The 263800-nt window shown below is 47.2% G+C and overlaps 3 protein-coding genes, 1 non-coding gene and 1 pseudogene across 5 annotated transcripts; 4 read left to right on the top strand and 1 right to left on the bottom strand.

The window, feature by feature from the left end:
• Window positions 1-43534: 43534 nt before the first annotated feature.
• Window positions 43535-133544, top strand: LOC8033180 (protein crumbs). The gene is made up of 23 exons (XM_042292631.1): window positions 43535-43803; window positions 45435-45638; window positions 46516-46632; window positions 48919-49128; window positions 49802-49939; window positions 54485-54665; window positions 56642-56771; window positions 64717-64870; window positions 65423-65750; window positions 68272-68524; window positions 68819-68986; window positions 72356-72477; window positions 76500-77800; window positions 81176-81474; window positions 99593-99835; window positions 101429-101607; window positions 103037-103149; window positions 109908-110622; window positions 111971-112100; window positions 113488-113565; window positions 115264-115522; window positions 116618-116889; window positions 131075-133544. Exons 1-23 carry the CDS (start codon window positions 43590-43592, stop codon window positions 131300-131302), a joined length of 6036 nt encoding a protein of 2011 aa, XP_042148565.1. The 5' UTR covers window positions 43535-43589; the 3' UTR covers window positions 131303-133544.
• LOC120844337 lies at window positions 125281-125806 on the bottom strand (annotated as a pseudogene).
• Window positions 133545-140492: 6948 nt separating the features above from the next.
• On the top strand, window positions 140493-152758 carry LOC115308518 (geranylgeranyl transferase type-2 subunit alpha). 2 transcript variants are annotated; one of them, XM_040212408.3, is made up of 13 exons: window positions 140493-140789; window positions 140878-140988; window positions 143158-143282; window positions 144041-144225; window positions 144439-144633; window positions 144767-144850; window positions 145101-145183; window positions 145908-146000; window positions 146224-146387; window positions 147597-147685; window positions 147751-147879; window positions 149343-149615; window positions 152505-152758. In XM_040212408.3, exons 1-13 carry the CDS (start codon window positions 140787-140789, stop codon window positions 152651-152653), a joined length of 1683 nt encoding a protein of 560 aa, XP_040068342.1. In that variant the 5' UTR covers window positions 140493-140786; the 3' UTR covers window positions 152654-152758. The 2 variants fall into 2 exon arrangements, with proteins under 2 accessions (XP_040068342.1, XP_042148564.1); XM_042292630.1 differs by having other exon boundaries at window positions 140635-140789; window positions 149479-149615.
• A 51783-nt stretch (window positions 152759-204541) lies between these two features.
• On the top strand, window positions 204542-204681 carry LOC115308531. The gene has a single exon (XR_003916530.2). It is a non-coding gene; the product is annotated as a U4 spliceosomal RNA (small nuclear RNA).
• Window positions 204682-231614: 26933 nt separating this feature from the next.
• Window positions 231615-248509, top strand: LOC121837287 (low-density lipoprotein receptor-related protein 12-like). Its single transcript, XM_042292877.1, has 4 exons — window positions 231615-231675; window positions 233523-233657; window positions 242121-242230; window positions 248267-248509. The coding sequence occupies exons 1-4, from the start codon at window positions 231615-231617 to the stop codon at window positions 248507-248509; spliced, it is 549 nt and encodes a 182-aa protein (XP_042148811.1).
• Window positions 248510-263800: the final 15291 nt, after the last annotated feature.

Here is a 263800-nt window from a genome sequence, read left to right as displayed (position 1 = left end):
AAGCCCGGAGCTCGCGCTTGTAGCTTTGGCTGCGTCTGGACCGAAGCTGAAACTAAGTATAGGCTCCTTGCACATGACGTCATTTCCGATACCCTCCAGAGAAGAGGGGAAGAAGGAGCTCCCCTCTTATCAGGACCCTCCTTTGTGCCTTCCGGATTTGCACAGGCGTCGCTATTCTCCTCCCAGAAGGAAGTGACGTAGGTGTGAATGAACGTATCTTAGCAGCACCACGCAACGCGTCATCAGCGACTCCACCAATCAACATCCAAAGAGCGTTGTTGACGTCACTTCCTTCTCCCTAGTCTCCTGGGAGTCCAAAACGTGCAACATAGCCCTCCAGGGGTCCTTTTCTGACGGATGGAGCGACTGTATTGCATCGAGTTGGTGACGCACAACGAAACTTTAGGGTTCGACTTTCTTTCGGAAATTCTTTCGGAATTCGGATTTCGGAATCGAAAAGTGCCCGTGTACAGCTTTGATCGACACTTGAAGTGCGCCAGCTCCTCCTGCCCGTAGGGACTTCCGCTTGAGAGGGCTGGAAACACTGCGAACCCGAATCACGTATAATGGCGATAAATTACTACGACGACGGAAAGTGTGTACATGGGGTTCTTCGTTTTTGGGGTAAAGCCCGATATTACCGGATTTTTGCGGCCCGAACAGTTTTTATGAAAATCGGGTTAAAGCCGAGTTCTCCTCGAATACCAATCTTGAAATCAGCTGAATTTATGGAAAGTAAGAACAATTCTGGATCTGTTTCAGAACTGCTTCCTCGGTCACTCGTTTGATGCTAACAAACTTCGATTTGCGTGGCCTCTGCATATATTCGCTTCAGGATGAGAAAGCGGAAATATACTGTAAGATCGAGCACCGTTGTTATATCATACACTTTGATGACTTTTTTTCGTGTAAATAACACATTTCAGGTACTTGCCCTTTATAAAAAAGACCCGAGAAAACCCGATTTGTTAATGGCTTCAAAAATACCCGATTTCTCTCCGATTATCGGCCTGAAAAATAGCGCCTGATTTTTACCCCCCGATTTTTTAAAAATATAAAGCACGAAAACGAAGAACCCTACGTATATATCAGCGTCCAAGTGCAGTCCAAACGAATGGCCCGTAACAGATGTAAACAATTGCCTGATGTTTTTTTTACGCCAGTTCTTTCACTGTTCGGGGTGTTGTTGAAAACGAAAGAATCAACTGGATTTTCTTTTCTCACTTTGGTGGTTACAAGCAAATACGATAACACACCCTCCGATGCCTGCAAACGAAATCTACGGTCTCCATAACTCATGTTAGAGTCAAAATAGGGAATAAAAAATGCGGGCGAGCTGGTGAATGACATCCATACTAAACCTGAGACTTCGTTGTTCTGTTCGTTTTTTTATTTTTTTTTTTTTTATTATATTGTCGTGGGGCCGCTACTTCGGAACTGTCGTTCGTGGCACCGGTCAGTCGGTCTTCAAGGACACAACATCGAGCGGAAGGAATATAAGTGGGAAACGATCGCACGACAAACGGGGCACGCAACTTCGTCGTCTGCTTCACACGTCAAAGAAGCGGAGAAAAAGCAACAGAAAACGCGGTCGGGTGTAGCCACGTGACTTCAGGCCATGAGCTTCCTTGCTTGTGTTTCGGTTTCGAGCAGTTAGCTTTTTTGGCTTGATTAAAAATACACGTGACTCTGTAGCAAAATACTCATTCGGCAATCTCCTGACACCACATTAAATCGCCTAACAAAAAAAAAATATGTTTCTTTTTTTTTGGGGGGGGGGGGGGGGGGGGTGTCAATGTCTCTTTAAAGGGAAACTGAAGCGGTTCTGTATTTGAGGAAAAACACTTACATCGTCTTCATTTGGCCCCCAGAACCGCGAATACCGATATTATTTTTAGTCTGATGTACGGAGGCAACATACAATCATTTTCAAAGTACCGCTGAAGCCCCTCTTTTCCAAAACGTGACGTCATAAAAGGAGTTTTCGGAATCTCCGATCTCGCGCATCTTCTTCGACATCGCGCTTCATCTTCGCGCACACTTACTATTGAAAAAAAAAAAAAAGTCAGAAAAAGTCGTCACACGACTGTTGTCAGTGCCGGGGATATAACTGGACGTGTAACTGGCAAGCATGCAATGGCACGAGCTGCCCACACGAGCGACACGCGCTTGGCGGCCGAAAGGTCCTCTTATGACGTAACAGCTGGTCGTTTTGTGTGTTTCTGTGTTTGTTTGTTTGTTTGTTTGTTGTTTTTTGTTTGTTTGTTTGCTTTTAGTTACATCTTCGAAGAAAACGAACGTGATATTCGGATTTACGGGGTAAAAATACTCTAGAATTCACCTCTAACTCTTTTTTAAGAACCTCTCGAAGCGTAGTTTTGTTTAATGGCTCTATAACCATGCCTAACACCATTAGCCGAACTCCTCTGGAATCGCAGCGCGGTTCGAGTTGGCGGAAGGGCTACGAGGCAGATGCATCCATTGTATTTTCGCCCGTCAATGGCCCCATTCATGCGTGTTCCAACGTAAACATGAACAAACATGGCCGAGCTTCCTGTGGCCTGAATGGCATCCGGTTTGTTGGTCCACTTTCTGCGTACGTTTCGACGAGGGAGAATGAGCTGGGTGAATGCGAAGTTTTCTCCCCGTGGAAAATTTGAGACGTATGTTGAATATGTCACTTTGAGACGTATGTTGAATATGTCACGTATAGTCTCTCGCAACATGAAAGACCCGTTCGCCGAGGCACTTTGTGCGTCGGTGATACGCACGCTCAAAGTAAAAATCGGCATATGGTTCCAATTAGAAACTTGTTGGGCGTGATAAAAACCACTAAATCAGTAATTTTCAGAAAAAAAAAAAAACTTTGAGGGCATGAGAACCGCAGTTCAAGTTCGTTCGTGCAGGGGGAGCAAGGCAAGCGGTGGGATAAGGCGGTCGCGTGATTTTCCCGTCTCTTATCATAGCCCCAGCCGTGTACCTGTTGCACGAGGGGTACCTTTAGCGCACTACCACTTTTTTTCACGCGCTCAAAGTATTTATAACAGATTGTAGATTTGGTGTGTGTGCATGTTTATGCAGCCTAGAACTTGGTCTGCCTCAACGGGCGACGAATCTCTCAGTTGTAGATGAGCAATTTAGTCAGTGCGGTACAACCTCTAGCCTGGTGTCTTTAATATTTATGCTCGCCAAGGTTTTTATTTGTACATGACATATGAGAGGCCCGACTGCCTAGAAAACAATTCGCGGCACGAAGTTTGTTTTCCTTCTGCCCGGAACCAGCAGGTCGGGCCTCAGCACTGGCCGGTTTGAGTCACGCTCACTCTCTTCTCCGTGGTCACGTGCCGTTTTCTATGGTTTAGACACAACCACCAAACGTAATTCAGGTCGTGGATCATCAAAAGCACACGCTCAATAAAAAAAGAAAGATACGATATTCATTTTTTGGGGGGCTTCTAAAAGCTCCAAATAAATTAATTGAAAACAAAAACTTGCACAGCCACATGAATTTTGGCAACACATCCTCCTGTATATTCCTTCTGCCTCCCTCGTCCGGTTTCGGTTTCGAGCAGTTTCGTTTTTTGACTTTATTAAAAACATACGTGACGTTGTAGAAAAATATTGATTAGGGAGTTTTCTGACACCGTCTTAAATCGCCTAACAAAAAGTAATTTTTTGGGGAGGTTTCAGTGTTTCCTTAACGTACACCACGCAGTATCACTAATGCGTGGTGCACGTTAAAAAAAACACTAACACCCCCCCCCTTCCCCCACACAAAAAAAAAAAAAAAAAAAAAATTGGGATGTCAGTGTTTTTTTTTATTATTTACAAACATGAACTGCCGCTTGCGTCCCGAGCGACTTCCGGTCGCTCCGTCTTTGCAAGCTCATATGCTTATGTCACCAATGCTAGACAACATAAATGCTTCACGAACAACAAAGTTGGAGATTTAACAAGGGCCTTCGGCTGTACAACAATTTACATTCTTGGAGGAGACAAGCTGGATTACAAAAATATTCGAAAAATTTTAACACGTCTCGCACTGCTTCGTTCTTTTGGCGTTCACCTGGAGAATGGGCGGTTAAACATTTCATCGACATTTCAGCTAGCGGTGTTATGGTGGGCTTTGTTCATTTTTTTTTTTTTTATGAACCGGAAGTTCTCTCGGTCGCCAAAGACCGGGGCATCGCCTGGGCGCTTTTACCATGAAAAGGGTCCATGCGACCGCATGCTGGTACGATGCTCATCCAGATCGAGACGGGCAGGGGTGGGGACTGAACCCAGAATCCTGGGTTCTGCAGCGCGAGCTTTCGCTCCACGTGCTCCGAGCTGGTGTGCGCTAGCCCACTCGGCCACCGATCCCCATGATTTAGTCGTTTTTGATGACGCTTAGCAAGTTTCTAATTGGACAGGCGCCTGCCCTGTATACTTCTTGTCCTTGTCTTTCTGCTGCGCTATTATATATGTTTTACTAAGATGAACCAACTAGCCCAACAACGTACCCTACTATTCTAATTGGAATCGCATGTATTTTCACTAATGAAAAAGTTAATTAAAACTGTTACTTAATTAGTCGACTGGTCGTTATGATTCGCCTTATATACTTTGTCTCCCTTGCAGCGTAACTCACCTGCACAAACCGCATAGGTGTAGCTTTCGCGGCTTTTTAAAAACAAACTTCTAAAGCTCAGTCTGTATCATGCATACCTCGGCAAACCTCACTCATGAGGGCCCTCACTCACCCTCATCTTCACAGGTGAGGTGAGGGTGAGTGAGTTTCTGAACCAGGAAAATTCATGAGTGTGAGGGTGAGTGAGGGCCGTGAGGGCTGTGAGGGCCGTGTGGGCGGTGAGCGCATAAGGTGTGTAAGGGCCATGAGTGCGTGAGTGCGGTGAGTGCGTGAGGCCCCCTTCAGATCGAGCATCTTACTCAGCAATTTTGGTGTTAATGGCGGGTTGTTCTCTAGTTTTCCCTAGATCGACACGAATTGCTGAGATCGGATCCGGCTCGAAATAAGCAAGCAACTCGTAGCAATTCGAATGCGTTTGAAGCGGCTGCAATCAGGGACGCAAAATTTTCACGTGATACCTCGTGCCGGTGATGATGACCCCGAAAGACTTGGTTCTGGTTTGAAATCGATCGTTTTTTGGAAATAAACTGTTTCAGAAAGGTGCATTAGTATTCTTAACGAGATTTAAATGCATAAAAACACGTTTATAACGCGTAATTGTGTCTAAATACTGTAGTGCAAGAAAAATAAAATTTTATGATGACGATGGCAAATTGCAGCAGTTGGTTGCTGCGTGTGATCGCGGGCGGCCCGTGTTGCTGGTGTTGCGACGTAAAGTATCTGGGCGAATTCACCCCATCTGAAGCTCGCCTGAGTGACGTGAGGGCCATCAGTGCGTGAAGGGCGTGAGGGGTGTGAGGGCCGCAAGGGCGGTGAGGCGCGTGAGGGCGGTGTGTGGCGTGAGGCCGGTGAGGGGCGTGAGGGCGGTGAGGGGCGTGAGGGCGGTGAGTGCGTGAGGGCCGTGAGGTTCAATGAGGGTGAGTGAAGGGCTGAAGGTGAGTGTGACTGTGAGGGTGAGGGTGAGTGAGGGGCTGAAGGTGAGTTTAGCCAACACCTCCTAGAGAAGACAAGGCCGTAGCGCTCTTCTCGTGACGTCGCAAAGGAAGGCCATCGGGGGCGCGCGTCGAAGCGAATGCAACGCGCGTAGATCGACCGTCGTAACGCGTTTTTAGTCACATACGCGTGTCATATTAGCTAAAATGAAAGCTGCACATAGCAACGGGTCTAGAAAACATTTTATTACACGAGCAAAATATTACACCGCTAAATAATCGGTACGAAATGGCACGAGGTATGCGTACAAGACGTCTATAAAAAAATGTGATCGTTTTAAGTCGAAAACATTGAGTCATGCAATTATTGTTGTAGGAATGCATATTTCATACAGAAATACTAGTCAAAATGGCGAGACACGCAGTGATTTGGAAACAGCAAAACAGAACAGCTAAAAATCAGGTAGTCGTAGTCAACGCGGACAAGGCAAGACAAGTGTTTCTCACGATCATGTAAGCGACGTTATCGCGTGCAGTCACTGAACTCTTGCATCATACCCCGGCCACATGGCAAAATTAATGCAATTTCGATCGAATGACATTGTGGGGTCGACAAATCTGCTTGCGGCGCTCGTATAATCACTCAAGACCGCGAGCTGATTAAATTCTATATCACTGAATGAAAATATATTAACTTTTCCGTGTGGCAGGGGTACTAAACTTACTACTTAGTCTACTAATTTACTTCTCCTATGGGGCTCGAGCTGCCTTAGAACAAAACATAACTTATTTTGTATATAATAATACTATTACCTTAATACAGTTAAGATTCTAGTATAAACGCGGAAAAGGCAATAAATTAACTTTAGTATAAGTAAACACAGAACCACGAACAACGCAATTTCATTAATCAAACAAACTTGTTTTTCACCTTCCAGTGAAAACTAGATTAGCGCATATTTACAAATGTCGACGCAACTGCACACGAATCATGACAAAGAACAACATTGCAATCTATCATGCGATTAGAAAAAAAAACAAAAAAAAACGATTGCAGCATCTTACTTGCGTCCTACATGACCAAGAAAGCCCGTAAATAAGTTGTTTCTCACCTGTCGATCGTATCCATACGTCCCACAATATCCGTGACGTACACATTTAAACACGAACTCCAAGAAGCCTCTCTCTGTCGAGAGAGAGGTCTACCGATTAATCGACCAGTCTTCGTTGGCTAGTTGTCACACATGTCACTCAAACCGAAGCAGGACTTGTTTCACGAATCCACGTAAATGCCGTAGTATCAAGCGAAAAAAAAAAAAAAAAAAAAAAAACTACCCGAGATTACGGTGATGACAGAAATACGAAGGGGAAAAAAAGTCTCAAAAGTACCACACACGAGAGCAGCGGCGACGAAAGGCTTGACGTTGTCGACCCATCTCTTGCTGGTGTGCGCTCCCTGGGACAATGACTGGATTTCTTTTCGGTTTCCTTCCCTTCTGAGATGTCTCAGCATTCCTTTTCAGACAGTCAGCAGCTCACACACAACGTAAATTTGCCAGAATCGGAGCCATGTGGCATCGGCAGCATCGCAGCCGGTCCTTTCGAAAATTGTGGGGTGCTGCGGAACTGCACGTAGTCCCGCGGTTACGGGGATACTCATAAATATAAATTTGGTACTCTCAACCTTGGTAACGCGTTGTGTATTACGTTTATATTATATATATAATAAATTGTACAAGACTGCGCCTTTAAAACGTATATTAATGCCGGATAAACGCGCATGAACACCACCGCTCCGAGGTACATTTTTTTCTCACGTCGATAGCGTATTCTCACGTAGTTGCGCCATGGACTTCCTTCCTCCGCCATTGTGACGTAACCTCTCAGAGCGCTCTGGCCTTCTTCTCTAGGAGGTGTTGGTTTAGCTGTGAGGGTGAGGGTGAGTGAGGGGCTTAGGTGAGTGTGGCTGTGAGGGTGAGGGTGAGTGAGGGCGACCTAAAATGCCGACCTCTGGTCTGTATACACTAACTTATGTTACAGTGTTCTGTACTTATGTTTACAAACAAACCGGAGTGCCCCTAGCGGACGCCACCGGCGCCGCGGATGCGCGATGGGGTGTGGGCAAAACGCTTGCTATCGCCCATAAACAAAGCATTGAAATGCGATGTTGTCGGCGTCGGTGTGAGTCCTCCTGCCTTTTTTCGCGTTCGAATTGTTGATTCTACGTCTTCCTGGCAATGTCTGACTACTTAAGCAGCATCAGCGAAATTATCGAGGCTCGTTACACCGCAAAACTTTGCTTGAATAATGTGACATGCGTCGATTCATTCCACGGGGACGCCGCAGAATGTCCTGATTCGCCCATGATAAGGTTTTGCTCGCAATTTTCAGTCGCGACGTCACTCGGGCTGCAAAAGCATGAACCATAGTTGAGATGGTCGACTTCGATACTGAAAGTCGCAAGCAGAATCGGACCAAGTGAATCAGGCATAACAAGTCGGTGATGGCCACTGGTAACAAAGATCAACATATCCTTGTACCTACTGTTTACATCGAGCCTGCTTGCCAACCTTCAAACTTAAATCTTTCGCGGCCTGCATTACTTCTTATCGCAAGCACCGGGCCAGCATTTGGCTTACGGGCCGCCGGTGTCGTCTAGAAGAGCAGACGACAAGCAGAAACGTTTGAAAGAGCAGACGACAGTTCGAACGATCAGGCGGCCGTTTGAACTTGAAGACGCACTGAACGTAGTCCGCAGGTGGTCCGCACAGCTTCACGGTTTTCCCGCGTTCATGTTCATCAAATAAATCTGATGACCACCACGATTGCTTGGGCGGCAAGCACTTTGGGTTGAATTCTCAGATACTTGTGGTCCACAAGTATCCGTGAATTCAACCCAAAGTGCTTGCCGCCCAAGCAATCGTGGTCCGACGCGTCTGGTTTTCCCCTTGCAAGGCACATATCCACGTTCTGGGACGAACCGAGCATGTGAAAACTGACCTTCAAACCTTTCTTGACTCTTTTGGTACGGCCCCAGTCGCGGCGTTTTGACGAGAAAGCAGGTTTTTGTTTGGTTCCTTTCAAAACAACGCAGGAATACACGTCTCACATGGGGTACTTCCGCCCACAGCCCCAGACCGGAAGTGTGCCCGACGCGCCACCACCGCGCCGTGACGTAACAGAGTTGCGTTAGGGCATGAAACAATGCTGGTTGAAGCGCGAAGAGAGAAAGAGAAAGAGGGGGGGGGGGGGGAGGGGGGGGGGGGGCAGTGAGGAACGAGGCTTTTGGCGCGCGGGGAACACGGGACGGGGTAATTATAAACGGGGCTTTCGAAATGTGGGCCTAATGACGAGGGACTTTTGCGGCAGGGATTCTGCACGTTGGGCAATCGTGCTATACCACCTTGTCTACCCTCCTGACTGTCTATAGTGCAGACCCGTTCACGCAGGGGAGATATTTAAGTTAAATTAGGCGGCCTCAAATCAATAGAGTCCTTTGTTCTTATCTCGGGAACGTGCTCTAGCTCGTGACCACGATCGCTTTGTCAACCGCGCGTCGTCGCCATGAGTGGAACTCAAGCTCGCCGCCATAGAGGGCCTGCTTGGGAAATTCTCTTCGTTCGTCGCCGACACAATGTGTAGGATTGCGCGTGCGCCGGTCGCTCCAGGCAGCGAGCAAAAGCGGCGCGTTTTCGGAGACGAGTGGAGACAGCGTGATTGTGACAACGGTCGGCGTATCTCGGCGATCCCGCGAGGGATATCGTCGAGCGGCGGTCGACGCTCAACTTTCGCGCGGACAAAGTTCATTGAGCGCTTCAATGTTCTTACTTCCAAAAAAGAAAAATAAATAAATAAATAAATAATAGAATAAAATAAAAAGACGCCAAGCGATTACTTTGAGTGTGCTGCGATTGACAGCGGCAGCTGTTTCGTCGTTGAAAGACGTGCTGTAAGGGATTTGCTTTTAGTCAGTCTGCTTTGGGATATTTTCTTCGGGAGCTTTGTTTTTAGTATAATACTTGTATACTTTTGAGGAATGTTTTTACGTGATGTGTTTTTTTGGCAAGAAAATGGCACTGAGGCGCCTTTTGATGGGAATGCTTTGATATAGAACGTTTTACAGAAGTGACGGATAAACTTCCAGAAGCCCTAAAGCGCGAAACACATGTACGACGAAACCGTCCGATCCGACGTCCGACCGCGCAATACGACGGTCGGAGGCGAGCGTTTTCAACGCTCTCCGATGCTACGAAAACCCTCGCCTCCGACCGTCGTATTGCGCGGTCGGACGTCGGATCGGACAGTTTCGTCGTACATGTGTTTCGCGCTTAAGCGCAGCGGTGGCGGTTTCGAAGCTGCTGCTGCGTGGGCGGCGGCGAGGGAGCGAGAAAGTGGGGAGCGATAGCGCATCTTGCCGCGGATGACGTGATTGTGCGAGGTGCGATGACTTTGGAAAGTGAGTGATAGCGCGGCGGCGATGCCTCGCGTACGGACGCCGCCGGCACTGTAAGACATAACAAAAAGTGTGAACACAGCTTCACGTGGCCAATCAACCATCGCAAGGCATCAACAGCAGCAAGAATGCTCCAGTACAGAGTAATGAACATTAGTAAGTTTGCTCGCTCTTCAATCGTAGTCATATCAGGGTGTTCAGACATTACAGATTTTATAGTTGCTTTAGAAGAAACGAAATTTCGTTTGACCTTATACAAGGGTCGTCGAGATAAACCCGGAAAATTCACCATACTCAGGAAATCACACAGAGGTGCAGAAAAAAAAAAAAGAATATATATATATATACATATTAGTGTGTCGAACCGAAAAAAATACGGGTTCGGTTACGGTTCAGGTTCAGGTAAATTGATTTTGTTCCGGTTCAGTTCCGGTTCGATTAATTCGATCCGCGAACCGGTTCGGGGCGCTGAACCGGTTCGCGAACCGGTTCGGAAATTATAAATGACAAATTGCAACATCAAAATAAATTGCAAATAAAACATCTGAAATCAGCACATACGAAACGGGATACATCGTAGTGTAAGGCTCAGAGATTTCTATCAGGAATGGTTTCTTTATGTGCACTCAAAGGTTACCTCACCGACGGCTGTCTGTCACGGGCGCTAACTCCAGCGTCTGCTGAGCGTTGGTTTTTTGCGCACGCGCCCGCTTGAGTCCCATGCCTACGCTGGGCAGGCGACGGAAGCAACAGAAGCTCGGCAGATCCTTTGTCAAATTCGAAAGTGCGCGCAGCTTCGCTTCTCCACGAGCGATTAGGGTTTGTATCCCTGTTTTTTTCCCCCCGCATTTATCGAGTTTCCGGTACGAAAAAATACGGCATGTAAATGTTGACACTTCATAGCTCGATATACTCTGACCGGTGGTTGGGGCACCGAAGAGCAGATATAATTCATGACTGCTCATTTCAACTGTAAATTAAATTTCTTTCTCTCCCTCAAACATTATCAAACTCCACAGCCTTTTCTTTTCTCATTCCGATGGAAGCAAGCTTCAAGAACTCGCGCGTTCTAGAAACGTGTTATGAAATGAGCACACAGCAGCATTTAGGATTTACGAGATTGTAGGAAAATGAAATCCCGTGACGCGATTTTTTTTTTTTTGCACAGCCTTCTAATCCTTTTTCTTCCGTGCAAGCCGCGACCACCGCAATACTGGTTCCTATGTCAAGATTCATGGATGCAGCGTTTGTCAAGATTCATGGATGCAGCGTTTATATTCCTAAGACTGAGTGGAGAAGAAAAATATGTAAGCGAGGTGTGTGTCAGTTGACGGCACTTAATAAACAAATGGCATTGATAGCACATTCATTGTCAACAGCGCGTGGCCGAACCGTTTTGACATGAGCCGGTAACCGTTATTTTTTTCCGGTTCAGTTCCGGTTCGGGTTCATCGCGATAACAATATAACGGTTCGGGTTCGGGTTCAGTTCCGGAAAAAATACCGGTTCGGTTCCGGTTCGACACCCTGATATATATATATATATATATATATATATATATATATATATATATATATATATATATATATATATATATATATATATATATATATATATATATATATATATATATATATATACGGGTTCGATCCGCGAACCCGTATATTCGTAACAAACTTCAGGCAGAATTGGAAGAAAAAAAAAAAGACAACAAAAAAACCGAAATAATTTGAAATGGTTTTATCGGCTATGACAAGCTTCTCAAACCTGGACCTGAAAGGGCTGCAGGCGTGCTTCGTCTCCGTCTTGTCTATCTGTGTGATCACCTGCATTCTGGAAGCCCTCGAGGCATCCTCGGTGTTCTGATAAGATATGTAGCATTCGCTTTTGTTTCCACCATGCCCAACACGTATAGTAGTCGAAAAAAGTCAAATTTGGGGGTTCTACGTGCCAAACTAAGTACGGGCATCTGGCACGCCCCAGCGGAGGACTGAGGATTAATTTTGACCACCTGGGTATCTTTTGACGTGCAACCGAGAGCTCGGTTACACGGCGCCTCCTCCGCAATAAGCCTCCGTCAGATTGCGGGCACCTCGGCCGGGATTCGAACCCGCCACACGGGGATCCGTAGGCCGGCACTCTCGCCTCGGAGCTACCGAGGCGGCGTATAGTAGTCGAGAGGGTTGCAGTCGGGGCTTCAGGGAGGCCACAAATCCGGGGACCAACGGTAGGAGACGTTCTCGTGGAGCCAGGCCTAGGTCTTCATTGCCTCGTGAGCTGGAAACACGCACTCCCTTCCTGTGGATCTGCGCTTCACAACCGTCTCAAGTCGGCGTTCATCCTCAAACCCCTGTCAAAGAAGTGGGCTGCCATGACGTTCCCCTCGCTACTGACAACAGCCACCTAGTCGGAAATTAGGTGTGCATGACTCAGACGCATTTGGGCTGATCCATCGGTTACTCGGCCGATTCACATTTCTGTCTCGGATGAAGTTCTCTTCCCAGAGAACCTCAGGAAGCCGGCGCTGTCGTGCTTCAGGTCGTTAAGCACAAAGCCTGGGCCTTCATCTTTCTGCCCATCTTGTTTTTCTCAGTCAGGAGTTGGCGGTTTTTGTGAACGAGTGACCTATACTGCGGGTCTTCGTGAACTGCCAAACATATTGTCAACCTCGCCAATCCCATTTCATTGGCGAGGTCGTCCATGCTGTGCCCAAAATGCTTCTCGGTCTTTTGCTTCAATTCGCGGACGAATTCTTCATTTCTTTTGCGATTCGGCCGTTTGCTGTGCATTGCACGGTCTGCCGAAACGTCTTCCTGGCTGACAGATTCTCTGAACTTCTTGGCAATGCGCTGTAAGCTTGTGTCTTCTTGTAGCCAAACGACGCGATGATTTCCTTAGGCGATTATACGGCGCGAAGCGATTCGAGAGTAACTGCCCTCCGGTCGTGTTCCCTGCTCATTTTTGAGCAAGTCGCAAATTGTTTATTATGCGATAGGCCTCTGTCCAATCACGTGGCCGCAGAGGGGCAATACGGCCGGTTAGCTTCACTATATTGTTGCCAGACGAAATTTGGAACGAAAATGAATGTTGAATTTGTTATTTTTATGAACAGTTACTGAATTTGGCGCGTAACAGTGAAGACCACTCAGTGAAGCGGACGGAGTTGGTTTTGTTAAGCCGGAGTCAGACTGCTCATTCATTATACGAAGCAGTCTGCAAACGCAAGTCGCCGCAATTTCTGGGGTTCGAATGCCGCGTGCCAAGTTTTCTGCTTGAACTCATTGCCATGCGGCATTCGGAGCACGGATCTCGCGGTGACTCGTGTTCGAATCTGTACGCAGACTGTCTTTTGTAGGATGTATTACGCTTGCACATTCTGTGTTCTTGCTTGTTTGAAATGAACAGTTCGATGACGCGGCTTCAGCCATTCTCCAGATTCTCGGGTGTGACAGGCATTTATGCTAGGCGTCAGTCCTGAAAGAGCCCTTAAAAATTAACGGCACGTTTCCTCAAAAAATAAAGAAAACACAAAAAAACACGTTATTTTATTTTGACGGGTTCAAACCAGACTTGTGCCTATCTCAAATATTCTACTCAAGATACTGTATTTTGAAATACTTTTTGAAGTATCTTGGTATCTTGCAAATAAGTACTTTTGATCGAGAGTATTTGATTCTGTATTTTAATCACATTTCTGAGTATCTTGTACGGATCATCTTAAATACATTTTTCGACATTCCGCCATTTGCTGAGTTTTTCGGTATGAAGTGGCGTGGGTGCGTGGCACGAGCAAACATGAACATTCTTTCGAGCAACCAAATCCAGTTGCTAGCTCCGATAAGGTACGGTGACTTAGATTGAGCTCGTGAAAGCATTGCTCTTGTGCCGATTGTGACTCATATTTCAGCACAAAGTTCGTACAAATAATATTTTCTGCTCGCCTTCCCAAAGGCGCCTTGTGTTTCCTAGAGTTTCCCCCCAACAAATTTGTAAACAAAAGGCTTTGCGGAAGTAAAGATAGCCAGACTGAGGCGCAACGCAGAACGGGAAACGACCCACGACAACACTGCAGACTTCCGTGTCAAAACGACAGCAAAAAATGTAAGAAAATGAGAAGTGGACAGAAAAAGAAGACACTTTTTTTTTTGCTTGTCGTGTATTTTATCTTGCTACGACAAAACGTCAAATTTTTTTTTTTTTTTTTGTCGTCAGTCCGGCACTTATTGCTCTTGCGAACACTGTCTGTAAGCGAACATTGATAAGCAGAGAACAGAACAAGAAACAAACTACGAGCAGGATGACCTCTCAAAATGCCAACAAAGCGTCCCCCAACGTTGAGTGCCCCTTTCTGAACGCAACTCACTTGAAGAAGGTGCGACCAGCGCCCTCGATATTATGTGGGCTCTCTTCGTTATCCATTCACTCATTTCCGTATCCCAAGTTTGTTTATAGTGAACTCCCCATATAGGGAATATGGATTGTAGTTAAACGATGCGTCTAAGGTGCGCCGCAAAACGAGACCTTTTTTCTTATTTTTTTATGTACCAGAAATGCTTTGTAACAAGTATCAGTGATATCCTGCTCCTTATAGTTGGACTGCATTAACTAACACTACGTCCCCCCCCCCCACCCCTGTTTTGTGTTTTAGCGTGCTAACAAACCAATCTGGTAAACCAGATTTGCGCAACTTACTGACGTCAATACAAATTACACAATACGGAAATATCTTCAAAAGTAATTGAATTACATTTCTAAGTATTTGTACTTTACTCAAGATACTTACAGTGAAAGTAACTTGACTAGTATTTTAAATACTTTAGGACGCAGATATTTAGTAACTTAAATCCTTTTATCGAGTATTTTGTCCAACACTGGTTCAAACGCACGTTATGAACGTCATAAATAGCTTTCTTTCTTTCTTCCTCCCCCCCCCCCCCCTCTAAAAGTAGGAGTGTGTCAGCGTTTCTTTTGGTGGTCGTATACTTCACTAAAGTGCGAAAGTTCAAATGCCATAAGAAAAAGAAACGATGAATTTGAAGCAAATGTTTGTATGAGAAAGAAAATATATATCGCGACATTGAAACAAAGCACCAACTGTATAACATTTTTTATCTAACAACTAGTGAAAGTCTCACCTCAAGCGACTTTAAAACATTACACCCACAACTTTGTGCTTATTAACTTGTATCAAGTCGACGGGACCCAAAATGGAACTCGTAAATCAACGTTACATATTCATTTTTTACGTAAAATACTGTATAATATTGTTAGATTTTTTTTTTGTGTGTGTGATGGCGAAAACTATTATTGCTTCCAACTTGTTGCCGTTCACGCACCCTCTCGAGGCATGTTAGCTATGAGTGTTAAGGCTGTTTCACATGCTGCGATTCTTGTCCGAAATCGGTGCGAATTCCAGTAAATGTCTGATTAAAATCGCTGCCGCACTGTCGCAGCGGCTCCGCGACTGGTTTCCGCCAAGTTGGTATTTTATCGCAGAGTCGGTGCGATCACTTACTTCATCGTCAACCAGCCGTTCATTAGGTAGCTTTCATCCGCGATAGTTGCGTATTCGAAAATAAATTTAGACACCTTAAAACTTTTGGTTTAATGCTTAATTATTAAAAATTTCTAGTTACATATTGTATTCGTCAAACATTTGTGGTCATTAAGACGTTTTTGTTGTAGTTTAGGCAAAGTCAAACGCGTCGCGTCCGTGTTCAAACAACCGGCAACGCCGACAGAAATCGCGCGGTTGTTGGTGCATGTGAAAAAAAAAAAAAAAAAATTGGGTTGTGTGTATGTTTATACAGCCTAGAACTTGGTCTGCCTCACAGGGGCGACGAGTCTCCCAGCTGTAGATGAGCAATTTAGCCAGTGCAGTACAACCGCTAGCCTGGGGTCTTCAACGTGCACCACGCAGTAGTGATACACGACCGCACGCCGGTACGATGCTCATCCAGATCGAAACGGGGGGGGGGGGGGGGGGGGGGGGGATTGAAGCCAGGATCCCTGGGTTCTGCAGCGCGAGCTTTCGCTCCACGTGCTCCGAGCTGGTGTGCGCTAGCCCACTCGGCCACCGATCCCCCGGTGCATGTGAAACGAAACATTGCGATCGCACTCGCTGCGTCGGCTGTCGCACCGATTTTTTTCGCAACAGTCGCTGCATGTAAAACATGCTTTATGCCTGATTCGCATGGTGCGATTTTACTTGCCATTTCGCAGTTGCGATGTCGCTCGTGCGGAAAAAAAAGCGTGGTGGAAGCTGCGGTGCTTATCGCCGCACTTGCGAAATCGCTAGTAAAATCGCACATACATGTGAAGCAGGCTATTCTCGGAACTCTTCTGCTTGGGTAGATTTTTACAAAGGACAGGGAGGGACACCTTGGCCCCCCAACGACGCTGCCGACTGTAAATTTGAGAATGTGGAACCAATATTGTAATGTCTCGCTTCACACAATCATAAACAGTCACATAAACAGGCTGCAAAACAAAACGAAGAAAAAGTCTAAATATAGGTCTAGGTGCGCGCAATATGGCAGGGGCCTGTTTTAGAGAAGACGCCCGCCGTGTAACCGAGATTTCGGTAGCACATTGAAAAATCTCAATCCTCACTCCTTCGCTTGGGTGTGGCAGAGTCCCCATTTCTTGGTTTGGCAAGTAAACTGCCAAAATATGTTTTCAAAACCTTTTTATTTTTAGTTGGTTTATGGGTTTCCTGGCTGAAGTTTATTTAAGGCTCTCACCAAAGCTGCCTGCTCACGAATGTACCCAAACTCGAATATAAAGAGCACTTTACGACTGGGGTAACGCAATTTTTTTTTTTAAATTTTTTTTTTATGATACCTACCAACCTGTTGTGTGCCATAAAAGCAAAATAAAAAAAAAAGGTGTCAAAAGGTAAAGTTAGATGCCATGATAAAAAATATATATATACATGCTTGATCATGCTAACAACGGCTGACCAAGCTTGGCGGTGTCTTTCGTTTCGCACACTTTAGCCAAAAAAGAAAAGAAAAAACACTTGTGCGGTTACCTGTACAGCACCGGACAGGTTTACAGCCTGTGAGCATCCAGAGCACGACTAAAGATAGAAATGCAGAACGCCCAAAACATGTTTCCCTTTAAAAACATGCAAACAATGCCCGAAACGGGAATGGTTTTCGGCCCTTTCCAGTGCACAACCAGAAGTCGCCGGAATGCCATCTGTGGAACGGAAATCCAGCTGACAAGATATTGTGGGGAAAAAAAGTCATGATTTTAATTTAAATGTCGTATTTACTGGGGCTATAGAGTAATTAGACGTACAGCTGCAATTTTAGTCAAACGTTACGCATTAAAGTTGCGAGAGACTCAAACAGCACTTAAATTGCGTGGCATCAGTTACTGTAATTGAATCATTACCTAGATATGGTTTGTCGCAGTAAAAGTGCGCACCGGAATTACCGGGGAGAACTTGTTTTACGTTTCCTTTAGTTTGCTTATTATGTTTTGATTAAAGACCCACATGTACGAAAAAAGTATGGCAAATAAAAAAAAAAAGGGTTTTCACGAAAAATAAAATAAACAGATGTCGACCCGTTTCAAAGCTTTTCCCCTGTTACACTGATGTCGTAAATTATTTGCTGCCTTCCACTCTTCCGCATTTTTTTTCGTAGCCTACAATCGATTTGTGATCACGGGGTGTTTGAAATGGCCTCTGAGCTAAATACACCGCTTACGTGACCTGCGTCTCAGTTACACTGCTGCTCTTAGAAACCGACATGCAGTTGCGACTGCTTTCGACCGACTGCATTTAAGACCTCTTGTGATCCCTAACAGCGAGATCACGCACTGGCGCACTCTATCGGGTAGGCGCGAAACGCCTGGGATATCCGTATATTTCCTATTTATTTCTGGCATCACTTTTTTTTTCTTTTTTTTGGCTCAAAAACTTTTTGGCAATGTAATAAACGACCATTTCTCATAACTAGTACGTGCATTTAATCTCATAAATACTGCGAAAACTTGGCTCCCGTGAAATGCAGTTAGGCTCTCGACTTCGCAAATCGTTTCCGCACATTTTCTTTGCAGCATCTGGGCCAAGGCGCGAGTTCTACAGAAAAGCGAATGTAATATATTATTCCGTTATGATTTTTCTTTCTTTCGGTGCACAGAACACGCTTTTACGTGGCCGCATCCTTACCGAGGCTGAGTTGATCACTTGGATACAGAGCGAGCGCCGGAAATTTCCGAGCCGGCACTGGACCCTGTACGCGGGGGTTATCTTTCCCTTCACCCTCTTCCGCCGACGTTAAAGAACTCAGACTGGCCATCACGTCGAAACAATCGGACGATTCATAAGCGGCGGAAGCCGAACTCGGGCCTTTCAAATGAGTGACCGTGAGGGCTGCGAAACACTCAAAACGAGACTTTCGAGCTTTAAAAGAAAAAAAAAAAAAACAACAGCAAAAAAACAAAAAAAAAAAAAGAACATTTAGCATGTGGCTGCTAATTGCCGAGAGATGGCGCTCGAGTTTCGATGAGTTCCTGTAATTAATATGCACGTTTGCAGTTGAGCTAGATGGCACACTCCTCCTTCGTCTGGTTCAAAGGATTATACATCCATCCGTAATACGTCTTGCTTACGGTGCCGATATCATGTGGTTCATGGATGCCGTGTCGTGGTGTATTTTTTTGTTTTTTGTACATATTTCAGGGGCACTCGGAGACGCTTTAGTGTTTGGTGAGATGAATAGAACATGCTTTTCATTGTCCGCCATTTTTATTTGGATGCGCGAAGTATTTTTATTTTTTACGCGAAAATAAGTTGATTTGGTGCGCTAACTGTAATAGGAGAGGAGATGCATGTACCGTATAGCCGGTGCACGCCTTGCTGGCACAGAGGTGGAACGTTACAGATTACAGAACATTTTTGGAAGCGATATGGGGAAGGAGACTAGTTTGACAAGTTCAGCCCTAGTAATATTGTGAACGAAGTGGGGTGAGAGTGATTATTAAAAGTTTTTGCTTTAAAGTCAGGCGGAGAGAAGGGGGAAGTGAGCTGGGAACAAATTGGGCCAGGAGCGGGGATCGAACCCGCAACCTTCGCCTGTCCTGAACGACCCCCTTCATTTTAATGCATCGGTACAGGAGGTGCAATTAAATCGAACGCCGCTAATATGCACTTCGATAAAGAGACGCTAAAGTGGTTTTTGAGTTTGTGCTTACACGGCGATAACTCAGTGCACGTGTCCTAAGCGTCCTCAAAAATCCCAAATTACGCTCATGCGTGGCCTTTCCTATCGAAGACGCGACCAAACATCGCCAAACGCTCCTTCTCTGAGTCTCGGGAAAGCGAGGTGGGAAGGCCACGCACAATTGTAATCTTGATTTTTTCTTTTTTTTTTTTTGTAGGATGCTTAGTGATGCATTTGATTGCCTCCTACTTTCTGCGGATAAACCAGTTTATTAGTGACTTGTGTTGTGTGTTTGTTTACACCTCGGCGAGAGGTTGATCAGCCCCAGTGGGTGTTTCCGCTATGTAAGTGAGATATGTAGCCAGTGCAGTACCCCTGCTCGCCTGCAGGGGCATAGCCTCCTCTATACTCACCAAGCCTGACAGTTCGACGACGAAACCATACAGTGCCCGGTCGCAGATTTGGAGCGCGAGGATCTGGCAGCACAGGGCATCAAAGAGCCATTTCTCGGGGAACCTGAATGTCAGCGCACACTTTTTGCAGCAGCGAGGACCGGAAACACACTTGTTCATTCCGGACAAGTGTGTTTCGGCGTCTCGCCGCAGCGGGGCGCCAGTCACGTGGCTTTCCTCTCATCCGTTGTCTGCCGCCTCACCTTTTCCATCTCGGCGGCCGCTTGTCGCGGCCATCTGCCAGCTTTTGTCAGTATATAGGAGGCTAGGCCCGAAGGTCTGTAACGTGCATCAGCCAGTGGTGATACACGACCGCGCACGCCGTTACGAAGCTCATTCAGATAGAAACGGGCAGGGGCGCGGAATGAACCGGGCATCCGATGGGTTCTGCAGCTCGAGTTTTCGTGCGTTAGCTGCGGTGCGCTAACGACCCACTCGGCCACCGATCGCCACCGCAGTTCACCGACGAACTGCGGTGGCGATCGGAGAGTGCCGGTCGCGAGAAATGTAATGCTTCTCCTGGTTAAAACGCCTTGCGAGCGTTTGTCTATTCGCGTCTCCAGCTCGCCCTCCCGCGTCGGAAACGGGAACCGGTCTAGTGAGGGTCCCCTGATTCTCCCGCTCAGCGGGCACGGCGGAACTGCTCGCGATCGTGGCTCGCGACATGTCATTGCCGAATGCAAACACCACTCTTCACTGTCCTAACGTAGTGCTGCAGCCGATATGGGATTGTACGTTACTGGAGAGTTTTAGTATTGCCCATAAAATGCGCATAGAAGCCAACGCAAGTGGTGTGCGTTTGCGTTAAGGCTAGCCCACATGGCGCGTTTTTCAGTGCGTCTAGACACGCGTCTCGGCTTGGCGCGCGCGCTAAACAGGACGCGTGCGCCCAGTCAAACCACACGCAGCGCTACCGTGCAGCGCTTCGCGTCTGCGTTTCCGAAGCGTCTGCCCAACGTAGCCAGACGCGCTTAAGAAACAAAAGCAAATATTAAATATAAACCGCGCGGTAAATGATGGCTACATGCCGTAATATTTAATTTTAGTAATAGTAAGCACTCATTTTTATTACAGCAATCGCAATGAAGCTCAATTTCACTAATTTTCATCTTTTTTAGTGCGTACGCCTCATCCACGTTTCGATACGCCATTGGCATCACCATCGCCCGCGCCAAAACATTTACAGCTGGCCGCTGGCCGCTACAGAGGTTACGTTGTTGCGGTTTTTGCCGGTAGTATTAATTTTGTACCTTTGTCTCTCGGTGTCTTTGTATTCTTTACATTTGGTCTGCCAAAGTGCAGGACGCTTTTGTACTTCGCTAGGTCCTCTCTGTTCCGCTGAAGCAGCGTCAGCCTCTCTCGCGGAGCAGAGAGGATTCCCTGTAAAAGGTATGATAAACTGATATCCGCGGGGGGAAGGACGTAACTACCCATGTTCGCCCTGCTGCTAGCTTTGGCGGGGCCTAAAAGCCGTTTTTATTTAAGGCCGCGAGCGTGCAGATTTTGTAAACTCCGCGCGCGCGGGTGTGTGTGTGTGCGTGCGCGCGTGCGCTCTGCCTTGGAATGGCACAGGGCTGCTACCCGTTCTTGTGTGTGTATCTTTCTGTTTTGAGTGTTTTTATTTCTTTCCCGTATCGCTTTCCCTACTTGGCTGCGGGCTAGCAGGCCCACCTGCGTAAGGGTCTCAATCTTTTTGCCTAGCCTCGCACGCTGCCGAGTGGGTATCGCAATCTGTGCAAATAAAAAGTATTATTATTATTATTATTATCGCCTTTGTCGCGAGGTCCGTGGCGAAAACTACAGTCCTACAGTGGCGAAAACAGTGGAGAAAGTTCAAACGCTCCTTGCAACTAGTGAACACGGCGGTTCATTGATTGTTGCCTTCTGGACGCAGCGGGAGACGCGACGCGTGGACGCAAAGTATCTGGCTCCTCCAGATACGCCGGAATGCGCCAAAAAACGCTGCGTTTCGTCCCGGCGCCGGAAGTGACGTCAAAACGCAGGCGCAGACGCGACGCAGACGCGGAGAAAAGCGCACCATGTGGGCTAGCCTTTAGAGTTGCGTGCCCCACGTTGGTGCGTGCGCCTCATTGCCATGCGTCATCCAAGACCGCAATTTTGAGCTTTGCGCACGCGCAGTGTGGAACAAGGAAAGCTGACAAAAACACGTAGTGCTTGCGTTCGCTTGTATGCGCAATACTAAAACTCACTACTCTCTCACCGGCTTCCAACGCCAACGAAACGTGCTGCAGTGAGCAGACGTGCAAGCGGGTAGGCGTTCCTTCGAACTGGAAAGGCCGAGATTGGCAAAACGACGGAGCGTACAAATGAAAGTAACTGAATGTTATAAAAAAGTTAAAAATATAAAAACAAAAGTTTTTATTATTATAATTTTTTTTTTTACTTTTGGGGGTACAATTTGGAAGGATATTGGCGGCGACTTTGGAGGTTTTGCCGATTATCTAAAGTCGCGACTTTGATAGCGAAACATACTTTACCCACAAGTAATGTAATTTTACGCGGATTTCTCCCATTAGCTAAAATGTTTTCATTGATTTTAGTCTATTTTTATTTTATTACTTGGTAAGCAAAAATGCTGCAATTGGCACCAGTGGGGATAAATAGGACACTTTTGATTGTCATATTTGTTCGCGCGTTTGAAATTAGATCATAAGCAGCAAATTATATTAAAGCTTATTAAAGCTTGAAAATTACGTAATAAAATATCTGAATTTTAATATTATTATTATTAATACAAATCGCGGCAATGTATGCCCCCAATTAACCCAAAGATCACAAAAATATGCCATTAACCCAAATAGTCTTTCCAGAAAGGTATCCTCTTTTATATTTTTAGCATATAAAAAACTCTTGACATCGTTATCAAGATAGAGAAACAGTCAAACACTTGTTGTAATATAAAGTCCTGTCCGGTGACGCCTTGGCTATAAAACACACACACACACACACACTTCAGCTGTCTGACTCGGATTCCGTCTTTGGGTTGTTGCAGTCAGAACAGCGTTTAATAATTTATACGTTTTGTGGACATATCGTAAAAATTTTATTTATTCTCCTATTCTTGTCGTGGGAATAATATTAAACCAATTAATCATCTAAATACCCCAAAACCCATTAAAAGGCCCGCAGTTCATTAATTGTCACGACAATTATCTGAGTGAGAAAAAGGCAGCGAGAACGCACAAATGTCAGCACAGATTTTTCAACAACTACAAATATCAGCCTGGATCGAACATGTATGTCACAAAATAAAGTTTCCGCGAACAACTTTTCTAACTAAATAATTACGATGTGAGACACATTCTGAGTTATAAAGTAATCCGAAATTAAGATCTCTACTGAGAAATTAAATCCAAAATAGAGGTTGGTTTCGGTTTCGCTCCAAAATTAAAACGCGCATATTGCGTAAATGTTACGCTAAATACAGTTCTTGTTTTCAGGGTAAAGAGGTGACTTGCACTTATAACACCCTAGCTTCCTCGTATTACCAGAAATAATTTGTGTCGCTCAGTGAAGCCAGTACACTAGAGAGGCTAAACAGCGGAACGGATCTCCGAACCTCACTATAACCGCCATTTTGGAAAATGAGTGGCGCCACCTATAGTTAGTTGGAGTCGTGAATAGTGCAGGAAGGATGATTGTGAAGACGCGAGAAACTTTCTCATATAGAAAAATACCAAAAACGCCTATGCCTTCGCAAGTGAAATAATAATCTGACTTATTTTTTTTTTCTACCTTACTCAACTGCAGATGTTTATCCAGAGCTGAAAATGTACGTAATAATAATAATAATTGTTATTATTCTTATTTATTTATTTCTTAATGAGGCTCAGGAAAGCCACCACACAGCAGAAAGGCTAGAAGCCCGTACCGTGGCCTGCTGTGCCGTTGAAACTATAGGGTGACGATGCACGACTTTGACTGGTACATAAACACGACGATCCGGATGACGCTTGCGGGTGAGAGTAAATAAAAAGCAATTAATCGATTAAAGGGTAGCGATTATTCGGACTGAAACTTTTAACCGACGCCCCAGCACTGCCTCTTCCAATACACGAAGGGGCCGTGTAACGATATTGAGATAGGAATGTTTCTCTCCTTAGACAAGCTTACTGGCAGTCTGAGACCCTAATATAAATAAGAAACGCCGCAAACAACAAGGACCAGAAAATGTGACAACACAATTGGCTCCTTGTGTTTTGTACTTTTTGGTCATTGTTGTTTTCGGCGCTTTTATATATTTTTTTTAATTATGACCAATTAACCACTTTACTCCAAGTATACCCGCACGCAACGCCACCGACCAAGGAGTTTCTTTGTCGTCGCGTGATTTCAAGGATACAAATGGACGTCTTCTTTCAGTCTCTCCTTCGCAAAATGTGATGACTAAGTTGCGGGCGTTGTGAGGAGATGTTGGTGTTGGCAACAGTGCGATCCCCAGGATCTCGTCGTCAATCGCTTCGCGATCCCCGTGGTGACGTGATTTAATTGTGGTCACCAGTTATGCGTGAGCATTTGATTTGGGCTCGTCACGATCAATGCCTCGACACGCATTCGGGGCATGGATCCTGCGTTTTGTCAACCCCACGTCGCGTGGCTGCTTGTACTGGCGGCGGGTTGAAGGGGCCTGAACGCTGCTCGTTTTTCTCGAATGTTTCGGGACTGCCATTGCGGGGGACGCCTGTTTCACTGGTCACGAATGCCGAGGAACGCGGAGCGCAAGTTCGTCTGGTTCTTTTGCTCGGATGTCGATGTCGTCTCAACAACGTCGAGCTCCGATTGGCTCTTATGGAAGGATAGTGGGTGGACCTCAAAGCAAGCTGCTTTGAGGTCTACCCGCTATCCTTCAAGCTCATCCAATCGGAGCTCGACGTTCTGACGTCACCACAGCTCCTGCAACAGAAGCAAACGAACTTGAGGTCCGCGTTATTGTAAGCGGCATTTACCGAAAACACTCAAATCGTTTCGCCACCCGTTTACATATGTATCTCGATCCTTCTGGCGCGAGCCGGGAACTGGTGCTTGTGTGGCTCGAGTTGCCTATGGAGTGCCGACGGGTGGCTGGCCCGCGGGTCAGCGGTCTTCACGCTCGGCGCACTCCCGACGCCGTTGAACCCGCGGATGGCGACCTCTATTTGCTTTTCGGCGCCGAAGCCCACGAGCGGGCAGGCAGCTCGTCGTCCGTCCAGACACGAAACGGGGCCCTTCCTGGAGTCTGGGGAGCCTGTGGCTTCCCCGTGTCGACCGACGCCGGCCGGTTTCTCGGTCGGCCGCCGCCGGCCTTGGCGGGATTCTCGGCGTCGCGAATCCCGCGGCAGGGGCCGACGGCCGCGAGGCCCTCGAGAAAAACGCTTTGAAAAGCGTGCAAAGTCTGCACTCTGTTTCGCTTCGGGTCCGTCCAACCGCAGCCCACGCTATGACAGAGCCAATCTTTGTAAACGCATTTATTGCCCCGGTGCATGCAGCCGTTTCTTTCGTTTGGACGGTCCTGGTTTAAACTGGACTATGGCCGCGGCGCGGTTCCCGCCGTGCACACTTTCGCTCCTTACGTCCACTTTTCCCCTCGCGTAAAAGGGAAAGGGCCTGCATGCACGCTTCCAATGGGCGCGTTCAGCTCCATTTCATTTTCGTTTATTTTCAACTCCGGCGATTTTTCGAGCTGCCCCAAGGAGCTACATTTTCCGAATCCCTGGTCTTTAACCTTTCGGTATGCTATTGCTATTTACCATCACGAAATTTCGGATAGTTATTGTGAAATCGGCAAATGAAAATGATGCCAAAACCAACATTTAAATCTACCCGCTCTTTTCGGGGCCGTGACGTCAGTAACAAACAAACTTGCCTTTCAAAAAAAAAAAAAAAAAAAGAATATGCCGAGCATTTCACACACACAAAAAAACTAGTCACATATACCTCACCCCTAAACTTCAGTTGGACGTACAGCGCGCTGACGTTCAACCGACGCTACCATCTTTCACGAGCGGCCTATTAAAATAGCTTAAGTTAGTGTAAAGTAACTGTAAAAAAAAAAAAAAAAGTAATGGGTGTTTTTTTTTTTTTTTTTTTGGCCCTACTACAAAACCTTAGTGTTTCTATTTTCTTTTCCTGTACACTTGTATGCGTACTTTAGCTGTTTAATATCTTATATCGCACCGTTATCAAGCCTCTCGTAAAAGTTGGGGCCGTCGGTTGAACGTCAGTGCGCGCTGCACGGCCAATGGTGTAAGGGCTACACCCTTTAGTATTTCTTTTGGTAGGGTGTTCTTTCGTGCTGCTGCGCGGGGTGCTGGAGCGAGCTTCGAAATTATTCATTTGTCACAGTCAGACTGCTTGTAATCAGTTGGGAACAAATCCTACTGTCCAAAGAGTAAACCCTGCCTGCCGCTAGCGTCACTTTTTCATCGTTTCCAGCAAAAACTTTGAACAAAAAAAAAAAAAAAAACGACGAGGACGTTAATTGTAAATTCAAACACTTCGCGATTATTTTTTTTTTTTAATATTTGGGATACTGTTTCAGCGGTTCAGCAATTTTCGGGCGAATTCGGTGTCATGAAGGAAATGCCGGAGTATTCCTTCAACGGCCCGGTTAGGGCATTACACGAAGGGGGAGCCAATGTTTCGAATAATACAATAATAACTTGGAGAGAATAAAATATACAAAATCAAATACAGCGGAAGCTGTACACGTGCCCAGTTCGAAATGAGCTGGCAGAATGTTATAAGACTCCGCTGCATTAGCGACTCTAACGACGGAGGGAGGAACGGAGTGACTCGAGTCAGAAACTGAACGGCAAGAAAAGCTCAGCTCTTCAGCTGCTCGCGTACGCAGCTTCCGCTTCCTGGAAGCAGACGACGCCGAGCACGATCGCTTTTATCTGACGCCAGCATTGAAGAAGTCTCGACAAAGTCGTTAGAGAAAAAGCGAGTCACTGTAGACATGAGCGCAGCTGTTCGAAGCGATCGAGCTCTTCTCGGGGAGATGCAAAAACTAATACCGTTATATGTAAAAAAAGCAAAAAGCAAAAGAAAAAAAAAGCAAATGCAAAATATAGAGTTTGGTGAATCCACGCCGCCGGTCGCGATACTTTTATACGGCCATGTGTGTGTTCTACACTTCTTTGCGAACTTCGTATAAAATGTATTCGTATACAAACTGGAAGCCGGTCGTCGGCCAGTGTATGAGACATTGGCGAGCTTCGACCAACGTCTCATAGTCGGATACACCCCGATTTAGCTATAGGTGAATAAAACACTAATCGGGGTCATGTTCTGCCTGAGTGTTCAGCCGCCCACCAAAGTCGGGTTCATAGCCTGCCTCGCTCTGTTTAGCACGGACAGGACTATCATCGATAATTTCCGTGAAACGGCGATCAAAACACGGCGTCAAGTTAGCGTTAGCGTATCCATAGCGGTACGGAAATGCGGCATACCGCGCTCCTTTCACTCCTCGCGCACCGTCTCAGGACTCGGTCTCCGGATGTCGCTTCTTGCCGTCTATAGTGAAGTGGAATGAGCGCGAACTCCTTGGCTCCCGGAGGAAGCCGCTACTGAACCAACACCTCCTACCTAGACAACAAAGGCGTAGTGCCGAAAGAGACGACGTCATCAGAAAAGGCCAACGCTGGGCACAGATTGGACAAGTCGATTGCGTCAACGTTCGGCTTAAACCCGACTCGAAGTCGAGCGCTGACGCAGCCCTCCCTTCCAATCTGCCTTTTCTGATAACGTCATCTCATTCGGGGCTTTGTTATCTAGGTGTTGACTGAAGGCGCCCAATGACGCGCCGCGGGAGAGAAGGGGATCGAGCGGCCGTTGTGGCTCGAGGCACAACGTACGGGACAACGTAAATCCGAGGCGCAGCGACGATGCCGTTTGCGCGAGACCGCCGACACCCGGCAGGAAAGTTTGGCTCTTCGAAGACAACGCGGACCGTAGGCGGCGATCGAGGGAAGCTGTGATGACTGCATCCGAAACCGCCGACGCCCGGGAGCGTTTTAGCGCCGGTGATAGCGAACACGCGCCGTGACTATGCACTTTTGGCGCTGCTTGATCCAGCGTGTCGTAACCTCGGCTGCGGTCATTCTTGGAAGGGAGTTCGATTCCGTTCAGTGTAGCAGGGGCGTCTATCGTCCATTGGTGGTTGCGCTTGCGGGACTGTATAGCGCAGAGAGAGAGAGAGAGAGAAAGAAAGAGAGAGAGAGAGTTTGCATGTATGTATGTATGTATGCATTATGTATGCATGCATTATGTATGCATGCATTATGTATGTATGTATATATGCATGCTTGTATGTATGTATGTATGTATGCCTGTATGTATGCATGTATGTATGCATGTATATATGTATGTATGCATGTATGTATGTATGTATGCATGCATGCCGAACGGTCATTGTTAGACTGTATAACGGCAGCATGTTTGCGAACAAACCGGAGTGCCCCTAGCGGACGCCACCGGCGTTGCGCATACGCGATGGAGTGTGGGCAAGAAGCTCGCCGCCGGCCAATATTAAACAAACCACTGAAATGCGATGTTGTCGGGGTCGGTGTGGGTCCCCCTACCTTTTTTCACGTTAGTATTGTTGATTCTACGTCTTCCTGGGCAGCAATGTCGTGGTATACTTGAGCGGCCTCAGCGAAATTACCGAGGCTCTTTACACTGCAAAACTTCGCGTGAATAATGTGACATGCGGCGATTCATTCCGCGTGGACTTCGCAGAATGTACGATTAAGCCTGATTCGCATGATAAGATTTCGCTCGCGATTTTCAGTCGTGGCGTCGCTCGGGCTGCAAAAGCGTGAATCGTAGCTGAGATGGTGGACGTCGATACTGAAAATCGCAAGCAGAATCGAACCAAGTAAATCAGGCATCACAAGTCGGGGATGGCCACTGGTAACAATGATCAACATCTCCTTGTATTGTACCTATACTGTTTACATAGAGCCTGCTTACCAACCTTCAAACTTAAGTCTTTTGAGGCCTGCGCTTACTTCTTATCGTAAGTACCGGGCCAACATTTGGTCTAGGGTATGGCTTCGTCTAAACGACCAGACGACAAGGAGAAACGTTTAAAAGAGCAGACGACAGTTCGAACGATCAGGCGGCCGTTTGAATTAAATGTAATCCGCAGGTGGTCCGTACAACTTGACGGTTTTCCGGCGTTCATGCAAAACAAATAAATCTGATGACCATAAGCATCCGCGAATTCAACCCAAAGTGATTCCCGCCCAAGCAATCATGGTCCGACGGCGTCTGGTTTTCCCTTTTCACGACAATATCCACGTTCTCGGACGAACCGAGCACATGAAAACTGATCTTCAAACCTTTCTCAACTCTTTTCGCACAGCCCCAGTCGTGGCGTTTTGACGAAAAGGCAGGTTTTTGTCAGGTTCCTTTCAAAACAAAACAGGAATACACGTCTCACATGGAGACTTCCGCCCACAGCCCCAGACCGGAAGTGCGCCCGACACGTCACCACCGCGCCGTGACGTAACAGAGTTGGTTGTTTCTACGCTCCCATAACGATATGATACACGTGCCAAGGGGCCGGCGGGGTATCGGGCATCGTTATCGGAGTTGTCTGAACGATCTGCACTAAAACTTCCTGGTGTGGAACCGAGGGCAACCCAGCGTTTTAATAGCAAAAACGCCGCAGTCTTGTTTCACTTTCACTCGCAGCGGGGAGGCTGGCGTTTAAAGGGATACTGAAGCGAAACTTGAAATACACCAATTATGGTCAGAAATAGGTTCAATATGATCAATGATATTCATAAATCATAATCGCGCGTTTGTATTTTGAACGGATGGCTATATTTTTCACCCTAATGGGCCCGATTGGGCGCGCGCTCAAAAATCGGCCATCGGAGAGCGCGATGCGTCTTGGGATATTGGGCGCATTCGTGACGTCACTTGTGCCGGTCGGGAAAGGCTACGGCGTGAATGTTGTGGTTACGAGCGTTGCCACTTGGTGGCGCGTCGACGATTTACGACCTGTGACAACGTGGCCGTTTGAGATGTGCAAGGGCTGCACGCACGCTGCACCACGGGACCACGGCAAGTCGGCAACCACGGCAGCACTGACAAAACCAGCTCTGAGGCCGGATTCTCAAAGCGAATTCACGACGAAAAAAGTGCGTACGATAAATTTGAGAGAAAACCCGTGCTCTCGAAACGAAATTGTCGTAACCTTTGCGCAGGTTACGACAGAATCCTACGACAGCTCCGAAGCTGTCTTACGCACTTTTTACGATCAAATCAACAAGGCCGACAGCGTCGCTCAGTTACTTGGTATCGGCCACCAACGGACATTTATTTTTCTTCGTGCTCTTCTCGTGCGTCCCGACTTCAACCAGCAAGAAAAAAGGAAGGAGTACTTAAAACAGACCACGACGATCAAGAACGCAGGATCCACAAACACACGAGAAGAGCTACAACAGCCACGATTCTGCCGACCGAACGAGCTCGGCAGAATATAGTAGGCCTAGCAGCAACATCGACTCGGCGCACCGTTACTCCGGCGGTCCTTGGCCAAGACCGTCTGTCCATGACCGGCTGGCCTGCTGAATGGAATATGCCCGCTCGACCCTTGTGGACCCTTACCGGATGAGTAGTTTGATCCCTGAACTAAATTTCAGAGGTCAATATTTTCCCCTTGTCATCTCGATCTCCTTGTTTTCCGAGACAGCGGTGACGAACGCTGTCGTCGAAAAGGGACTCTCATTGATTCTATCTCCTTGTTTTGTGTGATATAGAGCTCAAATAAACGCCATACGGATTACCTTGACAACTCGGTATGTACACTCTGTTATTAGTATGCCATTTTTATTCTGACTCGACGCTACGTCAGTGTCGAGCTATAGCAGTTTGTGGGAGCTACGCGATGTCGGTCTAACCTTTCTTTGCCGAGTGTCATGTCAGTATCGAGTTGCAATCGTAAAAGATCGGTCCAGAAGCGCTTACCGAAACGCGGTCTAACAGAGCGAATCCAGCACTTCGATCAAACGCGCGTGTCCGCTCCGAGTGTGAACAGGTATTTGGCATTTGCGTGGCTCTTGCTGACACCCTCGTAGTTCAAACATATCCTTTTTAACGTCGGCTTGCAGCTCGCGACTCGCAGCAACTAATACCGGCCGTGCCAGAAGCATGCTCGGGCCGTGTCGTGCAAAGAGCCGCAACGAGAACGAGCTCACTGTGGCCAACTACGCTTTGGCTTTCTCCGCCAAGGCTTTGCAAACGCGTTCAGGCCTAGGCGAATTCTGCCGGCACGCCGTATTGCCGCAGAACGGCGCTGCTATTTTGGCACAAGTGATGTCACGAGAACTTCCCCCCATCCACCAGATGAGAATTTGAAATCGTTTAATTATGTTTAAAATTAGTTCTCCTGTGTTTTACAGCGCAATATTTATATTTCCGAGGTGGTGCCTGTCCCTAGCCCATATTTATGCAACAAGATCGGCGCTAAAATTTCGTTTCAATACCCCTTTAAAGGGGCACTGACACCCCAAAGGTCGTATTTATTTTTATTGTCTAAAACGATGCAAGTTGCAGTCATAGACACGCAAAAAAAACCGCATCGCGAAAAAAAAAATTTCCCGCGCGCGCGCGCGCCTTTTTATTTTTGGCGTTTGATTTTCCCGCCTCTCGCCTCCTCGCTTCTTTTGATCGGTGACGTCAAAAATCAGGAAATTTAGAAGCTTTGTAGGCGACATCTCTATAACATTTAATTACGGCAATCGTAAAACATGTTTTTTAACGCAATTGCGAACGCACTACGGCCCTTCTTTTTGAAATACCAAAAATCGGGAGTTCGTTGTGGTGCCGTCTCCTGGATTTGTATCCTCCAACGGAAAACAGGCGACACCGCTCAAAACCGGTCCGCCGTAACGCCGCCGCTCACTCCTTTCCTCCTCGCTTTGGGTCGCCATGGCAACAGCAGGGAGTGGTGAAAGAAAGTCGACTCTCAGGTCTCCGCGATTTTTGACGTCAAGGCACCGGCGCCGATCGCGCGGGAACTTCGAATTCGGCATTTGGAAATTGTTTTTTTACTTCACAAATACTGAACTCCCAAATTTCAAATTTTGAGGGTAATGTCCCGGCATCGTTTACAATCGTTTCGGATAATAAAAAAAAAAATATGATTTTGATGTGTCAGTGCCCCTATAACTGTTCTTAAAAGACCTTCAAAAACGCTTGTTGACCTTCCCATAGATGCGGCCTGCCAATTAGGGACTTTTTGCATAGACCGTTTTTCTCCTTCCGCTGCGCTGTTCACGAGAGGGAGTTTTCGTAGATCGTTTTCGCCGTCCCGCATCGTTCTCCGCAACCGGCTACGGTACCCGGAACTAGAGTCAAAAGACCATCGGCGCGCAGACGCAGTAGCGGCTTCTTCCTTGTGGAGGGCTTAGCAAAGACCCTCCATTGACCAAATAGTACACATTTTATCGCCCACGAAAAATGTTACAAATGCAGCGTGGCTTCGTGCAATAACTTTTCTGTTGAGCTTTTGATTACCGTACAAGCGACAGTTGAACCCCCTTACAGAGCGAGTCACGGTAAATGCCAGGGAGGAAAATAGACGCACCAAACTGACAGCGTCCAAAAACAAGCGCGTAGCGAAATAGGTTCGGTACGGTAATGAGCGCGTACCGAAGCAGATATACAGAACCGTCCCGAACAGTGCTAAACTTCGCTGAAGACACGTGCCGCAAACGTTTGTGCCGCCATTTGCCTCCGAGAGCTGCGTGGGAGGTCGGCAGAATGTTCAAGAAAAGTAATGTTATCCGTCCGCAGAACCGCCAATCGCTCTCCGGTTCGTTTACAAACTCTCCCGTCCAAAAAAAAAAATCATACATATTTTTGGTTAAAGCTCATCGATAAAGTTCGGCCTTCTTCCAAGTAACTGTTGTGCGAACCGCTCGTCCGCTGGTGAAATTCGTGTATCTAGAACTTATAAGAGCAACATGATCTCACATGGGACATTCATGATTTGATTATCACATCCGTAAAAGAGAGTCCCAACGAACTAAAATGCTTGTGCTTTACCGCATATCGTAACAAATGGCCATCTGTTGCAAGAAAACAAAATAGGCTGGAGGCCGTTATATTCGTAACGAGCCTTTAATTTTGTCCTTTGTGATACATTAAACGACTATATCACCTTGCATGAAACTGCGCACAGCAGTTTTTAGCAGCAGCAGGGGGATCGGTGCTTGATTAGGCTCGCGCACAGCAGCTCGGAGCACGTGGAGCGAAATCTCGCCCTGCAGAACCCAGGGATGCCGGGTTCAATTTCCACCCCTGATCGTTTCGATCTGGATGATCATCGTACCGGCGTGCGGTCATCTATCACTACTGCGTGATGCACGTTCGTTTGTTTGTTTGTTTGTTTGTTTGTTTTGGACACAAGGTCACAAGGAGAAAAACTAGCGGTTGTACTGCACTGGCTAAATTTCTCATGTACAGCTGGGAGACTCGTCGCCCGTTTAGGCAGATCAAGTTCTAGACTGTATAAACATACAGATAACCCATTTTTTTTTTAACAGCAGTTTGCGATTTGATTTTTGCACCATTTGAGGCAAGCTGCGCCAAAGTGCTCTTACATCCTGCTATATTTCGTCCAAATGTGAAGAGAGAGAGAGAGACAGAGAGAAATGCGTCTAAAGTTAATTTCGCTTTATCAGTACCAATAACCTTCAAAGTTCACTGTTCATCTTCTTTCTAGTCTTTGTTCCCCGGCGCTTTTTGATATTCACGCGATTTCCCATCTTACCGAAGCTAATGCGGAGCGCGAGTTCGTCTGCTTCTTTTTCCGGGTGTGCGGTGACGTCAAAACAACGCCGACCTCTGATTGGCTCTGACTGAAGGATAGTGGGTAGGCCTCGAGGAAGCTTCTTCGAGGTCTACCCTTTATCCTTCCATCAGCGCCAATCACAGCTCGGCCTTCTGACGTCCCTGCAAACCCGGAACAAGAAGCAGACGAACTCGCGCTCCGCATAGCGAGTTGGTTCCACTGCATTCGCGTCCACGCGTACATCCGCTGCACTACGGTGCCTGCAGGAACGCGTCACCGACTGTTCTCTTTAGAGTCCTATTCCGCCTATGTATCGAAAAGGGGTCCCGAGGTGCATACAGTTATTATAATGTGTACTCTAGACTGGCGCCAGTGTGCTGTGGCAAATTGAAGCAAACGTCAACCAAGTCGGAAATCGACTTCCGGTAATGTATGCATTTCCATGGGAAAAAGCGAGTGCATTTTTTCCCTGCGCTCGATTATAAGAGCAAATATCACGAATAATTCGTACGTACTAGGTACATTGAAACATTTCTCAGTCGCGCGGACGAAATAATTAGTCAGTTACGGCGTTTTTATTTCAAATTCGTGGCATTAAAAACGGTGCTACAACGGCTTCGTTACGTGTGTTTGTGTGCACTGTGGGACACCGTTAGCGCGAACAAGGCGTCGGCAATTTTCAGCATGGGGTATGTACTACGTGCCGAGCGAACGAAGGACAAGTGGAAAACCAAGAGAGGCGGCAACAACTACGCAGTAACTCTGAATCGGTAACTCCCTGCGCATGTGTACTATCAAAATAAATTGAAGGTCGCTTAATATAGCTATATCCGCAATATATAAGTACCGCTTTATTTTTTCTACTTCGAACATGTGCGAAGAAACTCGAAATCTTTGAAAATAGGGAAAAGCCAGAGAACAGGTGCCCGCTGAAAGCTAGCTGCCCGACATAATATATAATAAAAAAAGACGCAACTTTCATAGCCTACGTACTTTAGGTTTCGTATGTTTTTTAACCGCTCGTAAAGATGCACGACGGGTTCATTTTCATGTAGTAGTGACAAGACGGGCATATTAGCAATATATAAGCACCACCGGAATGCTGGCGGACCTTGAACACACTCTGCATTCCTTTTGATTGCTAGTTTGCTTAGGATCGTCGCTCGTTTTTACATTCCTGCTATGGAACTGAGGGTTGGGCCTGAAATGTAGCAAAGAAATGTAGCACTACGATGCATCCCCGTTTCCGCAGATGCATCGTAGTGAAAAGGCGAAGGGAAGAAGGCGCAAAAGAGTCCAGTTTTCTTTTAAAAGTTCTATAGCAAATAATTTTTTTTTGGCTCCCTATTTTTGTGTTTTTGTGTTTCTTTTCACACCTTTTACGACGTGCGGTGGATGAAATTCGATTTCAAAATCATTTCATGGTCCCTTTAACACCGCTCACTGGTCCAGTAAAAGGCTCAAACTGAAGCAGTTACAGTTTTACAATGTTAATAAAGGTACATAATATTCGGTACGACCCAAATAACAAATTTTATCTGTGTTATTTACCGGCAAAGAGACATTTTTTATTCTTTTCCATTTTCAAGATGTCTTCTCCTTTCTCTTTTTGCTCCCTCTCCGTGTCTCTTTCTTTTTTACTTTTCTTTTTTTTTACTGTAGGGTGTGATTCAAAAAGATATCGATATTTAGTTGAACGAAAGTGTACGCCGTCCTTCGTCCCACCTAGAGCACTATATAGCTCCGACGGAGCAAAATAACGCAATCCTTTGATCCGCGTGCTTTGCCGACAACATGGCCGACACAGCAGCTCGGCGCGAGTCACGTGGCACTCAGGGTTCCAGGACGCGGCCCGCCCTGTGGGAGAACACATGGGGATCAATGCAACACGGCTAATTAAAGAAAATAAACGCCGAGTTAACACTTTTCGAAACTAGTCTGTCGTGAAGTTGGTAAAGCACTAAACACTTTATCAAAGTTTTCATAATATCGGATGCGTGTGAAAATTTTGAGAAGGCAATTTCTAAAGCAATGACATTTGAAGCAGACAATTTTTGTACGCAGTGGAGATGGACTTTCTGGGTTGGCCGGAGCAGGTCACGTGAATGGTGTGACGTCGCCGTGACGTCGCCGCGTCGTCTGCTGCATAATGCTGCTCTGGCAATTAAAAAAAAAACAAAAACGTCCTTACATGGCACGCAATTTAGCGCAACTTATTCTAAGATGTTCCTTTATTATGTCAAAAACTATTGATGTTCCGTGCATCCCCACAATATTGAAGAAACAACGATTTTCTCACGTTCCCCATGCATTTCTGATCCGAGTTAGAACTCCGGGGCGTTCGCCGCTAGTTGCCGAGAGATGGCGTTCTTGATTGCGCTATTCTGCTCCGAAGGAGCTATTGGCTACTCCAGCGAAATCGACGCCGCTTAGCGGCGACGCCGAGAAGCTCAGGAGAGGAGGTCGTTCCGACTCTGTCGTCTGCTATTGCTCCTTGGTTCTCGTAGGCAGCATAGAAACAAACATCGTTCCCAGTAATTCTTTTTATGCTTCCGCCGTGCCATTCCTGCGCACTGACTAGAAGAAGGTTACTTCCGTCGAAAAACCGCTTTGCTTTCATACGTTACTCCGATTTTACGCTGCAGTGCAAGAAATTTATGGTGGTCCGCGTGCTGAACGATGAAAACGACCTCCTTTCGTCCGCCATTTTGCCTGACCAGCGCGCCCCCTATAGTTGGCTGGAGTCGCGAATTTTTTATGGTCGCACCGCGTCTTATTCTTTCGGTGTTCATCAAGTCAACCAACATACGGCCATAGCTGAGTGCACAACTGCTAAGCAAACTTTCACAGTTTTTTTTTTTTTTTTTTTTTTTTTTTTTTTTTTTTTTTAAACGTGCATTTTGCACTTTCGAGATTACCGGTCTTAGCAGCCTACTCATATGAGCTCGTTCTGAGCATGCGCTTTGAACAGCGCCCACTGATCCATCCAGGTACTCGAGGGCTGTATCCATTTTTCCATTAAAAAAAATTTTGAAAATCGCTTATGGCTGATTTTATTTTAAATAATTCAGCAAAAAAGAAATCATGTCTCAAACACATTAAAAAAAAATGTATGTTGGGCAAATCCTTTATTAGGAAGAAATCGAAAACCGTTTTTGAGTAATATTTTTAGTTCTCGAGTTGTTCACTTCTAAAGGACCAAAGGCGGTTTTTTGGGGATTTGGAAGTTCGTCACAGGTCGTGTATTTGGGAGCTTCGCCAAACTCAGCAAAAAAAAGCGCGAGGTGTTCATGAAAAAAAAAAAAAAAAAAGTTATTTTTGTTTCTTTATTTATTAAAAAAAAATCCTGAACCCCTTTGACTATAATTTACCTGGTTTGGATAATGGCCACTTTTGTAACATTCAATTATATGACATAAATTATATGAAAGCTTAAACAATTACCCATTCGACAAGCTCACTATCGTTACAGTCAAATAAAGTTATCTCGGCGAAAAACCGCCTTTGAACACAAGAGGAAACCCTGAAAGTACAAATTTCAACATAAATTTTCTAGAAAAATAGGCCACTCTAAAATACTTTAATTTTCAGCATTATTTTTTTATTTTCACGGATTTCCTGCTCGCGGTCCGTCTCCCCTCTTTTCTTCTTTCCGGGAGGTTGGGGACAGCGAAAAGGGGCCTTAATTGACGACAACCAGCAGTAACCAGTACTTGCTCCCATATCCCTATCTGGCGCAGTCTTCCTTCTGCGTGGACGAAACCAGGCGTAATTCTTCGACATCCAGCTGTTTCACTCGTTTCACTGATACATCGGAGCATATTCTTATCAAACGACCACTCTGTACCATTTAGAAATGAAAAGAAAGCATTCCGGCTGAAAACCTGGTCAGCTTGCATTCCTTTCGCCATATATACATGTACTTGACCTGGGTCTGTAGTCTGGACGCTCGACGAAAAAATGGGCCAGGGATTCGGTCGCCGACTTTTTCTCCGAGTCTCCAGATTTGAGTCCCAGGTAGCTTGTTTTAAAGTGACTCGTTGTGAAGCCTTTGTGAATAAACGGCGCTGCCTTTTGGGGGTTTTATTCTCGCAGAAATGTACATGAAACGACAGCATCTAAGAAAGATGATAACCTTTCACGAGGGGTGATGCTCATACCCGCTACTAAAATACTAACCCTGCGCCCATTCCCTTATTTATGCGTTTTAAAAATTCACAAACGACATTTTAGTCAGAAACAGATTTATTCCCTTGCACGGCGCTACCATATTCATTGAAGAAAGAGAAAGAGAAAATAAACGGTTGTTTTGGAGATATTGGCGGCCTTAAAAACGGACCTGGGTACTTTCCTTCTTTTTTTTTTTTTCTTTCTAAAACGATTTTATTTTCCTTTTTTTTTTCCTTTTAATTTCGGGGGTTAACTTGTAATCGTAGTCAAAAAGCGCCCGCATCAAAGAGCGAACAAAACCTCCGAGCCCATCGAGCTAACCAAGATGCTCTGCCGCGTCAGCCGCTTCTCCTAGCACGCCGGTGCAAGGCGGGGAAGCCTGACGCGCGCACGGGGTGCGAGGTGGTGAAGCCTAATGCGCGAGCGCCGATGCGAACTGGGCTCACGCGAGCGGCGCAGCTTCTTGAAAAATTAGGTTCGGCTATACTGGTTTATATTTTTTTATTATTATTGTCCTAGCTTTTATCTCCCACTCTCACGATTTTCTCGAAACAATGGGTGGGTGCTTGCTTGGTATTTTACGAAGTGTATACCTATGTTTACCCAGGGACAGCTTTTTCTAGAAAATTTATTCGGGAGATTGGCGTCTTTCCGAGGTCGTGTGCCGAGTGTTACTCTTTTCATAGAAAGAATGAACTCCCTAGTGTCTGGGGTCACGTGTGAACACGGGTCAAGTACGTTTCCACTTCCCATCTCCTTTTCATAGTCCAAGTTTTACCGAGTATTCTTTATCAGTCGAGTATAGGGACTTTTTAATCAGAAATTTGTAAATTATCAACATTCTTTGACTGATTAATGTGATTAAAAATTCTCATCATGCTTTTCAAAGCTAGAACTTTCAGCCTTTCCACTCTGGTGAAGAAGGAAAATCAGTGGAGCTGTACAATGGAAAGTAATGGCCGGCCGCATGTCGGCAAGCCAGAGTGGAAAGGCTGCCACCATCTATGAGCGACGGCGGCAACCAGATACGTCGCCATCGCTCATAGATGGCGGTAGGTGTCTAGAGTTTGGTGTCTTCAATTCTTTGCGGGGAACACAATCCTGAGGAAACTAGCCCTTAATAGCTCAGCTGTAAAAATACCTTGAAGTCTGCAAAATATTCTCCCCAGTACAACTGTCGCTGCATTATGAACAAAGTTCCGTGTTTTCGGGGTTTATTTTTTCCCACAGATTTGCGGTTTTTCAGAATCAGAGTTTGTTATTGGACGAAATATCAGGGTTTGTCTGGACTTATGCTGAAGGAAATAGGGCACGGGCACGGGATTCCCCAACTTGCAGGAGACATCGCGTGACCCGAAACCTTGGAAAGCATCCCCGTCCCAATAAGAACAAGCATTGATATGTGTGGTTCTGAAGCAAGGAGCGGTCTAGTGGAGAGTTCTTAGTGGGGACTGCATTATAGGCCAATGCAAAATGAAGCTTTAAAAAGGGTTTCCTTCTCGCCAAGCTTGGGGTTTTTATTATTGAGGACAGCTCCAATGCAGGGTTTGTCGGTTTTTCCCGATCTCAATAAACCCACATCAGGGGTTAATTTTCGAGGTTTATCTGTATTTACCGAAAACACAGAAACCTAATTATCGATTACTTACAACATGCACGTTGCAATCCCTTAGCAAAAGCGATAGGGCGCGCTGCTCGGCGAGCCATCCGAGCCACAAGGTCTTGTACGAGCATGTGTAAATAATCGAAGAAAGGAGGCATTCTCGTTATTATTTTTGCATTTTCTTGGGCGTAATGTGTTCTTAGCCACAGGTGTTTGTTTCTCTCGCAAGCTGTGGCCTTTTGATCTGTGCCTTCTTAGCTTTGAATGCCGACTCTCGGTGCCTGTGAAGGGAAATGGTCATCGAAGACATATAAAGTGCGAAGGACAGACGAGGATACGAAGAACACGGTTGCTCGGCTAGGGAGCTTTGTGGCGCCGTCTTACCTTACAGTAAATACATACAACACGGTGCTAGCATCAGCACTAGGAACCATGCTGATGCAGCACTTACTTAGACCTAACTTAGTACTGAAGCAGCACCCAGTTCAGCACAGTATCGCTGCTATGCACTGATATAGTGCGAAGTCGGCGCGGCATCTGCATAAAGTTAGCGTTATTTATGGCACTGTCCGATAGTGCCGAGGTCCTTCAGTTGGGAGTTTGGCCAAAAGACTCGTCCCCCTCCCCTCTAAAGGCTGAGCGCTGTCACCTTCCCTCCTCAGCCCTCCTGCTGGGGCTGCTGTGGAGGTGTGCCGGACAGGGCTCAGAAGTGTTCCTGGACGGGTCCTCTCGGCTGGTGCTGAATGCGACGGTGTACCCCCGGGGGGCGACCTCTCTGGCCTTCCGCACCTGCGGCCCCGGCAGCCTGCTCCGCCAGGGAGGCCTGTCCCTAGCCCTGCTGCCCCAGGGGGCCCTCGAGCTGCGCTGGAGGGATGCCAAACTGCCCCAGGATGCCCTGGTCCAGGTACCGGCGCTGTGCACCTTTCAAGGAAACATACTAAAAAAATGAAAGCCATTTACAACTCGCTGTAACGCCGAATTAGAGCACAGCTCTTGAGGAGGAGGAGGTGAAGGGTACCGAGGGGAAGGTATATCCTTCCTCCCTCCTCCTCACCTCCTCATCCTGTCTGCTACTCCTCCCTCCGAGCGGCGTCGCCTCACGAGGGTCACGTGACCTCACGGGGGTCACGTGACCTCACGGGGGTCACATGACCTCAGAGGGGTCACGTGACCCCTATGAGGTCACGTGACGATGACGTCATCATCACTAGTGACATCATCAGTGACGATGACAATGCCGATGACGTCATCAGTGACATCAGTGATGACGTCATCAGGGACGATGACGATGCAGATGCCGATGACGTCATCAGTGACGATGCCGATGACGTCACTGATGACGTCATCGGTGACATCACGCGTCCCATAATTCACGCGCGGTTACGGCGACGCCGCTTAAGCCGGGAACGGCGCCTAAGAGCTGCGCTCTAAAAAAATGGAACCCCCCCCCTCCCCCAATATTTTTTTTATCACAGAGTGTGTTATATAGTTATCTTCATTACATAACCAGTGTCAGAAGTCGTTAAGCCTACTGCCAGCCGAACAATGATGCATCGCTCGTCTACTCAGCGATTGGATAACAGTGCCAGCCGAACGTCTTCTTTGAGTGCATTCATGTTACTTTTGCTGCAAGAAAAACGTTGCGTGTTCAGATACGCAGCGGTGCTCTGCTCTGCGAAACGAGCACGCTCCAGGCTTCCTCAGGAACCAAGCGCGAGAGAGAACAACAAAAAAGCTGAGAACAAATGGCAGATGCTCCGTTAGACATTCTCACTTTGCCGCGACGATGGCAACTGGCTGAAGTATGTCCGAGCGTTCGGTCCTCTTTTGCCGCGAGCTGGTGACAGAGCTCGGCTCGGCGCCGCCACGTTTTAATTGTTCCATTCTCTGCGCGCTCTGCATACTGCATCTCGTGCTACAACACATTCCGAGAAAGTCACATTTACGTTGCTGCTGCAGAAGATACAACCAACTTATTATTCGTGTCATCTAGTCTCCATGCGTGTACACAGTTTCTCCACACTAACGCATCATGTCCTGCGTTACCATCGCATTTGCCGCGCTGGTATGGCAAAGGGTCGATTTTTTTTTTCAGTGCCTAAATAAAAACACGTATTTTGCAAAACAAGATCCCCCCAAATGATTAGCGCAATACCGTCGTCGTGAGATGCATTTGAGCGATCCCAAAACACTAGAGGTGTGCGAACGGCAAAATTTCAAATCGAATCGAATTTGATTGAACATCTCTGAACAGTAGCCAAAAAGTTGGAATGTCAATGTGAATAGCAAAAGTTTTGTTCGCGAGACTGTAATTACCGACAGGATAAGAACGGTAGGGGGTTTCTTTTGGACTTGTTTCCTTTCGTCATTCTTTGGCTGTGTGTGCTCGCTCGAGGCTCACCAGGTGCCTAAGTGTTATTGACGGTAGGAAACTCATTCTGGAGGTGGGACAACCAAAGGACGTCCCTGTCCCTCTTATCTTGTCAGTGACTGTAAAAAAAAAGCAGCACGGACGAGAAAAGAGCCCTATGTGTTTATTCTTTTGCATGGCGTAGTGAATGAAGAAAGGCCAGCACAAATAAAAAAGGTTTTAATGACCGCACATAAATAACAGGCTTGAGGCACGGCTGATAGATTTTTTTTTTTTCGTCCATCCCTGTGCTAGACGAATGAGCAGATGTGGCTGAATTGCTCGAATCAGCGATGACTAACAATGGTTTGTTGGCGTTGACTAACAATGGTTTGTTAGTCAACGCTTCTGAACACAGGCTTGATTTGAATTCAATGCAGGCACGTGAGGACTATTTCTCCGCACGACCAGCATTCTTTATTAAACCAGTATGACGTGCAGCCTCGTGCGCCGTGTTTAGTTGGAAGTCTGGGACCACTTTTGGTGCTGGGGCAGAATAGAATGCTAAACGCTCCAGTTGAAGTTGCGTAGAGGCGCAATGTATACTCGCACTCTCTGCGGCCCAGTACGAGGTGACATAGGTGACGAGTGTCTCCCCTTTGATTATAAAACAGTACATAAAAAGCATGGACGAAAGGAAACACGTACAACAGACGAGCATATTTGTCTTCTTTTTTTTTTCTCCAGTTTTTCGCGCGCTCTGTTTTATAATAAGTCGGCACCAACTGGCGCAGTTCTCAACACGTTAATGGTGCCCACTTGTCCCCAGGTGGGCCTGGACCTTCGAGACAACCGGTGGCACTGGGTGGAGCTGCGCTATGAGATGGGCTCCCTGCGACTGCGTTTGGACGCCAGTACCGACCGCCTGGTGGCCAGCGCAAGCGTGCGTCCCCGGCTGCTGAACCTGACACCCTCCCCGCCGGTGCTGATGGGGGAAAACTTCACGGGGTGCCTGCAGGGAGGGGCCGGCCTGCCCCTAGGGGCCCCACGCACCGTGGCCGACGGGGCTGCACAGTGGGGGCCCTGCCCCCTGCCGGACACTGGACACTGCGGTGAGGACGCTCGGCGATGTGGAAGAACGGCCTCTCTGTGGCTGCCAGACATAGTGTGGGTGGCACAGAGAATTTCCTGTTGTAAAACAACCTGGGAAAATTGACGCCAGCACATAGAAAGCTCCAAGTTTTACCGAATTTGTATTGGGCGGGGGTGAGTTTTACTTCAAGAAATGTCCAGACGTAGCTTTCTTCCTCTAGGAAATGATACCTAGAAGCTTGTCATAGTCAATAGTGGACGTGTTCGCAGACGACCAAGTTAGCAAGGAATGTAACTTGTGGCTCTATTTCCTGAAAGGCGCGGTGAGCAGACAACGTGCCTTGTTGTCTGGTCGCTGTGCCTTTCTGGAGTTTTTGTTGTGGGGAAAATGCTTAGCAACAAAACTACTTGTCACATTACGTGAAAAACAAGCGGTGTCGGTGTTGTTGTACCTGAAAGATAGATGGCCATAAAATACGTCGTCAAGCGTCATCAGCCTGATGTCATCAAGCTTAATCATACGTCATCAGCGTGATGTCACCACCAGAGCGCCGTGTTCAAAAGGTGCACTTCGGACTTCATCTGTGCTTGTTGTGTGCTTCGTGCAACTTGGTGTCGATCTCTAGGAAGTTCTCCTCGACGTTGTGGTAGATGTCATTCTAAACTTTAATATGTGTAGAAACATTAGCCGAAAGTATTTCTCTCGCGGGACTATAATGCTTTTGCCGCCTTCCTACACGTAAGCAATGTTAAGTGTACTCATGTAATTTTTAAGCGCGAGCGTTGCAGAAGCTACGAGAGCGAGCTTTGGGGTTTTGGCGTCCCCGAAAGCACGCCCACTCGTGCAGTGCAGGCGTTGTTTCGGGCAACGTGCTCGTGCTTGTGACTCCGGCTTCACTCGCACATAAAGAGAAAGAGAGTATGGAGGCGCCCAGCTCTACTGCCCGGGATGGTTGCGGCAGCCGGGTGAGTGGGGCATCCGCCGAGCGGGGTTCCTGGCTCTGTGCAGATGGGTACGGCGTTGACCCCTGCTGGAGCCACGTGTGCCAGCACGGTGGCGTCTGCGTTCGGGACCCGGGACCCCGCTGCCGCTGCACAGCCAGGTACTCTGGGAAGCACTGTGAACTGGACAAGGGTGAGTGCCGGATGTCGGTCCGCTTCTCCTACTTGTTCTTGCCTTCAGTGCTGTTTGTGCTTTGCCCTCTGATTGCAAAGTGGGATCCTTGCCTGTCTGTTCATTAGAGAAATTTGAAGGGTGTTCTGCTGTGCTCGTCAACCGCTTTCTCCGCCAAGGTACACTTTGCAAAACTTTTAACATGAACGAACGATGGGCATTTTGTTTTCCTGTTGTTTTCCTAGAATCAAGAGGCTGTCATCGAAACTACTACGGTCTGTTCCAGGTTTAGAATAACAGGACAATGAATTTTACCGCACGCCACGATGGGTGGATTCTTCCTCTCCACTGATCTGTTCTCCATCATTGGGGAAAAGGGAAAGAGTGGAGGGCTTTTGGGGCGGAGCTTGTCTTGCTATTCTTAACCTTAAGTGCTCATTCAATGCACCAATATAAGCGGTAAAATGCAGGGCCTACCCTTGTAATGTAAACTGAAAAAGTGCCTATGTAGTGTTTGCACTGGCAGTGTCACGCAGTGTACTTGCACTAGTTGTAGGCACCTTGTGTTCTTACATCTTAATTTCCAATTGAAGCTATGTGTGCAGTCTGCAAGAGGTTATTTCGAAGTATAGAAATGACTTTTTGGTATGTTTATGTTTTGGTCCAAACGCCGCGTAAGCATGAAATATGTAGGTCGGTCAGTCCGTAACTGCTAAACAATCTTGGAAAAAAAAGGAAACCAGTGTTAGGGATTAAGCCGAGTCACCGGTGTGGAAGCCAAGTGAACTCTTGACTGAGCTATTGACCTAGCATGCAGGAACGGGAGGAGCAGAAGTAGGTGGTGTGAGAAAGCTCGCAGTGCAGAGAGGGGTGGAGAGGGCAAGAAAGAGAAGAGCGAAAACAGGTGGTGTAGAGAGAGTGCCCGGAATGAGGAGGGTTAGAAAGGGCTTGAAAGCACGCTTCCCCTCCCTTGGTGACCCAGAGAATTTAGCGGAAAGGCTTTGTGTCTGAGTGGTGCTGAAGTGAAACGCGCGCATCGTTGCAAAGAGACAATGGTGCAACATAATCTGTTTCCATACAAGACCCAGCCCTAGACACCACCTGAACGAACTAAGAGCACCACTTACCCCAGGCACTGAAAGACTGAGGGTCATCCTGTCCCTGGCACCACCCGAACTAAGAGCACCACCCACCCTATAAAGCTACTGCATTGAAGAACATTTGTTAGAATGACCAAACATGCAGCCAATTTTTACTGTGACGTAGGTTTCCAGACGGCATCTGCACAACGCGCATACTGCCTGGCTCCTCGAACCTTCTGACGGTGTTTTCTTGCGGTGTTTAGAGATCCTTTAATATGTAAGAGTTTAAACTTTCTGAAGGAGACTCCTCGTCTATTGCCCTGTATGGGCTACAACGATCGTGGTAAAAACACTGAATGATAAAGAGTGTAAGATTGCCACTGTTTCTCAACAGGTTACTGCCGAAAGCACCGATAGTTCTTCCTCAGTTTTTGTCCGGACATGATACAGATATGGGGCATGTGTAAAAAGAAGCATAGGGATTGAGCCATCCTACGATGTCTTCCGAGCTGGACCGAGTGTGCCATGCGTCAGTACAAGACCGTTGTCCAATTGGTGTGGCGTTTGCAGGCCCCCTGTGCGGTCGGCCTGGCTTGGCCCCCTGCGCGAACGGGGGCTCGTGCCGGGAGGACTGGCTGGGCAACGCCACCTGGTGCCAGTGCGCCCCCGGCTGGACGGGGCCCTCCTGCCAGCAGCTGGCCCAGAGCTGCTCGACAGACGTGCCCTGCTCCCATGGTGGGGCCTGCCTCAACGCCTCCTGCGTCTGCCCCAGCGGTGCGTGTCCCGTCGCCCTCTGTTCCCAAATCTTGTGTCGCCCGATGTCTTAAAGGGGTGGTGCAACGTTTTTTCAAACTTTGTGTAATTAACTGCAAAATGAGTCTGTCACCCACGTGGAACATTTAAATCATGTTGCGGAATGAACATGGTTGCATAGAGCGACCTAATGATTTCAGTAAAGGTGGCAGCTGAGGGTTGGTTTAAGCTATGGGCTTGCATGGAGAAAATCCTGGAGTGCATATGTTAGGGAAACATAGAAAAGACGATATGGCCAGGCGTCGTCAGTGAAAGGTCACATACACATACTGTATACATACAGAAATACTAACGGGCACATTCCCGTTGAAAAGGAAAGTGTATCCATAGGCTTTCACCAAACTCCTGTGAAGGGAAAATCCGTTCTCAGGAGCCTTGTTCTCAGGAGTCACGTTCCATCGGGTAACAAGGCTGCATCAAATCCTGGCAGGTGACGTGGTCATGCCACATGGTCTCTGGTCATGTGAATATCTGTCACTTGACGTTATCGAGCCACCTAACACCCCGGTGTCGCACGGTGGAAGTTCAAACGAGATTACGTGTTTATGTGGTCACAAGGTGTCGGATGCACGCTCTGTGCGTGATGTTACCTCTCTTTTCAGAATTGCTCCCAACCAAAAAATGAATTTTGTCTTCCTAATATCTCTGCATTGGTTTCTGCAAACCATTGATTTAGAGATCTCGGGGAATGAATGGGAGGGGGGCGGGGCTGTGAAAGACCCAAACGCCCCGGGTGCCGGACAGCCTAGCTACGCCATTGGGTGTGGGAATATGAGTAGCATGTAGAAGCGGGCTTGCCCCCGTTCCCTTGTTGAGAGGTGGTGACCACTGGCTGCAGGCTTTGCTGGAAGCCTCTGTGAACTGGACATTGGGGAGTGCCAGCTGATGCCTTGCCGCAACAACGGGACCTGTACCCAGGGACCGGCAGGGCCCCTCTGTGACTGCCAGGGCACAGGTATGAAGGGAAATCTTCCCCAAAACTTGGATGATCTGGAAAATGTTTGTTTTTGAATGCGATAGCATTATTAAGCTACTCATCTCAGATTTCTGTCTATCTGGTATCTGGCCTCCTAATGTGCGGTAGACCATTTCAGCTCACTGTGCTTGCACCCCATTGTGCCGCGCGTATCTGGAGCGGCAGTACACACTTCTTCACATTCGCACCCTCTTCAAAGGGCTTATTGACCTTGACATTGTCCTCGATGTCGTCCAAGGGGTCGTCGTTGAGGTCATTCTTGAGATCACCCCAGAGGTTGTCCTAGATGTCGTCTTTTGACATTGTCCTTGACGTCGTCCTCGAGGTCTTCCTAGAGGTCACACCAGAGATACTTCAAGATGTTGTCCTCGACATTGTCCTAGATGCCGTTCTTGACGTCGTCAAGGACGACGTTACGAGCATTGCCTAGGACGACCTCAAGGACGACCTCTAAGGTGATCTCAAGGACGACAAGTATTTATTGTTGTCCTAGAGAACGCTAAATACTTGTCGTCCTTGAGATCACCCTAGAGGTCGCCCTAGACGTTGTTCTTAATGTTGTCCTTAACGATGTCAAAGACGGCCTTTAGGACAACATTGAGGACGACATCTAGAACAATCTCTAAAACGACCTCTGTACCAACCCCATTTAGCTGCGAGTTTCCCTGCTAAATTTAGCGGAAAAATTGACGTCACAACCTATGCACCGGCTCATTCTCCCCACTAAATTTGACAGTGTGCAACAATAAATGCTATCGTATTATAGATAATCAGCCCTATGGTTTCTACAGCTTTGCCTCGACCATCAATTTGCTACCCTTTAATTTTTTTGTGTTCAAACACACAATGCAGGGCTAACTTAGCGCTAGCGCAGAGATGATGTGGTGCTCACTTAGGTCTACAGCATGTAAACTAACGCTTTTAAGGCACTTTAAATGGCACGCAAAAATTATGTTTTTTTGTTTTCAGGAAAACCATATATTTTAGGACGAAGTAAAATATTCACACTAGCGATGAGAAATTTGTTTTAAGTATATCATAATAAGGAGCTAATAGTAAAATAAGACAACCATTCAGTAACTTTAGTAACTGAACAGGTATCCCAAATCCAGTTCCCCATGTCCTGTACCGGGTAAAGTCGATATCCGAGAATGCTTGGTGGAATTCCTACATAATATGCATAATTTGAATTGGTGCATAAATTAACATAACTAGACTAGCTGAACCATTGCATATCTCTCCATCAAATAAATTCCTCTAAATTCCTGCTAAATTTAGTGAATAAGGTGAAAAGTAAAGTGTAAAGTCTTTGCACATTATGCTTTGTGCAATATGCTTTACGTATTGTGCTTTGCGCATTTCGCCTTAACACGAAGGGTGCCCCAGATCGAAAATCGCAACAAGGCAACATTAAATCCCCTGCAGCCGATTGCATTTCTGTTAGGGCACAACTTCTAAACTAGCTTCATGAAAATATCCTGTTCTTCAATGCAGGAGCAAGTATTTAAGGCTTACTTTGCGTTTCCAATCGATGCATTAGACGCCGTCGGGGGGGAGCTGCGCCGACGACCGTCAGATGCTGTTTGAAATCGAAGCGTCATCTGACTGTTTCATGAAGACCACCTGGGTCAAAACAGTGGCAAGAGCTGAATGGGCCGTTTTTCATTCGCTGCGTCGTAGATAGGTGGCCAGGCGTGACTTGCGCAGGAAAGGGAGTACACCGAGTGATATCTCGAGTTTCAGCCACGTTGACACAAGCGCGGAAACCCCATAAAAGCCCTCGCAGACCGTCCCGGCCCACCCTTCGAGGGCAGCCCTTGTACGACGTGCATTGCGGTGAGGCATCGCCCTCAGCAACGATACGGTATGGTTCCTGGAACGCGTCGTTTAGCGATCTTGAAGCGGCAACAAATCATGTCGCGGGAGCACGGATGTTAGATGTCACGATTCCGGTCGTGGAAGTTACGGCAGAAAGCACGAGCGTATGTGAGCGGCGCCGTCGTTGTGGCATCCCAACTCGCAGCTGCCGAACCTTCCGTGGACTGTCAACGTAGAGAGCGACCTACGGCAGAAAGGGCATCTGCTGTGTCCACCTCCGCCGTCGTGCCACCCCTAGGGTCGCGGCAGGCGACAGAACGGCGCTCTTAGTACGTTGTCGGATGAAAATTGATGGACTACAAATGAGGACGCAGCAAACATACTGCTCGGACACGTGTTTCGGGCAGCATGGCGACAGGTGTCGGTCGTTTCCTCCCTCTTGTGCAGGTTTCGAAGGTCCTCGGTGCGAGCGGGACGTGGACGAGTGCCTGGAGAGCCCCTGCCTGAGCGGCAGCACCTGCTTCAACCGCTGGGGCTCCTTTGAGTGCGCCTGTCCCCGGGGGCGGGGGGGCCGGCACTGCGAACGGGACCTCGACCCCTGCGAGTGGGGCACGCCCTGCCACGGAAACGCCACCTGCATCGCCGCCTCTGGCAACGGTGAGCGCACACTCCGGTTGTTGTAGATCCCACCGGCCGTCTTTATGCCCCAACTTACTATGGGTTGGGGTCCATGGTACTTTGCATGTTCAATGTTCCGCATGAGCCTTTAGGACACTATGAACGTGTAAATATAGATACATACTATGGGGGTTTGTGAATTCATAGGGGCACCCCTCTCTGGGCTACCTGCCCACATGGCGGTTGCCTGCGACCAATGGCTACGATTGCATTTAAGGAATGAGAAAACGAGGCACTGCCATTGGGAGAGAGGAAGGAAGGGGGTCATTGCTGCTTTTCAGAGCCCTTCTGAGCCACCGTGGCTCGTCCCGACACACCACATCGCTGGTGTGCTTAATCGTTTTCGGAACGTCGACTACTACTGTGCCTCCGAAATTCGCAGCTCTGGTCCTTGGTGACCATGTGCTCTTGTTGTTGAACGAGAATTGGTGTTAACTGTTGCGGTGTTCTCATTCGCTGCCCGCCTGAGAGGAGCTGGGGTCATTGAAGTACTATATTTATTAAAAGCCGATGTTCGAAGCTTGTGCCACCATGGCTGAACTGTAGTGTGCTCTAGCCAAGTGCCTCACGGTCCGTGCCCAAGGCACTTGGTCCATGGTGTTTGAGACAGGGCTTGGGATGTCCTGGCCAGAGTCTGTTTTCTGTATTGCAGAATACAGATGCCAGTGTGGACCGGGGTTCTCTGGTGTCCAGTGCGAAGTGCCCCCTGATGGATGCCTGCATGGGAGCTGTCCCAACGATTCCCATTGTGTAGGTGGCCTGCACTGTGCCTGCAACAGTGACTTCATCGGTGAGTGAGCACTTTCTCGGGGTGAGAGGCCCGTTGATGCCGGGGTACCGCTTTTGGTTGGCACAAGGGCGGGAGCCGGATCTAATTTGGCTCTCATAGAGGAATGGCGAGATCTAATTTGGGTCTCGCAGAATGCGAGCGAGATCTAATTTGGGTCTTATGCCGCAATATCTAATTTATCTCTCATAAAGCAGAGTGAGATCTAATTTGTGTTTTACGGAGCAAGAGCAATTTGCTGTCATTGGGCGCGTTAAGTCTGTGCTCTTTTGCTCCTACTCCGACGCTCCATGTTTCATACTTAGAGCACAGCAACTAAACGGAGCATAACATACAAAAGTGCAACGCACCGTAACTATAGACTAGCTGCATGAGTCACTTCTGACCTCACGGTTATGACAAACCCGGCGTCTCATGGAAACGGGTGGCAGAAGCCTAAATTATTTCGAAGATAAATTATTAAGTTCTGTGTGCAGTGGCCGAGTGTAAAGCAAAAAAGACGGTGACGTTTTGAAGTTTTTATGAACGTTTTAATATTTCTGAAAGGTTTAAAGACTCGCTTCTAGCTCATGTGGAAAGTTACCTTGACCGATCTATTTATTCACCATGCATCCTGTTCAGATTTAAATGAAAGGCAACATTCTTGAACTCGCTCGTCGACGCAGGAAACTGTCAAACTTGTCAGATGTTCCGTGACTTTGTCCTGCAGTGCGAGATGGAACTTGTTGATGTGCTATATACAGGCACACCACCACTCAGTACATGGCATATCAATTCATTTTCAGGCGAGATGCATGAACAAACCTCCTCTGCAACGCTAACTGAAGTTTCGGCTTTTCAATCTGAGTATTTTTATTCATCTCGACAACTTTTCTGTCTCTGTGCTATCGGCACGCTCCCGTTCAATAGAGGAATTTGTTTTCACGCGAGATGCACAAAGAAACCTTTTCCGGAATACTAATTGCTATCTTGACTTTCAAATCAAATTGTTTTTACCTGCTGGATTAAGCACTGTTCTACTGAAAAGAGGCAGCGGTACGACTGTGCCCCTCGTCTTGACAATTTTTCTGTCAGTGCAGCGATCTTGTTTGTGGACGTGACGTCACAGAGCACAAAAAAGTCACTCGTGCTCCGAGAAAAATTTGGTGCACGAAGAGCAGGCTCGAGTGTCACTCTGTTGGCGCTCCTGTCTGTTCAGTGAACAGAGTGCCAAACTCTCATGCTCCGGAGCACGGACTTAACCCGCCCAGTGGTGAAATCCAATTTGGGTTTCACGAAACAATATGTAATTTGCCTCTCACAAAGAAATGGTAAGGTCTAGTTTTGGTCTCATGGAGTGAGAGCAATATCTAACTTGGCTCTCAATAGTGAGATCTAATTTGGATCCCATAGAAAAAGAGCAATATCTAACTTGGCTTTCAGTGGTGAGATATAATTAGGGCTCCGTGTTTTCAGATAAATCCGAAAAACTCCGAAAAAAACCCGCCGGTAAATATTTTGTCAATTCGGATTTATCCGATTAACTCCGAATGTTTTGTTTTTGTTTAGCACGGAGTCAATGGTCCTGTGAAAATGGCACCATAATTGTCTTTCAAATCTCAGACCGTTGTCAAAAGGGGTCTTGCCGCTTGTCTCGTCGAGGTTGATTCGAGGCAACAGGTCATTGAACATTCGGGTCGTGACAAAAGCCACTGTTTTGGTTTCCAGTTGGAGCCATCCGATTTGTGATTTAAAGAAAGGAGAAGTTATGTTTTTGTAACAGTGAAAGCTAGGGACCATAGAGATTGCATTAAATAGGGAAGAGGGTACAGTTGAAACTTCTCTATTACATCCTTAACCACTCCACCTCGCGCGGCCGCGGGATAGATTGGTGGGATGACTACGAGCTTCCTTGCGGCTACCTCCGGCAGTTTATTGATTTTAAGTTATCGACGTTTATCGAAGCCACACTTGTGTGCGACTTTTGTCGTGGCAGGAATTAATAGTGCCAATGGCAATGGCACGAACGTCAAATTCAACTGAAGAAATTTTAATCGATACAAGCGCGTGTTATTTTTTATTTGGCATACGTTTACATCCGGTTATTATTTACATATTTATTTTTAATGGGAAACACTGTGAAATTAAACTCCGAATTTCGGAGAATTGGCAATCAAACAAATGTAAACTCCGATAAACTCAGAATCTTCGGCAAAAAAAAAACTCCAAAAAACACCCTCCGATTTTGACGAAAAATAAACTCCGAAAACACGGAGCCCTAGATATAATTTGGACCTCCCGACAGAAATCTAATTTGGCTTCACATAGCAGTGACGAGATCTAATTTGGATCTTATGGAGCGAGAGCAATTTTTAACTTGGCTCTCACTGGTTGGATCTAATTTCGGTCTCACGAAACAAAATCTAATTTGGCTGCCATGAAACAATGCTGAGGTCTATTTTAGGTCTCATGGAGCAAGAGTGATTTCTAAATTGGCTCTCAATGGTAAGATCTAATTGGTCTCATGAAACAATATCTAATGTGGAATTGTGTAACATTCCAGATAGATATTTGGATACTAAATTTCAGAAAATCACCTATAACTTTTGAATAAGATAACGATTAATGCTGAAACTTTAACTTCTAGTTCGAACCTCTAGTGCTAAGTTTGGGCAGAGAATGAGCATTCAGCATTCTATAGTTTATTTTTGCGGTGAAAAACCCCCGTAATGTTTTTGGGGGACATTCTGTATATGGTACACCTTTGCCCAAAGGCTTCATGGCACAAGAGCTCGTCTTTCGAGCTTCCCTGCATACTCCCAAATTAAAATAGACTTTTTCAACGGGCTGTACACAGCATGGCATTTGAGTTCATTTCGTCTCTTGGGTGAGAACAGTTTGAAGTTCAAACTGGGGAAGCCGTCAGATGTGCCAGTGCTCAGAAAGTGCACTTGAGACGCGTGCTGTCGTCTTAGGAGTCAGTTAGGGAATTTCGATAAAATATTAGGGAAAACCCGGGAAGGCCAGGGAATTTGAAAACATCATTTTGGTACTGACTGACCAATGCCACCTAGATACAAGATCACTATTCCTTCCCCACAGCACTAAACATAACACTAAGCCTGCGTTACAAATCTTAGTTAAGGAGACGCGAGTTACTGCCATGGGTCATATCACCTGATAACGCAGACGACTCTGGATGGGAGTAGGTTTTCAAACGACAAGGTACAAAACCCTTACTCGAAAGTGAGATCGAGTAAACTTTGGAACATGACCTGAATGGCTAGGCACCGCCGGCTGTTGGTGGCGTCAATGATGGTAACAAATGCGAGAGAAGGGCCGAATCAACAGGTGCGCCGTTAATGAACCTTCTGTTCTTTGAAGTGAGTAAGCTGGCCCAATCAGTACCTAGGCGGTGTTGGCTGACATCACTATCTTACTGGCATCAGGGTAAAACCACTTCGGGTAGCTTTTTCATAGGAGGTTGTAGGTGCCCCTGCGTGTCTTGTGTCTCGAACAGAGCTAATGTCTGTAGGCAGTTGATGAGCTAGCATTACAGGGGGTCAGTTGAGTGTCCTGCTCCTTCCTTGGTCTGCCAGATTTGGCAGTAGAGGTTGGCATTGAATTTGCGGAGTGGTTCTTCCTCTCTATATATTTTTATTAGTCATGTATCATTATGCTTTGAAAGACGTGGAACTCGTTGAACAAAATCTATTCATGGGACGCGGCGTGCTCCTATTTTATAACGTGCATATTGTATGTTATTTATATGGAATGTTGGATGGATATTGCAGAGATTGTAAGAAAACATGAGGAGCATCTCTATCTTTTCAAAGTGGGTTATGTCGGCTACCCCATACAACTTGCCTGCACCCAACGATCAACAAGTGATCGTTGGGTGCATACTCTTTCCTAGGATCTGTCACCCTGCCAGTCTCAAATCAGTGGAATAACTGACCTTAAAGGACAGTGGAATGAAGGTTGGGTCAGTTATTAGGTCACCATGGATTGTCACAATGTCTCGGTTCTGCTCAGGTTAGAGCTGGACCACAGTGTTTGAATTCACACTGGTAGCCGTTATTGCTCGGCTCTTGCGTAAGAAGCGAGAAAATTTTGCTTGAGAGCAATTAAACTTTTGTCATCACACGGGGCACTGGTGTAGCAGGATACAAAGAAAACGAAAATTTCCGGGTGATTACGTTTAAGGTCACTCATACTTTGGCTCGTGTTTAGACTTGTTCGGGATTTGCAAGCACTGTGGCATTATGATAAGTGCGAAATGTTACAAGGGTGTATACAAATTGTAAATTAAACTTTTATCTCCTTGTCTTCCTGAAGTGTTTTTTCCACCAATATTCACCATTTCTTGCTTTCGTTCGAAACTAATCATAGAAATAAACCTCCGCCGATGATACACGTAAATAGGCACCAGAAAATCTACGGCCTAGTTATCTTCGAGTCATTGCCAAAGATGCCCTTAGCCCGGCGAAGAATCCTTGGCTGCGGCCGACCGAGGTGCAAAGTGTCGCTGCTGGGAGGCCGGCCTGACGAGCAGGCTCTCTTTTGCAGGAAAGTTCCCTTTCTGCGAGCCCGTGAGGAGCTGCGAGGTCGATACCTGTCTGCTGGGGGCCACCTGCCAGGAGCGACCTGATGGAGGCTACCTCTGCGTCTGCCCGCCGGGCTGGACGGGGACCCGGTGCGACCGGTCGACCGACCCCTGCGCCGCTGGTCCCTGCCGCAACGGGGCCACGTGAGCTGCTCTTCCTCCGTGCTTGGGTCCATATTCTGTGTCCGACATAGTTCTGACAAGCTGACAAGGCAGTGGAAGCTACATGCTCGTTGGATCATGTCTGTCTTGCACCTCTCTGCGCACACTGTCATTGCGCAGAGAGTGGGATCGGGCGATACAAGGCAGCCAATTGATTGGTCTGGCAAGAATGAGGCTTCCCCTGCCGTGTGGGTTTAACACTGAATGGAGTGTAGAAAAGAGCCCCTGAATTTACCCTAAAGTGTAGATTTTTTTAGATAACTGAGACTGCATGAAACAATATTTTTGTGTCAGTATTTAAATGTTCGGAGGGAAACATATATTGTATGTGATTGACGATGCGATTCAATAAACTCTCGCTGCTCTGGAAGTGCCAGAAGTTCTTTCTGTGAGGGTTTCTCATTTCTTTCCTTTCCCCGTTTTTTTCCAATGGAGGCTTTAGAAGACGCCCTGGGTTGGGTTTGTCCGAGGGATTGCTTTGACGTGCCATTGACACGTCTTCACTCTCTGCGAGTTGAAATCCGTGTACCGTAAAATTCCGAGAGATGCCTCACCTCCGAAAGATAACCCGCCTCCATTTTTTTTTTGGCACAATTTGCTATTTCTTTAAAAACACCGAAAGATAGTCCGTTTATATTAATGGCAGGGCTCTGGCCAATGGTGACCTCAGCAGAAATGGTGTTACTTAACCACGGCGATAGATAAGTTTACATTGCTGACTGGAAAAGTCGTCTTAATTCATCACCCCTCCCTGCAATTACAAGTTTCGCAGGTCACAAAATCTGAAAGTAGCATTTTTTCAACTTTTTTTGGATCACACACCGAAAATCAACCTACTCTTCATTTTCGTCCGATTTGCTTTTGATTTTAGGTGGGCTATCTCTCGGGGTATTACGATAGTGTCCTGGGTAGTTTTATGGGACACTGTTTCACTTCCAGTGCACCTTCTGAGAATTTGCCGGTGAAACTTCTCTACCCTATTTCCTATTTATTTATGCTCATTAACACCAATCTTGGCTCCCACTAGTTGTTTCGAGTTTTCCCTTCTTCCCTTCTCCATCACTGAATAGAATGGTTTACTGTTGAGCATTTTTGAGAATGATGTTTTCTGCAATGCTGTTGATACGCCTTTTATTCTCGAATATTGTTGTTATAAAAGACAATATAAGTGAATGTCCAAGTCGACAAGCATTAAGTGTTTGCACCATATTTTTTACTTTGTATCGCGATTATTGAAAACTGAACCTTTTTTACTGGTACATGTATTTGCGCGTGCGAATATGATTCAACCTCTCTTTCTGAAATGGGAAGACGAATGAGCGGCCATCGTTAGTAGTCATGGACAAGACGTGGACGGCAAGGTGCCTTGTTCGAATGCCTCTGGCACGCTTGCCTCGCATCACGCTTTGGTTGTGTGTGCACGCTCGTTCGGACACCCATTTTCGAACGGCGGCCGGCGCGGGATTGCGGTTGAAATGTAGAAGACTTAGAAGCGGTCGCGTGTGAATCGGCGCGTTAAAGGATTTTCATTGCAGTCAATTGTCCTGTGGATTTTACCAACAACCTTGACATCACCCACAAAGTCGCCTGACTCGAGAAGCGCTTCAAGGAGCTCGAAGCATTTTTTAAGTATCTCGTGAATTTCGAGCGCTTCGTGAACTTCGCCATCTCGTGAGCTTTGAGCGCTTCTCAAGCGCTCGAAGTTCACGAGATTCCGGAGCAGCGTCAAAACCGGGAAGCTCGTACCAGGGGTGGGAAGACGGGGAGACATCTCTGCCGCTGTAATCGCTGGCAGCTTAGGAAACAGAGTCTCTGGCATCTCATCATCGTTCCGCAGCCCACGAGATTGCGGCCTTAGAACGCCGAAGGTTTAATCACGAAGCTAGAAGCGTGAACGCAATGAGTTCCACGTTTCTTAAGTTGTCGATCGGCGACCAAATGCGCCTCCACCCCCGCAGGTGTTTGGCAGACGGGCAGGGGAGCTTCGACTGCATCTGCGCGGAGGGCTTCTCCGGCAGACAGTGCCAGGTGGACGAGAACGAGTGTGCGGCGGGCCCCTGTGCCAACGGCGCCACCTGCCACGACCTGGTGAGTCTGCTTGCAGTTCCCGGGGTGACAGGTAAATTTGCAAATGCACGCCTTTTCTTGTCCCACGCTTTTTTCCACTCCTGGGCTCAGAAGACGAAGCTCCAAGGTGTTTTGGTGGTCCCGCGATGAGGTCTTCGTAGTTTTGTGGGTTAGGGCTTTGAAAACCCCTCTTGTCCTCGGTTTCATGGGAGGTCGTATGACGGCACTTTGTTGCTGTAAGTGTCGATGGTGGACACCTTTTTTTTTTTTCGTTGAAATATCTCTGGATTCCTGAATATATGACGACAGATAACCCCAAAGCCATATTGACCACCCCATGGCTTATTGCGCCACGAAAGTCTGTTGATGGAATTGTCCGCTTTGGAACCTGCTTTGTGGATAGCGGTATATGTGCTCTTTCTAGCGCATTCTTACCCCATTAAATTGGATTCGACAGAAATCGGAAATATGTTTGTTATATCTGAAATTCATTATAAGTGGGATTCATGAAAAATCTTGATTTTTTCATACATGTTAAGCCAATGTCATGCGACATACAGCATAACGTGGCTAAAATAGTCGTCATTATTTGTTGAAGTGTCAGTGCAGGCGTTTTAATGCAATACCTGATGGTTGCGTATACATTTCATTGTGCCTGGAGGTGGGTTTCTTCCTGTGCGCTTTTATATGACTTGAAACTAGGGGAGCGAGTAGCCAGAAATACGCAGGGCACACAGCCTGTGCTGGTGGGTGGGGGAAGGGGACTTGTTTTTTTTAGGGGAGGGCACTACCTTAAAATTGCAATTTCATTTTTAAAAGTTCCATTTTTAATGAGTGGTCTTATCAGCTATCAAATATCCTGCTGGATGCTGTTAGGAAATTTCACTCCTGCAACTAAAATATTTTTTCCAGAATAAATTATTTCCAACATCCCGGCACTTTTAAACTACAGCTTTCTGAACTTTCAGACACTTTTATCTCAGTTTCATTTTTTGGCCTCAAAAATTGGTTCAGGAAAACTATCATTTGATAATAAATTGATGTGTGGAGCCAGTGTTTGAAGTCTCCATACTGAAATTTTGTAAGGAATGGGACTGTGAGCTTGCTTTCTTGCATTTTAGTGGCCCTTTGTTATGAAAAGCTGCAGTGTCTCTACAACCTAATGCTTGCAAGAAAATAAACTTTATTTTCAGATTTTTAGTTTCTATTAAAAAAGTATAATTTCCATAATTTCCTTTCACAGCCGTGTGACACGGGTGTTATACTGTATGTTTCACGATAAGAACTGGCCATTATCATTACCTTTTTTAAACTATAATTTTCTTCAGGGGGTGCAGTGTTTATCTACTTCGATGTAACTTTATGAAGGATAAATTTATAAACTTTGAACTTTGGTCGTCATCCTTTTTCTCAGCTATGACTGTGCCCTGCAAATTCTATACAAGTAAAACTAACAGTTCAAAAGTTTGCCTTTCTAAGTAGCGTCCTCACTTAAATGCCGTGAAAGGAAATAGAATACACTAGAGCAAACTTCAAGTGTAAATGAAACAATCTGCGACTAGGATGCGACCCCCATACCGCAAAATAAATGATCGCCATTAATTACTGCTTTCTTTCTAAAAATTAAAATTCTTTTATCAAAAATGTTAGCATGGCAGGAAGTGTTTGTCACGAAGTGGGTGGTTAAATTAATAAAAATAAAGCAATGATCCACTCTGAGGATAAACGAGAAATTACGGAAAAAGAACAAAAGAGCTAAGTTCGACCGGTGACTAGCGCTAGGTCCACGCCAGGTGTAAAATCAGGAAAGAGAGACGATGACACAGGGAGGATAAGCAAACAAAAGATTAAAAATTTAATAAAGTGAAATACTACGCCGCGGACGGCAAAAGAGCACTCTACACAAACCTCGCTCCAGTTAAACGCAATGGGGTCCCGCGGGCCAGAAACTAATACTAAAAAAGTCACGACACTCGTAAAACAGGATCGAGCCGACAAAACCGCGACGAAATCCCAACACTAACCAAAAACAAGGGCAAACCGAGACGGAACTCGAACGTTACCGCTACCCAAAAGGGACAATCCCCCAAAACAGTCGCGACAGAAAGTAGCGCTACGTATAAAAATGTCCCAAAGTTCAACAGTTCGTACTTCAGAGCCGGAGGATGAAGTAGACAAAACAAACAAAAAAACAGCTTAGCTTTCCGGTAGGTGCCGAGTCCAGAGCAGTCCGTTGTCTGGAGATGTCGGCCGAAGAACGATGTCTCGGAGTCAGGCGGTCCGGTTAGAAGCTTGATGAGGTCGACACCGCGCACCACACAGCCACGCACGCTTCAGCACAACCAACTCAAACACTTGCCCGACCGGCAGGGCAGAAGCCGAAAAATTAAACGTTCAAAAACTCACGTGCAGGGAGTGACTGCGTCGAGCAGCACCCCGGCCAGCTCCGGGGCTCGACTACCTCCTTTGTTCCAGAACCCCTTTTTATAGGTTCGACTACCGACCAACCTCCCGTTTTCCCGCCTTTCGGGTCAGTCCACTTCCCAGAAAAGCAAAGGTATCCGGCGCCGACCCAAATGGGAAAACATACAGGCCATCCATTTCCCCCGTACGAGTCCAAAACATCAATTATCGTCGATACGTAGAACCCGACAACAACGACAGGCGCCAGACTGAAGAAAGTCGCCGCCTTCAAAAGGCGCGCCAGCCAGCTTAGACATCTTTGTATCCCGGCGTCGCCTTCGCGTGTCAAATCGGCACCAGAGTCCGCAAACGCACCCCTCCGTCCGCGAAGGCCAAGACACAAATTAACTTTGCCCCGGGGTGAAGCCTAATCTGAGTCGTCCGTCCACAAATACCTACCCCGAAAACGAGCAAACCCGTTGGGGACGTAGAAAGGATAATACGACGGGACGAACTGGAGATTAAAAGCGGCCCGGCACTCCCCGTTCCCGGACCGTACCGACACTTAAAGTGGTCCGAAAAGAAGATCATAAAAATGAAAAACAAAATCAAGAAAAGCCTGAATTTGTGACACTACTCCCCACTTCAAGAATTTTTCACGCGTGAAAATTCAAACACAGCACAAATTCAGACACCATGAAACCAACAGCTGCCTCAAAAGGTAAAGGGAGAAACAAACACACACGTCTCCAGGCGGCAAAGTACATACATACAAACGAACCAGAGAGAGCGCTTCGACGCTCCTGTAAGCAGGACTCTACAAATATGAAAATAATATTAATTAAAAATGACAAAAAGAAAACTTAAAGCCGGCCTAAATAATCGGCTCCAACGTTTCCCCGCCCTTTGTGTACTAAACTTGCTGTTCGATGGCGCCTCGAACTGCAAAGAATAGTGTCCGTCCTCTGTTGAGCGCTAAGGCCCGTCCCAAACACGACGTCTTTCGATCTCTCGCTTGTTTCCATTCTCAGCAAGGAGAAATCCCGTTCGCGATCCTCTTCTTCCTAAGTTACGACGTTGCAGACATTGGTCTCCCCCTCCGTCTGTCGCTCTTCGTACTTTGTCAGGAGGTTGCCGTGAAACAACCCTGTCGAGTGCCCCAGATCTACGTTCTTCATAAAGAACTCGCAAGGGTGTCTTTTCTTCTTGACAGTCATTTTCTTTGCCCTCGTTCAGGAAACAGCTCGGGAGGCCCTCGTGCCTACGTTGTTCTGCCAACAGAGCTTCGGGAGTGACAGTTTCATTCGGGATTTCCGGGACCTTGTGTGGCTTAGGTCCAGCCGTCTGGCTGCTCTTCTTTTGAAGCCTGGTTTCCACGGCGGCACTCATGGTAGATTCGACTTCCTTGCCGTTGTTGTCTTCGGTGGTGATCCCGTTATCAGCTGCTTCAACATCCCAGTCGGGATTGGACTCTCCTGCTGCCAGAGCCCCGGGAATGTTGCCCAGAATGATGTCATATATTGGACTCTCCATGCAGAGTGCTGTTACTTCGCCGCTGAAGAAAGGAGTGCACATCGACAGCCTGGCTTCGGGGAGTACCCTGACCGTTCCATCCACCAGGTAAACTGCTTTAGACGTTCCTGTGAGGTCTTCGTCTGAGATAAGGCTTCTCCGAACGACAACGGTGTTGCACCCGGTGTCGCGGAGGATCGTGACGACTCGCTTTCCCGCTTTTCCCGTTCGTACTGGTAGTCGATCCGTCAAGTGCTTCGTTTCGACCGCAATGATCGAACTTACGATCTGGAGTCGCTCCTCGTTCTTCAATTTCCCGTAGCCGTTCTGATTGAGCCCGTCGTTCATCTGGCCGTTCTCAGTAGTCACACAGCAGGAAGCTTGAGATCGCCCCCGGGGTCCATCTTGGGATCCTCCCTGGCAGGAATTTGCGGTGTGGCCTGTCCGACCACATCTCCAGCAGGAGGGAGTCTTCGGGCCTTTCTCTCGGCAGTCAGCAGCCCGGTGTCCCAAGCGGTTGCAGAGAAAGCATCTCAAGGGAGGCCGTCCTTCTCCCGCAGGGTTCTTGTTGCCATCTCGTGGAGCATCAGGGTTCGGTTTCTTCTCTTCCGACTTGAACCCAAGAGACTGGGCCCCTTGTGCTTCCAGAAACCGATCGGCCAAGTCGGCCATGTCGTCCAGAGTCTTTGATCCTCTCTCCTTGATGAAGATGGCAAGCTTCGGCGAGCACCCCTTTATGAATTGTTCGGTGAGTACTAGGTTCCGGAGAGTGTCGTACTCCTTCATCGTCTCGGCAAGTTCGACCCAACGGTCGAATAGGCTCGCCAGGCGCGCTGCAAACTGTGCTCCCGTTTCCCCGTTTTCCGGTTTGGCGTTCCGAAACTTTTCACGAAATCCCTCTGCAGTCAGACGGAACCGTCTCATCAATGCCTTCTTCACGCCCTCGTAGTCAACGGACTCTTCCGGTGTGAGTCTGGAAATTACCGACAGTGCCTCGCCCTTCAAACACAATGCCAGCATCGTAGCCCATTGGTCGCGAGGCCAGAGTTGTCCCAGGGCTAAACGCTCGAACCGAAGGAGATATGCGTCTAAGTCGTCTTTCTTCTCATCAAAGGCCGCCATCCAGCGTTGAGGACTCGTTAGCACGGCGCCGTGATTCGCCCCAGACCCATTCGTAGGGCTCGCATTTTCGACTTCCTTCAGCCGAATCTTCAACTCTATCATTTCTTTTGCCTTTGCTTGCCGCACGTCCTCTCGATCCATCTCATCTCTCACCCAGTTTCGCAGTTCCACCCCATCGTAGCCCAGCTCTCTCCCAAGCGCGGTTAATTCCACTCGCGACATGGTAGCACAATAACTCTCACACTCAAAGCAAGAAACAAACGATTACTCAAATCGCCCGCCCTCGTTCTTCCTCGCGGCCTTCCTTCGCAGTGGGGTCGTCTCCCTAACCTTACACCATGCCACCGGTCCTGTCGCGGACGCCAGTTTGTCACGGAGTGGGTGGTTAAATTAATAAAAATAAAGCAATGATCCACTCTGAGGATAAACGAGAAATTACGGAAAAAGAACAAAAGAGCTAAGTTCGACCGGTGACTAGCGCTAGGTCCACGCCAGGTGTAAAATCAGGAAAGAGAGACGATGACACAGGGAGGATAAGCAAACAAAAGATTAAGAATTTAATAAAGTGAAATACTACGCCGCGGACGGCAAAAGAGCACTCTACACAAACCTCGCTCCAGTTAAACGCAATGGGGTCCCGCGGGCCAGAAACTAATACTAAAAAAGTCACGACACTCGTAAAACAGGATCGAGCCGACAAAACCGCGACGAAATCCCAACACTAACCAAAAACAAGGGCAAACCGAGACGGAACTCGAACGTTACCGCTACCCAAAAGGGACAATCCCCCAAAACAGTCGCGACAGAAAGTAGCGCTACGTATAAAAATGTCCCAAAGTTCAACAGTTCGTACTTCAGAGCCGGAGGATGAAGTAGACAAAACAAACAAAAAAACAGCTTAGCTTTCCGGTAGGTGCTGAGTCCAGAGCAGTCCGTTGTCTGGAGATGTCGGCCGAAGAACGATGTCTCGGAGTCAGGCGGTCCGGTTAGAAGCTTGATGAGGTCGACACCGCGCACCACACAGCCACGCACGCTTCAGCACAACCAACTCAAACACTTGCCCGACCGGCAGGGCAGAAGCCGAAAAATTAAACGTTCAAAAACTCACGTGCAGGGAGTGACTGCGTCGAGCAGCACCCCGGCCAGCTCCGGGGCTCGACTACCTCCTTTGTTCCAGAACCCCTTTTTATAGGTTCGACTACCGACCAACCTCCCGTTTTCCCGCCTTTCGGGTCAGTCCACTTCCCAGAAAAGCAAAGGTATCCGGCGCCGACCCAAATGGGAAAACATACAGGCCATCCATTTCCCCCGTACGAGTCCAAAACATCAATTATCGTCGATACGTAGAACCCGACAACAACGACAGGCGCCAGACTGAAGAAAGTCGCCGCCTTCAAAAGGCGCGCCAGCCAGCTTAGACATCTTTGTATCCCGGCGTCGCCTTCGCGTGTCAAATCGGCACCAGAGTCCGCAAACGCACCCCTCCGTCCGCGAAGGCCAAGACACAAATTAACTTTGCCCCGGGGTGAAGCCTAATCTGAGTCGTCCGTCCACAAATACCTACCCCGAAAACGAGCAAACCCGTTGGGGACGTAGAAAGGATAATACGACGGGACGAACTGGAGATTAAAAGCGGCCCGGCACTCCCCGTTCCCGGACCGTACCGACACTTAAAGTGGTCCGAAAAGAAGATCATAAAAATGAAAAACAAAATCAAGAAAAGCCTGAATTTGTGACAGTGTTATTTCCAAGCAGCAGCCTTAGCAGTATAATTTAGATCCCACGTACGCCTGTCCCAGCAAAATATCAAAAGTGCCAATGACTCGTTCATGCTAACCGTGCTGCACAGTGTGTGCAGAAACAAGCTCGCTAAGTCGTCGTCCGGAGGAATAATGTTTCTTGAGCCAGGCTTTCCCAGAGCAATTCGTTGTTCGGAGCTCGCATGCTTGTGGACTGTGGACGACGCATGTTTTGCATTCGATTTCTTTCCGTAGCTGCCTCATTGTCCGCGCAGCCTCCGAGTTTGAGAGAAGCTACCGGTTTTTGAAGCGACTGGTGATGATTTCATGTTCAATATCAGATCTCTGCCGGACAGTCGATGTTGCCGGTCGTTTGAAGCTGTGCTCGCAGCGATCCGAAAGAACTGGATCAAGCTGACCGAACAACCGTGCAAACCCTCCCCTCCTTACCACTGAACGCATTCCCTCTCTCCCAGCCTCTGCCATGCAGAGCCGTATATGGGGAGAGTCTGGCCAGTAGGCATGGCGACGAAGGTGCTGGAGAGGAGAAAAGTAAAGGAAAGAAGGGAGAGCACCAAAGGAGCGAGCAAAGAGGAAACGACCGTCATTTTGATGCAACACGCTTTCAACGCCGAGCACTGTTGAGGCTATGTATCGTCTGCCACGGGTCGACTTCTTTTTCACCTCAATGAAAGTTTGCGGTCAAACATCGAGAAAACTTCATTCGTTAGCTTTTTAACCCACTGAGGTATAGCACTATATAATTTTCTTGCAAGCGCCAGCAAAATAAAAGGAAAGAAGCGAAATTTGGATGTCGATCCTATGCATTCCACTGGGCGAACGAATAGAAATAGCGGCCCCTTTTCGCACAGCTGGGAGCAGCCAGGAGTTCATGCGCATGCGCTCGCGCCTCGCACTCTGTGCCGCAAGCCAATTGGCTCACTCGGGAGGGGGGGGCGTTACGGTGGCGAGATTGTAAACTGGCCAAACTCTCCCAATATTAGGCTCTCCTGCCACAATGTTGCAACAACACGTGCGATATGACGGAGTCGATTCCGTCGCATCCGGAGATGTGTAAATTTTCTTGTATAAAGCAACCCGACGTCTCTGGGAGCCACCCTGTGCCAAAATATAAGGGAACAAGTTGTCGAGAGACGGGGACACTGAGCGGGCTTTCCCCTTGCGTGCAGGCGGGGGACTTCCTGTGCCAGTGTGCCCTTGGCTGGCGGGGCAAGCGTTGCGAAGAGCCTGAGGACGCCTGCGAGGCCCTGCCCTGCGCCCACGGCCGTTGCTCGGCCACGGGCCCGGGCAACTTCAGCTGCAGCTGCCTGCCGGGCTTCGCGGGTGAGCGACCGTGCCGGTGGGCGTCCTCGGGGACCGACCGGACGCGGGATTCCCTTCTCCTCCTTTGTAATTTTGACCTTGCAACTGCCGGGAAATTCAAAGAGCAGCGCGAGTGTCGGGAAGAATCCGTCAATGCGTGTCGCTTCGTTGTGTGCCGACCCCAAACGGGCCCATCAAGGTCCTGTCGGGTGAAAGTAAATAATAACAGTGTCGACGGCAGCTCAGGGATCCCGAACAAACGCTCATCCTCTTCGAACAAATTAAGCTGCCATCAATACGAGATGGGTGAGCTTTTGGGATACGGTGCCAAAAGTTTTATGAAAGCAAACGGCGAACGTGTGGGCACCTGCTACGAACTCGCTCGACGCTGGGATCGATGCTGCAGAGTGCAGGTTTGGCTAACTCGCTTTCCACTCTACTAGCTTTCGACTTCATGTTGTCACGTGGGACTTCGTTGACCTCCGTTGAGAACAAGTTTTGGTGCTCCCAACGGCAACCGCGTACGAACTCTGCGAGTCGGGTGGCGGACGGCAACTCTGGCGTCCTTTGCAGGGGAGCGCTGCGAGGCGGATGAGGACGACTGCGTGGGCTCCCCGTGCCTCAACGGGGGCTCGTGCCGCGACACGCTGCGGGGCCGCCTGTGCGACTGCCCGGCGCCCTTCTTGGGGCCGGACTGCGGCCAGCGGGGGGACCCCTGCCTGGCGTCCCCCTGCCTCAACGGGGCCTCCTGTCTGGCACGGGAACAGGACCCCTGGTTCGAGTGCGCCTGCGCCCCGGGCTTTGGGGGCCCCACCTGCAACCTGGACGTGGACGAGTGCCGGGGAGTCGTCTGCCCCCCGAGCATGCGCTGCGTTGACCGGGTCAACGGCTACGAGTGCAGGTGCGTCCCCCCCACGTTGCGGGAGATGCGTGGCTGGCCTCGACGGGTCGCCACCTTCCAACCTCTGCGACATCTACCGTTTTGTAAACGCTCCCAAGGCCGCGAATTTCTGAACGCTTTTAAATGCATAGCATCTATAAGGTCATTGGGCGCGTTAAGTTAACGCGCTCGAGCGCGCTCCAGCGGTCAGAGTGCACTCGAGCTAAACTAAACGACATCGTCTCACTTCCGGTGCACGGTGGCGGAGCGCGCTCCGCGAGCTCCGTCGTCGGAGATGGTGCGCGAGAGCTCGAACAGCTCGGTTTCCGGTGTAATGACGACGTTTCCGCTCTCGCGGCCATCTCGCGGTTACTCGAGGTGGTTTCACGCGGTGGTCTCGCACGAGACGGAAGAAACATCAAAACCCGAAGCGTTTTGGGCTCCGGGCCGGGCCGCCGGGACCAGAGGCGTCGGGTGTGCGCAATCCTTGGCGAGCGAGTTCGCTTCCGAACGCTCCGAGGATGCCACCGCGCTCGCCTCGCCAAACCTCGCCGACCGCGACCGCACCAACTGAACCCCGCGGCCCAAAGGCTCCGGCCTAGCCAGGAACGGCACCGAGGTAGGCTCGGTCGTGGGTAGGAGCTGCTCGTTCTGCGCTGCCATGCAGTGCTCGGAGCTCTCGGCGTCGTTCGTGCTTGCGCCGAAGCCTTTAGGGACTCCCTCGGACGCGCAAGTCGCGCCTGCTTGGATGCGTGGATACTTCGACGGCGATCGCTTGGCAGCTCGTGCAATCGTTCCGTCATCGTGGAAAATAAAAAAAGCATGGTGCTGGTGTAGAAAGGTATGCATACATCCTTCAAATGCTTGTCAAAGTTCTTCATGTACCTTACCGCAATTTCACGATCAGGCGAGCCAATGAATTCGGCCATTCAGCCGTCATTCTTTAAGGCTTTTGGGAATTCAGGGGGCGTTCGGCGTACCTTTAATCGCCGCACCAACAGCGTGCAGCACAAATACAAGCTCTTGCTGTTGCCGCCGTCTCCGCGCACTTATTTCATCGAACTCGTCGTCGAAGAAACACTTTTTCGACGTTTCGATGTACTGCAGTTTCGACGAGACGGGAGCCATGTTTACGCGCGCCAGAAAGCCGGAAACGGAAACGTTAAAAAAATAGGCGTCAGATGTCGCCTCGGTAACAAAGTGCGCCGTTAAGCTACGCTCCGAGCCCGCGCGCTCGAGCGCAGATGTCCGGAGTCTGGAGCTCACTAACTTAACGCGCCCATTCTTAGGGATTTCGTGTCTGCAGATATAGCCTTGGTGCTGTCACGTAACAATGTGGCACCGTGTGACATTATGACGTGACATCGTCACATCGGGCCACGTGACATCAAGTCATCTGTTGAACCATGACATCGTGGGACACTGACGTAAATTGGCTCTGGGATGACATTGTGACATGATGTCGGGTAACACCATGACGTCATGTGACACTGTGACAAAAAATGGCAGAGATGACATTGTGACATCATGCCACGTGACATCATGACGTCACTGTGTCGTGTGATGTCAGGTGACACCGTGGTGTGACATCATGACGTCACATGGCACATTGAAGTCATGTGATGGCTATTTGTAAAACCATCACAATGAATATCGTCACAGTGATGTTTATAAAACCATCACATTGTGCTTTTCATTGGCTCCCTCACTGTGCCTGCAAAAGGAGGTGCACGAAGTGGCCCTTTAAATGCTATGTGTGTACAGCTTGTCCCCCAAAAGAATGCAGAGTGTTTTTTCGATGCAGAAGTAAACTACTCATTGCCGAATGCTTATTCTCCACCCAAATGTAGAGCGAGTGGTCTGAACTAGATGTCAAAGTTTCAGCACTAATCGTAGACAAGTGCCAAAAAAAAAAAAAAAAGACTGCGACAAGTTGACGTAACACTTACGCCGGTGTTTATGTCAACATCTTGTCCCTGTCTATTTTTTTGGTGCTTGTCTACGATCATGAACCAACTGACCCAGATTGCCACATTAATTTCAGTACTAACTGTTATCTTATTCAAAAGTTATAAGTGGCTGTCTGAAAATCTCAATCGAAAATGAAGCCCATTTTTGCCCATTTCCGGTAACTGGCACCATAGAGATCCATGTATTCGAGAGCTCGGTCGACCTTCATTTTCCCGCTAAAAATTGTAGAAAACCCTTATAACTTTTAAAGAAAATAATGGTTAGTACTGAAGATTTGGCATTTGGTTTGTACCACTAGTGCCACATCTAGGCAGAGAATGAGCGTTTGGCGATGCATAGTTCATTTTTGCGGTAAAGGAAACCACCCCGTAAATTGTTTTGGAGGACACTCTGTAGATGAGTTCAGGAAATGCCAAAGAAGCAGTGAATTTTTTCAAATGCTTTCCTCGACGCTGAAGGCTGAGGCAGCTTGAGTAACGAAGCATTTCATGGTTTAAAATGGAAAGACGGCTTCAAGTGACGCTAAGTATGGTTTGCAGGGGGTCTGTAAAGGTGTGTGCGGTTGACGCAGGTGTGCCCCGGAGGGCGCCTGCCCCTCGGCAGGCTGCGGAGTGGACTCGTGCCCGGCCAACGCCCTGTGCCAGGACGCGGAGCGGGGCTTCCGGTGCGGCTGCCGGCGGGGCTGGACGGGGCCCCGGTGCTCGGAGGACGTGGACGAGTGCCGCCAGGGGCTGTGCGAGCACGACGCCATCTGCCGCAACCTCAACGGCTCCTACCAGTGCTTCTGCCGGCCGGGCTACACTGGCACCCACTGCCACATCGAGGTAGGGGGCGCTTTTTGCCCGGTCAGGGCACCGGGCGCAGTCACTAGGCCAGTCGGAGGACCACTGTGTTACTGGGATTTGGGGTCTGTTCCCACATAAAGCACCGAGTTGGTACCAACTGAGCACTGATTTGGCACCATGCGGCATCGACTCTGCACCGACTCTGCACCGACTCCACACCAAGTTGCGCCATGCATGTCGGTGCAGAGGTTGGAGAGGTCAGAAACCAGAGAAAACCCAACGTCTTAGAGAAATGTGAGTGCATTGGGAGGCTTTTCTTGTCTTTGCTTGCAGGTGAACGAGTGTCTGTCCCAGCCGTGCCAGAACGGGGCCACGTGCCGGGAGGGCGTCAACCAGTACCAGTGCCTCTGCCCGCCAGGCTACCTGGGCGACCACTGCGAGGTGGACCTGGACGAGTGTGCCTCTTCCCCCTGCCTCAACGGGGCCACCTGCCTCGACAAGGTGGGCACGTCTGCGGACACGGCCTCTGGCGCCGCCACCTTGCTGCACTCTCCACTCTATATGATGTCGGGAATGCCGCGCAACCCAGCCATTGTAACCGAATATCATATCTGAAGTGGCCTTCAAAAGTCCACGAAATGATGTGTGATGCCCCGATGCTGCCGGTTGCAGCTACTTACTGTATTATGTGTATTACATCTTTTAATGTCGGACTTAAATCTTTGTGCCTAAAAAGTAGTAAATTTATGCTTATGGATTTCTTCTGGTGCATGAAGGCCAGACTGATCTCCGCACAGCGCCTTCAGTTGCTACGCATATTCCGGTCGGAGTCCTTTCGCATGCACAGGCAAGATTGACATTGTCGAAAGAAATTAACGTAAAATCTCAAATAAACCAGTGTGGTGAAGAGTTAAAAGGGTGAAAACAATTTGAACTTGCCTCGATAATCTGCATAAGGCCGACTGATGTCGCGTGCTTGTGTCAATCTGTTTCAATCTGTTTTGATCTTTTTCGCCTGGGAGGACGACACAAACTTGCAATGCATTCTGCATCGGTCAGCTATGTATGAAGTATCGAAGTAAGTTCATATTTTTTCTGCCCAACATAACAAGAAAAAGAGCTGAAATCTCTGTTGTTCGACTTTTACTGTTGCTCGCTGGTTTGTGAAAGTGGAGTGGAATGGACAAAACTAAGTCTTTGTTTCAGCTTCTTCTGGGGGGGGCTAGAGCCTTGGGTTTTGCCCTCACACCACCTGACTGTAGATAGAAAAGGAAGCTTTTATTTTGATGTCAATTGTTTATACTAGTGGGAACATCATCTTAGAAGTGAGGATCTTAGATTTGTTGTCTTTCTGGATTCAAGTAAATGTGATGCTGCATTCCTGAGAGGCAAAATAGAATTATAGCGACTCGTTGCCATCGTCTTTCTTGAAAGGACACTGGCATCGATGACTTCTGTCTGTCGCTCAGTTGGATAAAGTCAGGGGTGTGCAATTAATACACCCCTGTGAGACATCCTTCTCTGGCCTTTAGCTATGCTATTGTTGTCATTAAAGTCACTTGTTTGCCCTATTCTTTTTCTTTCACAGGGAAGAGTCTGCAGCATTATTTATTTTTGTTGCCATCTTCATTTTTTTTTTTTTCTTAAGGTTGCTTATATTTTGAGAGTAAAGCCCTTTCTGCACGTAGCTAGCATTTTGAGATTCCTGCAGGGTAACAATACGAGACAAGCATCTTTGCCGCAACCTATGCGTGACCTAGTCTCGTTGGAATTTCACTTGTCCAGCCGGGTAGAGGAACTCGCACCAACTACCATATTTGCATGATTCTAATGTGCAAATATGGTCGGCTCCCATAAGCGCCTCTCCTGGCTACGTCACTGGAGGAGGTCGTGGTGATACAACTGCCGTTTCTTTATTCTGCGCTGAGGAATTCTTGTTTTTTTCGGCTGAGAGTAAAAACAAGTGACGTAGTGGTGCAACCAATTTATTAAAAGCGAGAGTGAATTAGTTCCCTGAATGTTATTTGTATCTTCTGGTGATGCACTCACGCCCACCTAGTTGTAAAAGATAAGTATATTTGTTCGTAGCTACACGAGTCGAAAGGCTTGCGGTTGTATCATCCTCTCAGTCAAGGGTCTGTTCCCGATCTGTTGTGAGCTTATGTGACACGCAGTATGTAGTAATTCCTCGTCGCCAAAATGTAGTAATTAAAAGGGGTTATCCGAGAAAATTAAATAGAGCAGTGCCTGCTGGGGCCTGCGGAAAAACGAGGGGTCTCACATGCCGAAGTGGTGACCGGCGAGCCGGGCGCGGGAGCCCCGGAAGGTGAGAGAGACACGTTCGATGCGGTCGGTGGCTGAAGCGTAACTCTCTTTATTAACGGTAAACAAACATGGGGGTAGGGCGCCACGGGGACGCGACGCTGACAACACGGCGCAATGGTGAAAAGTGGCGCCATCCAAATAGTGTGTAAAGAACTTGTGAAAAATTAAAATACTACACAGTACACAGTTATTGGCAATCCGGTGACAACGGGCTAACCAATTACTATGCGCTGCGCTTGAAAGTCTTGGCTGCCAAACTCGCTAGCAGGTTGCAGGCTGCACACAGAGAGGTAGGTTTCATGTCTAGAAGCAGTTTTGTGAAAGCAGTGGCCCTTTTTGTTTGCTGAGATGGCACTAGCACACCATCTGTCTAGGCTGGTTATGCAAAACAAAATTGGATTCGAAACATATGCACACACGCATAAAAAATAAACATACATAACTCCAGCTGTTGCGCTAAATTAATGTTCATTTATTGCTTAATGTGCTGTATTCACGGCTGCATTATTTTATCGCGGCTTGTCGAGCGTAGCTGCTAAAATGACCAATCCTTAGAAAACAATTATTACTGGTAATTATTATAAAAAAAAAGTGAAGATGGACGATTAGCGAAGCTGTTATCTGTACGACGTCTAGGACGGTGAATAGAGGATGGCGTCTAGGACTTCAACTCCAAAGCATGTTGTGTCTATGTCTGTGGGGCTGTCCTTCTTGCACCGAGTTTTTTCATGTTTTTGTCTAATTTTGGATTTTAATTCCAATTGTAATGTGCACATAATTTCGAGTGTATTTTTTCCGAAGAAAAGTGTGCGTTTGGTTTGTAGAAATACGGTAACGTATTGAGAGAAGCATTAGCGACCTTGAAGAGGTCCTCACCAGCCACACATCTTCAAGGACATTCCTTTACCCAAACTGTCCAATTGTCAAGAGATTGCAAGGTGGATGTGGTCAGCAAGGCATTGACGCTCTCGTTTCGGTCTTATATATGCACTACCTCATTCCTTACATTGGCACAAAATATCGAGCCACTTGGAGGCTGTGTTTTCGGCAGAAACGCCTGAGGTTCTCGAATCTTTTCTTAATATATTGTTACGAATTCAGGTTTATTTTTGCATGGCGCCCGAAGTATAATCAACTCTAATGCATTCTAATCGCCTGCCGACGCCATCTGCACATGCACCGTTGACTTCATCCTCTGGTTTGCTACATCGCCACATCATGTTACATGACATGCATCAAGTGCTTCCTTGCCTGCTTTTCTTTTCTTGCAGTAGTACAGTTCAACCCAGATTTAATGAAGTCACCGGGACCCGCTAATTACTTCTTTAAATCTGGATCTTCCTAAAATCGAGGAAAAGAGACCTTGCGCATAGGCTGCGCGGGGAACCCGAATTTGTGCAATAAATTGGGAAATTTGTAAAATCGGGTTTCGTTAAATCGAGGTTAAACTGTATTTGTATCCACCCTCATACAATGCCCTATCAAGGCACTTCGATGTATAATAAGTAAAAAATAGAAAAGGTGACTTGGGTATGTGTGCTTCAGGTGGCCGGATTCCAGTGCGTGTGTGCCCCCGGTTACGAGGGCACCCAGTGTGAGGTGGACGTGGACGAGTGCCAGTCTGGACCCTGCCTCAACGGTGCACCCTGCCTGGACCTGGTCAATGGGTGAGCACTCCTGCTAGCAACGTATTGCAAACACTCGAGCTCTTTTCCTGTGAAGTGACAAGAAGAAGGACACACTTTAGTTTCAAACTTTTGCGAGACTATCTGGCTTAATTGCTTTTGCAGGGTGACAACCAATGCTCTGCTCGAGCTTCTCTGCACACAGTGTACGGATACCCCAGGAACTTGCCTGCAACAGCTGCAACCACCTACCGTATTTACTCGCATAATGAACGCACTTTTTTTTCCCTAAAGATTGACCCATATTTGGGGGGTGCGTTATTAGGGAGTTTTAGAATAACGTACGCAATTTTAGCGCACGCTAGCGCTAAATTTAGCGCTTGTATTAGCGCACGCGACGCAGGAGAGTTTTAGAATAGCGTTTCTCCGCCGCGACGCAAAAGCCCAAGCATCTCACGCTTGCGACGCCACCAAGATACAGAAAAAAATTTTATTTCACACACGAAATGCTGTAACTTTAGAAAAAAAAAACGAGTTTTTTGGTCCAGAGTAGCATTTTAATTTGTTTAAACATGAGAACGCGACGCGAGCGGTTGAGCGGTCGTGTCCGTTTGCGTCGCCTCGGCAAGAGAGGTCTCGTGTACTGACCTTCGCACATCGCTCCTTCGCCGTGAAATGTTCGCGCGTGGCAAGCATCGAGTTGTCGGTGATCGCTGCCAAACCGAGTACAATGTCGTCCCGGACTGAAAATTGTAGTCGCGAGGATACCGCCGACGTCGAACTCACGACGCCGCCAAAGCAGCCGCCGACATAATCCTGGAAGCCGCCATTTTTTTTTAACTGTGCTCGTCTTGGCTTTAGCCAACTTCTCATCACGAATCCTCCTAGGAGAAGCGCAAAGGCTCTTTGTGTACGCACGCTATTTCCGAGAAATAGCGCACGCTAAAACTGCGCACGCAAAGCGCAAAACCTGCTTTGCGTTCGGAGCATGCGCAGTGGCGACGACGCTATTCTTTGCGTACGCAAAGCTTTAGCGTGCGCTATTCTAAAACTCCCTATTACTCGGGGTAAAATTTTTGCATTTACACACTTATTGCGAATGTCATTTTAGGTGCCAACATGACATGGCAGGGTACTGTAGCACGTCTCCATTGACAGAGGCGCACCCATGGCTGGTCGTGGACGCGCCACAGTAACCATGCTCTATAAATTGCGAATCTTTTTTAGGGCGCTTTCGGCGTGCCTTTTGCCAAAGAAAAAGCACCCTACGAATCTCACTCAACACGGAGAGTGACGCGACACTTCTTAGGCCTAACCACCTTCACGATGTCACTGTTCGAAAACAGATCACAGACGATGGCGTGTTTGTTGACATCAGTGTACAGTCGAACCTCGATATAACGAACTTCAATGTAACGAAATCCTCGATTTAACGAAGTATTTTATTTTTCATAATTTCTTGCCCATAGACTTCATGTATTTTTAGTCTCTATATAACGAAGTCTATTTTGCTCCTATTTCAATATAACGAAGCGCCATTTCCATAGAAGTCAATAAGTAAATAGACTCTAAAGAACAACTTCGCAAAAAAATTGTGGTTAAAAAAAAATTATTCGCAAACGCGAGCGCTTGATAGGTTACTTCATGGGGACAGGCCTTCCAACGTTCCTAGGCTGCCCGAGGATGCGGCGCCGGTAGTGCCGGCGAGGCATGCGGCAAAGCGGATTCCGCGGGGCTGGCCAGAAAATGCCGAGCAAAACGTTAACACGGCATAACAGCATCACCACTGACATTCACTGATCATCATAGTCCACTGTACCGCGGGTAGCGCGGGAGCCAACTTCAGCGGTGGAGCGACGTGAAGGCGCGACCGCACGGGCAGTGCCATCTAGGAGAAGACCCAGAAGACCGATTATCGTCTTGCGAGCGTGATGTAAAGCAAAGGCGCAAGGGTGCAAGTAAACTGTGTGAGCAAGAGTGCTGTGTAGGTTGGAAACATTGGCACCGCCTAAATAGCTTTATTTTTCAACCAGGTGGTTCACTCAGTTCACTCACGTGTTTGCTGCCATGGGGAAACGTAAAGTTCTTTCTTTGGATGAGAAAGCAAACGTTTTGGACGCCATCTCCACAGGCGAACGGAAGAAGGATGTCGCAGGTCATCCTTCTTCCGCAGAGTTCCCTTCCAGAGTTCCCTTCTACGCCGCAGAGTTCCCTTTCAACAATTCTAAAAGCAAAGGATCCTATTCTCGGCTCTCTGAAGAGTGGCTCCTTCTCAACCTTCGTTTAAAACGTTCAACGAACGTGGACATCTTCCAAGCACTGGAGGTGCTCTCCGCGTCTTGGAAAGCCACGACGGACGGAACCATCCAGAACTGTTTCCGGAAAGCTGGGTTTGAAACACCTCCAGCATCAACAGACAGTGCTCACGGGGAAGGAAGCGGAAGTATCGTCCTTTCCAAGTGCAGATGAGACGGAGTCAAACCAAGAGGCACTTCTGGGAGCATGGCAGTCCCTCCGTAGCGACGGTGTTGTCCCCGACGATGTCTCTCTGGACGACTACCTCTACGGGGACTCGTGCGTCGTTGCAAAGGAAGAGGTCTCTGACGCTTCCATCGTGCAGGATGTGGTCGGGAACTCGACGGAGGACGACAACGATTCTGAGGCCGATGCTGAAGAAACTGCCGAGATCCCGAGCACTCGGGAAGTGCTCGACGCAATGGACGTACTGAGGAGGTACACGGCGTCGCATGGGCAGCAAGATGCCGTGCAAGCGCTCTGGGCGCTCGAACGCCGTATGAGGCCGCTGCTACTGTCGAACAAGGCGCAAGCAAAACTCACGGACTACTTTGCCCCTAAATAAATGTCATTTTCGGTGAGTTTTCATACCCGTAAAATGTTTCGTAATTTTTTTTGCATGCTAAAGCCAAATTTCGATTTAGTGAAATTTCAATGTAACGAAGTAAATTGCGAATTTTAACCTACTTCGTTACATCGAGGTTTAACTGTATCTGATGGACAAAGCACGTCCAGGGCTACGCAATTCCTCGACCCCAGCTTCGCTAGACGTGCGCGCCGCTCGATTTCACTGTTGATCACTTCCGCAGCCACGCAGTTGCAGCCGTTACGAGAGCAGCTTGGCTTGGCTTGGCTTGACTTAGCCTGGCCGCTTGGTGGCAAAAAAAAAATCGGCTTCAAGACTCGCGGAGTTGAAAATTAAAAGTGCATTCATTATGCGAGAAAAAAAGCTCGAGCTACACTTAAGCATTTCTTGTGAGTTGTGAATGCGAAAGCATGCAAGCCGCTCCTCCGCTTCCTTTGTCGTCTGCTACGTACTAGCACGCGCGCGCTTCAGGATCTCGGAGGCCATGGCACAGCGGCCAATGGGAGCCCTGTCGACGCGCGCCAGCCAATGGAACCGAAGGCGAAATCGCGCAAACTAGGAGCCGTTTTTGCACTTCAAACTGATGACGTCAGCTCGCTTCATGAGACAGTTAATGCTTTCGCATTAAAAGAAAACAGCCCAAATATTGATGCCCGTTGTTGGGGTTGAATGCTTTCGCATTAAAAGAAAACAGCCCAAATATTGATGCCCGTTGTTGGGGGTGCGTTCATTATGTGAGTGCATTCGTTATGCGAGTAAATACGGCATTTGGGGGTGACATTCTCTACTTTATCAGCTTGGTGTTGTGCTTGCACAATGCTTAAGCTTATGCTTAGCACGAGCTTATGCTAATGCCAAGCACACTACAAATGCCGGGTTTATTTAGCTACATAGGAAATTGAAGCACCTAGGACTGTGTGACTGGGTTGCTTAATTTACTTACTCTGCTCTGCGACAGTGTTGGAAGTCCTGCACTGTCTTCTGCCTTCACTTTGCTGAAGAAATTACCGGCCTTTAGATATATAGCTTCTACAGTTCAATACATACACTCATTCTTGTGGTCATCGCTTTCCAATAAGAACTTGTCGTACGTTTGAATGTTGACCGTGTCTGCAGATCGTACGGGTCACCGTCGCCAAAATCGTGGCCGAGAGGCAGCCAATGCAGCTCGTACTGTCCGCAGGTACATCTGCAACTGCACGGACACGGGCTTCATGGGGCTCCACTGCGAGCAGAACATCGACGACTGCCGCCCGGACCTGTGTCTGAACAACGGCACCTGCCAGGACGGCGTGCGAGACTTCACCTGCCTCTGCCACCGGGGCTACGAGGGCCGCTCCTGCGAGCGGGACTTGCCAGACTGCGCTCCCTCGCCCTGCCAGAACGGGGCCCACTGCCTGGAGCGCTCCAATGCCAGCCTCTACCGGGAGAACTACCTCGGCCTGTTCCCCGGCCCCTTCAGCTACGACAACGCCTCGGGCTACCTCTGTTTGTGTCCGCCAGGGTTCAACGGCACCGACTGCGAGAACGACATCGACGACTGCGCGGCGCACGACTGCATGCACGGCCGCTGCGTCGACCTGGTGAACGCCTTCCGCTGCGAGTGCAACGCGGGCTTCGAGGGCGCCGACTGCGGCCGCGAGGTGGACGAGTGCAGCCTGCTGGCCCCGTGCGAGAACGGCGCCATCTGCCACGACTTGGTGGCGGACTACCGCTGCGACTGCGCCCCCGACTTCGGCGGCAAGAACTGCAGTGTCGCCCTCCTTGGCTGCCGCGGTGGGCCCTGCCACAACGAGGGCCGCTGCGAGCCATTCCTGAGCGACGCCGGGGACCACCTACACCGCTGCCATTGCACGCCGGGCTTCGCGGGGACGGCCTGCGACGTGGGCACGACCGCATCCCTGCGCAACGGCAGCTCCTGGAGGCTGAACCTGACCCGGGAGCAGCGGGCGGACCAGGGGCTCACCCTGCAGTTCCGGACGACGCTGCCCGACGGGGAGCTGGCCGCGCTTTCCGTGGACTCGCGGTACACCCTGGTGGTGGCGCTGCGCAACGGGAGCCTCGAGCTGCGCCTGCGGGAGGGCTCGGGGAGGTCGCCGCGGCCACTGCTGCGCCTCGGGGCTGGGCTGAACGACTCTCGCTGGAAGGAGCTCTCGCTGGGGCTGTACCCGGGCACGGTGCACGTCAACGTGTCTGGGGCCAATGGCAGCGCCGACCTCGACCAGCAGCACTCCTACGTGGCGCTGTCTTCGGTGGTGCTCGGCGAGGGGGGATTTGTCGGGTGTCTTCAGGAGGTGTACGTCAACGGTGCCCTCATGGTGCCCGGTGACCAGCAATCCCTGCAGCGGGGCGTCGAGGAGGGCTGCCCGCGGACGGAGCAGTGCGTCCCGGAGGCCTGCGGGAACGGGGGCATCTGTGTCGACCGCTGGGACCACTTTGAGTGCCACTGCCACCGCCCTTATCACGGACAGCGCTGCGAGCTCAGTGAGTCGTACCACGAGGAAAATAAGATGGGGCAAAAAGACCCGGGGACGATATAGAAGAAATATGCGGTCACGGTGCTTGTCCCCGTGTCTTTTTGCACCGTTTTAGTTCACTTGCAACACGTACCAACTCGCCCAACTACAAATGTTGCTACAGTTGTACCATGGGGTGCAGGATCGCGAGTTAATGCTCAGCATCTGGAGTGCCGTTTGCAAAGCTGGAAATAGAGTCTCTACATCTTGCACCCTACCTAACACCCTACCTAAGACTTGTTGGAAGGCTGCCGTTTAATCAAGTGGATGAACATTCTTAAGCATTGCATATATTTATTCGAGTACCTCTTTTAATTCCGGTGGTTACGAAGACTTGAAAGGATAGAGCATAGAGGACGGGGACGGAAACAGGACTTCCATCCCCGCCTTCTATGTTTTATCCTTTCAAGTATTCATATCTATTCACCAACACGCTCGTTTTCAGTTATTATTCCAGTGGTTGGATGTATATTCTAATTGCGCTTTGAAATATGCAATGAGCTTTTTTACGCTTCATTGATCAGTGTACGAGGGCTTGAGGCCCTTGCTAGTTGCTCTGGAAAAGCTCATTGCATGTGAGCTCATTAAAGGGGAGTGTCATATGATGCCTCGACCTCCCGACACTTGAAGAAAAGGGGAAAAGAGAATTAGCAGAGGACAAGCAAAATAGCTTCGAGACCAGATCATTTGGGGCAAACTTAGTGTAACCTGGTCAGTATCCTCCTTGTGCTTTGGAGGAAATGTAGAGTAGAGGAAAATTAAAGTAGCTTAGAGACCAGTGTCTGTGCTAGACTTTGTGGGTCCTGGTCAGAGTGATGATGGTTCTTTCTCTCGTGATGATTGCGTTGGCGACGATGTTCGAAGAAAGAGGCGGTGGATCATTAGATCGATGTGATACAGGACTGGCAAGACAGGACTCCGTAGTTGATAGTGAGAAGATATAAAAATATATTTTCAATTAGACAGATACAGTTCAGAGTTACATCATACTCTCAATACTAGAACCAAGACTCGGGCTAAGACACCCTTTTTGCCCCCCACTCGTCCTGATATCAGTTCACTCCGGATTTTCCCACGATTCCAACAAGCCCTCCCCTAAGCTCTTTTTGCAGCCAATCGGGGAGCACTCCCCAAAAGTAAAAACTTGTGTCTCCAGGGAGGACATGAACTTCCCCCACGAATGCATTAGCAACGAGTTTTTGAAAAATCCCTCGCTCATCTGTCAAGGACAACAGACAATCCGGGGAAAATCCTAGTGCCACCGAACTGCCCCGACTGCCCGGATCCTTGGCTGCTAACCACCATCACCGAAGTGCAGGGAGGGAACAATACAGATTAATACGACATGGGAAACCCCTCTCTAGAACAGTGTTGCCAGATCAGGTGATTGGGATTCCTCACAGTCAATACCCTTCTCACTTTTTGGAAGAAATGAAAAGAAGCGAAATGGCAGGAAGTGTGGGGAGAAGTAAAACAGCAGAGGTGAAACAAACTACTTAAGATTAAAGTGTTTGGATTGGACTTGGTGGGACCTGGTCAGTACCCACGTGTTTTGGGAGGAATGGGGAAAGAAGAAAGACCAAGGGAGTTGTGGGGAGAAGAGAAATAGCAGGGGAGAAGCCAAGTAACTGAGACCAGAGTGTTTGGGTTAGACTTGGTGGGACCTAGTCAGTATCCTCATGCTTTCGAAGGAATGGTGAGGAGCGAAAAAGCACGGGGAGATGCGGGGAGAAATGAAATAGCAAGGGACAAGTAAAGTAACTGCGACTAGAGTGTTTGGGTTTAACTTGGTAGTACCTGTTCAGTACCCTTCTGCTTTGGAAGGAATTGGGAGAAGTGAGAGAGCACAGGAAATGTGGGGAGGAATGAAATAGCAGGGGAGAAGTGAAGTGGCAGAGATCAGAGTGTTTGGTTTTGACTTGGCGGAACGTGGGCAGTATCCTCACGCTTTGGAAGGAAAAGGGAGAAGTGAAATAGTCAGGGAGAAGAAAAGTAGCTGAGATTCCAGAATGTTTGGGTTGGACTTGGTGGGACCTATAGTCAATGTCCTCATTCTTTGGAAGGAATGGAGAGATGTGAAATAGCAAGTGAGAAGAGAAGTAGTTGAAAGATCGGAATGTTTGAGTTGGACTTAGTGGGACCTAGTCAGTGTCTTCATGCTTTGGAATGAATGGGGAGATGTGAAATAGCAAGGGAGAAGAGAACTAGCTGAGAGACCAGAATGTCTGGGTTGGACTTGGTGGGACCTAGTCTGAATCATCATGCTTTGGGAGAAATGTAAAGAGTGAAATAACAGTCGAGGAGTGACAGTGTGTGTGCGAAAAGAAAAGTCTCTGCGTGATAAAAATGCATGCGTGGACTTAGTTGGACCTAGTCAGTATTCACCTCACCGTTTTGAAAGGAATGGTGAGAGGCAAAATATCAAGGGAGATGTGGGAAGAGGTGAAATACAGTAGAATCTTGGTAATACTATCACGGCTGGTACGAATTTCGGTATGATATGAATTAGCAAAATTCCATTGCAGAAGCGCTTTGTATACTATATAACATGAACATTTTTGGGTCTTCCGAATGCCGTGCAGCGCCATCCAGTGGCTAGGAGAGAAAGCGGCACGTCGGGAGCCGAATTCGAGATCCCGATCGACCCCGCGGCGACACGACCATGTGATCATGTCTGAGGCGAGGCAACCGCATAACTGCCTCGCGGCCAAGATGGCAGAGTGGTTTGATGGGCGCCCTCGTGAATGCACGGTGCACCATAGCGCCTTGCGAGCAAAGGCGAAGTCTTCAAAGTTTTCATGCCGCCGTGCCAGCTGTCACGGATACTTGTACAGCAGGTGGGATCCCCATGTCTGGGAAACAAAAATCACGGTCTTTCAAGGAAAAGCTATAGATTTAAAAAAAAAAGGGGGACGAAGGCCATTCTAGAGAATGCAAAGGCGGGAGGCCTAGGGCCGTCAACTCTGTCTGTCATTGTTGGTCAGAGGTCCTTCCTGATTGACCTGGTGAAAAAGGAGGCGCAGAAATACTTCCGGGACTTTCTTGGCCATTTACAAATACATATGGATCCACGCACATCTTGCACCTCAGCATACGAATTTTGCTCGGTTTTTGGTTGTACGAATTTTGTGAGATAGAAATATTTTACGCAACTCCGCAAGATTTGTATCGTCGAGATTTTACTGCAGCCGTAAGACCTGTGTTTTTGGGGTGGACTCGGCTAGACTCGACTCTGCTATCCGGGACGCCCTCGCCAACCCCAACAAGCGTAACGGTAGACGTGGAAGACGGGGCGGTCAGTGCCACTTCTTAACAAGGCGTGCCTCACCCGCTCTCCTTGCAGGCCACCCCGCGGCCACCTTCGGGCGCCAGGGGGCCCTGAGCTGGACCAAGCTGGGGGTGTCCCCCGACCGGTGGGCGTCCCTCAACGGGTCGCTGGACGTGAGCCTGTTTGTGCGCACCCGCAAGGACCGGGGCCTGCTCTTCTACCTGGGCTCGGACCCCCAGGGCTCGGACGGGGGCTTCCTGGCCGCCCTGCTGCACGGGGGGCGCCTGCGGGTGGCCCTGCACCTGGGGGGCGAGGACCGCACCCTGCAGGTGCCCGGGGGACCCTTGGACGATGGGAGGCTACACTTCGTCCAGGTATGTTATGGGCTCTTCCCACCCCTGGAAAGGGCCCCTATTGTTAATTTTGTAGTTGTTGTAGTTGATTGTTGTCGTTGAGATTGTAGGGTGTCCGTCGTCAATGTTGCCATATTCTTCAAAAAGATTGTATGCTGCCCACGGGAACCGAACTTGGGTTTGCTGCGTCTGAAACAGAGGCATTGCCTCGGTGCTACGCCGCAGCTTTAACAACCCGCTCTGTACTTGGGGTCTTTGTTGTACTCGATGCCCACCGCGCATGCTCTCTGGAAAAAAAAAATGGCCGATAACAAAATGCCGGCGTAGCACCGTCACTTCCAAGAGCTCGTGCCGGGAAACGCGCTTTCACGCGTCCCAGAACAAAAAAAGAAAGCGTTTGGGACAAAATGGTCCGATGTTTCTTTGGTTCCGAACGCTTTTGTTCACGCACCTCGCAGTTCATGAACGCGACACCAATGCCCGACGACTTTTCCGTGACATGTCGCAGCTGTCGCTGGGACTGCAGTGGATTAACAGGGGACCGCTCAATTTTCTGCCGCGTTCGTTTAGTGGGTTGTGCGGACGCTTAATGGGCCAGCTTACCAAGCTCGAGCAATGAGTGCTATGCTTTATGAAGATCGGTTTTGTTTCAACCTCTGACTTGTCAGAAGCTTGCAAAACCGACATACCTGTCACCACACGCGTGCAGCACATCCGGTAGTGCTCATTTGGCTGCTGCGGTGAGCTGCCCGTCTTTTTTCTCCTCACGGCAGCGATTCAAGCCTCTCTTCTCGTGGGATACAGCTTGGCTGACGGAAATCTAAAAAACATGGCATTACATTTCCCATAAAAAAAATTTATGCTGCCATATGCAGCATGGTGCGGTGGCATTATAATAAGAATAGGCATGAGCGAATAATGGATCTTGAGTTCAAAACGAATTCAAAAACAAATAGTAGTCCTGGCCGAATATTACTGAATCGGATAGTTTCTCTGAGCCTTTCACTATTGCACCATGCCTAAACAAAAACCCAGCTAAACTCATGAAGGTTGTTTCCAAACTTCCTCTTGTACATTTCTAAACTACCGTAATATCCCGAGTCATCGCCCACCCCCCAACCGCCTGAAATTCGTTAAAAAAGTGGGGTGGGCCATGTCTCGGTGGGTGAGCACAAACACTTAAAAAAAATGGAAAAAACGCCTATTTTTCTCTGCGTATCTAGCGCTGATGCACAAGAGGTACATCAAACTCAAAACTCGATTTAGTTTCATTGTTTTATAGAAAAAAAATGCTCAAGAAAGAATATTTTACTATAGCGAAGTCCGTTGCTTGCATACGCGCTAGAAACACCGCCGATCTGCATATAGCACGAACGCTTGTTCCGTGAAAGAATGTCACCATTATGTTCTCCTAGTTAGTAAAAAAAAAAAAAAGAAAGAAAAGTCTACAAGAAAATAGAAAAACCGACCAGGCGCAAAGAGCGAGCGAGCGAGCGAGCGGACCAAAGAAGCGACCAAGAGCAATGCTGGGAAAGCGGGAAAGCCGGCGGTCGCGTTGGCAAATACTTTGGCGTCGGGCCAAGTCGGGCGCCTTGTCAATTGCAAGCTCTTACGCAACTTTCTTGTTTGGTGCGTAGATACGTGCATCCGTGCACGGCGGGCTATCAATGCACGGTTGGGACGTACGCTCTGCAAACGTCTGTGTAGGACGTTCCAGCAAAGCTTTATTTACGCTTTGGCTTTGCCTAAAATATTGCACAACAGCGGTCGCGACGGGCGGGAAGAAAGGAGCGGGTTCGCGGTGACCTTACTTCGGCGGAGACAGACTTTGACCTAACACTCCGCGGTTACGTTAACAAACTCCTATTTTGTTATCTCCATCGTTTTCTTTTCGCACGGATACACGACCACTTTGGGGTCGCTCTTTCCCTCCTTCGTTTTACTTTGTCACGGACGTCCTCCAACTGTAAGGTCCGCGGCCACGTCATTCGGGTAGGATGAGTGTTCGCGGATTGCAGAGTCCGCGCTGGGGTATTTGAAGGGGTGGGCGATGACTCGGTGTTTTTTCGGAAATCGATATTGGCCCAAAAAATGGGGTGGGCGATGGCTCGGGGATGGGCGATGACTCGGGATATTACGGTAAGTTAATTTTAATCTAAATTTATGGACTGTGAACTCAGAAAGTCTAAAGCCTACATGGGATAGCAAGCAAACAACACATTTGACATACAGTTAAACATATATAAATGTTCAGCTATACATAGTCAAGAGGATTTATAATTCTTGCTTTATGCAAAGTTCCTATCTAAAATCTAGAATTTGAGAAAAAGAGAGACAGTCATGAGGTATAAACACCGGTTATGAGGACATCTCTGCCTAACATATAGTACTCATGCATAATAGTCACAGTTTAATTTTTAAAATCTTAGTGTAGTGTAGGTATCAACATTCACTAAATTGATGTTTCTTTTTAAATACACAAGGCGTGTGCGTGCACCACCCCACTTTGGAAGTGTGCTTTCCTCCTGATCACGCAACTGCAATTTTTGGACTTTTCGAAGTGCGGCGGTTTAGCTTCATTGATTCTGGTCAAAAGGCAACTCCGATCCATATTTTTGAATTTGGGATTATGACTGTTTTCAGCTAAAGCAGTGTCCCTGAATTACAAGGTATAACTTTTTTTCTCTATTGTGCGTAGTTTTATAAATATCACGGCTTAAAGTTTGGTTTCGGGCGTCTACGACAAAACTGAAACTATCTGTTAGAGGGATGGCAACATTGATCATCAGCCTTACGATCGCGACGTGACGTCGCAAGATTTCTGCGGTATATGGTACAACCAATCAACCGCAGCTCCACCGCGACGTGACGTCACAAGGGTGCTGCGCCAGTGTTTCTTGACTAAAAGTTAACCCACTTGCCGCCCGCTAAAGTGCAGCTGGTTGCATCTTGAAAATTGGTTTTAGTGGAATATGCGGCTTCACCTTGACATAATATTTCAGCTGTAATCATATTTTGTGCCACTAAAGCAATATTAGTTATTTATTTTGGTTTCGTTTTCGCCCGGTGTTGCCCTTTAAAGAGTGCACAAAGGACGAGGACAAAGTAGAGAACAAACATGACAGGCAAGAACTCACTCGCAACTAGCAGTTGAATCAAAGTTCGGAGGCCCTTCTATAGCCCCGGTGGATGCACTTCTTACTGAGCACAGGTGCACTGCCAAAAAATAACACCCGCGGAAGCAAGCTCTGCGGGTGTTGCTTCTCCGCACTGCACCGGTGCTTGGTAAAAAGCATGCTCAACGGGACTAAATTGCCGCGATCAACACTTAAAAAAATATGAAAATCACAGTTTATCTTGAAACGAATATTGAATGGCATATAATTCAAAATTACTATTAAAAAATTATCTGAATATTTACACAATCTTAAATATTAATAATAATTATAATATATCCAAGATGGAGACAAAAAGAAGAAAAATATATCCAAGATGGAGACAAGGAAGATCGTGCATGGAAACTGCTCCGAAAAAATTGCTGGTAAGCGTCAATTCCTCGCGTGTTTGGGTGGATGCAAGGCGAAATTCCACTGCGATTGTATTAGAGTAGGCCTTGAGGAGTATAACATTTTCATGGCCTCAGAAAAAAGCTCGTACAAATGCAACGCCTGCACCCGGCGGAATCGCAGTGACGATAAGCCTAATCGTGAAGAAACGTCAGACGTGTCGGGGTCTGAAACGGACAGCGAATCAGCCAGTGAAACCACCCTGAAGTTAAACACCTCATGCTCGCCGAAGTACCAGGAATCTTTACTGGAAAAGATAAACGTCAAGTTAGACGTGCTTATCATCGAAATGAAATGCCTAAGAGCGGATAATAACCATCTACATTCCGAAGTCACCGAGTTACGGAAGCGACTTTCCAAGCTAGGGCCTGACCTGAATCAGCCGAGCCTGAGCTACAGCGCTGCCGCATCATCGGGACGGAATCAGGTCGCACACAAAACAACGAATTTGAGATCGAAGGGGGAAGGCCCAACACGGGACATCGCCAGCATGGATCCCGTGTCGACGAAGCAAAGTTCTGACGGCAAAGGAAACGACGAAGACCGTGCCACGTGTAGTGCGAACTATCTTCAACAGACTTCTATGCCATTTGTGACCGACGACGAAGGCTACACTACAGTGGGACCAAGACGACGAAAGAAGCCTTCAGTCGGAACATCGAAATCATCCAAGGTGACCATTGTGCCTCGTCTTCCTTTTCAAAAGGCGTTGTTTGCTACTAGATTTGGCTTCGAGACAACAGTTGAGGATGTTAATTCGCTTCTTGAACCTGTCCTACGGGGGAAAACTGTTAGCTGCACGAAGCTGAAAACAAGATTTCCCTCCTACTCTTCTTTTCATGTTTCGGTCGAACAAGACCTTTTTGAAACCATTAATAACCCAGACATTTGGCCCGAGGGGTGTATCTTTCACCAGTTTTTTGGAAAGCTTGATATGACGCGAACGTCACTACCAGATAGTACTGATGACTAAACAACAGATTAAGTGCTATTATCAGAACACTCGCGGTTTGAGGACGAAAGCGGATGACTGTATGTCAACTGTTGTTTCCACTAATTTTGACATGTTCTGTTTAACTGAAACTTAGCTATTGAAAGAAATTTCCAGCACCAGTTACTTTCCAACATCATACAGTGTTTATCGAAAGGACAGGGATTACGGTGCAACTGGGAAGAAATTTGGCAGGGGGGTGTTGACAGCCGTGCGGGATAACATTAAATCATGCAGAAGGGTAGATTTGGAAACTTATGCAGAGTGCGTATGGGTTGAATTATTAACACGCGATGGGTTTAATTACCTCGTCGGAAACTGTTATTTTCCTCCACTCTCGGATTCGAGTGTGTTTCTTAAATTATTTACAAAAGCTTGAACAGCAAATTGATTTTTCGAAATTTAAAGTACATATGTACGGCGATTTTAATCTACCAGGAGTGAACTGGTCGACGGCATAAGCAGTAGCGGAAATAGTCAAACGGCAGTAAAAGTGTCACGTCTAGTAGATTTCATTAATTTTAATGGTCTAACTCAGCATAATCAGTTCACGAACGCGGCTGGGAATGTTCTTGATTTTTTTCTTTCAAACTGCCCTATAGACAGTGTCATGCCAGTTAGCGATACTCTTGTGCAACCTGACGTTTTTCACCCGCCCTTCATTGTATGTTTTTCTTTGCCGGTGAGGTCTCGTGACAGACAAAATATAACCAGATATGACTATCATAAAGGTGATTATTTAGGTTTATATACGTTCCTTCGTGATAATAACTGGTCAACGGTTCTTCATGATAACTGTGTAGATTCTGCGACTGAATCCTTGACGAAGATAGTGAAAAATGCAATCGATGCATTCATTCCAAAGCGATTGTCTAAGCCTTCTAAATACCAGTTCTGGTTCTCAAGGGAGCTGAAACACTACATGCGTAAAAAAGAACACTATCATAAATTGTTTAAAAGAACCGGCATTGAGTTATGGTACATAAAGTTCAGTGTTTACAGAGCACTTGTAAAGAAACTGTTTAAACACGACAAATTCATTTATAAAAAATCGGTAGAAAATAGTCTCTACCGTGAGCCTGATAAATTCTGGCGATTTGTCAGGAAGCACACGAAAGAGTCTGCAAGAAATATTTATTTACGTACTGATACGGACTACGTTACAAACCCTGAAAAAGTAGCTAATATATTCCAAACTTACTTTCGTGAATGCTATTCCAAGGAAGAATTCAAAAGCAAGTCTTCAATCTGCGCCACTGGTTGGAACGACAATTTCACATTTAGTGAGGTCGACATAAATGAAATTTTAGAGGCAATTCAAAAATTAAAACCGAAGAAGTCAGCGGGAGATGATACAATACCTAACTTTATTATTAAAGGATGCACTGATTTGTTTGCCCCTTTACTTATGCACATGTTCAACCTATCGCTGAGAAATGGTGTTTTCCCATGTCTTTGGAAAAGGTCAGTGATAGTGCCAATACACAAAGCCGGTGACGCGTCTAGGGTAGATAACTACCGCCCCGTGTCTTTGTTGTGTTCTTTTTCAAAGGTTTTTGAGATAGTTTTACATGCCCGTCTTTCTTTTTACTTTTGTCGAAAACTAAGCACCGTTCAGCATGGAGTTATAAACGAGCGTTTAGTAGCCCCGTGTCTTTGTTGTGTTCTTTTTCAAAGGTTTTTGAGATAGTTTTACATGCCCGCCTTTCTTTTTACTTTTGTCGAAAACTAAGCACCGTTCAGCATGGATTTATAAAAGGGCGTTCAGTAGAAACGAACCTTTGTTCTCTCCTTGAGTATACTGTCCCATTCGTTCTTACACGTGGGCAAGTTGATATTGTGTATTTTGACTTATCAAAAGCCTTCGATAAGGTAAATCATGACTTACTCTTGTATAAGCTCTCTGTTTACGGCGTTTCGTCGTCTCTTTTAAACTTATCTCGTAGTTATCTGTCGGATAGAAAGAGTAGAATAAGAATCTTGAATAGCTTCTCAGATGTATTTACTCCAACTTCGGGAGTCCCTCAAGGATCGAATTTGGGGCCGCTACTTTTTCTTATATTCATCAGTGACATAGAATTGTGCATCCAGAATGCGAAACTGCTCTTATTTGCGGACGATATTAAGCTTTATCTTAGTATCCAGTCGGAAGATGATTGTGCTCTTTTGCAAGAAGATGTATCACGTATCTCAAACTGGTGCTCATGTAACTTTTTGCTGGTCAATCCAGATAAAACAAAAGTGCTATCTATGTGTAGAAAACGCGAAAGAATTTTACATCAATATTTTATCGGCAATTCCACTATTGAACGTGTGGAACAAGTTCGTGACCTTGGTGTTTATTTCGATAGTAATCTTACCTTTTCATATCATGTTACACAAATTGTTGCTTCTGCCTTTAGAACAACGGGGATGATATCACGTTTGACGCATGATTTTTCAAATATAATGTGCGTAGTTCGATTGTTTTGTTCCCTTGTACGAGTTAAACTTGAGTTTTGTAGTTCAGTGTGGAATTCGCTAACAATGACCGACGCTGCACAGATAGAAAGAGTTCAGAAGCGATTTATACGCCTTGTTTACGATAGATATTTTGATAGAAAATGTTATTTTGATTATGAATACCTTCTTAGAGAACTTTCACTCCAGAACCTTTCAAAAAGAAGGATTGCTCGTGACATTATATTTTTATACAAAGTGGTTCACGGCCAAATTGATAGCAATCTTGTGTCGTCTTTAAACTTTCATGTACCGGCCCGAGTCGTTAGAAACTCAAGCATGTTTTATAGATCTATCCAAACGAGACCGTCCCCTTCGGCTAGAATGCAAATTTGTTTAAATGAATTTCCGACTCATGCAGACATATTCTTAAATTTTGCTGCGTTCAAACGACTACTTGATATGCATATTTTTGGTTTATGATTGTGAAATGTTTTAATTTGGAGAGCATATGTCGGGGGGGGGGTTGAGATTGTGTACTGTTTCAGGCGTTTTTTTTTCCCCTTTGTAAACTTTTTATGTGCCACCACACTGTAACCAATAGGTTGTTCTGGGGCATTATACAAATAAAGGATTATTATTATTATAATAATAGGGATGTGCAAATAGTGGATTTTGAGTTCCAAACAAATTGTAAGCGAATAGTCGTTCTGCCTGAATCTTTTTAAATGAAATATGGGATAGTTCTTCCAAGCCTTTTAGTACTGCTGCACCATGCCTGAACAAGAACCCGCTGAACTCGTGAAGGTTGTTCCCAAGCTTCTTCTTGTCTGTGTCTATGCTAAGTTAACTTAATAATCTATATATAGACTGTGGCCTCAGAAAGTCCGGTGCCTACATTGGTATCACAATTAAACGACTAATTTGACAATAAACTAACCCTATAGAGACACACTGCAATACCTAATCGAGGGAATTTATAGATCTTGCTATATGCAAATATCCTTTCTTTAATCTCTAATTGAAGAAAAAGACACTTACAAATGATAAATGGAGTAGCAAGTGCTGTTTTAAAGGCTGCTGTTTTCTATACAAATCTTATTCATATTTGCTCTTTGAAAGCAGGTTGTCAGGGCATCTGTGCCTAAAAACAGGAATGTACTGTAAAATCCCATAAGGATGCCGACCCAAAATGAGGAGATAATTGATGAAAAACATGGGGTGGGATATCTTTGAGGAAGCGACAGGAAACTTTATGAAAAATTTGTGATAAACACTGGGACACCCGCTACAAACCACGTGACATGAGAACTGATACCACAGATCGCAGACACGACAAATTTGTGTTTCACGATGCACTGAACACACGGGAATTCGCTACAAACTCCTGTGTCACGGAAAAAGATACCGCAGGTTGCAGACACAGCAGGTTCGCGTTTCATGGCAGGAAGGACCTGCAGGTACCCGCCACAGACTCTCATCTCACGGGAATGGATACCGCAGGTCGCAGATGCAGCAGATTTAAGTTTCACTCTCCAATAAACATGCATGAACCCGCTACAAACTTGCCTCTCATGAGAGCCTATATATCGCACTCACAAATTACGGACAAAAATGCGAAAATCTGCTACGAACTCGCATGTCATGGGAACGGATACTGCAGGTTGCGGATGCAGTAGATTCACATTTCACGATGAAATATACACGTGGGAACAACTTTCGGTTTACGGGAACTAATATAGCGCGCAGATCGCGGACAAAAACGCAGGAACCCAGGACGAACTTGCTTGTCAGATGTACCGGTACTGCAGATCATGCAATTGTTGTGATTCCTGTTATACATTGCGTGATGTCCGACGGGAATTTGGGTGTGGGCAATGTTTTAAAATTATACGTTATGGATATTTAGCCAGAAAAAACGGGATGGGCAATCTCTTTGGGGAGGGCGTCCTTAAGGAATTTTACGATAGTTATCAACGCTAACAAAGTTTCTGTCTTTTTTTTTAAATACAGCAGGCACGCACATGCACCATCCTGCTTTGAAAACATGCTTTTCTCCTAAGCACCCAACTGCAATATTTGTGCTTACCGAAGTGTTGATTGCAGCAGGTCAGCCCCATTGAGCACGCTTCTTACCGAGCCTCGATGCACTGTGGAAAAGCAACCCCGCGGAGCTCGCTTCTGCACGTGTTGCTTCTTCGCAGTGTACCGGTGTCCTGTAAGAAGTGCGCTCAGTGGGGCTAGCCCATCAACACTTCGAAAAATATGAATATCACAGTTCATCTCGAAGCGAATATTGAATGGCGTATTATTCGAAACTATTATTAGAATATTTGAACATTTGAACAATCCTAAATAACAATTTTTATTTAAAGTGCTCAAAAACAACCACAATGGTCTTATGATTGGTGCTTCTCCACATGAAAGGGGGGGACGTCGGCCTTGAAAAACGAAAAATCGTGAAAGAACTGTTTTTTCGAAAATTACTTTTATATGTTGTTTATTCCATAAACTATCTTCCTTTTAATTGTCAGCCCCTAATACATCAAAAAACTATGTTTAAGAAATTAATTACAAGGCCGTGATAGCTTCTAAATGGTGGTCAAAACACTAAATCAAGCCCACCTTCATGCGATCCGCGCTCCCGTTCCTTTTGGCCGATAACCACCATCTTGGTCTTGTTTGGGAGCTGAATTCTTTCTCTTCCTTTTGCCGGCTTTCAAAATGGCATCTTCCGTGTGGTTGTGGCGTGGTCGGTGGTTTCCTCTCTCGCGATTGCGAAACCGCGATTGACCAAGCACGCATTCCTCAAAATCTGCAACTGCCATTGGTCGCGACACGTGTTCCCTCTCCCCGGGTGCTTCCTCCTCCTCTCCATTCCTCCCGTCTGCCGCTCCTGTTGTCTACCATGGCAGTGGTCTGCCTGCTTTCTTTTCGTCAGGTCCGCTTTGCATTTTGCCATTTCTTAGATGGTTTCTGACACTTTTTTTTAGCAGTTTCGCATCTTTTTTTTGCATGTTTCATGGCTGTACACAATGCCAGCAACAAAGTTCAAGGTGGCGCACGCTTTCGGTATGGTGGCTAGAAGGGGAGGTGTATCGGTCCCACGGCTCGCCCCGTTGTGCGGAGTGTTACGTTGTCGTATGACGGCGGCAGGTGGCGCTAGCAAGCCCAGCCCGATCTGTTTCTCCGGAGACATCGGCGGCTACCGGTGCTCTGCCTGTGTTGAGTCATTCGCCTGGACCTCGTGTTGGTTGGTTCGTGTGCTTCCGTGAGCTACCACTTATTAGCTTAAACGTCTTTCTGTTACCCGTGCCTTTTGCAAACATGTGAGCGAAATATAGCGAGGCAGAGCACTGGACAGAATGGGGAAGAGGCAGACGCACTGCTTTGCGCCGGGGTGCTCAAGCGGCTATGTTTTGACACGAACGAAGACACACGTGTCCTTGTTTGGTGTGCCTAAACAAGCAGATCGCTTCCAAGCGTGGCAGCGCGCCGTTCCAAGAGCCGACAAAGAACTCGACGACAGGTCAGTCCTCTGTGAACTGCACTTGACGAACGATATGTCGTACGCCACTTCACGCATACAGTGAGGGGGGAGCTCGTTCAGATCCCTCGCGACCGACCTATCCTCACGGACGATGCGGTATCTACAGTTTTCCCCAATCTGCCGGCGTACCTCTCAAAGCCGCTGCCGAAGAAGCGCCGAACAAAAACATTGTCTGAGGGCCTCCCTTCGAAAACACCTCGAGCTGACATTGAAGGGTCAGATTCTGCACCGCAGCTCAACGACGCTGACCTGCCGTGCACCAGCACGAGCGTTCTTCAAGGAGTGGACCTGCAAGACTGTGCACTTCCTAACAACTACTGGGGAAGCCATCTGGTTTCAGGTGCCCCTGAGATTGTTGTGTTCTCAGTGTGCGAGATGGACGGAGGGACGGTAGGCTTGGAGCGGTCGGTTGTGTTCAACACGAGCAACGGGATCTGCGCCCTCGTGATCGTTCAGGGTGCAACTCTGAAGACGGTTCAAGTAGAGAACAAACAAGGAGCCGAAGACTTGCTTAGAGAAGTACAAGCGATGAAAACCTGCATGGGACTGGGAGAAGTGCAGGATCTTGATGAACTGCTTTGCGCGAAATGTAAGCACCGGACATTTGGACGCAAAGTATTCAGTTTGAAGTGCACTGGCACTGTTCAGAGCCAGAACAGCAGATGTGTGCAGTGCAAATATCTGCGCAAGCTGCTGCTGAATGAACTTTCGCGCAAGCGGAGGAGTATCAGGTACCCTGTCCAAGCAACAGCTCACAAGATGCGGATCAAGACGCTCAAGCTAAAGAGAGCAAGAGAAGCAGTTGCTGCCATGAAGAAAAAACTGGCAGAAATGAAAGTGAAAAACGCACAGGTTAGGCCATCAACCCTGGATGAAGAACTCAAGCGCTTGCCAAGCATGCAGCAACAGCAGGTGAGAGCTTGCCTTGAGGCCTCCAAGCGTAAAAGTATGTGTGGAATGAAATTCACAGATGAATGGGCACTCGAGTGCATCATCATGCTGATGAAGAGCCCTCGTCTGTACGAGCACCTTCGCAAACAAAAGACGCTTGTCCTGCCGGGGCGTACTTGCCTCTGCACATACACTCGTGCGTACAGGGGTGGATTTGGCCTTAACATAAACATGTTCCGTTGCCTTGCTGAAAAAACAAAAACCATTGACAACTCCATGTGCCACGGCGGGTTGCTCATTGACGAGATTAAGCTTTCTGAGCACCTGAGTGTAGGACAAGGTGGCAAGCTTGAAGGGTTTGTGGACTTGGCCGACTACACCACCGAGAAGGAAAAGCACCTCATGTGCGACCATGGGCTGGTTCTGCTATTTCAGCCGTTTGGTGGAAAGTGGCATCAGATCTTGGGTGTCTTTGGGTCGCGATCTAATGTAAAAGCCGAAATGCTCCCACGTATCATTGTAGATGCTATTCTGATGACTGAGAAAGCTGGGCTTTTCATTGACTTTGTGACATGTGACGCTGCTGCATGGAACAGGCGTATGTGGAAAATATTTGGAATTAAAGCAACGTCAACAAAAGTCGTCTGCAAGACGGAGCATCCTGCAGACCCCAGCAGAAAGCTGCACTTCATTTCGGATTTTCCACACCTGGTGAAATGCTCGAGAAACAACATGCTGATTGCAGGGTTTTGCACACCAGAAGGACGAGTTCTAGTAGAGCACATCGAAGAAGCCTGGAAGTGTGACAACAAGAGCCTCACACCACTGAGAGCCATGCCACGCGTCACAAAACCGGTGCTACACCCGAACGGATTCGAGAAAATGAGTGTCAGCCACGCCATCCGCCTATACAGCGACGAGGTAGTCCGGGGCCTTTACCTGTACAAGCAAGAAGTAGAGGGCAGGTTTGGTACAACAACAGCAACAGAATGCTTTGTCAAGAAGATGAGAGACCTTATCAGTGTAATGACATCTCGCAGCAGCAAGGACGCCTTAAGGCCTGGGTCAAGAAAGGAGGCTGTGCTGCAAGAATTTCTCGATTACCTCAACACATGGGAGGCATCGGCAGGAACGCAAGGGCAGGGCTTCATGTTACGCTTTCAAGCACGCTTTCTCTCTTGGATTACGTGACAGGAGAGTTGGGGTACAGGTACCTTCTGACATCACGACTTGGTCAAGATCCCATTGAAAACCTCTTCGGGCTCCTTCGTCAGATGTCGGGATGTAATGACCATCCAACACCTTCACAGTTTCTCGTCTCTGTAAACTGCCTGACATTCGCCAACCTTGCAAAATCGCCAACAGGAGGGAATGTCACAGGAAGCACCCTGAGGAGCCTTCTTAACCCAAGCAACGCACAAGACGCTCAGAGACAAGTCGATGACCTCCTTGACCTTGGCAACCTTCAGGAAGCCAAAGCCACGCTGGATGCTTGTGGCATCGTTACCGACCAGCTGTCCCTCACACGTGAACGAAGTGACTCGCGCCTGGTGTTCTACATTGCAGGGTATGTAGCACGCAAGTGCATACGCAAGACAAACTGCAGAGAATGCACTGAACGGCTGCTCCAGGAATCTGCAGCAGCACCCAAGGAAGCATGCCTGACGAGTGCTGTAAACCGAGGTGGACTTCTTTACCCATCCGCAGCTCTGAACCTGTTAGTGATGTCTCTGGAAAATGCATTCACTGCTTGCTTTAGTTCCCGAGAACTTGGACCGGACAGCATCCTCGATGTGTGCTCTTTTTTGCAAGCATGCTGACTGGGCTCTGTTGGCTGCACTCCACACAGCACCACATTGACAAACATGATCATTAAGTTTTTCATCTTAACAAGGTTGCACTTCCTTGTCGCCACAAAGAATGCAAGTCGGCAGGAGAGCAGGGAAAGAAAAAAACACTTAAAGATCAGGCGTGTGCTGTAAAAGCCAGTATCGAGTTTGTTGCTAGCTGGCATTATTGCATTTATTTTTGAGTTTTTATGAAAGGCGCTCCGTTTGTGACTACTGAAATGTTTACATAGTTCTGTTGTAGAAACCCTGATTTATAAGACTGACTGCTGGCTCATGTTTGTGCTGCTGGGAAGATGTTCACTACCCTGTTTTGAGTTTTGTGCTTATTAAAGTGTTCATGCATTCTTTGGATTGACGTTGAAGTATTTTACACTGTGCAATTCACCCTTTATTTTGGTGTGATGTGCCAGGGCTCTCAATTATATAGACAACTTTATGAAACAGTTAAAAATAGTATTTTCGATAAAATTCTTAATAGACAAGTACAAAGTTCTAAGAATCGACTACCCGCACGCAAGAACACAAAGCCTTAACACGAGTAAAATTCTGCTTTCTCAGGTACCCAATTATTTCAAATTTATTAGGCATAACCTCGCTGGTACCTCTGGATTATTGGACAACAGCTTTAGTAATGCAGTAAAGAAAGCGTGAACATCAAACGCTGACAAATCAAGTCATTATCGCCCTCTGCTTGTAACCCGACACTCAAAATCTCCCGCTCCAATCTTATTCTACACTGACTCATCAAAAGATTCAGGCAAGAACGTAAGTGGCCACTTCGCGCAAGGTTCCGTGATCGGCCCACGATTAAAACACAACAGAGGTGCAAATACCGAACTAACATGCTACATCTGTCGAACAAAATTAAAATCTCAGTCCCTTATTTCTTGTGGCACAAGAAAAAGAGTTGCATCGGAGTTAACACTACAAACTGAACAAACCGCAAAAACGTGCAGACGACAGCGCGGACACGGAACAGGCTGATCGGGCTGCTGACCATAGCGCCTCTCGCGGCGTCATAACGCAGCGCGACGGCCTTGCCTCCTCCGACCGTCACACCTCCCCTTCTAGCCACCATACTTTCGGTGCACGAAAGTGGTCCATGAAGCTTCTTCGGATGGCGAGGTTGGAAACCTCCGTGCGTCATGTTGATGCTTCTAAAGGGGACTTTTCTGTGCCATCGGCTGTCGCCGACGACGCATTCGTCGTCCCAGATCACCATGCTTCGGAAACGTCTGGAATGCTGACGCCGACCACCTTGGCAGCTTTGAACATCGTGGGCCCCAGTGGCAGTATCAATGTTGTGGCAACGGGTGGGAACGTATCGTCCACCGTTCGTTTGACAACTCATTTTCTGACGTAGGAAGAAATCGAAATGGATTGTGCTTCCTGGTCAAGTCGAGCTTAGTGCTATGTCAGCAACCAAAAGGAAGTTTCAAACCATGAAGCCTGATTCAGCAGCCCCCACTACTTCATCTGCTACAAATTCAGAGGCAAAGTTCTGCCTCGTCCAGTTGGATGTTTTGAACACTCTGCTCTGCTCCACACTGTGCAAGCATTGTTTGGAACCCGGCCTGACAATCCAAGAGAGCGCCAAGCTTGGACTGGCCATGAAGCTGGAGGTTGTGTGTGCTATTTGTGGCGTTCTGTTTTCTGCTTGGAGTTTGCCATGCCAGCAAGACTCCGTGGCTTTTGAAGTGAACATTCGCGCCATGATGGCCATCAAGAAGATTGGGAAGGTGCAGACAGCTCTCAATGATTTCTGGGCAGCGATGAATGTTTCCCATAGAGGCCTTCATCGCGAGACTTTTCCGGAGCAACTGAAGAAGACTTTCAGAGAGTCACAGGCCCAGGGCTTGAACGGGTTTTACGCAGAGCTGGCTACTGCTGTAAAGGTTGCCTACGAAAAGATAGAGGCAAGTTTTCACAAGGACATAACTGTGGCGTTCGACAGGACGTGGTACAAAGGTTTGCATACGTCCCACATTGGTGTTGGATCAGTGATCGAATACCACATGGGCCTCATTTTGGATGCCGTGGTGCTCTCAAATTTGTGCCTTGGATGTCAGACGGGACCACAGCCTAGAGACCAAGGGTATGACAGCTGGCATCAGCACCAGATATGCCAGAAGAACAATGATGCCAACTTAGGGAAGGTGGACATGGAAGCAGGCTTGACCCTTTTCAAGCGATCTTTTGAAAAGCACGACCTGCGATACCCAATGCTTGTCTCTGATGACGACAGCAGGACCTTTTCAGCCTTGATGGAAGAGAATGTTTATGGAATAGTCTCTGTCATCAAGGAAGAATGCCTGAACCACGTTCAGAAGGGGATCGGGACGGCACTGCAAAACCTGGTCCAGAAGAGCGACCAGTTCTTCTGTGATGAAAGTTCTTATCGACAAGCTGACAAACTTCTACGGTTGGGCCCTATGCAACATCTCGAAGGACGTGGCAGCAATGTAGCGGGCAGTCATGGCAACTTTGCACCATGCCACATCGACTGATGATTGGCCCCACCATGAACTTTGCCCAGAGGGAGCTGAGTCGTGGTGCCGCCACAGAACTTACAAGGCAAGAGGTGAGCAACAGTCCAAGCACAAACACAAAGTCTCTGACTATGTGGCTGTGGCTATGTGGCTCGTCTATGACGACCTGTCTCGAGCTTCCCTTCCGCAGCGGTGCTTGGGAGCTGAGAGCAACAGTCCAAGCACAAACACAAAGTCTCTGACTATGTGGCTGCGGCTATGTGGCTCGTCTATGACGACCTGTCTCGAGCTTCCCTTCTGCAGCGGTGCTTGGGAGCTGAGACCCAGAATGCCTCCCACTTGTTTCACGCAGTCCTCTGGTCACTCCTGCCCAAAGAACAGCATGCGCCGCTCATTGCTGTGAAAACAGCACTTCATGAAGCAGCGCTGCGGTTCAGTGCCAGCTGCTGTAAAGCAGCAAAGGAGATTTTGGCTGCACTGGGGCTCCAGCCAGGTCATCTAACCCTCCAGCAAGCTGTCAAAAAAGATGCCCTACGCTTGCACAAAGCTGAGAAGCAACAGGCAAGGATGGAGAAGCAAAACAGGAAGAAAGTGTGCAAGGACACTTCCAGCTACAACACAGGATCATTCTAACCTCAAAAATGTTTGTGCAATTTTCAAGAGCCGTTCTTTTCAAAATTGATTTTTTTTTCTTTCGGTGGTCTTAAGAGCGCCATATGTTTGCAACTACTGGATGTATTCGAGTGCTGTTTCTTGTTTTCCGTTCCTAAATAACATTGTGAGACGTGACAATTTTCTATTTTTGATAACTTGAGTCAGGAGTTTATAATAAACACATCAAACTTGATGAATGGGGCTATAACAAAAAAACATAAATTTAATATTGCTCAAAAGTTTTTTTTTCTCTAGAGATAATATCGAAAATGGCTTTGTCTTGACCTGGGATATCTATCCAGGATTCATTGTAACAAATTTCATACTGCCCCTATTTGTTGTGATTTCTCCACGCCCAGAAATATAGAAGCACATGAACAATTATGACACCTAGCAAGTGATGGGGGTTCGTCATGCAACTTTGCATTTACTCTTGTGCTGATGTTATGAACATACCCTAAAAATTTTATTGTGATATCTCTAAAAATGAAAAGAGCCTTGAGCCTTTCTACTCTTGTGAAGAAGGAAGAGCAGCAGAGCTGTAGCTTCTCGCGGTGGCTTTCCAGGCAAGCGATCTGCTCTTCTTTCGCAAGGGAATCTGAAGCGCTCGACGCAGTCGAACTTTAGGCGATAGCGGCCTCGCGGCGGTTGTAGAACCATTCGCGATGCTGCTGCACACATTGCAGCGCGTTTTGTTCCCGCTCTTTTTCCTCCAAAGAAATGTTGCCGGCATCTATAAGTGACGGCAGCAACCAGTTGTCTGGTTGCCGAGGCTGGAAAGTTTGCCGCGATCTATGAGCGATGGTGGCAACCAGACAACCGGCAAACACAACACTCTTGACAGCTACCACCATCTATGAGCGACGGCGGCAACCAGAGTGTTGTGTCGATATTTGTTTGGTACCGGACGCGATCCTGGGGAAACTAGCCCTTTACAGCTCTGCTGTAAAAAAGTTCTGGGGCCCATGTCCTCCCTTAAGGTAAGAAAAAAAAACAAAAAAAAAACGGAAGAAAATGTATGTATATAATCGCACTCGACAAACAATGCAAATCAATACAAAGCACAAAAAGGAAGCTACCATATTTACTCGCATAATGATTACATTTTTTTTTCATGAAAAGTGATGCGAATCAGGGAAGTGCGTCATTACGTGCCGGGAAAAATAAAATAAAATTATCAATGATCATTGTGGAGGGTCCATTCGCTATGTGAGTAAATACTGTAACCAGTGAAGACAGCTACAATGCAGCCTAGTACAGTGTAAACCCCGGAACAACGGGCACATGCATTAGCTTTCCAAAAAGACAGGGCATAACAGAAAAAACAACTTCATTAGACGTTTCGCCTCCCATGCGGGAGGCATCATCAGTAGTTACACAGCAAATGCAGGGTTCAACCTAAACCTGCATTTGCTGTGTAACTACTGATGATGCCTCCCGCATGGGAGGCGAAACGTCTAATGAAGTTGTTTTTTCTGTTATGTCAAGTCGGCGTTCTTATTTTAATTATGACGTCTCCCGGCTTTTGGAGTATTTTTGCAAAAAGACAGGGGGAGTTAGCATCCTGTCGTTCAAGAACAGCAGCAGCTTGTTTGCAAATAGTCAGTTTGGCGTTGATCGTCATTCGTCCCTGTTCCTTCTCCTCGGCTTCGTTTGCGCGCACGCTCTCTGTCAACGCACCTCATGACTTTTGGGCGCGTCTTGCGCAGGTCTCTCTGCGTGTCACCTGGCTGGAGGCCCGTGTTGACCATGGGAGTGCCGTGAGAGAGCCCCTGCCCCCGGCACCGGAGGGAGGGGTGGTGTCCCTGCAGCCCCAGGTGCTCTACCTGGGCTGGCTGCCCACCCACAGCAGCGAGCGGGTCAAGCGGCAGAGTAGCAATGCCTGGCTGCACCGCATCACCGACTACCTCGAGAACGTGGAGCATTTCAAGGGCGTGCTGCAGGACATGAGGGTCAGTGCCCACCCCCCCGCCGCTGGGGCGGCCCGGAGCCTCTACAGATAAGCTACGCTTTGGCGTAGCGAATCTTCGGCCATCTCAGTGCTCGAGATCGTTGTTACCAGTTGTCTGAAACTCGGTCTAAATCTGCAGGGAGCGGTCTTCTATCCTCTAAAAATGGTAAAACAGTTGGTGACGAAGCAATGCGGAGCGGAAGTTTGTATGCTTTTTTTTGCAGGGGTTGTGGCGACATCAGAACGCCGAGCTCTTATTGGCTCTGATTGAAGGATAGTGGGTAGACCTCAAGGCGGCTCGCTTTGAGGTCTACCTACTATCCTTCATTCAGCGCCATTCAAAGCTCAAATCCTCCTGATGTCATCACAACCTCGGCAAAAGAAGCAGACGAACTCACACTCCGCATACGATATTGCCCGAACTTAGTGACACCGAACCGGAAGCTTAGGAAGTCGCATTTTCAAATTGTAACAGTTGCCACTTGCTCTCGTTCTGCTATAGGCACCAAATGGTGGCACCAACGAGAAAACCTACGAATGTAGTGTTGATACTCGAAACTTTGCTTATTTCGTGGCTCTAGGACTTCTTAACTCTTTGAAAACTTGACATAAAAATACCGAGCACGCTTCCACGTCACAGAATTCTAAGTGGAGAGTCAAAACAAAATGAAAATTTTTGTTTTGAACACGTCGCGGTAAGCACCCAACCCTATTCTTAGAAATTTGAAACGTACGCGAAGGACATGTTAAGCGGCCGCCCGAGCAAATCTCCTAGCCCGATGAGCTAACCGAGGTTTTCTTTTCGCTTTGGCCGCTTCTCGAAAGAAAGGGTGCCTTTTTTGCCCGCGACGTGCGAAGAAGTATAAGCGACAGCTGTAGCACATTCGCGCACCTGGGGCAGAAGAGACACAGGTTGAGCGCATTATCCGAACCGTGGAGTGCACGTCACAAGCGGAGAGGAATAGATCCGCTTTCGTCACCTTCCTGCACATTTTGGCCGCCCAGGCTCGGCCCGTAACGCGCTGCGCGGCGGTGCACTGCCATCGACTTCCAGGGGGATCTGCCGACATCGACAAAGCGATTGCGGCGCAGTCGAAAGCGCTCCACGAAGTTGGCACTGCCATAAATCTGCTAGCGGAAGGTGTCCAACCTGAGCCAAATCTGCCGGTGGAATATGCACGCTTTAAAAAGGGCACTTTTGGCGCGCTCCAAGTCTGTGAGCGGAATATGCCATTAATTACTGGCAGCTGAAAAAAAAAAAAAAACGTGGGGCATGGGTAGTCTTGGGCATCTCATTATCACTCTGCGGCCAATGAGAGTGCGTCATTTTTCATTAAGAACTCCAAAGGATGAATTGCGAAACAAAAAGCCTGAAGATAATACAACACTCCCTGCTTTCATTAGACTGTCAACGACTATCGTTAACCAATAATGATAATGAATTATAATGCTAGAAATATGCGTGTCCTTCCGCCATACACTCCGTGCGTTACGACTTTGCCCAAAGGGTTAAGATGCCTTTCGTTTTGTGCCGCAATGCGTGCCGATCGACTTCGTGCGCCTGACCTCTTTCTTGCCCCGGAACGACACGCAGCTCAACAAGGAGCCCGTGCCGCTGCTGAAGGGGCGCCAGCCGCAGGCTGAGGACGGCGCTGCCCTGGTGAACGTGCTGGAGAGCAGCAAGGTGGACGCCGGGGTGGTGAGCGACGACGAGTGCTCGAGCGGCCCGTGCCTCAACGGCGCCACCTGCACCGACATCTGGAACGCCTACAGGTGGGCCAGGAGCCAACACGGGCTGCCCGAAAACGCGCGCGAGGTTCGCGCCGGGCACGGGCCGCCATTGGGCGGGAGAAGCGGACGAGTCAAAAACTGCACCTGCGTGGGCAACGGCAACTGGAATTACTCGTTTGCGTTTTTGACGCACCGATCGACTGCTTTAGCTGAATGCTGCGTCGGTGTTCGGCCAGAGCTCGTCTACAATTGGTGAAGCACCAATGGATGTTTTGCAAAAAATTCCGGAAGGCCCGTGTGCTCCTCCTTGCCACCACACCAACCAATGCTGAAGCGAGCAGGGGGAGAGATGGGGAGTAGCGCAGTTGCTCACCTGCCCTTGCCCGCGCTTCCTTCTTCGTCTCCTACGACCAAATCTGCACAGTATCATTCCCGGCGTTTCTTTCGGTGCCACGGACAACATGCACAGTTTGCCACGGGTCTGTTTGGCGCGAGTCCCGGCTGAATACCAGCTCATCGCTTCTGCCCAATCTACCTTGAGCCTGATCGAAGAAGGTCACTTAAACGATCCGGTGCATAGACCTTGTTTTGGCTGAACACCGAGCTCTGTAGTAAGTAAGCTGGACAAAATCTCCTTATGGTTACATCTTCCTGCAAAAGGCTTGTCGAGGAACAAAGAGCGACGCAGTAAGAAAGGCCCTGCTACTATTCAGTTCAACGTAGAAATGCACATTTTGCCGGGGTTTTTCTTTGAGCATGCAAGTGCCTTTCTTACTTTATCTCTAAACAATCGGGATGGCATAGTGCCATTCGAACCATCCTAAATTTATTAGTATAGAAAAGGTCTCCCGCACACAAGCACGTGCATCTATAAAAACATAATATATTGACAGGTATAACGACAGAAAGAGCTCAAAATTTTACTCTGGGAAGGTGACATTTTCATAGTCTGTATAATATTTTTTTATAAAATTATGCTTGTGATGAGTAAAAAGTCTGTCGGTGCTGTTCCACTCACTTGGTACTGATTTTGCGACTATGCGCATTCCCACAAAAATGGGATGTGAGTGAGGCTTGGTTGAAAAAAATTAATGGGTTGACAGTAATGAACCTCTAAAACGGTATTGCGCCGGTCGGCATGGGACGTCCGATCAGCCTGCTCGGCCCTCAGTAGCTCCGGGGCAAAGTGCTGGCCTACCGGCCTCCAGTTGGGAGATTCAACTCGCGGTCGAGAGGCCCACAACCCGACGGAGGCTTATTGCGGAAAAGATGCTGTGCAACTGAGATTTTGGTTGCACGGCGCTCGATCGCCCTATTAGAGCAGAAAGTTTCTAATGCCCGAGTGCCCATTGGGTTACGAGCAGCGTGCGGAGGCCGGAGCGGTTGCAGCTCGGTCGTCCCCAGAGCGGGCGCGGCTGGCGGGTCTTTCTTCCGGAGAAGCTGTACCCTTTGCCTATCTCCCTCCGTGCAGTTGTGTGTGTCCCGCCGACTTCCGGGGCAAGCTGTGCGAGGAGCTCAGGCCCTGCGTGCGCCACCGCTGTCCCAACCAGAGCCTTTGCCAGGACCTGAAGGAGGGTCACGAGTGTAAGTGCCTCTCTGGACTTGGGGGTGGGGGGTTAAGTGGGGGGGCTTGGGTGAACGCACTTCCAAGCGACGTGTTGTGCCGTGCCCTTCCACCCCCTTACTCCCCTTTCTGTCCACCCTGCCTGGGCCTCGGATGCCTTTTCTAACGGTGTGAAGGCCACTACCGTGTGTGGTTGACTGCAATTACACGTTCGAAAGTTCTCGCCTAAATGCGAAGCCCCACGCACTCTGGGAGGCGCTACTGTCTGTTGCGTGTAGAAATAGGAGGGTTGCCCAGAAAGCCGAGCCTCACATTTTAGTTCCCACCCAAAAATAAAGAAAGACCTTCAAGTTGTAACTTTGACATTTTCTACATGTTCATGTGTAATTGCACAGTCCTCGCTTAGACGACGCTGTTGTAGCAGTCCGTGAAAATGACGACCGTGTCCGACGCACGTCGCGAGCAACGAGCTGTGATTGAACTTCTAGTGGCGGAGGAAGAAACTATGGAAAAAATTTGCAACTGTTAATGTACGGTATGTGAAAGTTGTACAATCATCAGAAACGCGGTTCGACATTGGGTCCAAAGAATTAGGGCTTCGGAAAGTGAAGAAACAAAGCAGCACGATCGCCTGCAGTTGGAGCATCCTGCCTCTGCCACCTACCCAGACATGTTGCGGCACGCCGACAAAATTATTTGTGCGAATTGGCACGTACCGACAAAATTGACCTAACAGCTTTCAGTCAGCGAAGAACCTGCAATTCCAATTCAATTCAATTCTAATTCAATTCAATTTTTATTCAAAAATCAAAATAAATACGGAACACACTGCACAAATGCACCTGGATTTATAACCTACTTGGCTAGTCTTGGATTCATTCCAAATGTCCAATACTAAATAATGCGGTGGATCACCTGTCACCCATGCCTGTGCCGTACACAGATATTTCTCAGTCAAACATTGTTCTTATATAAAATCTTTTACCTGTACTTTCAGACGTTTTGCTTTCTTTTATTGGGAGGCTTAAGAAATTCCATATTTTGGTTTCAGTATATTGTATCACTCTTTTACCATGCATATTATGAGACAGTGGAATGTTAAGATTGTTGGCAAAAAGGGTTACCCTTTTTGACTGAGAGAATATACTTGGTGGTAAAGGTGAATCTTGTTAAAATATTTTGCATCATAACTACAGCTTTATAATTCTGCACTTGCCTTTGAAGTGTTATAATTGGTTGTATGTGGCTTTGATAAGTAAAACCCTAGGATTCCACACAATATTGGAGGTGAGTGTGAAAGATGCTAAAATATATCAACCTAATCAAAGTAGTGACATGTTTTAACTTAAATGTATATAGAATATCCTAGTTTTTGCGCAGGTCTTCTAATGCACCTTTCATTCAAAAGATGTGTCAAGTTTCACTCCAAGATATGAGAGTGCAGCTCTTAGGCGGCCGTTTCTGTCTTGAGTGGCGTTGCCGTCGGCATAACCGCTAGTGATGCAAAACTATCGATAAATTGGCTATCGATAGTGTCTCAGAACTATCAATACTCGACTATCGATAGTATTATCGATAGTTTTTCGATAGTCGACTATCGATAGTGTCTCAGAACTATCAATAGTCGACTATCGATAGTACTATCGATAGTTTTTCGATAGTCGACTATCGATAGTTTTTCTATAGTCAACTATTGATAGTACTATCAATAGTTTTTCGATAGCCGACTATCGATAGTACTATCGATAGTTTTTCTATAGTCGACTATCGATAGTTTTTGACTATACTGGCGACTAATGATACTATCGATAGTGCTATCGATAGTCTTGCACCACTATAGTCCGTTACAACTCAAGAAGGTGGGGCGAGGGTAAGACGGGCCGGGGAGGGGGAAGCAGATGGAACACAAAAAAGAGAAGGAGGTTTCCCCATCTCTCCTCCAGCGTTCCGTCTGCTTCCTCCTCCCCGGCCCATCTTACCCTCGCCCTACCGCTCGCCTCCCCTTCTCCTTTTTCCGCCCAAACTCCCATCTTCGTCATCACTGACAGCTGAACCAAAGTTGGGATGGTAAGTGCCTGGGCTAGTTGGTGTCCCATTTGAAAGAAATAATAAAGCGATAAAAAGAGAAGAGGGAGCGACAGAAACTACTAGTGTCGCAAAACTATCCATAGTAAACTGTTGACAGTACTATTGATAGGTTTATGATAGTCGACTATCGATAGTTTTCCGATAGTCGATTAACGATAGTTTTCCGATAGTCGACTATCGATAGTTTTATTATCGATAGTCAGATTTCTGGCGACTATCGATAGTGCTATCGATAGTTTTGCACCACTATAGTCCGTTACAACTCAAGAAGGTGGGGCGAGGGTGAGACGGGCCGGGGAGAGGGAAGCAGACGGAACGCAAAAGAGAGACGGAGCTTTCCCCATCTCTCCTCCAACGTTCCGTCTGCTTCCTCCTCCCCTGCCCGTCTTACCCTCGCCCTACTGCTCGCCTCCCCTTCTCCTCTCCTCGCCCAAACTCCCGTCTTCGTTATCACTGAAAGCTGAACGAAAGTTGGGATGGTAAGTGCCTTGGCTAGTTGGCGTCCCATTTGAAAAAAAATAAAGCGATAAAAAGAGAAGAGGGAGCGACGCAAACTACTAGTGTCGCAAAACTATCGATAGTAAATCGTCGACAGTACCATCAATAGTTTTTCGATAGTCGACTGTCGATAGTTTTTCGATAGTCGACTATCAATAGTACTATCGATAGTTTTTCGATAGTCGACGATCGATAGTACTATTGATAGTTTTCTGATAGTCGACTATCGATAGTACTATCAATAGTTTTTTTCACAATCGATAGTCAGATTTCTGGCGACTATCGATACTATTGATAGTACTATCGATAGTTTTGCACCACTAATAACCGCGCGTTGCATTATGGGACGTTTCCGATAATGACGTCACCCGTGACGTCACAAAGGTCACTTGTGAAGGTCACAACCTTCATGTGACCTTCACCAGTAAAGGTCGTGATCTTTACGAGTGATGTCACGAGGGTCACGAGTGATGTCACAAGGGGGGGAGGGAGACGGAGGAGAATGAGAGGAGAGGAGGATGGAGGAGAGGGAGGAGGAGGGGAATACCCGCCTCTCCGCACCTTCCCCTCCTTCTCCCCAAGAGCTGTGCTCTAATTCGGCATTACAGAAAATTTTAAACGTCTTTTTTTTTTTATTATTATTTCCACCCTTTTGATATGTTGATTTCCTATCTTAATATCACTCACCCCAGTTGACATACTCTTAGAGGGGGATGAGAATACAATCTAATTTGTCATTTGTTAGTCTAAAGCTAATTTATTATCTAGGAACCATCTCTCTATTAGCTTAAGTTTGTTTGACATTTCTGACTGAAGTAATTCTAGTGAATTTCCAGAGATAAAAAACTGCAGTATCATCCGCATGCATTATAGTTTGCAGTTTGGTCGTAATATTAGCTAGGTCGTTTATATAAATTGAAAAAAAGTTTTGGTCCCAGCACAGAACACTGGGGGACTCCTGTCAACACAAACAGACTAGTTGAGAATTGTTCCCTTATACCTACACGATAAGTAACCCTTAAAGAAATCAAGAGTAAAACCTCGAAAACCATATCTTTGTACTTTCTCCAAGAGTATGCCGTGATCTACAATGTCAAAGGCTTTTTTATGTCCAGAAATAAGCCAACAGCAATGTTATTGTTCTTTATTGCATTGTTAATGATTGGCTAATTGCTAAAACTGCAGTATCTGTTGATTTGCTCTGTCGAAAACCATGTTGGTTTTCACATAAAATATTTTTTTAGTTAAAAAGTCTACTACTCTTGTCGCTATGAGCGGAGAGTGTTTATACAGCTTAATACTGATATTTGTCTGTAGTTTTAAAATGGGTTGACACCACCATCTTTATGTATTGGTAAAACTTTTGCTATTTAAACAGTACAGAGTATGTGCCACAGTAAAACGCTTGATTGTCTATTTTTTCCAACGGTATGGCAAGGACATCAATGTTGTCCTTGATTACATTTATTGAAATACCATCATATCCAGAAGTCTTACCCCTTGGCATAGTTTTCATTATTGACAAAATTTTTTCGCACATAATATTTCTATAGCTAAATGCTAAGAAATCCTGGTAGTTGGTTTGTGTCGGTTCTTCGGGAATTTTAGCAGGTTCTTTACCTATAATACAAGAATACTTATTAAAATTATCCGTGAGGTCTTTTTCCTTACGGCAAGAAGTCGCCTCCAGGTCCGGCAGCACTAGGCTTCATATTTTTGGTTTAATAATGGAGTTTACAATTTACCACATTTTCTTTGTATCCTTTACACATTTTTGTGTCATATTACAGTAGTACTTCTTTTTCCTACGTTGTACGTTGTAGTAATGTCATCCCCTTCCGATAAATTTTATTTTTTGGCCTACTCTATGTTGTTTCATCTCCCATACCAAAAGGCTTTAGATTTTATTACTTCCAATATTTTATGCGTCATCCATGGGCAGGTAGGCTTTTCGTAGTAGCCCCTTTGTTCAACCAATGATGATTCAATTACACATTGACGGAGTTAATTATGAAAACAACTACCGTAAATTCCCGTAAGAACGCCCACCCAAAACATAGAGGTAAATGGTAAAAAACATGGGGTGGGTTATCTTTGGGGATGCCACAACAAAAGTTTATAGAAAATTATTGATAAGCACAGGTGCACTTGTTATAAACCGCATGACGCGGGAACTGATACCACAGATGACTGACAGGGCGAATTCGCGTTTCACGATGCGATAAACACGCGGGAATTCGCTACAAACTCCTGTGTCACGGGAAAGGATACCGCAGGCTGCGGTAGATTCGCGTCTCACGGTGTGAAAAACCCGCGGAAACCCGCATCTCCCGAGAACGAATACCGCAGATCGTGGACACAGCAGATTCAAGATTTATGGTGAAATAAACATGCGGGGACCCGCTACAGCCTTGCCTGTCACAGAAACCGATATCACGCGTGCAGATCGCGGACAAAAACGCAGGAATTTGATACAAACTCACATGTCACGGAAACAAATACCGCAGATCGTCGATGCAGCAGAATCGCATTTCACAATGCAATATACGCGTGGGAACAACTTGCGCGTGTTACAGCTAGAAATTGATATCGCGCACAGATCGTGGACAAAAACACGGCAATCTACCACAAACTTGGGAACGAATACCGCAGATTGCGAACACAGCAGATTCGCGTTTCACGGTACAATATACACGTGGAAACAGCTTGCGTGTTACGGGAGCCGACATCACGCGTGCCGGTGCCGCAGATTGCGCCGTTGATCCATTATTCCTGCCGGACATAGCTTGACGTCCGACAAGAATAGGGGGGTGGGCAATGTTTCGGAATTTTTATGTTACAGATAGTTAGCCAGAAAAATGGGATAGGCAACCTCTCGGGGGAGGGCGTCCTTATGGGATTTTACGGTATACTGTCGAGACCAGTTATAACGAAATAGCAGCTACAGCCAAGAGATCACGATTTCCCATCCCATTTGAACTTTTTCAGTGCATTTGTGTCGGTTTTTAGCGTAGGAAATTAAGCAGCTCCTGTGAATATAGCAAAAAAAAAAATTTAATGATAAAAAAAATTGTGAAGTTTTTTAAGTTTTAAATTACCGTACTTGGCTGCTGCCACCGAGCAGCCACCCAGAATGGGCCGTAGACAATGCTGCAAAGGCCGCAGGCGGCAGCCTCTGCATCATCGTCTGCTCCCCTCTTCTTATCTGGGAAGTGACTTTTTTACATCGCACGCGGAGAAGCCGTCGTGGCATGCGGATAGAGGCGTTCGGAGCGCCAGTGACGACGTACCGGCGGATATGACGGAGAGAGCCTAGATTTAAGAAAGGGAGCAACTCCAACCATTGAGAGAGCATTTGCAATTTAATGGCAGACGCCTCCTGGGCAGATTGGCGCAAGTATGCCTGCATTTGGTTATCACGTGGCCAGTGTGGCAAAGAAACTAGGTGGAGAGGCCGACACGTTTGCAGAAGGTGAACGCTTTTGGGTTTTGACTCCTTGCATGCCACAGCTCGTCTCGGAAACACGGCCCATAAACCATGTGACCCCAATCGAGCAGTTGCTCCCTCTCTTAAATCTAGGCTCTCTATACTACGAAAGACAAGCTTGAGCGTGAACTCAGTGTCGTGTGCGCTTCTTTGTTTGGTTCATGTCTTGTGTCGGCGTCGCTGTTGAGTGTGGTCGCTCTTGCGCAAAAGTCTAACTTTGCCCAAGCACCGATTCGGTGAATCATTGCACTCAACAAGGGAGAGTTCCGACACCGCTGACACCTCAACGGGGAAGACGAAGGCAGTCTCCTTGGAACAAAAGCATGCCATCTTGGACAAAGTGTGCATGAACATAAAGAATGCCGTCCACCGTTGCGTCCTTTGCAGCGACCGTCGGAGCAGTCGACACAGTTCACACGTAGCTGGCAGGATCTTCTCTCGATCTAGCAAAGACACGTGCAGGGAAGCTCGACCGCTTTCTGCAGGCACGATAAACATGTGCCCGTGATGGCTCAACTTATCTTTTTTTTCTGCGTGTCACTTTTATGAGTCCAAATATAACAAACTATTGGGACATAAGATACAAGCTTCTATTGGTTTGGGGACTTTTTTTTATTAAATGATTCGGAGAACCTGGGGAGGCAGTGGTAATTCGGACCGTACGCAGACTGCGTGGGTGGGCGTGACGGGCGGCCCTTCTCGCAGGCGTCTCCTCGGCGACCCTGGATGGCGGCGTCGGCCTGGTCTACCGTCCCGTGCTCCTCGGCGACCATGCCCTAGACAATGTGTCCCTGCACTACCGGTCCCGCTCGGCCGGCACGCTGTTGACCGTCCGGCACGGGGACCAGCTGCTGTCTCTGTCCCTGACCTCGACGCACGTGGAGCTGTCGTGGCACCCGTTGTCGGCCTCCTCCACCCTCCGGCTGCCCCGCGTCGACGGGGAGTGGGCGGCCGTTTCCGCGACCGCCAACGGGTCGACGCTCACCCTGCGCCAGGGGACGGACGCAGTAGAGAGCCCGTGGGACCCCGCGGAGGCCCCGGAGCTGCGGGGCGCGTCAGCGACGGTCGGCGAAGGCCTCGTTGGCTGTTTGAAGGAGGTGCGCGTGGGGGGCCTCCTGCTGCCCTTCTTTTCCCCGGACATGCTGGGGGAGGGAACGGCGCCGGAGCGCTTCGAGCTGGAGGCGGTGGAGGGGCCCCGCGGGGGCTGCCTGCTGTGCCGGGAAAGCGACTGCCTCCACGGGGGCCGCTGCGAGGACCCCGAGGGGTCGTACGCCTGCGCCTGCCCACCCTCCTTCGAAGGGCAGCTGTGCGAGAAGGACGTGGACGAGTGCGTTGCAGCACCCTGTCGCAACGGTGCGACCTGCCTCAACCTGGAGGGGTCCTTCCGGTGCCTGTGTGCAAACGGCTTCGAGGGCGATCTGTGAGTGACCGTCGGCAGTGGGCGGACCAGGGGGGGGGTAAAGGGGCGTTGACCCTGTGTCCACTCCGGAAAGGTGACGTCTGTGGTGCGCTCGCCACGAACCTCGTTTTTATTCACGGTAGGAAAAGAGGGAGGTATATGATTGGTGCCGTCTCACCGCGAAGGAAGTATGGCGAAGGTTGGATCGCAGTACTGACAAGCACCGAGGGATGGCACAGCATGTCTAGGGGTAATAGAGGCCTATGAGAGCCACTCAAAGAACCATTCTTCTTTGGACGCGGATTTGCAACGGCCATACCCACCGCTTAGCATACGTGGCCTGGCCCGTAAACCGATGGTGCCTGAGATTGCATGAAGCTTGAGCAAACCTTTGTCGCCTTGTTTAGACACCTTTTAAAGCGGTAGCTTTACGGGCGACACCTTCCAGAGGTTTCGGCTTCGTCTCCCTTCGTCACTGCGCTTAGGAAGAAGGGAAAAACGCTTCTCTCCCCTCTTGCTGCGAGGAAGTCGGGACGCTCCGTCGGCCGTTCCTTGCGAGGAAAGCGAAGAGGCCAGTTTAGGCGTCACTCCAATAATTGCGCGTCGCAGAGAGAATCTCTATGTCGTCTGCTTCGAAAAAGTTTTTTTCAAACATTCCTCGCGTTATGCGAAATCCCACTTTGGCAGTATCCAGTTTCTACGCTTAATGTTAGATTGTTGTAGAAACTTCTACCGCGCTTGCCCACTTACTTCACGGATCTCTGGTGGCAGTCGTCTGTGGCATCCACAACGCCAACCACGACGGCTATGAAAATTAACCACGTCGCACCTCCGTCCTCAGGTACACGACGGCACCATTCCACCCGCGTTGTGCAACCATGCCGCAGCTATTGCTTTCATTTCTTCTCGGCCTTGGGCGAAAAGTATTACTTTTTTCTTCTTTCTCCTTCTTTGGCGCATGATTTTGTGTGAAAGTTTTAACCTGCATCTTGTAAAACTACCCTCATTTTTGGAGCAGAAAACTACTTTAGATAAGCTGCACAATCGAACGCCTTTACAACGAAGTTTGCGAGACTGGCGAAATTTTTGTAGTACAGTAAAACCTCGTTATTATAACAAAACGGGATATAACAAACTAATGGATATAACAAAGCAATCATAATTCCCCTTGCTTGTTAATAGTGGGAAGAAATGGACATTGGCTATAACAAACTAATGGTTATAACGAAATAATTACGACCGCTCCTTCAACTTTGTTATAACGAGGTTTTACTGTACATGTAACTTTGTCGTAGTAGTTGAGCCGCAAAAATTTATTGTGCGAAACCAATTTTGTGGGTCTGTACCACCTTGCACGGTGGTGTTGCAGGTGTGACCAGCGGGTATGGTACTGCGAGCGGCAGCCTTGCGAGAATGGGGCGACCTGCTCAGACACCGAGCCAGGCAGCTACAGCTGTCTGTGCAGCGACGACTTCGAGGGAGAGAACTGCACGCTCAGGGTGAGTGGGGCCACCGGGCAGTGTGCTTTCCACCGGAAGGGGGGGGTAGACCTCGTGAGAATTGGTGCTGCCAAACCTCTTGGCACTCTAACTTTATTGCATTATGAAGCTGGAGTAACTAGTGGTAGAAGGGTGCGCTGACTAACTGTTTATAGGGCTGCGAAAAAAATTTGAGGGTATTTTTTTCGCCCCAAAAATAAACTATGCATTGCTGAACACTCAGCGTCCGCCCAAATGGCATGTGGTGCTGACCGCTAGTGCTGCATTTTGGAGGAGACTGGGTGTTTAGCAATGCACAGTTTATTTTTAGCAGGGAAAAAAACAGTTTTTTTTTCTTGTAGACGCTCTCTATATGGCAGTTTTGACTGCAGGAGCTTTTTCCTGCGTGACCTCCTGCCACGATTAATCAGTCTGTTGCCGTGGAGACAATTGGAGCTGCCCAGTTTGCGCAATGACCGATTGCACCGGGGATTGCCGAGTGTGCTCGGACGAAAATTGGGCGTCGTCTGCTTAACCGTGCATCTCACCCTTCAAGGTCATTCTGAAGAAGCTGATGCACTTTATTTGGTGACACAGTCATCGGGGATCCGACATAGGCTGGGGAAGCAGAGTTGGGTTTTAACAAAAATAAAGGCCTGGCACAGTGGAAAAGATATTGGTAAGCTTAGACGAGTTTACAACTGTATGTCTGGATACAAGAAAGTTGTGAATTCAAGGGACAATTAAGGAATCATTATTGAATCGTGAAAGTTCTGAGATGAGGCGTTGCGTGAGGTAGACTGAACGCTGTTCAGAAATCTGCAAACATTATGATTGGATGCGCGACTCCAGGTTAGTGTGCATATCTTGGGGATGTCTTTTTCGTAGTCTTGGGGATTTCTTTTTCGAATGCCTTCTCGATTGTGCCTGCTCCTTGAGGCACATGTAGAACACGAGGCAGCTCTGTTGTAGACGGCTAAAGTTTGGAGACGTCGATTCAGTTTTGTGTTCATTAAATTCCTCGGGGGATTTTTGGTTTTGGTGCTTCGCTCATGGTTTTAAAATCAACTGAAAAAGAAATGCTAGAATATAAATGACCATTTACGTCATCGGGGTGTTTACCCGGAAAATGCCGATATTCTTTTGAAATTTCGTCAGCTTGGAGAAGTGGGAAAGTATAGAAATTTAGGTGCAACGTGAGAAACTATAGAATTGGGTTTTGAGCAATATGTGGATAGATAATGTGATTTAATACCTTACCATTTTCTGGGTTCTCTTTATCCTTATACGGCCATGGCCATGTTTTTTCGGTTTACGCCCGAAAACCCCTCTGGGAAAGGCAGTGAAGTTTGTTGTTCCGGGAGTCCCGTAAAGAGCCTGCAACGTTGGCTCGCTCGCTTGGTTTCAGAAAATTGTGGGGTGTGCCCAAGCGCCCTGCCAGAACCAGGGAACCTGCTACGACATGGAGCCCAAAGGCCGGATTGCGGTAGGTGCTTTCACGGTCGGGAAAGCGGGCAACCCTAGCATGCTTCGATGAGCCCGACTAGGGATTTTTAAAATCCGGCCGATCGGTCAGATTCAGCAGGACCAACTGCGTGGGATTTGGCACGCAATGGTTGGGTGTGCCCCTGCCTCAATATGTGCTCAACTTCCTCACAGTATGTGTGCAGTCCAGCTGGTGGAAGTTGGCGACACCGAATAAGCTATGTTTGAGAGTGATTAGACAATTCCTGACTGTCTTGTGGACGCAACTATTTTGTTGCCTAGTGCGGGACGGGCGCAGTAAGCTGTAGTTACAATTAGAAAATGTGAATTCCTCACTTTGGGTACGGTGTCAGGGAGCTCAGGCTATATTACCGCATTTACTCGAGTAATAGCCGCACTATTTATGAACAAGGCCTTTGCGTCTACTCTCCCACAGAACATATATACAGCCAATCATTGCATTGCACATAAATAACATAGCGAATAACCAGATCGAGAATATGATTCTCCATATAAATTCCATCTTCAAAGATGGTATCTTAGCACAAAGACGTTATCTCTGTCCTCTAAACAGCTGGAATCATGCTGTCGAACGCAGTGATTGGCAATCTGCGTGCTCCGCAGAAAAACGAACCCCCAGGCTTTCTTCTTAAACAGTGCGGCTCTTACTCGAATAAATAGGACAGTTTGCTCCGTCGTGGACTACTTTAACAACCCTGCAGGGCTAAGAAGCATTTCCTGCGATTTCGGATAAAGCTGCACCATGCCTTCCATCTTACTTTTGAAGAAGAGAAATGACAGTCTTGGATTGCAAATATTTGCCATTCAATAAAATACCTATAGGACATTAAAAGATTTTGCAGCGAGATCCAGATCTTTTCTATTCTCTTAAGCGCCGTTCACACTCTTGCGACTGAGTAGGACCGAGAGAAACCAGACCGGTTTTTAAGCCTTTTGCGACTTCTTAGGACCGGATGCGCGGCAGCGGAGCTGGTCCTAAGGGATCGCAAGAGACTTAAAAACCGGTCTGGTCTCTTTGGTCGTACTCGCGGTTGCAAGAGTGTGAACGGGCCTTTAGAGGAAGCCTTCTGAAAAGGTCTTTGGGGTCGCCTCTTGACTACATTCGTGGGACGATGCTACCAACATAGTATATTTCGTGAAACTGACTTCAGATGTGTGATGCCCGTCCCCACATATGTGACACTGCTTCCACTTGTGTGACTTCATCCCCACACGTGACACCATCCTCACACATGACACTGCACCTGCAGTGTGACAATAGACCCACATGTGGGACATCATCCCCACATGTGACATTGTCTACACACATCTGACGCAGCCCCTATCTGCATGGCACCATAACCACATGTGTCGCACCACCCCCATTTGTGTGACAATAGACCCACATGTGGGACACCATCCCCACATGTGTGACATCGTCTACACACGTGTGATGCTGCCCCTACCTGTGTGGCTCCACAACCACATGTATCGCACCACCCCCATTTCTGTGACAACATCCCCACATGTGTGACATCATCCCCACACTTGTGACACTGCTTGTACCTCTCTGGCACCACACCCACGTGTTATACCACCCCCATTTGTGTGGCACCATCCCCAGATGTTACACCCCCCCCCCCCCCCCCATGTGTGACATTATCACACGGAGTGATGCGAGTGTCCCGCGACTGTGCAGTACCGCTGCGAGTGTGGCCCCGGCCACGAGGGCCGAGACTGCGAGCGTCAGCGGGACCTGTGTGCCAGCGGTCCCTGCGAGAACGGGGCCAGCTGCCTGATTAGGGAGCCTGGCACCGTGGAGTGCGTGTGCGCCCAAGGCTACCGGGGCACCTTCTGCGAGGAGTTCATCGACCTGTGCAAAGAGGAGCCGCCCCCCTGCCTACACGGGGGACGCTGCAACCCCTACGTGGGGGGCTTCGACTGCTACTGCTATGGCAGTGAGTGGATCTCTATCGTCCGTTGCGGCTGGCCTTCCCACGCTACGCCGCACTTTACGACAAACCGCAGCAGGTTGTATCTCGTCGATCCAGTGTTGTGGAAGCATCGCGCGACTACGCTCTCCGCCCGTCACCGTACCCTTCCCGAAGGTCACTGGCACTCGCTTGGGACCGGCTTAAATGGCTCGTAGCATCCTCTGTCGTTCCCCGTGGAGTAAAGCAATGGCTCCTAGGTGGCAGGGCCATAGCACTGGATTTTCTGCATTGCTTTTGGGAGGCCAGTGTGAGCCACACGTGGGAGCGCCGCATTTAGCCGGGTGTCCTTACCTATGGAACACGAGTCTTGACCGAATGTGTGTCCAGTCCGTCTCCTGCGTTGTTTAAGGGACATAGGACACTCGGCACTTTGGCCTTGCTCTCTAAGAGGTGCCGTTCCTAGACCCCGACACCCATCTCGTCGTGCATCGTGGCTGAGCTCTGCACTCACAGATCGCCAATTGTCCGTGTTCCAGTGCTCCCCAACGGGCTTTACAGACACTTCAGGGATTGCAAAGGGATACTGTAGTTTTTTCTAATGAAATGTAACCTTTATTAGAGAAAAGGCTCTTAGGCGCCCATTTCTGGCTTGAGCGGTGGCGCCGTTGGTGTAACGGGCATGGCATTATGAGATGTTTCCCATAATGACATCACACGTGACATCACGAGAGTCACTAAGGTCACTAGTGACATCACGAAAGTCACGAGTGATGTCACAAAGGTCACTCATGAAGGCCTTGATGAAAGTCACGAGTGATGTCACAAGCGACGTCACTAGGGTCACGAGGGAGGGTGAAGAAGAGGAGGAGGAGGGGGGGAGGGTAAGGATCCTCCCCTCCGTCCTGCTTGTTGGGAGCTGCACTCTAATTCGGCATTACAGGGAACTGTAAACGTCTCAATTTTTTGGATAACTTTTTAAAATTATTTTTTATTAAAATAATATTTAGTAAATTTTAGAACGTGGCCTTAAAGTTCTCCGCGTTAACGTCGGTCCGCTCGTCGTTCACGATGTTGCGGCTTTCCACGTCCCAAGAGTATAAAAGGGTGTGTTCCTCGCAGCGGGCTATACGGGCAGCTTGTGTCAGACGGACGTGGACGAGTGCAAGGAGCAGCAGCCATGCCAGGGGGGCGCGACCTGCATCAACCTGGAAGGCTCGTACGCATGCACGTGCCCCGCCGGTCGATTTGGGCGGCACTGCCAGCTGAACGACTCTTGCTGGCTGGACCAGCCGTGCCACAACGGGGCCCCCTGCACCCCGGTGGAGGACCTACACCGGCCGTTCTTCTGCAACTGCACGCAGGGCTTCCTCGGAGACACCTGCGCTCTAACAGTGAGGACGCCCCCTTTCCCCAGATTCTCGGCATCTTTGGCGTGGTGATGTCCCGGAGTGCTAATGCTGCCTGGCGTTTTTACCCATGATTAACGTTAAAGCATGAAATGCTTCCTTAAGTTTGATTCACACATTTGCGTTTCAATTCGAACAGGTGCGTTGTGGTGTCAGCTTACAACTGCTTACAACAGTGGCTCTCAAATGAAGGTTTGAAAATCCTTCGACGACACTGGAGATCTTTTTGTGGTTCCCGAAGCCTTCGATTGTCAGTTAAAGCAAACAATAAGACTTCTTTTTTTTTATTTGATGCTGACTGTCCACGAAACTAAATACAGTAAAACCTCGTTATAACGAAGTTGAAGGGAAAGCCATAATGACTTCGTTATAATGATTACAGTGTAGACCGCATATAATGTATGTCGCGGGAGTCGCGAAAATCCGCACTATAAGCGGTTCCGCGTTATAACCAAAACATCAATTTTTCAGGCCAAAATACATGCCATTAGACAACTTACCTTTGTAAAATAATTTATGTTAGATGAAAAATAAAGCTTAGTTTGAGGAAAGTCTTTATTTCACCAGACTAGTAAAGGGCAACTCCGGCCAAAACTAAAAATGAATTAAATTACTGGTATCGCTTTAGTGACACAAAAAACGACCCCAGCCAAAATTTCACGTCCGTGGGACGCCGCATTCTCAACTAATACCCATAATTAAAATGCAACCCGCCGCAAGCCGCTGCTCCTTAGCGGGCGGCCAGCGGGTTGCCGATCGCTAAAGCAACATTGGGCCGTGATGTCAACATCGTTCTCTTTTTTTCCTCCGTTCCGGACGGGCGCACGGCGCAGCCGTCGCGCGCGCTTCTTTGTGCCGCTATTACCGCTACTTCGGCTTGTGGTTGCGTGTTTAGCCGTTGCTTTTACCTGTAGCCCGTGTAGCTTTGGTATAGCCTTTTGTTTATTTGCTTGTGAGGACTCCTAGACTTGTTTTAGCGAGCAACTCGGTGCGCCCAAGACTGCCCAGCTGTTCCTCGAAAGATGCCGAGTACAACTTAAAGCGCTGTGGGCTGCTTAAACAACCCGCTGCGCAACCCGGGGCTGCTTTTTCACAAGTTTCCAACGGATCGGAAATTGGAGAAGGTGTGGGTGAACGCTGTTCGACGAGTGGACTTTGGAAAGCCTTGGACGCCGACCCCCAGATCGAAGCTCTGCTCCGATCATTTTTCGCCGGAGGGTTACGAACGAAACCCACAGGTGTTGGTTGCTTGTGGCTTGTCAGCGAAGGGGTCGAGGCTTAAAAGGATGCCGTGCCGTCGCTCTTTGCCCATCGTACATGTACAGAAAAGGTAAACATGATAAAAGTATCCTGATCAATAAATAAAACAGTCATTGTCAAGTGCAGTGTTGAAGATTGAGCATTCACGCTCTATTGAATGTCTGTTGAATGGGGAATGGTGGTCATGTAGAGTACAACCACTAACTAGCTCCAAACACAGAAGTTTGTAATGAAAAGGAAAACAATGTTCTGCTTTGCGTCACTGTTTGTTTACTATGCAATCTCGTGCGTAGTATTCAGGTCCGTAGCGACTACTAGCGAACAGCCGGCGCATGAAGCTCATGCGATATAAGCATTCGCCTCCCAATCGTTCGAACCCATTACGCAGCAGTATTAATTAACATTGCGCTTGTGAATACCACAAGGGGCTTCAAAGGAATTGCGAAAGTTCGGATTTGTAAGTTACAACTCACTGATTTACCCGAGTTAGGCTGGAGGTAAATATAATATTTAAAAATGCAAAAAAAACAGAAAAAAAAAACACTTGCCTTAGTCAAAAGTTACGAAGGAAAACTTAAAATCCTATGTATTCCAATAAAAAAAATTGTTGTGGGTGGGGGTCGGAATGCGGAAGGGAAAGAAAGTGTTCTTACCTTGCTAACGTTCTCTGTTTTCCTTTATCACCCACAAAAACTTTTGCTAGCCTTGAGAAGAAAATGACTGCCCAAAGAACTTTTATTTTTTTATTTTTAGTGCGGCAAGTTTTTTTTTATTTGTACAAAGATTCACTACCTGGACGAATTTATGTGATGAATTAGTGTCATAGCTTACAAATTCGGCTTTTACGCGCCTGAGGAAAAAATAAAAAAAACAGACGTCTACAGCTTAGCACACGTCTGTTCGGGCGTCGCGGCCCGCGCCGGAGAGCCTCAAAGCTTCGTGTCTGGGACTGACCCGCAGCGCGAAAGCGAGAGGGCCCCCAGTACTGTACGTCACTGGCAGCGCGGCGTAGAGCAACGCCGCTCCATCCACGGAGCCCCGATGACAATTTAGGCCTAGCGACGAGTGCGGGAGACCGGACGCACGCCGACAGCTGCCGAGTACGGCACCGAACGAGTTTACTCGTTTTCCAGTGGCTAGCTTTTGGGTATACAAGCAACGAGTACGGCACGGCATAGCGCACGCGCGGCGGCGGCCGCCGTGTACGGCACGGAACGAGTTGTTGGGTTTTCCAGTCGCTAGCTTTTGGGTATATACGCACTAACTCTTGCTACATATGCTCGATAACTACCACGTATACAGAATTAAAACAAAATCAGCTTACCTTCTATCTTTAGACGGCTAGCGCAACAGAGGTAGGTGCCGCTTGGACTGCGTACTCGTTGAACGAGAACGATCTTGACGTCACGTTCACAAAGCGGCTGATTTCCAGTGTTGCCGTAACCTCGAGCGGCTAGTTTCGGTTTTGTCGGCCGCGCCCCAAACAAAACTTTGAGACGTCGATATCTTTAAAACTACGCACAATAACGAGAAAAAAATTACACCTTGCAATTCAGGGGCGCTAACTGCACTAAAAACAGCCATAATCCCAAAATCGAAAGTATGGACCGGAGTTGCCCTTTAAGTGTGTCACACATTTTGAATGAGCGACTTTTGCCTGGCGCAGCCTTTTAACGGCGTCGCGGGTTGCGGGCGGACTTTGCGAGTGTTCAGGATTGCTTTATTCTTTATTCATCATTGTCCTGCAGCGCCATCAGGCATTATCGCAGGGGGCGAATAAACTCTGAAAAAACATTTCTGAATTCGCGGCACACACAATCGCACTGGGCAAGGCATTCCACTCCTTAATTGTTTTAACAAAAAAAGAATTTTTGCCCAATTCCGTCCTGGTGCGGTATTCTCTAATTTTATGAATGTGGTCTTTTCTTTTTGAGATATAATTTGGTGGTAATAAGTAAAATGAGCTATTAATGCCAGTTTTATTGTTATAAATGTTGTATAAAAACTTCAAGCGCAAATTTCTTCGTCTTAATGCCAATGTAGACCATCCCAGTTCTTTTATCATGTCGGTTACACTCTCAAAGCGGCCGTACCGCACCAAAACGAACCGAGCGGCACAACTCTGAATTCTTTCTAAGGCAACAATGTGGTTTTGCTGAGAAGGATCCCAAACGGTGCAGGCGTACTCTAGCACTGGGCGCACATAAGATAGATAGGCGAGCTCTTTGATAGATTTGGTTGATTTTCTTAAATTTCGTTTTAAAAATCCAAGCGCTCTGCCAGCCCTCATAACAACGTCGTTAATGTGTGCGTTCCAGGTGCAGTCAGCTGACAGAGTGACGCCAAGATATTTAACTGTTTGCTGTTTTGTTACGGTTTCATTATTCAGTTGGTAACATGTTTCAACTTTTGTTTTGGTTTTTCGGGTAAAACTAACATGGGCACATTTTTTAACGTTTAACTCCATCTTCCACTTTTTACACCATTGCTCTATTCGATTCAAATCACACTGCAGCCGCGTGGAACTCCCCTCGTCTGTTATGCATGTATAAACAACACAATCATCGGCAAACAATCGTACCTGTGAATTAACACCGTCATTAATATCATTAACAAATATCAGAAACAACAATGGACCCAAAACGGACCCCTGCGGTACACCAGATGTTACCATAACAGTATTTGAAGTTTTACCATTTAAAACAACACGCTGAAGACGTGATGACAAATATGCTTTTATCCAATTTAGGATAGTCGTGTCAAAATTCATGCGCTCTAATTTGTATAATAATAGTTCGTGTGACACCGTATCGAACGCTTTTTTATAATCTAAGAAAACACAATCAATCTGTCCGCCTCCGTCAACCCCCGTCATTAAATCATGATAAAGCTCAGTTAGTTGTGTAGTACATGAGTACGCCTTTCGGAACCCATGTTGCGAGTCAAAGAAAAAATTATGACAGTTTAAATGCTTCATAATGTGACAATATAAAACATGCTCCAGTAATTTACAACATATAGATGTCAGTGAGATCGGTCTGTAATTCGTAATTTCTTTTTTGGGCCCTTTTTTGTGCACAGGCACCACGTGTGCCACTTTCCAGTCGTCTGGCAATGAACCATCATTCAACGATTTGTTATATATTACAAAAAGGTATGGAGCGATCGCATCTGCACAACGTTTTAAAATTCTCGGAGAGATCCCATCTGGGCCTACTGCCTTAGCTTCATCTATATGCTTTAGAAGTTCCAACACACCTCCTATAGCAAGTTCAACTGGTGGCATTGCACTGAACGTGCCCTGGCATCTATCGTAGTCGATGTTCTCAGGAGGCAAGAAAACTGATTGAAAATATTGATTGAAGGCTTCAGCTTTTTGCCGGTCATCGGTAATTATTTCTTTGTTGACCATCACGTCTCCTATCCCAATCTGATCATTACCACAGCGCCTCATGTACTTCCAGAACTGTTTGTTGTTTGCTTTCATCCCGTCCTCCAGCCGTTGCAGATAATTTTCTTTGGCTTCCTTCGCCTTTATTTTATACAATGACGTAAGTTCTTTTAGCTTATTTAGATTTCGCACCGAGCTCTTCTTTTTATACCGTGCATACACACGCTTGCGCCTCTTTATCAGCCGCAGTAGGCTACCGGTAATCCATGGTTTTTCTCTCTTTTTTAACTTCGACGAATCTATACTTGGAACGTATTTTTCAGTTAAACTGATAATTCTTTGTTTAAAGACTACCCATATGTCATGAACACTCATCTCCTCAGCAAGGCATTCGAAGGAAAGGAAATTGTTCGAAAGTTCAGAACTAATCCCTTCATAGTCACCTTTTTCATATAACAGCACCTTTCTACCCGTACTCACTTTTTTGCGCGAAACCCGAAAGTCAAGAGTTGAGACAACAGCACTGTGGTCGCTGATACCGGGTATGACATCAGTTTGCTTAACAACGGTAGGGTAGTTGCAGAGAAACAAGTCAAGTGTGTTTTGATTCCGTGTAGGTACAAGAACATGTTGTTTAAGTGCTAAGCTGTCTACCATGCATTTGAGATCGAGATTCAACTGGCCCATGCTTCCACATGCACAAAATTCCTCGCCCCATATCATATCTGGTAGATTAAAATCGCCTCCAAGCACTACACAGTCATTCGAAACACTGGATACTAGGTCGTGAAGTACCTCTATGACAGCTGAGTCAGAGTTAGGGGGTCTATAGAACACTCCAGCAGTGAATTTCTTGTTATCAGGCAGCCCAACACTACACCACACTGATTCGACAGTATTGCCTGGCACGTCTAGCTGGCAGCTTTTCAAGGAATCATGAACCAGTATAAAGACGCCTCCCCCATGTGATGACCTATCTTTTCTATAAGCGTTAAATACGCTAGGGAACACCTCGTGATCTGATATAGAGCTATCTAACCAGGACTCTGTTCCCAGGACTATATCGGCTTTTACAGAGCTAATCAGTCCATACAAGTCTTCCACTTTATTTTTAACGCTTCTGCAATTCACCAGCAACATTATAACATTCCTTCGCGCAATTTTTCTAACAGCCCTTGGACGTCATGCACGCTTCACGGCAACGACTTTTTCTATTTCAGCATTCCAAGTAAACATTTGACCGTTTATTATAAGTTTATCATAGGTTAATCTGACCTTATTGCTTGGATCACTCTTTTGAGCCTTCGCGTATGCCCAGAGATGACGACGCTTTTCCCTTACTTCAAAAGTGTAGTCTTCAGATAACGATAAGACAGAACCCTTAAGCTTGTATGCGTTCCTCATAACCTCAGCTTTTTCATTGCGTGAAGAAAATCTTATCATAACTGGCCGAATTTTCGTTTCATGTTGTTTCCCAAGCCGATGTATTTTTTCTGTAGAAGACACTTTCACCCCAAGTTTGTTTTCAAAAATATCCACTGTCACCTTTTCTTTTAGCAGATCGTTTGTTTCTGACGTGTCCTCGTCGAGTCCATACACTATTAAGTTATTTTGTCTATTATAATTTTCCAGTCCAGTGATCCTGTCACTTAATGTCAAGACTTGGTTACTGAGGTGGTGAACGACCCTCTCGCACGCTTCAAGTTTGGGAACTGAATCCGAGGTAGCTTTAACTTGAGTTTCGATTTTTTCAACTTTCCTTTCAATAGATGAGAGCCTCTCATTAGTTTGTGTTATGTGCTGTTCTAGTCTCTCTTTGATCGAGTTCATACTACTGTTCAGGGCTTTTTGGCCATCAAGAATCGCCTTTAACTGCTCCTCAGTTAGCGGACCCGGGTTCTCCTCTACATCACCGCTGAGTAAAAGGACCAGAACGCAAAGCGAGTCAAAACAAGCAGCGACACATTCACACAACGCTCCCGGGCGAGGCAGCACCACAAGGCAAACATAGTTACTTTTTACTTTCGAGTAGGAAGGTTTTTTACCAACCTGGAATGCGAGCAAGAGCTTGTTAGCCTGTGACCGCATGCCTCGGGTGCTGACTCGCCCACTAAGCGGGACCGCTGAAGGGGCGGCGCAGGCAGCTTCGGTCAGTGTCGATGACGATGGTATTTCGCGCAAAAGCGCCGGCCAAGCCAACGGGCACAGTCCAGCACTCCTCTTTGTCAGCGGCAGACCGGTGGCTTCAGCGCAGTTGGTGATAGGAACTGCGTTGTGAAGAAACTGCTGAGCCAGGCTTGTCGTCACATTGTCGCTTGCCGGCTGCACAATCCACGATGCAAAGATCTGGAATGCGAGCAAGAGCTTGTTAGCCTGTGACCGCATGCCTCGGGTGCTGACTCGCCCACTAAGCGGGACCGCTGAAGGGGCGGCGCAGGCAGCTTCGGTCAGTGTCGATGACGATGGTATTTCGCGCAAAAGCGCCGGCCAAGCCAACGGGCACAGTCCAGCACTCCTCTTTGTCAGCGGCAGACCGGTGGCTTCAGCGCAGTTGGTGATAGGAACTGCGTTGTGAAGAAACTGCTGAGCCAGGCTTGTCGTCACATTGTCGCTTGCCGGCTGCACAATCCACGATGCAAAGATCTGGAATGCGAGCAAGAGCTTGTTAGCCTGTGACCGCATGCCTCGGGTGCTGACTCGCCCATTGCTAACCCTAATCACTTTTCTCAGGCGATGAAAACGCGTGAAAATTCGCATGCTTCATACGGTACGCACCAGTGACACCTTGAACTTGAGCACATGCGTGAAATGCGCCAAATAAGAACTCCGGGCGATGTTCGAGGACACAAATGCTTAGAAATCACCACTGTAGTCGAAGTAAACAAACACGACGACACTGGCGTTTCTGCCGTCTTGAGAGCGCCGCCACGACATCGCCGCACGAGTAGGTGGATCTTCCCTTCTAGTACGTGCTGGGTTATCATAGCGACACACAATGAAAATTTACAGTCAAGGATAGCGCTTTTACGCGGAACGATGAGATGAACGCCGTCTGCGACGACGATTACAACCGACGCGACGCCATGTTTGCGGATAGAAGCAGCTGGCCCGCGACCGGCATGCAATGCGCGCGAACACTTCTCCTCGACCTGCGATTGGTCTGTCGTTGCGGTTGTTTCAAACGCAGCAGAGGGACGCGCGCACGTGAACGACACGTGCGTGCGTCCCTCCGTCGCTATGGCAACTGAAGCCTCTCTCTTCGCTCCTCCCCCCTTCTTCGAGCAACCGAGTGCCTTGCTCGCGCCGTCAGCGCCGCTATCTAGTGTCGCACAGGGAAGCGTGCTCGCTGCTCCAGCTGTTCCAGAAACCGCACTATAACCGGTATTTCCCTTCGCGCGCTTGCATTTTAAGCGGTATGTAATTACATGGAGTTCTATGGGAGGCGAACCGGTGGTTTAAAAAAACCGCGTTATACCCGGTCCTGCACTATAAGCGGTTACGTTGTAAGTGGTCTATACTGTAGTTTGTTATAGTCATTGTTCCACCTCTACCGCAAATTAGGAAGCCAGGGAGGGTGTACTCACCACCGAATTTGACATAGAAGCCTGCCACGCGAGCAAACTACAGTGGCATGGACAAAAACACAAACGAAAGAAAAAAAAAACGGCGATCATGTACGACTTTATCCGTGCATCACATCGCTGAATGCTCCGCACTGTTATGGTTCACTTCGCAGCAAAGAAGTCCATGATCAATGTTTGCTGCGTCTTCTTGAGGCGAATGATAGCTTTTTCTGCGGCAGCTGCTATCTCGAGTCCATCCTCGCCATCATCGTGAGCGCCAAAAAAGTGGCGGAGCAGATCCACCACATCCAGCGCGAGCGCGGACGTCGGTACGTCGGACTCGCAAACATTCGGCTCCTCGCCGTCGTCGACACATTCGTCGCTGTCCTCATCAGCACCCCCCCGTCACAGCACGCACATTCTCTGCCTCCATCAACTCTTCCGTTGTCACCGTGTCAGCATCGGCACTAATGCATGTGCAGAAGGTGTCGCAATCGGGCACAATACCGGCGTCAAGAAGAGCGTTCAAGGACGCTAGGGCTTCGTCACCTGCGGCACCTTCATTGGCAACAGCACCTAGCTCGTCGCTGTCATCACTGTTGTCGCCAAATGAGGCATGCCGGAAGCAATTGGCTATGGTGGTTGCAGAAACATCCATCCACGCTCTTCGTAGCATGTCCATAGCCATGTACAAGTCGATCATCGTCTGGCGGTTCATGGTGATGTTCAGTACAATTCGATCGATGACACGCTTGCGGTAGCCCGACTTAAAGGCCATAATAATGTTTTGGTCCAGCGGTTACAAAACTGCAGTGCAGTTTGGGGCCAGGAGGCAAAGCTTGATGTTGCGGAGCACAACAGTAATGTGGTGGGCCGTGCAGTTGTCAAGAACAAGGCATATCTTGCGGTTCTGCTTGCCGAGCCGCTTGTCCCATTCCTTCAGCCATTATGCAAAACATTATCTTGTCATTCAAGCTTTGCGGTTGGAAACATAAGTAACGTCAAGTTTCCTTTTCCCTTTAAAACATTGTGGTGACTCACGTTTGCCGATAACGAGAGCTGGCAACTTTTCAGACCCGTCCACGTTTGCACAAAGCAACGCAGCCATGCAGAGCTTACTCCGTTTACCGCCCTGGCAGCGTTTACCTTTGAGAGCCAAGGTTTTTTGTGGCAACATCTGGTAAAATAAGGCGGTCTCATCCGCATTGAACATATCTTTGGCACTGTACTTTTGCAGCAGCTCTCCAATGTTGGTTTGCACCCATGCTACCGCAGCTTTTCAGTTGACAGATAGCGCTTCACCGCTGATTGCCCTGCCAACGATCTAGTGCCGTTCTTTAAAGCGTTGCAGCCAGCCGCCACTTGCCACAAAATCGTTGTGTCCCATTATGCAGGCGGAGTCCCTCCCCTTCCTCTGCAGCAGTGCTCCACTCACAGAAATGCAACTTGCCCTAGCATCCAAAAACCATTTGAACACCGCCTTCTCTACAGCTTCGAAGGCTGGGGCTCGCAGCTTCTTCGTGTCGCCTTTGACGCCACGTGCGACCGCACTGGTGATGGCTTGCTTGCTGCTCAAAATTGTAGACAGCATACTCAACGCTATGCCGAAATCCTCAGCCACTTTTTTCTTTTTCACGCATGACTCGACAGCTTTAAGCATGGCCGCCTTTTGCTCCATCGAGATTGTTTTGTGCTTCCGCTTGTCGTCGTCCATCTTGCTTCTTTCAGGCGGCGGAAGGGTAGATGGGTTTATGCATTCCTTGAGAAGGGGAGGCCGAGAGACTCGGCGCCATCGGCGTGCGCGTGCATGTTGCCAAGCGACTTTTAGCCATTTTAGCGCACGGGAGTTTGCGGCCTTTAGTGCGTGGGAGTTTTGAATTACCGCCCCGCTATAACGAAGTTGAAGGGGGGCCGTATTAGTACTTTGTTATTGCCATCTTGTTTTAGAAAAAAATGGTTCGTTATACTCATTGCAAGGAAATTTTCGCTTCATTAAAATGAGGTCTTAAATACATGGGCTTCTATGGGAATTTCAAGGGAAATTACGATTACTTCTTTATATCCATTACTTTGTTATATCCCATTTCGTTATAACGAGGTTTTACTGTAGAATCATGTGTGCCGAGCAAGCAGGGTTGATTATTCTGTTTCAGAGCTGCAAAGTTGGCTTGTACATACGTAATATCCGAGAAATAGCCCACCTAAAGGCGAGAGCAAATCGAGTGAAAATGAGGAGTGGGCTAACCTTTGGTGTGCAATCGAGAAAAATGTAAAATATATGCTATTTTTTGTATTCTGTGGCCTACCAAACTTGTTTTCACATTGAGGGGTAATGGAGCATGAACAACTGTCCTCAGTCAGCAATGTACTTATGGTGATCTCCCGTCGTAGCCACCTACCCCATTTCGGCCATTGTCACCTTTGGCCAGGGCACTGCAATTACTAGATGTAAGCTATCTTTCGGTGTTTAAAAAAGAAATAGCAAATCATGTCGAAACGAGGGCTGGATTATCTTTCGTGATATTGTCATGAAACTGATGAGGTGACAGATGGACAGTCGGGAAACTAAACATTTAAAGGGACACTGACAGGGTATTTATGCTCGCGGAGGTTTTTAGTTGTACGTGACATATGAGAGCTCAACTACCCAGAACAGAATTTGCGGCTCAAAATTCGGTTTCTTTCCGCCGGAAAACCGCCGATCAAGAACTGGCCGGTTCAAGCCTCGCTCACTCTCTTTTTCGCGGTCACGGGCCGTTTTCTAAGGTATCGATGCGACCACCAAATTTAATCAAAGTCGTGGGTCACTGAAGGCACACACTGAATATTAAAAATAGAAAAAAATATGAAACCCATTTTTTGTGGCTTCTAAAAAGCTGTAAATACGTTGTTTGAAAAAAAAAAAGTTCCACAGACAACCGGAAGCATTCTGTGCGTTCGTCGTTTCGCGTATCGTGGGACTCGCGGGGACGGCGATGGTAGCTAACGACGGGCGTGGGACCTCTATCTCAGAACTGTCGTTCACGGTACCGGCGAATTCTGTCTACCGTTAAAAGAGAAATTTGGGACTGATCAAAAGAATTGGTATTCATCCCGTACGACACGCCCGGCCACCAAGCCGATTTGCACGAAGACGTCGCCGAGCTGTCGCTCCCTTCTCGTGGCTGAAGACATCGCTCGCGCAAACGTCAAGCACGACGTGTCTACTTCGAGTTGAATATGCACGTGTACGATTTCTTTACTAGGTGCGAATGTCCCCAAAGCGTGGTGCTTCCCGACTTCGACCCGGGAGTGCTTTTGCTAGAGAAAAATCGACAGCAAGCTTTCCAACTTACAGTTTACCAGCTGAATTATTACTAAGGAAAGAGATCCACCAGGAAGGAGATGCCCCAGTAGCTCAGTGGGAAAGACATCCGGATCACACGCGGTAGGACTGGGTTCAATCCCCCGTGAATCTTTTTTTTTTTTTTTTTTCAAACATTTTTTGATGTTTACATATCTTTTTCTCTTTTTTTGCAATCATCACTTAAGAAACAAACAAAAAAATAACAAACAAATGTTGTGGACGATACTTCGCTGAATAAATGGTATGGGACTTCCGTTTCGACACCTGCGAACTCAATGTAATCACTTTCCACTAAATGCAAGGAGCATATAAATCAGGTAGCGTCCGCTTTCCGAGGTGCCCGTATATGTTCTACAGGAATTGCTGCCAGCCATTGGTCCCGATCCCGTAGATCTTTCGGAAACTCTGTCGCACAATGCCACTTTTGTTTCGGATGCAGGACATGTGAGCCAGCTCTTCACGCAACATCTTGGGTGTATTCTTTTCGAAGCCGATCATGGAAATTCACCACGGGCACTCACTACTCATCTCCAACTCCTCAATGTACAAAATAACTCATCTTGGAGTACAGAACAACGAACGGAACAAACATAACTGCAAAAGAATAGCACGGCGAGCAGTTCCCGCACGCCGCATCGCACGCCGCATGTCGTGTCGTCTGCTACGGAGAGGAGAAAAAAAAAAAAAAAACGCACGGTCGGGTGTAGCACGTGACTTCCGCCACTCACTCTCTTCTCTCCACTTCTCCGACCTCCGTCGAGTTTCGGTTTCGGTTTCGAGCAGTTGCGTCTTTTGGCTTTATTAAAAAAATATGCTACTCTGTTGCAAAATATTAATTGGGTAGTCCTCCGACACCATAATAAAGCGCCTGGCAAAAAATAAAAAAAAAAATTTTGGGGGGTGTCAGTGTCCCTTTAAAGGAACCATGAAATGATTTTCCAGTTTTTTCCGAATGGAGACTAATTAATCTTCAATGTTCATGGAATTCGGAGCAGGAATCCGTTATCATTTTATTGCTTCCAGTTTTGCACCAAGAAAAGATGAAAACTCGCATCTGCTTTCCTCCTCGACTCGACCAGACTCGGCCACCAACATGTGAAATCACGCGGCTGTGACGTGAAGTATGCCTTTCTACCAGTAATGAAGGGTCTCCCAGCCGAGCTAGGGAGCCGCGACAGTCAAGCATCGCGTTGCGTCGACGTTTCGATGCAAGGACGTCGAAACGACATCACCTTCTGAAGTTTCCATGAACTCCGATTACTTTGTAGGACTCGGTCCGCAACGCTTGTGTAATCAACACCGTGGCGGCTATGTGTAATCAACACCGTGGCGCTGAGTGAAGTATAGTGAAAGTATGGGCCTTGTTCTGTACAATGGGACGCCCACGCGACAAAACAAGTACTCGCCTGACGAAGGCTGTAGCAGTTCGGTGCCGGAACCGGCCGTGGAAAAGTGGCAGTTAATCAGTACCGAATGTTAGCTTCACATTTTAGCTGCGAACACAAAACGCTAGAAACAAAATAATATAAATTCCTAATAAGATTCCTTGTGGAGAAACCTCTCGAGCTTTCGTTGATGCTAATGCTTAAGCAACGGGATATTCATAGACACTTTCATCCTTTGCAAGCACAATTAGAGTGACACACTACTCGTATCCAATACGGAAACTAAATTCAACTGACATGCTCAGAAAAAAGGGAAAAAGGGGAAAAAAAGACTCCGACACTGTGGATGTTGCGGTTACTTTGCTAGGCGGTGCAAGCGACCGCCAATTACAAAAAGTTTCTCCGCAACTCAATTATTAATCCATCCATTATTGCACTCAGCTTCGTCCGCTTATATTTGCAAAATTTCATGCCAAAAAATTAGGATAAATTTAGCCTTTCTAATCTCGCATGTTAGTTTTCTTTTGATTCTCTGAACGATATGCAGTCAGTAAAGTTCTGTCTAAAATCGTGTCATGGTCTGTTTAATGTGGTGAACTTGTGCCAAAGCAAAAATAAATAAAAGGAGCGTTGATGGCAGCGTGGTAAAGGGGTAGAGCACTGGAGCGACGCTGACTTTCCACGGCGCAGCACAGCTTCTCTGAAGGCTTCACCAAAAACCTAGAACATTCGACCTCAACCTTGATTGTTCTAGAACTATCTCAAACATTCTAGAATCTTCTATTAACTTGGGGAAGGATAAGAATGGGTAGTGGCAGGGATCGAACCCAGGCCACCTGCGTGGGAGCCAAGCACGCTGCCGACTCAGCTACGCTGACTTAGCTATGCAGACAGCAATATTACGGTAGTTTTCTTTATTTACGCTTTTGTCATTGTAATTAGTCAATTAATTTTGTCATTGTAATTCATCAGATATGGGTAGCAAATGCCCACAGCCGTTTTTTTTTACCCCCACCTTCTTTCTAAGATGTCAACTGCCATAGAATCTTTGTAGCCTTAGAAACTTTGCATTTTTACTTGGTGGCTTTGCTGCCATTGTGCGGTCGTAGCTCTTAGACCATTGTCACAATCCGACAATATTGCATTGTTGTCGTTACCCAAACTGCGTCGCATAAATATTTGATAAAATGGCTCTAAAGGCAGGTGTGCGCGTGCATGTTCGCAGGTGCAGAGTGCCTCCCTGGACAGCACGGACCTGAAGCTGGTGATTGGGCTGACGGTGGCATGCGTCTTCCTACTGGCCTTCATTGCCTTCGCCACGGTGTTTCTGCGCATGGCCAAAAAGAAGCGGGCCACCCGGGGTACCTACAGCCCCAGCAACCAGGAGATGTTTGGCTCCCGGGTCGAGATGAACCCCGTCATGAAGCCGCCGCCCGAGGAGAGGCTCATCTAGCCGCCGGGCTCCCCCCGCCCCTCTTGCCAAAGATGCACTCAAGTCCCTTACCTCAGTGCCGAAACGACCGGCGAGACATTCCAGATCGAGACCCCGTCCAGCGGCGTCCGTCGTCGCCGCAGCCAGAACGTCGGCCCGTGATTTTGCGCCGCTCGAAGACCCGCGCGCAAATGCTCCGTTCCGTCCACCACTCACTGCCTCGCACGTCGAACGTTTTAACCTTGCACTTATTTATTTCGTCTCCCCGGAAATTGCAACTGCCAGCGGTGCCTTACTTTTGACTGGACCACCGAATGCAATTTGTCCTCGTTACGGAGGTGGCGACGGTTACAGAGTGTGCTTAGCGACCGGCAAGATTTTAGCCCGTGCCATACACGTGCCTCGTCGCCCAGTATTTTAAGTGTGAATCGGAGTGTAGTTTTGACGACCGTGGACAGGTGGGTGCATAGTCGATGCGTCCACTCGCTCGTGGGAGATTTTAAGCCCCGACGGCCCTTGAGAGAGCTGCTGACCAGCGTCCATCCGACCTGTCCCTTTCCATCATGGGAAAGAAGCAACTCCAGTGAGGAACATTCTCGAATATGTGCAGTTTTAACGGGTGTACTTAATTGCGGTACACATACTTACCAAAAACCTTTATTAAAACGAAGCTCGCGGGCCTGGATTTTGTCGCACCATGCAACAACAGTGAAGGCAAGCTACTTAGTATAACAGAAGCGTTTGCATGATTTTAGGTCGAGGAAGCATCTTGCTCCCATCCGAGATTAATTTTGCGCTTTCGCGAGGGCAGCAAACTCTGTAAACGAGATGGCAGATTATTAGTTCTTTCCTGCACCGAGTGCCGTGGACACCGGAAAAACGTTGGGTGTGTTCGGTGCAGTTTAAATAATTAAAGGGGAATTAGACTAAAGCTATAACTGAGAGCCCTAATAATAATAGAGGCATTTTAAAGTGCAATATTTATACGACCTACTGCACGACATAAATTTTATATTGATCGTGTTGTTGTTTTCAAATGGTGCTGTACAGATTCAACACTAAGCAGGTTATTCAATTTTGTGTCGCGGTCTGTATTCTCGAACGCCAGGGGATTGATTGTTGTTGCCTTCGCATACCTTCGGTGTCTGGCTGACAGTATTATTGCAGCTGTTCGGAAGGTTTCTGAATCTATGAAGGATTTATTGAGAGCCACTGTACTCTGGGGTGCTCAAGTGTTTGCAGGAAATTGAAGCATTTTGTTATGAGCCGAGGGCCGTTTTCTCTGCCCCGTCGAGGGCTACATTCCATTGCTTTCCCTGAACTCCATTTGGACGATTGTTGCAATTATTGAGATTACTGTACATTCTTTGATTACTTTTTCGTCTGGTTGCTAACTAAATACTTTTTTTGCAGCTGTTTTGTGATTAGTCTTATGAGAACTGTGCAATTCTGACGGAGAGAATATTGTTAACTTTGAAGGCAGCTGCTGAATAGAGTTGCTGGACATTCAGAGGCAGTTAAAATGCAAACGTCTACGTTGCCTCGCTCTTTTCTCACGAGACATTGTTAAATACAGATGCATCTATATACAGTGACGGTACGGTACAACCTCTGTAGCAAAGACTTTGTGATGTAGTATGGGTATATTAGAGCAAAGTTAAACTACCAAAACGGGTGCAGGCATCTGATGTGCTGACACGGTGTAGATAGTTCCCCGAATAAGCAGTCTTTACGAAAGGCGGGTTCTAGTGTATTGCCAATCAGTTTTCTGTTGATCTGTACATAAACTAGATTTGTCGTGGTGCCTTTGCAGCGTGCTGCTCGCTTCACAGAGGCCTTATTTTAGAAGTCTATATCGCAGCTTCTCGTTTGAAATGCCCCGCTAACAGAGGCTGGTCCATGCTACAATGTAGCCAGGATGGTTCAGGTTGTGTCGCTCATTCGGAGCATTTGATTCAGCCTTCACTGCTATGGCGGGCACGTATGACGTTATTCTTTTGGTGGACAAGGCACTGCAGAATGCAGTCCTCTCCCCGACCAGAGGGAATAGCATTTGCAGAATAATGACTTTTGATGCCAATCGGATAACTGGCGTGTGTCCATTTAGTGTCGAGGAGACCGGCTCTGCGCCACATCAACTGCCGGCGTACCGTAGTTCCTTCCCCGCCTAATTCTGGGCACAAAGAGATGACGCGATAACGTAGTTAGTTCCTGGAGAATGGTCACAAAATGTTACGAGTCTCAATAAAAGTTTTCCACTTTTTGCCTCGATCCATCCTTCGTGCTTAAGGTGCTGCTTTGTGCAACTTTCTCTTGCACTGCCACAATAAAAGTGTGAAGAAGGCAATCTTATATTATTCTGCCTGTGAACAAGTGCCATCTTCTAAATTAGTGTACTCTGAAGTGAGGGCCTTCAAGGACAGGGTCCGTGATTTCCTCACACTTTAGTCGAGCTAAGCAATAAAACTTTTATTGTCATGCGCGAGAAACATCAGACTTGTGTGATGTTTCTCTCTTTTATATACACTCATGTCTTGTTAATATGGGCCCCAATAATATTAACACCTTGCATTTCAGACGAAATTTTCAGCGACCAATATTTCACTGTGCAGTTTTGCCTCGTTAATATGGAAACCCGCAGTCCGGACTATGGACAGCTATTTTGGGCATGAATCAGATAAATATAAAATGTTAGTATTCCAATTGAAAAAAAGAAAGGTCTCAAAACTTTCTTCAGATATTGGTGAACCCAAGAGGTCACATGTGCACCGGAACGTTTGTTGCAGATCTCGCAAAAGCGCACTGAAATATATTTTTTTGTTTTGTCTTTTACGTAAAATGTGTCATTACCGCTTGCACTCTAGTGTAGCTTGAGATTGTGTATGACCTACAACCGGGAACAAAGGAACCCTAAAGCAGCTAGGCTACCTCATTAGACCTGGTCGCTGTTTGGCGAGTGGGAGAGAAGCTCTGAACCCACGAAGCTAATTGGGCTATGAGAGGGAAGGGGGAAATTTTTGTTCTTTAAGTGGTTCACAGCAAAAGCCCACTCACTACGCTTGTCGATGTGTGTGTTTTGACCTCGATTCATTATTATGGATGATTTGCACTATGGACGATTTTTCTGCGGAACAGAGGCGTCCATATTAACAAGATATGACTATAACCATGAAACGAGTGTTTCTTACTGACAAATATCATTTACTCCAATTAAGGTTGATTGTTTTGCTCGGGACCAAAGAAATATCTTACCGAGAGGACCCCTTGCTTCAGTCGCTTCTCTGAGCTTGCTGGTGCAAAGGGGTGAAGCTTGATGCAAGTGGTGGATCGTGTCTGCGATTGTTTCGGGGCACAACATCGTTCTGCAGGTTCAAACGATGTGGGAATTAGGCTAGTGCAATCAACAGCTGACTTGTCAGGGTGACTACACCACGTCGCTAAAGAAACAAACATTATGCCGAAATCGCTGCTGTCATTACGCTGATTAATTTTCTATGAAATGTGCCAGAATTTAAAGCGGGGGTTCCGACTTGGCGAAAGACGAGAATTCCAATCTCGCAATGGTCTGCATACTGTTGTGCTTGGAGAGCCAGTCTCTTCTCCCGGGCGTCTGCGCTTTCGGATGCGGCGACCAGGCTGACCAGGCCACTGCAGCTTCCCCTGTTTCTTGCTCTCGCGGCGCATCATTGGAAGCATGCCAGAGTGCTCTTTCCTCTTGTAAAAGGGAAAGTGGACCAAAACAGCACAGTGGGAACCGTGCACCACGCCGCAGCTTCACCAAAACCGGTCCAGTCCAAACCAAACCATGGCCGTCCAAACGAAAGACGGCTGCTTGCACTACAGGGCAAAAAATGCTTACGCATTTAAAAAGCGCTACGTTGATGTTCGGTTTAGTAAGTATTTCATGGTTAAAAAGCACATATGTCTTTCATTGCAAAAATAAGTGCTGCACATTGCCCAAGGCCCATGCAGACTACATCAAAATTTGAAACTTGTGCAAAAAACTAGTTTTGCCCACAAGAAGACTTTGTAGGTGGTGGGCAAAGGCGTTGCATCGACCTGCCTGATTGGTGAGGTCCCGCCATCCGATTGGAGTACCAACTGTTCTTGTTTGCTTGTCCTCGTCTTTTGCACCGAGTTTGCGTCTTAGATTACCAACTAGCCGAATTATTGACCGTAGTCATCTAAGTTTACAGCAGTGCCAGAACTGTGCAGAGCAAACGTGATTCACAAACTACGAGACAAGTATACGGACGTGGAACTAAGGCATGGTACGGACTATGGAGCAGTCATGTTTTCGGAGCTTCTGCCAAGCATTACCTCGATGTTAAAGGGCCTGTTTATGTGTTCTTTGTTAATTCTCATCTGCATGGAGGTATAGTTTAAATAGCAGTGGGAAGAGGAACTTAGATGAGTGCAAAAAGTTTGTTTAGATTTTTAGGGGATTTGTTTTTACACGGGAATTTTCCACAGCTCTCTGCGCTTGGTGTGCACAGAAAGTATTCAAGTATTTATACATAAAAAGATGCAACACAAAATGAATAAACCAAACCCGAAAGCTGACAACTAGGGGAAGAGTAAGAAAGGAAAATGGGCGAGGGAAGATTGCAAGACAGGTCACAAAAGATAACACAATATTGTGCCATATGCCATAGTGAGAGTGAGACGCTAGAACATTTGGTTTTGAAATGCATGGTAAAGCACTGGATACATTTTACATTATATCCAGTGCTTTACTGCACGGGGCTTCGCACCGCCCTCTCTGAAAGGGTACGGCCAGTGGCGTACCAACTTGTTTCTGAGTGGGGGGGCAAACCAGACCCTCCCCCCCCCCCCCCCCCCAAATCGAAAATTCGGCGCAACTTTTGTCCAACTTTTCTAAAGATTTGGCAATGATTCGGCAAAATTACAACGTTACCAGACTTAATATTGATATTTTGTTTTTTCTCACGAAAAAAATTTTGCTTCTTCTTCTTAAAATAAATACAACTTGTAGTGCCTATTGAAAGAGTTATGACTAAATAAGGTGATATTCTAGAAGATAATTGTATCGATGTCGCTTTTGTGTGTTTACTTGTAATTTTGGTGTATGCTTCCAGAAAGTGGCGTAACAACGAGGTTGGGTAGTAGCCGGCACAGTCACGAATCACACTACGAGAGCTTTGATTTTGAGGCTTCATCAGCGCACGCCTGCAAGTGTGTTTACATTGTTAAAATAAAGGCAATCACTGCGTTCTTACTTTCTCTGGTAGTCGCCGTTTCGTGCGCGAAAACGGATGCAACGGTTGCTGAGCCTTCACCAGAAGAGATAGCAATATTGTAAATATGCATGTTTTTCGATTTGAGTCACTTGACGTCAGCTTTGCATGAAAGTGCGCGTTCCATATTCGCAACGTGCCGTTTTTAACCTTTAAAATTACGGTTTCTGGTGTTCGGACACACACGGACGTTTAGGAAGATGGGGAGAGTTAGGAATGGTCGGATGTGCAACGTCGACCATGATAGTTCTGTGTTTAACGAATATTTTTCATCAGTGTTTACTAACGAGTGCTTGGACTCCGTCCCCACTCTCCCTGAAGAGCTTTACGAGCGCATGCATCCTATTAACGTTAACTCCGCCGGTATTATAACATTGATTGATAAACTAAAACTTACTTCGTCCGCTGGAACCGATAACATCAACTCTAAAATTTAAAAGAAACACCAGTGTTATTTCGAGTGAGTATTTAAAACTTATCTTTATTCAGTCCTTGTCTCAAAGGTGCCTTCCATCTGACCAAAAGGTGGGAAGGGTAATTCCCAGTCTTTAAACAGGGCAGCCGCTCTTCCGCATCTAATTATCGCCCTAATTCATTGACTTCAATTTCTTGCAAACTACTTGAGCATATCCTCTACTCCAATATCACGAGGCACCTATCATCCCATTTCTTTTCTTTAAACAGCAGCACGGTTTTCAAAAAGGTACACTCTCCGGCAATATGAAAGACCCACTGGGAGCGCGTGGCCGAGGCGGTGGCTGGCGGGGGCGCCAGGGGCGCTGCGAGCCCTCCGGGCAATTCCATTCTGCTTCGAGGGGAGGACGCTCACTCGGGCTCAGATAAAGCGAAACGCGCTTATCAGTTTGTGCCGAGTGCCGAATGAGCGTCCTCCCCTCGAAGCAGAATGGAACTGCCCGGAGCGCTCGCAGCGCCCCCACCAGCCACCGCCTCGGCCACGCGCTCCCAGTGGGTCTTTCATATCGCCGGAGACTGTACTTTCCTGCGAAACACAACTCTGCGACTTCATCCATGACTTGCACACTAACCTTGAACCTTGAACCTTGAAATGAAAAAACTGACGCAGTTTTTTTTTTTTTTTTCCAAAGCGTTCGGCCGTGTTTTTTATCAACGCCTTCTTTCTAAGCTATCATCTTTTTGCCTCGACCAAATAACCGTTTGCATAGATTCGTGACTTTCTCTTTTCCCGTGTACAGGTCACGTCCATGATAATCATGAATCTTCCTTAATAAATGTATCTCCTGGTGTTCCCCTGGGGTTCGTACTTGGGCCCTTACTCTTTTTAATATTTATTAATGACATCCCCATTGGGATTTCTTCAAAAAACTGCTTTTTCGCCGACGACTGCGTCATCCATAACAAAGTAACTTGTGTGCAAAATAATAACCAGCTTCAGGAAGATCTAGAGAAAATTAACAATTGTTGCAAAGAGTGGATTATGTCATTAAACAAGTATAAACGCAAACTAATCCACTTCACCAAAAAAAAAAAAAAACACTGTCATTTAATTACTTCTTGTACTCCGATCTGATTGAGACCGCTACTGTGTATAAATACCTTGGTGTAAGACTAACATCTGACCTTCCCTAAAATAACCACATTGAAGTCATTACTGCCGATTCATCTGGAACTCTTGGACTAAGCAGACGTAACTTAAAAAGGGCTCCACCCTTTGTTCGTAAGCTAACCTTGGACACGCACGTCAGACCAAAATAGAATATGCTTCAACCATCTGGAATACCCATCGACTGTACCTCATCAATACCCTGTAGAGGCAGTTCAGAACAGAGCTGCTCGCTTCATTTCATCCACTTATGACTTTTTTTTTCAGTGTCTCAGCGCTAAAAACTGAACTAACCATGTCCTCTTTGCAGCTTCGCAGAAAAGTCTCTCAGCTGTGCTTTATTCACAAAATCTACTACCACATTCCCGACCTCAAAACCACTTTGTTATTACCCCCCGACCGAACATCTTCTCGCCTCAACAACGTCTGCACCATCAAGCACATTTCTGACTCTACTAACGCTTTCAATTGGTCATTCCTTTCTCAAGCCATCAGCCACTGGAACAGTCCCCCATCCTCCATTGTCACCATCTTGGACTCTGCTGATTTCTCCTCTGCAGTAAAACTACACCTTTCTTGGCCCATGTGATGGTGTGCGGGGCTAGGAGGTGAAAACCCTTACGCAGAGCGCCTGCCGGGCCAGACTTGTACGTAGTTCAACTACTTTACTCAAGTTACTGTAGTTTAACTACTTTTCTGGGTAGTTTAGTAACTTTTAATTACATTTATATTCTAGTAATTCGTAGTTTACTTTAACTACTTTTCCGAGTGACTTCCACTCAAATTACAAATTACTTTCTAATTTTAGTGGTTGTTTTGCCTATCAACACAGGAAAGATGTCGGAAAGTCAGCTGATATTTGCAGAGGGGGAAGCATGCGGAGTAGAAAAGGGGGGGATGGGAAGGAAGAAAGTGATTTAGATAGTCCAAAAAACCCCAAAATTTTAACGAGCCCCCCCACTGCAACAACACTGCTACGGGGCGCGGGGAGCGAACAGACACGACGCAAGAGAGGTCGAGTAACTGTGGGATTAGCTCCGAATAGTGGCGTTTCTTTGTATTCCGAAGCTCAAGGAGACTTGACGCATTTGAAGAAAGGGCTTGTCCCCGCTTCTCTCCAATGTAGGAATTCTTGCCCACTACAGGAGGTGCACACACTGCTCCTTTTACGGTGCAGGCGATAGAACCCCTAACAACGACGCTCACGCCGGATGGGCTGCTCGTGTATCACTCGAAGCGCGTTAACCCACCCCGCGCCTGCGTTCACGCCGCTTCGCGGTGACGGTGTGCGGCTGCTAATTACAAATCTATTAACCCACCTAGCCCCCCCACCCCCCGTACACGCCGCTTTGCGGCGTCCGGTCGGCAACCCAAGCCCCGCTGCCCCCCATGCACTTCCGTAAATAGAGTCGATACGATTTAGTTTAGCGATGTTTCGTCAACAACATTCGTTTTTTTAGTGTTAATGGTAAAAAAGAAATGTAAATATCGCCAAATGCCTCGACAAAACAAAATGTTCGAGAAAAAAAATAAAAAGAAGTAAGCCGGCCCACACCATAAATAGAACCTGGGTCTGACACGTATGAGGCAGACATCTCACCACTAAGTTACGCTACCTCTTCGGAAACTCGCATTGCATCCGCTGCCTATGTTGACGGCGGCAGCACCTATCTCCAAGCAAGCTAGCAAAACTTTATTTTGTGTAAGGGCCTACGTCCTGGTCTGGACGGCCCGTCCGGCCCATGTCTCGCGGATGGATTCCGTTAGGTTACCGTGTAGCCTTGTTCGTGGGGCAAGGCTCCACAAACCAGCCAATCCGGCGTGCGTGAGCACCGTTGCTAGGGTTTGTATCGCCTGCGCGTTAAAAATATGCCCGCGCGGGTCGGGGGGCAGTGCCCTTGGTATTCCTTGGGCGCCGCCGGCCTGTGTCTGCTCTGCCCAGTGGCGGCCGTTTCAGGGGTGGGGCAAAACGCATGCCTTGCCCCCCCACTCTGAGAACTGGGGGGGGCAAGCGCCCCCCTTGCCCCCCCGGTTGGTACGCCCATGGGTACGGCAGATCTGGCAGGGCCGCTGAGTTTTGGTGGCGAGGATGGAAGGATGGAGGAATAAAGGATCATGCACAGTCACAAAAAAGAGTTTAGAAGATTAGTGGAAATTATCCAGGGAAAATTGAATGAAGCCAAACTAACTAGCACAGCTGGGGACAGGCGGGACCACGGCGGGAGAGAGGAAAACTGGAACTCCCTCCCACATGGATCCGGACCCTGTCTCCCAGTGGGCCCGAAGTTGGGGTAACGCCGACTCCAAACACCGTCGTCTGCGTCAACTCAAAGGAGGAGGCGGGAAGGGGGGGTGACGTTTTTAGTTATTTTGCCCGATCCCCAAAAGGTCATTCTGCAGGATATCCCAAACTCAAAAGAGAGAGGGGATGAATCATACCTTTTAATTTATAAGATAGATGGCGCAAGCTACAGTCCATTATAAAGGGTGTAGCAATCAGAATCCATTCATCTATCAATCGCACTCCGTTGGCGGTGCGCGGCAGCGGCAGGGTCACTGTCCGTTGCGTCTTATGTTTGTCATGTGTTCGATTGGAATTATAGGATTACCGAAATCACATATAATCTAAAACCGACCTCAACCACGGTCATCGGTGACCAACAAAATGGTAGGCGATTGCCGTCTCTGCTTTCTTCTTTGGATCAAAGTGTCAAAGTTACACGGCCCCGACTCTTTTCGAAATTTTATCTCGTCAGCACGGAAGATTGAAAGTGAAGACGACTGCCGAACAAGAAGAGGAAAAACGTAAAGAACGCGAAAAGAAGTTGAAGACCTACAAAGCTGCCAACCGTCAAATCGTTGAAAAAGTAAGCTTCGTGCAAAATTCTCCCTCACTTGCGTAATGCGGAGAGCAAGTCGTCTGCTTCTTGCGCAGGGTTCGCGGTGACGTCAGAACGACGCCGAGTTCTGATTGGCTTTGATTGACAGAATAGTGGGTAGTGTCAAAGCCGCTTGTATACCGGCGGCTTTGTTAGTATAAATAATGGGAAGAAGACAAAACATATACATCCTTACCAGCACGCTCTTCATTCCGAGTATCACGCGGGTATGCAGACCTCAACGCTAGACGCCTTGTGGTCTACCCCCTATTTTTTTCCAGTCGGCCAATAAGAGCTTGTCGTTCCGAGATCATCTCAACCTCTGTGCAAGAAGCAGACCAGTGGCTTAGCCAGGAAATATTTTCGGGGGGTGTTTTGGAGTGCTGGTATGATCACACACGCACAAAAAAAAAAAAGATTTATTGAGACAAACACTTGCCCTTACTTTACACTATGATCCCTATATAGGAAAGTGCCCAGGAGTCCCCAAGGACTCAATTGCAAAGGAAACATTTTAATACAGGGTCGTCGAGATAAATCCGAACGTTTTCCAGATTTCGTCTCTCAACGAAGCAAGCTAATCAGCTGTGTTGTGCTTCTGTGGCCACGTGACTCGACAGCGGACTATCGCATGATAAACAATTCGTGACTTGCTCAAAAATGAGCAGAGAATACAACCGGAAGACAGCGATACTTGAGTCGCTTCATATCGGAAAGTCACTTAATTAAGTAAGTCATTGAGTGGTATATGGCAACAAGAAGATACAAGTTTACAACATTGCCAAGGCGTTCAGATAATCTGTCAGCCAAGAAGACGTTACAGCAGGCCTAGCAAAGCACAGAAAACAATCGATATTCATTTTATCTTTGCCTCTGGGTGTTTTCCTGAATATGGTGAATTTTCCGGATTTATCTCGACGACGCTGTATATGACTAATAAAAACAAAAAAAGAATGTTACAATGGACAAAGATTTGAATATAACATAGAAAATAAAAGGTTCCGATATATAAAGCAAATCCGACAATGCAATTGAATAACTTTCGTTGATCTTCCCACTGCAGATGCGTTCATACAGCAAATTATTGTCCTGAAAAAGTGAGCTTCTAATGTTTTTTGTGATATTAATAATTTGAAGGGTTACATTTACACAACCTCTCCTACAAAGATACCTGACTCGCTTACTTCATTTTCACAAAACACAGGGCACCGATGCGCGCGGAACACCAACTTACAATCATTTGTAACGCAGACTGATTAAACTATGTGAAAGCGGTTCATGCAGATCCCTATGGAGCCACCATGGTCATTCCTATGCGTTCTGCTCTCGAAGAAAAACGAGGTGACCAGAGCATACCCCTCAGGCCCTTTTCTATCTCTCTTGAAGTTCTGCAGGAGCACTGGTAGCTTTGTGTTTGTTTATTAATTTTTTTTGCTGTATAAGAACTTGTTCCGTAGCGTTGTGCCGGGCGGCCCAGTCCTCGAAGCTCACTGGAAAAGGGCGTGGTATGAGGAATTTTCTCGTAACCTGGAAAAGGGAGCAAAGGCTACCTACCGCCTCAGCCAGCCAATCAAAGCGTTTACAATTGACACATGTGACAACGTAATGTCTTGTGCTCCTGTGCAAACTTGCCTCATACTTAGCTCTTTCACTCAGATGGGCTCACCAGGGCCATAACTTATGCCTTTTGTTAAGTTAAGCTGTGACTAGAAAGACAAGAAAACTGCGCAAGACACCCAAAATTTTGGGGTAAGATAATCTGTGTCTTTGGATGCCGAGGTCAGGTTTTCAAGCCTTTGTCCTTTGCTATTGCTGTGCGCCAAGCCCCCGCTCCCTGCGAGCTTGCAGAATTCGGGCACTCCTCTGGTTCTGTTCAGGGATAACCTTCGAGCGAGTCGGACATAGCTAGGTCTCCCCTCCGGATCACGTTACCTTTGGCGTTTGTGAAAACAACTCTAAACGCGGGGAGGTTGACTGCTTTCGAAGAGGCTGTGAGCCGAGGTATAGAAGAAATAGCTAATGCCCGAAAGAGAAAGTGTTGCTGGGGGGGGGGGGGGGGGAATAAAATTTTGGGGGATGTTCTGAAACCTGAACACCCACCCTGGCTACACGCCTGAAGCAGACAAACTTGCGCTCTGCATTGCTTCCTCTATGCAGAGGCAAAGCGGAGAACTGGATGATGAGCTGCTACGCATCACTGGCCAAGTTTTACAAACTAACCCCGATGACAGTACTCTGTGGAACATTCGGAGAGAAGTATTCGAGAAATACTTTGAAAAAGGGCAAGTAGTCTACACCATATGTTTGTTACCACACTGTTCTGGAGTAAAAACGGGAACCTAATAGTCGGCTGCCCAAAGCAGAAACGGGAGTGCGACCCCTCGGGCCAACAGATCAGCGAAGTTTACCAGCGCTTCCTCCCACCTTTGAACATGCCTCTGCCACGGGAACCCGTGTTGCATAGCCTGCTAAAGCTATGACGTCAAGCCCGTCTTTATTGCCAGCCTGACAGCTGCACTATCAGCCTGAGGCTTTATTCTCGCTGCAGGCATTGCTGCAGTGTTTGGAATTTGCTGCAGAAGGCAGTGTCAACAACAGTGATATCTGTGGTTTGGAACCACGAGTTGTCCATGCGGGACATAATGACGGAGGCTCTTTATAACAAAAGTGTGTTGACAGAGTTTAACTAAGATCAAATTAAAAAAAAAACATATGCAGGGAACTACATAAAGGCAGGCATGTATGACATCAAGTGTCTGTTCAGGACTTTGAGCATATGTTCTACGTTTTTCTCCTTCTCTACTCTTCACCCAGTCTTTTTGTGCATTTGTCAGTGTTCCTTGTCTACGGTGGATGGCACAGGGATGCATCACCAGCTTGTCTTCATTGTTTCCCTTATTTTTGGATGTATTTAGTTTTTTCTTTGCTGTACCAGCCTTTCAATTTCTAGATAACTTCTGTTCGACATTTTTCAGCTGATGAGGCAATTGCTGTGTAAATAGTTTGAGCAGTAGACATAACAAAGCCAACTTTGCTACAGGTCCAAACACACGGCAGAGGACGGGGAAGGCGAACTTATGCTCACAGAAATGGCACTGCAAAAGAATCCAAAATCTTACGGCGCGTGGAGCCACCGTGCGTGGGCCATGGCTGCCTTTCCCAACATGGACTGGGACAGGGAACTTCGCCTTTGCAATCTCTTACTTGAGCAGGACGAACGTAACTGTAAGTTCTTAGTGTTTGGTCTTGGTCCCTTTTATATAATTTATTTTTGTTCAGGAAACGTTCCAAACTAGTACCGGACTTTGAGTCATACATTGTCAGTTACTTGCTGAAAGTAGCATTCTGATGACTGTTTTTCTACCGATTGCTTCACGTGGTCGGAGCGCAAAGCTTAGTACATTTGTTTTTCCTCTTGGGACGTAATTCGGCGTGCAGTTAACGGCTGGGACTATCGTCGGCTGGTGTGCCAGCGTGCCAAAGTGACCCCGGAGAAAGAGCTGTCCTTCACCATGGACAAGATTGCAGCCAACTTCTCCAACTATTCAGCCTGGCACTATCGAAGCAGCCTTCTGCCGAAGGTCCATCCAGGCTCCCGAGAGGGTACCGTTGAGGAAGATGTCCTCCTGGAAGGTGCTGGCACTACCCTTGCCTACAAATTTGCCTACTTGTTTTCCAGCGATTTCGGTGAAATTTTTAGTGTGCTTCGGAAGAGTGATTTGGCGCTCATGCAGCTTTTTTGTCTTGTCTGTCTCTTGTGCCTCAGAGTACAGCCTTGTTCAGAATGCCACATTCACAGACCCCGGGGACCAGAGTGGCTGGTTCTACCACAGGTGGCTCACAGGAAGAGGTACAGCCATTGGTCCTCAAGCCAATTCTGACACTGGCTCGGTTCTACTAATAAACTTGGGAATGGAGGTGGCTAAAGCTTCTTTATGCTGCTTACTTGGCAGTTGCAGAACACTGCACATCTTGTAATTCCGCTCATATTTTCATTTAGGCGGAGTAAACATTGGCACATGACACTTGATGTTCAGGTTGATAACTAGGCATTATACAGGTTGACTGTGTCATTATACAGCTGTCATTGCTTATTTCAGAGAGGTCGGCGCTAGGTTTCCTTCTCTTCTGTGTTTCAAAGGAAACTCGTACAGTGACACTTCATTTGACTCAGCAGATAAGGGTGAGTTAGCTGAAGTTGTTTTGTGTGTTACATAATTTTTTAGAGAACACATTTTATAATCCAATTCTTTTACCATGTCCTTTTATATACCATAAAATACCGGGCAAGCACCCACTCAAAATTTTGAGATAATCATGAAAAAATGGGGGATGGGCGCTTGTCCGGTCATCAATTCTACATTTCAATGTACTGTTTATATTTTCTCAGATCTTATGAATTTGGGTATGGGCGCTTAATGTGGTATGGGCGCAGGGCCGTACCCAGAAAAAAATTTCGGGGGGGGTTTTCGGGGACAACGGCGGCCATTTCGAAAGTGTATATTGTCTTATTTTCGCCTATGAATCATGTGCACCGGTGGTATATAATGGAGAGTTGCAGCAAACCGGAGAACCGGTCCCGGTTTGGTATCCGGTAGCCGACCGGCACCACTGCGCGTGCGCAGAGGTGGAGATTAAAATCGGCTGGCTGCAAGTGCACCGACCAGGGCCGTACCCAGAAAAAAATTTCGGGGGGGGTCAGAACCCCCTATCCCCCCCCCCTGGTTACGGCCCTGTATGGGCGGATGCACGGTATTCAACGGTAGGTTTTCAGCTGTTAATATTTCTTTTGGTAGAATTTGTTTTCTTTGTGAACATCAGTAGTAATGACACAAAAAAGGGAACAAGCACATTGAATTTGTTGCAGTCTGCACAGACCTCCTTATTTTCTGGTTTTCTTCTCATAGATTGAGGAGGTGGAGCTGACTGTCAGGATGGATGGAGTTCCCCTTTCGTTAGTATGGCATGCTCCCAGCACACTGTTGTGTTCTCCTCTCTGGGTATGTGTGCAATTCTTTTAGCCGTGAGAAGGACCATAAAATTTGAAAATGTGACCGTTAGTAGATTTGCTTTTGTGGTGTAGTCTAGGGTCCAGGTGCTGTGAATATTGTTCTTGATATTCAAGTTTGTTAGCTTTCTTAAAAAAGATAGCCGAGTTGAACAGGCACTGAAAAGAGCACTACTTTATGATAATTTGCAATTAACATGTATTCTTTGTTCTAGTACGCCGACATTCCTGGTGATGCGTTGGTGGGGAACTGTGATAATGAATGGAAAGCCACGGTGAGATCTCGGGATGGTGCAGAAGCGCACGCAGTCTTGTCTGTCAAGGCCTCTGAACAAGAAGTGAGGTTCACTGGAAACATTCCACGAAATCACCTCTTCAGGTGGGTTCCCTACTGCATTTATAAATGTGCATCGAAGGGGATTGTGGATCACCAATCCGTCCAAGGCTCTAATTGTGTTCAACCTTGTAGTGATGTAGTGATTAACCCACTTGCACATATAAAACCCTTTCCAATAGTGGCTTTACCATGCTTGAAGAAAAAGTAAAACAGCACCAAAAAAACGGGAGACAAGAAGGTGAAGTGTACAAACGGAGTGCTGACTCTCAAGTCTGATTTTTTGGAAGAAAAACACTAATGGACAAGTGTCACGATCATCAAAAAACATCAAGTCACTGCTCCCCCATGCGTGTCAAGCCTGCTCAAAAATGCCAACTCTTTGTCAAATAATGCGATAGAAGGTGAACTGATGCACCCTTCCTTTTGCATCGAAATGTAAAAAGCCTCTGAAATTTCTCTAGTCACCTGTTGACTGTGTCGTCCTAAGATGCTCGTTCTATCAAGAAAGGGTTTGCAACCGCACCTATCACAGTGTACTGCCAAGTTGCCTGCTGGCGATGAACTACCATGCCTACTGTTGCCTTTTTTTTTTAGCTGGCAAGAACTGAGGAAGATGAATGGTCCAATATTTTTATTTAAAATTTTTGTACAATGACATTTAAGTAGTCTGCTTCGTCTACACGGGCTAGATCCAACAAGATCCATCGGGGACCCTTTTCATAATCCAGCTCCAACTGGACTTACTTTGACCTGGGACCCAATGATCGGATGACCCAGTTTTAGGGTCAGACAGGTTGGCTCTCTTGACAGGCTATGGAACTGTCCTTTTACATGTTTGAAAGCTCTGCATGGGTGCTGTTATTATTGAGTCTCCACCGGCACAGGGGAACTACATACTAATCAGGTTGGGGATAGCGGTATTTCGAAATTACAAAAGCTCCCTCTCCTCTTGTGCGAAGAGACCTACTTGCATGTCGCTTTGTAGGCTAACACGCTGTTTACAAACAAGTGCCCACACCATGTGTGGGCACTGCACATGAGCAGAAACCAGACTGGCATGAAGTGAAGCCACTGCACGTGCACCACACTGACAGCAGCGCCACCACAGCAGCATTATGTCAAAGCCATGTGTTGGTCTATAGAGAAACCATACCTCTGGCAGGGCTAGAAAGTGAAATTTTTTTTGTAACGAATGAATGCTTTTGATTTGTGAAGCGAGTCACCCTCTGAATACGATCCTAATCACCGCAGTTGCGAACTGAGCGCTGCCCGAACCTCTGTCTTGGAGAAGGAGCTCGAGGTATGCCAGGCGCTACACGAACTGGAGCCCCAAAACAAGTGTGAGTGCGAACCTTTTCTGTTTAAAAAGCCAGGCCATTCACGAGGCCAGCTTCTTCCAATGCAGGGCCACTGCTCACGTGCGTGCTGCTTATGCGGGCTCTGGATGGCTCGGGGCACCGAGAGGAGATTGAGAAGTTTCTCGTGGAACTGTTGACCGTCGACCCAATGCGATCTGCTTACTACCGAGACCTGAGTGAGTCCTTCCGCTGCTTCCTCTTCCTTGCTACCTGCACAATTCCCATACCTTACGGGAATTGAAGACCGCAGCAGCCGGGGACTCTCGTGCTGGTTTTCAAGGGTTTCCCGGAGTTTGCCCAGTGACTCCTTGAGTACCCAAAGTTCCTTAATACTCTCTATCCTCGAGTAAAGAATTTTTTCAAACTAGGCACAGCCAGGCTAAACCACGTATTGAAGCATCGCATGGAGTAGAGGAACTTTGGCTTCACATACTCCGGTTAAATGTGTTTATTTACTTAATACATGATAAAATGGCGCAGCGAGGTGCACGCTGTTTTGTAGGTTGAGAGTCTGAAAATTCCCTGGTAACAGCCGTTCTCCTCCGCAAACGAAACTTGATGCGTGCGAGCACGGCTTCAGCGGTTGGACTTTGTACGAGAGTTCTTATATACGCGTAGTCGTGGTATATAGCTGAGCGTAGCCGCCGGATACTAGCAATGCAATATATAAATGGCTTCGGACAGTTGGATGAGGCAGTAGCAGTGCTGCGCAGAGTCAGCAAAGAGAATCAGAAGCATTTCTTTTATCGTGCTCACTGCTGGCATGTTTTCTTCAAAGTCAATTTGCCCAGTGAACATTTCCGTTTTTCACGAGGCACACGCACTCATCTGGGACATGGCAATTCGAAAAATATGGAAGGCATTGACATCTCGGATTTCCCTTTGACACGCGAGTCCTCTCTGTACTCACTGTGTTGTAAGACGTGAAATATACTCGAAAATTATGTCTGAAAACACTGATGGATTTAAATGAGTTAAATTATCAGCGAAAAAATATGTTTGCTGAATTTTAATTATCATAAAATGCCGCAGAAGCGCCGACTTCGTTCAAGCACCCACGATTAACATTTACTTAACTTGGGAATCCTGCAAATTATACGTTAACCACCCGATTTGACCAGAGAAGCGCTGATGTCTAGATTAACTAATTTTTCTGTGAAAGTGGAGGGGGGGGGGCACTCCCCGGCATTTTGTGGTAGTTTTGTTTTGCCTTACCTCAGTGAAAGCTATAGGTGTATACGACTGGCGTACGTTGACGTACGTTGACGCTCCTCCACACTGCTCTCCTCAACAGCGCTTGCGACTCCGCGGTGCGCAGTGCCAAGAGGTCAAGAAACGGCACACGCGGCGCCACTTTTGCGGCACGCTTCGGGAAGACAAACGTAATAAGCAGGAAATCAGTACGCCTGTTCCTATGGGAGCTTGGTGGGACCTACAGTTTTGAATGTAAGAGCCGAGAAAACGTAAAAACCGTGAACGTGTCATCGAGGCTCTACTGCACTTGGAACTTATACTCCAACAGCGTGTGAATTGCCCCATTGAATGCAATGAGCTCACGGCACTCCCCCAAAGTAGTGAACCTTGCACACAGGTGGCTCTTTTTGCGAACTCCTTTACATGCATTGGACTGCCATTACAGAGTCCAAGTTTGTGATGGAGATTGCATTGGAGGGACTGGATGCAAACGTAGAGCGCGTGAGTTTTGCTGGGAAGGAGCTGACATGCGTGTATCATCCGGACCACCTGGCCCTGGTGCGCGACGTGGACTTCTCCAGGAACCGGATCAGGGGTCTACGTTCGTTATGCTTCCTGCAGAGCGTTGTCAGGCTGGATTTGTCTGGCAACAGGGTGCTCACATGCTTGGGCCTTGAGGAGCTGCCTCATCTGCAGTGGCTTTCACTCGAGGACAATGGTATCCTTTGGGTCCAGCTACCATGGTTGGTCCTTGTGCTGAATGGTTTGCTCAATTTGTTCAACTTCATGTGGGGTCAGGTTATTGTATGCCGTGGTTCATATTGTAAACACTTTATACTTTGGGAAGCACTGTGGGACAGTTGGAAGTCCATTTATTCTTGCGTAATATTAGTGGTGGCACAGACTTCATGCACCTCTTTTTATCACATGCACCCGTGCCATGGGCAAAGCACACCTAACTGTACTAAGAAGGCTCCCCGAACAAACTGCTAATTAATGTTAAAATATTTTTAATTTTTATACCACTGTTTAAAGGTTATAGTGAATACGTCATTATGTAGTAAGTAGAACCCCGCTATAGTAACTCCGCGTGTAGTAAAACTCTGGTTATTGTAAAAGAAGCACCCATCCCGACTGAATTCCCATTTCCTGTATGGCTCAAAATTCGAATATAGTAAACCGTCAAAACTTGAGTACCGGTTACAGTAAAACACGGTAGTACCAATGAAGTGTTATCTCCCCGCAACAACCTACTACCCTCTTGGTGAGATCAGTGTGGATCGGCTCCTAGAAACTCTATAAGTGTACATTTACCACCAAAGCGCTGCAGGCTACAGCACTACTTTATACAATGACTGCTTTTTGAGGGAGCGTCAGTGGTGCTGCGGTCGCTCGTGATTGTTTCCATACTCGGGGGCCCACGATCGTCTGCCACGTCAAAACAATAGGCCTAACGAAACCATAAGGGTGCCGCATTTTTTGGGGTGTTCGGTTCTGAGCTGTACATTATGACTGATCTGAATCGTAAGTGAACTACGCTCGTTTAAAGAGCAGGTAACGACCGGATGAAAAAGCAAATTGCAGATTAATTCGGCGTTTCTGCTGCAGCAGTCTTGGCCTTGGTGGAAAATTGTAGTGTATTGAAGACATAATCATCGATGGAAACAGTGGAAACTGCAAAAAGCTCCAAAGCTCCAAAATTAAAATGTTGGCACAGCGCTGCTTGAATGATTTTGACAAGCACACTTTGTAAACAAGGCCAGTCAATGGGCCTCTTATGAGAAGAAAAGACTTCGAGGCATCAAACAGTTCGTCTGAACGTTTCAAGGCAGGGAACTGTGTTGGTCTTCATCGGAAGTCGAACAACAAAGGTGCCATTTCTGACGCGACCATTGAATAATGTACCGAATAAGTGCTGCCCAAAGGAAGAACCTTAACCCATCCCTACAAGACGTATAAGACGTGAACTCTAGTTGGCTTTAGACAGTCAGGGGGGCTTCAAATGCAGCAGGTGCTAATGGGCAAGACATATCCATACTATCAGTCTCGAGAGCTTCCTTGTGAAGTTCAAAACACCTACAAAACAAGCTGATATATCCGAGTTCTTTACTGCAACTAAGTGGTATTTTTATAGTTGTGGTGTTGGTTTTGGGAATTATGAACATTTTATTCCTTTTCGCTCTTTTTTTGAAGCTTCAATAACAGATATCTTAAGGAGCTCCCGATATAGTAAAGCTCCCGATATACAAGTAAAGTTCTTGCCCGGTCCCGAGAGGTTTACTGTAAAGGGGTTCTACTTATATTGCCGCGTGCATGGACGAGAGGGAACACAACTCCGTACCTGTAGAAGATTCAGCTCTTACCCCAAACGTTCGATGCTCAAACGTTTGAGATACCGAGACCAATAATAATAGCTAAGGAAGCCAGCATGGCCTTGCCGATTCACACTCACGCTAGCCAGAGCCGTAAATGTAGAGAGTTTGGCCATTCGTTGGGAAGTATAGGAGACGAATGAGGAGGCGCAATTGGCCAAAAGCGGGCTGGGCGTGTTCCAGGGCGTCTTCAGAAATTCGAATGTGACCAACCAGAAGCCGGAAATAATACCCTGGCGGTGGTCGCGAGAAACAAACCTGATAACTGCATTGGAGTAACTCTCAATGGCTGAAAATATGGTACACGTGATGTTTCAATCACGTTAATCCAAAATGATGGTGGAAGGGTGCGACTAGCGGAACAATCGACATGATCCATACGCCAAGCGCCCAGGGCCGGGAATCTGCCGTCCGAACGGTCACACTCTGTCGGCACAAAACAGAGTTGCGCGGCGCATTCGTTTCTTACATATTTCTGCATGATCATGATCAAAACAACACGTGCACCCTATTTTCAACCACGAAGAGTTACTACACTTCACTCTTACGCGTTTATTAAAACCATATACGAACATAGACTTTTGATCAGAACTGTTTGCTGCTACCACCACTAGGGGATTCTTTTCGGCTTCTGGTTGGTCAAGAGAGCATGCCAAGCCCTCTTTCTGACTCTGCCGCACACCCTGACTCTGCCCGCACCTCCCATTGACCAAACTCTCTCAATACACGGCTCTGACGCTAGCCAGCTGTCATGCCGACACCTCGATGTTTGTTCCTGCTTTCTCGACGCTCATTCTTGCTTTTGTTTCTGGCACAAGTTTGCCGATTAAACCTTTATTTTTAGTCCTATGTTTGTTTAGACTTTTTATCCACAACTATATTAATAATGTAAATTAACTGCATTACGCTGCTACATTTTTAAAATATTTAATCAAGTGACTAATTTATATTTAATTTCCACATCCCTATGACATTATTAGTGGCATTTGGGGGTGTCTAATGTCGTGCGTATCTGTTTGTGCTAATTATCATAAAGCAAACTTTCATAATTGGTCTGCCACTTCTATTGAAGTTATTGTCGTTTAGAAGGGCCAATTTTCCTAGGTGGCCACTCCCTTATACTATTGAGCTTGTTGAAAGGTGCTCTGATAACACTGAAGGGTGTTTACATTATTAGTGTCAATGACTTAACCTCATTTTGTGTCTGAGAGTTGTTCACCTTGATGCTACTCCAGAAATTTCATCTTTAGATGGCCTTGTTCCACTCAAGACATGTCGAAAGCTGACTACACTACTTCTCAAAGGAAACCCTGTTTGCGAACACGAAAAAGACCTGCCAAGCTTTTTACCTCGAGTGAAAATATTTTGCGACTCCTCAGCCTAAGAACAGCTTCTATATTTTTGCAGTTACTGTTTCGAGCAGTGGTGCTTTGTTGAGATGAAACTTCCATTTTGTATACTTTAAAATAATAATAAATTTATGATATTGTGTAGTGTACTGTGTACTGTGTATATTGTGTACTTTGCTCTGGGTCTATTTTGGGCTTGAGCTATCGTCACAAAAAGTTGCTCAAAATAATGACTGTTTATTGTACAGGCATCTATCAAAGTGGTGATGCAGGCAAGTTGATTCATGCTGAAGTGAAGATACATAGCACACAACACAACGAGGACAATCAGAAACAGGTTATCAGGAAAAGCGTGTCCTATCAACTTCTTTTCAATTGTTTTCCACATGTTGTGCACTGCCTACTTTTATTCCATAGCAGTGGATAAGTACATTTCAGGATTTCTGTAAACCTTGAGAGGGTTATGAAATCCTGGTCTCGGTCAGTGAGTATGGTACACTCGTGCAGAAAACAAAGTATTGCCATGGTATTGCTAGGACCAAAAAAAAGTTGCTGGTCCAGCTTTTGAAACTTGGCAGCCTCCATTGGACTAATTCTCCATCCACAAGAGGGACACCACATACCAGCCTAGAAAGGCAGATTAAAACTTTGGTTTGGGCTAGTTGGTCCATGGTAGGTATAAGGTTTAAAAGTGCAAACAGACAGCCACAATAGAAAATAACACAAACGACAGGGACAAGGCGCTGTAGACTAACGTTCCACTTCCTAAGCCTCCGTGCAACAAACTTTTACAGTTGACTAGCAAACACATTGGAAGCAGCTTTATTGGTCAAAATTTGGTGACGTCATGACCAATAAAAAAATTGTATAGCCCCGTTCAAATGTTTGCCTCCACGGGCCGCACACGCTCCATAGCCCACGACTGCCATGGCAGACGTTGCCCCATGCACGCTGTGCACCATGTAATTCTCTATTCTGGGAGGTTCAGGGTGTACTCAGCATGCTGAGTAATACTGGACGAAATGTAGCAAAGTCGATGAGATGTGCATGCCTTTTATTTATTCAGGACATGGTGGACACTGTCTGTTGTTCCAGGGGTAGTATGTTTCCAGTCCGAGCCCCTCATTGCTAACTTTTTCGTGGGCGATGTGCATTCTCTTACACTGCGCTAAGTAGCGGGCTTGTCAGAGGTAACATTTTGACGCTTTAAAACAATGCACATGATGTAGCGTTGCACTGAAATCGGTAGGACGGGTATTCTACATGAATCATCTGCATGTTTTTGCCGTAGCGGAGAGACAGAAAACGATTGATGAGAAGCAGATAACAGCAAAATACTAATAGTTTGGTTATCCGGTCATTGTGTTTTTGTTTCTCACTATTGGGGCTCCCTATCAAGCTTATATTTTGTTCTTACTGTCAGCAGTGAGGCTTTGCAGCGGTTGTCTAACCTTGAACCTGCTATCTGAAGCAGAATGGAAAGCTGTCCCACTGGGCAATCTTTATTCTTCCTAGTACTACTCAGATTTCTGTAATAGGACACAGAAACCAAGCTGCATTGTTGACATCAGGTAAGGCAATGGAATGGTTGTTCCATTACCACAAGAGTGTAGGCTGGATGGGCAATGGAACAACCATTCCGTTGCCCATCCAGCCTATGCTCTTGTCAGGCTCCCATATCATGATTGTCCAGTCTCATACTATCCTGGGAGTTGGCTTTTCCTCCACTATGGATTTTTCGGAGCACATTGCCAACATTCAAACTTGGGGACCCGACATGTCTCGTGCCATTTATATTGCATTGGTCCTGCCTAGGCTCAAGTATTGTTTCCTGTAAGATACCCATTCCTGGCCCACCTGCTCGACAGGGTTGAGGGTCGATAGGGTACTCCTCTCCACTCCTACATCCGGATAGGGAAACGTTCAGAGCAGCCTAATCTGCAGCATGCCCGCGCTGTGAGTCACACTCATTCTGTGCTCCTTGCCGCCCCCTCAGACTTGGCTCTCCTCGGGAGTCTTGGGCCAATCCATGACGGAGTCCGTTGGCCCGCAGCTTGAAGCACAGTCCTGCTATGGGCCAATGGCCTTTCTCTGGTGTGTATGTGCATGTGTGTATGTGTATGTTTCATGTGAAAATCTTCCTTTGTTTTGTTTTGTTTTGTCTGTAGTAATGCGGCACTACAGGCCTCAGATATGGGCCAATGGCCTTTCTGTGGTGTCGGGGAGGAGGTCACGTGACCCCCTCCCCAAAATCACGTGACCCACCCCTCCTCCCTGAAGTCACGTGACACCCCCCCCCCTCCCGAGGTCACATGACCCCCCCCCCCCGCCCCCGGAGCATATTCAAGAATGAGAGAAGGAGGGGGCTACCCTCCCCTCCTCCTCCTCAAGAGCTGCGCTCCATTTCGGCGTTACAGTTGTAAACGGCTTTCACTTTTTTAGAGCGCAGCTCTTAAACGCGAGACACATGCGCGAAAAATTCATCCGATCCGACGTCCGATCCGGCAGTACGACTGCCTGATCCGAAAAATTTGGTCGCTTCAGACGTTGGATCGGCGATCCGACATGCGTCCAACGCGCCAGATAGTTTCGCACGGCGGACGGATTGTCGGATGCGTCCAGCCAATGACAGCACAGCTAGCGCGAACGTCATGATGACGTACTGGGTCTGGCGGGACGAAGCGAACGCGATAACGGGACGGGCGAGCGGAAGCCGGACGCGTGAATCCCGCTGACCCATTCGAGAAAGACGGCCCCAGCAAAGAATGCACGCGCTAGCGAGAACAAGCTCCTAACTTCGCTCGTGCGACTGGGACCAGAGATCTATGAACGCGGCCCTCCGCTGAAGTGCTTGGATCTCCTGAGCGGGGCCGAACGGATCGTCGTGTCGCATGCAAGATCGGAAGCGTGTCTCTCAAACTGTCGCGTACGGCGATTCGGAGCGGCGTTCGGACTATCGGATCGGACGTCGGATCGGACGATTCTGCCTTCCATGTGTCTCGCGCTTTAGGCGCCCGTTTCCGGCTTTAACGGCGTAACCAAGGTCATCCCAAGGTCACGCGACCCCCAAGGTCACCTCAAGGTCACGTGACCCCCAAGCTCACCCCAAGGTCACGTGACCCCCAGGTCACGTGGTCGCCCCCCCCCAAGGTCACGTGACACCTCCTAAGGTCACGTGACCCCCAAGGTGACCCCCAGGTCATGCCTCCCCGAGGTCACGTCACCCCCTTCCCGAAGTCACGTGACCCCCCCGGAGCATATTAAAGAATAAGGGGAGGAGGAGGAGAAGGAGGGGTCTACCCTCCCCTCAGTACCCTTCCCTCCTCCTCCTCAAGAGCTGCGCTCCAATTCGGCGTTACAGGGAGTTGTAAACGGCTTTCACTTTTTTTCTTTAAGTCTTGCGGCGGTACTGACCAGGCGTCGCACTACGCTGGAGAGGGAGGAGGAAAGAGGAGATCGCGTTCGAGAGGGAGAAGAAAAAAAGTGAAAGCCGTTTACAACTCCCTGTAACGCCGAATTGGAGCGCAGCTCTTGAGGAGGAGGAGGGAAGGGTACTGAGGGGAGGGTAGACCCCTCCTCCTCCTTCTCCTCCTCCTCCCCTCATTCTTTAATATACTCCGGGGGGTCACCTGACCTCGGGGGGAGGGGATCACGTGACCTCGGGGGGGGGGGGGGGAAGGGGGGTCACGTGACCTTTGTAGGGATCACGTGACCTTGGGGGTCACGAGGCTTGGGGTGTCACGTGACCTTGGGGTGACCTTGAGAGGGGTCACGTGACCTTGGGGGTCACGTGTCCTGGGGGTGACCTTGGTTACGCCGACAGCGACGCCGACGCCGCTCAAGCCGGAAACGGGCGCCTAAGAGCTGCGCTCTAAAAAGGACCGCGTTGCGGTCGGGGAGGTCCCCCAAGGATTTGTTATGGGGACTCGTTTCCTTTTGCGAGTGTAAAACGGAGACCTTCACTTTTTGACACACAAATAGGTGTTCCACTAAACGCTGGTCGCTTATCGTTACTCATTTGCAGACGAACTGGAATGCGATATCTTTTCCCGTGTTTTGGACGTTCTAGCAGATTTAGAAGCGCCGTTTCCGAATTTGTCACGAGAGGGTCCAAAATTATTTAAGGGGCCCATATTTTCAATACCTTCGACTCAGCGCTCAGAAGCCCTTTTCAAGTAAGTTTGAGAAATACATTTCTACTCAAAGTTGACTCATTAAAAAAAAGAAACGAAAATTCACATTATTAAGAAGAAAAAAGAGAAGACTTATTAAGACTGCCTATGTGTAAGAATGCGAAAGCATTCCCACACCGAGCACATTCCTACCAAGCAACGCGCCCCGTCTTCCTTCTTCACACGGCGTGTGTGTGTGTGTAGGCGTTCTAGATTGAAATGAGGGGAAGGGGGGGGGGGGACTGAAGGGGAGCAAATTCTGTCTGGCCGTGACATAACGCTGCCCTGCTGCGCAGGAGTGACGCCCGCGCCGGCTCCACGGCTTCCGTGACGATGCATCTGCGTTGCTCTGCTTTGTGTTTTATTTCTGAGGCGCGTCCGCTTTGACCTTGAGCGCCCCGCTGACTTCTGTGACGAAGCCTTACGTTGCTTTGCTTTTGGCCAGTGGGACTTTATGTGCCGTTTCGCTCAGCCAATGGGAATTAAGGTGCCGTTTTTCGCTGCTACAGACGAAATTTAGATGCCGTTTTTCACTGCTACAGACAACGTCGGCTTCGCTCCATGGAACAGTTAATGCTTCCGCATTAAAATGCTTTAGCATTAAGGTGCAACCCCACCCCTGGTTAGTGTGATTCTGAACCAACAGATGGCGGTGGGATCGCCTTCCAGGCCTGTACATCACTGCGAGAAATCGTGTGTGGTGGCGCTTCGATACAGTTGGATATTCTTCTATATCCAGAATTCGACATCCCTGGTCCCTTGCTTGGTTTTCTCTGCACGAGCTTTCTTTGGAACGCGCACGGCTGCGCCAGTTCTCGTGCAAGGGGGCCAGTTGCCACGCTCCGAGCTCACGTCTCCAGCAAATGTAGGCAGAACAAAACGCGAAAATCGTCCTGGGCCAAATGGCGAGACACATGCACAACAAAACTACCGACGCGTTGAAGAATATAAAATTGCCTGTGCGCCGTTATCGGAGATTTCAGAGCCCAATGACACAGATTACAATGTGATCAGATGTATACTGATACGAATGAAGGTGACGAGAGGACGAACAGTGAACTGAAAAATAAAGGTTTAATCGGCCAACTTGTTTCAAACAAAAAAAAGTAAACAAAGAGCGTCGAGGCAGCAGAAAAGCAGGCGGCGATTCGGCAGCGTAACAAAGAGCGAGAGCGAGACTGACTCGACAAGGTCGCTGGCAGCTGCTTATCTAAAGTGCGTCACGTCACCATCTCGAAAGTTCGGCAAAGAAGGTTCGAGCGTCGCGCGTTCGGGGCGAGGATGAACTGGCACTTTCGAGGACAAGAAAACAGGGCGAAAGTTCCGTCTGGTGCAGGAATGAACGCGAATCTTCCAGAAGTCGGTGACCGAGCGTTGCTTTCTCGGCTCTGCGGGCGGAAATATGACGGGCTGGCCCTTTTATCGTGCATATGTTTGGATCTTTGTGGATTTCCGGCAAAACGTGATGACGTCATACTCTGGTTTGCAGAATTCTAGCTTGAGGAATTAACTACCTAAAAGGAAAGACTATTTTTTGGGCGGTCAGGCGTCTCATTTAGGTAGCTGGGTGTTTATTTTCACCCAAACAACGAGACTGGAAAACACAAAAAATGACACTCAGGTTTAGATGTTGAGTTTGGTAAACCGAAAGTAGGACTGGTGCGGGGGTCATAATAAAAAATGCCGAGGTTAAAAATAAACTCACAGCAATAAAGAATAATTATTAATTTTAATACGAATTCGGTGATGAATGCAATGACTGACAATGCAAAGATTCTGGCTCTGTTGATAGCTTTTGCACATAGTTTAAGCAACTTGCAGGGTGTCACAAAAGAAAAAAATACAGAGTTTCTTTTGACCGCAAGAATAAACTAGGCATCGCCGAACGCTCATTCTCCGCCCATAGGTAGCGCTATAGAGGTACAACCAGATGTCAAAGTTTCAGCCCAATACGATACCTTCTTCAAAAATTATAAGTGCTTTTCTGAAAAGTTCAATGGGAAAATAGCGGCCGACGGAGTTTTCGAATACATGGGGCTCTGTGGCACCAAAAACGAAAAACAGGCCCAAAAATGGGCTCCATTTTTCCTATTGGAATTTTCAGAAAATAACATAACTTTTGAATAAGGTGTCCGTTCGGGATGAAACTTTGGCATCTGGCTGTGACCTAGCGCTACCTTTGGGCGGAGAATGAGCGTTAGGCAATACGTAGTTTATTTTTGCGGTAAAAAAAAAAACAAAACAACCCTGTAAATTGTTTTTGTGACATCCTGTGCCAGTCTTAATTTGGTGATTCATGCGCGCAAGTAGTGGTGTGCAAAAATGAAAACGATTCAAACGGGTAGGCTTTGACGTTGTATAAAATATAGTTAGGGCTCCGTGTTTTCGGATAAATCCGAAAAACTCCGAAAAACACCCGCCGGTAAAATTTTTGGCAATTCGGATTTATCCGATAAACTCCGAATTGTTATGTGCCCATGCCACCCCCCCCCCCCCTCCCCCCAATAAAAAAAAAAAAAATTTTTTTTTTTGTTTCTTACTTTTTTTTCTTTTTTTTTTCCTTTTTTACATTTTCGGCAGCGCAGGCTCAATGGTCCTGGGAAAATGACACTATAATTATCTTTCAAGCATCGGACCGTTGTCAAAAGGGGGTCTTACGGCTTGCCTCGTCAAGGCATGGTTCAGGGATACAGGTCATCGTACCATTCGTGTCACGACAAAAACCATTCTTTTGATTTCCAGTTTTGGGCTATGGGATTTGGAATTTAGAGAAAGGAGATGGTATGTTTCTGGGGGTAATAGTGAAAGCTATGGACCATAGAGATTGTATAAAATAGGGAAGAGGGGCAGTTGAATCTTCTCTATTACATCCAGCTCCCGCGGCAGCGGGATAGATTGATGGGATGACTACGAGCTTCCTTGCAGCTATCTCTGGCAGTTTATTGATTTTAAGGTATCGACGTTTATCAAAGCAACATTTGTGTGCGACTTTTGTCGTGGGACAAATTAGTACTGTCAATGACCACCAATGTCAAATTCAACTGAAGATATCTTAATTGATGCAAGCGCGTTTTATTTTTTATCTGGCATACGTTTGCATCCGGTTATTATTTATTATTTTTAATAGAAAACACTGCGAAATTAATCTCCGAATTTCGGAGAATTGGGGATATGTGAAAAATAAACTCCGATAAACACCGACTTTTCGCTAAAAAATAAACTCCGAAAAACACCCTCCGAATTTCACGAAAAATAAACTCCGAAAAACACCCTCCGAATTTCACGAAAAATAAACTCCGAAAACACGGAGCCCTAAATATAGTGTAAGCACGCACATGGTACGCTGATTAAGAATGAAACATCCCTACGTTTTACACTAGCGTTGAGCGTGTCGAAAGTTAAGGGTGTATCAAAAGCTAAAGCTTGTACACATATACTGCTCAGGCCATTGTGTTTGAATGCTCATAGTAATTTATTGCCCTCAAATTTGGTGTAAGTTGTCTCCTAATTGCTTACAACAGAAAGAAGGAAGCATTCTAACTCTGGGTTGGTAGAAAAACTCCACCTGCTGACGGTCACCAATCATCTCGGCGCCGATTATAAGTATTCACTGCATGCAAACGGTCGCGTGCTTAGAACGAGTTCTTCCCACGTGATTTCATACGATCGCAATTGTCCTTGACAAACAACAATGTTTAGTCAGGCGCGCGGTCATATGTGAAGCTTAGAATATTTTCTATTGGTTATGGCATACGTGGCGAGTTGCATAAATATTTTATTTTATTTTTTTAGAATCCGCGAAAAAGAATGCTTTTGGGTTACCTTGGTCTCTAATAATTCATGTAGCACACAAAAGAGCACGAACTAAATCGCTGTGGAAAACGAAAGCAATAATGATAAACAAGCGTGCAATCACGCGAAAACTGAGGGCATTGCACATATACAGAAGGTAAGCTTTGTCTCACTAAATACATTACCAATAAAGTATTTGGTTTTATCCTGCGAGCGAAGCGGAACACACAAGTGCGAGCATACTGTCCTGAACTGCACTTCCAGTGAACAAGCACACCTTCCAAAGCACCGAGCTCGCTTTTATATCGTTTGGTGCGCTCAAACCTTTGAAAACACAATTATAATCAATTCTATTATTTCAATTATTTTTATTAAGTGCGCCTATGCGTTTTTCTTTCTTTTTTTTTTTTACTTTTACGTTCACGTGCCATTTTCTTAGTTATGTAATATTTTTCCAGAAGTCCGACAACTGTAGTCTGTTTCATTATAAGTAAGAGCCACATAATCAAAGATGTAGACAAAAAAATAAAAATAAAAAAGAACGCGAACACACATTAAAAATGCGATGTAACGGCGCATTCAAAATTAGTCGTTAGTTTTTTAGAGAGCAGCAATTTCGTAGGACGACATGGTTACCCGATGAAGGTTATAAAAAGTGCGGTGCAACTGTTAGCTCGGGGTCTTTAACGTGCATTACGCAGTATATGTGATACATGATCGCTCGACGGTAGGATGCAGATGGGCGACTGGACCGATGGTCCCTGCTAAAGCCCCTTGATAAAGGCGTTTTTTACAAGTACCGCCAACCATTATTGTGAAAACGCGCAAGACACGTGCCACGAGCTGGTGCTCCGCCGCCATTCGCTTTCAAGGGCCAGTCATATACCCGTGCCCACGGTGCCCGTGCCACACGGGCAACTCGAATTCCATTTACAACGAATGACATTTGAAAGATCGTTTTCCGCGCGACAGATCGCGAGCCGATTCGTTGATCACGTGAATGTCATTCGTCGTAAATGACATTCGAGTTGCCCGTGTGGCACGCGTGCCACACGGGCAACTCGAATGTATTAGCGCTGCGTCGCCATTTGTGTCCAAGGGCCGGTCGAGACACAGGCCTCGTGCACTGGCACCTTTGAGGCTATTTGAAAGACCAACGCAAATACATCTAGGGAATTTAGTCCCTGCGCGCTCTGCAGCGGGAGCTCCGTGCTTTGAACGGAGCTCGCACTCGAGCATTTCTCCACGGGCTCTGATCTGCGGTGCCACAACACACTCGGCCAACGGTCCCCCACCGTACTTGATTTATCCTGTGAGCTAGACCAAATGAGCTACACTTAGAGTATCGGCAATTTTCCCCTCGATATTGTTTTGGGCGCCGCCATGTTGCTAGTTAGTAACAAATCAAATGCAACTGCCGGTCGTCATGATTCAAAAGTGCGACTCCCTCAGCAATAGTTTCGGTGTCAGGAAGCTCACGTAATATTGCTTTGCTTTGTCGTCAACTGTTTAAACATTTGCGGAGGACGGAAAAGCGTTTCCTGTGATTTCAGATAAAGCTTCAGATAACTGACAACCATCATTTTAAGCATCCATATCTGTATGAATCGTAGCTCATTTAGTGAAAGAGAACGAACAGCTTAACTTCGCGCTCTTGGCGCTGCTTCAGTGGCTTCATCAGCCCGTAGCGTTGGTTACGCTCCGAACTAAGGTAAAGCAAAGCAAATATTTAGATCTTAGGGTTTCACAAGCCAAACCAATAAAAAGCGCTTAACACGCCCAAATAAAAAATAAAAATATTGCGGGTTTATTTTGACTAACCGTAGATCTTTTGACGTGCAACCGAAATCTCAGATTGGCTTCCGTCAAATTGCGGGCACCTCGGCCGATATTTAATCCCGACAAATATAGATTCATAGGCCAGCGCGTTGGCTGAGAGGAATTGAGACATTTTAATATCGTTACCACTTAAGAGCCACCGAGGTGGTTTTTGAAACAAAATATAGTCGAACCATTCCGACAAGCATAGTTTGATATTGTAAATGATTTATGCAAGTGATAAAAACATTAAAATGTTTTCGGATACGTGGCGAAATCTGAAATGGACAGAATGCATTTCATGGCGTCAATTTCATTTGGATCGCGTCGGGCATATATGTACCGACGCACAGTAGAACTCGCGCAAAAGTAGCTGTGGTGCACCCGTAGCCTCGCGCTTGTTGTTCTCACATCTCTGATTTGCTTACTGCGGGCATCCAGGCATCTGACACCCTGACGTCTGGCGCTTTTTCTGTCTTTCACGTGGCGTTCCAAGCGGCACACGACGGAAAATGCACATCAAGCTGTTCTTGAACACGTGTCGCCATCTGTACTTTATATTAAGAAACTACAATTCGCCGTAACTGAATGGGAGAAGTTTGAGGTCTTATAACATTCTTAACGTGTAATATATCAATATGGAAGTTCTGGAAAATGTAATGTCGAAGGATGCTTCATAATTTAATGTCTCGTTATTTTGATTAGTTGACGTGATTCCGTTTTTATAGCGCCATAAAATATTACAATTTTTATTTTTTATTTCAGAATATACATTATCTGTACAGTTCGTTGCTTACTTTTTTATTTTATTACATCTAACCGAACGCTCACGTAAAACATCGTGGACGATGGGACGTTATAACTCCAGAAATATTTTTTTCAATATTAGAGACTGTGGTCTATTAAAAGCTAAATAATTAACTAAAAACTAAAAATAATAGTGATATCAAGACATTAAAGCAATGTTGACAAACTGCTCTTTAATTTGACACTAGCTTTATAATTGTAAGATACATAGAAAGAAAGTTATAAGCCGTCGGAAAAGCACCAAAACGTCATGCACGGTGGGGTTGCACCTTAACAGTGGTGGAACTGCTGCGCCTATTGCGCCAAACTGCGCCGGAACGAATAACTTGCTACATGCTGCTCCAAAAGCTGTATTCGTGCACAATTTGTGCCATGTCTGCGCCGAAGGGGCTCCGAAAGGGAGGCCGAAAGGTCAGTTCCCGAAAAGGAAACTGAAAGTGTCTGGCACGTGACATTGTTGGCGATGCCATTGAAAATGCATATACAGTTTCTTTATGTTTAAGTGCTATGTGCGAAGAGTAGGGCTGCGCGAATATTCTTATTTTCTAATAGTAGTTTCACGTTATTTGATTTTCGCTTCCAACTGAACTGCGATATTCATACTTTTCGAAGTGTTGATCGCGGCGCTTTAGCCCCCCTCAGTGCGCTTCTCCTCAAGCACAAGTGCACTGCGGAGAAGCAATGCTCGGGCGATCTCGCGACTCGCTTCGCCACAGCGCAACCGCGCGCTTGGTACTAAAAAAAAAAAAAAAAAAAAAAAAAAGATTGTGATTGTTGATATTATATTGCTGTAAAATCTTCAAAATTTAACTGTGGCTATTATGCAAGGGTATGTGTTAGGCAGCGACGTTCTAAAAACATGTGTGCATTATTTGTGCTCTTTTTTTAATTCAGAATCGAAGAAAATATTTTAATATAAGTAGATTTATAAATCCCCTCAAATAGGTATGGCTGGAATCTTTTATACGTTTAATTTTATGTAAAATCTGTCATTTGCTTACCATCCCAATGTAAGTACTGAGGCTACAGTCTATACATATAGCTAGATTAAATTTAACAGCTCATGAGTGGGCAATTAGGAATAACCTTCGGGAGTCCAGGTGAATTTTTGTTTGAGCATGGTTTAACAGTAGTAAAAGGCGTGGACCAAAACGCAAAAACTCTTCAACATTCAATAAAAAATATTCGGCCAAAACAACTATTCACCTTGAATTTGCTTCGAACCCAAAATCCATCATTTCCACATGCCAAATAAAGAGTTATCGGTTTTTGTGCGAACGGTGCTCACATCGATCGAAATAAATAGCTAGTGCTAGTCGTTGTAATCGGTTCGAGTAGCTATGTGCTACGCTTATAGCTGCTCTATGAACAGCAGCAGATTGAATACAAGCGGGCAGTGTGAGACACATTCAGTACAAAAGTGTCCGCTTGACGTCGAACTCGCGACAATTACGTCACCGTGATACAAACCCTCTACAAATGAGCCAAAAATATATTTTTACGTCAAACACAGACCGAAGACGCCATCAGTACTCCTAATAGGTTAACTGAGACATCTACAAAATGGCTAGCGCATGGTTGTCCACCAAAATAAATAAATACCTGCACAAACCAGTTCTTCTGTAGGCATAACACTTTTTTTAGTCTCCCAACGCTCGAACAACTGCAGTTTTTGCTACGGGCTAACTTAGAAGAGATTGTATAAAACTTTCTGACATAAAAACTCAAAATTGTCGGCTCCAAAAGTGGAAATCTCTGCTCCGAAACCCGTTTTTTCCTGCTACAAGAGCTGCTCCAAATCACCACTTGTCAGTTACACCACTGCAATAATAACACGCGACACAGGCTGGGCGAAAATATCCGTAGCACAGAGCCCCTGTCACTAATCACGAAGACGTCCGCGTTCGCCACCGTCACATACCTTTCGGCCGCCTCGAAGCGATGGGGCACGCGCAGCGAACGCCATTGGTGGAGTTCAGATTGCTAGTATAAGACTTTAATAAACACAGAGGTAACAATCCATCACTTGCACAGTCGTAGCCTAATCTGTTCTTGCTTTATTGGACGAGAAAATGCCGGCGGCATGCAGTGTAAAACGGTAAACAATCATCGGCTGCAAAATGAGCCTAACTGCATCTGCCTCACGGTGGAAGAAGCATTTAGGGGATGACTGTCCCACGCGGCGATCACATTATGTTCGGCGCACCGAGCGCTTCACTCGCACGGGGATAGATTGCGCCCAAATATCGGGTGCCTCCCAAACCAACCACTCCGGTTGTTTCTCCCAGCGGTGGTCCCGCATCCCCTCGCTCACCGCTTCTTGTTGTACCGCCGCCACGGCGCCACCAAGTCGCCTGAGTCCGTAAATCTGTGTTCTCTTTTTTCTTCTTCTTCGTGCACGATAGTGGCACCTGTGATCAACACAGCCCCAAAGCAAATCACGAGGCCAGCCACTGGCCGCACACCACCACCACACCACCACACCGCGAAAAAGGCGAGCACGCTGCACCGCCGGCACGTACCGTGGCCGCCGAAAGGGACCTGACACCTCAGCGCCCTCCACGGCGGCGCGGAACTAACTATTCCTAAAGCCCCTCTATCCTGGGAAAAGTGGCGCCATTCATTGTTGGCGAAATTGGCGAAATTCTCCAAACACGTGCCGCGCACCACTTCTGGGAAGAACATGGCGCCTGAAAATCTAGCTTAGTGCTGCGCTGTGCCGCCGTGATCTTCCCAAGGGCTGCACGTCGCACGTGCCTCGTGCATCGACGCACCTTGCGCTACTTTTCAAACACGAAGGGGATTTAACTAGGGTGCCTTCGTGTGCGCATTGATGCACCCTAGATTTAACTATTTCTGGTTCGAGGCTAGCTCCGAACCGTGATCTGCCTCCTTCGAATTTTTTGTCGTTATTTTTCTTGTTCTTCCTCTCGCGATCACAGATGTCAGCGCTTGCGATTTGCCACGCTCCAGTCCCCGCTTTGTATCCCTGATCTACGCGAGGTAGAAGCGGTTGAGCCATTACAATCCCGCGTAAACAACCGACGCATCGATCCGAAGAGATCCAAACTCGACGGCCCGGCCGGTCCGACCACCTCACCAAACTCACCGCGCATGTGTCTAAATTATGGCGACGTGTGCGATCGAAAGCGTCGCTGTGATCGGCCCTCCACGATTGGCTCAATGCCCTGATTACTGACTATGACGTCAGCAAAGGATTTCTCTTTGACTGAAATAAAACGAATGGAAGAACTTCAATTTTGGCGGCGTTGGCGGTGTTGGTTTCAAAGCGCAGTGGTTTCAAGCTTCCACCATGCTCAATACAGACACCATCGAAGTTTGACGTCACGAGAAAGAAGCAGAGGAAAACGCCACCAAAACGTCTCGCCGCTAATACTGGGTAACAATGTCACCATATTTTGGCAGACTAAACTCCCTCTGTCTAAACGAGTAGGGACTGATTTGTTTTTCCACGAATGCGAGCGGTGGTATTCTGTTGAGATGGAGCAACACGAGCCCAAGAGACACGCACGCGCGGTCGAGGATGAGGTATTCTATCCTTCGTGGTTGTAATATTCGTTCGGCTCTCCCGTGACACTGCAGAAAAGCCAGTAGCCCACACCAAGAGCCCTGCCGTGCCGTGCTTACTGAACAATGCTGACCTGGTTTTGCGTTTTCTTCACGGGCACAGTGGCAGTCGGCAGGATTGAGGCGCAATCCGTTTCTACTAGGCCTAAGATCGTATACAAAGAAGGTAAGGTTGCCTCGTTTCTACTTGGCTAGCAGAAAGAAAAAAGTGGCCGGAAACAAAACCTGAACTGGTCCCACATAACTTGTATACGTCCTAAACTACAGAGATGGTCCATGACGTCTATGGGACGTCCATGACAACCCGTAGACGGGCGTCTGCAGTGTGGGACAGTATGAGTATGACATCCACGGGACTTGCATTTCTATGGCAAGTTGCCGGGAGATGGAGATTATGGGGCTTTTCAGCTCCGTGGTATCCGTCCACGCAGTGTAGTATTTTCTGCTCTTCCAGAAGGCCGAATTTCTGGCCGTCGTAGCTGAATTTATTGCTGCCAACGTCCGCTTGGGACACGTGTTTCCCAAACGCTTTCGCTCATCAATACTTTTTAATACGTTAGCATTAGTGCCCTGGTACATACGCTGACCTTGGAATTGTTTAGACCAACCAAAGCTCACAACGTCGCCGCGGGATTGCGCCACAGCCGCACTGGCTATGGAAACTGACTAGGAAACACCTTCTGCAGATGCCGACAAATGGCGGGGTGCGGGTGCGCCAGGGCAGAGTTTGGCCAATGAGCAGAGCTTGTTGTACGCCTGAACCAGCGGATTTCGCCATAACACGCAATGGCGTTACTTCTTTCTCTTTATTCCCGAGAAATCGCATTGAATTCCTGTGAGTCAGAGCCTCAAGATGGCGGTCGGAAATATACACAATACCCCGGTTGTCAGATTACGCTGTTGTGGTTGCCAGACTGCCGAAATCTCCTTAAGAAGACCGACTCAACTCTCCTACGTCACGCCGCGGTGGTGGCGCGCCGGACGCACTTCCGGTCTGGGGCGGTGGGCAGAAGTCGCCGTGCCAGACATGCATTCCTGTGTTCCTTTGGAAGAAACGAGACAAAAAAACCTGCCTTTTTGTAAAAATGCTGCGATGGGGGCTGTACCAAGAGAGTCTGGAAAGGTTTGAAGATCAGTTTTCATGTGTTTTTGCCCCCTCCGTTCGTCCGAGAACGTGGATAGTAGCCGTAAATAGGGCAAAACAGACGCTGTCGAACTACGATTGCTTGTGCGGGCAATACTTTGTGGTCGCCAGATGTATTTGCTTTGTTCCAACATGAACGAGAGAAAACCTCCTAGTTGTCCGGGCCACCCACGGGTTCAGTGCGTCTTCAAATTCACACGGCCGGCTGATCGTTCGAACTTTCGTCTGCTCTTTCAAACTTGTCTGCTTCTTGTCGTCTGCTCGTGCAAACAAAAGCGGCCCGTAGACCAAACTTTGACCCAGTGATTGCAATAAGAAGTAATTGCAGGCCTCAAAAGACTTAAGTAGGCTCCGTGTAAACAGTAGATACAAGATGTTGATCATTGGTGCCGGTGGCCATCATCGACTTGTTACGCTTGCTCTGTTCCCGCTTCCGATTTTCAGTATCGACGTCGATCATCGCCGCTGCCTTCTACACTTTTGCAGCACGAGCGACGGCGCGACCGAAAATAACTAGAAGAATCTCATCATGGTTTTGGCGTCCATTCTGTGGCGTTCATGCGAATGAATCGCCGCACGTCAAATTATTTATGGAAAGTTTAGCGGCGTAACGAGCCTTGATAATTTCGCTCAGGCGATTAAAGTGGTAAGACATTGCGATGAGGACCTTGAATCGACAATTACAAAGCGAAAAAGAGTATGCAGACTCACACAGACGCCGACAACGTGACATTCGAATGGTTTGTCGACGCGGGACGCGGTGCGTCTTGACCGTACTCCATTGCGCATGCGTTCGACCTGTCGTCTGCTCTTTCAAATTTAGCTGCTTTTTGTCGTCAGCTCGTTCAAACGACAGCGGCCCGTAACCAAACGTTGACCCGGTAATTGCGATAAGAACTAAGTGCAGGCCTCAAAACACCTTTGAAGGTTGGTTGGGGTAAGTAGGCTAAGTGTAAAAAGATACAAGAAGATGTTGATCATTGTTACCAGTGGCCATCACCGACTTGTAATGCCCGATTCTACTTGGGTTTTTCAGTATCGACGTCCACCATCTCAGCTACGGTCCACGTTTTTGCAGTTCGAGCGATGTCGCGACTGAAAATAGCGTGCAGAATCTCACCGTGGGAGTCAGGGTTTAGCGCCCATTCTGCGGCGTCCACGTGAAATGAATCGCCGCACGTCACATTATTCACGCAAAGTATTGCCTCGTTAGTTTTGCTGAAGCCGCTCAAGTAGTCAGATATTGTTAGGAGGACGTAGAATCAACAATTCCAACGCGAAAAAGAGCACGGGGGCTCCCACCGACGCCGACAACAACGCAATTCAATGGTTTGTTTATGGGCGACGACCATCCACCGCGCATGCGCGGCGCCGATGGCGTCCGCTAGGGGCGCTCCGGTTTGTTTGTAAACATGAGTTGGTGTATAAACGGTTCTGGGGTACGCGCTTTGGACGCCCTTGGAATAGCTCCTACCGCGCGGCTTTGGAGACCTGTGGACGCACACAGGCTGCGGTTCCGTTTCTCGACCTGCCACGCATGTTACGCCGTCCTCAACGAGCAGCCTCTCAGCATGTCACCGTGCCGTCTGCGCACGGTGTGGTCGCCCCTGTGGGCGGCGGAGAAAAGCTCACCGGAGAAAAGCTCACCGGAGATAAGCTCACCGGAGAAAAGCTCACCGCAAAACCGGCAGATGCGGAGAAAAGCTCACCGGCCTTTGAGCGGATGCAGAGAAAAGCTCACCGATCTTTTTAACAGATTCTGCGTCAAACATGGCAATTTAACAGAATTCGGATTCGTCACTTCATTAAAAGTATGTAATTTTTTTTTCTGTAATATTCTTGAAGTTTATTGGGCATGTTTACTAATTTCTCAGTAATCAGCAATCACCCATTCTGTGTATTAATGACGCCGCAAGTATAAAATCAGAACATCGTACACCGGTAAAAAAGACAACAATATATTGACAGCTGACAGTGCGCTGTCGGTAGCTCTGTCAGATAAAGCGGTTTGTTCTTTGCGAGCTAATGTGAATATCGGTGTGTGAACCGTTTCAGCTCCAAATATTGTGTAGTGCCTAATAGATAGGTAGGTGTTTTTTATGTAATCAGTGTCGGCTACGCTGTTTTCTTTCTGTTAATTTCACTAACAAAACTTTGGTTGCAAGAACAGCTTTGTCCTGTCGTGTTTGTTGTATTCACCCCGTCGTCGTCGTTTGAGCGGTTTTCAAGATGTATAACGTTTAACAACTCGCCCTACCCGCTACCTTACAGAAGACTACATATGTAGGTCACGAGTAACAGCGGTGCCAGTGTGCAGCTCTGAAGTAGCGAAGCGCACATAAAGGCACCCCACTCTGAAGGTCATGGGTGGCTGGCCTTAGAAGGGCACTATCACGCAAAGGCAACGTGGGGAAACACCAGCACGAACGGCTAGAAAACGTGCATGTCCGTGGAAGAAAGAAGCCTCAATATCCTATTGGCTGTTTTATCTGGTTTTCAAAGGTTAACAAAAGCCTCAAAGTGAATTTCAGGCACCGCGAAGTTGCGCATTCAATTTCAGATTTACGGTTTTGATTTTTAGGTTTTTGGCAAACATTACTACTTTACGAACTTTTTCCTGTTCTTCAAGTTCATAAAGTTTTCAGTTAGGCTTTCGTTGCCTAGAGAGTAAAGGCCGGTTCAGACAGTTTTGTTTGACTGCGTTGCGTCGAGAACCGAAAGCGAGTCACCGGCACATCTGTGCTTCGTATGAAGCGTGAAGTCCAATTCAATGAATCATCTTGGCACGCCATATAAGCAGCAGGGACGTCCTGGTTTCTCGCAGCCGCAACGCAGTCAAACGCGACTGTCCAGGTTTAAGCCACCGAAAACACTAGAAACGACATTTTCTTTTTCACAAAGCTGACGAATTTTAATGATAATAAATTGATATATGTTGCGCATGGTTCCAACAGCCTCCATATAAAAAGAAGAAAAAAAAATCAGTGAGCCTTCCTCCGCATACGCTCAATGGCCGGTGAGCTTTTCTCCTCATCCGCCGGTTTTGCGGTGAGCTTTTCTCCGGTGAGCTTTTCTCCGGTGAGCTTTTCTCCGGGATTCGCCCCTGCATAGACGGTTCCCGGACATTTCATCGAACGCCGTTTCGTCGAACGCCGTTTCATCGAAAAAATGGACGTTTCATCGAACGCCGTTTCATCGAAAAAATGGACGTTTCATCGAATGTCTTTTATATAAAAAGTGTAAAAGATGCTCTTTTATGCACGAATCGAGTGCATTTTCGTGTCATTCACCCATTTCATCGTCAGGTTATTTAATGTCCAAACTTGTAGCTGTTACAATTTATTTTGATGTAAGTAACCCGTGAGGATATTTGTACGGATTTTTATGTTTGTTTCGCATATTGTGCTTATCTGGTCACGCCCTCTGTATTACCCGATGGGCCTTGAGGGTATTGTAACAAATAAATAAAAAGTCGCACTCCCGGTAAGAGCGCACTCCAACTCATGGAGGCCAGAAGGTGACTTAGGTTTTGCGCAGGCGCAACTACTTTAGCCACGTGAGCCTCCTAGCCTATCATGTTTTTCTATTGATACTTTCTTACTGCCCGAAGCTTGCAGTAGCTAAAGCTGAGGTGCTATTTATTAAACTACAACGAAACATTGTTTTTTTTTTAGTTCTAAGACTCAATGAAGTCAAAAGTAAGTACGTCACTTCAAATTTTATTTGAAAACTTTAGGCGGTTCATGTGTTCGTGTGACAGCCATTCACCGTTCCAAATGATGAGCAATCGCTTTCAAAAAGTCCCCCACAGACATGCTCCGTCGGTTCTCATAAAAAAAGGCGGACCTTCTCATTTCTTCCCGCTATGGCCTTCTTCTGACGAGGGGGCTCTTGGAAACTCAGCATCGCCTCCAGCTTGTCTTCCGTCAGTTGATGTTCTGCGGCGATGCAAGTAAAAAACTTCCAGAACCCGGGATGGGCACCTCCGACCACTTTCAGGAAGCGGGAATGCCACCCTGGCGTTCGATAAGACGGCGTTCGATAAAACGGCGTTCGATGAAACGGTGTTCGATGAAACGGCGTTCGATGAAACGGTATTCGATGAAACGGCTTCGATGAAACGGCTTCGATGAAACGGCGTTCGATGAAATGTCCGGTCCCATGTATAGACAACATGCGCGGCAACATTAGGCTTAAAGGGCAACTCCGCTTCATTTTTGATAATTAGAAAACTATGTAGCCCTCTTCAGTATCACATAGGAAAACCCCATGTCAAATATTACGATCTAATTCCGTTTATGTATTTAATAAACTGGCCAGCAAACCTTCAAGCGAGCCAAGTCACCGAAATCTGCCAACTCTAGCGTGCGGCGCGAGGCGCAATCATCAGCGCAGTCAATGCCACGGATTTGGAGCGGCCAACGTTGAATCACTACGTCAGAGGCATGACTACGTCATTCTCACGTTTTGCTTGTTTTTACTTCTCAGAGCGAAATTGAACGATGACGTCATGAGTTTCTCCTCCCGGTGTTGGCTGACCGGGCGTTCACGTGATCACCGTAACACGGATGCGCTAGTTTGCGCTGCCCTGCGCGCTTATCGGTCGGTTTCTCCGCTCCCCTTCTCCTCTTTCGTCTTCTCCCCTTCCCCCTCTCCCCCGGGCCACCACCGTCCACGCCATGCGAAGCGACCTGCCCGCGTCCAAAAAAAAAAAAAAAAAAAAAGACCTGCCCGCGTCGCGGGTCCTGTTTCTCGCTCCCTCCCGAACGTCACAAGACCACGTGGTTCGACGTGACGTGCCATGACTCTGACGACCCGAGACCAATGTTGCCTGACGCAACCGAAGTTTCGGTTTCGGTATCTGCTGATGTTTAAATTAGGATTACACAAATAATATTCCTCATTTCACGAATCCGAAGACGTAGAGTTGTTTAGTAGTGCTTTGTGAATGTGAATCACATGGAAGCCTAAATTTTTCGGAATTGAGCGGAGTTGCCCTTTAAGAGGACCGGCGACTCCGTTCGTACGAAACCGCCGACGTTCGGAAGCAGAGATATAGCCCTCCGTCGGTACACGGACCGTACGCGAGGATCGCCCACACGTCCTTCGTGCACACGGTAGGTGAGCTGATTTGCTTGCACTAGGGAGAAGAAGGGTTTCGGGAATGTTCATCCCGGGGAAAATTGCTGAGGCTGCATTCACCATGCTTTGATAGTATACTCTACCGCTGCGCGAAATGCTAACGATTTTCTTCAAAAATCAACGTAATGGCAGCAGCGATTTTTTTTTTTTATCTCGAACGTTTCAAGAGTGCGTAAATTATCCAAAAATGTTTTATAAAAAAATAATGAACAATTTTTTTAAACAGTACGTCAAAGGTTCGCGCCCTTCATCCTCAGCCGGGCTCCTTGCTTCTTACTTGCGATGACATAGACCCATGTCGTAGGCATTTTGGACAAATTTAGACGGCGCAAATCACGTTTGTAATGATTAATAAGATTCATAAAACAATTTTACTACAGTTGCAAACGCATTAGGCCGTTGACTTTGAAATCTCAAACCCTAGAGTCCGAAAGTGATGGACGAGCCATCGGCCATATATTGGGTCTTATTTTCTCAATAGGACGGCGCTCGGTAACTGCATCGAGGCCGTTGATGGGGATGGGGCGGACGATAAAACCAAAAACAGATCGGACAATTTTTTTTTTTTTGTTTAATAAATTTTAGATTTACAAAAATTTCGAGGGATAAAGAAGTTTAGGTTATCCCTCACGTCTTTCACCAAAGTCTGCATCTCTGAAAAGTGTTTTAAATCTATTAAAGGGACCATAAAATGAATTTTGGGTAGAAATGAATGATTTTATATTAGGATTTTACTAATCGCATATCCTTTAGTGGGTTAAAAGAAAACTAGTAGACAGACAGGACCGGTAGAAAGCTGAAAGCCCGGATTTCGTTACAACATCTTGGAAATAGAGCGGGCTATTTCTTACCTCCTTCGAAATCTCTCTGCTTTTTCACTGTACTTTCAGATATGTTCGGCCGATCATGTTCAGTAAACATTTTGACAAAAAAAATATTTTCTTGACTCAATGCCCTGCAAAAGCAAACCAATTATTGTTCTAAAAAAAAAAGTCTTACCAAAAAAAAAAAAGGTTCGAGGTACACCTAAATTACTTATGAGTTGTGAATGCGAAAGCATGCAAGCCGTTCGTCCGGTCCCTTATTTCGTCTGCTGCGTACTTTTTGTCGCCAGTCAGCGCGCGCGCTCTCCTGGGCGCGCTGATATTGGACGCTTCGTGTTAACGGCGCGCTGACGGACAAGCAGCGCCATCGAGTGAGCGGTCATTCAGACTGACGCGCAGTGGCCAATGGGAGCCTCGTCGACGCGCGCCAGCCAATAAGACGGAAGCCGAAAATCCATCAGCTTTACTCAACGTTATTAGATTAGCTCAGTTACGGAACTGCTCATAGACGCTGCATGCACGAACAGTACCCCCCCTCACTCACCACGACTCGCCCAGCGTCGCTCGACGCGCCGTTAGACGGCGCTTACGTTTCAACGTACTAGAAACGTAAAAAACAACGAAAAAAAAACTCTTTTGGTAGTAACTTTTATTGGAGTTTAGTACAAAATGAAAGGCGCGTGATGTGTACTAAAATCTTTAGTTTGCAAGGTTTTGCGGCACAATTAATATTGTTTTAAGACAACCATGCCTCAGCGGGGATTTCAGGTAGCGCGTCCCGACCTAGGCTCACCTTAACTTTGAGGCAAATTCGCGGCGCGTCCGCTGGGGACACGGGGGTGGCTTCCCTGTACCTTTTCCCACTGTGTCTGTTTCGGCTCCGAAATGGCCGATTGAAGCCAAAATGGATGTTACGTGCAGTTCCGTGAGTGACCGCTGCAGGATTAATGGCAGCGTTGTGATCGCCTTTAGGCGCTTTAGCTGGGCTCTTTGGATCGCATAGTTATGAAACGAAAATATAGATGGCGCTTTGAACGACGCTTGGCGGATAGAAATGAGTGAGGGTGGGTACCCCCCTCCGGCGAGAGTTCCACAACTGACGTAATCTAATAACGTTGGCTTTACTCCGCTTCTTTGGGATCGGCGAATTTTCGCGTGGTTTCATAGCGGGGATCTGGATTCACTTGGAGAAAGGATTTAAGGTGCCGTTTGGCGCGGCTCACTCCATGGGACATTTAAGGCTTTCGCATTAAAATGATTAAGCACACTCTCGGCCCGAAGCGCTTCCTGCGGATTCCGCAACGTTGGCATTTCGGGCACTTGCCCCAAAACAATTGCTGCGTCTATGGGTCTAAAACTATTTACTGACAAAATAAGGATAGGGAAGATTGATCGAAAGTATTTGCCAGGGAGTGACGACGTCGTTAGACCGGAGTCACACTGCTCATACCATAATACAAGACAGTCTGCAAACACGAGTCACCACAATGTCCGTGGTTCGAATGCCGCGTGCCCAAATTTCTCGTTGAACTCACTGTCATGCGGCATTCGAAGCTCAGATCTCGTGGTGTCTCGCGTTCGAATCTGCTTGCAGACCGTCTGTTGTATGATGTATAAGCACGGTAGTTTAAAATCACAAACACGGCCTATTGCGCAATAATGATAATTTGGAAATTTGTTTTTCTTCGCCTCTCTAAACTCTAGAACTTTCAAACGTTGTCAGCGAGTTGCCCTGTATTAATGCGAAAGCATTAACTGTCACATGGAGCGAAGCCGGCGTTGTTTGTCGCAGCGAAAAACGGCACCTAAATTCCCATTGGCTGAGCCAAACTTCCCACTGGCTAAGCGAAACGGCACTGAAATTCCCATTCCCAATAAAACACGAAGCACAGCAACGCAGGCGCTTCGCCGCGGAAGCCGCCGGTGCGCTCAAGGTCAAAGCGGACGCGCCTCAGAAAGAAAACACAAACAAAAGCGCAGCAACGCAGATGCTTCGTCACGGAAGCCCTCGTGGAGCCGGTGGGGTTCGCCGCGCCTGCGCACTGGGGGAACGTGATGTCACCGTTGGAGCGCCGTGTGCGAAAAGAAGGTGTGACGCGCTGCTTGTAGGAATGGGCTGCGTGTGGGAATGTTTTCGCATTCCTACACGCAAGCAGTCTTTAAGTGTTAACAAGTAAAGACAAGTAATACGAATGAGTAAGCACATTCCGTAGGAACGAAGTGGCACCATTCAGTTCATTCTTTTGCTTTGTGCCGCCATTGGCTCTCTAAAATCTACACCGTCCGCAGTCGGCGCTTCAAAGAATGTCACTATTTGTAGGAACCTCTTATCTAGGAACTTCAGGTGTTAATCTTGGTGCGAAATATTGTTGTCCTTGTTAGCGGACCAAATTTACGAGAAGCTCCCAAATGGGGACATTTTACTAAATACGGATTATTTTTAATATCAATCCAAAGGTTCAATGAAAAAAAAGTTTTTTTTTTTTTAACAGTCTGGTTGGGACACGCGTGTCAAGAAATTAATATTACGCGAAAAAAAATTATATCAATATCGACGGCACGAAATTTATCTTAAAGGAATACTTCAACAAAATTTGAAATATACCCGTCGGGTTAAAAAAATAGGTTGAATACGATCTACAATATCCGTAAATGGCAATCGCACGTTTGTATCTTAAACCCGTGGTTGTATTTTTCGTTATAAACGGCCCACACTGGCAAACGCTCGAAGAGCAGCCAGCGGAGAGCACGTGACATCTTTCGCAATCGTGACGTAGGTCGTCTCGAGACGAGCGAAGCTGCGGCGAGGCTGACGTCGAGAGGATGTCCTAGGAAGCCTTCATGTGCGCTTTGCTAGGGTGATGCCACCCTTTGTAATACCACTCGCCGACAAACCAGCAGCCATTTTGTTCCTCGGCGATAATCCGTGGGGCTTATAACCCTCCCGGAAACAAGCACTTTATCTCAGAAGTTCGGAGCAGCGTTGTGGGAACCACGGAGGGAGGATTAGCATTTTCCCCCTCGGATGGGATTACCGATGGACACAAAGGCCACTTTCCGGCGCACGGGGAAACAATGAGAGAAACAAAATGGCGGTGGAAGAGGGTGTGGGAAAGGGAAGCAGGCAGTTGGCATCACTCTATGCGAAGCGCACATGAAGGCACTCTAGGATGTCCTAGTCGTTCCAGCCACCCAAGCGGCTGCTTTTGTACAAATTTTGAGTGACGGGGTAATCTATAATCGTGTAGAGGGACAATAGCGACTTCTGGGACACACAAACGAAATTTTCGTGGAGACGAGAATTAAAAAATGTACGATAGAGTCAGACAAAGAGGACGGACAGGACAAACATCTTTCGACTTTCAACACATAACAAGCAACGAGCTGCCGAAGATTTGGGGAAAGGGTGAGTGGGAAAGATTAGACCAGCGAGAGAAAGAAGGGGCGGAAGAAGAAAGGGGGGTGGGGGGGGGGGGGGGGGGGGAGAGCAAAGAAAAGAGCGAAGGGGGCGGGAAAGGAAGCAAGCGAGGTTGGGGGGCGCTTGGCGTGGACAGGTATCTCGTCTCGAAAACTCTCCGAGTCACGGCCCGCCAGTCCGGGTCGTCAAGGTCGCCAACTCGGGCCCCGGGAAGGTCATCTCTCTCTCCGAGAGCAGGAGTGACGGCGACGAGATGTTGCGCGGCGCTCTTCTCATGGCAAATGCCTCCAATATTTCCCGCCCGTACCGGTTCTTGTGCGCCCCAAGGACGCGGGGGGTGGGGAAAGCGGGGGAATACTAGGCGCATGCCCTGAGTAGGGTGCCTCCATGTGCGCTTCGAAGGGCAGTCTAGCGGCAGTCTAGAGGTTTTTTTTGCGCTTGTCCGTGTCTACTCGCTTGTGATTGTCCCTTGTGTCGCGCAAAAAACCCTCTAGACTGAATCATGAACCAACTAGGCCAACAACAAGTTTTAATCGCATGCCCTGAGGTGCACCGACATCGGGTGTTGCGAGTCCGCCTCATCTTTGGTGATCTCCCGCTGGTGCTCTCGTAGCCGGTCATTGACACAGCGCCCTGTCTGCCCGATGTATTCGGCCCCACAGGAAAAGCGCACCGAATATACCGGACCGGTGGCGCAAGGGATAGAGGGCGCAACATGCTTCTTGGAGCACTCGGTCTTCGGGGGCGGGACGTTGTTGGTGAGGCGAAACATCGTGCCCAGCTTGAACGGATATGTGAATCCGACTTCGGTGTCGAACCGTCGGGCGGCTGCTTTTAGGCGGTCTGTAAAGGCCCGTTCACACTCTTGCGACCGAGTACGACCGAGAGAGACCAGACCGGTTTTTAATCCTCTTGCGACTTCTTAGGACCGTTCGCGCTGCTGCGGAGCTGGTCCTAAGAAGTCGCAAGAGGATTAAAAACCGGTCTCGTCTCTCTCGGTCGTACTCGGTTGCAAGAGTGTGAACGGCGCTTAAGGGATGGCTACGAATTTTGGTCGGGCAAGTTTCTGGGGAGCGAGCCTTTCGGTTTTTAGTCTTTTCAGTGTGGCCGACAGCAGGTCGCGGGGATATCCGGCCTTTATCAGTCGGCCGATCTGGACCCCCAGGCTGGAGGCCGAGAGGTGATGGCAGGACTTGGAGCGGGAGGACGAGATCAGACTTTTTACGATCCCCGCTTTGACCGTCTTGGAGTGGTTACTGGAAAATTAAAGCACAGGCTTCTGTGAACGTTGTTGGAAGCTCCAGCAGGTGCCCTCCGCCGAGATAATCAGGCGCAAGTCCAGGAACTGTAGACCCTCTGTCGAGGCGCCTTCTCTGGTGAAAGTTAGGCCCCGTGCGATGGTAGCTTTTTTAAACACCGGAGTCGTAAGGCACAAGGTAGTCATCGACATACCTGTATACCTGTGTTCCCGGGGCCAGGCAGTCAAGCTGGGTTCTAATGGCTTGGTTGACAGATGAGAGATAGACCTCGCCGAGCGCCGGCGCTCAGCGAGGTCTCCTCTCCTGGTGGCTAGAGGCGAGACAAACGTCGCCACTACCTGTCAAGGTTCCTAGACGGTCATTACAAACGAGATGTCAGCAACATCCACCAGGTGCTCTTTGGTAATCGTTTAATTCGTTCTAAAATCCCCTTTCGTATCTTTGTTAGCAGGATATTGGTGTGTCCGATATAATACTGCTCCTTTCAATACATACAGTCCGAAAAATAAGCGCTGAAACTTCATTGTAGTATCCCTTCAAATTCTGCGCGCAAACTCGATGACGTGACGGAATGGTCATACACTCTTTCCACCTCAACGAGATGATCATACACTCTCTGCACCTCAACGTTATGGCCACAACTTCTCTCCTCCACGCACCCGAAATGCCGAGAGAGAAAACAAGGGGAAAGGAGGTGACTACCGACTAAATCACGTCTCGCGTCGTCGATATTGCTCTAAATATTTTTTTTTCGCGTAAATTTTTTTTTTTATTATTTGCGTGTCCCAGCCGGACTGTGCAAAAAACATCTTTTTTTCCCTTTCAGTGGCCCTTAAAAAAAAGAAAAAGCCATCTTCGATATTTTTTGAAATCTTTAAATGAAAGGTCAATGACAGGCACGAACAGAATATGGAAAAGCATGTTGCAATATTTTTGTGTCTTTGATGATATAAAGCGAGAAATCTGGCTACATTGAGGATATCGCTGTGGCGTACATACACATAGTTGACAAGTTTATGATTTTTACAAAGCGTAAAAATTCTCGGCGGTGGACAGAAATAAACCATAAACATGGCGCCACCGAAACATCTCGTCGCCGATGGCCACCGTATTTACGTGGCGTGCACAGAGACGCTACAAGCCGGCTATTGAAAACAAGGCCGGCACATCATGCGGCATGATAGCGCCTTTTGATTGTTCCGGCTGGCAGTTCAACAACGAAGTATAGAGTGCCCGGTAGCAGATTTGGAGCGCGAGGATCTGGTAGCACAGAGCATTAAAGAGCCATTTCTCGGGGAACTTGGACGTCAGCGCAAGCTTTTGCAGTGGCGAGGACCCGAAACACACTTGTTTGCTTGGGACGGTTGGTTGGTTGGACAAACTTGATTTAGATGGGGTGTGTGTCATTGAGCCTCGTGGTTGGGTCCCTTAGACCAGGGCCCCGCAGGCCTGGGCCACTCGCTTCGAGAAGCTGTCGCCGAAATGGAAAAGGGGGAGCGGCAGGCAACGCTTCTCGAGGCAATCTACCAGGCTGGCTAGTTCACACACTTGTAACCGAGAGCGACCGGGTGCGCTGCTGCGGAGCTGGTCCTTAGACGTTGTAAGAGGCTTAAAGATCTTGTCTCTCTCGGTCGCTGTAGGTTACAAGTGTGTGAACAAGCATTGATCCGGCCCACGCGTATTTTCTGCGACTCTACATGCGGAGACAGACTAAGAATTCAGTGCGCGTGCTCCATCTCGAGCTTTCTGCCTTTGTGGTCGCACGCGCAGCCGAAGACTGCTGAAAGGCTACAAGCGCGTGCTGGAGGCGGAGCTGCCACTCAATTCTTCGCCTGTCACCGACTATTGGCGACGTGCACGATCGAAAGCGTCGCTGTGGTCGGCCTTCCTCGATTGGCCGAATGCCGAATATGACGTGAGTAGAGGCTCTCTCATCGACGGAAGTAAGAGGAATGGGAGAACTTCCACTTTGGCGGTGTTGGAAGTGTTGGTTTCAGAGCGCAATGATTTCAGGAATCCGCCATGCTCATTACGAACACCATCGAACTTGTTGTTCGCGAGGTAATGACGTCACGAGAAAGAACCGTACGAGGGCGCCACCAAAATATTCCGCCGCGAATAGTACAAAAACGCACCCTGAATTCTGGCTTTAAAACCCCCGCCCGCCTCTGTACCGTCAATTTGTTTATTTCTGACCACCCCCGTGCATTTTTATGCTCAGTAAAAGCAATGAACATGTCAACTATGCGTATGTTCGTGCCCCATTCACGGCACTGCGGTAGCCTGAATCTGGCCAGATTTCTCGAGTCACAATTTCGAAAACACGAAAATGATGCAACATGTTTTTTTTTGTAGATTTTGTTAGTAATCATCGAGCTTAAATAGTAGAAATTTAAAAACTTTTAAATTGATTTTCAAAATAATCTGTGGTTAGAAAAATAGCCCCAGGTGTTTCTCGTGAATTTGTCCCGCTATTCAGGACAACAATATTCAGCGCAAATATTAACAAAAATACAGAGCAACACCCTGGCAAAGTTTGAAAGTCATAGCATTTACAAATGCTAACAAAAAGTATGAATGTTAGGCATTATTGTGCCATTTGCCGTGTTTGCGATTTTTCTTATCAAACTAACAACTTTAATACTCCGTGGTAAATACGTTGCGTGAATCTTCTTTATGCGTAATTTGTCAGTAAATATCTTTAAACCCGTAGATAGTTCTTTTGAGGGAGGTGCCCGAAACGACAATTTCGCGCAATCCGCAGAGAGCAGTTCGGACTGAGAGTGTGCTTCTAAACGTTTTCAGCAGACTTTTTTTTTTCTTTTTTCAATACTAAAGTTGTTTTTGTTTTGCTGTGCACTCCACAAGTTTTATGGTGTGCTTAAAAGGCAGGGTGGAAGCTTGGAGTTATCGCATCCCGAAACCAACACCATCGCAATGTTGACAATCTGACATTACTCTTATTTACGTCCAAGAAAGCAAAATTAAACAGACGTCAGTCGTAAAATAGAGCGATCTCACCAAGCGTTTGACGCTTGCGCGAGGCAGCCATAACTTTAGTTCACAGGGGGCATTCGGCAGTGCACGAGACTGTTCGTGCCCTGCATGCGCAGAGCTCCAGCGAAGTAGTCGCACACGCAGAAAGACTAGAATTCCCTCGATGCATTGCGGCAGCGGTGGCGTAGTCAAACTGGCTGGTGAGATCGGTCTATTGACGATTGCATCAGACCTATAAAGAGCACTGACAGCCAACCCCGCGGACCGTCAGATGGCTGGGAGAACTTCCGGTTCCTGTCAAGAACTACATCACGACCAAGGGATTACTCATTCCGTTTTTGAATTGAGGTGCATTCGTGTATATACCAAATTACCAACTGATGTTTCCAAACAAGCTGATGCGCCCCCAGTCCATGCATTTTCTTTTCTCACGTTTCACCTGATGAGTTTCATAAAAAGCTGGCGGTGCTCCTGACCACGAACACCACTTGAATAAAAACCCGTAGTGCTGCATTTTTCCCGTCACCTACTGAGTCCCAGCGCAGGCCACGAGCGCTGTGTCAACGTTTGGGTAGGGTCCGTGTCCTTGTATAGCGAGTGTACCAGACCAAAACTGACACTCATGTCCAACATGTGTATTGCTCTGGCCCTCGGTAGAACATCTTTCTACACAAATCGTAATCTCTTCTGTGTGTGTGTGTGTGTTTTTGTCCCGTCACATGTCTTCTTAAGAAGACTGGAATCATCTTGGAGAGACATGTGATGATTCTCTTCGCAGACACGTTAAGGCACGAGATGTGTGTAAATGAACTCATTTCATGTTATAAACAACATTTTTGACAATGCGGAATGAATACTGCGTACGCTACTTTTTAGCGCGCGCACTGGAGGGCAAGCCTTGTGCTTCGATGGTGTTCTCTGCACACCAACAAGTTTGATCTAGTAACATTGCTGTGCACAGCATCGAACCTGCTGTTCCCAAATGAAAATAAATCCCCGCTCTAAGAAGCACAGTGACACGCCCCTGCAACTTTGATTATATGAAACAAGAAGAGGTTAAATCGCACAGCTACAGTGGCACAGCTTTGTTCTTCCTCTCAGTGCTCAATCTTTGTTTTCACTGTAAGGAATATTTCCTGCAGCTTTTCTAGCTGTGTGCGCGACTGCTGAGCGCGCGCTGATGGCGAGTTTTCATAGTTCTTCTCCAACGTGCATTCCGCACCATCAAGAGTGCCGGTCTTAGCAGCCTATTAACGTGAGTTTGTTCTGCGCATGCGCTCTAAACACCGCCCTCAAATATGGCGTCCAGTGAATACCCCCCTATACTTCGTCTTACCCACCATGGTCTTACTGTAGTCTTACCTTAGGATGAACTATTGTTAGCCGTGCATCCTAAAAGAGCGCGGTTGCACGAGTGCTCGTGCAGCGAGTGCTCCAGTCAAGGCTGCCGAGGCTACCCGCTTGCGCATGAACAGCCTTCGCAGTCATTGTATGCTAAGGTGAGGCGAAGTATATAGATGGTCCAAAAACGACCGAATAATGATTTTACACTAAAGAAGCAAATCGCGCTAAATTACAACAAATCATGGAACCACTTCAATAAAAACAAAATGCCGATTGCTTGTCGCGTCCCGCAAAGGAACTGAGGCGACAGCCGAGACGCTGCTGCAGAGATACACACAGTCATTCTCCACCATCATTCAAAATTTTTTAATGACTTACAGATTACGTTGTCACGTGGCATCACGATTCCCCCTTTTAATTTTGCGAGGAAATGTTCCCACTAAATTAAGCAAAAGCTCGTCAACATGGAGTTTTAGTCGTTTTCTTTTTTTTACGCTATCCCGCAATGCTCTCCGTAAACCGTTACGAGATCAGAAACTCTGCAGACAAGGCTAGCGGCGCGCATGCGCAGTAGCGGCGTCTCCGTTGCGGCAAGTGTGGCGGAGGTAGAAAATGGTCTTACTTTTTTTTATGTACGGCTGTGGTCGTAAAATAATGAAATTATATTTATCAGTTAAGTAAAATTGCCGATAGTGTTCATTTGCAGCAATCGAGAAAAAATAACCGAAATGAATACCGGCAGATTACGAATAAAAGTTTACTACTGTATGGTGAATAGAAAACAAGCAAAAAAATTATGCCGAAACTGCTGTTGTCGCTACGGTGAATCTGGACGAAATTCTCCAGCATTTAGCGCGAGGGTGACTCGGCGAGACATGGGAATTCCTACCTCGCCACGGCCCTCATACTGTTGTGTTTGGAGAACCAGTCTGTTCTCCCAGGCGTCGGCTGTTTCGGATGGAGCCGCCACAGCTTCCCTCGATCGCCACCTACGGTCCGCGCAATGTTGTCTTCGAAGAGCCAATTTTTCCTCCCCGGTATCTGTGGTTTGCGAGCGGTATTACAAAGGGTGGCATCACCCTAGCAAAGCGCACATGAAGGCTCCCTAGACTTCGCCTGGTTGACGGCGTTGTGATTGTGGAGGGGACCCCCCTCAAAACCTTCTGGCCTGTCTTTTTTTTTTTTTTTTTTTTACTTTCGTTGCGCACAATTTTTTCTACGAAAAAAAAAGAAGGCGCTTATATTTTTGCCAACGACCGCTCGCCGAGGGGGCAAAAAGGAGAGACAGACACGAACCTGCGTGCATGATTTTTGTGAAACATCTTACAAACATTAATGCGAGTCCATATTATATGAACGAAGACGTTTTAGCGAATTACATTTTAGCGAATAGAGATCACATACGCGAGTCGACGTTTATGCATTTGTAGGAACGGCAAACTGGGCATCCTAACAGTTCGCGCCAGGCCGTCTGTTCGGAACGATAGCAAGGGGTGCTTTGCTATAGTTTGGGGAAAATAATATGAACTCAAGTTCGAGCGTCCGTCGCCAAAAGTTCGGCAAGCTCGAAAACAGGACGGCGGCGGCCTCCATTTTATCTATTCGGTCAAATGAACGCCGCCATTCGCTAAAGTGTCATTCGATGAAACGTCGTGGGCCAGGTTTCGCTCGCTAAACCGTCGTTCGATCAGTACAAAATTGTTCTGTGTTTTATCTTATTAATTATGATCCATGGCAACCAGCCTATCGTTGCCTACCTCACTTTGCGTCGTGAAATAGCGCGTTGATGTCACTTTCATAAGAGATACCATAATAACGCAAGACTTCCCAACCGACCGCTGAATCACCCGTCTAATATTTTGTCACGGATTTCATCACATATATATATATATATATATATATAAAGTAGACATTCCAAAACAAGAGTCATCCATTCCCAAAAAATTCAGTGGACTGGAACTACCTTCCCACATCTGTTGCCACAACTGCCACTTACTATATGTTTAAAATTGCCGTAAATAATCTATACAGCTCAGACTGAGCTCCAAAGTGTACAGCTTTGTTCTGTTCTCTTGTAACTCCCGCTCACCTCTGTGATGCCGATGGCCCTGAGGGTATGTCAGTTAAACAAATAAATAAAAAAAGTAAGTGCCTCCTCTGAAAAACCTCTTAAAGACCGACGACCAGTTCGCGCTTTCCACTTTTCCATCCCTTTCTCCTCTCCCTCTTTTACCCTGTCCACCGTTACCCGTTTCCTCCTCCCCCACGGTGAGGGGGATCTTCTGCCTTGCAGAATCTCAAGTCTGGTTGTCGGCCTTTAAGGAGGCGACCGGCAGCTTGCCGAAACAATGAAATCTGTGTTTTATTTGAACCCGTTGGTCACAGTACACCTGATCATTAATTAAACCACTCATTGGATCATTCACCTCAAAGCAATGTTTCCTTCTGAGCGTGTTCGTGTCGCTCAACCTACTTTGAGCGAAATGCAGTTGAGATAACTAATGATGGCGGTCGACTCCACTTTTCTCAGCTTTGAACCGAGGCGAGGCGCGCGACTCACGCGCGCCTCGCGCTCGTTGTTTTACGCCGGGGTTTGACTGCGCATAGACTGTGTTTTCGGAGTTCATTTTCGAATAGAATCGGAGCGTGTTTTTCGGAGTTTATTTTGTAGCGTAGGCTACACTGGCCGAGGTTGAGCAGTTTCGCGTGGCTTCTGGCGAGCCGTGCTGCGTATGCGCGAGGAGCAGTGACGTCACACGTGTCAGTCCCCGATGCACGCGCCGCGCACATGGACCCGCTCGAGATCATGGCTCGCGCTGTCCGGTTGTTCTGGGCGGCAGCTTGGTTGCTTGATACATGTAACAACACGGCGCACAGCTGGCCAGACCAACACTGGCATCTGGCACGCCCCAGCGGAGGATTAATTTGGACCATCTGGGGATTTTTTGATGTGCAACCGAAGGCTCGGTTACACGGCGCCTCCTCCGCAATTAGAAGAGCGGAGAAGCTTAACTCATCGGATCCTGAAGTAGTCACATAATCCGTAAACCGTCTGTGGCATTGAAGCAGCAGTAAGCATGATAATCAAGCTAATCCTAGACAACCACGAAAGCTAAGAATAACCAGCTGAACCTAAGCTTACGCTACGTATATCCTGGCATAGCCGAGCTAAGCCACTGCAATTTTTTTACAATGAATTCGGGGTGTTTTTTGGAGCTTTTTTTAATGGTATACTAAATTCGGAGTTTGTCGGCTTCTTTGGTGGTGCGAATTAAATTTAGAAAACAGCCGTTTGCGAATTTAGTAAATCAGCCTTTTCATATGCGAGACTTCGACTGTGATCGCAAGAGAAGCTACCTCGTTTCTATGATAACGGGATAAGTTCATAAGTTGCAACTAGAAACGATGACAAACGTAAAGCTTGTTGTAAATTCCGGGGAAATATGAAGACCTGTCGGCGTTATTACTTCTGGCAGCCCCAAATATTCGTTTTTTTTTTTTTTTTTTTTTTTTTTATATAAACCCGAATCGGCAAAAGTTTAAACGGCAAGTGTTCTTCGGATTTCATAGGGTTTATTCAAAAAACGCGGAGCCCTAATTATACTGTAGTGGGCTCACGCAAAATGCGGAGCTAACTGCATTCTTAACTTGGTTAAAACTGCAGTTCGAAGCCCCCAGCGCGCACTCGCTCCCTTCCGCCGAACATGCGCTGCGCTTGCAAGCTTGTGCTTTTCTGGTGACGCAGGTCTAGGAGAACAACATGCATACAAAATCAATAAAAGACGAAGTTCTCGGGGCGCGCAGAATACGCATGCCTCGAGAGTCGAGGCACAGAGAACGTATACCAGCCCCAATAGCCGAATGCGCAGTGGTGACCCGGAGGCTAGAAACCTCGTGCTGCAGGCAGACCTTGCACTGCGGTCTTCACCGGTCACTGAATATAAGTACAATAGCGCAATGTGCTGAACGTACTTGGCACGCTACACCTATGTCGATACCTGTGGGCGGCATGTTTCCGTATTTCGTTAAACTACTACGTATCCGAAGCTCCGTTTGACTAAACATGAAAGGAACCGCGGCGCAAAAGGACACAGACACACGTAGAACAGCGACACGTGCACAGCGCTTTCTGTCCTCTACTTGCTTTCCCTGTGTTCTCTTGCGCCGTTTTTCCTTGTATGAACGGTCTTTGTCAAAAGTCCACAGCCCACCAAGCCGCTCCGGCCAGGCCGGTGAGGGCTCCGAACGCACTGAACGTCCGCATGCAGGCGGCCCCAACAACTTGGTGGTATTCCCGCTTTCATGACGGAACAAAACAACTAAATATGATGACAACAAGTTTCCGTGAATTTAACCCAAACTGCTTCCCGCCCAAGCAATCGTGGTCCGACGGCGACTGGTTTTCCATTTTCAGGGCACATATCCACGTTCCCGGACAAACCGAGCACATGAAAACTGATCTTCAAACCTTCCTCGACTCTTTTGGTACAGCCCCAGTCGCGGCGTTTTGGCGAGAAGGCAAGTCTTTGTCAGGTGTTTTTTTTTTTTTTTTAATACAACGCTAGAATACACGTCTCACATAGGGACTTTCGCCTTCAGCCCCAGACTGGAAGTGCGCCCGACGCGCGACCACCGCGCCGTGACGTAAGTTACGTCATGGCGCAGTGGTGGCGCGTCGGGCGTAACAGAGATGCTCCTTAAAACCAAAACCGACAGACTCCACACTTAACCCGTAACAAAAACGAACAGGTCACAACGAGTCGACAAAGGACGTAAGAGGAAAAACCCGAACAGCGAACTTTTCCCTACACTTGGCAAGGTCAAACTGTACCTACAGGTTGCCTCAAGCTTGAAACACAAAAGCTTACCCCAAGCTTGAAACACAAAAGCACTAATCACAAACGAGCGTGTTGGGGACGAATTAAGTAAGTGCTTATACTTCCTGTTTACACGTCTAAGAAACTAGGGAGTTTTGTGTATTTTTCCAATAATTCCCCCCCCCCCCCCCCCCCCCCTGTAAGGATAGCCGATACTCCTCTGTCATCTTTGTGCATGCATAGTATCGTTATTGGGTATCGTTACCGAGAACAAAAACCGTCTACAAGAACTCCCATCCGTTTATCGTTTTTCTAGTGAAATTAAAGACGACGTTGGCAAGGAGAAGCAAGCTAACTAGTCTCGAAGGGAAGGGAAACAGAGGTCGTCTTCGCTCCTTCAGCTCCCCTTGATAGATGGTAATTTCTTCAAGCAGACAGAGCCAGTGAGGACGCTTTCAGCGAACATCAAACAGTCTTTGAGATGAATAGAGGCAGGTTCTTAATTTTGCTTTTGTTACAAAAGAAGGGTCATTTTGGAACAAGGTCTGGTGGGAAATGCAAGATGGGAGGACGGGCAAACAGCTCGTCCACACTTCTAGACGGGGAACACAGCCTGTCAGAAAAACTGAACATCGCCGGCTCATCTGACAAGAAGGAGCAATGTCAGGCTCTAAAGAGCGTGGGAAAGTAAAAGCTCTTTGAGTGAACTGACGATACGTACCCCAGAACAGCACGACGACGTGCATGGAAAAAGTTTAAAGGAACGCGGCAAGCCCGGTTCAATAGTTTTCCATGTTTTAAAAATAACAGGCTTATTCAGCTCTTTGCGCACCTCGTGTGTTTGCTTACCCCTCAGACGCTCTGACGTACCGCTATTTACACCTCGTTTTGACCAATGACGGCGCGCGCTTTTCTGTGTCGTCTTCGTGCGTTCTGTGCGCGCCCTTTATGTTTCCCGCTGATTGTTGTGCCATTTTTTTTTCAATGGGTCACGATAACGTTCGCAAGCGCGGAAGACACGTTTTGGTACCCCTTCTTGCACGTCGTATAAACACTTACTTCGCATTTGACTTCAACCTCGACCGCGCACCTTGTTTTTCATTGGTAGCCTGCTTGCAACGGAAGGATGACGGTGATGACAACGCAATCGCGGTTTGCTTGTGGTCCTGTGTGATGGGCTCTCGCTTCCGATCGAAGTAAGAGCCATTCGTATCGCTCCGACGCTGTTGAAAACACTCAGTAGACCTTTGAATGAGTCACTTGCTCAGGAAAATAACGGGGAGACGAATGTGTAAGCGCTTATGTAAGAAGAGTAATCTCGCTTTCAAATGAAAAGCACTCCAGCAAAATGTGGCCTATAGGGTTCGTATGCAAAACTAGCTAGCATAAAAAAAGAGATAAATTCAGAAATGGGGACGGACTATCTGTCTCCCCCCTTGGAAAAGATTTATGTCATTTTATCAAGAATCTTTGAACACTCGTACTCCGCCTTCGCGTTCAAAGCGCTGTTCACGGAGTAAGGCTAGGCTGCTTAGTGGATTGAGTTTCGCCACGTGTTCGTCGCATATTTTCTGATGGAGTCCGGCTTTTACACACAAGTATCGTGCCAGTAGCTGACTTTTGCTCAAATAAACAGAAACAAAAACCTCTTTAGTCAATATTCATGTTCAACGGAAATCGAAGAACTCTGTTCGTATTCCTAGAATTCAAGAACTCAGGCATATGCACGACTTTGATGAAAACTACTATCGGCAGCAGCAAGCAAAACCCGCACCTAAACGCCTGAGAGCACGTAAAATCCTCTCCGCCTGTTATTGCCACGGACACGTCCGCGCGCTTGTTAGGAAACGTGGGCGACAAACCGTGATGCCAATCGGCTGCTTCCTCACATTTTTAAAATTATCATAATTCTCTGGCATATGGATAAAGCCCGTAAACTTCCGTGATTTTTCTAGAATAGCGTCAAGCCTTCCGGAGATCTTAGATGCTAAATAGCGTTTGAAAAAAATCCGGAAGCGGCCGAAACAGATCAAATCCGGCGCACGCTTTTTCGTGTGGACGGATAAAAACGAGAGTATGCCGCATATTACCAGCATCATAGAATACATGTAAGCATTATTAAGCGAGAGCGAGAAAACAAACATTGTATAGTCCAGTTAGGGTCACACCAGTACTCGCGTAAAAGCTCCAGGAAGACGGTTTTATTTGTGTTTCCTAGAGGGGTGCGCGCACGCACGCGCTTACAAAAGACCAAAACATGGGCGCACGGACGCACACAGATGCAAGCAACGCGAAGAGAAACCCTCCCGTGGCAGAATAGCACAGTGGCAAAACGACACCTTCCCCCTGCCCCCCACACACAATGACACATACACCGAAAGGAGCCGCCAAGCGCCGCCGCGTGAACAGAACTCCATGGCCATGCAGGAGGCTGAAACGTCTGCCGCGCACAGACAAAGCCCCCCTAATGTTCGCCTGCTGCACGTGCACTACGCGACGCGGGCACGCACGCCCGCAGTATCGGGGCAGAGGAGCGGAGGCCCGCAAACTCGTTGGAGTCGCCGCTGGGTCTGTGCCGGTCCAAACATCCCCCCCCCCCCCTCCCCCCCAATCCCCATCTGGGAAGCGCTGGTGCCGCTCAGAGCCGTATATGTAGAGAGTTTGGCCATTCGTTGGGAAGTATAGGAGACCAATGAGGAGGCGCCATTGGCCGAACGCGGGCTGGGCGTGTTCCGGGGCGTCTTCAGAAATTCGAATGTGACCAACCAGAAGCCGGAAATAATATCCTGGCGGTGGTCGCGAAAAACAAACCTGATAACTGCATTGGAGTAACTCTCGATGGCTGAAAATATGGTACACGTGATGTTTCAATCGCACTCATCTAAAATGATGGTGGAAGAGTGCGACTAGCAGAAAGATTGGCATAATCCTTACGCCAAACGCCGAGCGCCGGGAATCTGCCGTCAGAGCGGTCACACTCTGTCCGCGCAAAACAGAGTTGAGTGGCGCATTCGTTTCTTACATCTTTCTGCATGATCATGATGAAACAACACGTGAACCCTATTTTCAACCACAAAGAGTTACTACACTTCACTCTTACGCACTTATTAAAACCATATACGAACATAGACCTTCGATGATCGATCGGCTCAGAACTGTTTCTCGCTACCACCGCTAGGGGATTCTTTTAGGCTTCTGGTTGGTCAAGAGAGCATGCCAAGCCCTCTTTCCGAGTCTGCCACACGCCCTGGCTCTGCCCGCGCCTCCCATTGACCAAACTCTCTACATATACGGCTCTGGTGCCGCTTCGTCTGCAATACACAGTCCCCTCCCCATTTCCGATTTCGCGCTTAAGCCGCGCACAGTCGCACACGCAAAATGTCACATCCTCTCTCAAAGTCCTCCAAAGCAAACGCCCCCTGCAGTTGCCTCCTCCAAACGTTACCAGACCACCCCTACTACCAAATGTCAAGTCGGCTATCAGTCGCGAAGAGTACGCACACGCAAGCAAATCCATACCGACATCTCTTGAGTCCTGACTCCTAGTTCACGAACTCAGTCCCCATCACATCACAAATTCAGTTCACGAATTCATTCACCATCACATCACGTATACACCAGAGTCACGAAGTCCTTCACCCCTGCATCACGGGTGCGTCAGAGTTCACGAGGTCACTCCCCGTCACATCACGGCTTCTTCCAAGTTCATGAAGTCACTCCCCTTCACATCGCGACTCGTTCCGCGTTCACGAAGTCACATCCCCTTCACATCACGGGTTCTTTCGCGTTCACGGAGTCACGCCCCATTCACATCACGACTCCTTCCGCGTTCACGAAGTCACATCCCCTTCACATCACGACTTGGTCCGAGTTCACGAAGTCATTCACAGCCCTTCACCATGACGCGGTGAGCGTGAGTGAGTGTGAGTGAGCGAGTTCGTGAGTGACTTCGCCGAGGTATGGTGGTTTCGCGCAAACGGCGTCGTCTTTGCGTCTCGGTTTTACGTTGTCGCGTACTTTGTGCCACCGCCACGGCCGCTCGATCCCCCCTCCTCTCCCGCTCCCGCGGCGCGTCATTGAAAGCGTGCCAAGAGTCTCTTCTCCTCTTGTAAGAGGAAAAGTGGACGTAACTAGCGAATGAACGGATCGAAAGAAACGGTGGGAACTGCTCATCGGCCTCATAAAACCAGTCCAGTCCAAACCATGACCATCCAAAACAAAATACGGCTGCATGCATCAGGGCAATAAATGCTAACACATTTAAAATGAGGTGGGTGAACTTTTGCGGTTCGGTTCGTTCGACATTTTACGCTAAGCGCGAAAAAGTGACAGGCTCAATTCACCGCAAAATCCCCGACCCGACAAGACAGGGTGTCTCGATACGTTAGCAATAAAACGCGTTCTCCACCACCACGCCGCAGAGAAGTTGTTCGACCTATGTGGCACGCCAGGGATCGACATGGACCCCACTGGCAAGAACTCGGCCATCCGGCTGGTGGCCGACCAACCCCGTAAACGGATCCGAAGCAAATGCACCTTCAACGTGACGGCCAACAATTCGGACGGAGTGGTCATCTCCCTCAAGACGAACAAGCTGCGCACCGCCAAGATCGTTGAGGACATATGCATCGACTACATCGAAGTGAGTCAACAACTTAGAATAGTCAAAGCGACAGCCTCCTTACATCCAAGTAGCGTCATCGCACTCGCGTTGCGCGCCGGGCGTCCTTCGACGGATTGATTGAACACGAGTCGAACGCTGACACAGCACTCGTGTTCAATCTCTGCATGCGTTTGATGATTCGATCTCACTGTGATGACGTAAGCTTTGATTATTCGATGTAGTGCTGGGTGAGGTCATGCGATGGATGTTTGTGTTTCTGTCATCTGCATGAGATAGCTTAGTATGGTTTGTTCGCCTCAACAACTGCGGAGTTCGTATACAGGCTCGTATAAAGGGGCGCTAAAGGGTTCAGCAGAGCTGCGGCAGCTTTTCCTTGATTTCCTGGCTGATGTTTAGAAGCTCTTGCATCTTTGTTTTCGGCGTTTGCCTTTGGTTGTTTGACTTGACAATGTAGGTGTGGTCACCCGCTGCCTCTGCTTTCTCAGCGAAGTGATTGGCTGAAGCCGTCAGATCAGCGACCATTGTGGCCAGGCGCTCAACGAGCATCCAGTACATGTGTTTAGATATGCCATATAACAAAACGTCCTCGTTGGAATTTCAGAATGTATATAAACAGAGGCATAAAAATAATTATTATATTTTATTATTGTAACAAAAATTATTTATGGCAAAAAAAAAACACACACAAAAAAAACGACCTATCATGGTGAAATTTAAGGGTCTTGAAGCACTGCTATAAATTCCAGGGCTTTCAAGGTCTGGAAAATGCCGTTTTCAAATCCAATGGGTTTCAAGATTTTCAAGGAACCATGCGAACCCTGAAATGTCTGATAATTCCGAGGGTACGGGATAAATGGTACAGTACGTCTCACACAATATGAAAGACCCATCTGCCGAGGCCGTTTATGCAGCAGTGCTACTAAGCCCCCGTTACCATAGGTACTTTCATTTTAGAGAGAGAGAGAGAGAGAATAGAACAGAGGTTAATCTATTTCCTCACCCCAAACAGTATGGGTCTGACCAAAACGAACGTTGCCCAGTCACCTGTAACTGCCGCGTCGAATCGGTCTTTCATATTGTTGGAAACTGTACTCTTGTTGAAATTGGGAGGGGTTTAAAAACGGTAGGGCACTTAGACGAAAAGCGAAGTGGGCCTCACAGGGAACATGATTCGGTGGTTTGCGGGTCGCACGAAGAAATGATTGGATCAAAGAGAATGGAAGTCTTAGAGCACAACAGACATCGTTTGCCGTCTCTCGCGCAGTCTTGTCGGCATCTATAGCATGGTTTCAGCTTAACGCCAGATGCAGCCGATGCTACAAGCGCGAGCTTCACACTCTAAAAGAAATGTAGGAAAAAGGTAGCAACGGCGCGTTGCTACCTTTCCGAGCGGACACGAGAAAAAGGGAGGAACGAGACGTTTTTTTCCTTCTCCAGGCACAAGGGAGAAAGGTACCGGCTTCCCGACGCATCTTCTTTCGATTTCGTTTTTCGAGCGTGTCGCGCACCTTGTTTAACAAATGTTGCTGAGTTGATTGAGCTTCAGCGGCAGCGAAGGCCGCCCGTAATTCCGTCTCCCGGTCCACACGTGCAGAACATTTCGGTTGCATTGACGTTTTTACCACTCATTTTGTCGATCGACGAAACGAAGCCGCTAGAAACAGCGAAGTTCCGAAGTAGTGTCAGCAGCGCTACGTGCACTGGGCTAAGATGGTCCTCCCCGGATTGCGGAACCCACGTGTAAGTAACCCGACTTGTACGTAATCCGTTACAAGTAACGAAATTACTTGTAATCCCTTACATTTATCAGTAATTTAGTAACGGATTAATTACATATTTTCTAGAGTAATTTTAAAGTAATTCCGTTACATTTTTTACGTGACGGATTCCTTGTAATCCGTTACATTTTTTTTTGTCAGAACCAACCCCCCCCCCCCCCCCCAATTCAAAATAAAGTTGTTTTTTTTTTTTTTTCATTTTTGTAAAGTCGAGCGCGGTGACACTGTCACGTGAATCGACCAGCGCAAAGAGAGGCTTGGCACTCTTCAGTTCCGCAAACCCTTTTTTTGCAACACCAAGCCCCTGAATCTATCTTTTTTTTTTTAGACACTAACATCAATGTCAAAAAATCCATAAACAATTCTACAACAAAAAAAAAAAAGAGGAAAAGGGGGGGGGGGGGCAAGTCACTTCAGCTTTTTTTTTTTTTTAGTTCCTTTGTTTTTTCTTTGCGATCGAAGACGGTGAAAGGAGGACACCAAGTGATTGTGCGCCTCTTCGAGAAGCTCGAGGCGGTAAGAGCTCTGAAAAGAATTAACAATGTGACTAGGACCATTTTCATAATGTCACAACACGAGACAACGCTTCGTCTACCCTACCCTTTTTGTGAGTCAGCTTTTTGCGAGCACTTATAAAATGGTAATAGTCTTCCTTTCTTCTTCTTCCTGTTTTGCCCCAGCAGGACGCATCTTATCTCAAGCAGATATTGTTACAAATAAAACATAATAATGGCTGACGTAGACTTGATATTCTGGGCTTGAGGAGAGAGTGAAATTCGTGAGTGGGGCCATAGCGCGGCTTACTTAGTACTCTACCCTTTGCTGCCCGTGGCATCATCGGACGTCTATCTGGAGAACACCGGAGTAAACTGCAGTCGGTCCGTGCTCCGTGCGTTTTTGAACGGCACCAAGAAAAGTACACAGGCAAACGTGCGTTTACATTTCCTTGTTTTAACCGACGCTCTAATTAGTTGTTGTTATGAGTGTCCTTCTTTTTCTTTTATTACTTATATTTATATACTGGAAACTTTTTTTTTATTCACCAACGTCTCAAGTGAGGCTCGAACTGTTCAGAACCAAAGGAAGAAGAATATCGAGCCAAACCTTATTTATTATTTATTTATCCCCTTACTGTTACAACTATGTTTTGCTGTTGATGACTTCTACAGCTTCGCGATTTAGACAATGGAGAATTTTAGTAGATCGGTCCGATAACTCCGATAATGATATCCGATACTTCGCCGCCGTCTTGGCGTATGCATCATATCGTTATCGGGTAAAGTTATCGCGGGTATCGTAGGTATCGGAAGGATCTACTAAATCTCTCGAATCGCATGGCAACGGCTGCAACGACGAAGCTTTGCTCTACATTCGAGGTAAATAGTACTTCCCTTGCTTCGCTGAAAAAGCTCAATGCAGAGCATGAAGCATTCTTGAGTAACAATATGGCACTCCCATCCAGTGCCTCAGCTCAAATGGTGTTCAGCGTAGCAGTCGACATATTGAGTAAGAAATTACGCAAAATGTTTAACGAGACTTTCGAGAGCCAGCTTTTGCTCAAAATACTCAAGGCCATTAAATGGAACAGGTGGCAACAATAAGAACCTGAATAACCCTCTTCCCTTTGTTTCTTACTTGAGGACAATAATGTTAAAAGTAACGCACGAAAGTAACGGATTACTTTTTGGGGTAACGGTCAGTTACTTTTATTGGAGGGCAATTCTAATTGTAATAAATTACAATTTAGCCTCGAGTAATTGTAAATGTAATTCATTACTATATTTCAGTAACGTGTACAAGTCTGCTATTAACCATGTCTATGTTCCAGATCTACAATGTATCACATGGGAGCAGGAATAGAGCAACGCTGTGGAGCAAAGAGGGGTTTTCGAAGGAAAAAGTACAAGCGGCGAGAATGATAATGTTTGAAGCGCGGCCTTGTGGTCGTGTGCAATCTGTTGACCAATCACAATTAGGCGAGCCGCGCTTAAACGTCAAGTGCAATTAAGTAGGTTGATAATGAGCCAGCACTGACCAGTGATGAAGAGCTGTTGTGCGCGGTATTCTGTAAATCGTCTCACGACGAAAAAAAGACGTACATTCCTCCCCCCCTCTTCCGTCGCTGCTGGACGCTAGATCAAGCTCGCTTCTGGACCACGAGTGCCGCAAGTATACAGTCGCCAGGGTAAAGTAAGACGCTGATCCAGAGGCACATACGGCTTCATGCATATTGGACTCGCAAAACACATCCACACAGTGTCGATTCTTGATCGGTATCCAAGCGTGCGAAGGCACAGAGATACAACACTTCGGCGTGCCAAGGAAGCGCGAGACCGGCGAGACTTGCTTTCGACGAGTTGTGCCTTCTTCATACGGCACAGCGCTATCGTAAAAATTTCCACGTGTTCTCAGCGGCAAGTATCACGGCTCACACAGGATCTTAAAGAAAGTCTTCGGTGTATGTCCAAACGAGTAGAAGACGTGCCTTTAGCACGCTGCCGCCGGCCTCTGCAACGCTAGCAAAACGAAAATATTCGACATGCATGATGGCCGTCCGGTAGCCGTACTCGTGCTGCAGCGCACAAGTGGGGATGTGCTATCCAGCAATTGTCATAGAGATCAGTGGTCCTGGCCTGCTCCTGTCTTACGTCTGCGTTAAAAGCTTTCTTTTAGTAGAAATACAAATTATAAGTGGCGCGAACCGTTTTAATTATTAATGTTTTTGTTCAGTATTTTAGATCAGAAAGGAAAGACATGGAGTTTATAAAGTACGAAAACAAGAAATGATCCGTCGACATACCCTCCACCAAGCGGTGGAAAAGGCGGCGCGAACTAGAAAGTGGTACTATGGTGGCTAGAAGCATAGTGGTACTAGTGGGATAAGGCGCCGACGCGCGCGCCACAGATTGCTGTGGTGTGGCGAGCGTGGAAAGATCCCGAATGTACGCGGCGGCACTGCAGTCGTATGGGCTGAAGGATCCGACCGGTACCGAGCGTTCCGAAGACCTTCGGCGAACAGGTCTGCCTGGCGGTATGGCCGTTTGGCGGTTTGGCAGCGCGAAGTGGCTCCCGTTTTGAACTGATCTGTACCCCGTGTTGCAGTCGTTTGTGGCCAATGAAGTGTCGTGCCGAATTAGTGTTTAGTCGCGCAGCAAATGCAACGCGAGCCGCCCTGGCTTCCCGCTTCATCCAGCCTATCCACAACATGCTTTAGTGGCGCCCTCTCGAGCCGTCGACGCGGAGTGCGGCAGCCGTAAGCGCTCGCTGAGCTCACTACCCCTCCTCTAGTTCACGGTCACTCAAGCCTGGAGCAGGGATGTCATGAAGGAGTTTATTTTTTGCTTGTTATTGTAATTTAATTTGCCTATAACTTTTCAAATAAAGCGAAATTCGAGAAAAGAATAGTTTCATTAAGTTACTACGTACAGTGCTCTCAGGTTCGGTGCAAATTAAAAACCGGTCAAAAATTCGTTGCAGGGCATCTTTAACGGTCTCACGTCACTAATCGGACACAGAATTGTTTGTATATCAACAATGCGAAATACGCTTATATCGTTACACGAACGGTCTTCCATAGTACTTAAAGTGCGATTTAAAAATGTTACATTCAGCGTGATGACTACAGCATATCGTGGACACACGTAACAAGCGTCCTCAGGGGTGCTCTTGGAGCACAACAGTGTATCCCAAAATAATTTATTATTGGACGAGAAAATATTTTTTGTCAAGGTAGCGTAGTTTCCGCAATTACCAAGGCTGTCGAGGTACTTGCGCAAGAGCGTGGCTTTGTTTGGAGTCTTCGCATAAGAGAATGTTAAAATTAGCGAAGCTACGCTAGGCGCATGCTACACCCTCTCCCTCGGCCTGGCTTCCCGCTGGCGCCGTTTCCTGAGGGCACCTTCGCGTACAACAAGAGAGTTGTAGTGGGCTCACGGGACGGCTCGGCCTGACGCGTTTGATGTCGACGCGGCGGTGGCGCTGTAAGCGTTTCCTCCTGAAACTTTCCAGCGCGCATTGGCCAGACCAGGGGCCCTAATCTGGCCACTTGGCAGAAAAGTCGGCGAGAAATTTGGCGGCTATGAATGGCCGGCGCCAAGGTCAAGTGTGGCATTGGCCAATCGCGGCCGCCAGATTTCTCGCCGTTGTTTTCGCCAAGCGTCCAGCTTAGGGCCCCAGGTCGCTAGGCGGCTCTTACCAATCGCGGGCAGCGGGCAGGAGAAGCTTCAGAAGAAATCTACTGCTGCGCCTCCGGCGTTTTCGACATCGGCCGCTTCAGCGCAATACACGAGGGAGGTAGAGCGGTGAGCCCACTACCGAACTTCTAGGGCACTTTAGTACGACCAAAATATTCAGCATTCATCTTTGTGTTATCGCGTCCATTTTGACGATTCATTTTTGAGTGTACGTAATTCGGGACACAAAAAGCAAGAAAACCGTTTCAACGGCACGATACCAATGGCAATGTGTTCTGGCGGGCGGAGGCATGTTGGCATATTTTATTTCGGGGGGGGGGGGGGGGAGGGGGGGGGGGAGGAGGGAGGGAGGGAGGGGGGGGGAGGGAGGGAGGGATTCAAAACATGAATCCCCCTCCCCCCTCTCCCCTACCCCCCTCATGACGAGGCAGGGTGAGCTTGGCGGTACGGACGGTTACGCAAAGGTTAGCGAGCCGCTGTTAAGATAAATCGGGTAAAGTTGCATTGTCATTTTTGAAAACGTTCTACTGCTCTACTGTCGTCGTAGTTGCGGCCCACCAACTTTAAAAGCTTCCTCACAACACAGAACTCCCCTCGCGTTTTGAGGTAGCACTGCATTACCAACGCGTGAAGGCCAGACAAAACACAAAGGCTGTGTTCCAAATCTTACCCAAATGGATCCGAGCTACTCCGGCGGATCGTATCACGTGACAGCACAGATTGAAAAACGTTAGACGCAGGTAGGTTTTAGAACGCCAAGGGTACAAAACCCTTACTCTGGAGTAAGATCGAGTAAATTTCGGAACACGGCCAAAGATTGCTATAAACCAGTGTCTGCTAGCTCTGTTCCATGGGCGCCGCCATGTTTGTTTTTACTGACGCAACAACACAGAAAAGGGGGGGAAGGGGGGGGGGGGCGCTGCGTTTTTTGCTAGACTCCGTTCTTTTTTTCTTTTACAAGTTTTTGCAGATATTGCAGCGCAAGGACGTCGGAAAGGCATACTCACGAAGCTCCAAGAACAACACTAATGCCAAGAGTGCTGTAAAGAGCAAAAACATTGTTTTATGCGCAGCCCCTCTTTCCACAAGAGAGGGGCTGCGCATACCTAGCAAAATACAGCTGTGCAGCTAGAGAAATCAAAATAACAGACGATTTTTCGTCTCTCTGCAAGCGTCGACAAAAATTGGAACAAGCGTCAGCACCAGGGGATTGCGCACAATGGGGGAAAAAAAATATATATTTATATTAGGTTAGGTTAGGTTATATATATATATATATATATATATATATATATATATATATATATATATATATATATATACAACACGGGCACTTCACGTCATCGTACGTGGTCTCCGAGGAGGATATGAACGAATATGTGCAGATGAATGAACCGTACTTAATCCAATGAATTAAAGAATCCAAGTTTTCAGGAACCCGCCGAAAGCCAAAAATCCTGGCTCCGCCGTTTTTTGGCTTCCGGCGGGTTCCTGAAAACTTGGATTCTTTAATTCATTGGATTAAGTACGGTTCATTCATCTGCACATATTCGTTCATATCCTCCTCGGAGACCACGTACGATGACGTGAAGTGCCCGTGTTGTATATTCAATAACGTGGCTCTTGATTCTCGCAGATGATGATGATACCGTGTCTCTAAAGCTCATAAACAAAGAATACTACTATATGTACACGGGGCGAGACAAACAGTGGGAGGATTTCTGGAGCACAAACGAGCACGCACCACGTGACACTAAGCGTTGTACCGCGTTCCACGCGGCGGCGTGTGTTTCCAGAACACCTCCGATTGGATACATTTTGTTTCTTGTGCATTAATAAGACAGGTAGGAAACGCCAGAAAGCCAAGGTGGATTGGTGTAGTGGTTACTTGAAAGTAAACATCTTCGACAGAAATCTGTCTGGTTTGGGGAACAATTCGAAAAAAAGAAAACTCAAACCAAAAGTTTAGAAACAGCAGTTCCCAACGTTTCGGGGTCGACTTGACTCCTTCTTCAGGGGTGACTAAAAATGGAATTGGACAGCGCGAGCTTCGACCTCTCCTTCTTCTTCTACCGAGGTGATGTTTTCTGAACGTGACGCAGGCCATGGACGTGAATAGATGGTAAGGCCCCGAGGGACCTGTTAATGTTCCCCGGTGTATTCTGGATGTGCCACGACTCCAAGAACAGGCGTCTTCGAATATGTGGCTCCGTGTCTATCACGTGTGCTTTTCCGAAGTCGATCCGATGGTCAAACACCTCACAATGTTCCGCGACGGCGCTACGCTCGCGATCGAAATTGCGCACATCGTTCTGGTGCTGGCGCATGCGTTCGGGAAAGGATTTAGTTTCACCGATGTAGGCGGCGGGGCACTCCGCACACGGTATCTTGTAGACCACGCCCTGTGCTTTCTCTTTTGGGAGGCGATCTTTTGGCCTTGGCATGAGCCGTCCTAATGTTGACACTGGCTTGTGCGCCACTTGGATACCTTCTTTTCGGAGCACGCGCGCCAGTGTCTCGCTCGTCCCTTTTACATAGGGGACGCTGATGCGCGCGATGGGGCGGGGCTGTGTGTCACCCGACGATCCATGGTTATTGCGCGTGCAGCACTGTCGACGGGCGACGCGTTGGACAAAACTCCTTGAATAGCCGTTTTTTTGGAGGTCAGCAAGTATGGTCTGATTCTCCTTTCTTCTGTCTCTTTCGGACGAGCAGATGGTCGTTGCTCTAGACAGGAGAGTAGAGACCACCGACGTCTTGTGACTCGTTGGGTGGTTCGAGTCATAATCAAGGTAGCGTCCGGTGTGTGTTGGCTTCCTGTAGACCGTGAACCCCAGCTTGTCTCCTTGCCTTTTCACCAGAGCATCGAGGAACGGCAAGACTCCATCTCTCTCGTATTCTACAGTGAACTGGATGGCCGGTTCTATGGAATTCAGGTGTGCGAGGAAGTGGTTCACCTCTGATTTCTTCACGATGCAAAAGCAATCATCTACATAGCGCATGAACTCTTTTGGCCTGTTGGCGAAAGTGCTAAGCGCTTTCTGTTCAACCACTTCCATTGTGAGGTTTGCCGTCGTGACCGAAATAGAGGCGCCCATTGCCGTTCCGCTGACTTGTTTGAAAAGCTCACCCTTGAAGCTGAAGTACGTACTGCCAAGGCAGAACTCGAGAAGGCGGCATAGCTCATCAACACTGAGGCTGGTTCTTGAGCCCAATGTTTTGTCTTTCTCGAGAACCTCTCTGGCTGCAGCAACTGCTAAGGGAACTGGCACGCTGGTAAAGAGCGACACAACGTCGAAAGACACAATCGTGTCATCATCGCTGAGTCTCACTTGCGAGGCACGTTCCACGAAGTGGCCTGTGTTCAGCACATGTGTCGGCGTATTTCCAACAAGGGGAGCTATAGTCCGGTGTAGGTAATTTGACAGCGCTCGGAGCGGTGAGGTCGTAAAGTCCACGATAGGTCTCAAGGGGACGCTAGGTTTGTGGGTCTTGGGTAGTCCAAGCTTGGCGCAGAGCCATTCCTGCAGATGAGATGCAAGTAAAGGGCTTTCGACTCTGGATATTGCTTGAAAATGTCAGACAACATCTTGTTCATGTTCCGCTGAATTTGGGACGTTGGATCTTTCTTAAGCTTTTCATAGGCCGGACTTTCCAGAAGATCCCGTGCCTTCTGTTCGTACTCCTCCCGGTCCAGGACGACGGTAGATTTCCCTTTATCTGCCGGCAGTAGCACAATCTCTGTATCTTCGCGGAGCTTCCGAAGCGCAGCAGTTTCATCGCGAGATAGATTGTGGCGTTGCCTCGGCGGAGGTTTTGAAAGGATGCCTATCGCCTTAAGTCGTACACCTTCTCGGACGCTAGGGTCTAGACGCGCAATGCCGTCTTCCACAGCGGCAATCATTTTTGGTAGAGGGGGCCGGGTCGTGGTCATGTTGAAGCCGTGACCTTTTGCCAAGACTTCAATCTCGCAGGGGGAGAGTTGTCTTGAAGACAGGTTCGTGACAAAACTGGTGGTGTCAGCGCCTCCCCTTTCCGGGTCTTTTTTCCTTAGCTTAGAAAGCTTCTCTTCTTGAGATGCCTGTCGTTTTTCTCTGGTAGCGGAGGCGATGCTGGAAGCGAACGACTGCAACGACGGAAGCACACCGGGGATGCGATGTTCGAGCTGCCGACGCGTGAAGTACAGGTCCAGTTCTTTTCTCCTTAGGATGGAGTGGCACTCGTGAATCCTGGCGCTTACCAACCGGTGCTCCGCCTGTGCCAATATCTTGTTTCCCTCCTGGGTGTGTACGAGGCGCTTGAGACGGAGGCTTTTGGGAATCACGTGCAAGTCCTGGCAGGCCCTCGTGAAGTCAGTATGCGTCTTGTAGGTAGCGATGCTGCGGGTGATGTTAACAAACCGCTTCGCTAGCTGGGCTGTCTCCGGTCCAAAGTCAATGGATAATGACTTGAAAGTAAACATCTTCGACAGAAATCTGTCTGGTTTGGGGAACAATTCGAAAAAAAAGAAAACTCAAACCAAAAGTTTAGAAACAGCAGTTCCCAACGTTTCGGGGTCGACTTGACTCCTTCTTCAGGGGTGACTAAAAATGGAATTGGACAGCGCGAGCTTCGACCTCTCCTTCTTCTTCTACCGAGGTGATGTTTTCTGAACGTGACGCAGGCCATGGACGTAAATAGATGGTAAGGCCCCGAGGGACCTGTTAATGTTCCCCGGTGTATTCTGGATGTGCCACGACTCCAAGAACAGGCGTCTTCGAATATGTGGCTCCGTGTCTATCACGTGTGCTTTTCCGAAGTCGATCCGATGGTCAAACACCTCACAATGTTCCGCGACGGCGCTACGCTCGCGATCGAAATTGCGCACATCGTTCTGGTGCTGGCGCATGCGTTCGGGAAAAGATTTAGTTTCACCGATGTAGGCGGCGGGGCACTCCGCACACGGTATCTTGTAGACCACGCCCTGTGCTTTCTCTTTTGGGAGGCGATCTTTTGGCCTTGGCATGAGCCGTCCTAATGTTGACACTGGCTTGTGCGCCACTTGGATACCTTCTTTTCGGAGCACGCGCGCCAGTGTCTCGCTCGTCCCTTTTACATAGGGGACGAGCGGGAACTGCTGTTTCTAAACTTTTGGTTTGAGTTTTCTTTTTTTCGAGGTGTAGTGGTTAGCACACCCGACCGGACATTGGGAGGCCCAGAGTTCAAATCCTGGCTCCGCCGTTTTTTGGCTTTCGGCGGGTTCCTGAAAACTTGGATTCTTTAATTCATTGGATTAAGTACGGTTCATTCATCTGCACATATTCGTTCATATATATATATATATATATATATATATATATATATAACAGTAGACGAGAGGTTGCAGTTAGTTCAGGAAGTGAGGGCCAGAAGGGTCTGAACAAATTATGGGCAAATTCAGCTCTTCAGTCAGTGGAGACAAACACACAAAGAAAAAAACAGGCCTCGTATGACATTGTCAATAAAGTCTTCAACTACATCATTAATATATTTTGATCTAAAATACCATACTAGATCGACAATAACCAGCGGAAAATGGTTTTACCATCGCTTTGAGGAAACCGGCCCAGGATGGCTAGGTTGGGCAACCATCAAGTTCAAATGAAATGCGAAGAGTGACGGAACGATGTGTTTGAAACTCGCCGAGCACAACCCAAGCTTGGAAACTGCGCCGGTGGTGGGCTCGAAGTTCTCTCACTGTTCGCATTTCATTCAAACCCGACGGTGCGTTTTAAGAGGTCACGGAAGTGCCGTAACGGCGTCTGATTGGTGGAGTAAATTTCCTCCACCAATCAGGCGCCATTACGCCACTTCCGTGACCTTTTAAAACGTACATGGTAATGTCCAACCTAGCTATTCAGGAACATGTCTACAGCACTTCATCAGTAGACCGTCCTTGCGTTATGATGGTAGCAATGCGCCGGGTATTTGCGTTGTAAAAAGTTCACAGTGCGTATAAAAATGTGTTTACCTACATTTGCATGTTTTGATCATATAATAGTTAGCATATTATAAAATTGAACTCAGACATAAGAGATCAGCATATACTGTCCTTAAAAATGTACTAAGTACTACTACTACGTACTGCATAAAACTTCTTACATGGTAACACAACTTCTATGACATCAGTCAGTGCGTATATGAGGTGACACGTTTTGATAGGATCGACATTTCTACCAACAGGTATCAACTTTGCGCAGAGGCAGTGTCGTACCCGAGGAAGGCAACTGAGGGGCGACTATTGCTAGTTGAAAACTTTTCCCAATACCCCGCCGGGACGTCGTGCAATACCGACGGCCATGGCAATTTTTGGCAGGCCCCACGGGGCTCCCTCTTTTCAATCCAAAAACAGAATTTGTTAAACACACGGTATTAATATGAGTGCGTGTGTAAGGAAAATACAGTGAGGGCGGCAGGCGCTGTTTCACACTTAACTTACTGGACGAAAGAAAGTAGCGCCATTGCCTTTCCGGCTTCTAGCCGGACAGAAACAAATACCAACATGCAGATGACAAAACCTCTCAAGGTTTTGTCATCAACTGCTTATTGCTGTCGGTTTGCAACCTTTCAAGGCTTCGAAGCTTCTAAGAAGTCGTTAAAATTAGGTGCAAAAATACTCCAAAAGCCGGGAGACGTCATAATTAAAATTAGTACACCGACTTGACATAACAGAAAAAACAACTTCATTAGACGTTTCGCCTCCCATGCGGGAGGCATCATCAGTAGTTACACAGCAAATGCAGGGTTCAACCTAAACTCAACGCTATTTATCACGAATGTCCGTGTAAGCTTCGTGGAGAGGGCCGCGGTTTTTGTTGCACACGGATGTGTCCCTGCGAAGAAACCACGATTCTAGAAGCTTTCGGGGCCCCCATCTGTGTTAACACGTGGGGGCCCCCTTTCGGGGCCCCCACGTGTTAACACATCCATCGAGCCAGTACATCCACCGAGCCGTTACATCCATCGATGGATGTAATGGCACGGTGGATATACTAGCTCGTTGGATGTGTTGACATGTGTATGGATGTAGCTGCTCGATGGATGTAGTTGCTCGTTGAATGTAGTTGCTCGATGGACGTAGTTGCTCGATGGATGTAATTGCTCATCCTATGTCACGACGCCTAACGTGCCATTACATCCATCGTGCTAGCGCATCCGTAGAAGCCAAGATGGCCGCCATTGGGCTTTTTGCGTTATTCGCACTCTTATTCGGAGAGCAAGTCCGTTTGCTTCTTGCGCAGCGGTCGCGGTGACGTCATAAAGACGCCGCGCTCTGAAAGGAGCTCCGATTGAACGATAGTGGTTAGAGTTCAAGGCAGCTTGCTTTGAGGTCTATCCAATATCCTTCATTCAGAGCCAACCAAAGCTCGGCGTCTTTATCACGTCACCGCGACCCCTGCGCAAGAAGCAAACGACTTGCTCTCCGCATTGGTTCGGGAGCCACAGGGACATAACAAACGGTAAGCCCCAGAACGTTAGTATATCACAATTAAATTCGATAAGACATTCTGATTTTTTTTTTTCAAAGCAAAATAAAAGGTATGGTTGTGTGTACCGTCCATATATATAAATAAAGTTTATCTTTATTTATATTTGAGGGTGAAAAAAGCAGCAACTGAAGTGTGATCACTGTGGAAACAACGAACAACGAGCCGATGATGCATGTTCGACTTTGGAGACGCCAAGGGCCGCAGAAAGTGCATGACGCACAGAGGGTCCTTTCACTCGCTTTAGTACATACAATTTAGCGTATAACTCTTCAAAATATTGTGAACTATTATACAGCATAGTTAAACAAAGAAATAAACCTGCGTGATTGATGGATGTAAGGGCACGTTTTTGGAAGAAGCTGCTCGTTGGATGTGATGACAAGATGGATGTGATGACACGATGGATGTAACGGCACGATGGATGTAATGACACGCTTTTGGAAGAAGTGGCTCGATGGATGTGATGGCGCGGTGGATGTAATGGCACGATGGATGTAACGGCATGATGGATGTAATGGCACGTTGGATGAACTGACCAAAAATGGATGTAATGGCACGATGGATGTGCTGGTACTATGGATGTACGGGCACGATGGATGTAATGACACGAAATTGGACGTATTTGCTCGATGGATGTAATGGCACGATGGATGTGTTGGCCCCAAGCCCTCTCTCGCCAAGGTCGTCGCGGCCGGAAAGTCGAAAGAATGCCCCATTGTCCACGCATGGTCCACCAGTTCAGTCTTCAGTCGCGTCGCGTGGGATGCGTACGTGACGTCACGCTTGTGTTCTTTGAGTCTGGTATCTCTCCTCCGTCCGGTTTCACCAATGTAGGACGCTGGGCAGTCACTGCAGGGGATCTTGTAGATAACGCCTCTTTGGACGTTCGCCGGGGTTGGGTCCTTTGGTTTGGAAACGGAATTTCCAATAGTTCTGTATGGCTTGAAAACAGTTCGGATGCCAAGGGGCCTCAAAGCGCGACTAAGAGGTTCGGAGACTCCTTTGACATAGGGGATGCACACTACATTCTTATCTCTTTCCCTTTCGCACGGTTCCACATTTTGTTTCATTTTGTTTTTGACCTCATCAACAAAACGCCTCGGGTAGTGACGTTTCACCAAAGCTCCCTGTAAATGAGTCATCTCATTTGCGCCATGGAGCTCATTAGATGACACGGTATTTGATCTCTGTACAAACGATCGCACTACTGATTTCTTGTGTTGCACTGGGTGATGGGATAAAAAATCCAAAAAATTATCTGTTTCACATGGTTTGCGGTACACCCCCGTTTCAATCCTGTGGTTCGGCTCGCCTGTCCTTATTACAGATACATCTAGGAAGGGCAATTTGCCCTGCTGTTCTGCCTCGCAAGAAAACTGTATCGCGGGGTGAACACTGTTTAGCTCCCGGTGGAAATCATTAGCATGACTTTTATCTAAAATGACGAAAGTGTCATCCACATATCGGCGGTAAAATTTGACCGGGAACAGAACTTTTTTCAGCACTTTCTCCTCAATATGCTCCATAACGAGATTGGCAACACTGACGGATACCGGGCTCCCCATCGGACACCCGTTCACCTGATGATACGTCTCCCCACGGAAGGCGAAAAAACATTGGTTTAAGCAAAAACGCAAAAGTAAAATTATATCATCAACGTGAAGTGACGTGCGTGCTTTTAGGCTTTGATCATCAAGTAGACGCTCGCGTGCGACATCAATGGCAACATCGTTAGGAACATTAGTGAAATCAAATCAAACATCAAAAGAAAACATGCCTTCATTCGGAAGGAGGGTCTGGGCGCGGACTAACTGAACGAATTCTTGGGAATTCTGCACACAAAGACCATTTTTCCCTGTCACCGGCGCCAGTAGCTCTACCAAATATTTTGACAGGTCGTACGTGGGGCTACCGATAAAGGATACAATCGGGCGGAGAGGACATTCTGGTTTGTGCACTTTTGGTAGGCCGTACATTTTAGGTGTGCATCCGTCGGAGGAAAAAAGGCGGCGGTACAGAGAATCATTTATCCTACCCTTCTTTCGAAGTTTCCGGAGATGATCAACTAACGAACGTTCGGTTTTCCCAGTTGGGTCGCGAGCTAGTTTGACAAAGTGTGCGGGATTACTGAGAACGTTATACATTTTCTGGTCGTAGTCGGTCTTGTCGAGAATCACCGTTCCCCCACCCTTATCAGCACGTACAATGACGATCGACTCATCAGCTCTCAACTCCTGCAACGCCTTGCGTTCATGCTGGTCCAGGTTTGGCTGCGGCGGCTTGGCATTGTTCAAAATGGACAACACTCGACTTCGGGCAAGGTTGACGCCAGTCTCGCTAGATATGTGGCGGAGTTTCTCCTCGATTTCGACAATGAAGTCACGCTTGGGGACGTATCGAGGTGCCATTGCAAAGTTGAGACCTTTTGAAAGAAGACTCACGTGGTGGCCGAACCACAGGATTGAAACGGGGGTGTACCGCAAACCAGGTGAAACAGATAATTTTTTGGATTTTTTATCCCATCACCCAGTGCAACACAAGAAATCAGTAGTGCGATCGTTTGTACAGAGATCAAATACCGTGTCATCTAATGAGCTCCATGGCGCAAATGAGATGACTCATTTACAGGGAGCTTTGGTGAAACGTCACTACCCGAGGCGTTTTGTTGATGAGGTCAAAAACAAAATGAAACAAAATGTGGAACCGTGCGAAAGGGAAAGAGATAAGAATGTAGTGTGCATCCCCTATGTCAAAGGAGTCTCCGAACCTCTTAGTCGCGCTTTGAGGCCCCTTGGCATCCGAACTGTTTTCAAGCCATACAGAACTATTGGAAATTCCGTTTCCAAACCAAAGGACCCAACCCCGGCGAATGTCCAAAGAGGCGTTATCTACAAGATCCCCTGCAGTGACTGCCCAGCGTCCTACATTGGTGAAACCGGACGGAGGAGAGATACCAGACTCAAAGAACACAAGCGTGACGTCACGTACGCATCCCACGCGACGCGACTGAAGACTGAACTGGTGGACCATGCGTGGACAATGGGGCATTCTTTCGACTTTCCGGCCGCGACGACCTTGGCGAGAGAGGACAGATGGGGGCCCCGAAAGCTTCTAGAATCGTGGTTTCTTCGCAGGGACACATCCGTGTGCAACAAAAACCGCGGCCCTCTCCACGAAGCTTACACGGACATTCGTGATAAATAGCGTTGAGTTTAGGTTGAACCCTGCATTTGCTGTGTAACTACTGATGATGCCTCCCGCATGGGAGGCGAAACGTCTAATGAAGTTGTTTTTTCTGTTATGTCAAGTCGGTGTACTTATTTTAATTATGTTAAAATTAGGGATGTCGCGAACCACCCTAGGTTCGATTTCGAAAGGTTTCGATATTTGCGAAGCGAACTGAGGTTCGATTTCGAAAAATTTCGATATTTTCGTACCGACCGAGGTTCGATTTCGAAAAATTCGCAACTTTTGTTCACAGCGGAATTTCGAATTCGAAAAGTTCGAAGCTTTCACGGTTTCTAAAATTTCGAATTCGAATATTTCGAATATTTTTTTACTTCAGGTTCGATAAATTCGAAGATTTCGAAATTCTTCGTAAAAAGATTCGAAAACTTCGAACGCTTCGAATTTATATAGACATGAAGTTCGAACAATTCGAAGATTTCGAATTTCTTTTTCCATAAAGTTCGAAAAGGTCGAAGGTTTCGATTCTCTTTTAACGCAAATTTAAAAAAAAATTTCGAAGATTTTGAAGTACTTTCTAATCCAAGTTTTCAAAGTTCGAAGTCCGATTTTCAAGTTTTTCCACAGTTTCAGTTTCAAATAACGTTTTCACGACTCACTGGTTTTCACAAAATCAAGTTTAGAAAAGTTAGGGTGTGATATCTAGATTCTGCGAAGTTGGTCAGGCAATTAAATGAGACGACGAGTGTCCCGGATGTGCTAGAATATTTGCCAGTGCAGAATTGTGACCGCCAGCCCTGTGGGGGGGGGGGGGGGGGGGGGTTTAACCTGCATCAAGCAGTAGTGATTGCACGAACACACTGTTTTACGAGACTCTTCCAGTTCGAAACGGCCAGGGGCGAGCAGGAGGTTGAGGCTCAGAAAAACCGTGAAGCGACCTGGCAAACTAGCTCGCCACCCCTTGCACGCTGGTAGTAATCCGATCCGGTGAAGTTTATAATTGTCCTGGAGGTTTATTTTCTGGGACGGAGGAATCGCCTCGCAAAAAGCACAAAAGCCGACACAACTCGAGGTCGAGGAGCGTTCTACCATACAAGTGGCGTCGGAAGAGGAAAAACGGGGGGAAAGAGGGTAGCGGGGGGGGGGGGGGGGGGGGGAGGAGGGAGGGGCTTCAGCCTCCTTCTTCCCCTTGCAGGTATTTCGGACTGTTAAAGGGCAACTCCGCTTCTTTTCCAGTGGTGCAAAACTATACAGTTCTCTTTGTTATCATCTACAAAACCCCCATGGCAAATATTACGACGGAATTCCGCCTAGAAGTTCATTAAAATCGCTGTCAAAGTTTGACAAGCACGAATCCGCTGGTTTTGGTTGAGACGTGCGGGCCAGACAACACTGCCCGGCTGCATTTCCGCTTCCTCCAAATTCCTTCTCCCGGCACGTCCGCGACGTCATCAAACATGTACAGCTTCTTTTTTTTTTTTTTTTTAAATTTTGTTCCCGGGGAGAGCACGGGTGGCGCCAGCGCCGTGAAAGACGTGAGTGACACGCTCGGCCGGCCCGGCGCTCGACTATTGGTACTACTGATAAGCCGATCGCCTCGTTGAGCGCGGCTTGTGTTACATCGCATACTTTTGAACACCAAGTAAAAGGAGGAGAGGGAAGCTGCTTTTGTAAGAATTTTGAGTGACAGGTTAATCTTCTATAATCTTCTGGGAGGAGAATAGCGACGCCTGTGCTAATCCAGGAGGCACAAAGGAGGATCCTGATAAGAGGGGAGCTTCTTCTTCCCCTTGTATATCACGTGGGTGTACATGCTTAGTGATGCCGAATATACAATGTTGTCCGGATTTGCCACCGTTTCGGTTTCGGTTTGTGATCATGGCTAGAGTAAAATTACATGAAAAATACTTTATTTTTCGTGAAACAAAGGATTGGGGATTGTTTTTGAGTGCTTCAAAAAGCAAAATCGGCCACTATCTCAAAATTTTTGAAATTAAGCGGAGTTGCCCTTTAAAGAAAACAATACGGGGAAAGAGGGCGTGGTCGAGCTTATTTTAATCTGAAATTATTTATGCATATGTATAGCTAATGTCGCTCCTCACTGCATAAAAGGTTGCGTAGATGGTCATTGTTAGAAACTCGTTGTCAGAAGGCACTGCTCGTCACATGCTTAGTGGTTCGGAAGTTCAAAGCTGTCTTTTCGACCTAAACACCTGTGCCGATAGTAACAAAAGAAAAAAAAAAAGAATAAATGCGGGAATAAAAAGCAGGAGAAAAAAAAACTATCAAGAATTCGTCTTAAGTGTTCTATTCTTGCATATTCAGAGGTTCAGAACTTCGAAACAAGTTTCTTTTACCAAAGTGTGTACAGGCTAAAAGAAACACGTCCCAGGAACGTGAAGCGAACAAAAAAAAAAGTTTTCTTTTAATGACGTGCTGAACTTGAACACTACTAGAAATCTTCTCCCATGAGTTAATTTATTCCTTAACGTGAAAAAACAATAAATATATTATTTTGTATTCTGCAGATGGCAATGATATGTACTGTCTGTGGTGTTAATTTAAATGCGATACCTCAAACAACTTAGACGAAAATAAATATCAAGTTTAGGTCATAATTGCATGCAGATACATGTTTGGACATTTCTTCGAAACTCACGTTTAATAACAATAATCACATCTTAAGACGGCACTTACCTAGGCTATACATAGATCATTCTTAAAAAAGTATAACATCTCTACCATGAATAGCTCCGGCTGCAGCGTGCTTCAAATCTGGCACAAACGATAATCGTCAAAAACCAGTCGTCCTTCCTCGCCCCTTCGGGGATTTATTTCTTTAAACCTAAGCATGCCAGAACATTGAAATAAACGACATTGTCTTTCGTAAGGAACGCAGCACCGCGTGTAAAAGTTCGAGAAAAAAAATTACGAATGTACCCCACTACTTGAAATCAAATGAAACCGTCCGCCGTTCTTTCGAAGTTCGACGAACGTCGAACTTTTACCCTAAAAGTTCGAAGTTCGTCGAACTTCTGACTTTTCAGAGTTCGAAAGTTCGAAACTTTTCGAATTCTCTTGATAAATAAGTTCGAAAGTTCGAAATTCATCGATTTTTTGGTCATTCAAGTTCGAAAGTTCGACAAGCATCGAACCTTGCAGCGCAATAAATTCGAAAGTTCGAAAAAGATCGAATTTTTTAGCGTAATAAGTCCGACGGTTCGAAAAGCGTCGAACTTCTTAGCTTAACAAGTTCGAAAATTCGACCTCTGTCGAATTTTACGATATAGACAATTCGAAAAATCGAAATCTTTCGAACCTTTCGAACCGCTTGATTCGATCATCGAAACTTCGATTCGAAAAAAGTTCGCGGCATCCCTAGTTAAAATGAGTTGCACTAAGATCGCTATGATAGAGCATCATCGTGCTGAAAGCGGTCAATATGAGCGTCTTTGGCGCTGTGCATGCCATAAACTCATCACTCGTGCTTATTTCCCCAGATCTCTTACAATTATGTTGCTCTTCTTGCGTGTTTTAAGACAGTAAAGTTATCTTTTAATATCTCTAAGCACTGACGTTACGTGTGATGGCGTTACGGAGATGTACGGCATCACACGCGGCGTCCGTGCACGCGCCCACAAAGTGCAGGGCTTGCCTACGCCACACCCACGGGGGTATTTTACGCGCGCTGTCCAGCCCACTTTGGTCGCGTGCGCCTCCCCCTTCCCTCATTGCTATCTGGGTTATTCCAAACTTTTTGCGGGCGGCCTGTGTGCACTGGTTTATCCCTGGCATCATGCGGTATGCCCGCATAGCCGCATGTCTTTTGCCGCCACCTCCAACTGCCGCCGCCGGAGGGCTGACGCAAGCTGCCACACATGCTCGATATTACGTTCATAGGCTCATTTTCGCGGACTACTTTTTTTTTTTTTACTAATAAAAAATATTTAATAATATGACCCGAAGTATGAAATTGTAACTGGGAACGTTAGAAACTCGCTTCCAGTTCTTGTTTCGCGTATGGGGATTGCGTAGTGCTGTTCTTGCGAGAAATTAAAACTCGATTAATTCAGTTGCATGCAGTGCCTAAAATGAGGGGGCTCTCGCGGGGTCTTGGACCCCCATCAATTTTCACAAATGGCCTAAAATGCCCGTCGTAGCTCCTGCGTTGGTGAAATCACAATAATAAAATATGAATCTTGCAGTAAGGCATGACCTGTATATTAACGATACAAGTACTTTTTAGTAGCCATATTAAGGGAAAACGAAAAAAAAAAAAAGAATATTATGTTAGTAGCCATGTCAACTTTATGTGAAAAAAATATTTCAATTTTATCTTTCATAAGAAAATAGTGCTCTTAAACGGGTACTGCAAAGGAATTCTAGCGCCTAGTTTAGCGTCTAAATGTCAACAACGTTCTGACCATATGACCGAGATACCAATTATTTTTTGCTCGAAAAAACGAATAAACGGAATGTCGTTACGTAAAACTATTAATAAAAGCAGCGTCGCTTCACGGAAGTACGGCGACAAGCTGCGTGCGTGCGAGCGTACTTGGAGGGGCCCTGCAATGACTTTTTGACTGGTTTTTAATTTGCACTGAACCTGAGCGTACTGAACGTAGTAACTTAATCAAAATTTTCTTTTCTCAAATTTCGCTTTATTTTAAAAGTTATAGGCAAATTAGAATTACAAAAACAAGCAAAAAATAACCTCCTTCATGACGTCGTAGGTCCTGGCTTGAGTGGCCGTGAACTGGAGGAGGAGTAGTGAGCTCATCGAGCGCTCAAGGCTGCCGCACTCCGTGTCGACGGCTCGAGAGGGCGCCACTAAAGCACGTGTTGGATAGCCTGTAGGAAGCGGGCGGCCAGGGCAGCTCGCATTGCATTTGCTGCGCGACTAAACTCTAATTCGGCGTAACACTTCATTGGCCACAAACGACAGCAAACACGGGGTAAAGGTGAAAAAACGGTTAAAGTGCAGGCGAGCTGGTGGATATTTACCGTGATGGAACTTAACCCGAGACTGGGGTAGAAACAGAAACTTAAAAGTAGAAGGGACAGAGACAAGTGAAGAAGAGAACGTCTCAAACGCAGCTAAAAGATTTATTTAGTCCCACATCCTTATATACTCACAACCACAAGGTCACCCAAACACTCAACACGCCCCTTTCAAAAGCACAACACACCAGAAAAAAAAAAAAAACAAGGACAACGTCTTTTTGCATTGTTGTCTTTGGTTTTTTTTTTTTTTTTTTTCTGGTGTGTTGTGCTTTTGAAAGGGGCGTGTTGAGTGTTTGGGTGACCTTGTGGTTGTGAGTATAGACCGACACGCGGAGCGGCTCTGTTTACCAACACGGCCGGAAGGCCGCGCATGCGCGGTAGCTATGTGGGCAAGAGCAGCCCGGCTCTCCGTGTTTTCGCCATTGCGCTCTATGGCGTGCGCTCGTTGTTGACGTTGTAAGGACGCTTGTATCTTTATTTGTGCGTCGTATTTTCTCATAACGTATGTCGTATGCTATGCCCGACTATTTGAGCTCGTTGCCCGAGCCTGAACGGTAGCGGTATCGGAACAAACTGTGCGTGGACGGCGTTGCCTACGAGGATCCGTGCGTCGTAAACAAGGCCTAGGTGCTGGACTTCCGACGTAAAGTTGCTGCCACGGAAGTCGACGGCTCAGGTCGTCGTTTATTTAGTTTTCGCCAAGTCAGTTCACGCCCGACACGGTGCAGGCCTACAAGTCTCTCGAGGCCTATAGGATTACATCAAGTCGGTTTCCGCACTGCCGGCGAGATCAGCAGACTGTGGGTCTGCGGAAGTGTGTGTATTCATTAATTGATTAAATACACAGAGCGTCTTCAAGTCAAGGTATGATATTTTTCATACCCTCGTGACCACAAGGCATTACAACCAGTAAAGGTTTGTCCGTTCTGCAGTCTTGGCGGTAACAGGTTACAAGTAACGGCGTTACCAGGAAGGCGTTACTTTTTTCAGTAACGTAGTAACCTACTCGTTACGTTTTCGACACAGTAACGGGTGACGTACTTATGTTACTATTTCAAGTAACGTAGTTACGTTAGTCGTTACTACTTCCCAAGTCTTAAAGAAATTACACTTCAATTGTTTCCGTGTTTTATTCGTCAAGCCATGTTTTTCTTTGCGTTTTTTCTCGTAAGTATTTAGGTGAAACCGTAAAAAAATGATAAAGTAGTTATGTTCCGTTTCTGCTTGATATATGACCTGTATCATCAAAACCGTAAAATCTGTTAAATCATAATTTAAAAAAAGGTAACGCAGAAGTAACGTGCCTTACTTTTTATCGGTAGCGGTAACGCGTTCCTTTTATTTTTAGATAACGTAGCTCAGTAACGCGTACCTTTTATTTGCAAGTAACGAGTAACGTATTTCGATACTTTTTTCGGTAACGCCTACAACACTGCCGTTCAGTCGCCGATCCCCTTCTGCTCGGTAGCACGGGCGTAGGGAGCCTCCGACGAGCGCTTGGCTGGTGCTTTGTGCACAAACACCGTGGGAACAAAATCCGGGTGGTCTCGATCAGACAACGGCTTCCCTGCACATAAGCAAGCCTCGGGACGGAGATTGAAATGGAAGCCGCACTTGCCTCCAAGAAAGTGTTTGCCGCACAAACGGTCGTTCGCGCGAGGCGACCATTCTTTTCGATCCACGGATATTATCCACCTTCTATGCCTTTTAGAGTCTGCCGGGTACTTGTGGAAACTCACTCCGCTGCTTTTCTTGTACATTTCGGTGCAATTAACGGCAACACAGCTTCGCGGCATGCTGAAATGCTATGACGCCCATGCGAAACGTGCGCGCTTTTGCCCACACCCCCCGGCTCCGGCGCGATCGCAGCGCCGCCGCAGCTCCGTGACGTCAAGCCCGCGTGTCGGTGTATATAAGGATGTGGGACTAAATAAATCTTTTAGCTGCGTTTGAGACGTTCTCTTCTTCACTTGTCTCTGTCCCTTCTACTTTTAAGTTTCTGTTTCTACCCCAGTCTCGGGTTAAGTTCCATCACGGGGTAAAGATCAGTTCAGAACGGGAGCCACTTCGCGCTGACGCACCGACAAATGGCCGAATCGCCAGCAGTGCCCGCGCCGAAGGCCTTCGGAACGCTCGGAACCGGTCGGATTCTCGACCGCAGCGCCGCCGCGTACATCCGGGACCTTTCTACGCTCCTCGTTCGTCGTAGCCTCATCCCACTAGTTCTTTCTAGTATGCGCCGTTTTTTCCGCCGCTTGGTGGCGGGAATGCCGACGGGTCATTTCTTGTTTCCGTACTTTCTAAACTGCATTCGTTTCTTTTCTGATCTAAAATAGTGAATAAAAACTACTTTTATACATAATTGAAACGGTTCGCGACACTTATATTTTGTATCTCGACTAAAAAAAAAGCTTTTAGCGGCTTTGACCAGTGGCAAGCCAAGGACCAAAGACGTCACATTTTGCGCGCTTTCGGTACCACGGGTCGCCCTCGTCGGTGGAGGAGGTTTCCGCGTCGTCCGGTTAAAGTATGACGCACTGATATTTAGTTACTTTCTCCGTGCCTGCTGGCTTGCCCGAACCCCAAGAGACGTGGAAACCGCAAAAAAGGCAGACGCTTAAATATGATTGCAGGGCCCCTTTAAGAGGATATCGCACCTCCCGAGCCCTATGCAATTCCAATGGCAACTTTTTAGTATTTTTTCTCAAAAACCACCGAACGGATTGGATTGGGATTGGTTTTATTAGAAAGATAATAAAAAACTGAGTAATATTGTGGCGCTACCTTTTTCGATTTGTAAAATTAAAGTGTTTTACAGGAACTTAAAGATGACTGAAAAAGCATTTTTTTTCTCGTTCCGTGCTTCATAAACATTTAAAAATAAACCGGGACCTAAATACAAATTTAGGCTCCACAATATTCAAGACCAGGACTTTCTGAATATATCTCTTACAAGATCTGTTTTCCAGAGATTATCGTTGTAATAAATTTTAACTAAGTTTGTAGCCCATCAAAACGTCAAAAAATTCAGCTGGCAGGTGGCGCCATCTATGACTGAGTCCGCGAAACTTGCTCTTGAAATTGCGCAATGTGTTATTGCGCCCCGGACTACTTGCATCTTCAAGGTCGTTGGGTTGACAGTCGGAATTTTGAGGAAGAGTGCCTCTCGAAACAGATTTTTTTTTTTTCTTTTTTCTTTTTTGTTTTGGGGGGGGGGGGGGGCGAAGATATTTTGCGGGTTATCGCGATAGTGAGTAATAGGTTGAACGTCGCCTGGGCGCGTCCTTGGGAGGATGTTCCGTTCTTTGTTGGTGTTTTGGGGTCGCACAAATACAAGTAAAAAGTTTCTTGTTGTTCTTTTTTCTTTTTTTTTGTTTGGCGGCGGAGATATTTAGTGGGTGAGTGAGAGTCATTAGTTTTCAATCGCCAAAGCGCGTTATTGGGAGGATGTTCCATTCTTTGTTGGCATTTTGGGTCAAAAAAATGGGAGTGAAAGATCTTGCGTGAGGACTGAAGTTAGCAAATGCAGGCAGACAAAAGCTACCGAAGGGTCAAAGAGTAGATACTGTCTTACCACTTCTTTCTGTTCGAAATAGGATAGGTGATTTGATCTGGCGATTTCAAATAATCTGCAGAGATGCATTTAAAATGTTTACTCATTTTAAATGTGGAAGAAACATACGTGAGTTCGTCGACATTCGCTTTGCATGTCAGCTTGTGGAGGCGGATTTCTACCCAAATAAAACAAACATTGCGAAAAAAATTCAGTGAAGCTAAAACAGAACAAGCATTTTGGAAGTTGGCGTGACATGTTGCAATTTGGAAGTTGTGAAAGTCGCGCTGAAGGTTCTTTGTTTGACTCGAACCAACACACTCTTGATTCAGTATTTTATGAAATACAGGCAAATGTATTAGACAAGAACCCGCGCGCTTTTTATTATGGTGTTCGTAGATTGCACTGTCTTGGCTGCGATGAGCCCTTGGTCGGCTGTTACTATTGAGCGGCGGACAAAAAATCTCACCGGAGAACGGGCGGCGGAGAAAAGCTCACCGGAGAGAAGCTCACCAGTGAAATGCTCACTGCAAAATCGACAAATGCAAAGAAAAGCTCATTTACGAAATATTTTATTACTGTTCGCACTGCGGTGTTTATACTTAAAACTCATGTCCGCACTTCGCTCAGCGCTCGCGCGCTTTTTGCGCGTTCGTATATTTGTAAAACCAAGTGTTCTCGTTCAGCCCCAGAAGAACAACGTACTTCTTAAGAAAAATGGGGAAGAGGCAGACGAATCTACAGTTTTGCAGAATGCGAACACATGAAAAAGTGGGGAACGCTTTTTTTTTTTAATAACTTTTACGTGGAGTCAGGGCATTGCCTCAAAGTTGTGTACTATGAAAAGCAACAATGTTACCCCCGTCTCGGCACCCGACGACTCCTGGCCTCTAAAAAGTATCAAGTTCGTCTTAGGCCTCATAACCGAAGGAAGTCATTGTTTACTACAAAGCAAAAGAAAAACAGAACATAATATTACCGCGTGCGCGGCTTGCCAACTAGGCAGCGCGCCGGTTACCGTGCTTATCTTCCACGCAAGTAGCCGAGGTTCGATGCCTGGCCGCGGATACGCCTTTTTTTATTGTTTCTGTAATGTTGCGTTCTGGTGAATTCCAGAACCCTGTTGCTTATTCGAGGTTAAAACGTTCTGCGCGCCGAACCTACTACGCCGGTTGCTCCAGAAGCAAATGCGTGTACGTAACGAGCTCCGCGTGGAGAGCCGGAGTCAGTCCCGATCCTGCTGTTTCGCCGACATCGACGCCTGCGACGCCAACCTTCTATTTTCTTCAAAATTGGGTGAATCTAGGAACCGAAATAAGGTATTTTCTGCTGAAACAAGAACTATACCCGTCGGTGCACCGATCTTATGTTTTTAAACTTGAATCGGTCATAGTATGCGACGAAGACCACTACGGAGGTGGCCGCAGTACATGGCTCACTGATACGCAAACATTCGACTTTATCTCAGTTTCGCTTGACATAGAATTGGCTCATTTCGAAAAAAAAAAAATATTTATAATTTTGTAAAAAATATAATCACATGACCCGAAAATCAGCCAGCGCACTTTCACCCTCTTACTATGTGCAACAGCGTTTACTTATTTGAGTGATTTGCGGTGCCGGCGTTTTGTCCAGGCGAACAAAACAAAACAAGAACGAGTGCGGTGCTCGGTAAAACATGCTAGAGCGTTAGTGGCAATTCACTTTTGCAAAGTGATTAATCGGAACACGTAATCATGGAAGTTATTGTTTTAATATTTTTTTAAAGCATAGCTTTGTGACTCTGGAACTACGATTCCGATTCCCCGAAGTTCATCTTGGTGATATTCCACACTGCCTGGTGATAGTTAGGATGAGAAGATCGATCTTAGATCTGCAGGAGTAATTATATGTTTGCCTTTTCAAACTTAGGCAAGGTGGCGCAGGCTGCCGCCGTTACAGAAGGTACAGCCGTTAACATCCATCTATCTATCCATCCAGCCTTGCCTGTGAAAGTAAACATGACGTCACGATCGCGCGAAGGGTGCCTGATTTCCCGAGACGCATCGAGTTCTCCGGTGGCTGGCCTTCGAGCGCTCGCCGGAATCGGCCATTTGCAACAAAAAATATAGCCATTCGTTCAACATACAAAGGCGCGATTATCATTAGCAGATTTCGTTTATCGTGTTTACCGAATTTCCGAGTGTGAGAGGTGTATTTCAATTTTCATTTCAGTATCCTTTTAGCGAAAAATATCGGAGGCCTTGCATTAGGGTTTTTGGCGTTTTTGTGCCACGAAACATGCCGAAGGATGTTTATGCACTAGACAAGTCGGTTTCGCTTACTGGAGTTCGCACTGCTAGGTAATAGGTTATTCCATTTCGAATTTCTTGGCATTTGGTTATTCCAGTTCCAATTCCTCAGTAACTGCTCGACAGGCTAGCGACAAGTCACCTAGCCTGTCGTCACGTTTTCAGGGTTGCCAGTAGAGCCTTTCAGTTTGACAAAAAAAAAGAGGAACAACGAGGACGACACTTGAAAATGCAATAATTTCGTTCAAAAGAAAAAAAAAAATATTTTGACCTATAACTTCGGTTGCTAGTTCAGCTGTGTTTTCAACCAATTTTGAAGCAACCCATTTTCTTCATTCTCTTCTACGGCTCGGTGTCAGTTCAGCGCGGACAGCGGCAAGACTCACATCACCGTTTGCGGCGAAGGGATCAAGTCGTACGACACGAGCGTGCCGCTCAACGTGAGCGTCTACCTGAACCCCACGGTGACCTACGAGCAGGAATTCCTCTTCTCCCTCGTACTCACCAGCTTCAACAAAAGCAAGTACTCCTCCCAGCACACTCTTCTCAGTGAATAGAGTCGGTGTTCGCCCTATTGGAAAAACAAACAACATATGCGCCCATTTCATGTCCCATAATACCACTGAATAAAAGACAAATAAAAAACCATGAAAATTAAGTTACTCTATCAGTGGATTTTACAAATTCAAGTGGTTCAAAATAATATGCCATACATTAAATATTGTGCGCATATATTATAGAAAAAATTGCCGGTCATAGTGCGACACATTCATTTAAATAAAATATCACCTTTTGGCAAATTATAAGAAAAAGCGGAATAAACAATGCCATTTATGTACCATCTGAAAGGCAAACTATGGTAGACAACCACGTCCAAATATCAAATGGACCTGAAGGTGTGTTCATCATTGAGATAAGTGCGTATACTATATCAAGATTCTTTCATGTGGTAATATAGGATGTTTCATGTGGATCATATACAGGGTGTTTTTTTAGCTACACCAAATTGTTAAATAAAGGAAAAGAAAGTTATATGATCGCGGTTTTCACTTCCTGTTTATATGACTCGGTGGAAATTAGATGGGAATATGACCATCACCATTATCAGACTAATTAACGCTATTTTGTTTATTAACTTTTTAATTGCTGTAATTAGGACGTATGTTTATGTTACAAACTTCTAAGCGGTCGTATTCCAAGATTGTTCCAGTTTGTAATATTGTCACGGTTGGTGACCAAAAGAAAACAGGAAATAAACAGGGAGAAATAAACGTTTAATGTGGCGAACTTGTGCCGAAAATAAAGAAGGAAACAGAAGAAAGCAGAGCGTCGCGGGCGTCGAAGTCGGCGTGTCAGCAGAATCGAGCGCTAGGGCGAGACTGACTCGACAAGGTCGCGGGCGGCCTCTTATCTAGAGTGCGCCGCTCAGACTTGTACACGTTACTGAAAAATAGTAAGGAATTACATTTACAATTACTCAAGGATAAATTGTAATTTTTTACAATTACAATTACCCTCCCATAAAAGTAACTGACCGTTACCCCCAAAAGTAATCCGTTACTTTCGTGGCGTTACTTTCAACATTATTGTCCTCAATTAAGAAACAAAGGGAAGGGGTTATTTAAGTTCTTATTGCTGCCACCTTCTCCATTTATTTGACCTTGAGTATTTTGAGCAACAGCTGGCTCTCGAAAGTCTCGTCAGACATTTTGCGTCATTTCTTACTCAATATGTCGACTGCTACGCTGAACACCCTTTGAACACAGGCGCTGGATTGTGCCTCAGTTCATATTGTGCCTCACGAATGCTTTATGATCTGCATTGAGCTTCTTCAGCGCAGCGATGGAAGTACTATTTAGCTCGAAGATAGAGCAAGGCTTCATCTTTGCCGCCGTTGCCTGATATTCGAGAGTTTTAGTAGAGTTGGTAACAGTAAGGTGATAATTAAATAATAAATAAGGTTTGGCTCGATATTCTTCTTTCTTTGGTTATGAACAGGTCGAGCCTCGGTTGAGACGTTGGCGAATAAGAGTTTCCAATATATAAATATAAGTAATCGAGAGAAAAAACAACACCAGGACACTCATAACAACAATTAATTACAACGTTTTTTTTTTAACAAAGAAATGTAAACGGACGTTTGGTGTATGAACCTTTCTTGGTGCCGTTCAAAAACGCACGGAGCACGGGCCGACTGCAGTTTACTCCGGTGTTCTCCAGATAGACGTCCGCTGATGCCACGGGCAGTGAAAGGCAAACGACTAAGTGAGACACAGTATGGCCCCACTCACGATTTTCACTCGCTCCTCCAGCCCAGAATATCAAGTCTGCGTCAGCCACCATTATGTTTTATTTGTAAAAATATCTGCTTGAGATAAGATGCGTCCTGCTGGGGTAAAAATAGGAAGAAGAAAAAAAAAAGGAAGATTATTACCGTTTTCGAAGTGCTCGCGAAAAGTTGACTCACAAAAAGGGTGTCTGAGATGCAGATAACCTGGCTGGAGTTCATAAATAAAGTGGGACAACCCTAGAAGTTGGACTACAAAAAAGTAAGTAGCTTTTAAAACAGGGTCAAATAAGGTGAAAGAAGCAGAAAAAATACATCGTGTTAAGAGAAGATAAGTGTGTAGCAACGAACGAGGATGGTTGTGGCAATAACACCTTCACATATTATCACATCTCTAATGAATTTTAGGGTAGACGGAGCGTTGCCTCGTGTTGTGACATTATGAAAATGGTCGAGTCACACTAACCGAGAAGGACATTGTTACTTCTTGTCTCTGCACTTACCGCCTCAAGCTTCCCGAAGAAGCACACAATCACTAGCTGTCCTCCTCTCCCCATCTTCGATCGTAAAGAAAAAAAACAGACTAAAAAAGCGGATATACCTTGCCCCCCCCCCCCCTTCTTCTTTTTTTTTTTTGTAGAAATGTTTATTTGGATCTTTTGACAGTGTTGATAGGGTGAAAAAAAAAAGTTTCAGGGGCTTGGTGTTGCAAAAAAAAAAAAAGACTTTGCGGAACTGGAGTGCCAAGCCTCCCTTTGCGCTCACTGCGCTAAAATTTACCATAATAAAAACGATATTTTCTTTAGAAGGGGGGGGGGGGGGGTTGGTTCTGAAAAAAAATGTAACGGATTACAAGGAATCCGTTACGTAAAAATTGTAAGGGAATTACTCTAAAATTACTCGTGAAAATATGTAATTTTTCCGTTACTAAATTACCGATAAATGTAAGGGATTACAAGTAATTTCGTTACTTGTAACGGATTACGTACAAGTCTGGCGCCGCTATCTCGAAGATTCGGAGAAAGCGGCTCGAGCGTCGCGTGATCGGGGCGAGAATGAACACGCACTTTCTAGAAAACAAAGCAGGGATAAATGATAGAAGTTACGTGCGGTACATGAATAAACGGGAACTTTCTGGAGGACCGTGACCGAGCGTTGCTTTCTCAGCCTTGCGCGCGGCATTACTCCCCCCTTTAAAAGTGCATCGCCCCGATGCAGTGTAAAACAAATCAAAATAAAAAAAAGAACGATAAACTAAAGAGTCTTTTGGAGCACAAAAGGTCCACAGTCCTATCGAGCGTAGTACGGCTTCAGGCGCACGACGTGGACGACCTCAGGTCGTGGTGGGCGGCGTGACGATGTTCGTGTTCCGTCGGGCATCACCTCGTAGTTCAGCTCGCCGAGGCGACGAAGTACCTTGTATGGTCCAAAGTACCGTTTCAGCAGTTTCTCACTGAGGCCGCGGCGACGGATGGGCGTCCATACCCACACCCTATCTCCGGGCTGGAAGTGGACGTCCCTGCGACGAAGGTTGTAGCGGCCGGCGTCGACGCGTTGCTGGTCTTGAATCAGGAGTCGGGCGAGCTGGCGAACTTCTTCGGCGCGTTGAGCAACCGCCTGGGCGTCGTCGCTCTCGTTGTCAGATGGCTCATGGGGCAGCATGGCGTCCAGCATGGTCGTTACCTTCCGACCATGTACCAGCTGGAAAGGGGTGAATCCAGTGGTCTCTTGAACCGCCGTATTGTAGGCGAACGTGACGTAGGGCAGCACCTCGTCCCACGTCTTGTGCTCTACGTCGACGTACATAGAGATCATATCGGCGATTGTCTTGTTGAGTCGCTCCGTCAGCCCGTTGGTCTGCGGGTGGTACGCAGTTGTACGACGATGGCTGGTGTGACTGAGTCGGAAGATTTCTTGGGTCAGTTGTGCCATGAACGATGATCCGCGATCTGTAATCAGAACTTCTGGAGCGCCGTGCCGGAGGACGATGGACTCAATGAAAAACTTGGCAACTTCCACAGCAGTCCCCGAAGGAAGAGCTTTCGTTTCGGCGTACCGCGTGAGATAATCTGTGGCGACGATGATCCAGCGGTTCCCCGACGTCGAAGGCGGAAAAGGACCAAGTAGATCCATTCCGATCTGCTGGAAGGGTGCAGTTGGAGGAGAAATAGGCTGCAGGAGTCCGGCCGGCCTCGTCGGAGGTTTCTTGCGTCGCTGGCACTCGTGGCATGATCGTGTGTACAGGTGGACGGTCTTGGGGAGCTTGGGCCAGTAATACTTTTCACGAATACGGGCCAGTGTCCGGCTGTATCCAAGGTGTCCGGACGTCGGGTCGTCGTGACATGCTTGAAAGATCTCCCCTCGGAGGTCGGTCGGGATTACCAGCAGCCACGGCGAGTTGTTGTTCCCGAAGTTCTCTTTGTAGAGTACACCCTGTCGGATGGCGAAGGTCGGCAGTACTCGTGAGAAGACACGTGGCACGGTACTCCTGCCCCCTTTCAGGTGCTCGATTAATGCGCGCAGCTCAGGATCGTCCCGTTGACGTCGTGCCATATCGTCGGTGTTCACTGCTCCTAGGAAGCACTCGTCGTCATTGTCGTCGCTGCAGCCGGAAGGGGTTTCGACGGGGGCTCTGGACAGGCAGTCGGCGTCGCTGTGCTTGCGGCCTGACTTATAGACCACTGTCATGTTGAACTCTTGTAGTCGAAGACTCCATCGAGCGAGGCGTCCTGACGGGTCCGTCAGGTTCGCAAGCCAGCAGAGCGAGTGGTGGTCCGTGACTACACGAAACGGGCTCCCGTACAAGTACGGACGAAACTTCGTTATTGCCCAGACGACCGCAAGGCATTCTTTCTCAGTCGTGGAGTAATTTTTCTCCGCCTTGGACAATGTCCGACTTGCGTAGGCGATGACTCGCTCGATGCCTTCTTGCACTTGGACTAGTACTGCGCCCAGTCCCGCGTTACTTGCGTCCGTGTGAATTTCTGTTTCCGCATCCTGGTCGAAATGTCCAAGCACAGGAGGAGTCTGGAGTCGTTGTTTCAGTTCGTCGAATGCCTGCTGTTGCTCCTCGGCCCATTCGAACTTCTCGGCGTCCTTCGTGAGATTCGTAAGTGGTGCGGAAATCCTTGCGAAATCCCGAACGAAGCGTCGATAATAGACACAAAGTCCAAGGAATCTTCGCACGGCCTTCTTGTCTGTCGGCGCTGGAAATGCCGCGACGGCGCGAGTCTTCTCGGGGTCTGGGCGGACGCCTTCGTTACTAACCACGTGGCCAAGGAACTTCAGTTCGTCATAGGCGAACCGGCACTTTGACGGCTTGAGTGTGAGTCCGGCGGTCTGAATGGCTTGAAGAACAGCTCGGAGTCGTCTCAAGTGCTCGTCGAAGTCAGCTGAAAATACTACGACGTCGTCAAGGTAGACGAGACAACTCTGCCACTTCAGCCCTGCCAGCACGGTGTCCATGACACGCTGGAAAGTTGCTGGCGCCGTGCATAGTCCGAAGGGCATCACCTTGAACTCGTACAGTCCATCCGGCGTGACGCAGGCTGTCTTCTCTCGGCTCCGTTCGTCGACCTCGATTTGCCAGTAGCCGCTCTTCAGATCCATCGATGAAAAGTATCGAGAGTGGCGCAGCCGGTCTAGAGTGTCGTCGATGCGGGGGAGTGGGTAGACGTCTTTCTTCGTAACCGTGTTGAGCTGCCGGTAGTCCACGCAGAACCGAAGAGTTCCGTCCTTCTTCTTAACCAGCACGACTGGAGAGGCCCATGGACTGCTTGAAGGTTGGATTATGTCGTCATTCAGCATCTCTTGAACTTGCTGATGGATCACCTCCCTTTCCTTAGCGGAGACTCTGTACGGCGATCGATGCACAGGGCGCGCGTCGTCCTCGGTAACGATGCGGTGCTTGGCAACCGCGGTCTGGCGCATCTTCGACGACGTCGCAAAGCAGTCGCGGTATTCGGCGAGGAGGTTAGCCAGCTGACGCCGTTTAGGGTCCGGAAGCTTAGGGTCAATGTCGAGCTGCGCTGGCGACGTACTGTCTTGCTGGGGCGGCGAGGATTCGTCAGTAATCGCGGTGATTTCGGCGGGGTTTCGGAGTTTCTCGATGTGGCCCACGGCTGCACCTTTTGTGAGGTGTTGCGTTTCGTTTCGGAAGTTCGTCACGAGGGCCACAGTCCGCCCGTCCTGAAGTTCAGCTACTCCCCTTGCGACGCCTATGCCTCTTCCCAGGAGCAATTGGAGGCTTCCCTCGAGAAGAACTTCGCCACAGGAAGCTTCATCGATCCCGACAAGTACGAAAACACTCGACCGCGGTGGTAGGTTTACGTGGTTTGCGAGGACTCGGACCGTGGGTGACGTCGCTTGGGGTCCCTCCGCTGGTGGAGCAGGTTTTCGTAGCGTCAGCCGGTTTGTTCCGAGATCGATGACGGCGCCATACTCGCAGAGAAAGTCCATTCCGAGGATAACGTCCCTCGAACAGTCTTGCAGAACGACGAACTTGACAGGGCACGTTTCACCGTGGATGTCGACGCGAGCAGTGCATCTCCCGACTGGTGTGATGAGATGTCCTCCGGCGGTTCGTATTTGGGGTCCTTCCCACGGCGTCATGACTTTTCGAAGGCGGCGGGAGAGCCTCCCACTCAAGACTGAGTAGTCTGCTCCGGTGTCCACGAGTGCCGATGCGTCGAGGCCGTCGATCACAACGTTCAGGTTGTTAGACACCGATGCAGGAGCGTCGTTGTGATGCTTGGGGTCGGGAGAGTGGGAGCGCTCCGTCGTTCTTGGAGGCTCTTTACGTCGGTTGTCTTCGGCAACTCCACCTCCAGGGGTTGCCGCGCCTAGTTTCCCCGGTGAGGAGCGAGGGGTGACAGGCTTTCACGTCGGGGTCGGTGCATCGGCGAAGCTGGACGTCGGGGCGATGGCGACCGGAACTCTCGGCGGGACGCAGGCTCGGGGGACTGGGGTCGTCGCAGGTACTCGTCGATCTCCCGAGGGCGTTCACCATACCGGGGGCGCGGGTCGTTTGGGTGGAATCCGCGCAGCCCGAGTCGTCGGTATGGGCATCGGCGGTACACATGGTCGGCTTCCCCGCAGTGGTAGCAGAGCGGGCGTCGGTCGGCCGTTCGCCACACATCGGTCTTCCGGGGTACACGGGGCTCCTGGCTGGCGTACTGGGGCTGGTCGTCGCGGCGTCGGTCGTGCTGCGGCGCAGGAGACTGGCGTCGGGGCGGCGCGACATAGGCGCGAGGAGGAGGCGGTGGTCGTCGGGCCACTTCGGCGTAGGTCACGGTGGGCTCCTCGGGTGCAGCTACGTTGGCAGGAGCCTCCAGTTGAATTGCCCGCTGAACCTCGTCGCGGACAACTTCGGCTATTGACACCGAAGCCGGCTGGTGGGTAGCAGGCAGGAGCTTCTTAATTTCCTCCCGGACGACGTCCCGGATGATCTGGCGAATGCTGGAGATGCTGGAGCCAAGGTCGCAAGCGGACGGCGGAACCGCGCTGACGCCGGGTAGCCTCTGGTAGTGGCTGGCTCGGGATTGCAGTGCACGCTCAATGTTCGTCGCCTCGGTTACAAATTCTTGAATCGTCGTCGGTGGGTTGCGTACGAGGCCACCGAAAATGTCGTCCTTCACGCCGCGCATCAGGATACGCAGCTTCTTTTCCTCGGTGGACTGAGGGTCGGCGCGGCTGCTCAGGCGGAGGACGTCTTCAACGAAGCTGGTTACCGTTTCGTTGGGCCCTTGAGTTCGTACTTGAAGGAGGTCTTCCGCTCGCTGTCGTCGTGTCTGGTTCGTGAATGTCTCCTTCAGGCCAGCGATACAGGTGTCCCACGACGTAAGCGACGCCTCGTGGTTCTCGAACCACTGCCTCGCGGTACCCTCCAAGGAGAAGTAGAGGTTTTGGAGGCGCTGCTCAGTGGTCCATCCATTATGGCGTGCTACACGTTCGTAGTGCAGGAGCCAGTCCTCTACGTCTTCGTGGGTCTCGCCATGGAAGGTCGTCGGGGTTCGCTGGGCAACAGGCAGGTAGACGACGGCGGCGGCGGTCGGGGACTGCGATTGCTGGTCGTCCATCGTCGGCCTCGTAGGCTGCCTGGTCCTGGGTGGCAGAAGTCCGTATTCCGGGTGTAGACCTTGGGTTCGGCGACTGATCCGAGTTTCAGGTTCCGCGTTGAGTGGTCTTGTCACAGGGCTTGGAATCGGGCTTGCACTGCGGGCCCCGGGAGGGGAACGCTGTACGGGCATGCGGTACCCCGCACCTCCACCAAAATGTCACGGTTGGTGACCAAAAGAAAACAGGAAATAAACAGGGAGAAATAAACGTTTAATGTGGCGAACTTGTGCCGAAAATAAAGAAGGAAACAGAAGAAAGCAGAGCGTCGCGGGCGTCGAAGTCGGCGTGTCAGCAGAATCGAGCGCTAGGGCGAGACTGACTCGACAAGGTCGCGGGCGGCCTCTTATCTAGAGTGCGCCGCTATCTCGAAGATTCGGCGAAAGCGGTTCGAGCGTCGCGTGATCGGGGCGAGAATGAACACGCACTTTCTAGAAAACAAAAGCAGGGATAAATGATAGAAGTTACGTGCGGTACATGAATAAACGGGAACTTTCTGGAGGACCGTGACCGAGCGTTGCTTTCTCAGCCTTGCGCGCGGCAATATTCGTGTAACCACCCTGTGTACCGCGATATTTGTCCCCAAATTTTGCATTTTGATCCGGCTAATGTAGCGAAGTTTCCCTATAGTGCCCACTTTCGCGGGTTTGCCGAATGCAGTGGAAAAAAAGTCGGATTAAAAGTGGGACTAAGTAGAAAATTTGGGGGCCGATATCTCGGAACGCGATCTGGTTACGCGAATTCTACAAAATGAAACAGTTTTGGCGTACGACCGCCTCAAAGTTCGTAATATAAGCATACATCATAATTACAGTAATTAAAAAGTTATTTAACGTATTTTAGTTAATGAGTTTGATCATTGTGATGGTTATATTCCAGTCTAATGTCCGCCGAGCCTTATAAACACGGAGGGAAAACAGCATTCATATAACTTTCCACCCTTTATTTAAACATTTTGTGCAGCTAAAAGAAAAAAAAGAAAACACCCGGTAGGTTTGTCTGATTTATCGAAGTTTACATTTTCAGATGGTTTTAGAAACGCGTTAGCGGTATTGAACTTGAAAAGGAATAGAAAATTATATTTAAAAAAAAAACTCAGATTGAAGATATGTCACAATATCTGAATACTTTTTGACTGTTTCCTCACTGCCGCAGGCTGCTTTTTTACTGCCGAGTAACGCAATTAATATGTCACTTTAAAAACACTTTTTTTTTACGAGACAACAAGAATTAAACGATTGAATAACTAGCTGCTTTTTTGTTAAACGTACTAATTCGACTTCAAGCTAGCAAATTAGTGGCAGTTTTTACTTTGATCAGGAATTTTCTTTTACTGTGCATGGTGCTTGGCATAGCCTCCTTTTAGGCAGCAAATCAGAAAAATTTGCAATACAAAAAAGAATGAAGGGACACACCGCAAATGACATCTCAAAAAAAGAAAAAACCGTACAATTCAATATATAGGTATGGGGGGGGGGGGGGGGGGGACATCGAATATATTTAGCTACGCTGAGCAAAGCAATTTCGAACATTTCCTTGAAATAGAAAACTTTATTTAATTTAAACTTGGGTTTGGGCTAGTTGGTCCATTACTGACTAAAAGGTTAAAAAGAAATAAATTAAAAAGGAAAGGCCATACTCTTAAAAAGGCAGCTGGTAGATACGATACGTATTAACGTGGTCTTTTCGGCAGCGTGTAAACTTGCTAGGATCTGTCCGATCTTGACAAGGCACAAAAAATTAGAGTCCATTCACTTCACGTGAAGATGGAGGACCAGCGAAGCTGTTATCTGAATCAGAACTTTACGACAACTATACGATATCTATACGATTTACATATGATTGCGATGAAGATACGTACACGACTTTGTTACTTAAATGCCTTTATGTAATTATTAGTGACTAAAGTTTTCAGTGCCTTATGGTCACTTATGGGGAAGTTCTAAACCCAATTTTTCGAGGCACACCTCGAGGACAGTTTTTCCGATTGAGCCCAGGTTTCTCTATCTGCACCGCGGAAGCGAAAGAAAAGAAGGTTAGATCGGCGCGTTCTTCTCTCAACCTCGTCACAGTGGACTCTTAGCTGAGATAAGTCGGTGACCGTAGATGATAACAAGGGATGAGGAACTCACTATCTAATAACGCCAAGGAAGGCTGACTCACGCGGGTTGCCCCCTCTTTTTATTTAGACTTGCCACTACTAATCGGAACGAAGGAGTGCCGTTTAAAACGTTTTTTTTTTTAATGCGAAAGCATTAACTGTCTCATGGAGCGAGCTGACGTCGTCAGCCTGAAGCGTGAAAACGGTAGATAGTTTCCTTTGGTTCCATTGGCTGGCGCGCGTTGACGGGGCTCCCATTGGCCGCTTTGCTCGTCAGTTTCCACGACTGCTCACCCCATGGCGCTCTGTGTCCATCAGCGCGGAGCGTCCAAGGTCACCAGGGGAGCACACGCGTTGACAGGCGACGAAAGATACGCAGCAGACGAAAAAAGAAGCGGACGATCGAGCGGCTTGCATGCTTTCGCATTCACAACTTATAAGGAATGCTTAGGTTACCTCGATCTTTTTTTGTTAACATCTATGGACGCATCTTTTTAAAGATCCTAGCACATAACAGTTTCGCTGTAAAAAGCACCGTGTTCCAAGAAACACGTGGTGCAATACACTACGTGTGTCACTAACGTGGTGTACGAGATTCCCTTTAGTTGTGGCAGAGTCTATACATTAGGCAGACTGGGCGCTGATTCAGTGATAGAGCACGATAGCATAATCTGTATGTACGCAACGACGTGGGGGGGCCATCTTGCTGACCTTTGTAGGCGATGTGGGCGTAAATTTGACCTGATTTGCACGAAGTTTTTAAGAAAGGCAAAAGACCAAAACGGAAAGAGAGATTATAGAACCATTCTGCATAAAAAAGAGCAATTCCGTCAGCGCTCTGTCTGTGTGTCTGCTTCAGAGTGAAATGGTGTTTCTGGATGGTTCGCTTTGATTCTGGCGGTTGGGTGCGATGTTGTTTGAGCAATGTGTGTATATATAGGTGACGATGGTGATAATAAAAACCAGTTTAGAGTGAAGGGCCTGTCCTGTCGTTCGCGGTTCTTCACTGTCCCCGTTCGTTCGCGCCTTTTAACCTTTTATTCAGTAGAAAACTTGACTTTTTTCCCGAGAAAGACCTCGTTAATTTGATAAAAACAACGTCTCCGAAGATAAGCTACGGAAGCCCATAAGTTTAGAGCGATAGGACTCCCCTCGGTTTCCTTAATACCGTACTATAGACATTTCCAGCGCATATCACCCAGGCGAAAACTGCTGAGTAACTGGGCTGTGGACGTATGTTTCAGGCGTACACGCGCAGCTTCAAGACAGTCGGCCTTTCGTTGCCGGCGGTATCAAGTACGTCTCGTAAACACGTATCTTCAGGTTTTATACTTTTCAGCTTTTTTAAAAAATTGTTCCGATACCCAAAACACAGACACGTTGTGACTTACGTTGGCTCAGTATTTTGACTTTTAATATGCTACATATAATATGTTGCTCTATGATGAGTCACTTTAGAAGTTCGTACTTAAAATACGACAACAAAAAACATGTTTACTAACTTTCAAATTGACACATTCAATAAATGAGCGTGTCACCAGTTACTAGAAAGGGTCAGAAAAGCCGTATTATTATCTGAATGTTCACTTTTGGTAAATATTGGGAAGTTTTTAAGTGTGACCTGCTTAAGATATTTTAATACCCTTGAAGTCACCGAAAAGATCAAACATAGCTTTTTTATTGAATACGCATTCGATATATTTCAAATTCAATATGTTACGTATGGAGTGCGGCCGTAAGGACCAGCCCATTTGGCATACCTTGCAAAATTCGAATTCCAAACGTATATGGCCGAAACTGGGCACGCGAACGTCGTTTCGTACACCACGATTATTTGAACCCGAGACTGGGGCCGAAGGAGGAAATTTGTTTCCAGTTGAAGATAAAGTAACAGGGACAGACGGCGTCTCCAACTTAGCTAATACTTTTATTCAACCAGCCTCTTTATAATGAGAACTACAACCGCCACAAAATCACCGAACGTCCTGTTTTTTAAGGTCGCGCCCACAACCCTTATCCAGATCACAAAACAAACTAAGTGATGTCACTCACAAAGCACAACCACCTTCCGGTTTAGGCAAAAAACTTTTTTCCAGGCAGCTAAATGCCACAAAATATACAGTGCTTTTAAAGTACGATATACGCATACTTCATACACGCTCAAGAAAAAAGGGTGTCCTCTGTTTTTACCAAAGCCTCGGGTTTTCTACATCATGATCAATATCCACCAGCTCTCCTGCGCACTCACTGTTTTTTCATTCTAAAAGGGTGTATCTTTACACCCTTTGTCCCGTATAATACACACCAAAACTTCAATTGCAGTCGAACAGACGGCCCCAAATTTTACGAGGGGCTTGATAGCCGTGTGGTACAACTTATTAAAACAGATAATGTACGTTTTACTGAGCATAAAAAAAATAATTGGGGTTTTCTTGGCCCTACTGTAAAACTCGGTGTTTTCTTTATGTGGTCTTTGATACGTACTTTAGCTATTTAAAAAAAGTTATATCGCACCGTTATCAGGCCCCTCGTAAACTTTGGGGCCGTCTGTTCGACTATAGGGCTCAGTGCGTCGAAATGAAATTTTGGGGTGGGACAAAGGGTGTAACGATACACGCTTTTCTCTTGAGAGTGTACACACGAAGGGCATTTCATAAAGTCTAATGAAATATATTTCTAGCGTGTAACAAAAAAGTCCTGGTGCTTTATTTTGACAGGTGAGAAAATAGCGAGCGGTAAAACTTGTAATCCCCAATAGGTGCGAGAAACGTGAGTTTTCACACCGGTTACTTCAACAACATAGGTAAAAAAAACAAAACAAAACAAAAAACACATCAACGATGCCGTTTGCGCTTTCTTTCATTAAAAAAAATTCTTAAAACAATTTTTCTCGTGAAAAGTAATTGTTAGACATTAAAACCGCGCCTGAATTAAGATAAAAAATGCACTGATAATGATTTTACTTTTTTCAGAAAAATACAAAAAGTAATCTCTGTATTTCTGACCTAACTGTGCCGAAATTGTGCCAGATACATAGAGAATATCTGCTATAAAATAACTTAACATTTCAGTGCAATTTTGTTGTGATCAGAGTGATTCTCAAGAATGGTACAAGTTACTGATAATTGCGATTTCACTTACAGCCACGCAGGAGGTCTGCAAGGGTGACTCTTTCACCTGCCTGAACTCCCGGTGCATCTGGAATGGCTTCAGCTGCGACGGGAAGAATAACTGCGGTGATGACAGTGACGAGAAATACTTCGTCAATTCCATGTGCAGTTGAGTACCCTTTCTCGTGGTCTCGCGAACCGTGGCTCAGTAGAAAACTAAAATAGGCTATTACGAAATATTGCGAATTACAATTAGGAATTACCAATAAATGGAAACTGCAATAAGCGACAAACTGAGACAGGCTACCAGGGCGAGTAAAATAAAAACCTTAAAATAGCAATACCAATTTGAAATTTTGTACAATTGCTTTAAGTTGCCAGCCCTCTTACCAATTTTTAAGAAAGTGGCCAAAGCACAGTGCATATAACTAGCATGACGTAACAGTAGCAGTCTAAAAATGGCACCCCTTGAGTCATGCACCAAAGACGAGCAATTTCCTGTCATCCATATTTAGGTAGTGAAGGAGTGAAACGTATTCGAATTCATTGTCGAATGTTGTTGTATTATGGCAGCATGGTGATGCTTGTCAGTCACTCCAGCAAGTCTAAGAATAGACTAGCGTGTTCCAAAACAATGTGCACTATGTGACAAACGTTCATCGACCGGGTGAGGTACACCGAGCGGTGATAACAGGGTCAATCGCTGCAGTTGAAGAAATCGCACTGGTTTATATCCGAGTGATGGAGGATAAAAAGTGGCTGCACGTTTGGCCATTCTGCCAAACGCGTTTAAATGCGGTGGCTTTATAGAATGGATGGTGCTCTTAGCTCAGGTGGTGCCTAGGACAGGATGACCCTTAAGGCGCGTTCACACTCTTGCAACCGAGTACGACCGAGAAAGACTTCTTGGGACCGGATGCACTGAGCGGAGCTGGTCCTAAGAGATCGGAAGAGGCTTAAAAACCGGTTTGGTCTCTCTCGGTCGCACTCGGTTGCAAGAGTGTGAACGGGCCTTTAGTCGTTCAGTGCTTAGGGTGGGTGGTGCTTAGTTCAAGTGGTGTCTAGGACAGGGTTATGTACGGAAACAGATTGCGTCACACCATTGTCTCTTTGTGACGCTGCGCGCGCTTCCCTTCAGCACCCCCGGGATACAAATCGTTTGCGCAGAATGTTTTGGGTCACCAAGAAGGGGAAGCGCGTTTTTCTGTCCTATTCTACTCCTCCTCGTTCCGAGCCCTCTTTCTACAAAACCTGTTCCTCCTCTCTTCCTTACCCTTTCCACCCCTCTCCGCTTCGCGCGCTTTCTCACACCACCTGCGTCTGCTCATTCCGTTCCTGAGTGCTGGGTCCGTAGCTCAGTCAGAAGCGCACTCGGCTTCCACGCCGGTGACCTGAGTTCGGTCCCTGGCATGCAGCGGTTGCAGTCTTTCTTTTCAAGATGATTTAGCGGTTACGGGCTCTGCGACCTACAAATGTCGTGCTACGCGGCTCCTGAGGTTGGTTGGCCCTATAAAATTTCCTCTTTAATAGTCACACTCATGAACGTCTGTAATATTTCTTTCCCCGGATGCTTACGACAATTTTGGAGAAGAAGGTAGTGAACGTGGAAAGCATTTCAAGTCCTTTGCAACCAAATATTTTTCCCAGAGGAATTCACGGACTTATTAGGCACTGGAAGACCTGCATTAAGTGAAATGAGACTATGTTGAAAAATAATACATATATGTCCATCACTTTTTAAAATTAATTTTGAGCGGAAATATTATAAGCCTTTCATTTGACGCACCCTTGTATTACCACGAATGCAAATGATAAAACGTTATTACGAAGAAATGCGAAGTGTAACAGCTATTTACCAAGGAATGCAAACTGCAATATGCAATTACCCAGAGATGAAAACTGTAATAATACGCTTTTACGAAAGAATGCAAACTGAAATAAGCAATTATCAAGAAATGCAAATTGCAATGAGTAATTAAAAAAGGCTCATACCAGCTATTACCAATAAATGGAAACTGAAATGAGCAATTACTAAAGAATGCGAATTGCAATAAACAATTACAAAGAAATGCAAATTGCAATAGGCAATGCCATAGAAATGGAAACTGAAGTAAGCTCTTTCAAAAGAATGCGACCTACCATAAACAGTTACAAAAGATCACAAACTGCAATTAGCAGTAACTACCAAGTGGAAATGACAATAAGCAGTTATCAAGGAATGGAAACTGCAGTAAGTTATTACAAAAAAAAATCAGAACTGCCGCAGCTACTTTATTACCAGGAATCAGAACTTTAATAGGCAAAAACCAAGGATTGCGAACTGAAATAAGATATTACGAAGAAATGTGAATGGCAATGAGCAATAGACCATGTGCAAAAACGTTCAAACGTATGGCAACACTCTTGGCACTCCCATCTTTGTTGCATCGAGATTCCTCTGCTGTTTGTCGATTTCGTAGCGTTGTCGGTAAATCGATCCTCACCCACACCCGCGAGCTAAGGGTTAGTACCGTTTTACGCTTTTCCTTGCGCATGTACGTGCTCGTCGCACCGCCGGTCGCTGGTTTTTCGCCGCAACCACCATGGCGGACGTACACTTCAGCTCGGAATTTGGCTTTGAGTACCGGCAAAGGCGCGGTCGCGGGCGCCTGGTTTCCGAAAGCGCTTTTTCTGCGCAAGTGCATGTTGAAGCGAAGGATTCTCCAGAGCTACGCTTTCGCACCTTGGCCTTTGCAAACGCCGAAACCAACTGGTGAGACGGAGCATGTTCTTCGACGTCTCATTAGATGGCCATGTGCATTTCGCACGTGGTTTATTGCCAAGAAATGCAAACTGAAAATGATATTACTAGGGAATGCAAACTGAAGATATTAAAGAGGAATTCTAACTGCAGTAAGCTATTACAAAGGAATACCATAAAATATTTAGAATATTTGGTGCCCGGTTTCGGCACCAAATTGTTGATATGAAGACCCAGGAACAGCGGCAGCTTCACAAAACTGAAGAGCTTTAGTTCCGACGTGCGTTCAATGCGATAAAAAAAAAGGTAATAAAAAAAAGTTAACGAGCTCCACGCTTGCCGTCCACGAGCGCAGGCCCCGATCTCGTGTGCAGGCTTGCCATTGTGCTGATCAACACTTCTTCGCTGGTACTCGACCAGTTTGATCTATTTTCAACACTACTGTATGTTGTTACTAAGGGATACAAAATGCAGTAAGTTATTACCAAAAGATACAAACTGAAACAAGGTATTATCAAGAAATGCGAGCTGCAAGAAGCAATAGACTACTTCCATAAAGCCCTGCATGCAACACGGCGCGCGTTGCATTCTGGGAACTAGTTGGCCAGGGAGGAGAGTGGAATGGTTTCGGTTTCGATCGACACGTCGTCAAGAGATTACGCACAGAGCGTGGACTATTAACGGCCGTTATCTCATGTTTTCTGGCCCCGAGAGCGTCATTTGTAGTCTCTAAACTAACCTAAATGGCCACACCTCGAAGCTTTAGCACAAGCCCGAGACGTATAGCTTGTCTTAACACATACTTCTTGTATTTTTGTACTTGAGCCTTTCTGTTAGCGTTTCGAGGTATGTGGACGAGTCAGTGCTGGGAATGTCGACGCTGCGAAGCTCGGGGATCTTGCTTATGTACGAATCAACAAGCTGTAGCAACCAATAAGTATCCATACATCGAGCTCGCGCCTTTACATTAGTGCTGTTGATCAGGAAGTTTGTTTGTTTCGTGCGTCCATAGACTAAATATTACTTTTTGCAATTACTGTTTTCTTAATACGCCTGAGTACGCGAGGTAAAACTCGGAGGCGCCATTGAAAAGTTCAATTATAACACACTTCTTATCTCTTATCTGTACTGGCCCGCAGCACTGCACGAAGCGAAGTCCCCACCCGCTTGCATTTTACTAATATTCAACATCGCGTATGCGCATAACGTTATCCTGCAATCGTATAGGCAGATTCGCACGTACAAACCGTTTTAAGAAAGCAAAAGTCGAGCACTTGTGTGAAAAATGTCGCACCGTTCGCCAGAAGTACGCCGGACGGGCATGAACCCCTATGCGGTTTACCAAACGAACGAAATTATTCAAAGTGCATTTGACGGTTGATAATGACCATAATATTTGTTTTGTGTTTGCTTTCTTCCTGCCTGAGTATGCCGAAATAATTTCAGACACACCGTTCAGGCACAGATCTTGAACGTCAGTAAAAGCTCGTCCGAAAAGGCTTAGCGAGGAATAGGGAACGCTTGTTAGGGCCTCCGTCATAGCTAGCTGATCTCAGCGTTTGCGAAAACTTAATCTTCTATCAGCATAAAATTTGAGTGGGAGATATATGATGACACGAGGAAGACATCATAGTAACTTTGGTGCGGTAGTGAGGTCGAATTTATTGCGTTTTCTTAAACTTTCATGCGTCAACGCTGGGCTCAGATTTGATACTCCTGTGAGGATGCGGCTTGCTTTTCGCCCAATGAAGTAACAAGAAGCGGACGTTTAGCAAACAAAATACGTGCAAGGCTCCAGGTGACCAAATTTCAGTTGTAGTTCACTTATACTAGACGGGATTATTGAAATTAAACTCAAAGGTGAGGTGACTAAGCCCCGTCTTAATTACTACGTTTGCATACGCACTCACAATATCCGGTGTTTCGGGAACCAAGGAAAGTGTCCCGGTTCTCGTTTTGTATCGCTCGAGAATGAGTGTTTTGTACGTTTGTGAAAAGTCAGATAATCGAAAACGCAAGCAGCGCGTTCAGTCGCGGCCCGATAGCATGGGATGGAGCTGCTCAGTCGAAACCGAAACTAAATGGCCAACTAGTCCCCAGAGTGCACTGCATGGTATTTCGCCGCGATGGGGCGCGTCGGTTTTGGAAGAAGTCCATTACCAAAGAATGAGAACTGCAAAAAGCAATTACTAAGGAATGCAAGCTGAAATAAGCAGTGACGGATAAATAAAAACTGAAATAAGCTATTATCATAAATAAAAACTGAAGAAAGCTATTATCATAAATGAAAACTGATGGCCTATTAGCAAAAAATGCAAACTGGAGTATGCAATTATTGAGAAATTAAAAATGCAATAAACAAATTAGAACAAATGCAAACTGCTATAACAATTACCGAATAATGCAAATGCAATGGACAATTAACTAGAAATGCAAACTGAAATAAACTTTTACCAAGGAATGCGAGCTATTGTAGGCCATTGTAAAGAAAGGTGCACTGCAGTAAGTAATTACCATGGAGTGCAAATGGCAGTGATAAATCATCAAGGAATACAAACTACATTAGGCTGTTACCATTGAATCAGAACTGCAATAAGCAATTACAAAGGAATGCGAACTCAAGTAATGAAATGCCGAGAAATTCAGACTGAAATAAGCAATTACCAAGAAATGCGACGGCAGTAAGCAATTAGCGAGGAATGCAAAGGGTTGCAAACTTTAATAGGCAAATATCAAAGCTTTCGAACTGCAATAAGCAATTACCATGGAATACATTCTGAAATGAGCAATTGCCAAGGAATGCAAACTGCGATAAGATATTAACAAACAATGGGAACTGCAGTAAGCAATTACCAAGAAATCCAAACTACAAAAAACTACTATCAGGGAATGTGAACTGCAATGCGTTATCACCAAGGAATGCAAACTTCAAAAAGCTAGAAGGAATACAAAACGTAAGCAAGCTATAAATTATAACCAAGGAATGCGAACAACAATCAAAAATTATCAACAAATGCAAATTAAACTAAGCAACTACAAAAAATGCAAACTATAAGTAGCAATTACCAGGAAAAGCAAACTGAAATAAGCTATCACTAAAGAATGCAAGCTGCAAAAAGCTGTATTACCAAGAAATTCAAACTGCAGTACGTAATTGCCAAGAAATGCAAACAGCAATAGACAGTAGCCGATGAACACAAACTGCAGTAAGCTATGCATATTACCAAGGAATGCAGGCTGTCATAAGCTATTACAAAGGAATGTAAAATTTAACAATAACAAAGGAATGAAAACTGCAATATGCAATTATCAAGAAATGCCGGGCTGAAATAAGCTATTAGGGAGGAATGTAAACTGCAATAAGGTATTTTCAAATAATAAAATTTGTGATAAGCTTTCACCAATAGATGCAAACTGAATACCTTACTCGTTATTTCGTCAAAACACAACAAATATGTTACTCGTTTTTTCACTCACAAATACCTAAGTCAATAATTAATTACCGAAAAATGTAACTAGATGCAATTAATGCGTTTTTTTGTTATACGTTACGTATAAGTCTGGCCGGCAGCGCGTCGCCGGCTGCAGACTTATAGGCGCGCACATATAGACCATTCCATTTAGCGCTCTCTGGGCGGCACCATTTTTTTCGACCGCAGCGCCCTCTCCACACATCCGGGAAGTTCAGCGGGTTCGGCGGGGTAAAACGAGAGAGAGGGCACGCGCCCGACTCCGCTAGCAGACGACAAACCGGGAGGTTGATGTTCTCCATCTTTGGGCTGTATCGGCGGCCTCTACCGAACATCGAACTCTCGCTCGTGGCTGCCGTTGTGAAGTGGTTCGCGTTCTTAGAATAGTTGTGGCTACTCCAAAATCAGCCTATAGCTCTCTGTTGTTCTATTTTGCTAAATGATCAACTAGCATATATTTTTTCCGTTACTTATATAGTAGTTGAGTCAGCCGGCAGTACTACCCTCAACTACTGCTTGTATTGTGTCAGGAGAGCACGTTTTATTTATTATTTCAGACTTCCACTCATGGTCGCTAAAGGCCTACACCAGTACGAACTTTTGTATAGTAAAAAAGGTACAGCAACCGGATTTACTTTTCGCCAAAGAGACCGGCCAAGCTCACACAGTTTTCCGTATTTCTTTTTTTTATTTGCACGGAGGGAACAGCGCAATTGGACCCTGTGAGTCGTTTGATCTAGCATAATATTACACGACAACTGGCATACCAAAATCTGCGCATCTGCGCTTGAAAGTTCCAAAATGACGCGATTTTAAACAGAGTTTGCACGCCAGCCGGACGTTAGCTACAGCCCACTCGGCGGAGCGGACGAGATGTGGGGTGAGAGGGGGAGTGCATTTTTTTCTCTTTTACCCTCTCTGCTATGACCCTAATGGAACGGTCTATAAGCGGCGCCGTGCAGGGGCGGATCCAACGGGGAAGGGGGTGCGACGAAGGCCGGCGCCCCCCCCCCCCCCTTCAAACAAAGTCTCCTCCCCCCTCCCCCCTTCTCGGAGGGCTATTTGACATGGGTGGACCCCCCGGTACACAAAAGAATGGGAGAACAGTATCCCTACAAATTTCCCCTCACCTTCCCCCAAAAAACGGAGTTCTGGATCGCGCCGTGTTACCAACAGACTCGGAAACAAGGGGCGGGCGCGTTCAGATATGAGAAGCGCCACGAGCCAAAACTGAAGTTGTATCTCCAGCATTCAATTGGAGCGTTCGCGGCACGATCCTACGCTAGCCGTATCTGGGTGCCTTTTGAATAATATACAGCGCGTTATAGGGAAACACTTTCGTTCTGATTAGGGAGCCTTCATGTGCGCTTTGCTAGGGTGATGCCACCCTTTGTAATACCACTCGCCGACAAACCAGCAGCCATTTTGCTCCTCGGCGATAATCCGTGGGCTCATAACCCTCCCGGAAACAAGCACCTTATCTCACAAGTTCGGAGCAGCGTTGTGGAACCCACGGAGGGAGGATTAGCATTTCCCCCCTCGGATGGGAGGACCGATGGACACAAAGAGCACTTTTCGGCGCACGGGGAAACAATGAGGAATAAAATGGCGGTGGACGAGGGTGTGGGAAAGGGAAACAGGCAGTTGGCATCGCCCTATGCGAAGCGCACATGAAGGTTGCACGCGAAAGACAAGGGTCATCCAGTTCTTCGCCAAGAGCTTCCGCTTCAAGGCCTCTTGAAGCTAACATAAATTAAATTAGCGCAAACAGGTAAACAAGTCTAGGTACAATATTAAAGTTTTCTGAACCCTCCAGAATGATGGTCGTAAGTCAAGCGGTGCTTGGGGAAAGCTCAATCACTGTTTTGTGATGCGGCTCAACGTTCTTCGATGTCCAACGTCATTTGAATACTACACAATTGCGTTCATTGCTGAGCTGACAGGGCGATGTAAGCTAAGGGCTCACCACACCTATCAATCACCTCCGTGTGCTATCGCATATACCCGCTCTATGCGCAGGGAGGCGCAGATAACGTAATCACGTGGTTTAAGAGTGGCCGAAGGTTGATTGGTCGAGTAAATACGCAGCTTCCACTGAGCTGTCAGCTTAGCGGTGAATAGAGTGTTTTCACTGACGTAATTACGTTCACCATTTTGTTGTCATAAGCTGTCTGGCGCGTAGTGAAGGCGGGTATTTCCAATATTCGCACGATACTCTTAGATCGGTCGGGCACGAAAGCTTATAATATTCATCGCGCCTCTTTTTCGCTCTTATGATAAATAAAACATTCTCTCACTTACGTACTCTAACAACAAAATGACGGATTGATGTCATGTGAAAACGCTTTTTAGTAAGGGCCTCAACGCTTGCCATTGAACTGTAAACTCGAATTATACGTGCAATGTTTGTCCTTTTTAAAGTCATGCCGATGGCTGCCTTGGTTCTCATTGTGACTGGAATCTTTGTCATCGTTACCTCGCTTCTGATGATCTGCTACTGTATGATGAGACTGCGAACCACGATACAGAAAGTAAGTTGATCTTCGTTTTCACACGAAGCTCCCAGTTTTTCTCAAATTCATTGGCTGCTTGTCGAGGGCTAGACTTTTACCTTACGACGAACCGCAGTTGACACTACGAGCCGTCGGAGCCCATGCAATACACTGTAGGTGCCACGTGACCTACGGGAGGGGCGCAGTGACTGCTGATGACAATTGCTGGACCGCGCTTCCCCTTTCCGCAAAAGCGGCCACCGGACGGCCACCTTGCATGCGGCCAAACCGCATTTTCGCTTGCATTGCAGAGGTTGGCGGTAGCGTGCTGAAGACACGTTTTCTACTCGTTCGTCGTCATCCGCCGAAGAAACTTTTTAAAAGCCTGTGTAAGCGGTGAGACTTGCCATTGAGAATACGTGGAAATATTTACGAAAGCGCAGTACCGCAGGAAAAATTCACAACTCGTCGAAAGCAAGTTTCGCCGGTTTCGCGGCGTGATCCAAGCTTCCTTGGCACGCCGAAGTGCTGCGTCTCTGTGCCTTTGCACGCTTAGATACCGATCAAGAACCTACGCCGCGCAAATGTTTGAAGGTGTGTCACGCGTAGATGTCTTTGGATCATATATCAGCCATGGAGTTTTGGATCATCCAGCTGTTCCGCGGAGTTGCTATCAATAAAGGGGGAAAATCCGCACGATTGCTCTAGTCCACTATTAACCATGGCTAAGTTCCAAATATACTCTAATAGATCACATTGGTGCACAGAAATAAAGACTTTTGCTCCACTGAATTGATTGCCATAAGCGTCTAGTAAACAAAACAAAAGAACGCGCCAACACCGCCCCCTCCCCCCCCCCCCCCCCTTTCCTCTCTTCCGTTGCCACTGGACATTGGATGAAACTCGTTCCTGGACCGCGAGTGCCGCAAGTTAAAAATACAGTGGTCAGCGTAAAGTACAGCGCTGCTCTAGAGGCACATGCGGCTTCATGCACACTGCATTCGCAAAACACATCCACACGGCGTCGATTCTTGATCGGTATCCAAGCGTGCGAAGGCACAGAGACGCGCAGCACTCGTCGTGTCAAGGAAGCTCTGATTACGCTGCGAGACAGGCGAAACTTGCTTTTGACGAGTTGTGCCTGTTTCTTGCGGCGCTGCGCTCTCGTGAAAATTTCCACGTGTTCTCAAAGGTAAGTCTCACCGTTTTCACAGGGGTTTAACAAAATTCTTCGGCGAATAACAACGAACGAGTAGAAAACGTGTCTTCAGCACGCTCCTGCGAGCCTTTCCGACGCTCGCAAAGATGTCATTTCGCTGCATGCAAGATGGCCGTCCGGTGGCCACACTCGCGCTGCAGCGACCAATCGGGGAGGCGCGATTTAGCAATTGTCATTGAGATCAGTGGCAGCGACGATCGAAGAGCGTATTCACGTGATATGTGCTACGTTCACACCTATAGTTGGATTGGCCGGCACTCTTTCTCCAGCGATCTGTTATGGTATGGTGCCTGGAACGTGTCTCCGACTGATGTGTCTAGCGTCCTATGCTGCCCATAGATCAAAAGTGGTCCCAAAGTGGCAACAAATGACGTCACGGAAGCCGGAGTGTCATGCTGTCGGATGTCGCAGTTTTGGCGGTTGGTTGCAAAAACGCTGCCGAAAAGCACGAGCGAACGCCAGTGTCGCTGTCGTCATGTCGTCCCACCTTCTGGCTGCTGAAGCTTCCCTGAACTGTCACAGTGGAGAGCGACCTGCAGCAGAACAGGCCTCTGCTACGTTCACCACCGCTGCGTGAACACCGCCTGGGTCGCGACCGGCGACAGCATGACACTTTTATCACGTCACCAGGCGGAAATCGAGGGACCACTTATTTTGGACGCGATAGACAAACCAGTCGGGGATGCGTTCCATGCACCAGTTATGGTGTACCAGCAGGTCGCTGAATTTTCCAGGATCCCTTTTGAAAGAAAACCATGCCGTGGCCATTTGAACCAGACCGAATTTCGGCCTGGTCCTCTGACCAGGCCGAAGTTGGATGTTCGCTTGGCAACACTAAGGCTGGAGAGGTTGCATTTTTCGTTACTGTGTCTCAAACGTTACCCTCCACTAGAGTAAAAAGTAGCGTATTTCATACCTGGCTACATCTGCGACCAAAGAAGCAGATGCGTTTGTATTAGTTTCATCGTTGCGTTTTCGTGAATGTCGTTTTACTGTGGCATTAGCACTTACGGATGTTTAGGTGACGATGTATGCAAGCTCCACCGACATGCTTATTGGAATCGCCACTTTAATTGGAAATATATCCTACCAATTGCTGTGAACTGTTGCCGCGAAGATTATCCACCATTCATGCGCAAGGGTTGGTATAACGATGACTATTAAGTCTCCAGCATCAACCAGGCGGCGCCACCACTCCTCATATGCTAGCGCCATCCCTCGCCATTGCTTCGAATTATTGGGGTGGCTCAGGGTGTTCAGGCCGAGGCGGAATGCGAGATGTGTGAACGGCGCCGCGTCTTCATAGAACAAGTGTGTCAAATGTTCGCTCGTATTCCTCACAAACGCCGTGAGGTGGCGCAGTTCGTCGCTTGGGTATTAGGAACTAGGCCTACGAGAACCTCTCTAGAAGTTGTCCTTATTCGCGCACAGGTTTTCAAGGCCGCTCTAGAGTACCTCTCGACGCACGACTGCGCCTGCGCGAGGGTTCCTACCAAAGCCAACAGTACTTCTGCCGAGAGATGCGGGAAGCCCGAGCGAACTTTTGCCACCTTGTTGAGATACCTCCTTTTTTAACAACGGTTCACGAGTTCAGGCAGCTTGTGGGCTTTTAAAGTAAACAATAGTTATTTTATTAAAAAAAAAACTGTAACGCCGACCAAGACTCAAACTTACGGAAAGCTAACAGAACCGCGGCCCAGTTCTTTGGAAGCATCGTGCAAAGTTGCACAACTTTCTTATAATTTGTGCTAGCCGATGGACTTTTCTATTCCTGATCTGCATATGCAGAATGTCTTATTAAGCTTTATATGCTCTTTTTTTAAGCCGTGAAATCTACACTAATGATGTTTCTGCAAATGAGTAATACGGCCAGGGGAATATCATATAGGGAACTAATCGTCAGAATAAGTCGGTATAATTAAGTAAACCTTTTTATTAACTTTTTAATCGGTTAAGATAAACCTATGGTACAGATTAGAAACTCGCTGAGCGTCATCAAGAGCCAGTAAATCAGTAAATTTGAGGAAGTTTTGGAGCACCGTGGGAAGCGTTGCGATGCACTAAAGATGCCACTCGTGCACCAAGCACAAGGCTGGTGGTGCGTGAACGCGCACTTGCGGTTTTTTCCATTCCTCGAGTTTTCGCACTGCTAAACTTGTGCTTGTTGCCCGAGTGGCATTAGTGCACTTCCACACTTTCCATACGCTGTAAAACCTTCTAAAATTTGCTTATTTATGGGGTTTTTAAAGGGGTTGTCCAACGATATTCAGTTGGAATGTTTTTCGCTGTACACGAGCTTACTGGCACTAGTGGGAGTCAAGGATACTCGCACGCAACTCCGCTGGCCAAGAAACTTCTTTGTTGCGGTGTATTTTCAAGGACAAAAGCGATCATTTTCATTTAATCTCTCCTTTGCAAAATTTCATAACGTAACGTGGGTATCGCAGTACGCCCCATATGACGATATTTGAATGCTGTTCATAGATTGGACCCGAGCATTGCGTGGGCACTCGATTTGGGCTCGTGATAATTACTAGCTCGAGAAGCATTCGGGTAGTGGCCCGTGTCCAACCGCTGCAACGACGACGGTAGCCGAGCCATAACAATGTCTGGAACTCAGCGCGCGCCCTGTGCTTTGCCAACCCCAGGGCGTGGCTATGATCTACATTGGCGGCATATAATCGGCTCCAGATCACGTGGCCGCTTGTTCTGGCTGCGAGTTGAGGGGGTGAACGCTGCTCCTTTTTCTTTAATTTTTTTCAGGGACTTCTATTGCGTGGGGTGAAAAATGAACGCGTGTTTCATAGGTCATTAATGTCAGGGATTCGTTCTAAGCGGTACTTGCGCAAAGTAAAAAAATTGTTGCATCGCCCCTTTAATGACGCTCAGCTAGTATCTACTCGGAACCATTTGTTTATTCTCACGAATTAAACAAAATGTTTACCTAATTAACAAACTTATTCTGACGATTGGCCCCCTATATAATGGGCTCTTTTTCGTATAACTCACCTGCACTGACCGGATTAGTGAACCTTCCTTGGCTTTTTAAACAAATCTATAAATACAAAAAGATGTAAATAATGATATCAAATCTACTTGCAGACGAGGGGTTTTAATTGGAGCACTTAAGGTGGGCGAATGCCGATGCTCTCCCGTACCTGAACGCAGTGCCTCAGAAAGTTGTCCCCACGTATATGCCATTCCACTTTTACAAGGCATAACACTTCAACGGCTCCCGCGTATCAATATGGCAAGCGAGGGAAAAGCACATAAAATGGATCGGCTGTAGTTGCCAGAACTTCTTTCCTAGAACCTTGCTTGAGAATATCATTGTTTTTGCACTATTTTTTTTTAATTTTATAATGCGAGTGATTTTTTACAAAAAACAAAAGAAAAAAAAACGATTTCGAGGAGGATTGGAACCAAGAAAACAAAACGCGATCTTCTCACCACTCGTCCACGGGCAAGATACGGAGGAGGGGATTTTGCAATAGCATATGACAAGTTTCATAAAGCAATCTTGAACTGCCGTTTCTAGTTTTTTTTTTTTTTTAATCTTACAATGCGATTGATTTTTTTACAAAATTATAGACAAAAAAAAAAAGCAAATTACAAGAGCGAGAAAAAGAAAACGATTCCGAGGAGGATTGGAACCAAGAAAACAAAATGCGACCTTCTCACCACTCGGCCACGGGCAAGATACGGAGGAGGGGATTTTGCTGTTGCTTATAACAGGTTTCATGAAGTAATCTTCAACTGCCGTGTTTTTCGTGGATTTTAACGTGGCGCTTCTGAAGTGGTTCATACCACTTGAGTTGCAAGCATTCTCTGCACGCAGAATCACTCTAACAAGAGGGAGGACAGCAACCGCCCCAATGGTTTCAAACGTCAACGCGCAGTGCCACCACTCTTCCCATTGAACTTTAGTGCTGGATGCCCCTACGTAGACAGGGTGGTTTTATAATAAGTTTAATAGATTTGTTAAGAAAAAAAAAAAAAGAAGAAAGCCGTGAAAGCGACATAAATTCAGTTTGTGCAGGCGAGTTATACGGCCAGGAGACAGTACAGGTCCCAGTCGTGCTGTCTTTTACTATGAACACCTGCCAACTCACCCAAAAGTCCATTCTAATCGCATAGAGGGCTAATCGTAGCGATCAGTTGGACCATTAACTAAAATACCTTGGTTAACATTTAATTATTGACAATGAACTTACCATTCTTAGAAAGTTGTTGAGCGTCATCAAAAACCACTAAATCATATTAAGAAGCCTCAGACCACGCGGGAAGCACGGTGGAGGGTTAAAGTTCTCACTCGTGCAGCAGAAGCGAGGCTACCGGTGCAATGTCGGGACAACGCGGTTTTTCCGTGTCCTATAGAGTCCTAGCCTTTCGCTGCTGACGAGAGTAGTTTTCGATAGTGCTCATCTCGTTTTAAGTTAGAACCATATGTCTAATTAAAATGGTAATTAACAAGGTTTAGTTAATTATTTGACTAATCGGGACGATTGGCCCCGTGTAATATGCCTCCCTGGCCGTATCACATACCTGCAAAACCGCAGTAGTGTAGATTTCACAGCTTTTTTTTTTTTTTTTTCAAACGAAAATGATAGGCTTAAAAAGAAACACCATGAACAAAAACTGAACGTCAAATGACGGAAAAAAAGAAAGATGGGTAGTGTAACTGGTGCTTTTCATTGGTGACCAAAAGAAAAAACGCCCATAAAAGTTATGGTCGCACGAGGCTGTTTCTGACTTGCCCGCAAAACACTCGTTTTTCTCCGGGTTAAAAACGCCGGACCACGAGCGACCACGCGCAATCTCGCTCAAGGGGCATCTTGGTCGTTTGGATCCCGCAGAATATGGAAGAGGAGAGGGCCAACCGTGCCCGCAAAAAGGACTCGTTGTCCGAGGGTCCGTACTCGGAGTTCGTGGACACGTACGGCTCGCAGCTTCCCAAGCCTCCGCTCATGTCCGGCGCGTACCAGCCGAGCGGCGACCACACGACCGGGCCGTACACTCGAAGGTCCTCCACGTTTCCCCGGAGCAACTCCATCAAGGGGAGGTTGGAAGTGTCCCTGTACAGGCGTCCCTACGAGTGACGCTGGCGAGCCGGTACACAATGGCCCGCACTCTTTTTTTTTTTTTCTCTCTCTCTATTAAGATTGAGAACCGAAATATTTGATTTATACAAACGGGCAATAAATATTAATGCTAAAAAGGGGAGTCTTGTCATTGTCTCTTTTCGAGCTCGGGCTTGCGACGAGTGAAATAGCAAACGAACCATACGCTCATTGCTGTATACACAAACTCAACTCGGTTACGTCACGGCGCGGTGATGGAGCGTCGAGCGCACTTCCGGTCTGGGGCTGTGGGCGGAAGTTACCATGCGCGACGTGCATTCCAGCGTTGTTTTGAAAAAAAAAAACAGACAAAAACCTGCCTTCTTGTCAAAACGCAACGACTTGGGCTGTACCAAAAGAGCCGAAAAAGGTTTCAACGTCAGTGTTCGGTTCGTTTGAGAACGCGGATATGTGCCGTGAAAAGGGGAAACCAGACGCCGTCAGACCACGATTGCCTGGGCGGGAAGCGCTTTAAGTTGAATTCACGGATACTTGTGGTCATCAGAATTATTTATTTTATTCCAACATGAACGCGGAAAACCCGTCAAGTTGTACGGACCACCTGCGGACTACCGTCCAGTGCGTCTTCAAGTTCAAACGACCGCCTAATCGTTCGAACTGTCGTTTGCTCTTTCAAACGTTTCTGTTTGTCGTCTGCTCTTTCAGATGGCACCGGCCCGTAGACCAAACGCTGGCCCAGTAATTGCGATAAGAAGTAAGTGCAGGCCTAAAAAGACTTTTCAGTTTGAAAGTTTGTTGGGGTAAGCAGGCTAGGTGTAAACAGTAGATACATCATGCAAGGAGAAGTTGATCATTATTACCAGTGGCCATCACGGACTTGTTATGCCTGATTCACTTGGTGGGATTTTGCTTGCGATTTTCAGTATCGACTTCGACCATGTCAGCTACGCTTCACGCTTTTGCAGCCTGAGCGCCGTCGCTACTGAAAATTGCTAGTGGAATATCATCATGTGAAACAGGCTTTAGCGTCCATTCTGCGGCGTCCACGCGGAATGACTCGCCGCATGTCAAATATTTACGCGAAATTTTGCGGTGTAACAAGCCTCGTTAATTTCGCTATGGCCGCTCAAGTAGTGAGACATTGCGAAGAAGATGTAGAATCGACGATTCCAACGCGAAAAAGTGTATGGGGACTCACACCGACGCCGTCAACATCGCATGTACTTGGTTGGTTTATGGGCGACGGCGAACTTCTTGCCCATACTCCATCGCGCATGCGCGGCGCCGTCCGCTAGGGGCGCTCCGGGTTGTTTGTAAACATGAGTTGGTTTATAGCCTGCAAATGGAGTGGATGAGTTTGAAACACCAAGAAATGGTTCTTGATAAATTTTACAGAAAGTATTTTACTGCTACATTTAGCGAGAAATACATTTATCCACTCAACTTTGCGGGAAACGTCACCTGATGGCGTGACATGACGCCGTGGCGCAAAGCCGTCACGTGACGCCCCGCGGTGTCGGGAATTATCGTGTGATGTCACATTCCCTGACATCAGTGTCACGCTGTAGTATCACCTGACGTCATGTAGCGTCACATGACGTCATAGCGGTTCAAATCCCGGCCGAGGTGCCCGCAATCTGACGGAGGCTTATTGCGGTGGAGGCGCCGTGTAACCGAGCTTTCGGTTGCACGTCAAAAGATCCCCAGGTGGTCGAAATTAATCCTCAGTCCTCCGCTTGGGCGTGCCAGATGCCCGCCGTTGGTTTGGCACGTAAAACCCCCAAATTTGACATGACGTCATAGCGTCCGGCGGCACCTTAAGTTCACGTGATATTGTGACGTCAGGCGACGTCGCATGACTCCGTGAAGACAGGTGGCACTGAGGTCACGTGCCACTGACGCTATAGACCAGTCTTGGGTAAGTTACTTTTAAAAAGTGATTCGTTACAGTTACTTTCAGTAAAAAAGTAGCGAAGTTACCGTTACAGTTACCGCAACAAGAGTAACTCGTTAAAGTTACAGTTACTTTTAAAAAGTAACGACGTTACTTTTCAGTTACTTTTTTATAAAAAAATAGAAAGAACTAGAAAACGCCCTTCACCAAGTTTTATAGCATAAAACGAAAAAGTACACTTTTTACTTCATATTGTAACTTAGCAGAAATTGCTTCTCGAAATTAGTGTTTGAAAATTTCCACGCCAGAGTAAAAGCGCAAATCAAAATACGAAACATGCGCAGTGCGGAGTACTGGCGCTAATCAAAATACGAAACATGCGCAGTGCCCTCCGCGTGTATTGTTGTTTCACGGTTGATTCACCCGATTAAAAAGTGTTTCCACAGAAAAAAGAAAAAACCACAACGGAGATAGTGCTTCAAGACACTAGCGAGTTTTAGAATAGGGTGCCCCACATCTTTGGTGCCCCAAACACCTTGGGATGTCCCAGTGCGCACGCGCAGAACTTCTGCGCATGCCCATCGCAATGCCCCAAGCTGTTTGGGCGACCCAAAGCTGTGGGGCCCCCTATTCTAAAACTCGCTACTAAGATGTAAAGGCTCGTTCACACAGACCCGTTTTCTTACGTTACGTTGCGAAAAGTCACCGGGAAATATGTGCTTCGTATTAAGCGTGGCACCCAATTCAAGGAGATAGCCTGGCACGCGACATTCTAAACACGAATGTTTCGGTGACGACGAGCTAGGACGGTGAGTTACTGTGGCAACGAAGAACACAAGGCTCGTCGTGACGTAACGTAAGGAGTTGAGCTCGGTTCAACTTTTAACACTGCACCGTTTTCTTACGTTACATCTACGTCACTGAAACATTCGTGTTTCGAATGTCGCGTTCCAGGCTATCTTCTTGAACTGGTTGCCACACTTATTTCGAAGCACACATTTCCCGGTGATTTTTCGTAACATAACGTAAGAGAACGGGTCTGTGTGAACGAGCGTGTTCAGTTAAAAGTACAAGCGCGTGCGTAATGATAACTAGGTTTTTTTTTTTTTTTTTCCATAAAATCTACACGTGGCTATATTCGGGTCGTGACTCGTGAGAAAGAACGTATTCACAAGTTTGTGCAAGGCCAACTTGACCCTCGAAATGTCGGAACAGACGATTTGAAAAGTGCAAGGAAAATCTAAATTACATTCGTTCTGTGATATAATATTTATAAAACACTGGAAAGTAACGAAAAAAGTGACGTCGTTACTTTCATCGTTACCTCAGAAAAAAGTAATAGAACTACAGTTACAAGTTACATTTTAAAAAAAGTAATTCATTACAGTTACGAGTTACCAAAAAAGTAACGAAATTACAGTAACGCGTTAAAAACCGCCCTCTAAAGAATAATGCCGACTGGTGCGTTTACAGCGTCCTGAAAGGTGATTCCTCGATTTCCGCCTGATGACGTCCTAGAACTGTCACGTCGGTACTTGCCGCGATCCTGGCGGGGTCATAGCAGCGACGGTAGCAGACGCCTGTTTTGCGGCGGGTTGTTCTTCAGCTTCACAGTCCGCGGAAGCTTCGGCAGGCAGGAGTTGGGAGCCTGCGGCGTCGGCGACACTCGCATTCTCCCGTGCTTTCTTTCCGGAACTTCTACGCCGGAGCTTGGGGTGGTTTGGATGGGTTGCACACACGAAGACATGCATTAAACAGCGCACAAGCACAGGAGGAAAAATATAAAAGAGAGGAAAGAGCGCTGACTCCCAATTTATGTATTGTGAAAGAAAGAGAAAGCTTCAGACATGAGGCCCACGGTAAGAAAGAAGAAAGAAGAAAACGGATACACTACTAAGTTGCAGTGGAGACAACAAAGCCATTATAAGGTCACGACTAAAAAGAGGAGAAAAAAGAATAAAGAAAGAAAAACAATAGGAAAAACAGAAAAAAAAACATTTGCATAAAGTACAGGCCGGCCAAGATCACATGTATGCACTGGCTAAGAAGTCTACCTCCTTGTTACTCAAAGATAGGGAAGGTTTGCTCACACACCGCTGGCCTAATTTTTGGATGTGGTAGGCTTCTAAAATTTTTCTAGTTTGCCGATCTGGATAACGTCCTAATATTGTTGTGTCCGAAAAATTTGGTGAGCACTGACAGGGGAGGCAGTGTATCCGTTTTTCTTTCTTCTTTTTACCTGGGGGGTACGCGTGGGCTTCATGTCTGAGCTTCCTCTTTCTCTTTCTTTCACAATACATAAGTTGGGAATCAGCGCGCTTTCCTGTTTTTTTATTTTCTTCCTCCTGTGCTTGTGCGCTGTTTTACGTATGTCTTCTAAGTACCAGCTAGCTCAACTTTCTACGTTATTGCACACACGACACAGTCATAGGTGCTCTCCGGAGACCCAAAGCGGCTCAAGACCTGTCCAAACAGGAATCGTGAGATGACACGACACCGACAACGACATAAGTCGTACAGCAATGAGCTTCCGCACGTTTTTTGTTGTTTTTTTCTCGGGGGAAAGTTATTTCTGTCGAATTCCGCCCGTGCCCTCCCGTGGGGCTTTGAGCATGCTCATGACGTGTGTCCGGACAACAACTCGCAAGCTTTGTTGACTGTCGATAAATTGCTCAAGGCCTTTGCTTCTCTTTAGGTCCCGAAAACGGAAAAGAGAAGGGCTATGCTCGAAATCTTACCCAAATAGATCCGAGCTAGTCCGGCGGGTCATGTCGCGTAAACACAGATATAGAGCGACGCTGCATGCGGGTCGGTTTTCGAACGCAAAGGTACAAACCCCTTACCCTGGAGTAAGATGGAGTAAATTTTGGAGCATGTCCAAGGATACGAGAGCCCGGCAGAACAGATGGACAACAGTGGCAGGTGGTGTGTGACCGAGGTCACCGCAAAGCGGAGGAAGCAAGGAAGAAAATCGTAATTTTGGCTCGGTGGTATTCAAGCTGACATCAAACTGCCGGAGGCTTCAACTTTTACGAGTTTTGCTGGAGTCGTGTTGCCTCACGATTCCTGTTTCGAAAGACCTTCAGAAAGCTGCCCCCGATGTTCAGAGATACCTGCTCCGTCAATACAAAGGAGTCGACTTTCTCCAGAGTCTTGACGGGTTTACACGACGACAGATGGCAGCAGCCGCCCCTCCAAAATCTAAGGGGAAGACCCCGAGGCTGCGCGAGACCAACCGCTCCTACAACGCAAAAGCTGTCGGCGCCTAAAGGCGCGTTCACACTCTTGCAACCGAGTACGACCGAGAAAGACTTCTTGAGACCGGATGCGCTGAGCGGAGCTGGTCCTAAGAGATCGCAAGAGGCTTAAAAACCGGTTTGGTCTCTCTCGGTCGTACTCGGTTGCAAGAGTGTGAACGGGCCTTAAGACCATCGGATTTTCGCGGAGTAAGATATATTTTTAAGCAAATAATTTGTCGACGTATTTTAAAGGAGTCATGAAACGCTTTTTCAACTTTTTTCTGTTTAGCTTTCCTCCTCAACTCATAAATCGCGCATTGTACCAAACAGTTCAAGAGGTCGGAAAGGGGGGAGTCCCCTCTTGCTCGGAATCTCGCTTGTGTAGCCGATCACAGCCATTGTCCCCCTAGAAGATTAGCCCGTCGCTCAAAATTCCGACTAGTTGCTTTCCCCACCCCGTTCACCCCGAAGCTGACAGTGCTGTGGAAGCTACGTGCTCGTTGGGCGAGCCACACATTTTCCACGTGATCACGCTCTCTCGCGCATACCAACCCGCAGAGAATGAGGTCAGGTGATGAAAGGGAGGCGGCTGATTGGTCCGGCAAGCGCGTAGCTTCCACCGCAATGTCAGCTTAGGGGTAAAGGGATTAAGTGAGGTCCGGTGTCGTGTGACGTGCGCTTGGGCCCTGGTGACGCGCTGCGGGGGCCCGGTTATGGTGGCTAGTAGCCCGATGACGCGCTGCGGGGTCCGCGGATGTATGACAGTGAAAAGGCGGAGAGTTTACGAAGGGAAGGAGGTACGAAATAGTCCGCTAAGTTTTGCAAATTTTCGTAGCGAAAGTCAGGCTTCTGACTTTCTACCTTTGTTCTTTCGGCCCACTGAACGATGTGCTATTAGTAAAATCCCAATATAAATTGATTTACTCCAGCCCAAAATTCGTTTCATGGGTCCTTTAAATATAAATCTGGATAACGTAACTGGTGATGACACTGTAATCTTCTAAACTTGCCGTAAAAAAAAAAAAATTACTCTAGCAGACAGCACGCAGACCTCTGACTCTGCAGCGCGTATATACCTTCTCTATTATCGGGGTGTTTTATACTCAGCTGAGCTCGCTCACGAACGTACCTGTTCACATTGGTCACGTGACTGACTACATTTGAGTGAGTTCGTAATATAACTCCGAGCCATGAGGTGATATTGAGTGAGTCCGTTGTGTGACTCCGAGTTCGCGATTCGTTATCAAGTCACTCCGTGACACAACTCTGAGTTTGATATAATCGAGTGATAGTTTAATAATTGTATCTAATACGGTATCGAGTGACTCTGCAATGAGATTAGGAATTAGTTGTGTCTTAGAAGGGGGATGCCAGCCGAGTAGTAACAACAACTTGGGTTTGTTGTGAGCCGGCCGTCAGACCGCGCGTACCGCTGGTCAAGCACTGCCAGTAAAAAAAGACATGAAGCGCTTTTACCAAGACAGGAGGAGGATGAAGGGGGCGACGCCCTAGCATGGCAATAATCCAGCTATCAAAGGGGGTGGCGCCTTAGCATAGACACGCGGCGATGATCCGGCTATTTGTTTATCGAAGTACAAACACTACATTCCCCCTTCCCTAGACGATGCTCTCATTACACAAAGTTAAAAGGTACAACGAGAAACGTTTTGCTTTCATACAGAGATAATTGAAAAAAGTTAACCATTCAAAACACTCGGCCGTAATGTTCGTAGGCACAATCACTGCACTGGTGAGTACCGATCCAGGGGACGTCTGTTCCTTGGTGGGTACCGAGGTCGCATTAAGGTTTCGCTGCCTCTGGCACCTTGCGAAGGCCCTTCGTCGTGATCAGTGTCCTCAGAGCCGGGCGGTTCCGTCGATGGGAGACTCCCTTGCGTCTTCAATAGCTATTGCCGTTGCTTGATCATGGGGTTGCCCGGCACACAGTTCATCAGTACCGGTCAGTGATCCAGACGGTTGCCAAAGATCCTCACCACGGGCACTGTGACCGTGGTTGGGAGACGTTGCTTCCGGGTCCGCCTCCAATTGCATGACTCCACGTGATGTAGCCACCTGTAACACATAAGAAACTGGTCCTGATCGTGATGTCACCGTTGCCTCCAACCACCGTGAACCTTCTCTAGAGTTTCTCACAAACTCTCTCACCAACGGCGAAGAATCTCTGAAGTTCTCTTCGACCCTGCGTCAGTTGGAACTGTTTTTTTTTCTACCACTGAACGAGCACTAGGCTTTAGTAAATCGAGTCGGGTTCTAAGGAGTTGCCCTATCAAAAGTGAAGCCCGAGAGTGCTGGGTGGTTGCATGTGGCGTATTCCGGTACGCTAGAAGAAAACCGGCCAGTCTCTCTTCAAGGGACCGGCCGTTGACGTCCCTTCGAAGGGCTTCTTTCACTGTTCGGACGAAACTCTCATCCAAACCTTTACTTGATGGGTGATATGGAGTGGACCGCGCATGTTTTATTCCGTTCATCCTGAGGAATGACAGAAATTCTTCACCGCGAAATTGCAGCCCGTTATCTGACGCGAGTAGCTCTGGCAATCCAAAACGGCTGAAAAGGGCACGCAGCTTACCGATGGTAGCTTCTGCCGAGGTCGAGGGCATCGGCAACACCTCTGGCCACTTTGAATGTGCGTCTACCGCCACCAAAAAACTGCGATGAAGAGACAAGCCAGCAACATCTAGGTAGAGCCGGGTGCATGGCCTTTTAGACCAAGCCCACGGATGAAAGGGAGCTTGGATAGGCAGCGCTCGCTGCTGCTGGAAGGCCGCACACGTTTGCACGGTGTTCTCCATGTCGGCGTCAATTCCTGGCCACCAGACGTAGCTTCGGGCCACCTCCTTCATCCGCACCACGGCGAGATGTCCGTCGTCCAGCTCGTCTAGGATTGCCTTTTGTAAAGTTGGGGGAACTACCAATGCGCATTCCCCAAAATAAACATCCTCGGCCCACCGACAGCTCCAGTCTTTTCGAAACGAAAGGACTGGAGCTGTAACGCGCTTAGGCCATTGTTCCGTAACAAAGTAAAGTACCTGTCGTAGAGTCGGGTCTCGTGAAGTTTCTCTCGCGATGCCCGAGCTTGTTATTGGAAAAGGTTCCCACCGAAGTGCGCAACAGGAGGTTACTTCGTCGTAGTCTTCCTTTTCGCAACACTCAGGAAGTGGCGAACGCGACAAGCAGTCTGCTTCTACATTGCTGTCACCTGAACGGTAAACCAGATTGTAACGGTACGCCGACAGAGTAATTGCCCACCTCTGCAAACGAGCTGCGGCAATGATTGGTATCCCTGTTTTTGGACCGAGAATCGTCTGTAAAGGCTTGTTATCAGTTACCAAGCCGAACTGTCTACCATAAATGTAGTAATGGAACTTTTTGATTCCAAAGATTAAGGCTAGCGCCTCTCGCTCCAATTGGCTATAGCTCCGTTCACTTGGTGATAGCGTGCGCTGTGCAAGGATGATCGGCCGTCTAGATCCATCTTTTTCCACTTTCGCTAAGACGGCACCCAACTCATATGATGAAGCATCACACACTTCCTCGAACTGGGCTTCCGGATCGTAATGTGCCAACACCGGCACTTTTACAAGCAACTCTTTCACTTTCTTAAACGTCAGATCGCACTGTTCACTCCAATCCCACGGCGCATTCTTGCAGAGCAGCCGATTTAGTGGGAATATTACTGTTGATACCTCCGGCAGAAATTTTCCGTAGCATGTTACTATGTCCGTAAACGTTCTCAGTTGCTTTTTATCGATTGGGACGGGAGCTTCTAGCACGGCCTTCACCTTCTCTGGCGTTGCCGATATTCCACGCTTACTGATTACGTCACCCAGACACTGCAATTCCGGTTTCAAAAATTCACACTTTTCTGTCTTAATCCACACCTCGCCCTTCCTTCCTTGTTGTTTTGCGCTATTTTACTAATGATGAACGACCAACTAGCCCGCCAGCTCACCTTATTAATTCGCACTCCCTTTCATGCAGCCGGATTAGTAGCGAATCTAGTTTCTCAAGGTGTTCTCTTTCGTTCTGCCCCATTACCAGAATGTCATCTACCCTCTAGGTAATATATTACCCCTTTCAGTCCCTTTAGCATGTTGTCCATCATCTTTTGAAAAATCCCGGGTGCCGACGCAGCCCCGAATGCTAGGCGACTTACTGCGAATCAGTACTTTGTGCGCATTGGAGGTGAGGTACTCGCTGGAAACCTTGTTTATTACAACTTGCTGGTATGCTCTACTTAGGTCGATCTTGGAGAACACTTGTCCTCGCGAGAGAGTTGCAAAGGTTTCTTAAATCTTGGGTTAGGGATAGTTGTCAATGTTTAAGCAGGGTTTCAACGATGCTTTATAATCTCCGCAGATCCGTACGCTGCCATCTTTCTTTACCACTGGTACAATTGGTGAGGCAAAACCACTGCTTGAAATTGGCTCAATCACCCTCAGACCAACCAGCTTTTCCCGTTCTTTCTTCACTGCCTCTTTCAGCGCAAACGGAATGCTTCTAGCTTTACAAAACTTTGGGTGTAGTTCAGGCTTGAGACATAGGTGAGCTTGCTCACCTAGAATCTCGACGAGTCTGTCGTTGAACAACTGGCGATGTCGGTCCAAGACTTGTCCCAAGGCCCGGTGGTCTTCTGCATCCACGTGGTTGAGGCTCGTCCAGTTGAGCCGGAGCTGATACAGCTAGTCTCTTCCTATGAGAGCCGGGCCCTCCTCGTAGAGCACGTGCAGAGGCAGCTGGTAAGACTGGTGCTGATACTCCACGGTTACTGTCACCACCCCCTTTGGGCGCACGCACTCTTCAGCGTACGTACGAAGTAACACCGAAACCGGCTGTAACTTCATCTGCGGAAAACACGACCGAAACAGCCGTTCCGGCAGCACAGATACTGTTGCTGCGGTGTCCATGTTCCATTTTAAGCGGCACTCCCTGAACACACATCGTAAAGTAAATCGGTCCAAACTGCGGTTTCTTTAGCGTTGCCTAAAGGAGTGGCTCGACGTCCTCCTCGGTTTCGGACACGCCGAAGTTTTGCCTCCTGGAGTCTTTTCGTTGTGTGTCTTGTGGGGACGCTCTCGGAGGGTGCGAGCTAGACGTCGGTTGAGAGTGGCACACTTTCTGAATATGCCCACTCGGTGGCATCTAAACCTGTCGCCGTTCGGAAAAGCCCAGTTGTGATGACACAAGCCGCATAGCTTGCAGAGCTAACCGTCTCGCGCCCGGCCTCCCTCTGCAGACAACTTGTGAAAGTCCTCCTGGGCTGCCCCGCTAGGCCGGCACTCTGTCACGTCCTTGGATGCCGCCTCTACTGATAATGCTATCTCCCCGCCTTTTTGAACGTCCGAGACGCGTCCTCAACAAAAAGCCTCTTCTGGATTCCAGTCCGGGCCAACCCACATAGGAACCTGTCTCTCAGCGTTTCTTCTAGATTCGCACCGAAGTTGCATGTTTCGGCTGATTGCTTGAGGCCCGCCACGAACTCCGCGATGGTCTCGGTCTCTTGTAGCGTTTTCCGGTGAAACTTTGCTCTTTCCGCGATAACCGATGGCCTAGGCGAAAGTTTGTCCCGTAATGCTTTCTGCAGCTCAGGGTTGGGCAGTATCGCGATACAAATGTATCGCGATAGTATTTCAGAAATACATTTTGTATCAGTATTTCTGTATCGCGATACCTTTTTTTCACCAGTATCTGTATTCCTGTATCGAAATACATTTTGAATGTTTTTTTATCGCGATACAATCAGGGTGAAATGTATTTCGTTACATTTTTATAGAAATACCACCCCCCCCCCCCCCTCATTAAAAAAAAATCCCAAAGAATTTTCTTTTTTTTACTTCTGAGGACGTTAGGATCAAGGAGATGCTGGGGCATTGTTACCATGCTGACCAAGGTTCCTTCCGATTATCCAAACTATTTTTCTATGCGTCCTCTTCTCTCTTTTGAGAAGTGTTGCGTAGTCGGGGACTCGAACCATGTGGCGTGCCAGGAGGGGAGTCAGAGCATCTTCTGCCGCAAGGCCTTTGGTAGGGATTTCTTGAGTCATTGTTTGCTGGAATCCAATGGCCGCTGCTAACCGTCTCTCTTGCCTTAGCGTACAGAGTACACCCAGCCGGCAAAGCTGAGTCACAGTCCATTGCAGCACGAGCCCGGCGGTGGTTGACTTGAAATAGTAGGATGACTCACGCAGTGAAGTATTCGAATGCGGCTGCGCCCGTAATATTGCACGGCTCAATGGTACGTCATCAGCCTACGTGAAATTTACCCGCTGCTCTGGTGATCCGAAACCCAGGACGGAGGCGAGATGTGGCCTCGCTGTGCCGACCCAGACTTCGTACACCTGCGACTCGCCTCGAGCGCGCTGTTTCTCGGAGAGCTCGCACCTGTGACGGCAATATCAGGTCTCAATCCACGAGGTCTCTATCTCGAGTATGCAAGACGAAACTTGAGGACTGCAATCCATACGTCGGTGGCGGAGGTTCGGTAGGAAGGACCTTCACAACAGGATGCCACCGTATCGTTTTATCAACCGTAACAGAAGGAACGTGTTCCAGGATGCTTCAGGTGGTCCAGTATTCTCGAAAATTCCAAATGACACTTCCTGCACGATCTTCAACGAGGTAACCTACAACGAAAGCACGTATTGTCCTTTCATACAACAGCGCGGTAGAGTTTCATGTTCAAGGCCACCACCTACAGACAAAAAATACCAGTTCACTCCACCGTGACGTCAAGTGATAAATGTTGACAGGGGCGTCCTTATTGGACAGGGGTATGGTTACATTTTTATGGAATTTAGGATGACATAGAATTTATATAGAGATGGAAGTATTTTCGCATCCCTCGTCAGACAGACAGGACGTCAGTGAAGGGACCGCGGTCAGTCTTTGATGGAACGTTTTTTGAAACCACTGAAGACTACTCGTCGTCCGAAATCATTACCTTCAAGGCAAAGCGCCAAGGCTAGGGAAAAGTAATTTCAGAATCAAAAACTTCCACTTCCAACTTCAAGCTTCATCTCATTTAACGTCTCAAATAAATTTGAAAAAAAATGTATTGCAGTATCAGTATTTTTGTATTTGTATTTCTGCCCTCCCTAAAGTGTATTCCTGTATTTGTATTTCCAAATACTTTTTGCCTCTATTTAAAATGTATTTCCGATACGTATCGCGATACACTTTTACAGATATATTTCAGTATCAGTATTTTAGCTACTATTTTAATGCATCCCAGTATTTGTATTTCCAAATACATTTTTGAGTATTTCTGCCCAACCCTGCTGAGTGCAGCTCTACCAAAGGCTGACTGGCCGGCGTGCTCGGGGCGGTCAAACTCTTCAACAACTTGTACGTCTTCGGACCCACGATACTCAGAAAGACGTCAACTCTGTTGGCGTCTAAAATCTTATTCGCTCGCAGGAATGCGCCAATTCTTTCTTCGTATGCCTCCCAATCTGACTGAGATTCATCGGAAGGATCCACTTGCCCAATCGTGGCCATCCATGGATGCTTCCGAGTCGATACTTTGTGGTCCTTGCACGATTGGTTGAGTCTCCGTCTTAACGGTCCCCGTGGAAGTGCTCATCAGTCTGTGTCACCATCCTTGTCGTCAAGAAGTCGTTGTGTCTTAGATGGGGGGTGCCAGCCGAGTAGTAGCAACAACTCGGGTTTATTGTCAGCCGGTAGTCAGAGCGCGCGTTTCGCTGGTCAAGCACTGCCAGCACGAAAACCCATGAAGCGCTTATATCAAGGCAGGAGGAGGATGAAGGGGGCGGCGCCCTAGCATAGACACGTAGCGATGATCCAGCTATTTGTTTATAGGAATACAAACACTCCAGTATTCGCCAATTTAAAGGCCATCTGTTGGAACTTGAATGTAAATTTCTGTTTTCTTTCTTGAACAACTAAATTCTTTTGTCTCATATTATTTTTTTGTACCGGCAGGATCTTAATTTGCGTATATTTATTAAACCCTCAAAACGCTAATTCATAATTATTACGGTTACATAATGTGTGTGCATTTTAGAAACCGTGTTGTACTGTCTGACTTGTGGAGCATGATCATTAATAACAGATTGTCCCGGTAGCTAGGCAAAAAGGTTAAACAAATATTCAATTTTATTTAACCTTTAAATAATAAATTTAGAGTGATATAAACAAAGCTATTTCTCGGCGTTCTTGTATTAGCATACGCCCTACTGATATCTATGACAATTTTCTGGATCGCGTATCCCCGCTTGGTCGCTGCGGCGCAACTGCGGCCACCGGACGGCCATCTTGTGACACAAAAAATTGACCTTTTGGAGCGTTGCAGAGCCTAGGCGGCAGCGTGTTGAAGACACGTTTTCTGCTCATTCGTCGTCATTCGCCGAAGAGGTTTGTTAAAACCTTATATAAACGCTAAGAATTGCCATTGAGAAATTTTTACGAAAGCGCAGCACCACAGGAAGAAGGCGCAACTCGTCAGACGTAAGTCTCGCCGGTCTCGCGGCATAATCAAAGCTTCATTGGCACGCCGAACTACTGCGTCTCTGCGGCATCGCACGCTTGGATGCTTATCAAGAATCGACGCCGTGGCAATGTTTTGAATGTCGCGCGTAGATGTCTTCTAAATCGCCCAGCTGTTCCAGCGTTCTGGATCACTCAGCAGTTCCGGCGAGTTGCTATCAATAAAGGGTTAAAAAAAATCAGTGATTGCTATTATGCATTATTAACCATGGTGATGTTCCAAATCGACTCGAATGGGTCACGTGGCAGCACAAATAGAGCAACGCTATGGAGCAAAGAAGCATTTTAGAAAGTAAGAGTATGAAACGGCGAGATGCATTTTTTTCGAAACGCGGCCCATTTGGTCGTGTGCAGTCTTGTACACATTACTAAAGAAAAGTAATCGATTACAATGGCTAAAAAGCTCTTGGCTAAAAAGTATTCGATTAGATTACTTGATTACTCGACGGCAAAAGTAATTGGACATTACTTAAAGAAGTAATCGTTACTTTTCCGATTACTTTATTGTGTGAAGACACATCTTTAGCGCTCATAACAATGAACTACTTCCAACCTATATTTCCCATTTTCACAAGTATTGAAGAAGAAAAACTGGCTCCCTCTTCGTGGTCGTTTCACCTTCACAATGCGGACACAAGCACAGAATTCGTTTGAAGACGTTTAATGATTTGGGCGTTCGCCAGTGTGTGTGTGTGTGGGGTGGGGGGGGGGGGGGGAGCGGATAGGGTTCTAGATTTTGTTAAGCTTGAGCAAGGGTTGTTGCTCAAAGTTTGCGTCGCTCATTTTATTATTCTCATGTGGATGAGTTCGCATGTTATACAAAAGAGCACCAGCTCCAGGATTTGAAACGGATCATGTGTAGCATCCATTAGCGGAAGAGATCGCACCGACCACTTCTCAACTCGAAACATTGCTTGTCACAAAAACCACGTAGGGGAAATGGGGAAATATTTCAACTGCCTTTGTTATATTTTGCATCCGCTTTATGCATTCTTCGGTTCTGGTTTTCCTACGGGCTGCGAGTAGGTACCCTAAGCGGGATTTTTTAATTTTTTTATTTCTGTGTGTGTGTGCGTGAGGGGGCTAGTTTGAACGAAGGACTCACAAAGCATTCTGCTTCCTCAAACTTCGTCCTGAATGTCCTTTGTCACGCACTGTGGCTTTCCTGGGGCTTCCCACTCCCAGTCCACACTCGAAAAAACAAAAACAAAAAACAAAAAAAAAAAACGGACATTTTACAGAAACTGTACATAGAAAGAAATCGACCTCGTTTCCTACAGCTCCGCAGAAATCTTTCTTTTTTCCATTCGAAAAAAAAAAAAAAGAAGAAAATTTTAGTTTTGTCATTTTATAAAAAAAAAAAAAAGGCGTGTTCCCGGGGAGGGGGGTCCCGTGGACAAATTGTAACGGTTACAAGTAATTTTATTACTTCAAAAAGTAATCAAATTACTCTTGTGATTACTGCCTAATAAAAGTAATCAACTGATTACAAAATTACTCCAAAAAGTAATCGATTACAAGTAATTTGATTACATGTAATGCGTACGGTACAAGTCTGGTCGTGTGCAATCTGTCGCCGCCGCCTTACCCCCTTCCCCTTTTCCGTCGCCACATGGATCACGCTCGTTTCTGCACCGCGTGTGCCGCGAGT

This window comes from Ixodes scapularis, unplaced genomic scaffold, assembly GCF_016920785.2.
Source record: "Ixodes scapularis isolate PalLabHiFi unplaced genomic scaffold, ASM1692078v2 PGA_scaffold3__209_contigs__length_174095766, whole genome shotgun sequence".
In the NCBI taxonomy this organism is placed as follows: Eukaryota; Metazoa; Arthropoda; class Arachnida; order Ixodida; family Ixodidae; genus Ixodes; species Ixodes scapularis.
The sequence above is the reverse complement of the archived record's forward strand: the minus strand, read 5'-3'. Positions and strand labels throughout refer to the sequence as shown.

Excerpts from the sequence above, each read along its gene's own strand:
- LOC121837287 (XM_042292877.1), top strand. The coding sequence starts at position 231,615 with ATGTTTCAGGCGTACACGCGCAGCTTCAAGACAGTCGGCCTTTCGTTG. Across the intron at positions 231,676-233,522 it reads TTCGTTGCCGGCGGTATCAA|CCACGCAGGAGGTCTGCAAG; the intron begins GTACGTCTCGTA and ends TTTCACTTACAG. Across the intron at positions 233,658-242,120 it reads CTTCGTCAATTCCATGTGCA|TCATGCCGATGGCTGCCTTG; the intron begins GTTGAGTACCCT and ends TCCTTTTTAAAG.
- LOC8033180 (XM_042292631.1), top strand. The coding sequence starts at position 43,590 with ATGGAGGCGCCCAGCTCTACTGCCCGGGATGGTTGCGGCAGCCGGGTG. Across the intron at positions 103,150-109,907 it reads CCTGAAGGAGGGTCACGAGT|GCGTCTCCTCGGCGACCCTG; the intron begins GTAAGTGCCTCT and ends CCCTTCTCGCAG. Across the intron at positions 116,890-131,074 it reads GAGACACCTGCGCTCTAACA|GTGCAGAGTGCCTCCCTGGA; the intron begins GTGAGGACGCCC and ends GCATGTTCGCAG.
- LOC115308518 (XM_040212408.3), top strand. Across the intron at positions 147,686-147,750 it reads ACTGGAGCCCCAAAACAAGT|GGCCACTGCTCACGTGCGTG; the intron begins GTGAGTGCGAAC and ends CTTCCAATGCAG. Across the intron at positions 147,880-149,342 it reads TGCTTACTACCGAGACCTGA|AGTCCAAGTTTGTGATGGAG; the intron begins GTGAGTCCTTCC and ends CTGCCATTACAG.